This window comes from Mesoplodon mirus (genome assembly GCF_964341445.2).
Source record: "Mesoplodon mirus genome assembly, chromosome: 14".
NCBI lineage: Eukaryota > Metazoa > Chordata > Mammalia > Artiodactyla > Ziphiidae > Mesoplodon > Mesoplodon mirus.
Genome location: NC_138990.1, coordinates 79070759 through 79359116, shown reverse-complemented (window position 1 = coordinate 79359116; position 288358 = coordinate 79070759). Strand labels below are relative to the sequence as shown.

General features: G+C 44.6%; 4 protein-coding genes and 2 long non-coding RNA genes across 7 annotated transcripts; 3 read left to right on the top strand and 3 right to left on the bottom strand.

Annotated features, from left to right (window-relative positions):
* Positions 1-48629: 48629 nt before the first annotated feature.
* Positions 48630-76914, top strand: RAB1A (RAB1A, member RAS oncogene family). Its single transcript, XM_082642002.1, has 6 exons — positions 48630-48874; positions 63916-63988; positions 68627-68722; positions 73278-73373; positions 74734-74865; positions 75122-76914. Exons 1-6 carry the CDS (start codon positions 48852-48854, stop codon positions 75317-75319), a joined length of 618 nt encoding a protein of 205 aa, XP_082498128.1. The 5' UTR covers positions 48630-48851; the 3' UTR covers positions 75320-76914.
* A 3335-nt stretch (positions 76915-80249) lies between these two features.
* CEP68 (centrosomal protein 68) lies at positions 80250-92741 on the bottom strand (the record flags this gene model as incomplete). Its single annotated transcript, XM_082642003.1, is given in 6 exon segments — positions 80250-81373; positions 84905-85001; positions 87647-87769; positions 89207-90736; positions 92395-92594; positions 92597-92741. Coding segments are annotated over 6 exon segments (2367 nt in total). The 3' UTR covers positions 80250-81101.
* Positions 92742-118287: 25546 nt separating this feature from the next.
* SLC1A4 (solute carrier family 1 member 4) lies at positions 118288-143172 on the bottom strand. The gene is made up of 8 exons (XM_082642957.1): positions 142363-143172; positions 131724-131766; positions 129725-129787; positions 127877-128043; positions 125404-125637; positions 123667-123861; positions 123232-123366; positions 118288-121175 (listed from the first exon to the last, which is right to left on the bottom strand). The coding sequence occupies exons 1-8, from the start codon at positions 142887-142889 to the stop codon at positions 120947-120949; spliced, it is 1593 nt and encodes a 530-aa protein (XP_082499083.1). The 5' UTR covers positions 142890-143172; the 3' UTR covers positions 118288-120946.
* Positions 143173-146759: 3587 nt separating this feature from the next.
* Positions 146760-212212, bottom strand: LOC309815369 (uncharacterized protein). Of its 2 annotated transcripts, XM_082642137.1 has the most exons (4): positions 212088-212212; positions 210115-210206; positions 207746-208117; positions 146760-146819 (listed from the first exon to the last, which is right to left on the bottom strand). In XM_082642137.1, the coding sequence occupies exons 1-3, from the start codon at positions 212155-212157 to the stop codon at positions 207758-207760; spliced, it is 522 nt and encodes a 173-aa protein (XP_082498263.1). In that variant the 5' UTR covers positions 212158-212212; the 3' UTR covers positions 146760-146819; positions 207746-207757. The 2 variants fall into 2 exon arrangements, with proteins under 2 accessions (XP_082498263.1, XP_082498262.1); XM_082642136.1 differs by lacking the exon at positions 146760-146819 and having other exon boundaries at positions 206125-208117.
* A 36447-nt stretch (positions 212213-248659) lies between these two features.
* On the top strand, positions 248660-249567 carry LOC309815375. Its single transcript, XR_014295853.1, has 2 exons — positions 248660-249028; positions 249342-249567. It is a non-coding gene; the product is annotated as an uncharacterized lncRNA (long non-coding RNA).
* A 9022-nt stretch (positions 249568-258589) lies between these two features.
* On the top strand, positions 258590-267113 carry LOC309815373. Its single transcript, XR_014295851.1, has 3 exons — positions 258590-258720; positions 265623-265760; positions 266829-267113. It is a non-coding gene; the product is annotated as an uncharacterized lncRNA (long non-coding RNA).
* The last annotated feature ends 21245 nt before the right edge of the window (positions 267114-288358 follow it).

Sequence of the window (288358 nt, the reverse complement as noted above, 5' to 3'; positions counted from 1 at the left end):
AAAAAGATGGAAAATACCAAGTATTAGTGAGGAGATGGAATGACTAGAAAGAACTCTCATACACTACTGGTGTTGAGTGACAGAAATCAGACACACAAAGGTACTTTCTTTATGATTTTATTTACACAAAGTACAAAACCAGTCAAAATTAATCTATGAGTTTGAGGTCAGCATAGAAATTATCCCTCTGTGGGAGTTATGGTAGTGCCTGAAAGGGAACATGAGGAAGCTTTTGGAATAGTGGTAATGTGCTGTTTCTGGATCTGGGTACTGATGACATAGTTGTATTCAGTTCATGAAAATTCAATGAACCCTACACTTATTATACACGCATTTTTTGGAGATATTGCAGATCTCATTCCAGACCACAGCAATAAAGCAAAAATCAAAATAAAAAGTGAGTTACATGAATTTTTTTGGTTTCTCAGTGCATATAAATGCTATATTTATACTGTTAAGTGTGCAATAGAATTATGTCTAAAAAGCAATGTACATGGGACTTCTCTGGTGGTCCAGTGGGTAAAACTCTGCGCTCCCAATGCAGGGGGCCCAGGATCGATCCCTGGTCCAGGAACTAGATCCCGCATTCATGCCACAACTAAGAGTCTGCATGCCACAACTAAGAAGTCTGCACACTGCAACTAAAGATCCCACGTGCCACAATGAAGATCCCACGTGCCACAACTAAGACCTGGCACAGCAAAAATAAATAAATAAATAAATAAATTTTAAAAGTGTACATACCTTAATGTAAAAATAATTCATTGCTAAAAAATGCTAATCATCATCTGACCCTTCAGCAAATCATAGTAGTAACATCAAAGATCACTGATGACAGATCACCATAATAAATATAATAATAAAGAAAAAGTTTGAAATATTGCAAGAATTACCAACATGTGACACAGAGACACAAAGTAAGCACATGCTGTTGGACAAATACCCCTAATAGACTTGCCTAGCACAGGGTTGCCACAAATCTTCAATTTGTAAGAAGCACAAAATCTGCAAAGTGCAACAAAGTGAACTGCAATAAAACAAGGTATGCCTGTATGTATAGTATAATTCAATACAAAGTTTTAAAAAACAACCAAACAGAGTACAATACAATACCATGACATACCCACCAGAATGGCTAAAATTAAAAAGACAGAAAATACCAAGTTGGCGAAGATATACAACAACAAGAATGGCTGTACAGGGGACTTCCCTGGTGGTGCAGTGGTTAAGAATCAATCTGCCAATGCAGGGGACATGGTTTCGGACCCTGGTCCAGGAAGATCCCACATGCTGTGGGTCAACTAAGCCCGTGCGCCACAACTATTGAGCCCTCGTGCCACAACTACTGAAACCTGTGTGCCTAGAGCCCATGCTCCTCAACAAGAGAAGCCACCTCAATGAGAAGCCCACGCACTGAAACAAAAGAGTAGCCCCCTCTTGCTGCAACTAGAGAAAGCCCACGTGCAGCAACAAAGACCCAACTCAGCCAAAAATAAAAATTAATTAATTATTTATTTAAAAAAAGAATGGTTGTACAATTCCTTTGGAAAACTGGCAGTATCTACTAATGCTAAAAATATGTATACATATGTGTATATGCAATTATATGTATATTACCTAGCAATTCCATTCCTAGGTATACATGCCAAAAAGTAATGTGTGTATGTACACATATATGTGTGTATATATACATATATACACATATATATGTATGTGTGTACATATATGTGTACACACATACATATATATGGCTTAAGACTGTTCAAAGCAGCAGTATCCATAATAATCCAAAGCTAGAAACCGCCCCAATACCCGTCAATGATAGAAAGGATAAATAAATTGTGGTATGCACACACCACCAAATGCTATGTATCAGTGAGAATGAACAAACTCCAGCTGCATGCAACAACATAGATGAACTTCACAAACTTAAAGTTGAGAACCCAGATATCAAAACATGATTCCATCTATATAAAGTTCAAAAATAGGCAAAACTAATCTATGATGTCAGAAGGAACATATGGTTAACTTAGGGGCCTTTGTGACTGGTTAGCAGAGACATGAGGTCTCTTGTGGTTGTGATAATGTTCTGTTTTATGATCTATGAACATTACACAAGAGTGTGAAGTTTGTGGAAATTCACCAAGCTGAGCATTAATGGCCTGTGCTGTGTACTTTTCTGTATGTATACTACAGTTCAATAAAAATCTACTTTTAAAATGCCCTCAGACCTGAGATCCAATCGGATCTAACCTTACTCACATGCTATCTTGTCTCTTTGGGTCACTTTTTCTTTTTTCCTTTCAGTGTTACCAGAAACATCGTACTATCAAAAAGGGAAGTTCTTTTGCTCCTTGCAACACTGTGAACGTAATATATACTTGTGTTCTAGAACAGTCTAGTGACACAGCATTAAGCTATGTCATCAATGTATAATAGCTGACTAGTTTGGAAAAACAGAAAAAAATGCGGCATTGAAGTGGCATATGGTATCTACCCCCGTTAGATAAATCATTAACCCGGTACTCTGTGGTACAGGGTATGTGACTAAGCTTGCAAACCAAGTCAGGGAGCAAAAGTAAGGACACTGTGGCACCTTCCTCTCTCAGGGAACCAGGGAAGAGAACTCATTTTGTGAGGAGTTCCAAGCACCTACTATCTCAGTCCAGCTGTTGGTTCTCTCACTAAAGATGCTTCCCTCTGATCTTTAAGGGAAAACACCTTCAAGAAAGGTTTTTAGGTCCTACTGTATAGCACAGGGAACTACATTCAATCTCCTGTGAGAAACCATAATACAAAAGAATATTTTTTAAAAAGTCTATATGTGGGGCTTCCCTGGTGGCGCAGTGGTTGAGAGTCCGCCTGCCGATGCAGGGGACACAGGTTCGTGCCCCGATCCGGGAGGATCCCACATGCCGCGGAGCGGCTGGCCCCGTGAGCCATGGCCGCTGAGCCTGTGCGTCCGGAGCCTGTGCTCCGCAACGGGAGGGGCCCCAGCAGTGAGAGGCCCGCATACCGAAAAAAAAAAAAAGTCTATATGTGTATAACTGAGACACTTTGCTGTATAGCAGAGAGTGGCACAACATTGTAAATCAACTACACTTCAATAAAAAATTAAATTAAATTAAAAAAAAGGTTTTTAAAAGGCTGTAAAGTTCAAACAAAACATCCCTTTCCCCCTCTCAATTAATTCACGGGAAACTTTCTGGGGGAGTTGAATGGGTTGTCGATTTATCTACTACAAACTGTTGAAAGGAAAGTTTACACGATTTACCTTTTTCCAAAACGAACTTCCCCCGCCCTTGCGGATAGCAATTTCTCCGTCAACATCTCGATCAGTGGCAGCTGCAATAAATATGGATCATGCAGGGATGTGCGCTTACTCAGCCGGAAGGGGGCGCGCAGGGACGTTACCGAGGATTTCAATTAAATCAGTTTCTGTTTATATCCCAGGGTGGCTGCCTGATCAAACTACCTGAAGCGAGCTAGGGTGAAACTGCCTCAGAAACTCGGAACAGCTCACCACCGCTTAACAAACTAAGCGCAAACTCTGTATTCTTCAAAGTTCGTTCAGGGTGACTGTTTCAGTGAAAGGTGCTGGTGCATTTTGGTCCTTGCTGGGAAGGTATGAAATCAAATACAGCATACTGTAGGAGTCTGGGTAGTGGGATCAGTGACAATTTTATTTAGCCTCCTCACTTCTTCTATCCCCCTCTGGTGTTAAAAAGTCCATTGTTCTTGAGGGACAACAGAGCAGAGAGCCAGCATTGGCAAAGAAATAGCAAACGCCCAAAATGGCTTTCTCTGGTATTTAAATTTAAGCAATTATTTTCAGCTATTCTCAATACTCAAACCTGGGCCTTGTCATTACCTGTAAAGAAACTACAATAGTTTCAGGACTACCACATTTTTCAAGTACCACTGGAAAAAAGTCACAGATTAAAAAACCCTCATCTGATTTCATTTTATCAAATGGTTAATATTTCTCAACTTCCTGCTAACAGAATATCAAATGCTAGGCTAGCAGCTGGACTAATTGTTTTTAGTTGTATGTATTGCTTTCTCAACCATATAGGAAACGTTTGAAGACAAAAGTGGCTCCAATATAGCTTTTCAAGAGAGTTTTTCAAACTCTCTCCCCATCCAGTCCAGAATATCCATATGTGTCCCATGTGGTGTCTGGAATATGGTACTTTGCAAATAAATGTAAATAGAAAAAATAAACTAATAAACAGAAGGAAATATGAGGTAATTTTTTTTTTTTTTTTGCTATACGCGGGCCTCTCACTGCCGTGGCCTCTCCCGCTGCGGAGCACAGGCTCCCGACGCGCAGGCTCAGCGGCCATGGCTCACGGGCCTAACCGCTCCGCAGCATGTGGGATCTTCCCGGACCGGGGCACGAACCTGTGTCCCCTGCATGGGCAGGCGGACTCTCAACCACTGCACCACCAGGGAAGCCCGTGAGGTAATATTTGTATAACCTTGGGGATGGGGAGGTCTTCTTAAGCAGGACAGGAAACCCAGAGAAATTAAAGAAAAAAAATAGACATGTTTGACTACATAAAAATTAATATTTCTTTGCAAGGCAAAAGATACCATAAACAAAATGAAAAGAAAAAGTGAGGGAAAATGTTTGTAATAAAAATGACAGAAAATGGAAAATATCTTAATAAACTGACTTCCTACAAGTTAATAAACAAAAGACAATACAATAGAAAAATGAGGCAGTGGGGCTTCCCTGGTGGCGCAGTGGTTGAGAGTCTGCCTGCCGATGCAGGGGACACAGGTTCGTGCCCCAGTGCGGGAAGATACCACATGCCGCGGGGCGGCTGGGCCCGTGAGCCATGGCCGCTGAGCCTGCTCGTCCGGAGCCTGTGCTCCGCAACGGGAGAGGCCACAACAGTGAGAGGCCCGCGTACCACAAAAAAAAAAAAAAAAAAAAAAAAAATGAGCCAGTGTATGAAGAAGCAATTCATAGAAGAGGAAATAGGAGAAGATGCTCAGTCTCACTGGGAGTCAGGAAAATGCAATGAATTCATGAATATAAATATGCAAGAAAAGCCTAAAAATACCCAATCTGTGAGTGGTTGTCTCAGGGCCCAGGGGCCTAGGGGAGGATAATAGACCTGGGATTTGAAGTCAAAAGGGATTTCATCTTTAACTGCAATGCTTTATTTCTTTTATTAAAATATATTAAGACTTAAGAGCAATGTTACAAATGGTAACAGTTATCAAATTTAAGTTCTGTCTTTTGGTGAACATACATTTGCATTTTTTGGGTATACGCCTAGGAGTAGTAGAATTGCTAGGTCATAGGAAATGCATATGTTCCAGTAATGTCCTGTTTCTTAATCTGAGGTGTTGGTTACAGGGTGTGCTCAGATTATGAAAATTCACTGAGATATATACTGATATGTGCACTTCAATAAAAAGTTAAACAACAAAAATAACAAAAAATAAAGTTTAACAACTTTATTGAGATAACTTTGACATATAAAAATTGTATATATTTAAGGTATACAACTTGATGTTTTGGTATATTGTGATACCATTTTTTCTTATGTGTGATACCATTTTTAAACCATCAGATTGGGGGAAAAATAAATTATGAGAGATCAAAGGTATGAACCTTATACAAATTAAATCAATATATATTGACTTGGTGAGATGTCCCTGAGGAGCTAAGTGAAGAAAGCAAGCTGTATATAGATTGACCTCATTTTTGTAAAAATAAAGAACAAAGATAAAACTCCTTTTATGTGCATTTGTGTATGTATAAGCAAGAAGAAAAGACTGTAATAGATCTAAATTTTATTATGGAAGGGTAAGGTTAAAAGAGGAATAAAAAGAGAGATAATTAGCTTTTCTTTAGTCAGCTCTGTATGGTCTGAATTACTAAAACCAGAATTGTTTCTAAGTATTGTTTTTACACTTTTTTTTCCTTTAAGGTTTTAAGATTTTATTTAAGTCTGTGATCCAGGACATCATCTCTTGCTGAGTTAGATTATATCCTCAAGTGTATTTTCACAAAGGTACATCAATCCTCTTTGCGTATTTAGAATGCCCTTCTACTGACTTTTTTAAATTGAGGTATAGTTGCTGTACAATATTATAAAAGTTTCAGGTGTACAACATAGTTATTCACAATTTTTAAAGGTTATATTCCATTCATAGTTATAAAATATTAGTTATAATCCCTGTATTTTACTATATATCCTTGTAGCTTATTTATTTTCTATATAGTAGTTTGTACCGCTTAATCTCCCACCCTTATCTTGCCCCTCCTCCCTTCCCTCTCCCCACTGGTAACCACTAGTTCTCTATATCTGTGAGTCTGTTTCCTTTTTGTTATATTCACTAGTTAGTTTTATTTTTTAGATTCCACATATAAATGACATAATACAGCATTTGTCTTTCTCTGTGTGACTTATTTCACTTAGCATAATACCCTCCAAGTCCATCCATGTTGTCATAAATGGCAAAATTTTATTCTTTTTTATGACTTAGTATTCCGTATATATATATATAATCTCACATCTTCTTTATCCATTCATCTGTTGATGGATGCTTAGGTTGCTTCCGTATCTTGGCAATTGTAAATAATGCTGCTATGATCATTGGGGTACATGTATCTTTTCAAATTAGTGTTTTCATTTATTTCAGATATACCCAGGATTGGAATTGTTGGGTCATTTAGTAGTTCTATTTTTAGTTTTTTGAAGAACCTCCGTACTGTTTTCCATAGTGACTGCACCAATTTACATTCCCACCAACAGTGTATGAGGGTTCCCTTTTCTCCAAATCTTCGCCAACATTCGTTATCTGGACGATAGCCATTCTGACAGGTGTGAGGTGATACCTCATTGTGGTTTTAATTTGCATTTCTCTGATGGTTAACGATGGTGAGCATCTTTTTATGTGCCTGTTGGCCAGCTCTATGTCTTCTTTGGAAAAATGTCTATTCAGGTCTTCTGCCCATTTTTTAATCTGGTTGTTACCAGATTTTTTTCTAGGTACTTTTGTTTGAGAAATAATTCACAAATGATAAAATTCACCAATTTAAGGTATATAATTCAGCAATTTTTAGTATATTCACAAAGTTGCACAAACATTACTGTTATCTAATTCCGAACATTTTAATCATTCCCTGAACCCCCACCCAAACCCTGTACCCATTAACAGTCACTCTCTATTCTTCCTGCCTTTCAGCCCTCAAAACTGCCAATCTACTTTCTGTCTCTATGAATTGCACAGTTCATATAAATGGAATCATATAATATATATGTGCCTTTTTGTGCCTGGCTTCTTTCACTTAGCATAATGTTTCTGAGGTTCAACCATGTCGTAGTGTGTATCACTAGTTCATTCTTCTTTATGGTTGAATAATATTCCATTGTATGGATATAACACATTTATTTATCCATTCCCCAGATGATCATTTACATTGTTTCCACTTTTTGCCTCTTACGAATAATGCCACCATGAACAATTTGTACAAGTTTTAACGTGGACATAGTTTTCCAACTTTCTTAGGTATACACACAGGAGTGGAATTGCTGGATCATATAGTAACCCTGTGTTTAACCTTTTGAGGAACTGCCAAACCACTTTTTAAAGCAGCTGCATCATTTTACTTTTTTACTATCAATGTGCAAGGGTACTAATTTCTCCATATCCTCTATGACACTTGTTATTACCTGTGTTTTCTAATATAGCCATTATGGTAAGTATGAAGTGTACCATGTTTGTTTTGATTTGATTTCCCCTGATGGCTAATGATGTTGAACATCTTTTTTTTTTTTTTTTTTTTGCCGTACGCGGGCCTCTCACTGTTGTGGCCTCTCCCGTTGCGGAGCACAGGCTCCGGACACGCAAGCTCAGTGGTCATGTCTCACGGGCCCAGCTGCTGCGCGGCATGTGGGATCTTCCCGGACCAGGGCACAAACCCGTGTCCCCTGCATCGGCAGGCAGACTCTCAACCACTGCGCCACCAGGGAAGCCCTATCCAGGTAATTTTTTAAAAGAAACTGATTAAAAAATATATATTTGATTGAATTTAGTCATGTAACATCAAAGGACTTATTAAAGCTCTCTCTGGGGACTTTATTGTTTTAAATTTTATTAATCCCGGTATTAGTTTTCTTTTGCTGCTGAAACAAATTACCACAAACTCAGTGGCTTAACACAAAACCAATTTATTATCTTACATATCTGTAGGTTATAAGTCTGACATGGGTCTCACTAGGCTTAAATCAAAGGGTGAACAGAGCTGAATTCTTTTCTGGAAGTTCTAGAGGAGAATCTGTTTCTTTGGTCAGCTTTTTGTCCATATTCCTTGGCTCACCCCTTCCTTCTGCTTCAAAGCCAGCAGCGTTGCATCTCTTTCACTGCTCTGTAGACACATCTCCTTCTGATTCTCTTCTGCCTCCCTCTTCTACATTTAAGGACCCTTGTAATTACATTGACCCACTTAGATACTCCAGAATAATCTTATTTTAAGGTCATCTAAATTGCAACCTTAATTCTAACTGCAACCTAATTCCCCTTTGCTAATTTATTCACCGGTTCTGGGGATTAGGATGCAGACATCTTTTCTTGGGGAGGAGGGACCATTATTCTGCCTACCACATTCCCCGTCACAAACTTTGAATCATAATACAAATGTTTTTTAATAGTTTACATCAATGTATGAGTAACTTTAAGATCATACAGCAAGTAAGTGACAGGGCTGAGGAAGGACACAGATGTTTTAATTCCCCAGACGGTGATCCACTTGCCTCATTTTTTGTTCAAGAAATATTTAATTGAGCACTTAGATCATGTGGCAGGCAACCTTATGCTGCTTTAATAAAGGCATTTTAGACTTGTTGGGTTTGTTGGGTTTTGAGTTCAAGATCTCCAACATTAAAATTTAAAAAATAATTTTAAAAGAATATTTAAGGAGGACGGTTATTTCTAAAGAGCTAACGGTACAAAACTTATTAATCAAGTGAAGTCAGAAGTCATTCAATTCACAAGGATTGTGATGCCAAGGCAGGAAAGGCTAGTGAGGTTGGTAGGAAAGGAACAAAGGGAGTGGGACTCAATCAAGGATGGATGGCCAGTCCTTGCAGGGATGCTCACAGAATGGACTTGTGTCTTTAAAAAAAAAACCCAAAAAACAGATGCTTTCATATCTACTCTAGATGTTTTGTTACTAGGGAAGAGCTTGAGAAAAAGGTAAATGTACCCATGCAATGGCAATAAGGGAAACTCAATATGTGACCTAAGTGGGGGAAAAAAAAACTTGTAGAAGAATGTGTATTATAGAGTTAGTTCATTCATTTACTCAATCATTCAACAAGTATAAGCTCCAGGCATTGTGCAGGGGCTCAAGAATATAGCTCTGAAGGATGCATGGAGCCCCTAACGCAAGCCACCTCCCTGGCCAGGTCCTCCCTTGGTAGGGTGCTGCCCCTCAGAGGAAGGGTGGGCTGAGAAGGCTGTGTTCCTCCGTGTCTGCCTCCTGCCGGCCCTGTCCTCTTCAGTTCTCTGAGGGCCTCCACCCCTATCTTCTTCCTGCAGGGCATGGCTCCTCCCCTCTCCCAAGTCCCAGGATAATCCTCAAACCATGATGATCCCAAACAGTCCATTTCCCAGGCTGCATTTTTCAAATAAGCATGTCGGGGTGAAGCAGGAGTGGTACACAGGACTGGAAGAAGCCAAGAGAGGGGTTGTACAGGGCAGGGTGGGAGGGAGGAAAAGAACCCTCTAGTTTCTGTCATCTTAAAAGCGCAGTGTAGTGAAATGGGTAAAATCTGGTGCCTGGAGGTCCGAGTTGCCTGGGGGTTGGAGCCTGGGCTTTTCCGCTTGCCACCTGAGCCACCTGAGCCACCTGAGACACATTCTCGAACACTCTCTGTACCCGTTTTCCCAATCATAACATTGGAGGAATATTGTTATTTCCTAAGGCCGTATTCATAATATGGACAAAGCATTCTAGCAGCACCTCAAACATAATAAACATTCTATGTCGGCTGAAAGCACCATTTGGGGAGCCCTCTGCCACTGCGACATCAAGGTAGGTCTGCTCAGCTCTCTGTCTTCCTCTGCAGCTCTATTCCTGGTGACCCGTGGGTAGCTCTCAGGCAAAACTCAACATACTCAATGACTTAACAACTCCTAGGGACGACAGTCCAAATTCATAATGAGTGGAAAAGAAATTTGCATCAAAGGGACAAATCTGCAAATGTTTGCGTGGTCCCACTGTGGATAACCTCTGAGGTTATTATGCAGAGTGATTTCATTCCTGTTTTCTCAACTTCCTGCTTCTAGTCTTGGCCCAGGAGCCTACCTCTGCCTAACAAAGCCCATTGCAGTGCCTTTCCAACAAGATTCCTCCCTTGGCAGCCCTCCTAGTATGTGCAAGCACCTCATTTTAAAATAGAATCCTTTTTTCCTTTGGTCCTTCTGCCTTTAGAATTCAGGGTTCTAAGTGGAAAAATAGAGTCATCATAGTCCTTTCTCCCATTTTCTTCCCTCCTCTGTCCCAACCCTTTTCTTCTAGGTCTCTTTTCTTCCTCTTTTATTGTCTTTGCTCTTTGTTCCCTTGAACTTCTCAGAATGGAATGACTCAGAATGGAGCTGATATTGCCCTGGACTTGATATTGTTCTGAACCAGATAGATGATAGTCTAGGTAACAGTACTTTCTTTCTTTTTTTTTTTTTTTTTTTGTGGTACGCGGGCCTCTCACTGTTGTGGCCTCTCCCATTGCAGAGTACAGGCTCTGGACGTGCAGGCTCAGTGGCCATGGCTCACGGGCCCAGCCGCTCCACGGCATGTGGGATCTTCCCGGACCGGGGCACGAACCCGTGTCCCCTGCATCGGCAGGCTGACTCTCAACCACCGCGCCACCAGGGAAGCCCAGTAACAGTACTTTCTTTTCTGAACTTGGTGCTTTTCTGAAAAAGGAGAGATGAGAGGTTCTTGGATGAAGAATCAGAGCTGGAGAGAGAAGCAACCTACTCCAGGGAAAAGACTTTCTGGGAGCTGATTGGTTCATTTTTGGAGCAATCACTCTCCAGCTTCCCAGGATGGCCAGACTTAGTTTCTCTTAGACTTGGAGTAAAATGCATCATGCTGGACCCAAGTGTTCCCCTGGTCTTCAATCCAGTGTCTTTTATCTCTGGGTTTCAGGCTGTAGATAACATCAACTGTTTTATTATTTATTGTAAAGTGACTGTCTCATCTTGGATCCACATATGATTTATTTTGTTGGTTATTATTTCCTGAGTCATGAAGGGAGGGGTTCCAGTGTTCAGGAAGCCCAAGAATGGATGAGATTTGCTTGACTGCTTAGGAAACTCTGTCTAAAAATGAATCTTTTCAGAGATATGCCCAAGGACCAAATACAGGGTGGAATTTTGCTCTTAACCTACAGGTAACCTATTTATCTCAGTTATGGTTAGACTATGAACAGTATTTCAAGGGAAAGAAAATATTTTTAGTTTTTAACCACAGTATATTTTGTGTAGGTAGATGTGAACAGCACCTTTTGGGGGGGGGAAGGATAGCTGTGTGATTAAAACAAAAAATCAAGTTGTCATCCAACTTCTTTTTTTTTTCCCTTTAAATTAGTCTTTTAATTTGATTGATTGATTTGAGTTAGTTCTGAAAACTGAACTGATATTTTACCAGTTCAGACACAGCCATGTTGAGACTTGGCCTCCTGATCCTATAAAGGAGGAAAAATAATTTTTCCTCTACTCTTCTGAGTTCTTGGTTGAGACCCCTGTGATGAAAGACAGATTAGTAAGAGAAAAGCAAACAGAAGTTGATTAACATGTATACCTCATCTACACATGGGAGACACCCAGGGAAAAATGAGTGACACTCCGAAGTGGCTTAGAATTCAGGATTAAATTCCATCTTAGTAGGGAAAAGGGAGTAAGTCCCTTAGGGAGAGTAAACGATTTTTAGGAAAGATGAACAGGCCCTTAGAAGAACAGATGGGAGACAGGATAGTTTGATGTCGACTTCTAGTCTCCTTTCCTGTGATAAGAGTCAGTCTTCTCTGGTTGATGAAACTCCTGGGGCAGGAGATTTATGACAACTGAGCTCCTTTTGGAGGGTCTGTCTTCAGGCAGATAAGAAAAGTCTATCCCAGCATTTGCTGTTTTTCAAGTGCCTTCAGCTCAAAATAATCAACATACCAGAGTTTTGAGGTGGCATATTCTGCTACCCTTTGACCCTTCACAGAGTCTATGACCTGGGGCTTATTAGGTCCCTCATTTAAAACAATCCAAGGGAGTTACCAGATTCCTCACATAATTACTCCTGTCTTAAGTAGACCAAGGAAAAACTAAATTATCAGTTCCACAAGTGTGAAGGAGAGAAACTCTGAAGTTAGAAGGACAGGTCCCATGAATGGCCTTTCTGTCTCTTTACTTTTCGGTAAATGTAAGCAGTCAGAAGAGAAGGTCTGCTACTACACTGCAGCTCGACATCTTTGTTTTTTTCCTCCCTCTGTGGCTGTTCCTTCTGGTTCTTCCTCTTCCCCCAGAACTCTTACCCTTGGGGAGCCCCAGGGCTCTTTTCTTGGCCCTAGTCACCATCTGCTTTCATTCCCCTGTTATCTCATTCAGTCTTGTGACTTTACATTCCACTCGGGAATTCAGGAGTGTGCAAACTTGAAGCGACAAGATGCCCGCAACTCTCAAATGGTTCCTTTAAACAAAGAAAACACAGCGGATATAAAAAGAGAAACATAAGACAAACGTGGCAAAATGTTTATATATATATATATATATATATATTTTTTTTTTTTTTTTTTTTTTTTTTTTTGCGGTACGCGGGCCTCTCACTGTTGTGGCCTCTCCCGTTGCGGAGCACAGGCTCCGGACGCGCAGGCTCAGTGGCCATGGCTCACAGGCCCAGCCGCTCTGCAGCATGTGGGATCTTCCCGGACCGGGGCACGAACCCGTGTCCCCTTCATCGGCAGGCGGACCCTCAATCACTGCGCCACCAGGGAAGCCCGTTAATAATTATTGAATGAAAGTAGAAAGTATATGTACTAAATATATGTACAATTCTGTGTTTATAAACGTACATGTTAAAAGAATGGAACTAGGTAAATAAATATCATCTATAATATAGATGATATATACTGACGACTCCCGAATCATGTCTCCTGCCCAGACCTTTCTCCTGAACTCCAGACTCCAACTGCCCCCTGACTTCCCCATTTGGGGGTCAGAGTAACATACCCCAAACTGAACTGATCTGCCCTCCTCTTTGCAAGGCGTCTCCATCAGTAGCTTCCCCGCCTCGGTTGATAAGAGCTCCATTTTTTGTAGCTGTTCAGGCCAAAAACTTTGGAGGCACACTGACTCCTCTTTCCTTCCCAGCCCACATCCCATCCTTCAGGAAGTCCTGTCACTTCTGTCTGCAGAGCGTATTCAGGAGATGGTCACTTTCCCCACCACCTCTCTGCACCTCCATCTAAACCACTCCCAGCCCTTCCTTGGATCACTGCAGTGGTCTCCCAACTGGTTGTCCTGTTTCTGCCTTGTCCCCCTACATCTATTCTCAACTGAGAAGCCAGAGAGACTCTTTAAAAATGAAGTCTGATTGTGTTCCCTCTCTGCTCAAAAGCAGAGTCTCAGCCAGAGTAAACAAGGAAAGAGTGGAAGCTGAAATCCTTCTACAGCCCTGGGCCCTACGTGGTCTACTTCCACTTCCCTCCTGGCCTGCTGTGCTCCAGTCACCCTAGCCCCCTCACTGTTTCTGGGATAAACCAAAATGCTCCTGCCTTCTTGGGACTCTGTACTGGCTGCCACCCTTTCCTGGAAGCCTCCTCCTCTAAACATTTACACCTTTCCAAGTCTTTGCTTACAGTTACTTCTTAACAAGGCCTCCCCCTGTGACTGCAGCCTGCTCTCCACACAGGCTAGATCCATCTAGTCCTGCTCTCATTTCCCTACAGCACTCGCCACATTCTAACACACTTGCTATTTCACTTCTGTATTGATCACCGTCTCTCCCACTTGAATATCAGCTTGGTGAGGCTAAGGATGTTTTGCCTGCTGTTAAGTGCCCTGTCCAAGAATACTGCCTGGCCCAATTATGAAGGCTGGAAGGCAGTAAATATGTGTAGAATAAATGAATTCAATGAAAGGTGACACTTTGGTTGTATTTCTTGAGCCAAAAACCTATACTGTGAACTTTAATAGGCCATAAATTAAACTTAAGTCAAAACTCTTTTAAGTTCAGAATCCTGAGCTACACTCCCCTGCCACTCCAGTTTGTTCTTTATTTTCTTACTACAGTGGTGCAAAGCTGTCTGTGAATGACCTCTTCTATGAATGATTTCATTGTTCTTTTTATTCGTTATGTTGCAATTCTTGGAACTCGTATCAATTCAGCTGTTTCATTGATTTCACTTAGTACTTCCTTAAGGTGAAACGAAATTACTCAATAGGTGAGAATCAGTGTGAGTTAAGTGTGAGTTAAAGTCTAAATAAGAATAATCTCCCTTTGAACTGGCAGAAATTAAACAAGTGTCCCATGGGATATGAAGATGCACCTTTGATATCTATTCTCCCTAAAACTTGCTCCCACCTCTACATGCAATGACAAGCCAGGTTCTTCCTAAATGTTATTAGTCCCTTGAACCAGTATGAAAAATTCTTTTTGATAACATAATAGATTTTCCTCAATCTTTCTTGGCTGATTCCTTACATAGGAGATGCAGAATTATCATTATGCTCCCAGAAAGGGCTATATACGTAATGCAACATTGTTCTTTTCTATAGTAATTCTGCTACTAAAAATAGTCTATTCTAGAAGATGGCCCCACTTTTTTCTAGCTTGACTGTATTCATAGACATTTTAAATGACTTTCTTGGTTTCTCAAACTAAATCTTATAGTTTTAAATGGATGAAAGCCCAGTGGCTACTGAACAGAATAAGTTTATCTTATCCTTTCTACTTCATCTCTTCCCTTTCTATTAGACATCAAAATTGGTGAATTCAGAGAGAAAAGACAGCTAATAAAAGCACTAAATGGAAATGAATTTTACAGCATTAAGTTGAACAGAGGTTTTAAAAAAGATCTGATCCCTGAGAGAGAAAATGGTAACATTCATGTGGCAAAATCCTCACCAAAATCCAATTGGTGAATCTGGGCAAAGGGTATCTGGGAGTCCGTTACACAATTCTTGCAGCTTTTCTCTAAGTTTGGAATTATTTCAAAATAAAGAATTTTTTTAAAAGATTTGATCCTTTTGGGCTAAGTATTAGTAAATAAGGCATCAGCATGTATTAAGCATTTAGCAGTCTTGCTGGGGATACATAAAGATGAATAGCATTCAGATCTTGTCCACATATTTTTCACAGTCCAGAAGGGGAGAGAAACATGTAAATAAATGTCGCAGGATAATAAAGTGGGGTATCTCTGTCTCAGCTTCAACTGAGGTACCAGTGAATAGATATCAGTGTAATAAAGAAAGTTGATGGTAAGACTCACCTCTCCCCATGCAGAATTTACACAGGAAATGAGAAATAATGAAGTCCTAGGCTTCTTAGTCAGTTCAAGGCTTAGTCAGTTCAAATCATCCTGTCTTCTAATAATCACTCCTCACTAGAAAACCCACCTAAATTCTCAAACCACTTTATAACAACAAAGGTAGAACATAGAAAATCCAGAAGCTGAAAGGAAAAGACAGGGAAGAAGACCAGGTAAACTGTGTTGGACACACGTCTCTTGTTTTCTCCCTGGGCACTTTCTAATGTTCTACTAGGGACTAGGCACACAGGAGGCAATTAATAACTACTCTTTTGGGCAACCAGATATTATTATGTCTTCTGATGTAATGCAAGGAAGTACCAATATCACCTATGACACAGTCTAGCCAAAAATGTTTAACTGGAACACATGAAATATTTCGATCTAATTTATAGTTTGCAGGAAATACAGGGGATAGAGGATCAAGCTAATATACACAAGCAAGCAATCAGACAAAAACCAGGAGGTGGGAAACCTGGCCAAGTCTCTTCATTAAGTCAGTGCAATATTGCAGCAGACTAGGCTACATTAAAAGAGACTTAAGGGGCAAAATAACCAGATGGGATGGAAATCCTGGACTGAATCTTCCTGAACAAGATAAGTGATAAAGACAGTTAGGGATGTTGAGCATCCTTTCATGTGTTTGTTGGCAATCTGTATATCTTCTTTGGAGAAATGTCTATTTAGGTCTTCTGCCCATTTTTGGATTGGGTTGTTTGTTTTTTTTGATATTGAGCTGCATGAGCTGTTTGCATATTTTGCAGATTAATCCTTTGTCAGTTGCTTCATTTGCAAATATTTTCTCCCATTCTGAGGGTTGTCTTTTGGTCTTGTTTATGGTTTCCTTTGTTGTGCAAAAGCTTTTAAGTTTCATTAAGTCCCATTTGTTTATTTTTGTTTTTATTTCTATTTCTCTAGGAAGTGGGTCAAAAAGGATCTTGTTGTGATTTATGTCATAGAGTGTTCTGCCTATGTTTTCCTCTAAGAGTTTGATAGTGTCTAGCCTTACATTTAGGTCTTTAATCCATTTTGTGTTTATTTTTGTGTATGGTGTTAGGAAGTGTTCTAATTTCATTCTTTTCCATGTAGCTGTCCAGTTTTCCCAGCACCACTTATTGAAGAGGATGTCTTTTCTCCACTGTATATCCTTGCCTCCTTTATCAAAGATAAGGTAAGCAAAAGTGCGTGGGTTTATCTCTGGGCTTTCTATTCTGTTCCATTGATCTATATTTATGTTTTCGTGCCAGTACCATACTGTCTGGATTGCTGTAGCTTTGTAGTATAGTCTGAAGTCCAGGAGCCTGATTCCTCCAGCTTCATTTTTCTTTCTCAAGATTGCTTTGGCTATTCGGGGTCTTTTGTGTTTCCATAGAAATTGTGAAATTTTTTGTTCTAGTTCTGTGTAAAATGCCATTGGTAGTTTGATAGGGATTGCATTGAATCTGTAGATTGCTTTGGGTAGTAGAGCCATTTTCACAATGTTGATTCTTCCAATCCAAGAACATGGTATATCGCTCCATCTGTTTGTATCATCTTTAATTTCTTTCATCAGCGTCTTATAGTTTTCTGTATACAGGTCTTTTGTCTCCTTAGGTAGTTTTATTCTTTTTGTTGCAATGGTAAATGGGAGTGTTTCCTTAATTTTTCTTTCAGATTTTTCATCGTTAATGTATAGGAATGCAGGAGATTTCTGTGCATTAATTTTGTATGCTGCTACTTTACCAAATTCATTGATTAGGTCTAGTAGTTTTCTGGTAGCATCTTTAGTTTTCTGGTAACTACTTTACCAAATTCATTGAGTAGCTCTAGTAGTTTTCTGGTAGCATCTTTAGGATTCTCTATGTATAGTATCATGTCATCTGCAAAAAATGACAGTTTTACTTCTTCTTTTCCAATATGGATTCCTTTTATTTCTTTTTCTTCTCTGATTGCCACGGTTAAAACTTCCAAAACTATGTTGAATAATAGTGGTGAGAGTGGGCAACCTTGTCTTGTTCCTGATCTTAGAGGAAATGGTTTCAGTTTTTCACCACTGAGAATGATGTTGGCTGTAGGTTTGTCATATATAGCCTTTATTATGTTGAGGTAGGTTCCCTCTATGCCTACTTTCTGGAGAGTTTTTATCATAACTAGTTGTTGAATTTTGTCAACAGCTTTTTCTGCATCTATTGAGATGATCATATGGTTTTTCTCCTTCGGTTTGTTAATATGGTTTATCACATTGATTGATTTGCATATATTGAAGAATCCTTGCATTCCTGGGATAAACCCCACTTGATCATGGTGTATGGGAGAAATGCAAATCAAAACTACAATGAGGTATTACCTCATAGTGGTCAGAATGGCCATCATCAAAAAATCTACAAACAATAAATGCTGGAGAGGTTGTGGAGAAAAGGGAACCTTCTTGCACTGTTGGTGGGAATGTAAATTGATACAGCCACTATGGAGAACAGTATGAAGGTTCCTTAAAAAACTAAAAATAGAACTACCATATGACCCAGCAATCCCACTACTGGGTATATACCCTGAGAAAACCATAATTCAAAAAGAGACATGCACCACAGTGTTCATTGCAGCTCTATTTACAATAGCCAAGACATGGAAGCAACCTAAATGTCCATTGACAGATGAATGGATAAAGAAGATGTGGCACATATATACAATGGAATATTACTCAGCCATAAAAAGAAATGAAATTGAGCTATTTGTAGTAGGGCGGATGGACCTAGAGTCTGTCATACAGAGTGAAGTAAGTCAGAAAGAGAAAAACAAATACTGTATGCTAACACATATATACAGAATCTTTTAAAAAAACAATGGTTCTGATGAACCTAGGGGCAGGACAGGAATAAAGATTCAGACGTAGAGAATGAACTTGAGTACACGGGGAGGGGGAAGGGTAAGCTGGGACGAAGTGAGAGAGTGACATGGACATTTATACACTACCAAATGTAAAATAGATAGCTGGTCAGAAGCAGCTGCATAGCACAAGGAGATCAGCTCGGTGCTTTGTGACCACCTAGAGGGGTGGGATAGGGAAGGTGGGACAGAGATGTAAGAGGGAGGGAACATGGGGTTATATGATTACATATAGCTGATTCAGCTTGTTATACAGCAGAAACTAACACAACATTGTAAAGCAATTATACTCCAATAAAGATGTTTAAAAAAAATAAAATCATTTAAATTTAAAAAAAGACAGTTAGGGATCTGGATATTGAAATAAAATTTACTAAAATGAAAAGATTGAAAGCATTGACTGAAAAAAGAATTAGGTTACAAAGCAGTATGTAAAATATAATCTAATTTATTATGTAGTTAATAATTACAAAGATAAAGATTTCGAACATGAGCTAATGTGATGGTCTCTGGTTTTGATTTTTGCTTATCTGCATTTCAATTTTTTCACTCCATCTATACTACATCTGTAATAATGAGGTCATTTTTTAAATGTTAGAAAATATTTTTTTTACTTCAATAGGTTGGACCCACTCCATTTCCTCTCCCTCTGATTTCTCACAGTTTATTCACTATAAAAAATAACACTGCCAAGCAAAAAGACAATGTTTAATTGGTTTAATTGTGAGGGGAATTCAACTTCACATATAACACTCCTGAGTTAGTTATTTATTGAAATTTATGAATGTTGCAACAAATGATGTTTAATAGTGTACAGACAGCTTATGCACAGCAATTATTTGTGCTTCAATTTATATTCCAGTGGCTTTATTCATTGTTATGTATTTGGTGATAATTCAATAAATACTTGTTTATGATTATGTGAAGGAAAAGTGAAGTTAGAAGGTTTGCTTTTTCTTTTCCATCAGCACTACAGTTGGAGACCAGATTATATGTTTCTGTCCTCATTTTCATTTTATTCCATGGTTGAAGCAGATGACCCAGTTACTGTTTCCTGATTTTGAAGTAATTATATGCAGGCATTTGTGCTATTGCTATTTTAACTTCTAATAGCTCTATAGAGCAGAGACAGCAGTGGACTCAGAGCTACCGTACTTAAATTCTAATCCCAATTTAGTCACTAGCTAGCTTAGTTTTTCACATATTTGAACAAGGCTAGATGACATCTAGGGTTCCTCCTAGCTCCAAAATTCCATAATTCTAAAACATTGCATATTTTTTCCAGAGTGAGATTCTCCAAGCAAAAACAAATGGACAAACAACAAAACCCTATATATATTGTGAGAGCTTAGCTAGTAGCAAGTTGTATGAATGGTGTCCCATAATTTGCACACGATGACTCCATAAAGAGATTGAAACAAGAAATTATTGTTATTTTTTATATTTCCAGGACAAATAAAAGCAGTAGGTTGCCTCTAGGTCTACAGATGATCTAGTAGATTCCAAAATAACTATAGTCTCAAGCAGACTCTAATAAACCTAGCAATACAAAATGCCCTATTATCCATCACAGGGAAATACAAGTTTATAATTCAAGTTAGATCATGTTAACAAATGTAAGATATCTATCTTTTATTTTCATGGGCTTTGGTGTCAGGCTAACTTGGGCTTAAATGACAGTTTTGTTACTGTGGTTCATTTTCCAAACCTTCTATAGAGTTTTTTATTTTTAATTTCCAAGACCATTCTCTGAATGTTTTCTTTTTTCCCTAGTAGCATACTGTTCTTGTTTCATAGTTACTGATTGTCTTCTCCCTGCATCACCACTGTTTCCAACAGTTTCTTTTTCCTGTTTGCTTGTCCTGGTCCACATCTTTGACACTAGAAGCTTTCTTCTGATGTCTATTAATCCTCAGGTGTCTGCTTTTATTTTTTATTGAGTCGTTTGCTTTCTTGTTGTTGAGTTGTGACTTTATTAAATATTATGGATACTGGACCCTTACCAGATACGTGATTTGCAAATATTTTCTCCCATTCCGTAGATTGCCTTTTCACTTTCTTGATAGTGTTTTTTTTAATACAGAGATGTTTTAAAATTTGACAAAGTCTAATTTATCTATTTTTTATTTTGTAGCTTATGCTTTAGGTGTCATATCTAAGAAACCATTGCCTAATCCATGGTCATGCAGATTTTCCTGTTTTCTTCTAAGAATTTTATACTTTTAGCAGTTACATTTAAATCTTTGATTCATTCTGAGTTACTTTTTAAAAAATTAATTAATTAATTATTTTTTGGCTGTGTTGTGTCTTCGTTGCTGTGCATGGGCTTTCATTGCAGCGAGCGGGGGCTACTCTTCGTTTCAGTGTGTGGCCTTCTCATTGCGGTGGCTTCTCTTGTTGCAGAGCATGAGCTCCAAGGCACGCAGGCTCAGTAGTTATGGCTCGCAGGCTATAGAGCACAGGCTCAGTATTTGTGGTGCACAGGCTTAGTTGCTCTGTGGCATGTGGGATCTTCCCAGACCAGGGCTCGAACCTGTGTCCCCTGCATTGGCAGGTGGATTCATAACCACTGCGCCACCAGGGAAGCCCATTCTGAGTTACTTTTTAAAATATGATGTGAGGTAGGGATCTAACTTTTTTCTTTTATGTGTGAATATCCAGTTGGCCCAGCACCATTTGTTGAAGTGATTATTTTTTTCCCACTGTTGGGAATCAGGCACACTTCTTGAGACTCAATTGACCTTAGCTGTATGGGTTTACTTCTAGACTTTGATTTTATTCCGTTGATCTATATGTCTGTTTGTATGCCACTACTACACCACCTTGATTATCGTAGCTTTGTAGAAAGTTTTAGAATCAGAAAATGTGAGTCCTCAAAGTTTTTGTTTTCTTTTTCAAGATTGCTTTGGCTATTCAGGCTCTCTTACAATTCCATATGAATTTTAGGGTCAGCTTATCCATTTTTGCAAAAAACGCTGCTGAGATTGTGCTATTGAATCCGTAGATCACTTTGTGTAGTATTGTCATGTTAACAATATTTTTTTTCAAATCATAATCATAGGGTGTCTTACTACTTATTTAGTTCTTTAGTTTCTTTCAGCAATTTTTTTTTTAGTTTTCAGTGTACAATTCTTATATTTCCCTGGTTTAATATGTTCCTAAGTATTTTATTCTTTCTGATTTTATTGCAAATGGAATTATTTTCTTTTTTTTTTTCTTTTTTTTTTTTTTTTTGCGGTACGCGGGCCCCTCACTGTTGTGGCCTCTCTCGTTGCGGAGCACAGGCTCTGGACGTGCAGGCTCAGCAGCCATGGCTCACGGGCCTAGCCGCTCCGCGGCATGTGGTATCTTCCCGGACCGGGGCACGAACCCGTGTCCCCTGCATCGGCAGGCGGACTCTCAACCACTGCGCCACCAGGGAAGCCCTGGAATTATTTTCTTAATTTCATTTTTGAATTGTTCATTGCTAGTGTATAGAAATATGACTAATTTTTGTGTGTTGATCTTTTATAACTTTGCTGCATTCATTTATTAGCGCTAATGGTCGTGTGTGTGTGTGTGTGTGTGTGTGGTTTCTTTAGAATTTTCTATATATATGGTCATGTCATCTGCAAACACAGATAATTTTATCTCTTCCTTTACAGCTTCTTTTTCTTACCTAACTATTCTGGCTAGAACTTCCACTGTAATATTGAATAGAAGTGGTGAAAGTAGGCATTCTTGTCATGTCCCAATCTTATAGTACTCTTGTTTGAATGTGTGGGTAGATGGAAAGTCTGATTTGAAGCTTTGAGTGCAAACATGGACCTTACTGACTGAAATTCTCTGTAGTTGATCTGGCTGGGCCAGTTGGTTGGGTGACCTTCAACGTTGTTACCTTTCGGTTTCTCTGTTCTGCTAAACCCCTTGCCCCCTGCTTTCCAGCTTCCAAAACTGTGATGTTATTGTCTCTTCTCCCATTCTTCCTGTCCTTGTGAGTTTATACCTTAAAAAAAAATTCCCTTTAACATGTATTACTATTGTTTTACTGGGCAAAAGTATTTACTATCTTTCCCTGGAACTCTGGGAATGAAATTAATAGGTTTTGTGCCAGTTGCTATTTGTCATTCTTGACTCAGGCACTGAGGCTTAATCCAGTTCCATGGATAAAATATGCTTTTCACTTCTTAGTAGACTTTCAAAGTTTAGAATGGCCTGAACTTTCTCCTTAGATCTTTTAATAACCCAGAGACACCACTGACATGACCTACTGGCCCTGAGAGGAGTAGTGGTGGACTGTGCCTTGGGAACACCAGAGTTATCCAGCAATAACTCTGGAAGGAACTAGTCACCAGCTAATGGAAACCTCCAGTGTGGTTTCCATCATACTATTCTTGTGCTCTTTTTGTTTATCTGCACCACAAAATAAACTCTAATTACAAATACTACTCGTGAATTCACCTTATATCCCATCAGGAAAAGCCCGTCTTGTAATCTAGTTTATTGGAAAGCTGTGGCACCAGGAAGCCACTAAAGGGCCTTCAGCAGAGCCATATTTAGACACTTATCTTCTGATCGTTCCTGGGAGTCATTGGTTTCTCTGGTTTTAGGGCATGGGTTCTGAACCCTGACTGCAATGAGAATTATCTAAAACTTAAAAATAAAGAAAAATAAAAGCTTGTCCTCAGCCCTCACTCCATACTAATTAATTCAGAATATCTGGGGATGGAGCACAGACAGTGGTATTTTTTTAAGGTCCTCTGGTGATTCTAAAGCACAGCAGGGGTAAGAGCACTGACTCAAGGGGCTACTGGAGGGAAGTGATTAGCTGAAGTTTTGGGGGCTTCTCCAGAGCTTATTAAGATAGTTCCTCTAGATAGGGCCAAGCCAGAGGAACCCAGGCCACCTCACTTCAACTCTGAGAGTTTGGAAATGAAGCAACAAGATCTTTTGATTGTTTTCCTTCTGAGGAAATTGTTTGACCTATGCAGGGTTTTTTTATATATAAATATAAATTTATTTTTGGCTGTGTTGGGTCTTTGTTGCTGCGTGCGGGCTTTCTCTAGTTGTGGTGAGCAGGGGCTACTCTTTGTTGCAGTGTGCGTGCTTCTCCTTGCGGTGGCTTCTCTTGTTGCGGAGCATAGGCTCTAGGCATGCAGGCTTCAGTAGTTGTGGCACACAGGCTCAGTAGCTGTGGTGCACAGGCTTTGTTGCTCTGCAGCATGTGGGATCTTCCTGGACCAGGGCTCAAACCCGTGTCTCCTGCGTAGGCAGGTGAATTCTTAACCACTGCACCACCAGGGAAGTCCCCCTATGCATGCTTTTTAATTACTTACCCCTTGAGTGTGGCAAGGAGTGCTTAGGAATTGTATGACACTCTTGAGCAGGCAGTATAACATCTCTTAGCCTCAGTTTCCTCAAGTATAAGAAAAGAGAATTAAAGTCTCATAGAGCTCAATAAATAGCAACTCTTCCATTGTTTAAAAATAAAAATAAAACAAGAGGCAAAATGAGAGCTTGAAAATGGTACTACCGAGGTCAAATATGCTACTGAAGAGCTGCTCTGAACGTAATATGTCTGGTCAGCACTGTGTCTGGCAGGGATGTTGCAAGGATGGTGTTGCAATAACAGTGCTTTGCACATTTTAATGTTCCTACAAATCACCTGGGGATTGTGTTGGGATGCAGATTCTGATTCAGTAAATCTGAGGTAGACCTGAGAATCTGCATTTCTAACAAGCTCTAGGTGATGCCGATGCTGCTGGTCCAGGGGCCACACTTCAAAGAGTAAAGCAGAGGACACATCTGCCAGCCTTGGTATCTGCCAAAACTGACCCCCCTCCTCCATTGTCTTCCATTCAGGACTTTTGTGAGGGCTGGGAGAGGAGGATACTGATTGAACCCACGATGGGCCTCTGACCCAAGAAAGTCTTATCCACAGGGGGGGCTTCAAAATATAAGTTGGCAGAGTGTAAGGGGGCTTGGTCACTAGCTGAGCCACTCAGACTAGGAATTTGCACCAAAGCAAAGGCCAGGCCCCAAAGGCAGTACCTGTAGGTCCCAGAGAGCCAGATAGGCACTAGAGTTCCATTCCATGTGTATCTAAAACAACCCTCCCTTTCCTTCAATGAGCCTGGATGCATTCACTCACTCATTGTTTGTTCAACAAGTATGTTCCGAGTACCTACTCAACTCCAGGCACAGTTCCGGATTCCAGAGCTACAGCAGAGAACAAACTGAGGCCTCTGTTCTCAGGGAGTTTGATTCTAGGGGAAGACTTGTTGCAACCAAACAGGAGAGCTAAATGCAAGAGGAATCCCACCAGAGGGCATCCAGGGTCGCTCTGTCATGTTCTGTTAAACACTTGGAATGTGTTTAACTACGTCAAGGGAGCTTGTTATGGAGGAGACTGTGTAAGCCAAAAGTGTGAACACATTTTAGAAGGATCAGACACAATAAAGTAGGATGGAATCTTAACTGTCAATGTATGAAGTATATATGCACTCAGACTACAAAGATAGTGGGAGGTACATGCAGGCACCCTTTAATTTTTCAGAACTGTACTTTAGAGAGCATTCGTTTTTAAACAACTGGATCTGAAAATGGTTTAGGATAGGCACTTGGCCTCGCTTTTATGCTAAACATTTTTAAAGTACTATATAAGCTACAAAAGAAAGACAGTCACTTATATTGAATGTGTAAACTCGTGAGAAAGACGATGAGTCTTTTTCTACAGCATTTAGTAGCAAAATGACAAAACCATGCATATATGCAACCTGCAGCATTCTTAAAAGTGTTTTATAAAACAATAGTTAAAGCATAAAATGGAGCAATTAGCAACATTTAGAATTCTGATGCTCCCAACCTGTCCTTGTTTTCTGCTTTAGGAAGCAGTGAAGCATAGCAGTTATGGACATAAGTTTTAGAGTCAAACATACTTGGGTTCCAATCCCAGCTCTTCCTCTTGGGAGCATGTGGCCTTGAGAAAGTTACCCAACCTCCCTGAGCCTCAATCTCCTCATCAGTAAAATGGGAATAATAAAAATACCACCCTCACAGAATTATTATAGGGGTTAACTTTAAAAACCTATACGTAATTCAATACTCTCTGACTTTTATGAATCACTGTACTCACTGTACTCACAAATCACAATACTCTCATCTCCTCCCCGCCCAGTGACCCAGCATTACTAATAAGAGTGTTTCAGTAGAATCTGTCATGACATCCTTCCCCATCTTCTTCTCCATATTTGAATTGCCTTATCCACTGCTGCTGTCTGTAGCCTCATGGTGGCACCCTCTGATTCCCATACCTAAGCTCTGGTCTCTGGGTTTTCTCAACATTTCCAAGTTCTCAGAGCCCAAAAACAGTGCTGAAGCAAACAGAAGGGGGAGGAAGGAGCCTCCTCCTCTTTCTTCCCTGTTATTGACAGGTCTCCCAAAGCCCCTCTTGAATAGTTCCATCAACTTCTGCTTCTAACTCTCTGTCACTAGTGAGCTCAAAACCAGTCCAAGGAACTAGGTGGATACCGGAAGCCCTTCTATTTCCCTCCATTCCCCAATTCCTTAGCCTCAGCCTCTCCCTGTCCCCAGACTTCCTCTCCACATCCTGTTACAAAATAAGAACTCCTTACTTATGAACGTGTATACGCTAACTGATATGAACCTGGGTGTAGGATTGGTGATGGAAGTAGGGTGTCTATGTTGACAGTAGCCAGACAATAAATGCCCTGTTTTACACAGAAGTGTTTGGATAGTGATTGCACTTCATCCCACATATGACAACTTTCTTTTCCAACTTTTAATTTCATTGACAAGTGTAGAGTATCATTTTGTACACAATGCACTCTACTAGAGACAGACACTAATTTTTCTTCTATTACTGATGGAACAAATCAATTCCACAGTGTCAGATATTTATTAATAGGGTTTGGAGCAATGAAAAGAAATGGGGTGCTGCTTCCCTTGTTTTCCCAGTGGGTGAGAGAAACAAGATTCATTCTCAATTCTTAATGATCTGAATGGTTTTTGAGGCTAGTGAACTGAATCCAAGGTTGGCACTCAGAAAAAAGCATAGAGAGGGCAGTTCCTGTTTTTGAATTGTCCACATGAGCTTAGTGAGTTTATATGGGCTTGACTTGCCTCAGCAATTGGATTTCAGGGATGACTGAAATGGCTGAATTGGCCACAGTGCCATTCAGCAGAACAGCTGGAGACACATTCAACCAAATTCCAAGGAACACTGCGTGTGTCCCTGTATATCACAGTAATGTCATGCCCTTTGCTCCAGAGAAAAGGGCTTTTTGTGAATGAGGTATTATGTTTGCACATTCTTTATGTACATAGTCTTTTTATATTGCTGAATGCTACAATTTAATTTTTTATCGTGACAAAACACACATCACATAAAATTTATCATTTTTATCACTTGAAGTATACAGTTTATTGGCATTAAGTGCATTTTTGTGCAAATCATCACCACTATCTATCTCCAGACCTTTTTTTATTGTCCCAAAGAGAAACCCTGTACCCATTAAATAAAAACTGTCAATTCCTCCTTCCTCTAGCTACTGGTAATCGCCATTCTACTTTATGTCTCTAAGAATTTGACTATTCCAGGTACCTCTTATAAGTGGAATTGTACAATATTTGTCCTTTTGTGATTGGCTTATCTCACTTAGCATAATGGCCTCAAGTTCATGCATGTTGTTGCATGTGTTTCTTTCCTATTTAAGGCTGATTAATTTTCCATTGTACTTATATTTCACATTTTGTTTATCCATTTTGTCCATCCGTTGATGAGCTTTTTTTTTTTTTTGGCTGCATTGGGTCTTTGTTGTTGCATGCGGGCTTTCTCTAGTTGCAGCGAGCCGGGGCTACTCTTCTTTGCAGTGCATGGGATTCTTATTGTGGTGGATTCTCTTGTTGCAGAGCACAGGCTCTAGGTACCTGGGCTTCAGTAATTGCAGCACGCGGGCTCAGTAGTTGCAGCATGAGGGCCCTAGAGCGTATGGGCTTCAGTAGTTGTGGCTCGCGGGCTCTAGAGCACAGGCTCAGTAGTTGTGGCCCATAGGCTTAGTTGCTCTGCTGCATGTGAGATCTTCAGGACCAGGGATCGAACCCATATCCCCTGCTTTGGCAGGCGGATTCTTAACCACTGCACCACGAGGGAAGTCCCTGAAAGGTATATTTCTTACTGAGCACTTTTTAATTCTATCAAAGTATCAATACTTTGAAAGTTACTTTTGCATGAAAAAATTAAAAAAAATTTGTGTAAATTCCTCAGATAATATAGTTATTATACTTAAGAAAAAATGAAAGAAAATATGTTATAAATCTAAAACAAACATAAGAAATTATTGAAAATGTTAGAAAAATATTAAGAAATGGCATTCTATGTATCATAATAGGTAGATGAATGCAAACCTGTTGTTAGGTGTATGAACCATACAGTTCAAAGATAGTTACCTACTCTTGGCTGCCTGTCTGTTTTAATAATTCAATTTGCATTCAAAATCCAGTCAGAGAAGATCATGGGGGAAAATTTTGACCAAATTATAGAGTTCTTTTAATGCAAGAATCTTGTATTTTCTTTTCTATACACATTCCAGTTCTCGGCTGCAACTTTTTGATCCTTGGGTATAAATTGAGTTTGAAAACATGTTTAGAGCAAACCGACTAAACTAGTGGTTCTCAATTGGAGAATGGTCTGAGATGTTTGCCGGTGTCTGAAGACAGTTTTGGTTGCCACAGCTCCAGGGGTGCTGCTGACATCTGCCTTCTAGGTAGAAGCCAGGATGGTGCTAAACATCCTACAGTGCACAAGACAGCTCCCACAAGAAAGAATTATGTGGCCCAAAATGTCAAATATCAATAACACCACTGTTGAAAAACCTGGCACTAAGCAGACAAACTATATCGTACAATTCCAATCAACTCAAACAGAATTGAGGTTTGAAAATAGTTGATCACAATGAGGCTATATTTCCACTGATAAAAAATGCCGATTATGGGGCTCTGATATTTCCTTTTCCCTCTCCCTCTCACTTCCCCTTCAACTTTCCTTTCTCCCTTTCTTTGTTTAGTGACATGAAAGAAACTTATCTACCATATTCTCCACTCATTTTGGACTTTCAGTATTATTTTAAAGTGGTAAGAAATGTGGTGGGATGGATGGGGTTTGGATTGGAAGTCAGGCAGCCTAGAACCAGTCCTACCACCTTGAAGTGGAAAATATTGACCGTGTGACCATAAGGCACAGTTCTCCTGACTATTTCCTCCTCTCACGAATGGGTGGAGCCAGTTTTCCTCGTAGGCTCTGCTCCGGCTGCAATGACAGTTCACTGCCGGTGTCACTTCTTATGGGTTCGTGCCTCATTTAGACCCGTGGCACCCAAGCCAAATATTTTTACTATTGCCACAGAAAATGGATATAATAACTATACCACCCACCCCAAAGAGTTTGGAAGGATCTTGTACAGTAACTAAAAATACTTTCAAAGAATAACAATCATATAAATGTAAGGCCTTAGGGAATGAAAGGATATTAAATTACCAAGGATGAAAACCCAAAGATCAAAATGTGCATGGCCGCATCTGGGGGTTCAGGATGAGGTTATTTTAAATTTGTTTTGCTTTTTAAGCTAAGTCTTAGTTTCTGTTACCATTTAATTTTGGGAAAACAAAGGCTGCTATGGCCTTGAACTTTATCTCAGAGTAGTTCAAATCCTTTTTTTGGTCACAGGAGAGCAAATTATGACAGAATAGAAAAAAATCTTCTAAATAATCGGGTCTTCATGGCATGGATCCATGTGAGACCTTCTGGGACAAGATTTAATCACTTTGTAAATTGTGTATGGTGATTGTGTTATAAATAATAGTCCTATGTGCCTCATTAAGCCCCAAATGAAACTCATTGCTCTCCTTGCCCCCCGACTAGATGCATTATCTTTGAGGTTGTCTTGGGAAACAGGTGCACCTGGTTCAGAGTTAGGCAGGTATGAGATATGTCAAGAGCAGTGAAATTGGACTTCCCTGGTGGCGCAGTGGTTGAGAGTCCGCCTGCCAATGCAGGGAACGCGGGTTCCTGCCCCGGTGCGGGAGGATCCCACGTGCCGCGGAGCGGCTGGGCCCGTGAGCCATGGCCGCTGAGCCTGTGCGTCCGGAGCCTGTGCTCCGCAACGGGAGAGGCCACAACAGTGAGAGGCCCGCGTACCGCAAAAAAAAAAAAAGAGCAGTGAAATTTTATGCTCATCAATTTTGACAATCCATGCTGTAGATCAACTATCAAGGTGTGCTCTCTCTCTCTCTTAATTAACTGGTGGATCAACTAATAAAAATTGCCAGATAAGACAAGTAGCTTACCTCCTGAGACTCTGGATATCTGTCATATTCTATATTTAAGGCTTGAGATGGAGTTTTACAAAATGCCAGCCTGTCCTAATTTCTTCCACCAAAACCATTTAAAATATATTTGCTTAGAATGAGCCAACTTCCTTTGATGCAGCAATGAAAAAGAAACACAGATGTTGAATTCCCATCTTTCTATAAGTAGTTCATTTACAAGAGACCTATTTATTGTGAAACTGGAAAGTAGGAGATTTGCTTCTTAAGACAGCTTTGTAGGGCGTTGCTATTCAAAGTGGGATCCATTGACTGCGACCCGTTGGCAAACTATCTGTTACTTGTCTGTGACAACGTAAGCACAGAAATTGAGAGTAAGTATCTAGGAAGTTTTACAGCAATCTAAGCACGTGATTATTGTTCTAGTACTTTATTTTCATTTCATTTGGCAAAAGTGTCAGTAGATGTTGGACTAGAAATTTTAAAAATCTGGTCCTTCACTGAAGATAGTTTGAGAAGTGCTGTGGTAGGGAATCTTTCAGCACCATGCTCTCTTCTCCAAGGATAACTGTCTACATAAATTTTTCGTAGGCTATAGAATAATACTGTTGGGCTTCCCTGGTGGCGCAGTGGTTGAGAGTCTGCCTGCCGATGCAGGGGACACGGGTTCGTGCCCCGGTCCGGGAAAATCCCACATGCTGCGGAGCGGCTGGGCCCGTGAGCCATGGCCGCTGAGCCTGCACGTCCGGAGCCTGTGCTCCGCAACGAGAGAGGCCACAACAGTGAGAGACCTGCGTACCGCAAAAAAAAAAAAAAAAAATAGAATAATACTGTTCTGTCCTTCTGAGCTGCTCTACTTCGAAGTGTGAAGACATACAACATCCGGTGTTTTCACTGGAGCAAATACCAGCTCTTTGATGGAGAACCAGTTTCCGTTCCTTCTGCCCTGCTAGCCTCCTTAATCCTTACCCGGTAGTCTCCTTAATCATTTCCTTCCAGAATTTATGCAGTACAAAAGTGTGCCCTTTGTAATGTGTGTGTGATACACCGGCCGGGCCCCTGTGCTTAGAGGGTGCTGAGGAATATCTCCTCTCTCTGGTGCCTCCGCATTCCTCCGTCCCATTCCAGGAGGAGTTGTGTATTATTATCATTCTTGTATCAGAGACGAGTTAGGTTAGCTGAGATGCGACGTAACCCGTAATGGGAGATGAGATGACCTTCCCACATTCCGTCATAGATTGTGAAGGAAGCGGCGCTGACTTGGCGCCCTCCTAGCCTCTTTGTTATCCTTTCAGCCCGCAAGCCCTTCCCCACCCTGAGAAGCACAGACAAGAGCCTCTCATAGCTTCAGGGCTCATCTGGCAGGTGATATAGCATCTGATTAAAACTGATAGGTTTAGGGTCCCTTTTGTAGACCTATATCTGCTTTTTGGAGGAGTATGTGTATATTGCAGGGTAGGGGGAAAATGGACAATTTTTTCATTAAAAACTTTCAAACCTAGAATTAACAAATGCCAATTTTATCTTTCTTCCAGATATTTTTTTGTTTGTATTAAAAAAACGAACACATTAAGTTCTCCCCAGTCTAAATCTATGTATTTACTATCATGAAGTTGGCAGGAACACTTCCTGTCTCTGTTTTTATACTTTTACTGTTTTATTTATTTTAATAAACACATCTATACACCATACAGTTATCTGTTGCTGCATTACATATCACCCCCAAACTCTCTGGCACAAAGTAACAATAATTGTATGATTATCTCTCACGGTTCTGTGAATTGACTGGACTCAGCTGGGCGGTTCTCTAATAAGCTGCAGTCAGATGGTGGCTGGGGCTGGAGTTACGTTGAAGGCTTCCTCACTCACAGATCTGGTGGCTGATGCTGGCTCTTGGTTAAGACCTCAACTAGGGCCATCAGCTGGAACACCTACATGTGGTCTCTTCGAGTGGCCTGGGCTTCTTCACAGCACGGTGGCTGGATTTCAAGAGGAGCAGGTAGAAGTTGTAACACCTCTTATGATCTGTGTTTGGAAGCACATGACATTATTTCCACCATAGTCGTAGGCCCATCCAGATTCAAGAAGAGGGAACATAGACCCTCCCGCTTCTTGATAGGAAGAATGTAAATGTCACAATGTAGGATGAGAAGTCTTGTTGTGGCTATCTTGGAAAATGCAACCTACTGCGAGCACTTACTATGTGCCAGGTACTACTTCAAGTGTTTTACAAATTGTACATATCCACAATCAAGATGTGATACTATTTTGTCTGTTTTTAATCTTTTAATAAATGGCAGCATATGTTATGTATCATTTTGTATCCTTTTTTGCTCACCTTTATAGTTTTGAGCTCTATGTAGCTGATACATGAGTGTTAATTCATTTTTTAATCCCTATTTTGTATTGCATTGCAGGAATATTTCACAATTCATTCATTCCCCATGTCCATATACCTTCATTTTCTAATTGAAATTATATAGTATGTATTTCTTTGTGACATCCTTTTAAAAAAACTACAGCAAATGGTCAGTACTTTCCCATGCCACCAAATACTCTCCTCACACAAAAATTTTAGTGGCTACGTTGTATCCACCTATCATACAAATGGAACATAATCTTTGACTAAACCCTTAGAGTTGAAATTTTAGGGGGTTTGTAATTTTTCCCCTGCTATAAATAAAGCCACCACAGCCATCCATATTTATAAGTATTTGTGTACATTTTTATTATTTCCTTAGGAAAGTTCCTTGTAAGAGGAATGAGCAGATAAAGGGTATAAACAATTTTAAGGCTTTTAATACAAATCACCGATCTTGGATCCACTTTTGTTTATTTTTACATTATGATCAGTACCAGAAACACACATGTATCCCTCACCCAACTTAAGTAAAACAATGCCAACAGTCGAAGCCTTCTGTACATACTTCCCATTTCATCCCCTCCCTCTTTCCAGAGGACCCCACTATGCCAAATTTGGTATTTGTTATTCCCATATATTTTTATATTCATATAAAAAATTAATCTGCACATATAGAGATGCTTTCCATGTATTCATATTTTATATAAATGAAATCATACTATATGTATTCTTCTGCCACTTTTAAAGATTTTTTTGATGTGGACCTTTTTTTAAAGTCTTTATTGAATTTGTTACAATATTGCTTCTATTTTATGTTTTTTGGCCGCAAGGCATCTTAGCTCTCCAACCAGGGATCGAACCCACACCCCCCTGTAATGGAAGGTGAAGTCTCAACCACTGGACCGCCAGAGGAGTCCCTCCTTCTGACACTGATCAACATTACATTTGTGAGATTTATCTGTATTGATACATGTAACTCAGGTTCATTGACTTTTAATCGTGTGTAGTATTCCATTGTTAGATATATCCTTCAATTTATTTACCCAGTAGCAGTTTGCCACACTTAGTACTGTCAGATTTGCCAATCTGATGGGTGTGAAGTAGAATCTCATTAGGGGTATCACGTTTTAAAAAGCCTCTGAAAACTGGTCTTATATCCAGTGAGGAGTGTTGAGGTTGATGAAAATTATGCAAACATATCACATTAAGAAATAACTGAAGAAAATGAGGCTACTTAGAAAAATCAGAAAACCAAAAGGGTTACGTTGACAGTCCTCAAATATAGGAAAAGCAGTGATATGGAAGGGAACTTGAGTTATTATTTGTCACTCCAGAGAACAGATTTACTTAAGGACTCCATCTCCCAGACATGGTCAAGCAGAGGTGAGTGGCCAGCTTTCAGGGATGAAGTGGAGCACTGGGAATCTGGAGAGTGGGGTTAAGGATGGACTTTGGGAGTCCAGTGATGCCCCTAGAGATGTTGGCAAGCTGCTGCTTCTTTGGGAACAGAGTTCTTAGCTTTTTGTCTCAAAGGGGTATGACCCAGCTGAGACAAGCAGGCTTAAGATCCACCCCAGGGACCATTTCACCAGCTTTGGGGTTTTGTTTTACTAGTGGAAGATGCTGAGAGTTTGTTGATGGGGATAATAGGGGGCATGGAGAGTAAGGTAAGGGACAGACTGTGGAAGGAGATTAGGAATAGTGAGTTGAGGTAGGAGTGGTTTGAGAAAGAGAACAGAGATGTCTAATGGGAACGTTCTGTTGTTTGGCCCTGTCTCCCCATGAAAATGTCAGTGAAATCAATATGATTCAACAATGCTTTGGGAACAGTTTTGGTGGGTATATGTATAAGGAAATAAATGTCTGGTCTCAAGGCAGGGCAAAGGACAAAAAAAGGTCTAACCACATAGGCAATTTCAGGTTACATATGCATACACACAATAGGAATGTTTGCATTTTGTATGGAAGGTTGTACTATTTGGTCTCCAAGCATCCTTCTAAATCCAAAACTCCAACCCATTCACAATACTGATTCTCCCAGAAAGGACTGCATTTTGAAAGATATAAGCAACACAAAACGCCAAGGAATGCCTCATTAATTTCAGAATTTCAATCATAGGCTAAGATAGGTAGATGATTCATTTTAGGAAACTTTGTTCCCCTCAAATTGTATAACTATAGAAAACAGCCTAGAAGCTTAGAATTTGGGGGCTAAACTTCATTGCAAAGATTAAAAACAGAAACACAGGGACTTCCCTGGTGGCGCAGTGGTTAGGACTCCACGCTCCCAATGCAGGGGCCCCGGGTTCAATCCCTGGTCCGGGAACTAGATCCCACATGCATGCCACAACTAAGAGTTCACATGCCACAACTAAGGAGCTGGCAAGCCGCAACTAAGGAGCCCATGAGCCACAACTAAGAAGCCCACCTGCCGCAACTAAGACCTGGCACAACCAAATAAATAAATATACATTTTTTAAAGTTAAAAAAAAAAAAGGAAACACAGAATTCCCCTCCTCATGAATATGGGCTGGGATTAGTGACTGACTTCTAATAAATGGAGTATGGGGGGGTAATAATTTTATAATGGAGAAATCTGGCAGACACCGTCTTAACCAAGAGATCAAACAAACATCACCAGTAATGTCATGCTGATATCATGTACCCCCTGATACGATGAGAAGGGTACATCACCTCTGTAGTCTTTCCCCCCAAATCCATAACCCCAGTCTAATCATGATAAAACATCAGACAAATCCCAAATGGAGGGAAACTGTACAAAATACTTCACCAGTACTCTTCAAAAGTGCCAAGTTCATGAAAAACAGGAAGAGACTAAGAAGCTGTCATAGATGGGAGGAAACATGATGAGTAAATGGAATGTGGTATCCTGAATTAGATTCTGGAGCAGAACCTGGATGTTAGTGGAAGAACTGGTAGACTCCAAATAAAATTTGTAATTTAGTATTGTACCAATGTTAATTTCTTAGCTTTGATAAATGTGCAGTAATTATGTGCAATATTAACATTAAGGAAAGCTCAGTGAAAGGTGTATGAGAACTCTATCATCTTTGGATTTTCTATAAATTTTAAATTATTTCAAGATAAAAGATTAAAAATATAATTTCAATGAAAAAAACTACTGAAGCACTGAGAGGTTAATTGATTGCTTAGGATCACACAACACATAAGCAGTTTATCTGAAATTAGAACTCAGGTCTCTAGACCCAAACCCAGAATCATTTATCCCAAAAGGAATCTCCAACAGGCCACCCTAACCCTGGGTCCATCATTCTCCTGCTCATCTTGGTGGATATATCTATGAATTAAACTTCTTCTGAACTTGCTGGGTAGGAACCAAATAAGATTCTTCCAACTACAGTTCTTCCTGCAACACTGCAAACCCACCCTCCCATTCTTGGAAGCAACCATTTCAAACTTACTCCACTCCTCTGTCTTCCGATCCTATCACCGTCTTTCTGTCTCCCTCAGATGGTCCAGTCTACTTCACAGCAAGAACAGAAGCCATCATAGAACTTCTTCACTTTCCTATGACCCAACCTACACACCCACCTGCCTCTCTCCATCCCTACCATTCCACCAAAAGAAGTGTTCCCCATGATTGTGCCTGTCGCCTGTACCCTGGATTTTCCTACTGCTGCCATTTCAGGGACCTCTATCTATCAATAAACCTCTCTCCAACTTCTCCCCTCTACTGACATCTTTAAACATAGTTTCTCATCTTCAATCTTAAAAAAATATTTCCTCAATACTACATCCACCTTAGACCTTGCCCTTCACAGCCAAACTTCCTGAAACAGTCATCTCTTTCTTCACCTCCCACTTCACTGTTCTTTTTCTGTTTGATTCCTCTGAGCATTTAATACGATGAACCAGACCATTCTTCTTTTTCTTTAAAAAAATTGAGATATAATTCACCCATTTAAAGTGTACAATTCACTGGTTTTAAGTACATTCACAGATATGTACAACCATCACCACAGTCAGCTTTTCATCACCTCACAAAGAAACCTAGTACCCTTTAGCTGTCAGTCCCCTTTCTTGCTATCCTCCACTCCCTTCCCTAGGCAGTCATTAATCTACTTTCTATCTCTTTACATTTGCCTATTCTGGACTTTCATATGAATGGATCACATAATATGTGAACTTTTGTGATTGGCTTCCTTCACTTAGCATGATGGTTTCAAGATTCATCTAAGTTACAGCACATATGGGTACTTAATTCCATTTTATCAATTAATAATATTCCATTGTATGGATATATCACATTTGTTTAACTACTCATTAGTTGATGGGCATTTGGGTTGTGTACACCTTTTACCTATTATAAGTAATGCTTCTATAAACATCTGTGTACAAGTTTTTGTGTGGGCATATGTTTTCATTTCTCTTGGGTATATACCCAGAAGTGGAATATCTGGGTCATATGGTAACACTGTTGAATCATTTGAAGAACTGCCATGCTGTTTTCTGAAGCAGCCACTTTATATACCCATCAACGCTGTATGAGAGTTCTGATTTCCTTGACAACTCTTGTTAATATCTGACTTTTTGATCTAGTCATCCTAGTGGGTGTGAAGTGGTTTCCATTGTGACACATCATTATTCCTTTTTTTTTTTTTTGGTCAAACAGCACGGCTTGCAGGATCCCACTTCCCGGACCAAGGATTGAACCCGGGCCCTCGGCAATGAAAATGTGGAGTCCTAACCACTGGACTGCCAGGGAATTCCCCCATTATTCTTGACTATAAATGATTACCTTGGTTTCCATGAAACTACACTCTTAGGATCAAAATATAATTTTCAAAAAAGTTTAAAAACATGACCCTTATACCAATCTAAAATGAAAATGTGTCAAAATGTAATCAATTCATTAATTAATGAGGAAACAAGTAAGATGGTACAGCTGGCTCAAAAAGTATTTCGAGAAACCAGAGTTTATATAATCCTTTTTAAAAAAGTATTTTAGAATAATATTGCTAGGTTAGAGACAAAATTGGTTAATGTCCTACAGGATAATAAACCATAACTTTTGAGGTTGCCACGTGTTGTGCTGGAGCTGGGTCATACCAGCTGATTGTTAAATATTCAGGAACTTTGTAAGCCAGTCCCTCTTCCCTCAGCCAGTTTATCAGCATGCCATTTCTAGTGGAAATAAATTATTCAAATCTCTACCAGACACAAATTGACATGTCAGTTAGTAATTTTACAGAGTCTCAGTCCTTAATCAGTAATAAAGAACAAAGCCAAACATGGCACATTCTTCTCAAAAATTGAATCATCCTTGGGTGGGCCTGTTAAATAGTACTTCACCATAACATTGAAAGAACATGCAAGGACTTCCCTGGGGGTCCAGTAGTTAAGACTCTGTGCTTCCACTGCAGGGGGCGAGGGTTCGATCGCTGATGGGGGAACTAAGATCCCCTGTGCTGCACAGTGAGGGCCCCCACAAAAATTTTTTTTTTAAAAAGAAAGAAGATACAGTTGCCCTCTTCACCTCATTTCCAAAGCTTTGGACAATTTTTCTAAATACTAATTTTCCTCCAACCTCTCTAGCTCCTACTTTTTAATCTTCTTTGTGAGCTTCTTTTCCTCTACCTCCCCTTAAATAAGGGTGTTTTTCAAGGTTTTATCTCCAGGGATTGTCCTAGGCTGTCTCTCTTTTCACTGCTCTCAGTCTTCCCCCATTGCTGCCTAATTAACTACCACTCATCCTTTAACCTGCCTCTCTCTACAATAAGCCTTCCCCGATTCCCCAGGTAGGATCAGCTTTCCCTCTTTGAGAGCACTTACCACAATTCTAACAACAATTCATTGTGTAATTAGTTGTTTAATGTCTGTCTCTTCCACTAGACCATAAGCTCCATGGCAGCAGGAAACATGACGATCTTTTCTACTTCCAAAACCCTCAGAGCCTAAATAATTACTTGTTGAATAAATGAATGAGTGAGTGCATGAATGGAGAAATAAACAAGTGGTTTGATGGTGATCTCATCATCCCCTTTCATGGCCTCAATTTTCAGTATATTGGTGACTGAAAAAAAAAATGTATCTTGCCCATTCTCTTTCTCTTTTGAAACTGAAAAATAAAATGATATTCAGGGAAAGTCTCTTATTATATTCTAAAACAAGTGCTAGGACATCAGAATTCCATGCAGATATTTTGAAAATGCCAAATGTCAACAAAGGGGGCACACGATTGAGCGATTGTTTGATCTAAGAAATAGGATTTGATTTTTTTTTAACTTATTATTATTTTTTTGGCTGTGTTGTGTCTTCACCGCTGCACGCAGGCTTTCTCTAGTTGCAGCAAGCGGGGGCTACTCTTCGTTGCGGTGCGTGGGCTTCTCAGTGCGGTGGCTTCTCTTGTTGAGGAGCACGCGCTCTAGGCACGCGGGCTTCAGTAGTTGCAGCACGCGGGAAATAGCATTTGATTGCCCACAAAACGTTGGGAGACAATTCTCCATGGGTCTCTAATGTTTCTTCATGTCTTGTGAGCAAAGGCACCAACAGGCTTTCGTTCTACGCTATTTTTTCAAGGATAGTGTAGCATGGGAAGGTGGAGATAGGGTCTCCCTCCAGAGCAGAAAGTTTGTTTGCTATGCAGTATAATAAAGATAGTGTCTTCCTTTGGGACACCTGTAGGAACTGGAGTCAGAGAACCGATGCAAGAAAATGATAGTTCTCTGGCTACTGCTAATTGCTCTGAGTGCTAAAGTGTCCTTTGTCACTAACCCAGGAGAGTTGTCTTTGGTCAGCCTCCACAAAACTGTGGCAGACTAACTTGTTAGCTTGTAAGTGGGATAAAAATCTCGAATTCTTCACAGTTCTTGACACAAAGCAGCTATTTATAAACATTCATATTAATTGTCTGATGATCAGGAAGAAATGTTTTAAGCATTTTACACCCTAAAATAATTGACTGTCATTCATATATGGGTGCATTACAGTGTTTTAATTTTGACTGAGAATATTGCTCAGGAGTTTGGAGTTGATGCATAACTGATTATAATTTTTCCCCTTTAAATAATACAAACTGGGCTCCCAGTTGGGGTTTTTACACAGAGTTTCCACTTTTCAAAAGAGCTTTTCTGCTCCTGAGTGGAAGCTGCCTGTGCATTTCTCTATACTGACAGGTATGTAGTTTTGGAAGTACCTTAACTCATTCTCTCAAGTGTTTAGCGTTGCCAACAACCACCTCAGAGGCAAAAGCCATGCACGTTATTCTTTTGCACGCCTCTCCTCCTTCTTATAAGGCTTGGCACAAGCTTCTGCCCAAATATTATCACTATTCTAATACGGTAGATCGTACTTTTCAAAGGTTGCTGCCGTGATATCTCCCACCCCACCCTGTTGCTCTTGTGCAATGTGACCTTTTCCCTCCCTCATCAAGAGATGGAGTCTATTTCTCCATCTCCATGAATCTGGGAAGGCGCTGTGACTTCTCTGACCAATAGAACATAGCAGAAGTAACACTGGGGAAGTTCCACCCATTGTCCTTTACTGGCCCAACAGCTTCTGCTCCTGTCTCTTGGAAGGTTACATTTGGGCTGCTTCCTCTCATAATTCAGCCTTCATGCGGTGAGAAGTCCAGGCCATGAGGAGAAGCCATATGTAGGTGCTCTGGGTGACAACCTCAGGTGTACTCCTGACCAACATTCAACATCAACCGCCAGCCAGGTAAGTGAGCCACCTGGGTTGTCTAACTTAGTTGAGCAGTTAGATGACTTCAGTCCCAGTTGACCTACAGCTGCAATTGCATCAGAGACACCAAGCAAGAACTGCTGATCTGAACCCAGTCAACCCACAAAACCACAAAAGATAATAATAACTTGTTGTTTGAGGGTAGCTTGTTACACAGCCATAAAGAACTGGAACAAAGAGGCCCTGAATAAAGAACTTCACTTGACCATGTAGTTCTAAACCCATCCTCAATTGCTTAGACTCTTTAAAAACAGGGAGCAGGTTTTATTCAAGGACTAGCATAGCAGCTGGTACCTAGCAGACATTAGTGAAGTATTTTTATGAATTAATGAATGATTAATCCCAGATTTTTAAAACGAATGTTGACTAGCTCATTTACAAATCAAACACATGAGAATTACTATTCTTCCTTAATTTATCTGCCTTCCTAGGCATGGCCGGATCTCCAGGCCAGTATCAAGACAACCTGTTTGATCACAAGTTTGAGTTCATGTAGGAGGATATCCTAGAACTGGTTTTGCTATTGTTGGGCAACAGTTTGAATCCGATGTTACGAGCCTAGCATGGAGGCTCATTCGTCAACCCTTTTAAAGCTTTGAGAATGTTAGATTGAGATTCTGGGGATACAATCTTCAGATCTAAGAGCACAAAGTGTTTTTTGTCTCAGAAAAAGAAAAAAATCATTCTGAAGCAGTGGACAGCAATCTCTTCCCCACGCCCCAGCCAATTAGCTTATCTATGTGCCTCTATCCTCTCAATCCTTGTGCCCCAGCCTTGCTGACCTTTCAACAAGTCCTCGAATACACCATGTTCCTTCCTGCCATGGGACTTTTGCACATGCTATATTATCCTCCCATCCCCACTTGTCCATTTCTTCCTCAAGCCAAACTCATCATTTTGCATCAGTTTAAACACAAGTTCCTTAAAGATGCTTTTCCTGACCTTTGCAGAGTAAGTGAGGTGCCTGAGTTACATGCTCCCATAACACTGTATATTTGTCCATCACAACATATTTTGCGATTATAATTAATAATTAATTGTGTAATCACTTTATTTCTCCTAAGATGCATGTTTTTCACGTGTTTATAAGCCCACCTACATAACTTACTCCATACATTAACATGACTTTACTATTCCTCTGCTGTCATCAACATAATTTTACTATTCTAGGAAACTGTTGACCAGGAAGATAAAAGTTACAAATTACTTTATTGTTGATTCCAGGGCCTTCTTGAAAGACCCATAAACTCTTCAGAATAAAGCATCAAATGACAATTTATACTCCAAGACTCTTTGAGCCCATTGCCTCAATTTCTGTGTCTACCAATCCTAAACTATTTTATCATGATCCTTATCCAGTGCTAACCAAGACTTCCCTCTTTCCTCAGTGAAAGACCCACCTTAAACCAGACTTTTAAAGTTCAATAAAAAGTCCAATTTGCCCTTACTCCTGTTTGAGATGCTATGAAGGCTGTCTAGTGTTCTCCCTTACTTTGGTAAGCAATAAACTGAGTTTTGTCATAACAACTCGTTGCCCTGGTGATATTGGCAGGGAGGCATTTTTGATGCTAACATCCAATCAGTGTACACGTTTAGCACTTTTTTTTTTCTTGAAAAACTGCTATTAAATCCATGATGGAAATCAATGATGCCTTAGCTTTGAGGAAATACAGCAGTTCACTGATAGACCTCTCAGGAGAATTTACATTCTTTGTAAGGACATAGACCTGGTCAGTTTTGTTCATTGGTTTATCTCTGTGTCAGAGCAGAATAGGTGCTTAATATACAACTGTTGTATAAATGAGTGGATCAAAGAGTAGATGAGAGACCAAGACAGATTTCATGGCGTGCAAAGGCAACTCTTAGTGATGAGACTTCCTGACTGAGACTCTTGTGGCAAAGTGACTCAGAAAAGATAACTCCACTTTCTTACCTTTCCACTCTAGCCCAATTCCAGAGAACATCATGCAGTCATACAGGATTTTACATGGAGTGCTTATGGTGATCTCATATTGTCCTACAGCTGCTTATCTGCTAGATCATAATTTTTATTTGCTCAGCCTACTTACATGGTATTGCTATTATATGAAATAGAAGTTGTCCACACAGGTTGCCATTGTTTGAAAAGTGAGTAAAAATGAGTTCCTTGCATATGATATGTCATTGTAGCTTGGCTGATTGAAGAATGAAGGGGAACAGAATATGCCATCCCAAAATATGCCACATTGGCATAAGGATTATTTTCAGCTGAAGGCAATAGAGAAGAAGCACATGTAAGAAAACTTCTCTACCCTCCCATAGTTGCCTAAAAGCAGGACATAAATTTGTAAAGATGTACCAGTCTCTCCTCTCTACCTGGAAGGACAGAAGTAAATCATCAGAGACAACTCTAGACCCTTATCAGCCCAGAGATGGCACCAGAGGAATCTACGTAACAAATCTCACTAATTAGCCCTCTTCTTCCATTGGTTCCCCCATATGTATACCTTTCCACAATTTGCTGCTGCTAGAAACTCAAAGTCCTTTCCCTTCTTCTTGACACTTCTCTAAAAGTTTATTATTCTTTTGTTAAAGTCCTAACACCTATGTGAGTAACTCAGCTCTGAGTTACTTTCTCTGAGTACGCCCATGTGTATGTACAATGCACATGTTAATAAACTTCTGTTTGTTTTTCTCTTGTTAATGTCTTTTATTGGTCTAATTTATGGGGCACTAGCCAATGAACCTAAAATGAGTAGAGGAAAAAGATGTTTTCCCTCTACAAGAGCATCAGCTGAAATTTGAGTGATCCTGTGCAGAAGTTTATGGTGCTATGCCCATAGGTGGTGCCATGGCAGCAGCGCTGGGACATGCCGCCTAAGAAGAGCCATCACTGAGATTTGTCAATCAATGGTGTGGTTGATAAAAGCCAGTCACTGTTATGTGTTATACATTCAGCCTGTGTCCTGGAGATAGTCTCTCGTGGAGAAAGACACCAACACCTGTGTGTTCAATATAACTGAACATTTGTTAAAATATATTTGTTGATTTTACAAACAAGTCAAACACTAGATATTTACAGAAGATCTGTTATGGGCTAAGCCCTGGAGACATAAAGAAGTTTACAATCCTCAAGAAACATACATGGGTGGAAATGTAAATTGATAGAGCCACTATGGAGAACAGTATGGAGGTTCCTAGAACTACCATATGACCCAGCAGTCCCACTACTGGGCATATACCCTGAGAAAACCATAATTCAAAAAGAGACATGTACCAAAATGTTCATTGCAGCTCTATTTACAATTGACAGGACATGGAAACAACCTAAGTGTCCATCGACAGCTGAATGGATAAAGATGTGGCACATATATACAATGGAATATTAGCCATAAAGAGAAATGAAATTGAGTTATTTGTAGTGAGGTGGATGGACCTAGAGTCTGTCATACAGAGTGAAGTAAGTCAGAAAGAGAAAAACAAATAGTGTATGTTAATACATATATATGGAATCTAAAAAAAAAATGGTCATGAAGAACCTAGGGGCAGGACAGGAATAAAGATGCAGACATAGAGAATGGACTTGAGGACACGGGGAGGGGGAAGGGTAAGCCGGGACAAAGTGAGAGAGTGGCATGGACATATATACACTACCAAATGTAAAGTAGATAGCTAGTGGGAAGCAGCCGCATAGCACAGGGAGATCAGCTCGGTGCTTTGTGACCACCTAGAGGGGTAGGATAAGGAGGGTGGGAGGGAGATGCAAGAGGGAGGAGATATAGGGATATATGTATACGTATAGCTGATTCACTTTGTTATAAAGCAGAAACTAACACACCATTGTAAAGAAATTATACTCCAATAAAGATGTTTTAAAAAAAAATGATACCACAGGGAAAAAAAAAAATGAAGCATACACAGAAGGGTAACTAACAAAATACCCAGGCCAGCAGAGTCGTGAAGGTCTCAGTGGTGTTGGTAGTGGAAGTTCAGTGGAGAGAGAGATCATTTCCCACTGGGTGGTCAAGAGGGACTTCCTGGAGAGAAAGGGGACTTTAAATTGCATCTTTAGAATGGGCGAGACTTTGAGGAACGAGGAAAGGAGGCGTAGCTCTGGGCTAGATGCCAGAGAGGGAGACAACAGCAGAGGGAGTTGACATTTTTGAGGTCTCGTCCGTGGCAGGCACCTTCACAAACATTGCCTTTATTTAATCACCTCAAGAAATGTGGAGGACAGTGATGGCAATGAGGTCTCTGCTCTCAAGGGCACAAGTATTACACTTAAAACAATTAGAAAATAAAGAAGCTCTTAGAGGAGAAAATACTGGACTGAATATAATCAAGCATGGATCAACTTTTACTTGCTAGTGGATTTCTGGGAGAGATTAGGTTTTAATAACTGAGTCCAGAAGCCCGACTGATTGAGATCAGGTCGGTACCTGAGAGCTGGGGAAAGTCAGGCTGTTGGAGGTATGCTCTGTTGGAGGTCCAAGTTCACTAGCTGAGCCCTTTGTCACTCTGGGCCTGGGGTGTCTGGAATGGTTCTGAGAGCTATTTAGGGAATTTTCAATCTGATTTTATTCGACACACCTGTGGCCTGCCCTACTGATTGCTGAGCACTGTGATGGTCTTAGCAACACAGAAATATTGCAGATTGGAGACAACTCCACAGGAGGTGGAAGTCAAGGAACTAGGCGTTCAGAGAGAGTTCTTTTCAGAGGGTCAAAGGCCTGGAGTTTGATATCCATGCCAGCCTTAGTACACTGTAGCCAATCTCTTCCTGGTGGACAGGAGTTTCTTATCTGTTAGGCTTTGATGCATTGTTCCTGTTTCTGGGAAGATAGACTGAGATTTATTTTTGGCTGAGGAAAAAGCAAAAAGATTTAAGTAATCCTAGAGCTTACTAATAAGGCAATGCTTTCCTGAGGACCCAATCAATGAATATGTTGGATATTTATTAGGTATAAATCACTATGTTAAGTGCTGGTGGGAAGGGATATAGAGTTTGGTAAGGTGTGGTCCATGCCCTCATGGAGCTCATAGTCTAGCTGGAAAAAATAAAATATATACATAAAATATTATAACTAATGGTATGTAGTCTAATAGAACTTTCCATGATGATGGAAATGCTCTATAATGTGCATTGTCTAATAAAGTAGGCATTAGCCACATGTGACTGTTGAGCAGCTAAATTGTGGATAGTGCAATTTTTAACTTACTTTTAATTATTTTAAATAACCATATGTGGATCATAGCTTCTGAATTGGACAGCTTTGTATGAGGAATTACGTGAGCACTAAAACAAGAGCTGAGGTAAACAAGAGGGCAAAGGTAACCCACTTCAGGCTGATGTGGACAAGAAAGGCTTCCAGGAAGGGGTGTGATTATAGTTGGGTCCTAGGAATATGTGGAATTCTGACAGGAGAATAAGTAGAAGATAGTGCCAACTTCTGGGAGTTTTCAGAGCCCTGTTGGGGGTACTAGAGAGTAAATATTGAACAGAGTAGAGTCCTCTTCTGGTTTTCATTTCATCTATTGTGTTAAAAAGATGGCTGGGTTTGATGAGACAGTTCTCTTTTTTTTAAATGCCCTCTGACACTTCCTTTCCAGGGGCCTCAGCAAATAATCCTAAGGGCAATGGGAAGAGCTCTAGAATGCGAGTTAGGAGGGATGGGTTCTACTCCTCCTGTGTCGTTAACTCACCCACAGGCTTTAGTTTTCTTGCCTAAAATTAATCAAGTGTTCTTTAGTAAATATTCTCCAAGGTTCTCTCCTGTACCAGTGTTCCCTGATTCCCACCACATTTTAGTGAAACAGGATGGTTCAGCCAATGCCATCCAGCTTCAAGTCTTGCACAAGGTTGAGAAGACTTGATGGGGGGGATGTAGGGAAGCAAGAGTCTACATCCTCTCCACCTTCCTGTTTTGGAGGGAGAAAGCAGAGGTGGAGTGGTAACCTCGCCTTGAAACTCTCTCTCAGCCCTAAGGCAATAGGAGATCTTCTGTAGGTTGGGAGAGGTGAGGAAAAGTAGAGGAGGAGTGGAAAACCCCTTAAACTGAATTGGGGATGAGCTGAATGTGTGTTGTGGGTATACTTTTAGGGTAAAGTTGGGTATGGGGAGGGGGTATCTGGAGGAAGGGGCAGGTGGTGACAGAAGTTCAAGTCCTGGAAACCTTTTCCAACTTTACTAAGATTTTTCACCATTGCTGCCTACTATCTGTATCAAATGTGGTACTTTAGAGTCATTGAAATAAAGGGATGGTTCTCACACAGTTGTTGGACATCTTAAAGCCAGAGTTCTGTCTTGACAAAAACTCTCTCCTTGGCCAAAATCTGGTCAACTTCCTTTGAGCCCTCTTCTCAACTAGGTCTCAACCTTGGCCTGTAAATACTATGGACTTTCAGCACAAATGATTTTGTCTACACCATCCACCCCACCCACTCACCCCTACACACCAAGAGATTTGAACAAACACCAGGATCGTTTCTAACAGCTCGAGGCCACGTTCTTAGGATGACCCCAGCCCCCCTTAAAATGCCTGCCTGAGAAAGCACAATATTGCCTGGAGAATTTACTGTTTATTCCAGCCAAAACTTGGTGACAGCCAGACAGGCCACAGGACCCCCTCTTAGAGCAGTTACTTTAGAAAGCTTGCAATTATAAATCATTTTCTGCTTCTTATATCTTTGAAATGCAAACATTCAAAGAGATAACTCTTACTCCCAGCTCAGTGGACAACTTGCTCTAACTTGCTCCAAGGCCTCTTGTGATAAAGATGCAAAAAGTTTGTCTTCTGCAAAATTCAACATCCATTCATCATTAAAAACTCTCATCAAAGTGGGTAAAGGGAACATATCTTAACATAATAAAGGGGAGGAACAGGTTAGAATTTTTATCTTTGGCTCAAGATGAATTTTTTTTTTTTAAATAAATTTTATTTATTTATTTATTTATTGGCTGCGTTGGGTCTTCATTGCTGCACGCGGGCTTTCTCTAGTTGTGGCTAGCAGGGGTTACTCTTCGTTGACGTGCGCAGGCTTCTCATTGCAGTGGCTTCTCTTGCTGCTGAGCACGGGCTGTAGGTGCACGGGCTTCAGTAGTTGTGGTATGCGGGCTCTAGAGTGCAGGCTCAGTAGTTGTGGTGCACAGGCTTAGGTGCTGCGTGGCAGGATCAAACCCGTGTCCCCTGCATTGGCTGGCGGATTCTTAACCACTGCACCACCAAGGAAGTCCCTCAAGATGAATTCTTTAGAGATTTTCTGAGTTTTTCTTCTGTGAAATCACAATAAGCAGGAAGGGACGAGAGTCTAGGGTAATAAACACTTTTTGACGTCTATCATTGATCCATTCAGGGTACTTCTGACGTGTTGACCACATTCATTTCAGAAACCAACATGATGAGAAGGAATTCTAGTGTACTGTTTGATGAGGTGGTCAACTAAAGCGCATGCGTTAAATTTGTGCGTTAAAGGGGTGTAGTTAGTAAATGGGTAGAAGTAAGAATTGCCTTCTTTCCATATTTTGGTGTCATGGGAATTTAAAGTGATCATGCAACCACTCTTTTGAGATAATTTTCTCGGTTCTTAGAACAAGTTGGAAGATAAACTTTGGCCAATGTATTATACTATGCCCTGTGTAATTAAGTAACCCAAGATAATGTGTTAAAGTTTAGTGGAGATTTAAATTCCTGAGCTGATTAAAGAGAGCTGTTAAGACAATAAGCTTTTTTTTAAATGTAGTGTTAATACTACTCCTGAAGTTTCCAGATATTGTATAGTGATGACCTGTGCTATTGCTTATTACTTGTCAATCTTGTAGAATGGCTCAGAATTAAATAACAACTAAAAATAAGTATAATTCAACCCGAAGGCTGGAACCAGGGCAGGAAGATCACGATTTTTGTCTGGCTCCGGGTTGTGCTCCATCCACGCAACGTGGGGGCACTGAAAGATGTGGGGTTAGGGATGGAAATGTTGTTTCAGGAAGATACGTCTGGATATGGGTGCAAATGGCATGGGGCAGAGAAGAGACAGAGGCAGATAGTCCACTCGGAGGCTGCTGCAATATCCAGGCTGACAGTGATCAGAGAGGGGCTGGAAAGGGAATGGTAAGAGATCAGAAAAGAAAATGGTAGTGCTTGCGGCCAACACTGGTCGATGACCAGACCCAGTGGGGTTGGGTGAGTGAGGAAGAGAACTGAAAGAACTGCTTCGTGTTTTCCAAAGACCCAAAGTTTTCCGCAGAGGCCCCTGGACTCTTCTTCCATCTTTAGAGCGGAGGTCCTGGGACCAGCCGGGAAGCTCAAGCCTCAAGCTGGTCAGGCCAGCAAAAGGCGCACAGGAGGAAAGACCTTCCCTCCGCCTAGACACTCAGGCAGTCCCTCGGGTTCCAACCCCTCTCTCCCCGCCGCTCAGGGTCCCCTGATCCCCACCCCCTTCTTCCGCCAGCGGCCGGCACAGCCCTCAGTCCCTCCCCTCCCCCGTGGGGTGCTGACTCGCCTGGCTGCCACGTCTCACTGATGACATCACCAGGGCCGCTCGGCCTTAGCCAATCCGCTAGGGGGAGTCCTAGCGAAGTCCTAGCCAGCGAGTCCGAGGGGAGGGGAGCAGGGAGGGGCGGAGCGGGGGGTGTTGGGAGAGGGGGGAATAGGGCGGGCGACAACCCCTCAAGTACGCGTGCGCCAGAAACGCGGGGCTTGGCGGGAAGCTGAGTCCGGGTCGCGGCGCCGTACCGTCGTTCCCCAGCGCCCACAGCGACGCTCGCAACTCTCTTTCCCGGCATGCCACGCGGTGCGGCCGCCCTTTGGGCTGTGTAAAGGCCCCTTGGTCTAAGGCTTCCCTATTTCCTGGTTCGCCGGCGGCCATTTTGGGTGGAAGCGATAGCTGAGTGGTGGCGGCTGCTGATTGTGTTCTAAGGGGACGGAGTGGGGGAAGACGTTTGCTCTCTTGGAATAGCGTATCTCATTCCTTTCCCTTCGACTACCCGTGGCGCGGAGAGTCAGGGCGGCGGCTGCAGCAGCAAGGGCGGCGGTGGCGGCGGCGGCAGCTGCAGTGACATGTCCAGCATGAATCCCGAATAGTGAGTGCAGGAGAGCGCCGGTCGGCTGGGTCCGTGGGCCAGCTTGGGAAAGCTTAGAGGGGGCGAGGAGGGCGGAGGCGGGGGCCTCGGCCGGGGTGAGGTGGGGGTGATGGGGCAGGAGAGGTTGGCGGCGGGGAGTCGGGCCCCATTGTCTGACGGAGGAGGGGTGGTCGGGGGGAGGGATCGGGTCGGAGGGGTGAGCCGCCCCGGGCCTGGACCCGATCTGGTTGGAGTCCTGGCCTGAGTGCCAGGCCGGTGCGGAGGAACAGTCTGGTGAGGGGGTTGGGGCGTCGGGGAGTCGGTGGTGGGGTCGTGGGAAGGGGTAGCTTCTCTTGGAGGCAGTGACTTTTGAAGTAGGGCCTGTTTTTAAGGGGAGGGAGGGGATGGGGTAGGAGAACTCTCCTAGAGGACACTGTTAGACCCTGCGCCCGCGGTCTGCGGAGCTGTCAGAGCCGTCGGGGTGGAAACCAGCGTTACTTGCAAATCTTGAGCTTGTTGGCTCTCTCTTCCACCCTCCGCGCCAGGTTGTAGGTAATATGGATGCTTTTCAGGATTGCGTGGGATTTAGGGGAATGGGTAGATGGTGAGAAGCGATTTAAAATTTTTAGTTCGCTTTTTTAGTTTTTTCCTGGAGTTCTTTACGAACTCAGCGGTCCCATTGCCTTCCCAAAAACCTGGGCATTTGAGAATTTTTTATTTTTTTTGAGGACACTACAGTCATTTTGCCATGTGTAGGTCAAGGGAAAAACAAAACACCAGCACTAAAACCTAGGGACATCTTTGTGATATTACCAACTAAAAGGAAGACTGCTTTCAAGTTGAAAGAGAAACGAATGGGCCCTATGATAGATCTGTAGGGTTTGGATTACCTACTTGAATGCTTGCAGATAGGGAATGAGGTTCCATGACGTGTCATGAAAAGTTAATGTATTTCTTTTTCTTGCTTACTCAGTAAGTCACCACAGCAGATGTGACACACCTGGCACCTTTCCTGGGAACTGGTGTTCACTTTCCTTGGGAAGACTTTCTTGGGTTCTCCTTAATGGCCCTTAAAAACATCCTTCTACAGTTTGCATATTGAAATTAAGGAATAATTGAAGGAGATTTAATTGGTATTCCTCTTCAGTGTCAGAGGCTTTGAGGGAAACGGGGGAATTTTTTAAAGCAAAGATCAGTATTTGACCTAAATGTTGAGTTTATTTGCTGCTTTGGTCAGTTACTGCTGAACATTTCCCCTAAAAGGTCCGCCCATGGGTTTAGCTGACTGTCATGTGTGTGTCACATGGCTCTTGCAAAATGCATTCTGACTTCAAGTTTTGTAATACTGTGGTTTGACACTGAAATGTCCCCTTTTTTTGTTCTAAATAGAAGCCATAGTATTTTATTAAAATTGTATATACCTTAAGAAGTTGAAGACAGTGTTCTAATAGGGTCAAATTTGCTGTGTTGCAGTTTTTTATCAAGGGCTCCAAGGACAAAGTTGGTTTTGCATAGTTGGGCAGAGTTGAACTTGAGGTCCCTAATTTAGTAGTTTTCCTGGCAACAGTAAAGTACATGGATTTTCCATTTTATGGAGGTTTGTCTTCTGTTCCGGGAGTTTCTTAAATTTGCTGCATATATTTAGTACTGTAAATAGATCTTGAAGATTAGTTGGACAGAACCATGGCAAATGATTTAGACTCTGAATTTGTTTCTCCTTTTGTAAAATAGGACAGTCATCTTTATTCCTGTCTGGGTAGTTGTGAGGCTCAAGTATATATAGAACAATTTGGTAAACTGTAAGAGCACTGTAGATGGTGTACATCATTATGTGAGGCATTCCAGTAGTGCTGGGATTTAGAAATATAATCCTTACCTGCAAGGAACTTATAATGGAATATAAAAAATATATTTTATATATGTTAAATACCAGTACGTATGGTAAGTTCCAGATGTGTGGCATGGATTGGAGCCACAAGATTTTAAAAGAAGGCATGGGATTGTGGTTGGCTAGTAGGGTTTAGAAAGACCTTATAGAAAACAAACCAGTAAGGGAGTTACTAACATTAGATTTGGAGAAACAGTGGGAGTGAGAAGGATTGTTCAAGAGGGAAGAAGAAAGGAGAATGGTTAATAAATGGCAAGGGTAGTAATTCTTAAGTAAATAGAGTGCCAAACCATTCTTTCTTTTGAGGACTCTAGATTAATGACCTCAACAGAATCAGTCCCAGAAATCATTTGTATATTTTTATGTCCTTGAGTGTGCCTGTACCTGGGTTACTGTATTTATATTCTAGACTGTCTCTTAAGTAAAATAACCTAGGAGTTTGGAAAAACGTTTGGAAAAGCACTAGTGAAAAGAACTAAGGTGAGAGGAGATGGTATTTTATTACAGAAGGTCACAAAGGCAACCAGCAAGCAGATTTTTAGAAATCTGAGTTCAGCGGTTTCTTCTTTTTATCTTTAATAAAGTTTGTTACCATCATAAAAGTAGAGAAAAATTGGAAAATAGAGAAAAGAAGGAAATTCTTAGAGTTTAATCACCCAAACACAAGTCCATTTGCTTTAAAACCTTGTTCTAAACTTTAAAGTTGCATGTTTTTTTCTTAAGTTAAAACTTTTAATGGATGAATGCCTTTCATGATTCCACAGTGTTATCCTAATAGCTAACATTTATGGCCACTTATTATATGCCAGGTACAATATTGTACATTATAATACATGTATATTATAGCATACACTTTATATACTAATTTGGAATAATAGTATACTAGGTAATGTTTACAGGTGCACCCCCAAATGTTCCTTGTTTTGGTTTATCATCTACTATTTATCTTAATCCTTTTAGAAACTTTCAAAATCTGCTTTATGGGTGCTGCTGAATTTGGTACTGAAGACGTGTTCTTGACAAAAGAAAAAGTTTGGTTCTCTCAGAATGAACAGGATTTTAGATTTATATAGGTTGACATACGATTACCTGTTGGTAGCTTTATCATGGAATGCTTTTACTTTATGATCTTTAGTTGTAAGCTTTTGGTTTGGGAGTGAGGAGAATAAGAAATATGTCAATCAATGATTACATTTTAAGCTTTTTCTTTTACTACTTTCTTTGTTATTTGGCTGATTTGGGAGAAATGATGGCCCTGGGTTATCTTTATGGTAGAAATTAAGGGTAATGACTGACTCACTTGAATTACAAATGCTACAAACAAAAACAAAATGCAACTGAAGTGGAATCTGAGCGGTGGAAAAAGTAGATGGAAAGGATCAGAGCTTTCTTTTTTTTCTGGAGATTTGAGGAAAGATTTTGATTTTCCTGAGCTACGTGGTAAAGCAGGCAGTGATTATTTCAGCACACTGCTTAAGAAATACTTAACATTATTCTCATATCAGAAGCATTTTTCCTAATCCATTAGCTTCTAGCAGATTTTTTTTTTTTAGTGTCAAGAAAATAATTTTGGCCGCTTCATCAAGGAGTGTGTTAAGAATAAAGTAGGTGTACCTATCGTGAATATACCAGTTAACTACGGTAGGAAGAACTATATGTAGTAGTCTCTTTGGATCGACTAGTTTAATGTAGAAAAAATTTGTTTAAAAAATTTTTTTACCTTGTTTTTAACTTTTTAAAATATCATGGTTTAAGTTTTAGTCAGTCTCTTAAACTTTGTTTTTTGTCATGGTAGACTCAAGGAACATCTGACTTTTTTTTTTTTTTTTGGTCAGCACTCTGCTTTGAATAAATCTGTCTTTTAACTTAAGGGTTTAAAGGTAAAAACAAGTTAATCAGTTCTGTTATCTGTCTGACAGTGTAATTTCATTAATAAGTATATCATTACTGCCTTTTACATAATTTTTAGTTAGATTTTTTTTATTAGAAAAGAAGCAGAAATCAACTAAAAATTGATTTTCTTTTTGTAGGTTGCCTTGATGACTTTTTCGTAGTGTTGGTAATGATTTGAGAAATTCAAAGAAGTTTAAAGAAGAGGTATTCTCACTACTCAGAATACGATTATTTAATGTCCGTAGAGAATCAATGTATGTAATTCTTTGGGTAATGTAAGTTACCAGTAGCTATATAGACTTTCCATCTTAAGAGTTTTGTGTGAATGGATGATCTTGAAGGATCATTGAAAGAAACAGAAATTTTGCATTTAAAATTTTCTTCTTCCTTTTCATCATAATTAGGTTAAAGTATAAGATGTTGACGGTTTCTTACATATTCAAGGTTTGTTTTTGTTTTTTGTCCTAAAGATGGAGGAGCTTCAGAATCAAGTGTTCTCTTGCCGACTGTTTAGTTGACTTTTAAAGAGAATTTTGCTTTCTGAGCAATTTCTTTAATATTTCAGTTTTTATTCTAGAAGCAATCTTAGTGATTTATTTAAGTGATTATGATTAACAAGTGCTAAGCATCTTGCTGTATTCATATTCTATCAGCAGTCCTTTGGCCATGTGTGTTTTCTCTCCTTGGCAACTTTTGATTGTACATGTATGATGGTTTTACTATTTGTAGTTGTAATAGTTAAGTTTCATTTTTGATAGTTAAGAATAGCTTCCTTTTGCTAATGTTACCTACTCTTGTCTCTTTCCTAATATATAAAAACAGCGTTAAATAAAATGCTTTTTAAGATTTTGAGATTTTTAAAGGTTTGCTAAAAAATACTTCGAGTGTTTTAAGATGAAGAGAAACCGAAAATGGGTGTAGGATGCCAGTGCAGGAGATATTTTAGATGTGTAACTTACCTGCTTTTTACCACTGTTTGTCTGAACTACATTTTGGATTTTTAGTAAGAGATTTAGGCAAAATGTCCCCCCCCTTTTGTTTTTTAATCTTACAGGGAGAGGGGAACAGTCAGACTATTCCACTGTATTCTTGTAGAAGGTGGGGCTGAGAAGAGATTGCTTCTTTGATATCTGGAATCGAATTTAGGGAAAAAAAACCAAAGTCTTGGCTTTTCTTTGGAACCACCCTGTGATGTTTCAGATTATAAAAGGGTAATGGTGTAATGATATTTTGGGGAAAAAAATAATCCTGAGGCCTTAGGGAACCAGAGAACAAGTGTTTGTTGGTTTGTTTACTGACTTAAACATGTGAAGAAATAGGGTACAAAGGAGAGGTAGGAAGTGAAATATTCCTTGGTACTTTTGTGACTGATGGCTCAGTTGGTCAGAACACCCCACTTTATTAAATCCAAGATTGTTGATAGGTTCCAGTTGTTTACTCTGTTCCATGTTTATAGATTCCCAATTCTGACAGGTAGTGTTACCTTTGCTCACAAAGGTGAACACTCTTTGGAAACATTATTTTCAATAATAATAGCTACTATTTAACAAGTGCTTACTCTTTGTGCCAGCTACTTGGCTAGGGTCTTTACCCAGGATATTTTCTGCAGTCTGCATCTCAAACTAGTGATCTTTACAAAGGAAATTGAGTGAATTATATAATAGAAGTTTTCTAGGAACAATGATGGATTTAACTTGTCTGAATGTATTTTCTTTGAATAACAATAGTACTTAAGTGGAATTGTTCTTTGTCCTTGCTACTCTGCCCATAGATATTTTCCAGTAACTTGGTTTAGGGCAGTTATTCTTAACCCGTTTATGGTCATGTACCCTTAGGAGTATTTGATGAATCCTGTGGATCTGCTCCCTATGTGTATACGTACTCGTAACATTTTGCATGAAGTTGCAAGTTGTTCACATTCCCTCAGCCTATTCATGAACCTCAAGTTAAGAATGCCTGATTTAGAAGATTGAAAACAGAAAAGAGAATGTTCACTACCAATTCTTAACCCAAGAGGGACAGAGTTTAATATTAAATCTGGTATCCTGAACTGATTAATTTCGAAATGTGAGATTTATTTGGGCGTGGCTTTGTTTTGATGACCTAGTCTGTGCTTTTCTTCTCCTTTTATTAAAATGCTTACCTGTTTGTTTCTCATTAAGTTACTAGTATATGAAGTGTTACCAAGATTCTTGAAACAAAGGCAGAGTAAGTTCACAGAACATTAGTGTTCACATTAAGAACAATGTCATCTCTGCAGTATCTTTACTACCTTAAAGTTCATATGGATGTAATTAGGATAAATGCATAGCCAAGTGTAATATGTAATATAGTCTTAATTGAATTAGATGGGATTTATAAAAATAGTTAGGTAGCCAGATTTATAAAAGGACGTTTGAAGCAACTTTGTCAAATATACACTGGCTAATTATTTAGTGCTTAATTTTTGGGTTGGTGGCTGGCATCTGTCCTCATAAAGAGCAACTGGGTTCATCACTTACTAAAGCTAATGTAGTCTGAACTCCAAAATTTACCATGCGCTTTTGAGCTGAGCTAACTTATTCTCTACTAAGACAAATGTTCTAAGTTAATTTAAGCAGTGAATTACACTTTTCTTTATATTTGGTCAGGTCTGTGTGCTAGTTCATAGGTGGTTTGATTCATTCTGATAGGTTTTATATACAAAGTAGGACTTAACACGTTTACTGACATTTTTATCATATCTGAGTATATATCACTGAGGGAATGTGGTGAGATATGAAAAAAACAGAAGAACCCCAGCATTTAGAGTTGTAAACCCTAGGTTTAAGTTCACACCACCACTTACCTCATAAAAGTCATATATGCCTTTTGAGCCTGTTTCTTTATAACGTGATTAGTACCGCCTCAGTTCTGAGTCTCAAGAGTAAACTGTACAGTGCTATGCAGGAGTTGACACGTGTATTCCAGTAAGGGATGTTAGAATATATGTAAGAATATATGTAATATATATATGCAGGTGGTTTCAGTTTTAATGTTTTTCTAACACATTTAATGATTACACATTGATCTCTGACCTTGTCTATTTGAAAAATGTTTTCAATACAGATATTTTAAATCTTCCAGTGAATGTACACACATACACACACACACGCACATACGCACACACAATTTGATTTCCCTGGGGAAAAAAAGCTTGGTAAAGAAAATAGCCAGCCCTTTCTTTCTCTTTTATCAGTTAGACTATGCTAGGAGTTGAGGGGTTTTTATTTTTTAATTATAAAACACGGACTTTGCTCCCAGGTGCTTACCAGTTAAGATGACTCAAGCTCAAACAAGCATAATCAATTTAACAGTATTAGCACAAATTAAATCTTGTGATATTTTTAAAGAATAAGATGGCATAATAGTGCAAAAGACTTGGGGAAGGGGCCTAGGATTTCTATTATTGACACAAAGTTTTAGTTATATTGCTTTAGCTGGAGAGGAACACAGCACCGAGGAGGACTCTCCAGAAGCCTTGACACTCGTCTTGGGATAAGGTCAACAAATAACAATTTGAGTTCCCACCACTAGTCAGAAATTTTATGTATGTCCATTATTTCCCCTAATAGTATGAAGAAATAGTGTCCTAATTTTACAGCAATCAGAGCCAGAGAGGAGTTAAATGGCTTGCCCAGGGGCATTCAGAGGAAGCAGTAGAATTGGAATTTTAACTCAAGGGCCTGTGATTTTACAGTCCAAGTATGCTGTTTCCAGCTTAGTGTGTGTGTTTAACTTCTAGGAATTTAAAATTAATCCAGTTAATTAGGCGACTAGCATTTTTGTGGTCAATTATGTCTAAAATTCGTGATTGGAGAGGCCTTTTTAAAAATGTTAAGAAGGGTTTGTGAGGTATGTATTGTGAATGGCCCTTTGACTTTCTTCACATCTTGTTTTGGGTTGATATTTAAAGCTTCTCTAGGCTTGAAGTTAATTATCTTATCCATTCTCAGTTTTTCTACCCTCATGACTATTCTTGAATACTTATACTTGGGGCCTTAAAGTCATGGATGTCTTTCTGTGAGAAAAGCAAGTAAAGCAGAGAATGCCTGTCTCTTGCTGGAGAGGCAGGCACATTTGCTGCAGACCGTGTTACTGTTCCATGTGTTGCTAGACTTTGGGAGTTGTGATCATAGTACTTATAACTGTTAGCTGGTAATTTTTACACTTTTACTTTAGATTATACTGGTAAACTCCTGTGATACTTTGTCACCCATCATCTGTACTGAAACTTTGGATAAATAGCTTCAAAGTTTTTGTCTGTAGCTCTTGAGATTTTTTCATCAGGTTGCATCCTGATTTGGAGGGAGGAAGGAAAAATAATAATAATTGCCACTTATTGTGCTCCTGTACCAGACACTGTGCTAAATGCTTTAGAGGCAATATTTATAATCTTGACCAGAGCCTAATTGGGTGGTAGAGAGTGCTAATTGAACCTTTTTACAGATGAGGAAATAGAGCTTCATGGTGATAGATTAAGTACCTTATCTCAAGATCTTGTAGCTAGTATATGATGAAACCTGAATTCAAATACAGTTCTTTCCAGGTCTAAGACCCATGCAGGCTTTGAAAGGTAAGGAGGTATGGACACTCCTTGGTGCGTTTTTCACTAAATATTTGCTGTTATCTACGTGGTAAGACCGTTTACTCTTTTGTCCTGTTGTATGGCTTACTACTTCTTCAGAACAACCAAAGTTTCCCTCATTTTCAGAATTCCAGCTTTGGATTTTTGGAACACTGTTTTAAACAGAGATAAAGTGGAACCTGGAAAATTAAGCTATTGTCTCTAAATATTTGTTTTAATGTAGTTTTAGGGGTCAGTTATGGGGAGAGTTTTTAAAAAATTGCTTGGCTATTTTCTTAAATATGGAGGAAAGACTGTTGTCCTCTCAGATTCTTGGTAATTATTTATTTTGACTAACAGGCTGCTTTTGTCCATAGCTGAAGGTTTATTTGGTTTTTTTATCAATTTAATCACAAAAGTAATATGTACTCTGTAAAATTCAAATGATATAGAAGCATATGAAGTAACTAAAAGTTCTTACTTCTTTTATCCAGCCTGATGGGCAATTTTGTTGTTGTTGCCGCCACACCACATGGCATGTGGGATCTTAGTTCCCTGCCCAGAACCCACACCCCCTGCAGTGAAAGTGCAGAATCTTAACCACTGGACCACCAGGGAAGTCCCCTGATGGTCAGTTTTGAATTGTGTTCTGTGGAGCACACTTAAAGTGAGTGAAGAAGAAAAGTAGATGTCAAGCACAATTATTGCAGCTCAAGTTTTATTAATCATTCCATACCCCAAAGACTAATAGACTAGTGTATAGTTTAAAAGTGAATTCAAGTTTATTTGGCCACTATATCATAATATCATAACCATGATTTTGTTTTAAATTTGTTATGTTAGCTTAGTTTTAGGCTGTTTTCAAGTATGATTTTATAAAAAGATAAAAACTAAATGATTCCTATCATGCAAGTGAACTTGTTCTAAGTGAAAGAGAACGAATTTAGGTTCCATTGAACTTTTTAAAATAGCAGGCCTTTTCTAAGGTATACTTATAGCTGACACTGTGAAATTTGTATTTTGGGGGTACTGTTTGGATAAAAACAATTATATAGTTCTCCACTGTTTACTTTTGTCTTCCTTGGTGTGTTTCCAAAGGGTAGTTGAAACTTGTATTAATGCCAGTCAGCTATCTCTTATATTCATTGACAGGTGAACTATGTCTGGTAATCCAAATTTTGTTTCATAAAAGAAGAAAAAAATGTTTATTCTTATTTAATCCAAAAAGTTGACTTCATATCTTTGTGGCTATATTGGGAATGTGCCAGTGCTGTCTGCTTACAACCTTGACCTACTTTACCTACTTAGATGTCATTTGTGTTAGGACAGGTATGCTGAAAGAACTTGTAAGGTTGTTCAGTCATTGAATAAATCATTGATTAACAATTTTTCCTCCCTTCAAATGACTTTTTTTTTCTGGCTAGAAAAGTAATACAGTCTGACTGCAGACTATTTTTAAAAAATATAAAGAAAAGATCAAGTGTAATCGTACAATTTAGAAGTGTCCATTCTTTCCCCAAATCTTTTATGTGTGTACAAATTTTTTTTTAACAAAAATGGGTTATACTAGACAAACATAGTCTATAATCTTTTTACATAACAGTATCACGTAGTAGTCTCTTTTAAGATTATAGAATTCCGAGTAGTATTTTAGATTCAGCAACAAGCAGATTCATCTCCTACTTCATATTTTATAGATGTAGTTTGGTAACTTCATAAAAAGGAAAACATTTTACCTAAATCGAATTTTGAGTCAAAATGGGTTTTGGTAACTTTTTAAAAATATTGTTTCATGCTCTCACAATAGTGGTGTTTTTTAAGGTATAGAAAATGTTAATGCTTACATGCAAAAATGGCATGGGTATCACGATTATGTTCAGATCATAAATAATGGAAATAGAGGATCTAGAGTGTTGCTGAAGTAGACCAGGAGTAGACTTAAGGAGAAACTGATAGCAAAAATAATTTTTCACTTGCTACCGTATTTGACATCCCACCATCCAATTGTTAAAAGGTTGAATCTGCCCCTTTCCATCGAGCCTTAATCTATGTCAGTCTTAACTGTCTTACTTTCTCACTGAATTATTTCCACTTTAAATTAATATTCTCAAAAAATACTTGTGCCTCAAAAGCGAAGTTTTTATTTTACAGAATCCAGCATGGTTTATGATTGTTGATTTAACTCGAGAAAACACAAAATATGTCTCTCATGTTTAAAAAATATCAGGGGCTAGCTTTTCAACGAGATTGTACCTATTTCACTAATGTCCTCATAGTTTGTTTTTCTAAAACATTTTTATTTTGAAATAAATTTAGATTTACAGAAGAGTTGCAAAAGTAGTACAGAGAATTCCTGTATACCCTTCACCCAGCTTCCCCTAATATTAACATCTTATATCCCATGGTACATTTATCAAAATTAAGATATTAACATTGGTAAACTGTGAACTAAACTATAGACTTTTATTCCAATTTCTCTGGTTTTTCCACTAATATCATTCTTCTGTTCCAGAACCTAATCCAAGATACCATATTGTATTTAATTGTCATGTCATGTTAGCCTCCTTCAGTCTGTGAGTTTCTCAGTCTTATTTTTCATGACCTTGACAGTTTTGAACAGTTTAGGTACTTTGTAAATTTCCCTCCATATGCATTTGTCTGATGTTTTCTTATGATTAGACTGGGGTTATGGATTTGGAGAGAGATACCATAGAGGTGAAGCACTCTACTCATTACATCATATCAGAAGGTACATAATATCAGTATGATTTATTGTTGGTGATGTTCACGTTGATCACTTAGTAGAAGTGGCATCTGTCAGGTTTCTCCAGTGTAAAATTACTATTTTTCCCTTTCTACACTCTCTTAGAAACCAGTCGTTAAGAACCCACACTCAGGGGAAGGAAACTAAGCTCCACTTCCTGGAGGGAGGAGTGTTCAAAGAATTTGTGGGCATATGTTAAAACCACTGCAGTAATAAATATTTGGGGGGGACAAATTTTGAGGCCGTGAAAATATCCTAAGTCTCCTTGAAGTTTCACCCACTAATTTTAGCGTTCATCAGTGGATCTTGCCTGCAGCAGTTAATCTACCAGTGATTTTCTATTTCTCTCATTCCTTCTACATGCATTAGTTTGAATCCTCATGTAAGGAATTGTTGTCTCTCCTCTCCTATTTATTTAGTTAATGATTTATACACTTACGGACTCATGGATATTTATTTTATTCTTTGGGTTATAATCCAGTACATGATTGTTTACTTTGTGGCTCAAATTGTTGCCTTGGCCATTGAGGTTGGCGTCTGTCCTTTTAACATGCCATGTCCCTGTAAATTTTTTTCTCTAGCATTTTGCCCAAAATGTTACTCAAGGATGGCTATAGATATTCTTTTTTTTTTTTTTTTTTTTTTTTTTTTTTGCGGTATGCGGGCCTCTCACTGTTGTGGCCTCTCCCGTTGCGGAGCACAGGCTCCGGATGCGCAGGCCCAGCGGCCATGGCTCACGGGCCCAGCCGCTCCGCGGCATATGGGATCCTCCCAGACCGGGGCATGAACCCGTATCCCCTGCATCGGCAGGCGGACTCTCAACCACTGCGCCACCAGGGAGGCCCTATAGATATTCTTTAGGTGTTTCTCACAATGAAAGAGACCTGATTAAAAACGCAAAATTAAAATGTTCTCTGATCTCTTAGCACAGTGCTTTGTAAAAGGCACAGTGTTATATTTTGGATGAATAAGTCAGTTTACCTTCACACAGATAGGTATGTTAAACATAAGAGTGGGGAAAAACAGACTCCAGACTACTTATGGGGAGAAAATATGAAGTGTCGTTGTCATAGTAAATTAGACATGAAAAAAAACCTGAGGAAATTCTGATTGGGAACAGTGGATAGGATTTACTAGAACTATCTGATTTAGGTGAGTGGTGATTACAGTTGTACATGAAGATTTCTCAACTGATATAATTCAGTTTTTTCACTTAAGTCAAAACGGTATTGCAGACTGAAAACTTAATCCAAATTCTTGAGAATAAAAGAAAAATACATTTGAAGTCTTACTATTTGCTAAATTATTCTTGACTCTTTGTGCCAAAATTCTGATATTGAGCTTTCTAACTTTAGATTTGTATATTTCCTATCAACATTTTTACTGTGTTCTGTTTTGTAAATTATAGTTACAGAAATGTCTTTAAGTGATCTCAAATCTGAATTCTCTTGTACATCCTATGTATTAATAGTTTAGAAATAAGGTACTATAGGAGTAGGTAATTTAAAACGTTCCAGTGCAGGTAACATGCTGTTGATCACAGTCTCCTGGTGTGTGAACTCAGTAAGGAAAGAAGTTTGTTAGTTGATTTTGTTGGCCATTCTCCTCCACGTCTCTTGTCGTGTTAGTGAAGCTGATGGTTTGGGAGAGAACAAAATAGCCTTCTTTAACAGGATTCATTTTGGAACAGAGTGCTCAACTAGTTCTTCATATTATTTACAACGGCTCTGAGCCTTAAATTATCAGGAACTCATAAATTAAATAACGTTTCAAAATAATGCCATTTGTAAAATTTAAAAAGAATGATAATTGAAAAGTAATTTTTTAAAAATTGACTACTAATTTCCTTGAAATCATAATGTAACTTGTAGCACAGTTAGGAAGCATTCATGTTTTTTACAGCCTTATGGTTGTTCTGAAAGAGAGAAATTGATCTTTAAGGTAATGAATGATACTACAGGCAGCATATGTGGCCCAGTGCTGTCTTTTACTGTAAAGGGGTCCAGTACCACTGATTCAGAGGATGTTTATTGAGTGTTTACTGGATGCCTGGCACTGTCCTGAGGGAAACTGGTAAATTCAGGGCATTTGTTGTATCAGAATTTTTGTTAAAAAGTAAGTAATTGTAGTAGTATCGGTGGTATGATTTTTTTTCTTGCTGACTGAAATGTAAATTCATTGCTAATGTTCAGTGTTCAGCATTCTTAAGAATTCATTTGGGCTAATTAAAGAGAAAGCTATCAGTAGTACTGAAGCGAGTCAGCACAGCAACTGTATTGACCAAAATAAAACTTGTTTGGTATTAGGTACCAATAATTTATTAAGGGTAAATTTTTATAATCATTATCCCCACTACCCCCTTTGTTCCTTAGGATCTCAAACTGGAAAGGATGTTAGTTGTTAAGTTCATCCTATGTTTCAATCAACTCTTCCTAATGACTTATTTAAAAGCTTACTTCCTTCTGTGACCTTTATTTTGCTGCTGACTAGGGCACTTTGGATTTTCAAAAAAATTATTTCCTTTAGGTATAATTAGGAACAATAAGTGTACTATGGTAACTCGGTAAAACCAGAAAGCTATGTTTTAAGTAATACATATCACTGTATAAACCTAGGTAACAGTTGATTAATATTCACAGAGATAATCACTTCTAAACATCTTGCTTACATGTAAATCTGATAATTTTAATCTACATTTCATTTGCAAGTGATACTTGGGGTTCACTTTAAGTATGCAGCATTTTTTTAAAAAACTAAATCACAAGGAAGAAAATGAAGAATCTTGTATATCTTCTGAAAAAAATCTGTAAATTCTGGATTTTTTTGTCATTTTGAAATTGCTTTAAAAGAACATACAGAATTGGTCAGAGTTGGGAAGAATCTATGAGAGATTCCTTTGGAGACCATTGGCTGACCGTCTGTTGTCTTCAGGTTCAAGAAAGAATTCCTGGGAATGTTTTGTTTTGTTTTTTAACATCTTTATTGGAGTATAATTGCTTTACAATGGTGTGTTAGTTTCTGCTGTATAACAAAGTGAATCAGATATACATAGACATATATCCCCATATCTCCTCCCTCTTGCATCTCCCTCCCACCCTCCCTATCCCACCCCTCTAGGTGGACACAAAGCACCGAGCTGATCTCCCTGTGCTATGCGGCTGCTTCCCACTAGCTATCTGTTTTACATTTGGTAGTGTATATATGTCTGTGCCTGGGAATGGTTTTTTGAGTTAGGTTTGGCAGTGGTAAAGGTGCATAAACGTAGCCTGGCTTTCAGTGTTTTCCAAAGAATGCTTTAATACAAGCTTAGAATGTTGGTAAAGTTGTGCATTTACACAGGCTTTGCTTTTACTGCATCTCCAGTTTAAGATATTTATAATATAGACTTTCAGAAGTTAAATGATCCATTTTTTTTTAAGGGAGAGAATTCCAGGTGGATGCTAGGGAAGGATCATTAAAGCCCTTCGTTGGAGGATTGCTATGAAATAATGACTTTAGATTGGAATTTGAAGAAGAGATACGTTTCATTGGCAAGAACAATGAAAAGTTAGCTCCCTGTGTTCTAATATTGCAGAAGAGTGGGATTTTTCTAGCGTAAGTCTTGGACCCTCCAAGAATGCATATCACTTATGTTTCCTTTCAGTCTTTGCTTGGAAGTGGAAGTTCAGCTTATATTAGAGATCATGGGTGGCATTGCCTATCTTATTTTTACATAATTCTGTCATGTTCAGTGATTCATCAAAAGGGCTCCTGCTGTTTGTTGCAGTTTGGTCTTCTGTTAGGCCGTTTGGTCTTCTGTTAGGCCCTTCATGGGCTTTTCAGGAGCTGTAGTCTTCCTCAGTGAGCTGTTATTCTTGGCTATATTTTTGTTGTTGTAGAACTTAAAATACAATATGCTTTTTATTAACGTGATTTTCTTTTTCTCTTTGCAGTGATTATTTATTCAAGTTACTTCTGATTGGCGACTCTGGAGTTGGAAAGTCTTGCCTCCTTCTTAGGTTTGCAGTAAGTTGAAATCAAAATGCTTTTAAAGAAATTAATGCTGTTTATGTTTCCTAGGGAGACAAAAGATTAAACAGTTTTATTCAGAATATTAATTCTTCCAGAATTTATATATTATATATAAAGCCTCCAAGTGTACATCCCCAGTGATATCTAGACTCTTAAATAGAAGAAATGCTGTTGCTCTTCAAAGAAATTCAAGCAAAGTGTAGTTATAAAGTCAGAGTGTCTAATACTCTTCTTGGAGATCAGTGTTTCATTCCAACATAAGTAGTGAGGTAAGGGGAAAATAATAGGTCTGTGTTGAAAGTGACTTGATGGAAAACAAATCTTCAAGTAAAACTTTAGTAGAATAAAAAGAAAAAGCGGGGTCTGGTACAAACTATTTTTGACAATGGCATAGTGTTCTATATGCTGAAATCTACAAACTGATAAGTAGCTTTCAACCTAATAAATAAAATATACAGTCTTATTCATAGTCTTATCAACTGCCTTCAAATTTAGCATGTTTTCCTTCTCACTGTCTAGATCATTGGTTCTTAAGAGTATGCACCAGTGGGGATTATCAAGACCGTCTTGGGGTCCATGAGGTCAAAACTACTTTCCTAATAATACTAAACCATTAGTATTTACTAAGTAAGTAATTACTTAGTACTAAGGCAAAAGACATTTGCCTTTTTTCACTCTATTGATCTTTGCTCTGATGATGCAAAAGCAGTGGTGGGTAAAACTGCCAGTGCCTTATTAGCACCATGTTGAAGCAGTGCTAAGCCCCAAATTATACTCATAGTCATGGTGTTTACCTCTGTTCACTCACAGCGGGGAAAAACACCATTTTCATTTAAGAGTGTCTTTGATGAAACAGTAAAAATGATTAATTTCTTTCATACTATTTTAAATTGAGGTATAGTTGATGTACAATATTATATAAGTTTCAGGTGTACAACATAGTGATTCACAATTTTTAAAGGTTATATTCCATTTATAGTTATTATAAAATATTGGCTCTATTCCCTGTGTTGTACAGTATGTCCTTGTAGCTTTTTATTTTATATACAGTAAGTTGTACCTCTAAATCCCCTACCCCTATCTTGCTCCTCCCTCTTTCCCTCTCCCCAGTGGTAACCACCAGTTTGTTCTCTATGAACAAACTGTGAGTCTATTTCTTTTTTGTTATAGTCATTAGTTTATTTTTTTAGATTCCACATATAAGTGATATCATACACTATTTGTCTGACTTATTTCAGTTACAATAATACCCTCCAAGTCCATCCATGTTGTTGCAAATGGCAAAATTTTATTCTTTTTTATGCCTGAGTAGTATTCCATTGTATGTGTATGTATATGTGTATGTATACATCTTTATCATTCAATCTGTTGATGGACACTTAGGTTGCTTCTAAAAATGATTAATTAAAAAAATCTTGATCCTCGAGTATTCTTTTTTAAATATTCTGTGTGAAGAAATGAGGAGTTTGCATAAAGTAGTTTTACTGAAGACTGGAGTATGTTGGCTGTCTCAAGGGAAAGAAAAGCACTTGTATAGTTGCTTCCATTTTGAGCTAAACTAGCTGCTTTTTTCATTGAACATTTTTTTTAACTTGAAAGAACAACTAACAAACTATAATTATGTAGAATTGAGTATTGGGTACACATTTTATCAGATGAACAGACATTATCACTTCAAGGAAAATATCTAACAGCATTTGCTGCCTGTAATAAATTCAAGCTTTTCAAAGGAAAATCAGAATTTTAGAAAACTTAAAATTCACCACTGCAAGCTTGACAGCATCTCAAATAATTAATATGACTTTTCTGATGATATAAGTGATATTAATGAATCCCATATATATATATATATATATATATATATATATATATATATATATAACTTCACTATATATAATAGTTAAAAAATGAGACCATGGAAGTACCAGAATAAAAGTTAGGTGGCTCTTTAATCTTATGTGAAAGTATTTTCTAACACAGAAGAAAATCAGGAAAGAAAAGATTGTTAAATTTGATTGCATTAAAATTAATGCTGAGCACATAAAAATGTTGGAAAACAAATGGTACTAGGAAAAAAATATATATGAGGAAGGGGTGATATTCTCAATATATAAAGCACACTTACACATTAATAATAAAAGGATGTTTGCCCTGATGGAAATATGAGCAAATACATAAGCGGGCAGTTCACAAAAGGAGAAATACAATTGCCAATAAATATGAAAAAAAGTTCAATTTTATTTGTATTTAAAGGACTTAAAAATTAGATATTACTTAATTTTTATTAAATTGGCAAATATTAAAAATTAATTAATTAAAATTAAGAATAATTCCTAGTATTAAATCAGCAATTCTAGGTAGGTGGGAAGAAGCTGGCCTCTCTTGAGGAAAATGGCTATAGCCTGAGGTATTTGTGCTTCAAAGAAAATCCCTTCCAGGATGCCTATTGACCTAAGTCATAGCTTTTCATACTACCTACACAGTAGAATCACCTAGGATGCATTTTGAAAATACTGATTCTCACACCCCTGAAGTAGAGACAGGCTGTGAAAGGTATGATAAATGTATAATAAGCTTTGGGAGCACAGAGGGAAGAATCTCTTAACTATTGGCTGAATAGTTGGGGAATGTTTGGACAGTCAGTATTGCCTGAGCTCAGAATTGAAAAATGAATAAAAATTGCCATGTGACCCAGGGACTGGGGAGTAGGGGGATAAAGCTTGGGAGTGGGGAGAAGGAGATACTGAGAATTTGGACAGTAGGAAGGGCGTGTGCAGTGGTTCAGAGGCATGCAAGTGAGGGTCATTTAGGGGTTTATAAGAATTCTAACAAAGTACGTGGCATGTACGAGTGCTGAATGAATGTTGATTGCATTCATTTTGTTCTCTATCCACTTTCTATAGTACCTGATGCTTATTAGACAAGTAAAAAATTTAAATTTAATGATGAGCATTTTGTCAAATTGCAGTCAATGCTTCAAGACTATCCTTTTATCCAGTGATTCTGTGTATGCATTAATGTGAATATATGTGGAGGATAAGTCAGCATAGCTACCTCTAGCCACTTGGAACTCTCTCTGATCACATTTTGTTCTTTAGTGATCTTTGTTTCAGTCTCATGTACTCATCAGGTTCAGCATTATCAAGACTTCCCCACACTGGCTTCATTTAATCCTTTTCCCCCTTCTCTTTTTTGGAAGTGCCACAAATGCAGATCCCAAATGTGTCATTTTCCCCTTATATACTTCAATATGTATTTCTAAGAACTGGACATTTTCCTATAAAATACATTTGTTGACAACAAAATTAATTTCCCTAGTTGTCTAAGAAGTGTGGTGTTATAGTTGGTTTGATTCACGATTCACAACATGGTTCACACAGACTCATAGACATAGAGAACAGACAGTGGTTGCCAAGGGGAGGGGAGGATGGGGTGGGATGGAGTGGGAGTTTGGGGTTAGCAAATGCAAACTATTATATATAGAATGGAAAAACAACAAGGTCCTACTGTATAGCACAGGGAACTATATTCAGTTTCCTGTGGTAAACCATAATGGAGAAGAATAAAAAAAAAGAATTTGTATATACATATGATTGAATCACTTTGCTGAACAGCAGAAATTAACACAACATTGTAAATCAGCTATACTTCAATTAAAAAAAATCAGGTGTAATTTTAAAAGTTTAACCTTGAGTTAAACATTGTTCTCATAAAAACTTGTACACAAATGTTCACAGCAGCATTGTTCATAATAGCCAAAATGTAGAAACCACCCAAATGTCCACGAACTGATGAATGGATAAACAAAATGCGGTATATCCATACAGGGTACTATTTTTCAGCCATGAAAAGGAATGAAGCCATTAAAAAGGAATGATCCGTGCTATAACATGGCTGAACCTTGAAAAGTTTATGCTGAGTGAAAGAAGCCAAACACAGAAGGCCACATTGTATATAATTCCGTTCATGTGAAATGTCCAGAACAGGCAAATCCATGGAGACGTGAAATAGATTAGTAGTTTCCAGAGTCTAGGGGGAGAGGAAGAAATGGAGAGTGCTGCTGGGTATAGGGTGTTCTTTGGGTGATGAAAATATGTTTTGGAATTAAATAGTGCTGATGGTTGCACGACCTTCTGAATATACTAAAAACCACTGAATTGTACACTTTAAAAGGGTGAATTTCATGTATGTGAGTTATATCTGTTTAAAAAGTTGTAACTGAGAAATAAAATTGACTTCTAAAAAATTTCAGGAGAGGACATGATCATAGCTTTGTGGTGAATAAGTTGGATGGGGAGGAGCAAGAGTTCCACTGATGAGAAAATTAGAAAAATCTTTCATAATCATTAAAAATATAAAACCTTTTTCTATGTGATGTATGTAAAGAATTTGCCAAGAGATGTTTGGAAAAATTAAAGAATAGCTATTGAAAACAAATGTTTTAAGAAGAAACCATTGCTAAATAGCACTTTGTCTTCGGAACATGACCAGAGTGCAGGAGAGGATGGAGTGGCTGTTCTCAACATGTTACGCCTTATAAACTTTATCTGCTTTGTAGGTAAAAGTTAAGTTTGTATTTTCTTATTTACTCTATTGAACATTCATTTTAATTGGTAGCTTTTTTCCCTTCAGGATGATACATACACGGAAAGCTATATCAGCACAATTGGTGTGGATTTCAAAATAAGAACTATAGAGTTAGATGGGAAAACAATCAAACTTCAAATAGTAAGTAATGTTTGGACCAGAAAGTTTTGTGGAAACTATTTTGGTAAATTTAGAGTGTATTTGTTATTAATATGTTAACAAAATTAAAGTATCTTAAGAATCATTCATCTAATGACAGTGGTAGGATAAGAATTGTTTAGATGAAAAATGATAAAAGATTACCCTTCCTCATTGAATTTTCTATTCATAAAGCAGAAATACATGTTTTTAAGTCAAACTTGGTCCTAGTTCTTTTTCTTGTGCTTTTATCAGTGTGGTCTAAGGGGTCTAAGTTGAGGTTTACCTTGTCTTATAGCAGAAGTATATTGAGCAGTTTTCATATGTCTTTTATTGTGCTGAATACTATGGAACATTAGAAGAAACCTAGGAGAGGTTCTTCATATGTGGTTTAGTTGAAGAGTATTTATTAGATAGTATGTAGCAACTCTGTAGAAAAGTAGAATTTTATTGGAAGGGAACTTAGCTTTTCTTACGTATTTTACAGCTCAGAAGATGGATGCTAAGAGATTCAGTGACTTGCCTACAGTTACTAGCAGAACCAAGTGACCCGTAGCTCTCTGTTTTCAATATTTTGTGTCCCTGTGCCGTCCTCACTCCCTTATCCATCCTTATATCCTCAACCCTGAATTAGAAGTAGGCAGTTGTAGTCGAAACTTAATATGGGTCTGGGTATTACCAGTGTGGACATACCTATGGTCATAAAAAAAAAAACCTCTGGGTATCTTTTAGATATCTGGGTATCTGGGTATTAGTATGAGGTAACATAGAAAACAAGTGACTGTTCTTTATATAGAATTGATAACACCCTGAACTGGAAGGAGTTCTGAATTTGGAGTCAGAAAACTTGGATTTGTTGTCTTCATTCTGCTATTTATTAGAGAGTCATGGGTTTAACTTACTTCAGTCTTTTTCCTGAGACTCAGTTTCTTACCTCTAAAATGAGTGTGATAATGCTTGATTTACTAATAAGGTAGTTGTGAGAACCAAATCTATAGCTCTGTGTATGTGTGTATGATAATGTATGTGAAAGCCCTTTGTAAACGTTTAGGCAATACACAATTGTTACTGATGATACGACACACCCAGACAAGTGGATATTTGATAGGTTATTATTTTTTTATTTGTTCTCTTATGTGACTCTGATAAGGAAAAGAAAGGTACATTACAAAAGAATTGTGGATTTTGATACAAGTGAACACCCTTGATATCCCAAATTAGGACTTGCAAGGATGTAGTTATCAGAGATACCTTGAAATACTTTCAACCAATGAACAGAGTATCTTCCATATTGATTTTTCCCATTATATGTAGAGTGCCAACTTGGCACCATAAAGAATATTTCAGAAAGAAGCACCCAAGCCTGTAACTACTGATGTGAAATGATTGTGTTATGTGTGATCATTGGTCTTCATAACATTTGGGTATATATTTGTGAAACATTTATATATTGCTACTTCCTCTGGCTGGAAGGGATCTTATAGGTCACTCACTCAGTCTTCTTTCATCTTCTTTCATCTTTCCTTTCCCTATCTGGTGCCTTTTTTTGAACATTTCTGAGAAGCTCACCATTTTTCAAAGCAGCTAGTTCCATTTATAAATAACCTTTTAGTTATTAATTCTTTATTTTGAGCCAAAGCCAGTTTCCTTTAACTTCTGTCTCTTACTACTCTGCCTTTTGCAGCTGCCTGATAGAGATTAATTTCTTTTCTATTGGCAGCCTGCCATTTAGATTGATCTTACCACACCTTCTACCTCTGAAGTCGGTCATTCCTTTCTGGAAGCATGTTTTCAGAACCTTTTATAATTTGGGTTTGGGCTGCTCTTACATTTTATACATGCTGTTTATTAAAATATGATTCCTAAAATCAAATACAAAGATATAATCCAGCCAGTGTGACTACATGGGGTAAATTCTCTATTGATTCGGACTCTGAATTTCTTTTTTTTCTCTCACACTTCAGGAACTCATGCCATTTTCTCATCATTGGCCCATTCAAGGACATAAAAAGAAAACCTGCGTTTACTACATTTGCTATCTCAATAACCATTTTACCTACTAGTTTGGATCTTAAAGTTTTTGGTTTTTTTTGTTTTTAAGTCTTATATTTTGTGACTAGGGCATTAAAAACCTAAATGCAGGATTTTACTTTTAACCCTGTTACATTTCATCTTGCCTGGTTTGAATTACCCTTCCAAGTTTTCTGGGTCTTTCAAAATGATTGGGTTTATCTATATTTTAATTATCTTTTCTGCTTTTCCTGTTCAAGTGTGCCATCTGGGTCTTTATCAGAGTTGGTGATTACAGAACATTCAGCGGTGCAGGGCATGTACAGAGTGTAGTCCCGTACCATGAAAGGCCTCTTTCTGTGATGGTTTATTCATTTTCGAAGCTTTATGGAAATGCATACATTACACAGACATTCAGATAGATTCAAGGTTGAAGGGATGAATGAAACACAGCCCCATAGGAGGAGATCCCATTTCAGTGGGAGAGACAAACATGGGAAAATCAGTTACCCTGTGATTATGAGGGGTAATGAGGATTATGTACATAGAGGGTGATCAGTTACAGAGGAAGGTGAAGGTACTGTTAGGATATAGAGTCAGCAGAGTTTTCAGAGTGGCAAGGAGACCTCAGAAATTTTGCTCTTTGGATGCCATTGCTTAGTCAGCTACAATTCTTTGTTAACATTTATTCAGAAACATTTTCTTCCTATTGTTGTGCTATCTTTGTGAAACGGGTTGGTGGGCAGAGAAGAGAAGGGAACTAACATTTTATTGAGCAGCATCTATAATCAGGCGTTGTGCTAGGCATTTTACAAGCATTAGTTCATTTAAACTTAGCAATTCTATAAAGTGAGTGGTATCTGGGATTTATAGACGAAGAAACTGTTAGGTGACTCTTCCTAGAGTTAAATAACCAGGAAGCCAAAGAAGATGTTTTGAAGTCACGTTGGCTTGGCTCCAGAGGTCATGCTTCTCCAAGGATATCCTGAAAGACTTGAGGCTCCTTACTGATAACAGTAGATCTAGATAGTCTCCTGACTCTCCTAGGCTAGTACTTTGGATGAAAAAGGTAATGAAGCTATGGTGGCTTTTGTTTGTTTTAAATTAACAATTGTTAATATACTACTTTATTTGCTTCATTATTACTTCTCGCCGCCCTCCCCCCTCAGTATGTTAAATTATAGATATGATACTTTATTCCAGAAATACTAATAATGCATCTCTATTTTACTATGTAAAATAGACATAGTAAAACAAAACTGACACTAATGCCTTAATGTTATCTAATATCCAGTTTGTATTTAAATTTCCCCAAAATTAAAGCTTATTTTTAACAGCTCTATGTTGGCTGGGTCTTAGAAAAGGAAGTGATTTCACTGAGTGCTCCTGAACTTTTTTTTTTTTGCCATCTAGGACTAGTGGGGATCAATGTCAAGTTCACAGATATATTCCAAAACTTTACAATTCCTTCCCACTAAAGGCTGTGGCATCTTAATCTCCACTTGTCTTAGGCGTTAAGTCCATTTTTTGTTTTTGTTTCTTTAATGGTAACCATTAAGTAACCATTCTGTTATTTCCCCATCAATCAAGATGTTATCTTTTACCGGTATTTTTTAGTGGGGTAGGTAGCTTTTCTAAACAATTTTTTTTTAAGAAACGGACATTGTCTAGGAGCAAGTTAAACAAAATTCTCATTGCCCTGGTTAAAGTCGTGGCTTTAAAAATCTGTTTTCTTGATTTTTTTTTTTTTTTTTTGGCTGCATTGGGTCTTCATTGCTGCGCGTGGGCTCTCTCTAGTTGTTGCGAGCAGAGGCTACTCTTCGTTGAGGTGCGGTGGCTTCTCTTACTGCGGAGCATGGGCTCTAGGCACACGGGCTCAGTAGTTGTGGCACACGGGCTTAGTTGCTCCATGGCATACGGGATCTTCCCGGACTAGGACTCGAATCTGTGTCCCCTGCATTGGCAGGTGGATTCTTAACCACTGTGCCACCAGGGAGTCCCTTGATATTTTTAATAGTTTTTTTTAACCCAGAACTTTAATGTAGCAATGTTATTTGTTTCCAGTGTTGGAGCCTAAATGAAATGTGGTAAAGTGCTCTTAAAATGAACTTTATAAAAGTATTTGGAATCATCTTACCTACATTGTTTTCCCTAGGATTAAAATAATTGTTCCTGAGATGGCTAAAGTGCTATCTTGACTGGTGGTTATCTGCATTAGGTCCTTTCAGTGCTTTCCATGATGATAAATTGTGCTAGCAAGTAATTTTGTCTTATGTGTGAGAGTTGTACTGTTACAGGGGTGTTAGTAGACCAGTAGCTTTATAGTATTGGTAGCATTACTGCAAATTGGACACTACCTTCTTTTCTGGACCTTCGGGTATTTGGCAGTTACCCTGCAATTTAGTAGTGTGAGCACAGAGAGCTAATGTTTCTATATCAAATCCTGGTAATCCACAACTATGTAAACTAAACTGTTCTCCCTCCTCCCTCCTTTTCCCCAACTCTGTTTTAATGGCATTGTTTGGATTTCTTGATTGTTTTATAATAGTGGGACACAGCAGGCCAAGAAAGATTTCGAACAATCACCTCCAGTTATTACAGAGGAGCCCATGGCATCATAGTTGTGTATGATGTGACAGATCAGGTAAGCTCCAGGAAAAATTGTGTTATACTGACAAAGTAGTAAGTTACTATTTGATAAATAGCAGACTATTTTACTTTACATATAAGCCATCAGTATCATTTATATGGCAGAAAACTTTGTCCACCCCTAAGGAAGTGAATGACATAAAAAACATTTTTTCTAAACCAATGTATCTTTTAAGGACAGGTACATTGTTATTTTTCTCCCCTACATCATTTGAACACCTAATGAATGGGTCAACCAAAATTTCCTAATATTTTCCTTTGGTAAATAGGAAATTTAGTAATTGGTTTTACATTTGCTTTCAAGGGACCCAAGTTATATTTATTATCAACTAAATAACTGATCGTTTTGTCAAGAGTGTGTAGGGAACTGAGATTGTTTGGCTTACGCTGTTTTTGGTGCCAAGTGTTAACAGGAGTTTGCCTGGTAATTAGACCTGTCGGAATTGCCAAAAGTAAGATTAGAGGCTTCTGCCTGTGGAGTATGTGGTTCAGAAATAGGATGAGCTCTGAGGAAGATTTTAAGAGGAGAGTGAGTAGCTAAAGGTGAGCTGTTGAAAGAAGGTAGGGGGATGTGGAGATAGTGTGAAGAATGTGGTCCGAGGGCCATAATTGATCTTTTGACCAGAAAGTTAGAAAATTTCAGGGTCCTTTTATTTTGCCCGTCAAAGAAAAGAATGAAAGATGAACTCCGAAAATTAGAATATATAATTCTTGTAGGAGATGTTAAATCTCACCTCAACTATGAAATCATGGCTAATTAGGAGATAGCTAGAATTACAGACTTTAGATTCAGCACCATTAGGAGTATTGGGTGAGTGATATCAACATGAGGAAAAAAATGTTGCTAGTTTTAAAAATCTCCAGTAATGACTTGTAATATTTAAAAATGGAAAATTTCCTCCCTTAAATATGACTATGGAAAAGAAAACAAGCATCTTTACTTTGGACCCGTTTATTTAATAATTTTTGACATCTCTAGTAGTTCACATTTAGTAGGTTTATTCATAAACCAAAATTCTGTCACGTTTCAAAAACCAGGTTTTGTAGTGCATATAAATGGCATACTCCGAAACAACTGGATTTGCCTGAGCTGTAGTTTAATGCTGAGCTGTATTTCCCTCTCAGATAAGGCATTTTCATCCTCAAGGCTTCAAATTCTGTTTTCTTATTCATGTACATATGTATCATCATTTTAATGTCAGTTCACTTCTCTCCCAGCATTAGAGTTCTTCTTTTGTAGCTAGATTGTCTCACTAGCTCGTCTTAGGTCAGGAGGGATACATCTGTTTATCACTTGCTTCATTAGAACAGTTGTGTCCAGAACTGTATTATCATTCTTTAAAATGTCTTTTTAGGAGTCCTTCAATAATGTTAAACAGTGGCTGCAGGAAATAGACCGTTACGCCAGTGAAAACGTCAACAAGTTGTTGGTAGGGAACAAATGTGATCTGACCACAAAGAAAGTAGTAGACTACACAACAGCAAAGGTATGTTTAAAGTTTGATTTTCAAACTGAATTGGAAGGTGCTGAATTTGAATTATATATGGGTATGGAGTCACACAATGGCCGCAACTGCCTTAGCTTTTAAAAATACATGCGCCAGAATACTTTGACAGTAATAATTTGTGCAGTGTCTACTTGGATTCAGTAAACTTAGTCCTTCATCACTCCCCATTTCAGATGATGAAATGCACTAAGTGAAAAAGATTTTTCAATTAATTGTGCCTTATATGTTCTCTTAGGAATTTGCTGATTCCCTCGGAATTCCATTTTTGGAAACCAGTGCTAAGAATGCAACGAATGTAGAACAGTCTTTCATGACAATGGCAGCTGAGATTAAAAAGCGAATGGGTCCTGGAGCAACAGCTGGTGGTGCAGAGAAGTCCAATGTTAAAATCCAGAGCACTCCGGTCAAGCAGTCAGGTGGAGGTTGCTGCTAAAATTTGCCTCCGTCCTTTTCTCACAGCAATGAATTTGCAATCTGAACCCGTGAAAAAAACAAAATTGCCTGAATTGTACTGTATGTAGCTGCACTACAACAGATTCTTACCGTCTCCACAAAGGTCAGAGATTGTAAATGGTCAATACTGACTTTTTTTTTATTCCCTTGACTCAAGACAGCTAACTTCATTTTCAGAACTGTTTTAAGCCTTTGTGTGCTGGTTTATACAATCATGTGTGTAATCCTTGTTGCTTTCCTGATACCAGACTGTTTCCCGTGGTTGGTTAGAATATATTTTGTTCTGATGTTCATATTGGCATGTTTGGATGTCAGGTTTAGTCTTCTGAAGATGAGGTTCAGCCATTTTGTATCGAACAGCACAGCCAGTGTCTGTCACTGTCCACGCATAAAGTTTAGTGAGATGTTGTATGTAAGATCTGATTTGCTAGTTCTTCCTCGTAGAGTTATAAACGGAAAGATTACACTATCTGATTAATAGTTTCTTCATACTCTGCATATAATTTGTGGCTGCAGAATATTGTAATTTGTTGCACACTATGTAACAAAACAACTGAAGATATGTTTAATAAATATTGTACTTATTGGAAGTAATATCAAAATGTATGGTGATAAGTATTGTTTTAATTCTTATGGCTAAAGGGAAATAGAGCCTTGCATTATACTCAAAACAGCCATTTGTGTGTGCAACCAGGGCATTGTAGACCTATCTTAGAGCAACATCCAATATGCTTTCCAGATAATATAACTAATAAATGACCTAGGGAGGCTTCCGTGCTGCATAGGGATTTAACCAAGCTTAGTGGTTCAGGGAGATGTATGCTATCTAGCCTGTTATCTCTGATCCTTCTCTAAAACCATTTGAAATGGCTTCACTGATCAGCATTTTAATTCTGTGGTAGAGGTGGAAAGCAGCACACCTCTTCTAAGTGGAAGATGATTAGACTAACGTGTGCTAATATTGTTTCTTCCATGCTTGGAATCAGATGTCAGCTCTCTTATCCTCCACAACTGTGTAGATTGGAGGAGAGTTAAAGCATTGAAGTAGAAGGCAGGAAATTTACTCTTTGCCCTAATTTTAGAAATTATATCCCTTAAAATTAGCTGAAAACAGGAATGCTGGGTGGGAATGATAAATGAGAGAAATATATTTATTTCAGTCGAATTTTGCACACGTGAAAATTTTGTTAACTAGGACCTTAAAGATCCTAGGGTTGGTTTTTATTGTGGGGACAAAAATCTTTTGCTAATAACACTGGCATTTTAAGGTGATAGAAGTCAAAGAAAGATTGTTTCCTTGGGGTTGAACTAGCAGCCAAAACATTCTTTACTTAGGGGCTTGGGATGTGGCTGTTGGCAACGCATTTCATGGTGGGGTCTTTAATTCAATGGTAAAATTTAAGCTAAAACAAGCCAAAAATTATAGGTTTCTTTATTTTCACTAAACAGGCAATTGAAATACACGGTACAAAAATAAGTGGTAAGATTATTGTAAAATGAAATGGACAGAATAAATATTCAATCTAATTTTCCATCTATGAGAATTTCACAATAAAATCACAGTTTACTTTGTATTATAGATGTGCTTGTTGGATCTATTCATCCTCACATAAGGCAACTGAAAAATTCCTCAAGTTACCAGTAGTTATTTGGGTGAAGATTTTTTTTTAATGCTTCAGAAGGTTTGTGTTTTTTTGCCTTATCAATACAGTATACAGGGGGAAAGAATTCAAACTGTGTTTTAAAGTAGATGATACAAATGTTAGAAGTGTGATGCAGTTCAGTTTTATACAGCAAGTTCAAACTGTCAGCTTATTCTTGGTGAGTTAGTTAGCAAAAAACATTACATGAATTTGAGATGTAAGCATATTTACATATTTAGTTTGGAAAATTCTAGTGTTCTTTTTCCCCCATGGCAGTCCAGACTGGGGCTTACTGTAAGATGTTTCAGCATGCTTCACTACTTGCTATTTTAAATTTGCCAATAAATGCAGTTTGGGGGGGGGAAATTCCCATTCCTACCCCCATTTTCAAGTACAAATATTTCAAGCTACTATGGGCTTTTAATAATCCGTTCAACTCAGTAAAGGGAATTAATTATTGCTTGCCATATTTTAAATAATATAAGTGGCTGCCATGAATTAGCTTACAGAAGTGAAGAGTGTTCTAAACCTAAGCAGTCACAGTCTCCGGGAATCCTTACAGAATGATGATAGCCATTCTGGTATGAGCAGTAACTTCCTGTTCTTTGACATTGGACCAGAATTTCCTTTGGCATGTATGTCGCCATTGCAGCATATTTTACATCGGCCCTTCTTTATGTTCCCATTTAAACTTCAAAACAGCCCTGTATTGACACTGTCTCCTATTTGCAGATGAGCTTAGCCATGGAGCTTCAACAAGAACCCAGGTTTTGAAACTGCCAATCCAGCTCCTAGTACTGCCACTTCCCTGTGGACTTAAGTTCTACTAATTTAAGGGGACTACTAGGAAATTATAATACAGGTAAACTTGGGATTTTGGAACTACATGATATGTCACTGGAAGGCACTGCTGTCCTTCAGGTAGTATGTACCACAGTGCACTGGCCAGCCAGGCCTCTTGAATCTAACCTGGCTGTATTTGCTCATGGAATGCTGCTGGCAGCATCTTCCTAGTCAGAAACAATTTCAGCTTGAGTTGTAAGGGAGGTCTTCAACTTCTTATAGCACTGCCGAAGACATCATCAACGGTTGTGTTCATACTCTTCAGTGGCATTCACAACTAGGTCCAGAGTAGGCACCCTTCAGTCACACCTTATTTCAAACATTATTCACACCTTATTTGAACAAAAATATCTTAGATCATCTCTAGGTAAAAGCAGTATTTTGTTGGGAAACAGGGTACTCCGAAATAAAATATTCTGTGAAAATTCCTGTCAGCTGAAGCTGATTATAATTATTAGGTTGAATGGTAGAATGGCATGTTCAGCATTCAACTGCTATAAAATACCATCAACCAGTTAGTTTCTATAGGATTGTCATCTTCAATTTTTTTGCTGACTAGTAAGACTTATTTTCATGCCGGTCAAATGTTAGTAAATAAATGGTTTAACTCCCAAGGGCTATCCTGTAACACACTCATTGGAAAGGCATGTACCAATTTATAGCCACAGAGAGAAGGTGAAATATATCAATTTAAGAACAGAGGCCATTAGATGGGCCTTTTTCACCAATTCTAGGCTTTTAAGAATGTTTTACATATATAATGATCTGCTAGGAAGGTGTTTTGTCTTTTTAAATCTCACTATGTGTGGAACCAAGATTAAAATAGAGATGGCAGAATCATAATACACAGAACATGCCCTTAAGCATTATGATAAACCATACCAGAGTAACAGAGGCACTTGAAATACTGCATTTTATATAGCTACTATTGAATTATATATAGTTTTACTTCATAGTCAATCTTTAAATATTAGAACTTACAGCTCATCTTCCAGCATAGTCTGAGAAATTTTGAAGCAGAAAAGTCACGTTCATAGGATTTTAGTTCACACCTAGGTGGACGAGATGGTGTTAAGCTTATGTGGCTCAGCCCCCAAAACTAAAGTCCACAACTTCTCTTCAAGAGGCTACTTTTGTATTAAATGTTTTATTCTGAGGGGATATCAGAAGTCTGCTTTATGAGAATAACTTCTAATGTTACCTTCTCTGGGTTCAGGTGACTTGTTCATTTATGAACTTAAAAGATCTTCCTTTCTTAAGCACCCTCCTCAAATGAGAATCTGGAGTTTGAAAAAAAGATCTTTAAGTATTTATCTCACATATTTAAGTGTGAAGAACCTTTCCTCAAGTCTTAGCCCACGGTAATACTAAAAGTAAACGGGGAAAGTGCTTTCCTCCTTCCATGTTCATTCACAGCCCAATAAAATTTTAAGTGCTTTTTTATTTTTGCAGAATCTGTGGTTACCAGCAGTAGCTGATCATTTTGCTTTAAAAAGCCACAGAATTGGCTTTAAATGGTTGATCCACAGATTTTTTTTTTCTCTCTACAAGATACTTACACGTCAACTCCCAAAGCAACAAAGAATTACCTTTTTTCCCTCACTATCGACAGCCTTAGCTTCTGCAGTTAACCAGGCTGTGTGATCCTATCCATGCCCTTCTCTGACCATGGACTACTCTTCCAAGGGAGAGCAGGAATGGAGGAAGGCTCCTCCCGGAGGCACCCTTAAAGCGGATAATTAGTCCACAGTCCGGCTGAAGCTCAATGGCAGTTCCCCAAGTCCCTAACACATTCTCCTTTAAGATGTTAGTTAGGCAGACAGATGGAGCCCTGAGCACTTAGGATGATAAAAGATAACCCTAACAGCCCAAAATAACTGACAGAGGTTCTATTTGTTGAGAACCTTCTATTGGGAGAGTTAAAAGTCTCTTCTGCAATCTTCAAAGAGGGACTTATAAGCCTATGCTTCATTTTATGAAAAGACCCAAGTTCCTGGCTCACCAGTCTCTTGGATCCTCTTGTATGTCTGAGAAAACCAAGTACTGGGTACCTGCTTTCTCATACCTTCTTTAAATGATCTCAGCAGGTGGACTAGTTTAGGAGCACTCTCTCCTCTTTTTAAATGGACAGAGGAAAGACCTGTAAGCCTTATTTGCATTATTTTATCAACAACTGCAAAGCTACATGCTCTCTGTAGAGAAGCACCAAAGGAAAACCTTAATTTGGAAGGATTCATTTTAAATAAAAATAGTAACTCAACAGCCCTTACTTCAGGGAAGAGAAAGGCATTTTAAAGCTAGTACATGAAAGTTTCCCCCTTGATTTCAGTACTGAATGGCTCTTAACAAGGACTTCTGAAAGTTTCCCAATAGCCAGATTTTGGCTAACAGATTACATGTCTTCCTGAGAAGATGCCTGAAAGAGAAAGAGAAGCATCTGTTACAGGCAGAATGCTGCACAGGAAGAAATGACACGGCAGTCACCTGCATTCATTTTAGAATTAAAATGACTACTGCTCAGATTTATTTGAGGCAAATAAAGGGACTCCCCTGCTCTTGATATACCTGGATTTATCCTTTACCTTCTTTTTGTCTACAGTGAATTCTCACCCAGAAAATCTATGAGTTAAACGCCAGGTTTTGGCTGTAGGACAGGAAGTTTCAGCGAAAGTATGCTCCAGTTGTGGAATCATCATGTTGGGCTGTGGCAACTCCACAGCCGGCAGCGATCCCTCTGTTCTCTTGGCCTCCCTTCCCTATGACTCCTGCTTGACTTTTCCAGAGATAAGAAGTTGTACTGTTAAGTCTCCAAGGCATGGAACTCCCATCTTTTCCCCCTAGCCTTTTTTGGAAGGGAGGCTTTTCAGGAAAAGGAGGTATGGAGAGTGGTCAGCATTTCTGGATCCCTGTGGGTACTTGGTGCTGTTAAGAGTTGCTTAGAGATGGGGCACCAAATGAGTTGGGTGAGAAGAGTCTGCAGAACAGAGGCAGCTTGTACTGGAGAAGCGTACATGTGCAGACATTAAAAAGTAGGTACAGGTAAATTTTGCAGTTGTTCTTGTGGGGGGTGGGGGCAGTGTCGGGTCTGCATAGACAACGGAAGCTAGAGCACCCTAGTCCTCAGCAGGTGCAGGGCTGAAACTGAGTAATGGGAAGCACCACGGTGAGCTTTCATCATCACTGGAAGCCACCCCCCCTTCCTGGCAATGGCAGCATCTCCCTTTTTCAGTTTCAGGGGCTTCTCCCAGCCTCTTATTTGTTTCAGCAGCTCTTAGCTCAACAAGCTTCTAAGAAACAGCCAACTGTTAGAGCAGGAGCTCTGTACCCTAATTGGGCACAAGGACAGATGTTCTTCTCTTGGGTTGCTCTACTTACCAGGCTAATCCCCTTCACACTGGCGTTCCTGTGTGCCATTGGTGTGTTCTCGGGGATGAGGGTGCAGCCAGCCAGTGTGTCCAGAGAGGCTAAGATAGTGTCATACAGGTGATCTGCATGGCTCTCCAGCTCGCTGGGCTGCCTGGAGATCCTCCCGAGGATGTCCTTTAACACTAACAAATGAGGTTTAAAGCAGTCAGGCCAAAGAGACAATGCAAGTGTGTTTTCAAAAGAACATATAAGGGTGTAGCACTTTATACAAGACAGGAACACGGCAATAGTTTCACAATGTCCACTTTTTTTTTTTGACAGTGACTCTCCAGGGACTATTGCACTGGAGGATCTATGCTGTTAACTTCTGATGAAAGCTGAGAGAATTATTTCACTGGCTCCACTTTGGAGTTACATAATCCACAAAAAGGCACAGAGACATAGGTGTCTGGTGACTGGAATTATCTGAGCTTTAGAGATAAGACCCAGGGCACACACCCAGATCCTGTGGGGCAGAAGTCTGAAATGAAACAAAACAACATGCCAAGATTAGGACTCTGGGTCCTGCTACCAGGTCCTATCAACTTGTTGGCTGTGGGACTGTCATTTAGCACATATATGGGTGATCTGGTAATGTAATATGGGAATGCTTGTGAACCCTTTTTTGTGGGTCCTAAATGAACAGACTTCAAAAGAAAATTACCTGAAAGCAGGCTAAGACAAGATGGTTAGTGAGGCCAAGATTCCACCCCCTACAGGTCAAGTGTTCATTTGAGGAAGGGATGGGCTAGGTTCAGAGTGCATCACCCACAGCAGGCTTGTTTTTTTCTCTTAAAAACTTTACTTCCTTTGTTAAACACAAAGGCTGCTTTTGCTTCCTGCGCCTTTATCAGCTGTGTTCACACTCTCCCTAGTTTCCTGCCACAGCTGCAACATCTGCTAACAGGAAGGGAAAGGGGAAGCTGCATATCTGCAAAGGATACTGACAGATGGGTGGAAGAAGGAACGGGCTGGCTGTGTTGAGATCAGCCCCTAGGGAAGCCACGTCAGTGCAGCATCGTCAGGGCAAAGTGCCGACCTGACAACTTTTATGAGAGCCAGCAAGGCAGGCCGAGGAATGCAGCCAGGGCACAAGGCACAGCTCACCTGGAAAGGCGAATGGGCTGGGTTCTCCCCTCCCACATTCACCAGACCTTTGCCCGGTCCTCCTGTGAGTGGTCAGTGGAATTAAGGGGACCTTTATTTTTTGAACTTTTCTTTTAGAATGTTAGAACATTTGGTTGGTTCCAAATAAAAGGAAAGCTGGGAACAGTGATGAAATTATCTTTCTCAGTTGAGACTTTGATGTTTTAATTGAATACATGCATACAGGGGCCTGGTTGAGCTTGATGCCAATGGGTTCTAGTTATTTGATCCCGTATAATGAGAAATTAGGGTGTGAGACAGGACCGTCAACTCATGCACCAAAGTAACTGGGTCAAAATGTGAAAACCTGCCAGATAGCCACTGGGGAGGCCTTTGGCTGGAAGCCGAGATGGGCAGATTTTGAAGGAATTAATTTGACGACCTGTCCCTAAAGTTATACTTGTGGCTGAGGAAGAAAGCAGGCTCTGAAGAAGCTTGAGCAGGGCGGGGGCGTGGGACGGGATGGGAGGTGTCCGTGCTCAGGCTCCACTGTCTCTGACAGCATGCTCTGGAAAGAAGAGTTGTGCACCTAGCTGGAGAGACCCTGTGAATGTCTAGGGAAACTTGTGATTTTCACAAAACAGCCAAGTTCCTGATTATTCTAAGCAGAGGGTCGGGAGGGGCAGGGTGTCACTCTGAAACCACAGAATACCCAAAGCCTCTTTTTTTTTTTTTGGCTGTGCTGTGCAGCTTGTGGGATCTTAGTTCCCCAATCAGGGATCAAACCCAGGCCCACAGCAATGAAAGGGGCTGAGTCTTAACCACTGGACCACCAGGGAATTCCCTAAAATCCTCTTATTTGGGCAGTAAAATACCTCTAGACTCCTTTGGGAGAGGAGGGCAAAGTGGGTTGTTATTACAGATTAAGCACTGAGAAGTATTATTGAATCACTTTTTAAATGAAGGTCCAAGAACCTGAAGCTTGTAAGAAGCCCACTGTTACACGTGGCCTCCAGGAAGTGTCCTGGTATTGAGCTCTTCTGTGCTGCTGAGTCTGGAGGCGCAGGAGCCTGAGCCGGGGGTCAGCGCACAGGGGTTGGAGCCAGGCTGCCACTCCTTGTGCGGCCCAAGGCAGATGCACAGCTCTGTGAAATAAGAGTAATAATAGTATCCATCTCACAGGGCTGTGATGGAACGAAAAAACTGTATGTCAACTGCTTCAGCACACAGTATGCAAGAAAATACTGGTGTAATTACAAGTGGCAAAGGAGCCTGGCATACTGAATTTCTGCCCCAATAAAAACCAAAAAACCCTAAAAACCCTAGTGCAAGAGAACATCAGAAGAGCCAAGACAAAGGCCTCCTGCAGGCAGGGGATCACCAAGGGCTCACATAATTCACACTGGATAAGCCATGCCCTGCTGAAAACCCTTCAGTGGCTGCTCGTCCCATCAAAACCCCTCTGGCCCAGTCACAGTTTTCAGTCTCGGTTTTTTCTAACCAGGGGACTTTTGGCAATGTCTGGAGACGTTCAGGGTTGTCACAACTGGGGAGGTGCCGCTGGCGTCTAATGGGTAGAGGCCAGGGACGCTGCTGAACACCCTGCAACGACAGGATGGCCCCCTCACAGCAAAGCATCCCATGGCCCAGAGCGTCAGGTGCTCAGGCTGAGAAACTCTGGTCTCCATCACCTCCCTACCGCCCACCGCCCACCCCTTCTGGTCAGGAAAGTGCCACCTCTTCCCATCTCAAGCCAGTGGGTCCCCACTTCTGCTTATGCTGTTTGCTTCCAGCGTAAACCCCATTTCACTCCAAAACTGAGGCAAGACATAGACAGGCTCAACACTTGGTTGTTCAGTCTTACAGGAAGGTAGCGGCTGCTCTTGGCGGGGGCGGGGGGGTGGTCCATCAGTTCACTGCTTTAACCTAGCGTTCTCCTAGCTCATCCTATCGTATCTGCCCCAGCAAGGTCAAAGCCAATCGTAAACCCCTGCACCCTGCACGCTGAGATGTACTCTCGAAATCTGTGATTTTCACACCTTTCTAACCTGGGACCCCATCCTGCAAAAGGGGCTCAAGCTTAGTTTGTGCACTGCTGTCCACTTGTCCCCTCTCATCAGTTCACTTCTTCCTTCAGTCTCTTCCTGTAGAATAGACTGAGTGCTCTCAGATCCTGGAACAAATCCCTCCCCAAACATAACCAGAGAGGGGTCCAGCCTGCACTGCGAAAGGGAGGGAACCCTAGGGGCTGCCTGCTGTGAGCACCCTAGCCGAAAGCCGAGGACGGGACTAACGCCAGCATTCCCATCCAGGACACCACCAAGGAAAGATAAAAGCAGAAACTAGACAGCACGGTTCTTGCAGGCTCGATGCCTAACTTCTTAGCACCTGCAGGGCTGTGACTGCCTCCTCGTGTTTGCGGGGCCGTGATGATTCGAGGGGCTGGCAGGCGGCCGTGGGAGTTGAAGGCAACGGGTATGGGTGGGAGGGACTCTGGCACTAGGCTCCTTCCCAGTGACAGTGTGGGTCCCGGACTTGCACTGAGAGGGATTAAGCCCCAGCTTAATTCAAAACCTCAAGCGTCTCACCTGGGGTATTATCCAACAGGCACTGAAGTAGAATCTCCCCTTTCTGTAAGACGCTCTCCGTCAGGGACTGGTGTTCATCTATATCTTTCTTAAATTGCTTAAAGCATATCAAAAAAAGAAAAAGAAAAAAAGTTTCATGACTACCATTTCATCTAAGTTATTAAAAATGATCCCTTGTTCAGTAGCTTGATTCCCCTTTAACCCACCCAGTCTTCAGAATCCAAGTAAACAGTACGATAGTTTAACTTCACCTTCTCTGAGCCCAAGGCAAACACAGAGTCAATCCTTTTTTCTGTTTACAGTTTGACAAAAGAAAAGCTTTCTTTTCCCTGGCAGAGCCTGGCTCACGAACAGCCTGGAGGCAGGGTTTCCTGCTTGTGCCACACCTCACACGGTTCTCTTTAAACTCAAAACACGGACCTGGTAAGCAAGAGCCACAAGAGCAACGCCTTTCACATGACCACAGGGAGCTGCTGCCTTGCCCCACGTCCTCCCCTCAATGTCTTGCTTTCTGTGGACCTCAGGACATGGGAAGGCATCAGGGAAGCTGACGGTCTCCTAAGCAGCTGATTTCTTTTCCCCTCGCAGTATCAAGCCTTGTAGCCCTTTTTGGTTTTTCCTTTAGCTGCTAAGATGTAAAGTCAAATCCGTGACCACCTTTAGTACAGGGTGCAGAAACTGGCAGTTTAATTTTTTTTTTTTTTTGCGGTACGCGGGCCTCTCACTGCTGTGGCCTCTCCCGTTCACTGTTGTGGCCTCTCCCGTTGCGGAGCACAGGCTCCGGACGCGCAGGCTCAGCGGCCATGGCCCACGGGCCCAGCCACCCCACGGCATGTGGGATCTTCCCGGACCAGGGCACGAACCCGTGTCCCCTGCATCAGCAGGCGGACTCTCAACCACTGCGCCACCAGGGAAGCCCGGCAGTTTAATTTTGAAGTTACAATTTTACTTTTGGATTTACTGTATTCCTGTCTTCAGTTTTCCTTTGCCCTATTACCTATAATTATTATTTTATTCTTTAGCACTCTCTGCAGTTTATATGCTGCCAGGAACCCACTGTGTTATTAAGACAAAGTATGTAAGACAGAGTCACAACTGAACATACATGAACACAAGCGTGCGTGCTTATATTAGGTCAAGGTAGCTCATACATATGCCTGTGTAGGGAGGGACTGACAGTGTGGTCCCACTCTGTGACACAGTTGTGTGGATGACACAAGTGGGCTAGGCTTCGCTGACCTGCAGGGGTAACTCCCAGCTCAGATCTCAGCTCTACCCACAGAGCAAGATAGTTGCTTACGACCACCCTGGAAGTGGAGGTGCAGGAGGACAGGATGCGGGATAAAACGGAGGGCATGGAGCTGTTCTACGTGACACCTGCTCTGACGGGAGCGGGGCTGGGGCACTCCAGAAAGGCCACCCAGGTAGATCCAACTAGGGCAATTTCCAGGCAATGTCCTCTCCCCACATTGGTGATGCCCCTGGGCCTCCCGGGGGTGGGCCCTGCCCAGCTCTGCACATACTCTCCGGGGGTCCCACACAGAGGACCCTTGCACTCGGCCTTCCTCTCCTTCCTCAAGTGTACTCCAGGAAAGGAACTCTGGCAGCCTCTCTCCATACAGCAGGAAACAGCATTCCCACTAGGGTAGGGCGGCTGGCCCACCCAGGCAAGCCCCCTCCCCTAAACTTTAGTAGGCTCCCAAGTTGTGAAACAAAGGCCCTGCCTCCTGCCTGGGTGTGGTGGGAGCTCTGAGTGGGGTGGTACGGCCGTGGCTCAGGCACAAGTCAATCACACGCTCTCCTACTCAAAGGACTGTCCCAGAAAACCCCTTCTAGACCAGCGTCAGGCTCAGACCACAAACACCACCTCTGCTCCTTCAGAAGAGGTGAGAAAGGCTTGGCCAACCAGACATGCCGGAAGTCAGTGGGCACTTCAGTCACAGTTAACCTTTATACTTAGGGTAACCGATTATCATCCAATTCAGAACACTTTTGAGAATGAAGGGACACCTACTGATAATTATGCCACAACAGCACAAACTGTCACCCAAAATACACCTGTTCTAAAGTCAAGTTCACCGGAACCCACAAAGAGATTTTTTAAAATCACAAAATCTAAAAAGAGGCCACCTCCACCCCCCAAAAAATACCTTGAGAAGCAAACTGGATCCTATTTTTGTTTATATACCATCAAAATGCCTTGTGTATATTCTGGAGTCAGTCCAATTACAGCTCAGATCCTTAAATCCAGTCAGTGTTGTCCAAAAGAGCTTTCTGTGATGCTGGAAAGGTTCTGAATGCTCTGTTCAATCAATATCATAGCCACCAGACAGATGTGATGACTGAACACTTGGAATGTGGCCAGATAACTGAAAAATCTTATCTTTAATTTTACTTAATTTCAATAGCCATGTGTGACTCATGACTTCCGACGAGTGCAGATCTATGCCTATCAATCCCTGAGATATTTGGAAAATCACATCACAAATAACCCTGAAGTATTTCTGATTGAGGATAAATAAAATGCACTTTCTTCAAATTCTATTTGGCCTGGGAAATAACTCATACATGTTACAGTTTTTCAGCTCTAAGAATTTGAAAAGAACCTCTGATTAGACTTCAGGTAAAAATCAATGGACCACAACATACATAGCGTCAGTTATTTGAACTTCTATTTTCCCATCAAGTAATTTAGCCACCACTCTCGTGAGTGAACAGTCAGATGCCAGGACCACATATTACCCGGTAAAGCTGCAGAGAAGACTTGAGGCCTGTCAGGCTGGACCTGGATGCAGTCAGGTGGTCAGCAGCGTCTGCTACATTATACAGCCAGCGGATCAGCTCTTCCAGCTGACAGCAAAATGTCTGTGTAGACAAATTGACACGTGGTGTTACCCATGGAACCGCTGTTGACATTTTCAAAGGCTAAAAATACCTGGGGGAATCCCAGGATACAGACTGCGCACCTTTCGAGAACATTCCCCCACTGAGGCGCTGTCTCCTCTCTCCTCCATGCCTGTCCCCACCCCGTGACTCCAGACCTCCGCCAGGGCAGTAAGAAGAGCGCACCTGACTCTGAGAAAGTCCAGCCCCGCAGGTAGGACAGAGGAGCTCAGGTGAGGGCAGGGACGGGGACAGCCCAGAAGGGGCCTGCCTGGCACAGAGACCAGCTCCTGGGCCAGCACTACCGTCAACTCTAGAACTGCTCCTGGGGAAGACATGGACGTAAAATACGTGACCGTGATCGTGACTGACCTGATCCTATGCCTGAAAACGACTGAATTAAAACTGCTTGTCCCTGTTCTGCTCCCACCCGCCCATGGAGCTGGGGCCCTAGACTCCTGCCACCCACTCATCAGGGGTGGCTGTGACCCAAGCCCTTCACCCCATGGTCTCTCTCGGTCTTGCCTCACAAAGGAGGGCACACGCTAACACCTGTCCCATCTGCTTCACCATACAAATAGTCACCCACGGGACATCAGGGGGCAGGTCAAAGCCCTCGAGACCTAGCAAATTTCTGTGATGTCGCTCCTGAGGACACAGCCCTCGGGCTGGCTGCCCTGCTGCCGTGTGGACACAGCACCTGGGCGCTCAGCCGGAAGGCAGGCCGTGGGCTCTCCGAGCGTGTGTACAGCCACGCTCCAAACATCCTTGTGTCAGGGACCACGCAAAGCCCTCGGCATGAATTACTTCATTTAATCCACACGACAGTCCCACGGAGGCAAAGCTCCCCATTCTACAAACGAGCAAACTAAAGAGACTGAGCCAAAGTTCACATCTGCCTGATGCTGACAACCCGATTCCACGGAGTATCAGCTCCATCTCCTGGTGGTCTTTGGTGGTCCACGAGAAGGTTCGGTGACCGAGAAGCCTAGGAAGCGGCGCATCTGATCCCTCCAACCCTGCAGTTACACCGCTTTATCACACTGAAGCTCTGAGAAGTCCTTCAGCCAAGAAGCACTTTCACTGAGCCCCTATTTCCTAAAGGCATCTGAGCACCGGTCCTTCCTGTGCAGAGTACCTGTTAATCCTCAAGGTCAAGTGCCTCGGGGAGCAGCCTGGGTAGTGGTTAGCAGCTCAGGCTCCAGCCCTTGCTAACTGTGAACGGGTAGGTTACCTCATCCCTCACTGCCTTTTTCTCCAACTGTGACATGAGAACGCCAGTAGAAAGTCATGAGGGTTAGACAGGAGAAGGTGCAATACAGTGCCTGGCGTGTCAGTACTCAGTGTCACTAGGTTTTAGTATGAGGTTAGTGGACTTGGGGAAGAAGAAGGAAGACTCCTCTGAAAGGCTGAGTTTACCTTCACACACTGCACGAGCGACTCTCTTCCCTGCTCTCCTCCTTTCCCGGGAGGCTGCCCCTCGGCATCTGGATCCGAGAATGCCCGCTGGTCCAACATCGCCGGCAAGGAGGCGCGTGTTCTCAGTGGTCCAGAGGAGACCCCCAGGGCCTGGCTGCTCACCAGACTGCCCTCTCCCGCTGAGCCCCTTGCACGGACGAAGGAGCGTAGCAAACAGTGGTTGTGGTCCTCAGGGCTTCGGGACCCTCTGAGGGCAGCCCCAGAGGGAAGCTGGCTTTGGCTGGAGTCCGACGGGAGGGAAGCTGGCCCATCACTGTCTGACACGTCCAGGGATCTCTGCCCTTCGGCGGCATCAGTGGGCAGGGGCACCAAGGTGGGAATGCAACCCAGATACGAAACCAAGCTAGAAACCTGCGTCAGCCGAGAGGGCAGGGCCAGATACTCGTCGTCACTTTCCACCTCCTCTTGTGGTTTCCATCCAGACTCCGTGCAGGCGAAGCGCCCGATACCCTGGCTGGCCCCCTTCTCCCTTTCCAGCATGGGTGAGGGCCACCCCCTGTCCCGTGTTCTCAGGTTGGGAGAGCCCAGCTCAAGGTGCTTGCCCACAGGTGGCCAGTGCTTCATGCCCCTCAGGGCTGGCTCTCTGCTCTCCCAAGGAGTGTCCCTACTGCCTGGAGCTCTGGGGGTGGAGGCAATGGGGCTACAAGATGCCAACCCCACACTGCCCTGCTTCTGGGGTACTCCTGAGGGCCACCGCTTAAGGATCGGCTCTCTGGGCCCTGAGGACGGCAGGGCAGCGACCTCTGCTGGTGGGCAACTGTGCGAGACATTAGTGGGTGACTTCAGGGTGCTTGCTGGGGAGACAGAGAAGCTATCCAGGTCTATGCCCGAGTCCTGCAGGACGGGCTCAGCCAGCACGCGGCTGTCAAGGTGTTTTGGGAGCTGAGGCCCGGGCCTGAGGGGGTAAGTATAGTCCAGCAGGTCTTCATACTCTTTATTCGGGCTCCAGAGCGGGGAGTGGCGGTCAGGGGAGGGAGGCAGGGAATCTGGCAGCACGCAGGCCCAGTACTCGGCCTGGAAGGACAGGCGCCTCCTGCCCAGCCCGGGAGCATCGCCCCCTGAGGACACTGGCTGGGGCGACCACTGGAGCCGAGGCCCCAGCCCCACCACCGAGGGGGCCGACAGCGGGACAGCCACCTCCAGGGAGGAGGAGACCTTGGCAAGGGAGCAACTCTGAGGCTCCACCTTTTCCTGGTGACCCTGGAGGCTGCTGCCCGGGGATGAGGCAGAGACACTGCAGCTGGAAGACGGAGGCACAGTGGCACCTGGGCTCACCGCGGACCTCCACCTTGACGGGAACGGGAACCCTGAGACGTGAGACTGTGGGCTGTGGTCTAGCGCCTGCGGCGACTCCACTGGGAACGGGTCATCTTCAGTGTCAGCGTCATGTCCTGAGCAAAGAGTGGTGGTTCTGGGAACGGTGCGAGTCTGAGGCAGCTCCTCTGAGGCAGAAAGCCTAGTCTCCTCCATCTGCAGTGACAGGAGGGAAGGAAAAGGTGAAAATAAGCACGCCAAATTTCTTTCCTCAGTGACAAGTTGGCACTTTTCTCTGGGGACCCAGATGATACTGAGGAAAGGTCTTGAAAGGAAGAGCCTGCTACCTGGTGCAAGAATCAGACAGAGTGTGCCGCTGGTGACTGGAGACGCAGCCTGCTCCGGGGAGCAGACCGCCTGCCCCGAACTGATCCTACCACCCCGTCCTTTCCAAAGTTCTTCCTCCGCAGATGCCTAGTTCGTGAGTGAGCGGAACTCAAATAGCTCTGTCGTGCTGAAGCTGGAACACACTGCCTAACCTTTGAGAAGCGTGTCCTGGGCAGGCAGAGCCTCAACCATTCTGTTGCTGACAAGACTCGCATCCAAACCTGGCAGTCAGGCAGCCCACCTGGCTCAGCTCACACCCAGCGGTGACGCGTGGCAAAATGAGTCATTCACCTCAGCCTCTTCACTTCAGGTTTTTAACATGCTTGATGAAGAGGCTGCCCCCAAGGCGGGCAGGACAGCACAGAGGTTAAGGGCATGGGCTTTGGAACCAGACAGACCTGAGGCCAGCCCCTGGCTGCCAGCTTCCAGATTACGACTTTGAGCCTCACTTCTCTCACCTGTAAAATGGGGGTAGTGATAGGACCGCTCCCTCAGGACATGAGGATTAAATGAGCTCAAGGGTGAGAAGCACAGGGTGAGAGCTCAACCAACAGCAGCGCTATAATGGCACCAGACTCACACTCAGGAAACAGCCCATTTCTGTGTTTGCTCACGTGCTGCCGGCCTCACTGAATCTGACTCAGGTACCCGAGCCTTGCACCGCCCCTAGCCCCCAGGCAGGTGGGCCTAGCCTGTTTTCTCCCAGTCAGCTCAGCGCCTCCTCACAAGATGGGGCTCTGGGGGCAGCATGTGGCAGTCAATGCCACAGTGCCACGGAAGAGATCAAAGCTGTTCCCATGAAAGGCCTTGGCAAGCAGAACACAACAGGACGTAGAGATGGGAGGGACAGGTCCATCAGATAACCTTCTCAACTATACTGAGGGCCTGAAAGATCCGGTGATTCGCCTGAGGTCACAGACACAGGCAGGACTCCCTGCTCCACGTGACTCCCATTAGGTGAGGCTGCCCTGTAATCAGGGAGGCCCCCAAAATTCTCCTTGCCCAGAGATGGTGCTGCCCACCATAGGGGCTCTAAGGTACCGCCAGGTTCCCTGGGTCCCAAGGGGATACAGTCTCAGAGCCCTCAGGAGCCCACAGCCCCTGACCCTCCTTTCGCACATCTCCTCAGGGGCCCCGTAAAGCCTACACATCACCGAGTCAAAAACAGGACATGGCTCCCCCCTGTCAGGGCTCCCCTGGCCTAGCCCTCTGGACAGCAGGTCTTGGCCATAGCTTCCCTGATCCTCAAAAGGTCACTAGTCACAAGCCTGAGGAATAGGAGATGCTGTGGACAGAGCCCCCTGCTGGCCCCAAGGCCCAAGTCTCCATGTGAACCTGTAAAACAGAAATCATCACACCCAAGCTCCCCGACTTCCCCACCTCGTACGGGGGCTGGGAAAGCGTGTCTTCAGCTGAGACAGTGCTGGAAGGTACTCCCACAGGACAGCTTTAGGTGACGCTACAGCCCCACTTGCCTCAGCCCCTACCTGGCTTCTCACGGAGTGCCAATCTCCAGTCCCCAGGCTAGCAGGGGGAAGCAGGGAACTGAGAGCTGGCTGAGACCCACCTGCTGCAGGCTCCCTGCTGACCCCGCTGGCCTGTGGCTGGCAGGCTCCCGAGGGGCCAGGGCCAGCCCCACCGTGGCAGGCAGGGGCAGGGAGCCCCTGGGCACCCCCGACAGGAGAGGCAGGCCCCCCTCGGCTTGCAGGTGGGGCGGCTGCTCCCCACGTGCAGGCCCTGTGGGGTCCAGCTCCTGATCCGGGCAGCTCCACCCCCCAGGGCACGGGGGCTTCGCGGCCGCGGCTGCCTCTGCCTTTTCTTCTCCCAGGGCCATCGAGATGTTCCTAGATCAGGGCTCTGCTGAAGCTTCAGCTCCCTACAAAATGGGAAGGGGAGAGAAAAAGAGAAGCTTTCTGCATCTATGGCTAAGAAACCTTGTTTTTTACCTTTCAATGATGAAGACAAACACTTTTTTGGCCAAAAGAGCAAATGATGGCTCCCTCCTCGAAGGAAAACAGAGGTCTGGCTCTTCCTCAGCTCCAGACCCTTCCACAGGGGACACGGGAGCACATCACTGTGTCCTCTGCTGTTGTGTGGCTGGCAGCAGTCCCAGCAGCGGGTGCCAGGAGGCTCAGTGCAGGCCCCAGTCAGAGTCAAGGTCTGTCCGGCCTCAAGTCGCCTTTCCGCCCCTGTCGTTTTGGCCTAGCCCCGCTGGGTAAGGGGCCTGGCCTGGGCCCTCCCTGCACCAGCCTGCAGCAGTTGTCGTCGCAACACAGCCGGCAGCAGGCGGCTCCAGGCCCCGGCGGCCGAGAGGCAGCCTCGCACCCACACCCGGCCTGGGGGGCTCCAAGATGGCCCGTGACCGGAGGGAGCGGCAGCTCTCCTCCTGCTGACTGGGTTGCAGGCGGCGGGCAGGTGGGCAGGCGGGGCGGGGGACCAGGGTGAGCACTCGGGGTGAGAGAAGGAACAATCTGGGAGCTGGATCTGAAAACAGAACCGTTCCAACAGGAGCTTCAGGGACCACAGAGGGAGAGCCCCCAGCCTGAGTGTGCAGGCAGGGGCTCTGCCAGGAGCCCTGGCTGGATGGGGTGGGACAAAAAGCGGGCAGGAAGAGAACTCCAGGAGGATCTGGACAGGGAGGCGAGGGAAGCGCAAGCGCCCAGGATTTGGGCGGCCGCCTGGAAGGCACTGGGTCAACCTCAAAGCTAAAACCTGGCCAGAAACAGCCCCGTGTCCTCAGAGACGAGAAGGCGGGTGACGGCAAGAGGAGGCGCTGGTGGCAGCAGGGAAGCCTGAGGGGGCGGAGCGCTGGGGCCGCGGGCTCATCCTGCTGGGCCCTCACACTGGGAACCACCACTGGTGAGGACCGTGTGCCCGGGAAACAAGAGTGTCCTCCCTGCCTGCTTGGCGAGGCTCCAGACAATCAGAGGCGAGCCTAGAGCACAACACACGTCACACGCACCCTCATCTTCTCACAGCCAGCAGCACGTGCGCAGGGACTAATCAGAAGAATAACTGTCTTGAACCGGTCACATGTGGTTCAAATATAAAATGCACTGCACATGCAAGTCTCCCTCCAGCCCTGTCCCCATTCCTAAAACGAGCCAGGGCACGCGGGGCATGATGACAGCGCCTGTGCACAGTGCATGCTGAGTGTCAGCTAGTGTTTGGGGGGGCAGGGGCGGAATCAGTGCAGAAAGTCACCTTGCAAGGAACGAAGGAGTGCAACAGAGGAAGAAAAAGCAGGTATTTTTTCATATAAATCAAGCAAAATGCTTCCTACATACTCCCACAAAAACAGGTAAATATGCTAATTAAAGTCGTGTGTGTTTCTCACCTCGATTGTATATGCAGACAAACACCAAAATCGACTTCATCCTTCCCCCTCTTTTTACATGAAAGTAGCAAACTGTACAGGACTCGCTGTTCAGAACCTTGCTTTTCTTTCTTCTTTTTTTAAAAATGAAATATCTTGGAGATCTTTCCTAGCGCTCTTTTTTTAACCACTGCGCAGCACTGCACTCCACTGTAAGGATGCACGCCAGCGTATTCCACCAGTCCCCTACGGTGGATATCTACGTTGGATCCAACCGTTTGCTACTACAAACAACGGTGACCAACAACCACGTACACACACCACTGCACGTGTGCTGGCGCACCCACAGCGCCAAGAGTCGGAAGGAGAACTGCTGAGGCGAGGGGGACCCGCGTGTGCACTTCTGGCGTATGTTCTACCTCTACGGGGTGGCATCAATTTATACTCCCACCGGTGGCCTGAGAGAGCGCCAGTGTCCCGCAGAAGGCAGGTCCTCCCATCCTCATTTCACAGAGAGGGAAACCTCTCAGAGAGAGTCAAATCCGGGCCTGTGTGACTCCAGAACCCAACCTCTTTATGAACTGGGGAACAAGTTACAAAACAGACACACAAAGTAGAAGAGGGGAGAGACCGGTACAGGGACAAAGAGATGAGTGACCAAGTCCTGCTGAGAACGATTTTCATGGAGCCACATCCTCACCTAGTGGCTATTTAAGAAACTGCACATGAAGACGATTCAGGCAAACTGTTTTCACAATTATAGGAATAAGCTGAGCCCACAAGCTGGAAATATTAGGGTGACGGCTGAACCTAGCCAGCAGCCTCCAACTTCTACTTCTTGCTCCACCTCTAGAGATTCTCTCAATGGCCAGAGTTGGGCCATGATGGGTGGCTAATACCCCTTTTACTCTCCTAGTCCCCTCCCCCTCCACTAAAGCGTGTGGTCATAAGACAGGACTGGAATAAGATGATGCTGGGGCAAAAGAGGGGTGCAAACAAATGATCTCTTTGTTTTAATGATATATTTTTGATTTGTCTTGTCTGGATCTCATTATTCAAAAAAGAAGGTATCCATTCATTCTGGGGGTGAGTGGTGAGCTAGAATTATAAGCTATGCAGGAGATACACCTCTAGATAACTTTCACGTATACATACAAACTTGAACTAAGTTAACAGTGTCGCCAGAGGCACTTCAGCAACCAGGAAAGAAGGTCTGTAATTCAGTGATTTTCATGGAAATGGTACTTCTGAAGAGACAGATTATAGGTGGTTATTTTCTCAGTCTGGATACGCAGTCCCTTCATAATCTTACTTATTAATCTGCCTAACAAATCATGCTGTATTTTCCCTGCGCCACAGGAGTTTTATGTGAGAACTAAGACAGATTCATGTGAAAGAAAAAAAGTCCATGAGCGTTCATTCCAAATTCTATGTAAAGTAGTAAAGAATACAAAGAAAAGAGAAATCAACTCGGAGCGAGATAATCAGGGGAAACTCCTTGAAGTAATGACTGCTGAACACGTCAATCATGTCGAAGAAAACATCAGCCTAGCAAATGTACAAGCTTTGGATTTCTAGGGCTCAACTCTGTCTGCATCTGTCAGGTGGGCATCTGTAATACTGCATGAAAGTCCAGTCCTCATTTCCATAGATTCTAGATTTTACACATCATCATTCCTTCTAACCCTCTGAGGGTGAGGATGGAGATGGGGATTCTGCCTGAACCCTTCCAGTGAGACACAGCTTACTCCTTTCCTAAACACCCAATGGACTGCTCAGATGAAAACAACTTGCTATGCTGTCGGTAGCTTCAAACAACCTACTCCTCTACGTGGGTCCTCGCTGCTCTCTGATCACACATTTTACAGTGTTTCTGGAGGCCAGCAGCTCCTTGGTGGGCAGAGGTCTCAGTCAGCCTCCTTCCTAACTGGGAAGCAACAGGAGATTGGACAGAGTGACTGGAGAGCTCTGAGCACAGACAAGGAACAAGGAATTCAAGCCTCCCACCTGAGAAAGGTCTGCACACACCAGTTCAGCCCTGTGCTTGGCCAAACCAAGCGACAAGACACATAAGCTTCAGGACATTCTAGGGACAACGTGGAGTTTGGTATTAAAATGCTCCATTAGTTTCTACGGCCTGCAGAGACCGTATGACCTACCAGCTATAATGAGGAGTTATGTAGGCTTGGCTTACTCTTGCCCTACAGCAGAAGTATGGGGTCACACTACGTGGGTAAGCCTGGCCTCCTGGCGCTTCCCGCTACCTGCTGCACCACCCTCGTGCAGGCCTGTCACGGCTACCAGGACTTCCTCCCACTTGCTCCTGTCCAGGATGGAGAACAGAGGACTGGGAGGTGTGCGTGTGTGGGGTTGGGGGGTGATGCCCCTCCCTTAACTAAACCATTCAAAGGTACAAATGATCGACTTAGGGAGCAATCCTCCTCTGATCAAAAAGACTTTCCCCACGATTCTGTAAATCACAAGCTCCCCTTCCAAACAATCTGATCACCACCAACTCTGCCCAGGAAGCTGGGTTCTGGTCAGGGCCTGTCTCTGTAGCCAAGTGCACAGACGGCACCTGTACGGGCCACGGAGGCCAGGCGCTGCCTGACAGAGCCAGCCCTACCGGTTCAGGGGCCAAAGCCTTGAAGCTCCGTGCTGTTTTTGCAGGAGGCCACAGGTGTAAGTGGTCACAGCGTGCACACACAGCGGCAGAATCTGGCCAGAGAAGCAGACAAAGAGGCTCTCAATGCCGCTCTTTCTCTAGGAACATAAAGCTACCCACAAGGAAAGGGGGCCAGTGGGGAGGACCCAGCACTGTCAGGTTGCTGGAAGGCTTCTGGGGGAACCAGATGGACAGCAGAAAGGAGCTCAAAGGCAGAAGCCAGTCCAGGCATGGGAGTCAGCATGAAAGCGCGTAAAGACTTATGCGGGGGAGGCCAACAAAAGGGGCAGTCACAAGAGGGCCAGGCCCGCCTCAAAGGGGTGTGGGGGGTGCCGGGAACGCTGTGGCGGGAGGTTTGAGACTGGGAGGCCGACGGCGGAGAGCTACCGCCGTTCCACCTGCTCCTTCCTTGGATGTACGAGCCCCGCGGCCCCTCAGGCCTCCACACTGGCCCTGTCTTTCCCTGTGGGGCAGGTCACCCCGAGTGTTGTGTCCCCCTCCTTCGCAGGTGAAAGCAAGCAAACTGAAAAGGGAGAACAGGCTCAAAGCTATGACGGGGTAGACGTGTCTCCCACAGCTTGGCAACAGGTCGACGCCGTCTTCAGGATCCTTGGCCCCAGCAGCCCTTTTCCTGCCCGCCCCCACTGGGGCAGCTTCCTTACCTTTTGCTTGGAGTCAAAGAGTCCTCCAGGGCCCTAGGAGGCACACTGGGTCCCTCTAACAACGTGGTGGGAAGGCCGCCACCAGGCTGCTCTCCCCTCCTTTCACACTCTCAATAGCTGGCTGACTGCCTGGGGCCGCAGAGAACCTCACAGCAAGGCCAGGCTGCTAACTTGTCATGAGAGGTCTTTAGATGACCTATAAAGAGGTGCAAATGCCACACCTACGAGGATCTTAACTGAGCTTCCAGCCACCCCTCCCCTCAACCCCAAGCTCTGTGACCTCCTCAGCAGTCAGTAGGTTGTTGCCATCCAACAAAGCTCGAAGTATGAGGATGATGGGGACTGAACATGTCAATCAACTGGACACTCTGTTCCCACCGAAGAGCAAGGCTGAAAAACAGCTGCCCTGTAACAAAAATCATTCCTACTGTCTGAAGAAGCTGGCCCTGGACCACATGGCTGCAGTTCCACAGGCCACTGCTTTTACTGTACTGACAGTTTTCTGTGAGTCTGTTGGGCTACATCGTATGAAGATGGATAAGAATCTTACTGATTTTCTGGAGATACTATTCAGAACACTTCTCTTTGGAGAAGAATTCTCAGATCTCAGTAATAGAAACAGCTGTTTCACTGAGTAGCCAGTTTGTTTTCACTTTATATACGTACTGGCAAAACTGGTTCCAAAAAAATATTCTCCTCTTCGCTCTTGCTGCTTGGAAGCTCAGAACCAAATCAGTAGTCCCACCCAAGTAAAATGTATAGCACAGAGAGGCACTCACCTTTTGTACTTATCTTTGACTTCTCTTAATTTTCTTTTACCCTATCTGCCTCAATCACTTTTATTAAAAATCTCGTTACACTGAAACTATTTTGGAAAGATTCCTCAAATCATTTTTGGAACAAAATAGAGGAACTGTTAAAAACAGAAGGAAAAAAAAAACAGCTCCTAAATCCAAGACTTCATCTCAATACCAGAAGGAAACAAAGCCTGTTTACCAGTACACCTAAAAAGCAAATGTAGATACTTATGTTAGTACCTTTCTACTCAAAGTCCACGGAAAAGCAGCATATGCAGCACCTCAGAGCCTGTTGGGAATGCAGATTCTCAGGCACTACCCCAGAGCTTTGGGATCAGAATCTGCATTTTAGCAAGCTCCCGAGGTGGCTGGTAAGCACAGTAATGTTTCAGAACCACCAGGTTAGTAAGCCTGTTTCAGCGCCCTGAAAGGGAACTATGATGGGTTTACAACCATTCATCAAGCGCCTACTTATGCGAGGCACACAAAAGAAGGAAATTTATGGTCCTTGTCCTTAAGGTCTTTCCAACAGGACACTAGAAAAAGCTCACACCTTGTGGCAGGTTTTTAATGGTTAATTATAGAATGTCACAACTGGAAGGGCATCTTCAGAAAGAACAGTATTCCCTAGAAAGGATTCAAGATTCATGTGACTACACTAAAAGCAGAATCAGAGACCAGAATTCTCCTGAGATAGTTGTAAGTGAGAAGAGGTATGGTCTTTGTTTTGGGGACTCCAAATAATTTTAGAGAAACTGACATGCCAAGGGGACCTACAGCTGGAAGGAAATGGACAACTTAGCTTGTTTCCTGTGACCAGAAAGTGGTACAGGAAAACCTGGAAGTGAGGCAACATCCTCCTAGGGGATGTATGTGCCACCTCAAGGTCTGGCAAATAGATTTAGAGCTACTAGAAGACTTCTTCCACTTTTCACAATGTTTGTGAACAACTTTAAAGACAGGAGACAGTTTTTAAGAGAGAACAGGTTTAAGTTAAAAGGAGAGAAGCCACTTCAAGTCCGCCTCCAACTGAACCAACATTTTTGTCAGTCATATCAGCCCCCATCTCCTCTGCTTTCACATGACCATTTTGAGTAACAGACCACATGAAGAGTGCATCAAATACTACTGTACTACTTGGCCAAACTGTTATTCGTCACTCCATCAATCATGCATAAACAAGTAATCTTCCAAGGAATACTTTTACAGTGGGGGGAAAAGTCTGGAATGGCTTAAGGGATTTTTTCAAATCAAGGAACAGATAAGGACCAAGAGGCAGACAGAACCTGAAGGGTCAAATACTATACAGATACTTAGCACTAGTGAATCTGTTCAAGTACGTTTATTTTTATCCTAACAACTGCTAACAGCTACTGAACATTTTCTTTGTGCCAGGAACTCTGCTAAGCACTTTATGTCACTATTTTACTAAACCTCAGAAATAATGGAGTAGGACCTATTGTCACTCCCACTTTAGAGAGACTGAGGCATACAGAAGTTACATAACTTGTCCAGAGTTAGTAACATGGCGGAGCTAAAGTCTGATTTGACTTGAGAGCCAGAGCTCAACTGTCTCCCTCGCCTGTAAGAATAATCGGGCCGAGTTAAAGGAATTAAAGTTTTTATTTGTCAACTTTTGGCTACACTGCTGATTTTTTGTTTTCTTTTGGCTTCCTTCCATCACTGAGTGCCTTCTATGCTCCAAGCACTATGCTACGGGCTGGGGAAACCACAATACAGTGTGATGTATAAAATCAGAGGCTATGGAAGGCTGTGTAAAGGAGGGAGCGATTATTAGTTGTGGGGTAGGGCAAGGCCTTTAAAAAGCTTTCCAGAAGACATGAAACCTGAATTATGTGCTCTTTTCTGTACCGGGTGGCCCAGACCTGATGGACCCAGGTAGTGGAGGGAACAAGGATGAGAAGGGGCGATCTCTACCTCTTTTAACCAAGCCCTGTATCGTTGACTCCTTGACCCAACACATTCTGTCATGCATTTTAACAATACCCTTTACACCCGAGGTCCAGGAACGTGAGGGTATTTATGAATGCCATCTATCTCTGTGCTCGCCTTCCCCCACCCACTCCAATGAGTTCCCAGTGAGGTCCAAATTTGCTCTGGCACTAGCAGGTTTCCGCTCATTTTTATTACAAACAATACACCGAACGCAACCTAATAATCATAAAGAGCCTGAAACAGGTTTTGGACTTGTGCTCCTGGGCTGAGAACCGTTCTAGCGATGACAGTTGGAAAGGGTGGCCCCTCCAGGCAAAAAAAAGTGAGACAAATTGCTTTTTCCCCTCGGCAGCGGGGCTGCTGCATTCAAGGTGACCAGAAGGCATCGTTCGTCTCCATCTTAACAGTGGCAATGATCCTGACCGGGTGAGAGAGGGTCTCTGCGGTAGACCAGGTACGGAAGCAGCGCGGGCCCCTAACTCCTGGGGAACCTGGGCCCGGCGAGCGCGCAGTGTAAACAAGACACGCCCAGGGCGAGGCCGCTAGGGAACGTGAGCCCCCAGCAGCCGAGGCAGCCCCGCGGCGCAGCTGCTCCGACCGGAGGATGCGCGGACACGCGCGCTCCCGCGGCCCGGCCTCGCGGCGCTCAGGCTTTTCCAATGCCGGCCTCCCACCTCCGCGCCGAGACTCCCGGCCGCTAACCTCACCCACCGTTTCGCCTGCAAAATGGAGTCTCAGGCAAGAGGCGCCCCCGCCTCCGCGAAGCCTCTGCGCCCTTCCAGGCGGGGGAAGCGAGGCCCAGCTGCCAGCCCGGCCCGCCTCCGCAGACCCCGAGACCGCAGGGCAGAGGGGGCCGGGCCAAAGCCCCCTGCGCCGCGGACCCCCGAACCCCGCGCCCATTCGCCGACAGCTACATACCGCGCCTCAAACCCTTCGGACTCCCGGACCGAGCCGGGGGCGAAAGCAGCCGCACGCAGCGGCCCCGAAACGGGATTCCTAGGTGGACACCGCCGCCCTCCCGCCGGAGTCCTGAACGCTTGGGGCGGGACCGAGTGATGACCACGCCCTTCGGGCCCGCCCTGCCTCCGCGCGGAGGGCGCCTTTGGAGCCGCGCGACCAATCCCAGCCGTCAGTCCGGAGGATCGACCAATGTACGACCCACTCCTGCAAGAAGAGCCCACCCCTGGCACTGTCTTGGCCTATGGGAGTCCTGATTTCCTTCTATCTGCAGTCCTCCCTCGCCTTCCGCGCTCGCCGCTCGCTTTGCGTGTTTGGGGCCAATGGGGTCGCGAAAGGGCGCGTAGTCCCGAGCAGCGAGGATCGGGGAGGGGGACTTGGGGCGCTCTCCTTGCGAATAGGCCGCAGCCGGAGGCATGCGTTCGTTGATTCATTTTGCGCAGTGCGCCGGGCAGTGTTCCTGGCGCGCCGCTGCCAGGGAGGCGGATCCACAGTCTTTGTGCGTCTGTTTACATTCGCATGTAAACAACCAGGCGTGAACCGAGGCCTGAACAGGTGCCACGGGGCACAGGCACCGGAGGAGGGCGAGGTCATCAGGCCGAGTGGTTGGAGACAGCCTTAGGGGGCAGGTGGGACTTAGGCAGGCTCGGAAAGGGTGGGAGGGGTGTGGATAAATGAGCCAGGAGCCGCTTAGCGGCTCTCGGAGCAGCCTGGTCCGATGGGAAATCGGTAATGGTATTTGAGGGGAAGTGGGATCCAGCTCGTGGGAGGCTATGATGCACATCTCCTTCCTCCACCTCCTCCTCCCCTCCCGCCAGCATGAGGCCTGGGAGCCTACTGGCACAGCTCTTTAGCTTGTACCACTCAGCGGGGTCCCACCGGGCTGGGATGGGGAAAGGATCACATGGTAACCCCTCTCAGACCGGTCCTGCCTTCTGATGCTTTTGCCCAGCAGCACTTTCAGCAATCTGGGTTACGTTGAATTCCTCGCCAGTTCGTAAAACATGTCTGTAAATGTCTGAACCCCAGCTGTGGGCAACTTGAATTCCAGAGTACAAATTATTTACCGTGGAGCTCTTGGGCGTCAGAGAGTTTAGGACAGCAGTCCCCAATCCTTTTGGCACCAGGGACTGGTTTTGTGGAAGACAGTATTTCCGGGGCCGGGGGGGAGGGGGTGGTTTCGGGATGATTCAAGAGCATTACATTTATTGTGCACTTTATTTCTATTATTATTACGTTGTAATATATAATGAAATAATTAGACAACTCACCACAATGCAGAATCAGTGGGAGCCCTGAGCTTGTTTTCACTTGCGACTCATTGATAGGGTTTTGATATGAGTCTGCAAGCAATTGATTTATTATGGTCTCCGTGCAGTCAAACCTCTCTGTTAATGATCATCTGTATTTGCAGCCGCTCCCCAGCGCTAGCATCACCGCCTCAGCTCCACCTCAGATCATCAGGCGTTAGATTCTCATAAGGAGCGCGCAACCTAGATCCCTCACTCGTGCAGTTCACAGTAGGGTTCACGCTCCTATGAGAATCTAATGCCGCTGCTGATATGACAGGAGGCACAGCTCAGGCAGTTAATTCGAGCGATGGGGAGCGGATGTAAATACAGATGAAGCTTCGCTCGCTCGCCCGCTGCTCACCTCCTGCTCTGCGGTACCCGTCCGTGGCCTGGGGGTTGGGGACCCCTGGTTTAGGAAATAAAGACTCGTTGGGTTTTCCAGAACCTGTCATGACAGCTGGAGGTTTTGTCTAATCCAAGAGTCACAAACTTAGACAGCAAGAGCAGAAACTAGCCCACAGATGTTTTTATTTGGGCAGCATGTTGATTTTATTTGCTTTTGTTTTTTTTTATATAAGAATTTAAATCCCACAAGCACTACTTCTGTATTAAGTAACAGCCACCTACTTCACACATTTATTACCTGCCTGACACTGAAAGATGTTTACGTTTGTGACCCCTGATCTTCTCTGAGTACACAGAAGACCTCTGGCAGTGTCACCTAATCCCACTGGTTGAGACTTGGGTCTTTCCCAGACAAGACAACCACCTAGACAGAGAATGGGGCTAAGTCCAAATGGGTAACCAGGTCAAGCATAGAACCAGGGCACCAAATCCAAGTGAAGGGAACTTGAAAACAAAATCAAGCCCAAATGAATAAGCTCTCAAAAAGCCAAGGAAGTTATGGGTAGTGGAATTTTATATAAGCAGACTATGAGCATAAAAGTAATTCTGGGGGCTTCCCTGGTGGCGCAGTGGTTGAGAATCTGCCTGCCAATGCAGGGGACACGGTTTCGAGCCCTGGTCTGGGAAGATCCCACATGCCGCGGAGCAACTAGGCCCATGAGCCACAACTACTGAGCCTGCGCATCTGGAGCCTGTGCTCTGCAACAAGGGAGGCCGCGATAGTGAGAGGCCCGCGCACCGCGATGAAGAGTGGCCCCCGCTTGCCGCAACTAGAGAAAGGCCTCGCACAGAAACGAAGACCCAACACAGCCATAAATAAATAAATAGATAGATAGATAGATAGATAAATAAATAAAAATAAATAAATAAATAAAGCTGATTTTTTTTAAAAAGTAATTCTGAAGTTAGAAAAAAGCAGCCCAGTATACCTGCTGTATGTCAGATCCCAGGTCAGATCCCATCCTGATCTCCTCAACCAGATGCGCACTCTCCCTCCTTTGCACTCTGCAGCATCTGTGTTCACCTTTCCAATAGCCTTTATAATTTTCTACCCTGTATGATTTCCTTATCTGTAAGATGGCATAGGATGGATGACTCCTGAGGTTCCTTTCCGCTATGACATTCTGTACTTTTGTGTTGTGAGCATCTTTTGCTTTTGCCTGACAAGTGATCTTTCCTTTGAGGACTTGTCTGAAATCCCCTGGACCAGATTATTCTTTAGGGGCATCTCATTTCTCCTTCCAAGGCAGGAAAGGTGGAGAGTGAGCAGGCATGGAGCCCAGGCCTGGCCAACTATAGTTTCCTTCCTCTTCTCCACAGAGACCCAACCTGAGATGGTCTGAACCCTTGCCTTGGATTTTAAAGAATGAGGCTGGCAGAGAGTTTATTTCCTCAGGTGCCTCTAAGCTTAAGCAAAGTAAACCTAGAGCTGTGTATGGTTATATTCCTTATTATCAGAAAACCTGGGGGACCAGGTCTGGAAATGGTAGAAATCCAGGAAGGTCAGGCAGCAAGATACTCAGCCAAAGTCACGCTGCTTGAGCTGCTCTGGTTAGGGTGTATGCCTGTACTTTTAATGCCACCATGAATTACTTTTCAACTCTTCTGTGATGTTAGGTATTCACTCAAGATTCTCTCTCCCTCACTGGCTCGGATTGAAGCTGGCTGCCGTGCTGTGAACCACCCCATGGAGAAGTCCACGTGACAAGGAACTTAGGGAGGCCTCCAGCCAACAGCCAGTGAGGACCTGTGACCCTCAGTCCAACAGCCCATGAGGAACAGAATCCGACCAACAACCACATGAGTGAGCTTGAATACAGATCTTTCCCCAGACCAGCCTTCACATGAGTCTGAAGACCTTGACTACAGCCTCGTGAGAGACCCTGAGCCAGAGACACCCAGCTAAGCAGTGCCTGGGGCCCTGACCCACAGAAACTGTGACATGATAAATATTTGTTCCTTTAAGTAGCTGTTTTGGAGTAATTTGTTTCACAGTGATAGAGAACTAATTCACTAAGTAAAGGATATATCTATTGAACTCTTTTAATATTTCTGTGCATTTGCAGTTTTTCTCACCACAGGGACACTTTGGCCCACACACTGCTATTGGCACCATGGCCCTGCATACGGAATCCAGCCACTGCTGACATTTGATGTTCCTGCAGTAAATTATTTCTCAACGGATTCACTAGCAGGATCGTCCTGTGCCCAAGCTCAAGCTTCCAGGTGTAGGGCCAGAAACGACCGGGCTTTCTCAGCTTCCACAGTGGGAACTGTGTTCCTGCCTTCTGCCAGGACTCATACAATGGGGGATTCCTCTCAGATGGGAAAGTTATTCAGATGCTGGGTAGACCAAAAAATAATAATGATGGGGAGGTGGAGGAAAAAAGGGGGAAAAGAAAGGAGAAAGGAGGGAAAAAAGGAGATGGGTGGGGGGGGAGGAGAGAGAGGAGAAGAGAAAACATCTGTACTTTCTTCTGCTCCCCAACTGTCTGGAAAGCTTACCTGCAGTCGGGGAGAATGAGATCCACAGAGAGTTGGGATGACTTAATTTAAATTCTTGGGTACTTACTGTAGACAAAGAACGTTGCCTGCCGTTTCAGGAAACAAAGGATGTTGAGGCTATCAAGCCATCAGCTACCACAGCTGCCCCTGTAGGTGTACCCTTAGGGGAATTCAGGATGGAGAAAAACAGGATACTGGCCCTAGGTAGTTAAGGTGCATATCAAAGGAATAATTTCAATAAGCCCAGACTCTTGCATCTTCACATAGTTAGAAAAGGGCTAAATCCATTAACTTGAGATGTCTGGTTTTCTTTAATTAGCAGTAATCTTTTTTTTTTTTTTTTTTTTTTGCAGTACACCGTTGTGGCCTCTCACTGTTGTGGCCTCTCCCGTTGCAGAGCACAGGCTCCAGACGCACAGGCTCAGCGGCCACGGCTCATGGGCCCAGCTGCTCCGCAGCATGTAGGATCTTCCCGGACCGGGGCACGAACCCGTGTCCCCTGCATCGGCAGGCGGACTCTCAACCACTGCGCCACCAGGGAAGCCCAGAAGTAATCTTTTGATGTTCCGACTACCTGGGGTTTTGTTTGTTTCTTTGTTTTGCAGAAACTCCTGTATATCCTGGGTACTCCCTTACCTCTTTGGAGCAGTTCCTCAGAGCTGAGGCTGTATCCCAGGCTTAAGTCCTCAATAAGTTCACTGAATAAAACATAATTCTCAACTTTTAGATTGTGCTTTTTTTTTTCAGTCAACATCATTATGGTAGCTCAACTACTATCTATCTTTATCTCTACTTTTACTCTCCGGCCAGTATTAACCCCATCTATCTGTGTCTCTTTCAAGCCCCCCGAGAGACGATCTGATTGTTTGGCTGGCCACTACTTAATAGAGGGTGTTCTCACTGGTCAGTGCCTTCACTTTAAGCTACTTCAGCAGTGCTGGATTGGCCACTAGCATACAGGGCCCTTGGGACAGACCTCCCTTGCGGACTGAAAAAACATGCACAATGTGAGAGTTGTGAGTTAAGTATTATTGGGGGCAAAATGAGAACTCCAGCTTGGGAAACAGCCTCTCAGAGAGCCCTGAGGAATTGCTCTGAAGACGCAGGGGAGGAGGTCAGTATGTATGCGATTTGGGTGAAGGGGTTACCTGCACTCAAGCACACATTTTGGCAGAAGGTTGCTGTTAGTCATGAAGAGTAGACGTCTCCGTTAATGATTTTAGTGCTTTTCTAGGTATGAGGAGATATAAGAAACTGGGCTCATAAAATCGCCTCCTGAAAATATCTAACTATCTGAAGACCTGTTCTGCCAGTTTTTCCCAGAGCACAGAGGGCCTCATTCCTGATCTCTACCCTGAACTCCTTTCAGGGTGTGTTGAGGGTCAGCGACTGCAGTGGCTGATGACTTCATTCTTACAGAACCAGATGGCGAGTGACAATTTTTATTTTATACAATTTTTATTTGGTACCTTCCAGTCCATTTATTTGCCTCTGAGGTGGTACCAGACAGAACTTCTGCAAAAGAGCCCCTAAACTGGGGGCTTCGGCAGGCATGGATGCTTCTGGAAGGGCATAGTGTCGAGGAAGGAACTTTGCTTGGCCTATACACTCCATCTCACTGACAAAAATAAGATATGCAGAGAAAGCTGACTTTGGGTAAAGGTTAACTTTGGACATAAAGTGAAAGTGAGACGTCTAGGTGGTGCTGATTTGTGGTCAGTTAGAGAGACATGGAGCTGAAGTTCAGAAGTCAGGGCTGGAGGTGAAGATGGGATCATTGGTCATATACACATGTAAAAATTAATAAGCAGAAGCCTCAATTAAATAATTTGGAGACTAGAATGGGGAGCTCTCACACCCTGCAACCATAGCGGAGCCCAACAGGAAGAAGAAAGACTCCTCTTTTTTCCTGGGAAGGAAAAGCCATGGACTCTGTTTACTATAGCTCTCCCCACTTCCTTTTCCCTTCTATAAAAGTGTTCTCCTTCCCCTGCAGTGGGAAACTTGCACAGCAGGCTTGCAGACCCTGACTTGCAAATTTTGGCTGATCCTGAATAAACCCATCTTTGCTGGAGAAAAATCTGGCAGTCTATTGGTTTTAGATCAACAGACGTGATATAGCAAAAGCTACAGACAGGAAAGAGATTTCCACAGGCGTGGAAGAGATTAGAAAGCTGGAAATGCAGAGGGCCACTGCTGAAATAATACCTATTGCTTCAACCATTTGTACCTCTTCCCTTTCCTCAAGCAGGTATAGCAGGCTCTGTGTTTACTTTCCTCAGGGGAGGTTTGTGGCGAGATGAAAGAAGTTGCCTAGGAAACATTCCATTCCTGGCTTTGTTTTCAAAAGTCTAGCCCCCTGAGGTGATTTAGTGCACAGTGGGGAGAGGAGACAGGAAATGGCTTTGAGGGAACAGAGGCACTGGTGGGTTTTCTCCAAAATAAAAGATGTCCCCGGGCTTCCCTGGTGGCGCGGCGTGGCAGTGGTTGAAAGTCCGCCTGCCGATTCAGGGGACACGGGTTCGTGCCCCGGTCTGGGAAGATCCCACATGCCGCGGAGCGGCTGGGCCCGTGAGCCATGGCCGCTGAGCCTGCGCGTCCGGAGCCTGTGCTCCGCAACGGGAGAGGCCACAACAGTGAGAGGCCCGCGTACCGCAAAAAAAAAAAAAAAAAAAAAAAAAAAAAAGTTATAATTTTATAAAGTGATTGGAAATTTGATCTCTGACTAGAAGTTTGTTTTTTTTTTTTTTTTTTCTTTTTGCGGTATGCGGGCCTCTCACTGTTGTGGACTCTCCCGTTGCGGAGCACAGGCTCCGGACGCGCAGGCTCAGCGGCCATGGCTCACGGGCCCAGCCGCTCCGCGGCATATGGGATCCTCCCAGACCGGGGCACGAACCCGTATCCGCTGGCATCGGCAGGCGGACTCTCAACCACTGCGCCACCAGGGAGGCCCTCTGACTAGAAGTTTGATTACATTAAAGAATTATTGTTAATTTTTTAGATACAATAATGGAATTTGGGGGACTTTTTTCAGAGTCCTTACTTGTTAGAAATACATACTGAAACATTTATGGCTAATTATATGATGTCTGGTATTTGCTTCAGAATAATACAGGAGGGGGATGTGGATGGGTATAGGTAAAATGGAATTGGTCAGTGGGTAATGAGCACATGAAGGTTCTTTATGCTATTCTGTTACTTTTGTGTGTATTTAGAATTTTCCATAATAAAAAGGCTTTAAAGGAAAGAACACAAGGTGACAACAGCAACAAGTTAGCAATTAACGTCTCTATTCCCAGACCTACACCTCTGGCTAGCCTGTAGCCCATTAATGTGAAATGATCCAAAGACTAGCCAACTATTGATATTTGGCCAGTCAAGATTTCAGTTTTCAAATTTTTCCTTAATAGAACTTTCCAGGCACATTTGTAATAACATCTTATTAATTTTTTTAAATAAATAAATTTATTTACTTATTTATTTTTGGCTGTGTTGGGTCTTTGCTGCTGCGCTCGGGCTTTTCTCTAGTTGCGGTGAGGGGGGGCTACTCTTCGTTGTGTTGCATGGGCTTCTCATGGGGGTAGTTTCTCTCATTGCAGAGCACGGGCTCTAGGTGTGTGGGCTTCAGTAGTTGCAGCACGCGGGCTCAGCAGTTGCGGTGCACGGGCTTAGTTGCTCTGCGGCATGTGGGATCTTCCCGGACCAGGGCTCGAACCCTTGTCCCCTGCATTGGCAGGTGGATTCTTAACCACTGTGCCACCAGGGAAGTCCCCCTATTGATTCTTATGAAAGCTAGACAGATTTAATTAATCATTCAGGCGACTAAAAAATAACCCCTTTATGGTAAATGCTAATTATTTTGATTAAACTTTTTTAGATGTCTTGTATCACTCCCTGTCATAGGAAATTGAGTCACTAACAGCTTTTTAAAAAAACTTTATGACTCAGAATCATTGTTAGGAAACCTCAGGCACTGAGCTGGCTGTAATCTAGCCTAAGGGGCTATTTAATTACCGGCTGTTATTAGTGTAAGTCATAAGCTCTGAGACTTTGATTCTCTTCTAGATGGTGATCTTCCCGTTTCCTCCTCCTTGCTGCAGTCAGCATATCTGCTCCCCACGTCCCCACCTTGTAACTGTAGTCTGTTCTCTGTCCCTCTTACACTTTTCACCCTATTAGCAGCCTAATAGGGTGCCCTGCTCACAGTAAGCACCCAATAACCATTTACTGAATTGGATTTAGCCTGGGAAGAATGGAAGTTTGCCAAAGGAAATCAAATGATTAAGCTTATTAAATCATTAACTTTAATTTTAGACACATCCCTTAAGCCGCTGAGTGTAGTTTGGGAATTCATACCTGAGTTCCAAATGGCTGAGGTAGCCAGGAGTCTGGCTACAGAATTAAATCGGGGATAAGGCTCTAGTATGCATCAAAATGTATGTTTGCAGGCACACATAACTGCTGCTGATTTGTACCGCAGGAAGAACAACAGTAGCAAATTGATAAAGAAGTTCTAGTTCCACGTCTAATATGAAGAACAGCCCTTGATTACCTTAAGTACAACCTCTACCTTCATTGTAGATACCAGTGTACGAAAGTATTGTCTGAAATTCCAGGCTACTTGTTGAAATTAAAACACATTTTTATAAAAGATGATGAAATATTTTGACTAAAACAAAGAATTAGGTAAATTGTGTGGAAGGAAAAACTCATAATCTTCAGTTTGTCTTTCCTACTAAAACGTTTGATCTTTAACTATGAGATATATCTTAAGTGTATCTTTAGTAGGCACCTTATTTCTCACTAAATATAGTTTTGTTCAGGCACAAAACCTTGGAGTCATCCTAGATTTCCCTTGGTCTCATCTCACATCCAATCCATCTGTAAATCCTGCTGACCCTACCTTCAACATCCATCCAGGATTGAGCCGACACCTCTGCCACTACACCCCAGTCCAGGTCACCTCTCTCCCTCTCCTGAGTTTTGTTTTAGCTCCTTATCTGTCCCCTACTTCCACCACTGTCTGTTCTCTATCTGTACCTGGAGTGATTGTTTATGAGAAGACAGTCTTATCCTGTCTCTTCCCGGCTCTGTACTCTCCAGTGGCTCCCATGACACACCACGTCTCATCGTGGTCGACTGTCTACACAGCCAGCCCCTGCCTACCTCTGCAAACTCATTTCTTCCATTTCCCTGTTGGTGGCTTTGCTCCCATCACATGAGCTTTCTTGCTGCTCTTTAAACATGCAATAAATCTGTGTTGAATGAATGAAATCCAATAGTTGCTGAATGCATGAATTAGTGAATTAAATTCTATAATAATTGTAATCAATATAACAATTAGTACAAGCTGTTATGCTAGCCCAGCCCAGGGAGATGCTTCTGTTTTTATCCAACTGGTCTAAACCGGTGGTTCTCAGACTTTACCTGGCATCAGAATCACCTGAAGGGCTTGTTAAAACTCAGGTGGTTGGCTCCACCACTAGAGGAGTTTCAGATTCAGTAGATCTGGGGTGGGTCTAAAAATCTGCATTTCTAATAACTTCCCAGGTGATGCTGATGATTCCGACCCAGGCACATACTTTGGCTTAAATATTCCAGCCTGGAGGGTCAATTGAACATTCTGAGCAGACTTTTGGCAAATTTTGTCCTGGTGTTCGGGCGTGGGGAAAAAAAAACCCGGACCTCATTTTTTTTTTAATACTTAGCCACAAGGTGGCCCCCTAGCTCCGGTAATGACTCCACTGGCCCCCAATTAAACAGCTTTTGTTATCTGGAGAAGTTCCCAACCATTTCTTTTCTTTCTTTTCCTTCCTTCCTTCCTCCCTCCCTCCCTTACCTTCCTTTTTTTTGGGTGAATTTAGCTGTAGGGCCAGTAGTTTGCCGTTCACAAAAGGCTGTCTCATGGGGCATGCTGGTGGCCTCCTCAGCAATGTAAGCTTCTGTGCTCTGTTAGAAATCACCACTGTCCTTCACATGGAAATGACACAGGGGAAAATAGGTGTGTAAGTGTGAGAAGACACTGTATCAGAAAATGAAAGGAGATTTTGTTGGAGCCTACAAGGAAGGAAACACACACAGGACAGACGTCCAGCTCTGTGTAGCCCAAGGTGCCCTGTACACAGTAGACGCCGCATAGGCTGATCAGCCTCTCAACCCCTCACACCCCTCCACGCCCCTCCTTACTGTGGGTGAGGAGGGCGCCTTTCCTTCAGCGGCCACCCGCCCTTCCCCGGCGTCTTCACTTCACTCCCAGCCAGCCAAGGGGGCCCTGGACCAGCAGGAGTCGGAGAAAAGGACGGAGGATTGAGAACAGGGCTTATCGCTTTCCTGGGCGAGGCGTTGGTACCTGCGGAGGGGCTGCGCTGGCAGCTGATGGGCTAAAGTGGAGAGTGCTGGGTGGGGCAGCGTGCAAGGACTCAGTGTATGGCTCTCCTTCTTCTCCCCTGCACACCTGTTCTCTTGCTTCTCTTTCTTTGTAGGCTGAAACATACATATATTTCATACATTCATGGAGCCCGGAAAATCCAGCCAAGTGATAATGTGCAAAAGTTAAAAACAGCCTTCCTGACATATATACACTAATATGTATAAAATGGATAACTAATAAGAGCCTGCTGTATAAAAAAATAAATAAAATTAAATTCAAAAAATTAAATTACAAAAACTTATAATTAAATAACTTATATTTTTATAAATTAATGTTTATGTATAATATATAATTTAGTATTATACAGTATTATCTAAATAAATACTCAGAACTCCAAAAAAAAAAACAAACAAAAACCCAAAAAACAAAAAACAGCCTTCCACATTACAAGGGGGTTTCCATTCCCAGAAAGGATGTGTTCTTTATATGTTGATCTTTCTGTCACATAAAAGGGTCTCACTGAGGCTATAGGTGGACCTCTTTGGGGACTGCTGGTCATCTTTAGTCTTTCAGTTTTATTAAATTTATGAGAACTTTGTTTCTTACCACAAATATCATTACTCTCATATCTCTGTTTTCTACTCATTTGAGAGAAAAAAGAACAAGGGGAAGTAAAGCTTCAAATAGCTGTAAAACAGATATTGCTGAACGAAGATGGCGACACCACAGCGACAGACCCACTGGCTAGTGGGCAGCAGCATCGCGAGAGGGTTTGCGGTATTTGTTCACTTGTGGAGATCTGCATGCGTCATAATGCAGGCATTTAGGGGAATCCAGACCTTGTCTGGAGTAGGGAGATATGTCCTGTAAATGGGAGCTGTAGCAGACCCTGCCCACTGGCCCCTCAAGTCTCATTGTAACTCCCTCAGGAGTAAAGCCTGAAAACCTAGAAACCCCTTTCCCAGACTCCTTTGAAGCTCTGCCGAGCAGAGGCTCCTGTGTGAAACTTAAAAGGTGCACCTGGGAAGGTGCAAGTGAGGAATACAGGGTAGAGCTATATTGGGATGTCGAGATGCAGTAGCTGGGGACGGGGTTCTACTGCCTGGTTCCTTGTATCCAAGGTGTGGGGCAGTGGGCAGCGCCAGCAATGGATCTTCTGTTAGAACAGTTCTAGAACTCAGAACTCTTAACTGCATTGTTCCTGGCTACTGGCTAATAGTAACCTGTTTCCCTATTATTCTCAGAAATTCTGCTTCTTACTAATACCTGGTATTCGATACTTCTCGTAACTAGAGTGGATTCTGTTGTCTGTAACTCGGAACTCTTACCAATAGGTTACTCTGTCTAAATCAAAGCTATTCAGACTGGCTCAAGGAAATGTGACACCATTCTCTTTAAATCCCCTGAAGTTGTAACAAATCTCCTGTTACCCTTTCTTCTCATTCCTGTTCACAGTTTGGATCTCTGCCTCCCACGTGCTCTGATGCGTGTCAGTCAGGGAGGTTCTAGCGCTCCTTACCTGACTGCAGATTCTGCTGTTTCCTCATCCAGTTCCCTGAAGGTGTTCATTTTGAAAGCCAGCTGACACTCTTCCTTGGCGCTTTTGTGGCACCTCCAGCACTGTCACTTGGATGTTTTTTGACAGCTATTACCATGAGAACATAAACACCATGGAGAAGTGAACACATTGACTTTCATGACTCAAAATGAAGAAACACAGCACAAGTGCTCATTGATCAGGGCTTACAGTACAGGGTGCCATGACAGCTCTCAGCCAAGGGTGCATAATACTCCATCTACTTGCTAATGGGTATTGTTAAAAAAAAAATCTGTTAACCCTATTCTTCAATACTGTAATTCCTCACGTGAATGACACTATCAGCTTTGCATAGGACAATGCTAAATGTAGTATACTTTTATTGTACAAAAAGACACACGGCAGGAAAGTCGAATATAGGGGCTGAAGGCTGCCTAGAGATGTTTCATGTCAACAGCACTGACTAGACACTGAGAGAAGGCACCTGTGCTAAGAAAGGACTCAAGTGGCTAGCTCCAACTCTAACACCTAATCCCAGTGTGCAGGTGGGAGGGGGGTTGGTTTTCTCACGCCACCAATCAATTCTCCAGCACCATCTGGGTGTCCTAAAATTCAGCTCAATTCTGACACTAGCCACCAGGAGAGAACATCAGATTCCACAGGTTAAGGGCTAGGCTCAGTCCCACAAGACTGCCCCCCACTTCAGATGCCAACCGCAAGTCCAAGTTGTCACCTGTGCTTCTGACTGATTGGCTATAAATCAGGGGTCCCCTTGGTCCCCTCCTTGGGTTTGATTAATTTGCTAAGGCTCACAGAAAATACTTACCAGATTACAGGTTTATTATAAAAGGATATAATTCAGGAACAGCCAGATGAAAGAGATGCATAGAGCAAGATATGTGGGAAGGGGCGTGGAGCTTCTGTGCTCTCTGAATGTGCCATTCTCCCCCAAAATCTCCACGTGTTCACCAATCCAGAGGCTCTCTGAACCCTGTCCTTTTGGGGTTTTATAGAGACTTCATTACATACTACCTTGCCAGATATGATTTTTGTAGAGGAAGAGATTTAGATTTTATTAACACCTTTATTGTGATACTGACATACAATAAATGGCATTTATTTAAAGAAAAATGATTAAATCATTGGCCACTGGTGATGAATTCAACCTCCAGCCCGTCTCCCCTCCCTGAAGTTAGGGGGTGGGATTGAAATTTCCAACCTCTAGTGCCGGTTGATTCCCCTGGCAACCAGCTCCCATCCTTAGGTGCTTTCCAAAAGTCACCTCATTAACATAAACCAAGTTGTAGAAAGGGGCTGGTTATGAACAACAGGACATTCATTTCACCCTTATGGCTCTGAAGCAACTTCAGGAACTGAGCACAAGAGATCAAATACTGTGACAAAAGATGCTGCCGTGCTCCTAGCACTCAGGGAATTCCAAGCGTTTGGGGAGCTGTGAGCCAGGAACTGCGGATGAAGACCAACTCTATATGAGAAGTAGATTTCGGTCACCTGAATGACCAAATCTATATTTATTATAAATCGCTAGCTCAGCAGTTCACAGCCTTGGCTGCACATTAGAATCACCTGGGACTTAAAAATGAAAATTATTCAGGTCCAAACCTAGACCAATCGAATCAGACTCTTTGAGGGTGGGGCTTAAGCATTTATTAAGCTCAGGTGATTCTAATGAGAACGACTGGGTAGGACTTTCTACTTTGCCTCATTTATTCTCATGAATGTGGCTTTTTCTCCTCTCACTATAGGCGTCTGAGGATTTAAGTTTTTCTAGTAAGTAGCATTTGTGGCTGGAGGCCAACTTCCAGTTAAAAGACTCGTTCGCAGATGAGGCCTACTTAGTGTGGATGGGAGCTCCACCAGGGTATGAATACTTGCAGGCAGGGATTGCTGGGGGCCATCTTGGAGTCTCCCGGAGATACGTGCCTTTGCTTGTCTTCCGGCTAGTAAAACTTCCAACCAGCCAACCAACAAACCTCAGGCCATTGTCCTAGGGTTGGGATGGTTGGGCCCTCTTTCCTGGGCTGAACACTACAGCACAGTTTACATGATTTTCCAATTTCCACCAAACCATACCAGTGGCAAATCGGTCAGGAGAGAGGGAACATATTTTCTTCAGAGCAGGGGTTGACAAACTTTTTCCATAAAGAACCAGATGATAAGTTATTTAGGCTTTCTGGGAGAAGGGCCAAATAGAGGATATAGTGTAGGTTCTTATATAACAGAAGAGAAAAGTCCTGCCCTGCCCCATCTTACCCCATTTGCCTGGGGTGGGCCATTCCCAGCAGTGGATACCTTGACGCCCAGGTGCCATCATCTTGGAGACATTTTCAGGACAGAGAGCCACTGGCCTGATGGGGAGAGGCTTGATAGACGGGGCAGGAGGCTGGGCTGCCACAGTCTGTTTCATTCCGCCAATGTTACCTGAGCCTGGGGCATAAGTCCAGTCATCTCAACTTGGGCCACTGGCCAGAGCGGAGGCAATTTGCCAACACCTGGACTGGGCTTCTACTGCCTGGTCCCCAGCATTTCCTCTAGTCCCCCTCTAGTCACCACCCCCTCTCTCCACCTGAACAAGCTACTCAGCTGACTTCTAACTCTGTAGGTCAGTTTTGTTGGTGTAAATGGAATAACACCACACACAGAGCATTGCACTCTTTGGTGTCTGGCCTCTTTCAGTCCTGGCCATCGTTGCTCTTGTGTCTCTGGAAGGATGGAGTGGAGTGGGCCACCACTCACAAGATCCTTTTGTCGTGAGATTGCTTCTCTTACATGGGCTTGGCTGGAGGTCAGGAGGGCCTGTGAGCAGCCCAGCCAACCAGCCCAGGGTGCTCTGTGGCCTAGAGATAAAATGTACATTCATGCTACAAAGTGGCTGGCAACAAACCCTTGTGACAGGCACGCTAACAGGAAAACCAACCTGACCGGGGAAGTTGATTAAGGATGTTCCTCTTAACTTCAGCCTCATTGCCTCTGAGACTCATTAACCACTACTTATTAAAAGGAAAAAAAAATTTTTTACAGGGCAGACATATTCCACATGCTTTATGTTTGAGCGAGAGTCAAATCTTTTAACTGCAACTCACCTCCCGAGTTCAGGGCTGCCATGTATAACCATGAAGTCTGCACACTGCATAACTCCAGGGGGCATCGTTTACAAAGAATATGATGTGCCTGGTGCTGGGCATGGAACCACACAGTGCAGGGAGCAGAATGTTAGCAGACTCAGTTGCCTGGATCCAGACCACATTGTAACTTAACATGTGGTCTGGGTACCTAGACCTTCATCAGTTATACGTGTTTGGGGAAAAGTTCTTCAAATTAGTTGTGTTCTGGTTAATCCATTATTATTAATTTATTTATTTATTTTTGGCTGCGTTGGGTCTTCATTGCTGTGTGCAGGCTTTCTCTAGTTGTGGCGAGTGGGGGCTACTCTTTGTTGTGGTGCGCGGGCTTCTCATTGCGGTGGCTTCTCTTGTTGCAGAGCACGGGCTCTAGGCGCGCGGGCTCAGTAGTTGCGGCGCATGGGCTTAGTGGCTCTGTGGCACGTGGGATCTTCCCGGCCCAGGGCTTGAACCCAAGTCGAGCATTGGCAGGCTGATTCTTAACCACTGTGCCACCAGGGAAGTCTGTTATTATTAATTATTAATCCAGGAATCCACCACCCCCCCTTTTTTTGCCCCAATAGGCTAAAATGATTGAATCTGTATTTGATGATTAACAAGATCTTACAGGCTCTCCTGTGGGTGTGTGGGGGGAGAATGGAAGTAGTGGGAAGGTGGGCAGTGTTTACATTTTGAACACCAATTCTCTTTATCTGGGATGTTTCTATAAAAGAAACATTTTGTATCTACATATACAAAATGTCCAGAATAGGCAAATCCATAGAGACAGAAAGTAGGTAAGTGGCTGTCAGAGATCCTGGGTTTATTTTCTGGGCTGATGAAAATCTGGAATTAGATTGTGGTGATGGTTATACAACTCTGTGAATATACTAAAAACCACTGAATTGTATACTTTGAAGGGGTGAATTTTATGGTGTGTGGATTATATCTCAATAAAGGTATTATTTTTTACAAAACTGAAGAGCCACTGAATCTCTACTGACCTCAGGACACTTGCTGAAAAAATTTTTTCAAAGAAGGAACACTTCTGAGATTGATGCATGGTTTTCTTTTCCCTCTAAAGGTGGAGCTAGGGGACAGTCTTGCCCTAGGACCTGGGGAAGTTCAGCTGTACAAACCACCCTAAGAATCCCAGGACCATCATCTCAGTCTCGTGTCTAGCTCCAAATAATCCTAAATCTGCTAAAAAATCTAGAGTGGTAGGAAAGTTCCCAACCAGTCTGTGGCTCTTTGCATCAGGCCCAACAAATGGCATGTCCTTGTTTGACCCTTTTCCCCTCGGAGAGACAGAAAGGAAGATCTATGTCAACTAGTAGGCCCCTCTGCCGATGCACTTGAATGTCCGATGCACTTGAATGTCCGATGCACTTGAATGCCCCAAGAGCCAAGTCTGTAGAACTGTAGCCAAGTCTGTAGAATGCTCTTGGGGCATTCTTTCAGCTTGGCTCTAGGCTTACAGTAGATGGTCAATTAAGGCCTGTTGACCTACTTGTCCTAATGAGACTTGACTTTATGGAAGTATGTGGCAAAACCACTCACTGTTTCAAGATCCCTGCTAGTGCCCAGGAGCCTGGACGCTCACCACCGCAAGTGACATCAGTGACTGTCCTGCAGCAGCTCTGCCACCTGAGTGGCCTGCCATGCCTCAGGGGGTCCTGCTGGCTAAACGCTACTAGAAAAACAATCAATTCAGTCACCCCCAGGCCCTCCCCTAGAAGAGCTCCACCAGTAAATACCACTTCAAAACACAAGGAAGGAATAAAGGGACGTGCAGATCCTAGTAGAAAGGCTGTATTCTTTTCTGAGGACTGCTATGTTTTAAGGCAAGTGTCACACATACAAAACAGTCAGAGATGAACAGTATTTACGACAACATGTTAGAAGAGCAGGGGAGACATCTTCAGGCAATGAGAAAGTGGCATTTTCCCCAGCCGGGTCACTCCTGGTCTGATTCCTGTTGCAGACAGAAAAGCAGGGAGAAAGCCAAGGGAGGGGGAGCAATCACCATCTGGATTTTACAAGGAAGCACCCTTCCCCAGGCACGGCGCTCCCCTCACCGCAATCCCAGGTCCAGGATAGAGGATGCGCAGTCCCTGAGTCTGATTGTCCAGCTCTACTGTCCATGTTTTGTAAAATTCACCTTTAGAAACAGGAAAATCAGGATGCCAAAGACATGCAACTTGCAGTTAGTCCACCTCTGTCCAAATTCAAACTCGCCCGGACTGGAGCTAAAATATACACACACACATACATATAGATGTTACCCGCATGTATACCTCCCACATACATGCTGCATATATGTATGTGTACCTACATAGCCATGTATATATGTGGAAGAAGGAAAGATGAGATCTAGTGACACCTGAAAAATAGTGAATGTTCATTTGCAGTTTGGGATCCATCAATGTGATTGTTTCCCCTTTGAAAACAGAAGGCATCAGCAACAAGCCAGAGGGTCAAGCCTTCCAGGCTCCTCTCAGCCCAGCTCCTGGTCACTCCTGCTTCATAGGAGACGGGAGTGACTTAGCTGGTTTAAAGAGGGCTGAAGGGAAAAGGGCCAGGTCTGCTCCGTGCCCCTTGGTTCTTCCCCACCCACTCTGCTCAGGTCCATGCCCCCCAGTCTTAATACAGGGGAGCTTCACTCTCTGTCCCCCCTTCCCCCATTCCAGTTGTGACAAGGGAATGAGTGAGGCTGAAAGTTTGGGAGTTTTAATGGCCAGTGTACGGTGGCAGAAATGGTGCCTGGGTGTGGGAGTCACGGGGAGGTCAGGTACCCAGTAGTGTGCTGGGAGGTGGGGTAGTTAATTCACAAAAAGATGAAGGACATCAGGAAAAGGCTGCATTTGATGCTAACAAGAAACTACTAAGAGAACAAGTGACGTGGTAACAGTTGCTCCTGCACACAGAACAAAGCCCTGCTCGTAAAAGCTGTCCTCCCCAGAAGAAGGAGCCTCCTGGAGAACTTAGGTTATCACTTAGGTAACAGTAAGGAGGGTACGGGGGTGTTAGCACTTGATATCCAAGAAGCAAAATGCGAAATGGTCGTTTTTCACGGATTCACTCAGTTTGCCTCACCAAATCCCTCTGAGGTAGGTAAGAGGCAGGTGACATCAGCCCCATTGTACTAATGGGGTAAAGTGAGGCTCCAGGACTTGCTGCAGGTAACCCCACAGATACACACCAACAGCCACAGAGAAATAGCAGTCTAATGCCTTGTAGGTTTTCCTTTCCTATCCTGGGCAATGCTTGTTCTCTCCGTAAAGCCCCCTCCCCTAGGTTCAGCTCAAGTCAGTAAGTATCAGGTGGACCATTTAGCTTATATAATTTTAAACTTTGATGTCCTGGAGGGAAAGGAAACCAAGTCTATGGAAATCAGCCAAAGCTAGGGCATCTGGGAACAGGGGTACCTCACTCTAATGAAGGGGTGGGTTTGTGGGGTTTTGAAAATATTTGTTTTTGCTGCAATGCAGCATTTTAGGGAGGGTCTAGTTGGATTAAAATCTATTGCTAGACCAGCCAGGGTCCTGAATGTGATGAACACATCACACCTCCCCAGAGGAGGGGGCCCTTCTCTGGCCTGATGCCAAATCAGAGTGGATGGGTGTAGAACAACAGTGTTGACATAAGCCCAGGCCAGGGCTGGGGCCGGAATGGGGTGTGTGTGTGTGTGTGTGTGTGTGTGTGTGTGTGTGTGTGTGCGTGCGTGCGTGCGTGTGTGTGTGTGTGTGTGTGTGTGTGTGTGTGTGTCCTGGCCTGATCAGGCTGCTTCCCTTTCCCCTGCAGCCTGTACTCCCCCTCCTTTCTTTGACTTCAGAATGTAATTGTTTACTTAGTGCCACTGACCAGAGACCCTAGCAGTGCTAACGCCATGGAGTATTTCTAACTCGACGACCTGCAGCGCCTCCAGCCTAGTGACCCAGAAGCCAGTCACGCCGATTTGTAGACTCTCAACACCTGAGGCCCAGCTCAGCGAATTCCAGCCACGGCTATGAATTTGAGAATTTTTCCAATTACTGTGGCTCACGAGGCAATGCGACAGATGACTGCCACCCGTCCAGGTCTGCCCGGAAAGCACCCAATGCTGAGCTTTCCTGGGTGCAATGAAGTAACACGTGCATTTTCCAAGCTTTAACCACCAGCTCCTATGAGCCTGTTACTCCCCGCGCCTGGCAGCTCGAGGGTGTGTTTCCAAACAGAGCTGGGGTGTACACAGTTGCACCTAGACATGGTAAGCCAAATGGTAGAGTGTCCTGGTCCTTGGGAACCAGTTCCCACTGGGAAGCCCAATGCCTGTGCTGAGAAGTAATCCTCAAACCGGTGACTGGGCCAAAGCATTGCACGGGAGGCTAAAAGTCAGTGAAGGCGGTGCCCGGGTCTGCCGACTGGACCGATGGGGCGGGCATCCCCGGCAGGCAAGCTGGAAGCCCAGCCCCATCACAGAACTGACTCCTTGGACTCGGGGGTGCTGGCCGCAAGGCCGGTGGGGTTTGGGTGTGTCACCAAGGGTGACGTCTCCTCCTCCGACTTGCAGTTGGGGATGGCCTCCACTTTGACCTCTCTCAGCTCCTGCTCGCCTCTCTTCATTGCCTTCTGATTCAGGTGGTGGAGGATGCCTGCACCCAGGGCATCACCCTCCACGTTCACCACGGTGGTGGTGCGGTCCCTGGGGGGAAGAGAACAGGCAGGCATTACAGCCAATGCTACCTGGAGCCACCAGGGGGCGGATGTCGCCTTGGGCTGAGCCACCAGGAAGCTGTGACACTGAGGGAGAGCAAGCTAGTAAGGGCACAGGGCCTCACTTGATGCTAAAGTGATTTTCTCCAAATACTTTTTTTTTTTTTTTTTTGCGGTATACGGGCCTCTCACTGTTGTGGCCTCTCCCGTTGCAGAGCACAGGCTCCGGACGCACAGGCTCAGCAGCCATGGCTCACGGGCCCAGCCGCTCCGCAGCATGTGGGATCCTCCCAGACCAGGGCATGAACCCACGTCCCCTGCCTCGGCAGGCGGACTCTCAACCACTGCGCCACCAGGGAAGCCCCTCCAAATACTTTTTATGAAAGTAACAGATCCTCAAGAAAACTTGGGAAAAAGAAAAGTACAAAGGAGAAAACAAAATTCACTCTGTGCCCCCCCTCATACTCCACAACCCTGAGTGAACCAGTATTGACCTCTGGATCTGTTTCCTTCCAGAAATCTTTCAATGTATGCATTTCACGTGTGAGACACCATCGTATAAAAGTTACAGACAGCTGGGATGATCGCATAGATTCCGTCCTGGGTCCAGCTTCTCTCCCACTCACGGTTGCGCTGTGGGAACCTGCCTTCTTGGTCTCACTTTGACACTGCATCTCTACTGAATTGTAACCTCCACATGCTTTCCCTGGCTGGTGGCAAACACCATCTCACAGAGAACAGCGCTGTCCTTTCCAGAAGCTTGTCTTCCCAGACCCCCATAACCATCCCCCATCCCTGGGGCTCAGAGGAAGTATTGTGCCCATTCTGAAGAACGGGGGAAAATGTGACCTTGCCCGCAGCACTGGAGAAGCTGAGGGCTGTGGAATCAGAGGTCGCGGTGGTACAGGGCTCCTGTGACTGCAGGTCTCGCCTGGGCAGCCCGCTTGGCGCCCTGCGTCCCTCGGCCTGGCTAAGCGCCCCTTCGTGACTGTACTTCCCACGTAGAGGAGACAGCGGGGTGAGGAAGGAGGCAGGGCCTCAGACACGCAGCTCTGGTCCCCTCCAGCTCCCCGCAACACACCATCGCAGGGACTGAGTTCCCTCCCAAGTGCTCTCTGGACAAGGTGGGTCTCCAAGGCACATGTCACAATTTCACCCCCGAGGAGCTGTAGGGATTCTGAGAAGCCCCTTCAAGTCTCCAGGGCTTAAACACAAGATTGGAAACCACCATTCCCAACCACCATGGGTAGAGCCATGAGCCCAGGGCCAGGCTCCAGTGTTTAGGGTATCCCATGCCCAGCCCTGACTAGCCTGGCCAGGAGTGTCTTTCTTCCCCAGTGTTGATTGAACGCTCCCCCATGTGCCTAGAACTCTTCTATGTGCTGTGCATGTGTTAACGCATTTAGTCTCCACCATAACTCTGGTGTAGGTTCTGTTCTTATCCCCATTTGACGGATGGGCAGACCAAAGCACAGATGGTTCATATCATACAACTAGTAAATGGCAAAGCTGGGATTTGAACCCAGGTACCCGGGCTCCAGTGTTCATTTTCTTATTCACAGGCTCTACTGTCCAACATCAGTACCTCAGCGGACCTTCCCTATAAAACAGGTATTGTTTGTATCTGAGAAAGGTATCATGGGACTCAAGGAAGCAACACTCAGAAACTGTTCTGTGTCTTTATGGGAGCCCTGGTAATGGTCATCTGGATCACAGTTCCTTCCTAACTCCGCTCCTGAGCCCAAGCCATGGCATTCGCATTAGCTGGGCTCATCTTTTCTCCCCTTGCAGAAATCACTCCTTGGATGTTCCAGGCCAAGGATGATCATTCCCGAAGGCTCGCTGCTCCAATGGCTATGACCCCTATGCAGCCAACAATCTCCATAGTCCCTTGGGCCCCTGGCTTTCCTGAATGTTCTGAGCAAGTTCTCAGTAATGACATGTTTTAAGTTTCTCTGCATGCCCCAGGCCAGCGGAGCGCCAAGCTTCTAGGGAGCTCATTACAGACTTTCTTTTATTCGGTGCCCTTAGGACTTGCTACTTACACAATCCAGTCCACAGCCAGGATTAGAGAGAGGTCCTGAGTGGGCAGCCCAATGGCCTCCAGGATAATGGCGATGGTGAGGACCCCTCCAGCTGGCACGCCTGCTGCTCCAACACTGGATGCTGTGGCTGTCACTCTAGGGGATGGGACAGCAGGATCAGCCATTAGCCCAGAGTATGAGGGGGCACAGAGACATGCAGAACATGGCAGCCATGGCTTGGAAACTGAAGACCACACAACCCTAGAGTCTGTCAGCTGTGCCCTTGAGAGGTTTCACTCTCTTCAAGTAATGAATTCACGCTGTTCTCAGTTTACAAATGAGACACCCGAATCATGGTGAGATTGGTATTCACAAAGTTTTTCTAAGGAAATCACAAGAAAAAGACCTCAAGTTTTGAACCAGGCCTAATGATGAAGGAAAGACCACAGAACTTACAGAATGGTGAAAATCTGCCCTGCTTTCAGCTCCACGTTGTTGAGCTGGGCAATGAACACTGCGGCCACACACTGGAAGATGGCTGCGCCGTCCATGTTCACAGTGGCCCCGATGGGGAGGATGAACCTGCCGATCCTCTTGTCTACACCATTGTTTTCTTCAATGCACTTCATCATAGAGGGAAGGGTTGCAGAGCTGGAAATGCAAACAACCAACCATGAGAATAGTCCTTCCTCGCCAGGTTAACATAGTACTCAGCTCGGACCTGGGAACAGAGCAATTGGCACCATCCTAGTTTATGGTACTCTCCCCTTGAAATAAGAGAAATATCAGAATTGTTGCAAAGTTTCTGTCACATGTGGGGTTTTGTTAACTCCCAAAGTATTCAAAATTGGACTCCTTAGATTTACCTGTTTTGTTTTTTTTTTTAACCTGGATACCCCTGTTCCAAATTTCTCAAGAACCACACATTGTCTCATGGTACAAAATGTGCGTCTCCTCTCTTGAATGTTTTTCCTCCCAAAAAGTAAAAGGCAAACTATGATTTTTTTTTCTTTTAGACCAAGAAGCCGAGATGGCTCTGAGAGTTTAGAAAGAGTAACTGTTTTTCTAGATTACAAAGAATAAGACCCGCTCTCTCCAGTGGGCTCGGCAGATTCTGCAGGGTGTGGCTGGCACAGTTGAGAGTAGGCTTGTTTCTGCCTAAGCTGGAGACACTTACCTGCTTCATTCTTTCCCCCCACTACCTTGTCATATACATAGCCAGTCAGGATGGGAGGAAACACGCAGTAGGAAGGCAAAAACTAAATGTGTGAGTGAAACGATGTGCTGCCATCCTTTGAAAGTTTCCTTTAATGTATTTGGAAAGCCCAATTTTTGTGTGAAGGATTTCAAATAATGACAAGGTCCATCTTTTGTACTAAATGAGATAATCCCACAATACTGTGGACTCCTAGAGAGCTGAGCATGCATCCCTCACCAGAATGCCTTGGTCTTATTTAGGAAATAATTCACCCATCCAAAGGGAGAAAGAATTGGGCAGGTATCATTCTAGAAACTTCCCTGCAGTGAGTTTTTGTTTTTAACATCTTTATTGGAGTATAATTGCTTTACAATGGTGTGTTAGTTTCTGCTTTATAACAAAGTGAATCAGCTATACATATACATATATCCCCATATCTCTTCCCTCTTGCTTCTCCCTCCCTCCCACCCTCCATCTCCCACCCCTCTAGGTGGTCACAAAGCACTGAGCTGATCTCCCTGTGCTATGCGGCTGCTTCCCACTAGCTATCTATTTTACGTTTGGTAGTGTATATATGTCCATGCCACTCTCTCACTTTGTCACAGCTTACCCTTCCCCCTCTCCGTGTCCTCAAGTCCATTCTCTAGTAGGTCTGCATCTTTAATCCCATGCAATGTGTTTTAAGTAGCTGCCTTCTTACACTTAGGCAGAGGTCTAATTAGGGTGAAGACCCACAGTTGGACTAAGTAATGGTCCAGTTGACCTCTAAGCAGCAAGAAGGAGAAGGGAATGAGGCAATCCCTCATTCTGGCAATCCTAAAAATCCACTTCCAAAGACCTGTGGGGCTGGTAGTACAAAAAAATCAGATGACACCAATTTAGAGTCTTCAAGAAATTAAAATATGTCAAGATGATGGCTGTGCATCCACCACAGGCTCATCTGGTTCCATATTAATACTGCTCAGAGCAGCCAAGGGCACCTGAAATCCACTCACCTGGAGCACGTGGCAAATGCTGTTGCAAATGGCGTGAGGAGGCCCAGGAGGAACCTGAATGGGTTTTTTCTCGTGAAGACAAAATAAATAAGTGGCAGAACAATTCCTCCGTGAATAAAATGGCCCAATATAGATGTGAAGATATATTTCCCCAGGCTGGTCACCAGCACGATGATGTCCTTCATTTCCACAATCTTGCTTCCAACCAGGAACATGATGCCCACAGGTACGTACCTAGGACATGAGCAAAGGGCACTGGTCAGTAAGGGTGGTGATGCTGGGGCTGAGAGATGTAGGCCTTTCCTGTCACAAAACGCAGGGACTCTCAACTAGGTGGTCTTCACCTCTCCCTAGGATGACCCTAAGGAACAGAAAAGGATGGGGGTATACCATGCCCATTTTACAGGCCACGAAACTGAGTAAAACTAACATGATTGCTCATTGTGGGTGATGGAGTCAGGACTAGGACACAGACTTCTTTCCCCTTGGATATTGTATGTTCTTAACAGCTGGATGCAACCAACCATATGGGCTCCCAAGTGGAAAGCAAGGAACTCTTCAAGAGCAAAGCCTCTGGGGCTGTGAGCTTGACTTTCAGCTTTGCTCAGGATTGTTCTGAGAACTTAGAAACACAAAAGACACCTATTTTGCAGAATTGCTGTGATACAGAATTGAGCCAAAGCTGGGTCTTTTGTGAAGTTTTAAATTCTTTGTGGTTTGGAAAACATGATTCTGTGGGAAAAAGTCATTAACAATGACCCTCTGGGAACACTCCTGGAGCGTGAAGATTTTTTTAATGGCAGGATGGGAAGAAGGAAGGGAAGAAATGAACTATGGGCGCTACAAAGAACAAAAGTCTGCTGTTTTGAATTTAATATAAATTGAGGCAGAATTTTATAACTATCGACTTTATTTGTAAATTTTAATTATATACATAATAGTGTCCCACGGTTCAAATTTTAAAGGGTACAAAAGGGTGAAGTCTGCCTCCCACCTCTGTACCCAAGTACTCATCTTCCTTCCAAGGAGAGAGCCAATGTCACTGGTTTCTTGAGTTTTCTTCCCAGAGATATTCTAAGCAGTATTATTTTAAAATCCCATAGTAACACATGAAAACATTCTCCTTTCAAAAAATTAAAACATTATAGATTAGGCCAACATCTTTAGGGACCATCCTCAAGCCAGCCCCATCCTCTGATAACCACTCCTACTTCCTATGCATGCATAGGCAATTTTTGGGCAACAGATCTCTCACTGCGGTTAAGACACTCAGCTGGGTCTGCCCTTCCAAATATCTGCTTCTGTAACTAATACATCACATTGAAGGAATGACTGTAAATTGGTTTCCAGATTGAAAACAAATGTCTTAACATACGAACATCACTTTCTTGCGCAGTTTCCTTTAATCCAACCTTTGGGAGGATTTTAGACTAAAAAAATAAGCCAGGAAAAGAACTCGACGTGATGAAAACATTTTTTCCTTTCTGAAAATACTTTTTTCCCCTGAACAACAGCAGTCATATGAAGTGTCATGTTTACAATATAGAGTCAGACTCTGGAATTTTGGGGTGAGCAAGAAAATTTGGTTAAGCAAGATAAACACCACCAGGGGAGGCTCCGAACTTGGCTTCCCACCGAATCTCAAACTTTCTTACCAAATTCCAGGCTTCTCTCCTAAAATCAGTGCAGCTGCCATCCCAATGCCATCTAAGAGAGAGACGTTCTGGGATATTTAAGGGTTGACAATAAGGAAGATGCTTTGTGCACAAAAGGATAAACTAGTTTCTCAGCAACGAATGGGTAGAAGCTAAAACCCACAAAGTCTGGCTTGAGTGAAACAGCAGGATAAAGCTTCTGAGGCATTGGCACTGAAATCGGTATGATTTCTGAGAAGTGACTTTAAGAGATCTTGTCAACTTTTTCCTTGTTAGCCAGAAATCAATCTGATGGTTTTTATTAAACAATTACCCTTTCATTGATATTACATAAAGAAACATTCACATAAAGGAAAGACCATTCCAAGTTTACATATATGTATGGAGTGAAGATGGATTTACCCTCCATGTTGTAAAATACTATAGGAAGGGGCCCTTCTGAAGCTTGAAGTCTATCCTTTAAAGTGAAATGAGCCTTATTTTATACAGCAGATAGCAAATTTATGGAATTCATTGCCCCACAAGATGATATGGGCATCCCATGTGATATGGGATGGTGGTGGGGCTCATAGATAAATCCCCAATGATAAAACCCAGGGGTCATTGTGGGTGATGAGGAAGTGATTGGTAACCATGACACATGCCTGCTTCTCTGAGGTCCTTCACCCCTTGTACCAAGACTGGCCTGTGGTACGTCAACCACATACAGAGCACTGGTCCAGGTGGTCCCATAGGGGTGACCTAGAACAGCTAAGTCAGGTTCTTTTCTGGATGGCAGGAGAAATGAGAGAGACAGCAGGTGGCAGGGTGACACTCACCACATAATCCATGACACCAGCACCATCGTCGCCTCATTGAGGGCATTGAAAAAACGAATGAGCTCTTCTCCTTCAGAGCCGAGTTTCTTCAGAGCCACTCCTAACACCAGGGCAAAAAGGACCAATCCTAAAATGTTCATACCTTCAATTTCGGTGCCAATGGGGATCTGTAGGATCAGAGGGGACAAAGGGTCTAAGTTTACAACAGATGAGTGAGAATTAAAGAATGCATTTGCTCGTTGTCTCTGCCAGACTGAAACACTGTGCCCGGAAGGAGGAAAGGCTCCTATTTTCTTTAACCCTCAGTGATTTCACAAATCAAGGGGCAGGAAACTCAAGGAGAGATGGAGTCTGAGGATATGGAAGTCAAAACACAAAATCTTCACCTAGTTGTTAACTCTGAAAGCTGTTCAAAATGGGCCTAGGTTGAAGCAGAAAGTAGCGAGCTCATCATCACTGGATATATTCAACTAGAGGTTGGACAATCACTTCAAAGGGTTGCTTTTAAAAGAAGAGCTGACTGGTGAAAGGTCCTTCAGATCAAGAGTCAGTGATTGTAACTTTGCCTCCTACATGTCAACAAATTCTTTGTTGCTAGGCTCTTACCATAGTCTCCTCACTGACGAATTTCAAAAAAGATGTTCAGAATCAACATGGATATTTTCAAGATATTCTTTCCTAAATCACTGACTTAAAATGTACAGGTATAATGTATTCTGTTTTTCCAGCAGTGCTGAATCTCACTACTCTAAGCATATGTTTGAGGAACATTTTATTCCATCACAACACATTATGAAATTCTGAACAGGAAACATGTCAGCGTGGTAAAAACCGAAAGAGCATTTTTACCACCGTTCTAGTCTGAACCCTAGTCCCAGCTCTGATACTAAATAACTTCTCTGAGCTTCAGGTGCTTCATCTGCAAGATGAAGTGAAATGGACTAAACTAATAGCTTTCGACTTTTTTAAAAAAGTAGAACTTTTCCTTCAATCAAAGAAAGGCTGGTAGGACTCAGAGCCACTCAAGCCCTAAGGAGGTGTACTAGGGGGTGGGGAAGGGCAAAGTCCCTCCTTCTCCCCATGGCAGCTCCATGGCTGGACTGAATAATTCTTGAGGTCCCTTGTCCCTTCCAGCTATATAGCGTGAAGGCTGGGACTTAGCTCAGTGTCTGGTAAACAACAGGTACTCAAAAATACTTGTGAATGGGGGCTTCCCTGGTGGCGCAGTGGTTGAGAATCTGCCTGCCAATGCAGGGGACATGGGTTCGAGCCCTGGTCTGGGAAGATCCCACATGCCGCGGAGCAACTAGGCCTGTGAGCCACAACTACTGAGCCTGCGCGTCTGGAGCCTGTGCTCCTTAACAAGAGAGGCCGCGACAGTGAGAGGCCCACACACCACAATGAAGAGTGGCCCCCGCTTGCCACAACTAGAGAAAGCCCTCGCACAGAAACGAAGACCCAACACAGCCAAAAATAAATAAATAAATTTATATAAAAAAAAAACTTGTGAATGAATGGTGGTTATAGTGAGTTAAAGCCCCAAGACAAATTCTATGTGCAGGCATAGGTTAAATCACCTATTAATTATATTTCAGAATAGCAGAAGGGGTGTTATAAAATTATTTTTTCTAAGAAAGGGGGAAGTAGCTCCAATTCAATGAAATGGATCCACTAAACAAGGTAAATGGCCAAAGGAGCAAACCTAACCCGTGTGTTTCAAACAGCCCATTCAAACCCCAAAGTCTTCAGTCCGGCTGAGAAAAACAGGCATCGCATATGCTCCTTCAGTTATGAAGCATTATTTGTTCTATAAGTATTTGCCACAAGTGATCTCACAAAAAGTTTTACCTTTTCACGGGTTATGTTTCCAGTGCTTGTGTTGTGGGTCACCTCTCTATAGTCGGTTGCATACTGTGAACGAGAGAAAGAAAAACTCCTGTCAGTTCACAGCTGAAGACCACCTGGAGGAACCGAGAGGACTGCTTGCTACTCTGTCCTTCTTCATTCCAGGTCTTCTGGGCATTCCTCACTTGGCTGGCCTGACAAGGGCCTCTGAGGACTGTGCAAAAGTTACTTAAGACCAAGGCAGCATGCACTCCAGACTTCTGGTTATTTAGGAAGCCAGGGAAATGGGGAGAATTTCCTATGCCCCCTGGTCGCTGGTTTGGAGAAGGTCTGCACACTTTCAAGCTGATGGTTTGATACCTCAAACAGCTTAGAGTTCATATTATTTGGGGAAACTTGGAATTCATTCCACAATGCCGAAGTACACTTTTCGATGTGTTATTTTATTTTCATTCATTTATTTATGTTCCACTATGTTCCAGAACTTATTTGAGCCTGACTGCTTTTCAGCATCTGTTTCTAATCTGCCTTCAGCCTCCACTCCCCAAAGCAAAGGCTGGAAGGCAAGACAGCATTTTCGCGCTAAGTCTTGGGAGACCACTCATCAGAGGTGAAACGTCCCTCCAACTCTGGTCATGCAGTTGACTTCACACACTTCTGCCCGACACACACCGTTGTCTCCCTGGGGCAGTATGCATTATCGTTGAGGAGACTCTGTTATAAGACACCCTTCCTGACCCTTCTAAGGACACCTGGCTTCTGAACTGTTGAGAGGAGCCCCTTAGAGGATTCAGACCCAGAGGCTTGCTTTGAACTGGCCTTTAAAGAGCTCTGGTCTCTCTCAGCTTTGACTTATCAAGCTTTCAGATGGGCAGAGATGTTCAGCTGTCCCATGATTAAGGATGGCAGGGCAAACAAAACCCACCCCACACCTTCTGTGCCAGGCACTGAAAGCCCCGCAAACCTTGTATTTTTCTCCTAGCTCATATTATACATACAAGCCACAGCTATGTTTATATGCAGGGTTTTTTTTGTTTGTTTGTTTGTTTGTTTGTTTTAAAGAAAGGCTGTAAGTAGAAACAGAAAAGTCTTGGCTTGAATAAGGCAATCAGTTTAGTCCATCTAATCTAGACCTTTATATTCTTTCTCTATATAAAGCATGGCTGCAGGGGAGTTACTTGAAGAATTGCTAAAATTAGGGAAAAACTGGAAACAACCATCAACAAGGGACTGGTTGAGTAAAATTATGATACTCTCATACAGTGGAATACAGCCAATAACTTATGCAGAAGGATATTTACCAACATGAGAAAATGTTAACAATAAGAGCAGGTTACAGAACAATATGTGTAGCACGTGTACATACTAACAATGTTATGTAGTATAATTATTTTAAAATCATGTGAATGTGCACATGTATAGAAAAAACATACTGGAAGAATGTATACCAAAATGTTAATGGGTAGCTCTAGGTAGTGATTATGGGCGATTTTTATTTTCTTCTACTTTTTTGCACTTTATTTTTATTTTTTGCAAGGAGCATACGTTATCCCTATAATCAGAAAAAAAGATTAAAATGTATTTTTAAAAAATTCTAGGGAATTCCTTGGTAGTCCAGTGGTTAGGATTTGGTGCTTCCACTGCAGGGGGCACAAGTTCAATCCCTGGTCAAGGAACTAATGTCCCACAAGCCACGCAGTACAGCCAAAAAAAAAAAGAAAAAATCTAAAATATTTAAGAGCTCCCAAAAATGTGATTTGAGGGTATTAGGTGATATGAAAAGATACTGGAACTAGTGGGATATTTTGGAAAAATTTTTGGTTTCTTGTTGTTTTGTTTGTTTTCACTCCAGGGGTATATCTATAAATTTTAGGCCAATGATACTAAGTGTTGTTAACAACACAACCCTCCCTGTTCCACCTTACCTAACTCTATAGCAGTAATTTATACATAACCCACCCCTCCCCAAAGTTTCATATTTTTAGCAAAGCATCAAGCTTACCGTACGGAAAGCTGCAACCACAAGATTTGACGGAAACAGGTTTCTGTTGGAAAAGAAAGCATTTTGTCAGTATTCTTAAAATTTGGTATTCAAAGTGTCCACTTTAAGATGCCCATTCCTGACAGCCTGACACACAGGGTTCCCTCTTTCCCCACGTCCAGTATTTACTGCCATCTTCTGCTTGATCCAAGCACCCACTGTGCTTTGGCTGCAGGGCCCCAATAGATACTTTGAGGGCACTGATCTTTATCCTCATCTCCCTCATGGTACCCCTGGATATTTAGGTAAGCTGTGTCCAAGGAAACTGGAATAATTGCATCACTTTCCTTTCCCCTAGAGGCTAAGCCCTAGTGCAGTGATTTTCAACGGGGAGTGGCATTGCCCACTAGTGAAATCCAAAGGAGTGTTTTGTTGTTGTAATAACTGGGGGGCATTCCTGGAACTGGGGGGCTGTGTTCAGGGGGAAGTGCCAGGTCCCAGACATTTGTTCTGCTAAATATCAGTCTGAATGTAAAGCTGTCCCATTAATGGTGACTCTAAACTCAGAAGCAAGCACCTAACCATTTTGGTTTAGAGCATTCACATCCTGACATTATTTTTATTATAAATTACTCTCCTTTAGTATTTTTTCTTTTTTAAAACTTTATAGCATACTTACATTTTTATTTCTATTTTTAAAAATATATAATATCCCCGTCTACCTATTTCTCCCACTCTCCACCCCCACCTCTGGTAACCACCAAGCTGGTAGGTTTTTTATATTACAGTCAAGTCATATTGATGTTTGAAATTATGTGTGTGTAGGTAAATTCTATTTATGGATTTCATTTCAGGATGAAGGATAGTATAAATATTTGTTATAAAAGGAGAGCAGTAGAACTGATCCAGTTAAACTAGATTTTGAAACCAAAATCTATTCATGCACACAGTTTTTATTGAGGGCCTCCTTTGGATCATATATTGTACAGATGCTGGTCATGATATACAAGAAAATCCCACTGATAATCCGTTTGTTCTACCCACTTCCTGTAAGAGTAAGTCTAGAAGAGTAAAAGACCATCCTTTACAATTTGTGCCAACCTTATCCACTCATTCTTACTTCTGTGGTTGAGTTGTTCATGGCACTAGAATCTCTAGGCAACTATTTACATGCATTCAGTTTCAGGGGTAGGCAGGTCTGACTGTAGCCCAGTTTGGCAAGCAGAGTCTAAGAGGCCTCCTGGTAGTCACACCTTTGTGTAATACCCTCCCCTTCAGTGTGTGTGTCATGGCGGGTGGGGAATGGGTATGACTTGCTTCTAGCCAACAGAATACAGCAAAGGTGATGGGATGTCACTTTTGTGATTTGGTTACATAAACTTGTGGCTTCCATCTTGCTAGAAGACACTCTTTATTGCTTTCTGGGCTTGCATATTTGATGAAACAAGCTGCCATATTGGAAAGACCCGTATGACAAGACATGGAGGGTGGCCTCTGGCCAACAGCCAGCTAGGAACTGAGGTTCCCAGTCCGAACCTCAAGGAACTGAATTCTGCCAACAACCACGAGTCCTCAGAAGTGACTCCTTCCCCAGTCAAGCCTTCAGATGAGACCCTAGCTGCGGCCAACACTTTGATTGCAGCCTTATAATAGACTCTGAAGCAGAAGACCCAGCTAAGCTGTGCCAGGATTCCTGATACTACAGATACTATGAGATAATAAATATGTGTGATTTTAAGCTGCTAAATTGGTGGTAATTTGTTATACAATAGATAATGAATACACTCACCAAAAGGGTTAACGAGACACAAAAATGACTTCATTAGAACACTCAGGAGGCTTCCATAGACAGCCAGCATCTAGAGACTGCAACACAGCCTTTCCCATCTTGCTTGTCTATGAAATCTGAATTGCTTTTAACATACTTAGAGAACACCCGCAAGTACATGCCTGTATTTAAACAGACAAAATGTGATCTTCTGTTGAATTAACCATTGCAAAATGGTGATCTTAAGTTTGATTCCTATTACAAGCATATTTACTTTAAAAGAAAGGCAGAAACAGACTAGGCATTTGTATTGACTATTCTTTAGTGTGTAGATGACTAGCAACTTACATTTGCCTCTTATTTCCATTACAAAGCACCCTTCTCAGTCTTGTAGGAGTACGTTTGGTATCTCATTTACATTTGCTACACTAGTTAGAAGCAGAAACAGGCTCTGAGCCAAGGTTTCGCCCATTCTGCATCCACCACAGTAGTTCTCAGACTGAGCTGGCCACCTGCTTCTCCCCCTAAGAAGACAGGGAAGTTAAGGAAAGAGCTGGGTTAGAAGCCCTCTGTCTTCTCCATGGGGGATGATTTCCCCTGCAAATACTTCACATCCTTCAGGAATGAGCTGTTGACCTGCCTGGTGTCTTTAGCATAAGCAATAACCCAACACTGTCTCACCCAGAATGGACCCTAACCCAGAACTTCTAGACCAAACAGCCACTGTTTGGTCAACCTGTTTTCAGACAGTCTACAATATCTAGTCTATAAAATCCAATGGGAACAGAGGGGTATATTCAATACTAGAGTCAAAACAGTGACTCCTGACAAAAAATCAAGTTCCTAAGAACATGATGTGTTCTGGCAGTTTGTTATAAAGTTAAACATTACACTTACCATATGAACCAGAAATTCTACTCCTAGACATTTACCCAAGAGAAATGAAAATATATGTCTGCAAAAAGGACCTGTATGAATAACAGCATTATTCATAATAGCTCAAAACTGAAGTGTCCATCAACTGATGAATGGACAAATAACATTATGATAAATCCATACAATGGAATCCTACCTGGCAATAAAAAGGAATCAACCTCTAATATACACAACGTGGATAATCTCAACAACATCGTGCTGAGCAAAAGCAGCCAGACAAAGGAAAGTACATGCTGAGCGATTCCATCACCATGAAACTCTAGAAAAAGCAAAACTAATCCATAGTGATAGAAAGCAAAACTTTCTATCCAAAACCGCCTGGGGCCAGGGATGAAGAGTGGGAATTGCTGAGAAGGGTCATGGGAGACAAAAATGTTCAGTGTCTGGATTGTGGTAGTGATTAAATGGTTTATCTATTTGTCAGAACTCATTGAACTGCACCCCTGAAATGGATGCATCTTTTGTAGGTAAATCATATCTCAAAATTGCTTAAAAAGTTAGGACAAAAGATACAGCGCTAACTGCAAAGGAGATTTGACAACCAAAAAATTACGTACATTCAATGGGATGACTGAACTCTTTTTAGATTACATAACTCAGCTCTCAAATATTGATCCTTTGGAAGGAATCGCCTGCAGGCAGTGAGTTGAACCCACAGAATCACACTCCTTTCCTTCAGTTCCCCTGGTTGCCACAGGCCAGGAGCAGGGGCAGGAGCATGTGAGGCTGCAGGAGTAAGGCAAAACATTTTTCTCTACTCTTCATGGTTTGTGCCTTTGGTGTTGTATTTAAAAAGTCATTGCCATACCAGAGGTCATTTTATGTTATCTTTCAGGAGTTTTACAGTTTTGTGTTTTACATTTAGATCTGTGATCCACTTTTTTTTCTTTTTTAAGAAGTTTTTTTAAAAAAATTTATTATTTTTGGCTGCATTGGGTCTTCGTTGCTGTGCGGGGGTTTTCTCAAGTTGCGCCGAGTGGGCTTTCTGAGTTGCGGTGCGCAGGCTTCTCATTGCGGTGGCTTCTCTTGTTGCTGAGCATGGACTCTAGGCGCGCAGGCTCAGTAGTTGTGGTGCACGGGCTTAGTTGCTCCGCGGCATGTGGAATCTTCCCAGACCAGGGATCGAACCCATGTCCCCTGCATTGGCAGGCAGATTCTCAACCACTGAGCCCCCAGGGAAGCCCTGATCTGTGATCCATTTTGAGTTAATTTCTGTGAATGGTGCAAGGGCTGTGTCTAGATTCGTTTTTTTTACGTGTGGATGTCCAGCTGTTCCAACGCCATTTGTTGAAAAGATTATTCTTGTGCCACTGTATCACCTTTGTTCTTTTGTCAAAGATCAGTTGACCATATTTACGTGGGTCTATTTCTGGGCTCTCTTCTGTTTCATTGACGTATTTGTCTATTCTTTTGCCAACACCACACTGTCTTGATTACTGTAGCTTTGTAGCAAGTCTTACAGTCAGGTGTGTCAGTCCTCTGACTTTGTTCTTCTCTCTGCACTCTTCTTATCTCTCTATCCTTTGACTTTTAAACAAGATGCTACTGTGAACTCGGGCTTTTTCTTACTCCTGAGCTCTCCTGTATTCAGGGATGAGCTGCTCGTCATGCAAGCAGTTTTGCTCCCCCAGAGCTCTGTCTCCAGGCACTTTTCCCAGCTCCTCACATTGACAGAGTAACCATCTCGGCTTTCAAAATGAGGGACATTTGAGCTGGAAGGGATCTTGGAAATGATCAAATTCAACCCCTCATTTAGTGCCCAGAGACATCAATTTGCTATATCTACCATTCATGTTCCATACAGACCAGCACTCTCCAACAGAACTTTCTATATTTATGCTGTCCAATATGGTAGTTGTGTGGCTATTGAGCACTTGAAATATGGCTAGTGCTACTGAGGGTCTGAATTTTTTGTGGGGGGTGTGCTGTGTTGGGTCTTTGTTGTGGTGTGCGGGCTTCTCATTGCAGTGGCTTCTCTTGTTGTGGAGCACGGGTTCTAGGCGTGTGGGCTTCAGTAGTTGTGGCACACGGGCTCAGCAGTTGTGGCTCTCGGGCTCTAGAGCGCAGGCTCAGTAGTTGTGGCACATGGGCTTAGTTGCTCCGCGGCATGTGGGATTTTCCCAGACCAGGGATCCAACCCATGTCCCCTGCACTGGCAGGCGGATTCTCATCCACTGCACCACCGGGGAAGTCCTTGAATTTTTTATTTTATTTACATTTAAACTAGTTAAATTTAAATAGCCACTTGTGGCTAGTGTTTATCATATTAGATAGTAGAGATCTGGAATTGTGAGATCCACGGTCTGGAAATCAGAAGGATCAAATGGTTTTCTCAAGCTTACCTCTGCACAGCACTCAATTTCACTGGGTATTAGGGTGCTTCTAACCATTGAGGTTCTTTATTTTATTTAAATCCTCAAATATGTGATTTTTCTGTTATTTGACCCTGAGAAATTTCCTTGAATTACATAATACCAGATATACATTAGACCAAAGTTTTTCAAACATTAGTTGGCCATGGAATCAATTTCCTGGCTCTAACCAGCATTTTATAAAAGATGTAATACATTAGACAGAGTAGAAAAGATCAGCATGTATCACACTTAAAATGTTGTTTTGTAGGACTTGTGTTTCAGATTGTATATGTGGGAGTGAAGGTGCCTGTATGTGGATATGCCATTATTTAAAATGTATTTCTCATAGTGGGTCTAAGTCAAAAACATTTGCAAAAAATGCCAAGACTGTACTACTAAATCCAGAGACCCAAGTCAGACCAAATTGGGAGAGAATGAATGGACGAGCCTTTCCGGTGCTTTAGGAACCTTTGGACACAGTACTTAAAGAAGCAGAAAAACTGGTATGAGCTCAGGCTGAAGTTTTGAAAGCAGAACTTCTGTTAGTGGTACTGTGCAGACTGGTGCAGCTCACACCATGAAAAACTTCAGAAATGTTCCTTCTTCATACATCTGGTGTGTTTGTTCTTCTGATCCTATTGTCAAGGGTGGTATGCATTTCCCTGTTCCATATGAGAAGACTGTAAAACAATTTACTTTGGCTTGGTATATTTTTTCTGTTCCAAAAGTATTTCCTTTCATTTAAGTTCAAAAATTCTTTACCGAATTTATGAAAATTTCAAAGACTCTTCGGAACAGGATACAACACTCTATGTACACCTGATAAATATTTATTATCCCTAGTGCTTATTGTTACAGGTTCAGTTAACAGGAATGTGCCCCTTCAGATCTTGCTACCCCCTACAAGGCTGGGAGCAGAGGAAGGGCTGGGGGTGACGGTCTCACACTATGGAGACAGTAGGGGGTAGGGGAGTAACCTATCCTCTTTCTGAGGCCCACATCCAGTTTTAGATTCCAGCCTGAAAGGCTAAGGCTGGGACCCTGGGGTGGGGGACGTTTAAGGAAATAAAGCTAAGAGCAGTACTCATTCTCTATCAAGTAGCCCTCAGCTGTCCCTGAGAGGCTGGGACACACTAGAATATTAGCAACACACTCAAATATTAACTCATTTAATCCTCGTAACAAGTCTAGGTAGTAGCTACACTATTATTAACCTCACTTTACAGATAAGGCAACTGAGGTACAGAGAGGCTAAATGACTTGTCCATACAAGTAGGAAGTGGTAGAGCTGGATTCAAAACCGGGTAGCTGACTTCAGTGTCTGTTCTTCATCACTATCCACACTACCTCTCTGGGTTTATGTTCTTTTCTAAACTATTCAGGCATGGTGTCGAGCTAAAGAATTTTTTTTAAATATTCTAAGCTGCCAATTTTAGTGACTAGTTAGGCTGAGAAACCTCCATTAATTTGGATCCATGTTAGATTCGCTAAGAGTCTTCATCTTGCCTACAGGTTTCTTCGCACCTACTGAAGAAATGTGTTCTTTGCAGCCTGAGAGGCATCATATTCACCCAGTTCTCGGGAAGGAAGGTAAGTCCCTAGCACCACCCTGTGTGAAGGGAAAGGCTCCAAGCACTGTCCACTGTTGAGAAAATGAGCACAAGAAAAGCAATAAAGTCTAGAAAACTGGGCGACAGGCAAAATCTCAGTTGTCTTTACCAGGCACATGGTAGCCCCTTCTGCAAGACAGTGGCCCAGGACCATTCTTCTGGCTGCCAGTGCAGACAGTGTCCCGGGCCCAGGAGATACCTGCCTCATTGGCAGATAAGCCTCTGGTTTTCCATTTGAAAACCACAAATATTATCACTCAGAGGAATGTCTGAGGTCAGTTGCCTGAATCCTTTCCATTGACAGGTGAAGAAAACTAGGTCAACTTTGGAGACCAGACATGTGTCATGCAGGGGAAAAAGAAACTGAGATGTCAGGAAGAATATGTGGGGATTTCTGCCCCATTTCAGCATGGAAGGCTCTTCTGTGTTTAGTTTTGATTTTCTCCATTTTCCAAATTTCCTACAGTGTTGATTATATTAGTTCAAAACATAGTCACTGTTCCCCTTTTTCTCCAGGCTCCATGTGATTCCCAATATACCTAAAGGCTACATTAGCTTCAAGTCATCTTGAGGTCTCAAACATCCTTTTCTTCCCACTCACTCTCATTTATTTCAGACTATGAAGAGAGAGCCATCCCCATTAACTCATGTGAACCAAAAAACCACAACTGTTCTGTAATCTTGCCCCATTTATAACATGAGCAAGCATCTACTGGGTCAGCCCTATTTTTAGAGCTATACAGACATAACTCATTTAACCCTCACCACAATCCTGGGAGGCAGGCACTCTCATCATCCCCATTATAAAGATGAGGAAGCCAAGGCACAGAAAGGTATGGACATGTCCTAGGACCCACAGTCAGTAAGCGTTGTTAGGGACCAAGAAGTTCCACAATGACTGGGTTCCTGAATACCTGCTTAGAAGTCACTTTGGGTCACACCCAGTACTGAGTCCCGTACTCTTCCAGGTTCCAAAGCATGGCGCTTGGGCTGCTCAAGAGGAGACCATGACTTTCCCACCTGCCAGTTGCTGTCCACTGTCCTTTCTCAGCTCGCAAAGGGCCTGCTCTAGCCTCACCCCCATGCCCCAGTCTGCTATGCTATTTCTAATACATTGTGTTGGGAAATCAAACCACTTGGCAACGGCATTCTGAATTTCCTAAAAGGCATAATCAGTGTCTGTTAGCTTCATTTCTCTCTGACTTGTAGTTCCATCTTGAAAAACTAAATTAGAAATCATGGCAGAGAGAGGCAGTGGGAGTTTGGGGGCACTCCACGATCTGGAAAGGTCATGGACTTGAGCAAAGCCTTGGCGGCAGCTGCAATCAGTCACCTGAGACTTTCCCCACTCCTTCCAGGCGTTTAAGTTCTAGGCAGTTACCAGGGGCAGGCCTGCGGGATCATCGAGGTGTTTGCCCACAGAATCTCATATTCACTCACTTGCCCACAGGCAGAAAGGACTGCGCCCTGCCTTTGCCAGGGAACATGCCTGGAGTCACATAAAATTGGCATCCATAAAATTGAAAATTGGCATCCATAAAATTTTATGAAACCATAAAATTGGTTTCTTTGATGGAAGCAATTTTAAAATGTTTACCCAGAGAGTCCCCAGACCCAGGAAGCATTTCCACGTGGCTCAGGACTCCATTTCTCCTCAAAAGCTGCTCAATGAGAGTCAAATCCAACCTACACAGTCACTTTCCTTCACTGAAGAGGCTCAACTCCTTTGCTTACAAGAAGTGAGCGTCTGCCCCGAGCTGACTATACCCTTACCTGGTACACTTACATGCGCATCAGAGCAAACATTTCGGAGATGGGACTAGGCCACCAGCATGGCCTCATTTCTATGGCATGTTGACTTGGGGAAGGGAAGAGTGGGAGAAATAGAGCCCTGAACCAGGGGGCATGAGACCCATAGTTCTTCTAATCTCTCTTTCGACAAACCACTCTGTGTCCTTGAGCAAATCACTTAATCTCTGTCTCAGTTTCCCCATACCACCTTCCCTACCTCTATCCATGACCTGCTGGATTAAAGAAGTTTGGCCCTTGGAAGCATTATGAAACACTACCTACCCCCAACAAGCTACGACAAATGTTCTCTTGGTCCTTCCCTGTATTTGTGGCCCGAGTCACTGAAAGTCTGTACTTACACTGACCACTAAGCCATAAGGATGGGTCATTCACTTCAGAAGCAGGAGCTGAAGGGGTTTGTATCTAAAACTAGAAAACCATGATCAGGAAATAAGTCCCTTCTGGGGCTGGTAGAATAAGGTAACCCCTCCTTCACTCCCACCCCCGTCCCCTGTTTCTTGGCCATTGCCTCTCTCGGAGATAAAAGAATGCTACTAGCGTCTCTATGGGGTGCCATCAGCAGGTCAGAGCATCCACACTCCGAGCCACTAATCCCTGCAAAAAAGACTCCCTTAACCCCATAACCTTCCTCCCTGACTGATATGCTGAAGGTAGTAAGCCAAAGGTACTCTCACCCTCAGTAGACTTTTTCAGTACCCACTTAAAAGTTAGTCCTCAAACCTTAAGGATCTTTAAAGACTCCAAATATCAAGCTGCTAGACACTAGACAAACGCTGTAGCTCATCAAAGTTCTAATAGGCCACCTCCACCTGTCTTTTTGGTAAGAAGTTTTGGTAATAACTTTTTGGTCCCCCTCATCAGAGAGGTTTGCTTTTTGATTTTTTCTATGTAAATTCCTTTGGGTTTTTTTTGTTGTTGTTGTTGTAATTTTACTTATTTGGTTGCACCACACAGCATATGGGATCTTAGTTCCCTGGCCAGGAACTGAACCCGTGTCCCCTGCAGTGGAAGTGCAGAGCCCTAACCACTGGACTGCCAGGGAATTCCTGTTGTAATTAAATGAACACTCTCAATCTTAAGTGGCAGACAGTCATCACATTTTCCAGAAGGAGAAATAGAAACAGCAGGGAGTCAAGTCACTTTGCCCAGAGTTTGCTGTTTTTCACAGCCTCAGCAATAAGGAGCTTTGCTTCGGTGACTCAAGACAAAACATATGTCCAAGGCTCTGAATCCAGAATTATTGGAAATCTGGAGGGGGAGCCAGCTGAGGTCCTCACTCAGCTGAACCTGGCCATGTCAGTAAATGCCTCTAGGCTGCAGTTTTCCCATCTGTGAACTCTGGGCTAATGGAGAAACCAAAAGAGGCTGAGGCTTTGGCCAATCCACAAAAACTACACTACATCTCAAGGGATGAAATGCAACTTCTAAGAGTCACAAAAAGCAGGCAAAGCTAAGTGAAGATGCTTCTTTCTCTCTCCTCTCTAGAATTCACATCTTCCCACAAATAAAGCCCCTTGAAACTCATAATACTCTACAATGTTCCTGACTATGGGGATTGACAGCAACCTGTCCCAAGTTCCCAGGAGAGGCATGTTTCTGGGCAATGAGCCCTGCACAACTAACTCCAGCCTTGTTATCCTTGGGTCCACTGACAACTCTTCAAAAAATTGCCAGCTTCCTACCAGCCAAAGGGCTGAAACAGAGGCCATAGATTACAGGTGAGAATGGTCCAACAGGCAAAATTTAACCAATGCTCCCAGAAGCTTTTGGGCACCGTTGGGGGAGAAAATTGGGTGAGGACACTGGGGCGTGGTTGGAACGTTTTCCCTAGTTAAGGCAGCCAGAGAGCATAAGGAGTAAAGTACAGGTGAGACCGCTGCCTCTTCCCTAACACACTCCCACCTAACGGTAGGACTGGTTCTTGCTAAAAGATGCAGTACCGATCCTTGAGAATGTCAGGTGCGCCCCGGCTGACGTCTGCAAAGGTGTGGTCAATATGCAAAGCCTCCAGACGTTATTTTGATATTTAAAAAATGTTAAGAGCCACCAGCAGCCAGTTAAGAATGAACTCTTAGGAGTATATGAGGGTGTATGAGTATGAACTAGAGTGCATTAGAGAGCTGGCGTCTCCCACTGAGCACTCGGCGAGGTGTTGGCTGGCGGGGAAGGGAGGACGTTACCTGGCCAGGTCGAGGAATGAGTCCACTGTCTCTTTGGGGACCGGTGGGGGCCCCGTCTCCTCCAGACCCAGGTCGCTGGACTGAAGGGTCTGCGCGCCAGATCCAGGCTTGATGATGAACGCCAAAGCGACTGCGAGAGCGGAGGCGCCTAGTGTGGTGAGGCCGAAGTAGGCTATGGCGATGCCGCCCAGGCGCCCGAGAGAGCTGGCGTCAAGGGAGGCGGCGCCCGATACCAGGCTGCAGACCACCAGCGGCAGGATGATCATGCGGAGCATGCGGAGCAGCATCTCTCCAGGAAAGGCCAGGTAGGCGACCTGTGTGCGGTTCAGCTTGAGCCCACGCAGCGCCGCGCCCAGGCCGGCACCCGCCACCACTCCGGACACTGTGAGCAGCACCAGCGCGTGGCGCCGTAGGAAGCCAGCGCAGCGCCGCGCGCGTCCGGCCGTGCTCCCCTGAGCGCCAGGCCCCGCTGCAGGCCCCGCCTGGGCGCTGTCTAGGTAGCCGTTGGTCTCGCTGCTCTTCTCCATGGCGCTACCCGCGGCTCCGAGCTGGAGGAGGCGGGGGACTGGGGCTCCGGAAAAATACGCGGCTCTCAATGAATGGATCAGGCGGAGCTGCCGAGGTCCGCTAGCTGTGCCTAGCGGGTTCTGGGAGCTAGCCCGCGGGGCTCTCCCGGTCTTGGCCCTGGAGCAGGTGCGGGGAGGGCCAGGAGAGACGCGGGAGAGCGGGCTGGAGCCCTGGGGTGAGTGGATCGCGCCGCGCCCAGTCCTGCACGGCGGCCACGGGCCGAAGATGATGTAATGAGGGAGCTCGCAGTTGCGGAGGAGAGAGGGAGCTCTGAGAGACCTGGGCCGGCCCCCTTCACACCCACCGCCCCGCCCCCTCGGCTCCGGCCAATCAGCGCCCGAGAGTCTCCTCCGCGAGCCCCTCGCCCGGCTCCTGGCCACCGGCGCGGGGGGAGGGGCGGCCCGGACGGGGAAGCCTACTGAGGCGGCTGGGGTGCGAGTGTAGCCGGCTAGTCCCGGCGGCCGCAGGCTAGGAGGCCCCGCTAACCGAGGCCCGCTCCCGGCGACCGCGGGGGGGGCGGGGCCTGAGGGACAGCCAGGGCTCGTTGGCACCTGCCGGGGCCGCTCGGGCCGGCCGGGGTCTGGGCCCTCGGGGTCAGAGGGTCGGGGAGAATGTGGAACGCAGTGACGTTCCTTGTCCTGGGGGTTGGGGGAGGGGAGGGGTTGCCAACAAGGTTGGTGCTGTCGCCCCCGCGCGGCCCGTTTTCCGCCGCAGAGCCCGCCCGCCCGCCTTCCTCTCCTAGGAAGGGTCCTCGCGTGAGGGGATCCTGGGCGCGCTCCTAGCGCGTGGCTTGGGGCCGCCGGGATAGGCCCTGGGTCGCCAGGCAGCTGTCTGCGGTATGTGAGCTGAAGACCAAAACTCTTAGAGAAGAAACAGAGCTCTTACCACCACTTCCAGTCGCGTTTCTACCTTGTAACGTCAGCTGAAACACACAAGCCACTGGGTTTTAAGCTTTTCCATCCCCTGGGCCCCAGCCATCGTATGAAAATAGTGCAGACAGCGGTTTAGCCAGCCTGAATAGATGGTTCCTTAGAAAATTCCCTGACGGTCCAGTGGTTAGGCCTCCGAGCTTTCACTGCTGAGGGCTTGGGTTTGGTCGGGGAACTAAGATCCCACAAGCCGCGTGTCTTGGCCGAAAAAAAAAAAAAAAGTTCCTTAATGTTCACATTAGATTCATTTACTTTTTATTTCAAATTTTATTTATTTTAACATCTGCTCTGGTCACAGCAGATATGAGAGAAACCTCTGCAGAGTCGTTTTACTGTCACATTTATTAGATTTTCATATTTTTTTCATTCTGCTTTTGAAAGGAATTGTTCTTTTAAGACTTTTGTGAAAGAGAAGCTTTCTTATGTGTGGCCAACCTGAATTAAGGAGGAAGACAATTTACTATAGATCTCTTGCAGAAAAGGAGTCATCTTAAAACATGTCAGCACAGATATTTATGCAAATCAATATGCCTTAGTAAAGAACTTTAAGGAGATGTCCACATTTTGAGACAGTGAGGATTTCATTGCTTGAAGCCAGCCAGCCAGCTGTTGACTGGAGTTTGTAGGGTTTTTTTGAGGGAGGGGGGTACAAATCAGGTGAAGAGCTTACATATTTTTATCTGGTTTTGCAGAGCAAAGTTTATTTCTGTGTGCACTGAAGAAAGAGGAATTTCTACAGACACACTCTCTGTTTTGCCAACCAGCCCCTCCCTTCATTCTGACTACCACTTTTATGCAAAGGATTTGCCATTTCCAACTGCCTGCTTTACATCTCCACCTGGGTATCCTGCAGGCATCCCAACTCAACATGTCCAAGACTGAACTCCTGGTGGCCTTCCTCATGCCTGCTCATCCTGCTGATTCCCCTATTTCTGTTACCAGCATCATTGACTTCCCAGTCAACTCTGCTTGAAACCTCAGAATGACCTTTGATCCTTCCTGGTGTCTCCTCTCACCTGACCAATTGTCAAGTCCCACAGACACTCCTTGCACAATATTTATCCCATACTCCCCTCCCATCCGTTCCCAAAGCTGCCATACTGGCTCAGTTCTTATTTCCACACTTCTTACCTCAACTATCAAGATCTTCCCACCTCCAGTGCTCATCCTATATTTTGCCTTGCCCCAGGCCAATCTTCCTAACGAATAATATGCTTGTTAGGATTAGGTTGGGCTTCCATCCAGCAGGAAAAAAAAAAAAAAAAAAGGCGCAATGCCTTCTCCCTTTGAGAACACTTCTTAAAAGTTGCACACACTATTTCCTTTATATTTCATTCACCAGAATTCAGTCACATGACCACACCTAGCTCCAAGAGAAGTTAGGAAAGCTAATCTTAATTTGCACAGGCATAAACCCGGTTAGAAACTGGGGCTTCTGTTACCACAGAAGTAGGAAAGAATGATATTGGAGGACAACTCCTTCAGATCACTTTTTAAAATTTATTTATTTATTTATTTATTTATTTTTGGCTGCTTTGGGTCTTTGTTGATTGGCTCGGGCTCCTCTTTGTTGTGGTGCGCGGGCGTCTCATTGTGGTGACTTCTCTTGTTGTGGAGCACGGGCTGTAGGTGCATGGGCTTCAGTAGTTGTGGCTCGCAGCCTTTAGTAGTTGTGCCTCATGGGCTCTAGAGCGCAGGCTCAGTAGTTGTGGCGCACGGGCTTAGTTGCTCTGCGGCGTGTGGGATCTTCCAGGACCAGGGCTCGAACCTGTGTCCCCTGCATTGGCAAGCGGATTCTCAACCACTGTGCCACCAGGGAAGCCCCAGATTACTTCTTGTTCAAAAGTTCTCAGGGTTCCCACTGAACTAAGAATATGCTCTTCAACCTGGCATTCAAGATTTACCATGATCAGCTCACTCTCCAGCCTTGTGCCATCTATACATGCAACAAAAATGAGACTGTGCTGCTTCCACATTTTCTGGCCTCTGCATCCAGTTCCAGTTCAGATACCACTTCTCTCCCAAAGCCTTTCTTAAACGCCTCTTTGCTCTAACTCTGCCTGCTGCCCATAGCTTGTTGGGCTGGTCCCACGCACTTCACAGCTGCGTTAATAGTTAACCCTCAACTGGGAGGAGGGAACTCCCTGCACTGTTGGCACTTTCATTGGCTATAAGTATGGTGCTGAATGGGAGAGCAGTGTTTGGAGGTGCCTTATGCCATGCCAGATGCAGCTGTCATTGAATTAGCAAAACCTCTCCTAAAGGAGGAGCTGGTCTCTTGGGACTTCTTTCAGGGACTGGCTGCCCTGTAGCAGTTCCGCCTACATAAGAGGCAAACCAAGAAACAGGTGTCTGCTCCTGGCCTCCCCAACAGCTGGTAAAGAGTTTCATTTTCTGCCTTCTTTTTCTCTCCTTTCTTTTTTTTAATCCCTCTCCTTTTGTTCTTCTATTACCTTTTCTTTGTCTTTTCATAATTTTACATGCCTCCTGCTTGTAGGGATTTAGTATCAATAAATCATATACATTGATAAATAAATAATATTTATATTATTAATAGAAACATTATTTATAACATAATAAATAAAATAAATAATTATTGATTCCTGTATTTAGACACCTTCCCCCATTACACTCACAAGTGTTCTCTCTGGGTTCTAGATGTATAAGTACCAAATTACAGAAATACCTTAAAACTGGGCCAGTCTGACACCACTCACTATCACCACCACCATCATCTGATGCTTGAACCTCTCAATAGGTTGCAGTACTGTTCAGCAAGTATCTCCTTTCTTCTTCCTCTCATTTGGATGGGAGTGTACTTACCCCTTTGACTTTGAGCTTGATCATGTGACCTACCTGGCCAATAATTAAGCAGAGGAGTAAAATGTTTTTGCAGAGTTGCACTTGGACTCCTGAATACCCATCACCCAGCGTGCCCCAGGTAGATGCTCCACCTTCATCCTGGCACCAGAACAAAGACAGAGGAGTGTGTCTCAAACCAGCCCACAGGGGTTTGCCTTGCCCAGCCCCCTCACAGCCAAAAGGAGAGCACCCCAGACAATGCACAGCCCCATGAGTCAGAAAAATAAATACTGTTGTTGAAACCCACCGAGTTTTGGAGTCATGCATTATTGTGGCAATAGCCACGTAATACAAATCATCTCTTCAACATCTATCCCAGTTATCTATTACCATAACAAACCACTCCAAATGTTGTGGCATAAAATAACAACCAGTTTCTTATGATCATGTATATACATATATATATATATATATATATATATATATTTTTTTTTTTTTTTTTTTTTTTTTTTTGCTGTATGCAGGCCTCTCACTGTTGTGGCCTCTCCCATTGCAGAGCACAGGCTCCAGACGCGCAGGCTCAGCGACCATGGCTCATGGGCCCAGCCGCTCCGCGGCACGTGGGATCTTCCCGGGCCGGGGCATGAACCCGTGTCCCCTGCATTGGCAGGCGGACTCTCAACCACTGCGCCACCAGGGAAGCCCGATCATATATATTTTTAAAATTTATTTATTTATTATTTTCTGGGTGCGTTGGGTCTTCGTTGCTGTGTGCGGGCTTTCTCTAGTTGCGGTGAGCGGGGGCTACTCATCATTGCAGTGCGCGGGCTTCTCGTTGCAGTGGCTTCTCTTGTTGCAGAGCACGGGCTCTAGGCGCGCGCGCTTCAGTAGTTGTGGCTCGCGGCCTCTAGAGCGCAGGCTCAGTAGTTGGGGCGCATGGGCTTAGTTGCTCTGCAGCATGTGGGATGTTCCTGGACCAGGGCTTGAACCCATGTCCCCTGCATTGGCAGGTGGATTCCTAACCTCTGTGCCACGAGGGAGGCCCTACGATCATAATTTTGTAGGCCAGAAATTCAGAGAGAACACAGCAGAGGTCCTCATCTCTGCTGCACGCTGACTGCAGCCCCAGCTGGGGTGGCTTGATGCCTGGAGATGCCTGGGATGGCTCAACTGGGGCCATATGCCTGTGGCCTCAGCTCTGGCTATTCACTGGGATCCTTGGTTCTTTTACACATTGCATTTACTGAGGCTGGACTGTCCAAAATGACTCTTTCATTCACACTCCTGGCACCTAGGCTAGTGTGGTTAGAACAGCTGGGACTGTCTGGGTATCTCATTCATCGTGAAGAAGGATCAGTTTCCCTCATTAAAGCAATGATATGGATTTTTTACTTACACGGTGATAAGAATGGTGTTTTTCCTACCTTGTCAAAGTGACTGTTTATCACTCCCAATATACTCGTGTATCGATGAATATTATACATGAAACCGAGCAGGACCCTGTGAGGCTCCTGGGCACAAAAGCCTTTCTTTGTCCCCCATTTCTTGCCAAGGGGCAGGTTTAAACAGTTGTTAATTAGGGAAGGGAGGGGATGTGGAGACAAGGGAAGAATAGTCAAGAAACTGAAGAGTAGCCTTGGGGCAGGGTCCTGGTTCCGCCTCAAGGGATACACATAACAATATCTTTGAGCTGCTTTACAGATACTGAAACCTCCACCAGGTGGGAAAAGTTAACAGTATGTTTCCCACAAGCAGGTAGACCCCAGAACGGTTGGAAACAGAAGGTTGATGTTGCTGACTCCCACTTACCTCACCACCAACCAATCAGAAAAATGCCCACGAGGTGATCATGCCCTCTTTGAGCCATTACTATAAAACTCCTCACTACCCCCTCCAGGTCAGGACTGACTCACAGTTTTGAGGGCATTAGCCTGCTGCGGCCCCCTTTGCCTGGCGAAGTAACAAACCTATTCTTTTCTACTTCACCCAAAACTCTGTCTCCAAGATTTAACTCAGTGTCGGGGTAAACAGGCTGGAATCAGCATCATATACACATGCTGGCTTCTTCTGGTAAAGAGATTATCTCTGTTCTAACTTTATATCTGATGACAGTTTCATATTTTCCACATTATTTCACTAGAATTGCTAGTGGCATCAAGCATCTGGCAGGAATTATTTTCTGCCAATGAATGGGCTCAAAAAGGAAAACTGTATCCTTCATCACAGGCAAATTTGGATTCTAGAGTGCTTCTTTACCTTTACTAAGAGACACCAGATATTTTAACTAACGACTATATTAAAAAGGTTAAACTTCAGCTTAACTCTTTCCATGTCAGCAAAACACAGCTCTGCAGAAAATGCAATGTGATTTTCAAAAAAAGAATATTTGCTTTTCACATAGATCAGATTACCTAGCAAACAGAGCAAGCAAGGTGAAAATCCAAAATAATAAACAGGTTCTTTTTCTCCCATGATGGACAACTTAGTTCAAAGTGGCATACTGGAATCAAAGTGTGGGTGACTTTACAATCTGTAATCCTCTGGACTCCCCTCCATATCATCTCTACCCACCAAAAATAAAAAATAAAAAAGAGGCCATAAAGATGTCACCAGAACCGAAAGGTCAGGCACAGACTCAGATAAACAATTTGAGTCAACACTAAAAGGGAATTTGGCCAGAGTGGGAGTAAAAGGCAGGGTGAGGCAGAAATAAGATGCCTGTTTCTATGGTTTTAGAGAAAAGCTAAGGCTCTGTGAAGGACATTTTCTACTGAGACAATTGGTCAAATAGGAGCATTGAAAGAGATGAGTTAAAAGACGGGAAGAAAAGTTCTTTTGCTGTCTGTTTTGTGGGCAAGGGTTCTAAGCATAGAGGTTTATTTCAATGACACAACCAGAGGTTTACTGAGTTGCTTATTAAGAGTAAACCACCCTGAAAGGCCCTTAGAATGAAATACAAAAAAAAGGGAGTATGGACTACTTAGGGAGCTGACTAAAATGCATATTCCTGAGCCCAGAGGAGGGCCTAGAAATCTGCATTTCAACAAGCCAATCCTTCCCTCCCACATTCCCCTACCCCCACCCCAGATTATTCAGTTCAAAAGTATTTATAAGGTCATTGAATTAACAGAATTTGGAATTAAAGAGAAGTCCAAGATATAGTCTAGGGCTGGGCCTTCAAAACCTGCCACTCAAGTTCTTCTGAGTATAAGGTTAAGGGGTAAGAAGCAGGTGGGATTAGAGGGGAGGGGCAATGGTTAGGGTACAATTAGAATGAGTTATAGTTCTCCCAGCAATTTCTTACTCCTGGCACAAGAATTCACTGAAATCTGTTTGGGAAAACAGCCATAGACGGGTGAAAAGATAATTAACCTTCCAGGTAGAATTCAGTGATCCCCAAACGTGACTCTCATCAGAATCATCAGAAAGAGTTTTAGGGCTTCCCCGGTGGCGCAGTGGTTGAGAGTCCACCTGCCGATGCAGGGGACACGGGTTCGTGCCCCGGTCCGGGAAGATCCCACATGCCGCAGAGCAGCTGGGCCCATGAGCCATGGCCGCTGAGCCTGCACGTCCGGAGCCTGTGCTCCGCAACAGGAGAGGCCACAACAGTGAGAGGCCTGCGTACCGCCAAAAAAAAAAAAAAAAAAAAAAAAAAAAAAATTTTTAAAGGAGAGATTCTGGGCTCCAACCCTGGAAATTCTGTTTTTGTAGCTCTAGGGTAAGACCCAGGCATCTATTTTTTATTCTTCCTGTTAATAGATTAATGAGATATAACAACTAAATGCAGTGGGATCTGGATTAAAAGATAATTTTCAGACAGTTAGGCAAATTTCATGTCAACTGTATGTTAAACTTAACGTTGAGTTTGTCAGGTGTGACGACAGTGTTCTTAGTACTAGGACAATGGCCTCATTCTTGGGAAAGGATAGAGAATTATTTAGGGGTGAAGCGCCATGGTGCCTGCACACCACTCTTGGATGGCTTGGTAGAGGGGAAACGTGTATATAAAGAGAGAATGTATCGATAGTATGGGAGGCAAGAGGTTAATAGCTGGTAAAACTAGGTGAGGAGCGTATGGATGCTCACTGTTTTGTTCCTGAAACTTTTCTGTAGGCTCAAATTTTTTTCAAATTTACGAAACGTTAATTTTTTTTTTTTTTTGCAAGAGAGAATAAACAACGGAAAGGAAAGCCTCCATCCTTCACTTTGTTGCACAACAGATTGAGCAACCTTAGCAGGAAGGCATGGGTTACAGGGGCTTGGAGCAGAGAGGTCACTGTGGGCTAGCACTGTGGTTCTCCACTCATTCTCTGCTGCCACATACATAACAAATGATCCTTATACGCAATGCCCACAGCCACAGGTGCACCTCGGCTTAGATGTAGTTCCTGGCTACCAACCTGTAACACAACAGATTTTCCTACTTAAGAAAGAATGCAAGTAAGTGATATTATCCTAGGGATAATTTTGAATTACTCAAATTTATTTTAAAAATAATGTCTGAACTTCTCTACTTTTGTGTGGAAGGTGTTTGAAAATTCAATAAATCGCTCTGAAGTACAAATAAAATGTAGGTTATTTGCTATCTATAACTGATCTAATCTTTGTCCTGGGCAGTCACAGCATTGGGTCATTGCGGGGAGGAGAAGATGGCTTTAACTTGACAATGAATGTAATGGAAATCTTATCCAGTTTAAATAGCCTTGTGTGGATAACTCAGAGTCCTTTGGTAAATACTCAGAAATTTCAGGCTTCCTTTCTACCAGTAAGTGACTCTACAATGATGTGATTATTTTAATAGGGGTTACAATTTTTTAAAAAAACTGAAGAGTGGTACTTCATTAATAAGAAAAATGGGGCTTCCCTGGTGGCGCAGTGGTTGAGAATCTGCCTGCCAATGCAGGGGACACGGTTTCGAGCCCTGGTCTGGGAAGATCCCACATGCCGCAGAGCAACTAGGCCCATGAGCCACAACTACTGAGCCTGCGCATCTGGAGCCTGTGCTCCGCAACAAGAGAGGCCGCGACAGTGAGAGGCCCGCGCACCGTGAGGAAGAGTGGCCCCCGCTTGCCACAACTAGAGAAAGCCCTCGCACAGAAACAAAGACCCAACACAGCAAAAATAAATAAATAAATTTTTAAAAAAATAAGAAAAATGCATGGACAGTGTGGTAGATTACAAAAATAGTCCCATTCTTCACCTCTCCTTGTATCCTGACCCTTTGTCATGTTACTTTTCAGGGTCATACAACTCTATCTGGGCTCAACTATATGATTTTCTTTAACCAATGGGTATAGCTGACCCTAGGCAAGCACAAATTTGAAATAGGTTTATACATTGGGCTTTTCTCTTGTGCCTGCGCCCTTGCCATCAGAACACACCTGGGCTAGCCTGCTGGAGGATGAGAGATGTGTGGAGTCCAGCTGAGTCCCCAGTCATCATAGGGGAGGTTATCCTAGATCAACTACCAGCCCATCAACCCCGGATATGGAGCAAGCCCAGCCAAGATCAGCAGAGCTGTCTAGTCAGCAGCCCCCAACCCTGCCCCCAGAAACACAAACAATAAACTCCTACTGTTGTGTGCCATGGGGGTTTTGTGGTTCTTTGTTACTATGTTACTCCAAGTCCTCTAAGAAGCATATGCCAAGCTAGGAGAAAATGTACAAGGATTTTACTGTGGAGACACTTCTGAGAGAAAATAGAGAGGGAGCAGAACTAGCAGAGCTGTCAGAGGGCAATGCAAGTCCGACCCCAAGTGAAGCAAAGAGGGAAGGAAGGTTGGGTGGAAACATCCTAGCCTGTCGTGCAGCCAAGAAAGGTCAGCAAGGCTACCAGGGAACCTCAAGGCAAAGTCAGCTGTCAGAGGAGTCTCAAGCCTTCCAGAACAGGTTGGCCTTAGTATTCCAATGTGCCCAGCCATTGGCTGGAGAAACCTGTGGGACGCATGGCCTTGGCATAAACTTGGCAGTGGATTTCAGAGCACACTAATTGGCCAAATAGCCCAATAAGTCTGCAAGGTTTTTTTCCTCATGCTTGCCACGGTTACACAGCTTTATTGGTTAAGACTTTAATAGAGACACAGAGACTCTAGTTACTTATAGAGCAGCAGTTTTTTTTTTTTAACATCTTTATTGGAGTATAATTGCTTTACAATGGTGTGTTAGTTTCTGCTGTATAACAAAGTGAATCAGCTATACGTATACATATATCCCCATATCCTCTCCCTCTTGCGTCTCCCTCCCACCCTCCCTATCCCACCCCTCTAGGTGATCACAAAGCACGGAACTGATCTCCCTGTGCTATGTGGCTGCTTCCCACTAGGTATTTTACATTTGGTAGTGTATATATGTCCATGCCACTCTCTCACTTTGTCCCAGCTCACCCTTCCCCCTCCCCGTGTCCTCAAGTCCATTCTCTATGTCTGTGTCTTTATTCCTGTCCTGCCCCTCGGTTCTTCAGAACATTTTTTTTTTTTAAGATTCCATATATATGTGTCAGCATACGGTATTTGTTTTACTCTTTCTGACTTCACTCTGTATGACAGTCTCTAGGTCCATCCACCTCACTAAAAATAACTCAATTTCGTTTCTTTTTATGGCTGAGTAATATTCCATTGTATACGTGAGCCACATCTTCATTATCCATTCATCTGTCAATGGACACCTAAGTTAGAGCAGCAGTTCTTAATATGTGTGGTGCTGCCTCCTAGAGGACATTTAGGAAATGTCTAGGGGCCTTCCTTGACTGTCCTCTTGACTGAGCAGGTACTACTGGCATTTAGTGGCATGGGCTGAAGATGCTAGATGTCTTGCAAATCACTGGACCATCCTGCATGACAAATCATCCCGTGTGTTCTTCACTGATTTCAATGCCCTATATGGGGAATAATCTGTTTAAAATGATCTGAGCCGGGGCTTCCCTGGTGGCGCAGTGGTTGAGAATCCGCCTGCCAATGCAGGGGACACAGGTTCGAGCCCTGGTCCGGGAAGATCCCACGTGCCACGGAGCAACTGGGCCCGTGCACCACAACTGCTGAGCCTGCGCTCGAGAGCCCACGAGCCACAACTGCTGGGGCCCGCGCGCCTGGAGCCCGTACTCTGCAACGGGAGAGGCCACCGCAGTGAGAAGCCCGCACGCTGCAACAAAGAGAAGCCCCCGCTCGCTGCAACTAGAGAAAGCCCATGTGCAGCAACAAAGACCCAATGCGGCCAAAAATAAATAAAATAAATTAACCCCCCCAAAAAAATGAATAAAAGGAAAAATATTTTTTAAAAAAACGATCTGAGCCAAGAACCTAATTCTGTTTTACACAGAAACATAAAGTATTCTTTGTCCAACATAAATATGCACTGCCTTTCTAAGATTACAATTGCCATGACATTGAAAAAAGTTGCTTTGTTTCAAACTTTACTGTGTTGGTTACCCATATTACGAAATCATGCCACCAAGCAACGCTACTTGTGGTATTCAAATCTCCAATGCCATGCTCCTGAGACATTGAATGTTCGTGGCTGTGTCCACCGCAAGCAGCGTGCAAACATATGACTATTTTGTTATGTGCTCTGTGTGATTGTTCTCTGGTATTTACTCACAATGAAATAGATACTTTATTATATTGATTTTCCTGAAATTACATGGTAGACAGGCTATATTACTTATGAACGTCACTTTAGAATGAGAGAAAGTGCTAGGTCTGACATGTTAAGAGCCACTCCTATAGAATGAGGGTCTATAAAAAGATTACAAAAGAGGAGGGAAACGTACACCCATGTTCATAGCAGCATTACTCACTATAGCCAAAAAGGAGGAAGCGACCAATGTCCATTGGCAAATGAATGGATAAACAAAATGGTGTGGGTGTGTATACATACATATATATAACAGAATATTAAAAAGCCTTAAAAAGGAAGGAAATTCTGACCTGTGCTATGACACGGATGAAGGCTGAAGACATTATGCTAAGTGAAATAAGCCAGTCACAAAAGGACAAATATTGTATGAGGCACCTAGAGTAGGCAAACTTGGAGAGACAGAAAGTAGAAGGGTGGTTGCCAGGGGCTGGGAGGAGGGGGGATTGTGAATTATTGTTTAGAGAGTACAGAGTTTCAGTTTTGTTTTTTTTTGTTTGTTTGTTTTTTGCGGTACGCGGGCCTCTCTGTTGTGGCCTCTCCCATTGCGGAGCACAGGCTCCGGACGCGCAGGCTCAGCAGCCATGGCTCACGGGCCTAGCCGCTCGGCGGCATGTGGGATCTTCCCAGACCGGGGCACGAACCCGTGTCCCCTGCATCGGCAGGCAGACTCTCAACCACTGCGCCACCAGGGAAGCCCCAGAGTTTCAGTTTTGCAAGATGAAAAGAGTTCTGGAGATTGGTTGCACAACAGTGCGAATATACCTAACATTATTGAAGTGTACACTTAAAAATGGTTAAGATGGTAAATTTTATTTTATTTATTTATTTTTAAAATTAATTAATTAATTTAATTTATTTATTTTGGCTGCGCCGGGTCTTAGTTGCGGCATGTGGGCTCTTAGTTGCGTCATGCGTGCGGGATCTAGTTCTCCCACCAGGGTTAGAACCTGGGGCCCCTGCATTGGGAGCATGGAGTCTTACCCACTGGACCACCAGGGAAGTCCCAAGATGGTAAATTTTATATTATGTACATTTTATCACAATAAAAGAGAGAGAGAGAGAGAGAGAGAGAGAGAGAGAGAGAGAGAGGAAGGGAATGTAATTCTAGCCTAGGTCAGACTGAGTAAAATATAAATGGATACTAGTAAGTAATAGTGTCCATTAATGTTATATTGATATTTAAGTACATAGGTTTATATGACAGTGTGTACGTATATATTTGATATATTAAAATTGATAAGAAATGATATGAAATTTGGAGAAACTAGTAACTCAGGAAATATTTTATACCAAAACAAGACCATTTTTTTAGAAAAGAGGACTTAAAGAAGTTGGAGTTTACACAGATATAGAAAACAAACTTATGGTTACCAAAGGGGAAAGGGGTGAGTGGGAGGGATAAATTAGGAGCTTGGGATTAACAGATACACATTACTATATATAAAATAGATAATAGCACAAAGAACTATATTCAATATCTTGTAATAAAGCATAACGTAAAAGAATATGAAAAAGAATATATCTGAATCACTTTGCTATACGCCAGAAACTAACACAACACTGTAAATCAACTATAATTCAATTTAAAAAAAAAGAAGTTGGAGTTTAATTGGAAGGTCCGTGTGACCTCATGACCTTTGTGCTGGTTATCCACTATTGTGCCCCAGTCCAGGCCACCATCCTCTCTGTGATGTTCAGGCTGAGCCACACTTCCCAGTTTCCCTGGCCAACCAGCTTCCTGTGGTTCTGGTGGGGACAGGGAAGGTGGAAGAAAGGAAAAGAACACACAACACCAAATACCAAAACAACCCCAAAACAACGCCAAAACAACGCCACAACTAGAGAAGAGAAAACCCGCACGCCACAACTAGAGAGAAGGCCGTGCACTGCAATGAAAAGCCTGCGTGCCACAACAAATAATCCCACATGCCGCAACGAAGATCCTGCGTGCTGCAACAAAAGACCCAATGCAGCCAAATAAATAAATAAATATTTTAAAAAAAGAAAAGACTGTTAAGAATGCGCTAGAATAGAAGAGGCGAGACCTGTTGGGAGGCTGTTGTAATTATCCAAGTTGAGAGGTGATGGTGACTTAGGTCAGGGTGGTGGCACAGGAGGTGATGAGAAATGGTTCAGTTCTGAATATACTTTGAAGGTAGGGCCGAAGGTGTTTGCTAATGAATTGGGACATAGGATGTGAGAGAAAGAGAAGAGACAAGGATAGCTCTGAGGTTTCTGGCCTAAGCAACTAGAAGGACGGAACTGACCTCCCACTGAGGTGGGGAACGCTGAGTGCAGCACGGTTTTTAGGGGGGAAGTTAAGAAATTCAGTTGTGGGCTTATTAGGCTTGAAATATCTGTCTCGACATCCCAGTGGAGCTGTTGAGTCAGTATCTGGAATCTGTGTCTGGCATTCAGGAGAGAGGTGTGGGCTGATAAATATTAGGATGGGCAAGGCTAGGCTGCAGTAACAAAACTCCAAAATCTCACTGGATCAACTCAGCAAAAGTTGATGTCTTATGTGTAGGGCTCTGCCCCATGTCATTTTCACTCTGAAAGTCAGACTGACAGAGGGTCTACTTCCTCTTGCTGTGGCAAGAGGAAGAAAAGAGCTGCAGAGTCTCACACCAGCAATGAAATGCTTCTGCCTTGAAGTGGCCCTTAACTCCACTCACATTTCCTTGGCCAAGGCAAGTCCCATGGCCACAGTTAACCTCAAGGTGAGGGTAAGGAAGTACAATTCTCCTGTGTTTCTAGAAAGAGAAGAACCAGAAATAATGGGTGAGCAACATTAATGCCCACCAGAGCTGGAGAAGTACAATACAGAGTCATCAGCATGTAGATAGCAGTCAAAGCCACAGGACTGGATGAGATGACAAGTAAGTGAATGCAGAGAGAGAAAATGAGAAGTCCCAGCGCTGAGCCCTGGGGACTTCCAACATCCAGAGTCCATGACCTCAGTTGCTATAACACGCCTAAGATGGCAATTGTTTTCCCCTTCATTATGTGAGTAATCTGTAACTCCAGGGTGAAGTAATGAATCGACAGCATTGATACTTTAGTGTCCAATTGTGCTTAAGTATAGTAGCAAGTTTTAAAAATTTTGTGCTGCTTGTTCTTTATGATGCTCTAAGTGATTAAGTTAATCTGATTTATTTATTAAATTTGTAAATCTATTTTGATTTATAAGAGTAATTTGAGTCATGAAGATTTTACTTTTTAAATTTATAAGTCTGCCGTTTGATGTTTGAAGTTGTTGAGAGAATCAGATATGTCATATTGGTGACTGTGGTTTGAAATTTGTAAGTGAATTTAATTAGTCAAGTTTGTAAATGTTTAGGGAGAAAGTAATGTCAAATGTATAAGCTTACTGAGATTAAATCAAACAGAAAGAGAAAGTAAGTGTTCCTGGGCCTATCCAGAGAAAACTCTAATTTGAAAAGATACATGCACCCCAATATTCATAGCAGCACTATTTACAATAGCCAAAACATGGAAGCAACCTAAATGTCCATCATCAGACGAATGGATAAAGAAGATGTGGGGTATATATATGTGATGATTAGCCATAAAAAAAGGATGAAATAATGCCATATTCGACAACATAGGTGGACCTAGAGATTATCATATTAAGTGAAGTATTAATGAGTCAGGGAAAGGCAAATAGCACATGATATTACTTATATATGGAATCTAAAATATGATACAAATGAATTTATTTACAAAACAGAAGCAGACTCACAGACAGAAAGCCAATTTACGGTTACCAAAGGGGAAAGGAGGAGAGGGATAAATTAGGAGTTTGGGATTAGCAGATACAAAGTACTATGTATAAAATAGATAAATAACAAAGATTGTATAGCACAGGGAACTATATTCAATATCTTGTAATAAACTATAATGGAAAAGAATATATATATATATACATGTGTATGTATATACACATACATATATATAACTGAATCGCTTTGCTGTACACTAATGCAACACTGTAAATAACAAAAAATTTTAAAGAGAGTATTTTTATTTCAACACAAAAATTGCTAGATTTGTGAATAAATAAAATCTGTATGTTGAGCTTAGAGGCTTTAGGAAAAATACAGGCTCACAGGTTTATAAGCTAATACAATATTAATGAAAACATGAGTAACAGCTGGTGTTCTTTTCCACACACAATAATACTCTGGGGATGCTGAAAACCTAATCAACCCTCCTCCTCCTTCTAGCCTTCCTCATGATGGCATTGAGGGGCTCCTAGGTGACTGAGAGCGCCCAAAGGGCCCCTGCTTCTCCGTCTCTGGGGGTTGTCTCAAGGCTAATGTCCAGCCCATCCCAGCCCCTCCAACTGACAGTGTTCTGTCTGGCCTGTCCTCCATCATGATGGGTGTATGTATTTTCTGATTGGCTGGCACTGAACTAATTTTCAACATTTTGAATATTGTTAGTTATTTGGGATCATGGTCATGTTCCATGCCATTTCCTTTGGTGCCCAAATCATCACATGCTGAAATTCTGTATCCTGATTTGAGGTCTCCTCTAGATAGCCACCTCTCCTAGTTGTACAGAGTTGGCTCATGGGCATGTGGGAACTTCTGGATCCCCTGCACTTCTTGGGATAAGTGAACCAACAGTGAGATCCTTTTGGCCAGGACCCTGTTTTATTCATCTTCCTACTCTTGGCACTTCGCAAGTTGCTGGGAGCATTGTAGACACTACTGTATAGTATAGGGGCTTGCCGAGCAGGGTAGCAGTAGGGTGGGTGGTTAGTTGAACAGTGTAGCAGTGGTGTAGCTGTTTTTGAATAGTATAGTAATATCGTGTAGTGATTTGTTCAACCGTGTAGCAGTATGGAGTGAGAAGTCAGGCTGTATTTATAACCTTCCTGGTCACTTATTAGCTGTGTGATCTTGGGCAAGTTACTTAACCTTTCTGTGTCTCCTTTTATCCTCTAGAAAATAGGGCCAACAAACTCATCAGGTTGCTGAGAATTAATTGAGGTATGTACATAAAATAATTAGCACAATTCCTGATACATTGTAAAATGCTTAATAAACATTAACTAAAATAATATAACATACTTTTATTATGATTTTGTGCGATCTAGTTCAGTTACTTGAACTAGTTAATGTGTCAGAATAAAGAGAGGGAAGACAAACAATGCTCCAAATCCTAACTGTACCAATGAAAAACAATTTGATGATACTAGGTATCAAAAACCCTAAAGACTCCACACAAAAACTACTAGAACTGATAAAGGTATTCAGCAAGGTAGCAGGATACAAGATTAACATACAGAAATCGGTTGCATTTCTTTACACTAACAATGGAATATCAGAAAGGGAATGTAAACAAACAATCCCTTTTAAAATAAAAAGTTAGAATAAACCTCACCAAGGAGGTGAAAGAATTATATCCTGAGAACTACAAAACATTAATAAAGGAAATTGAAGAAATGGAAAAATATCCCATGCTCTTGGATTGGAAGAATTAATATTGTTAAAATGGCCATGCTACCCAAAGCAAAAGACAGATTTATGGTGATCCCCATCAAATTACCCATGACATTTTTCACAGAACTAGAACAAATAATCCTAAAATATATATGGAACTGTAAAAGACCCAGAATTGCCAAAGCAATCCTGAGGAAAAAGAACAAAGCAAGAGGCATAACCATCCCAGACTTCAGAAAATACTACAAAGCTACAGTATTCAAAACAGCATGGTATTGGCACAAACACAGACATATGGATCAATGGAACAGAATAGAGAGCCCAGAAGTAAACCCACACAATTATGGTCAATTAATCTTCAACAAAGGAGGCAAGAATATATGACGGGGAAAAGACAGTCTCTTCAGCAAGTAGTGTTTGGAAAGTTGGACAGCCATATGCAAATCAATGAAGTTAGAACACACCCTCTCACCACACACAAAAGTAAACTCAAAATAGCTTAAAGACTTAAATATAAGACATGACACCATAAAACTCCCAGAAGAGAACATAGGCAAAACGTTCTCTGACATAAATTGTACCAATGTTTTCTTATGTCAGTTTTCCAAGGCAATAGAAATAAAGCAAAAATAAATGAATGGGACCTAATCAAACTTACAAGCTTTTGCACAGCAAAGGAAACCATAAACAAAACAAAAAGACAACCTATGGACTGGGAGAAAATATTTGCAAAAGATGCGACAGACAAGGGCTTAATTTCCAAAATGTACAAACAGCTCATATAACTCAGTAACAAAAAAAACCCAAACAACCCAATCAAAAAATGGGCAGAAGACCTAAATAGACATTTCTCCAAAGAAGACATACAGATGGCCAATAGGCACATAAAAAGTTGCTCAACATCACTAATTATTAGAGACATGCAAATCAAAACTACAATAAGGTACCACCTCACACCAGTCAGAATAGCCATCATTAAAAAGTCTACAAATAACAAATGCTGGAGAGGGTGTAGAGAAGAGGCACCCCTCCTACACTGTTGGTGAGAATGTAAATTGGTGCAGCCACTATGGAAAACAGTATGACAGTTCCTCAAAAAACTAAAAATAGAGTTGCCATATGATCCAGCAATCCCACTCCTGGGCACATATCCAGACTCTAATTCAAAAAGATACATACACCCCTATGTTCATAGCAGCACTATTTACAATAGCCAAGACATGGAAACAACCTAAATGTTCATTGACAAATGAATGGATAAAGAAGATGTGGTATCTATATACAATGGAATATTACTCAGCCATAAAAAAGAATGAAACAATGCCACTTGCAGCAACGTGGATGGTCCTAGAGATTATCATACTAAGTGAAGTAAGACAGAGAAAGACAAAATACCATACGATATCACTTACATGTGGAATCTAAAAGACAACACAAATGAACATATCTTCGAGGCAGAAACCAACTCACAGACATAGAGAACAGACTTGTAGTTGCCAAGGGGGGTAGGGAGGGAAGAAATGGGAGTTTGGTATTAGCAGATGCACACTATTATATATAGGATAGATAAACAACAAGGTCCTACTGTATAGCACAGGGAACTATAACAATATTCCATGATAAACCATAATGGAAAAAAATATGAAAAAGAATTTACGTATAACTGAATCACTTTGCTGTAGAGAAGAAATTAACACATTGTAAATCAACTATACTTCAATAAAATTTTTATACAAGAATTTATCAAGTGGGAAAAAAGAATTTGAATTCTTGTTCATGTTATGCTTGAATAATATAAGGAAGAGTCCAGCAAAACTACCCAGTGTAACAGTGGGGCAGGTTAGACATTTTCTGGTGAACTTGTCAGATCTAATTCCTTTTGTTCTTTCCTCTTCCCTTCGTATTCTGGCCCAGCTTTTCTGGACCCTTACTGCCTCTGAGAGTGCTGGGGGGTGAGTCACCACACACAGAAGACGCTTGCAAATGCTGCACCATGAAAGGTCAACATTGGTGGATAGGAAAAGGACTGGGCGCTTGGCCATACTTGGCAGCTGACCTTGGCCCTTGGCAAGCCTCCCTGGTGGGTTTGGCATGTTGTCGAAGTGGGCAGGTCAACCTGAATCCTCTCCACCCTGCATCCTCCTCCCATGCTCAGGGCCAGTGTGAAGGTCACATGTTTCTCTTTTGAATCATTTCAGTGTTTAGGCTGCCCAAGTCCAAGCTAACTGGGGACACTGACTGTTACAAACTGGAATCAGATCCCCATCTTGATGTGAAAGGCAGAGGGATTCCATTTAGCAGCATGTGAGGGATGGTTAAATCTGCAAAGGAGCCAAGGTTAATATCAACAGCAATAAGTCATACTGATGATGCATACCCTCAGTGTGATGTGATGAGGATGACACTTTACTTCTATGGTTTTCCTCTCAAAAGCTCACAAACCTGTCTAGTCATGAAAAGAACGTCAGACAAATTCCAATAGAGGGGTATTCTACAAAATACCTGATCAGCACTCCTCAACACCGCCAAGATCACCAAAAACAAGCAAAGTCTGAGAAATTGTCACTGCCGAGAGGGACCTAAAGAGACAGGATGACTAACTGTTGTGTGGTGTCCTGGACGGGATCCTGACCAGAAGAGGACGTTAGGTAAAAACTAAGGAAATCTGAATAAAGTGTCAATATTGGTTTATTAATTGTGACAAATGCACCATACTAGGGCTTCCCTGGTGGCGCAGTGGTTGAGAGTCCGCCTGCCGATGCAGGGGACATGGGTTCGCGTCCTGGTTCTGGGAAGATCCCATATGCTGCGGAGCGGCTGGACCCGTGAGCCATGGCCGCTAAGCCTGCACGTCCGGAGCCTGTGCTCCGCAACGGGAGAGGCCACAGCAGTGAGAGGCCCGCGTACCACCAAAAAAAAAAAGACTGGATTTTCTTTTTAAGCTTTAGGGCTTTGTGAGGAGTAAACTTGATCATCCAAATTGCATCTCACATCACATCCCCCTCCAGATGAGGGGCAAATGAGGTGGTGGTGCTGGGGAGGGGGTTTGGTTCAGCACATCAGTGAATTCAGACTCGTTTGGGGTTCAAGGCTTATCAAGTTCTTGCTTCAGCCCCAGTGCTCTGTGCTCTGTGGGCCTTCCCTATGCTTGTGTGGCTTCCTGGTTCAGGCAAATGAAGCCTGCCCAGTAATGGGGGGGCTTTGTGCAGGAATGGAGAGAAACCTTCCTGTTTTGTGCCTTTTACATAGAGCGTTATCATAATATCAGACTCTCAGATGAGGGGATGTGATTCCAAGTGGAGTGTTATGCTGACCAGGACTTATTTATATTTCCTTACTCAGCAGCAGCAAAATGCTGATGGCATTTTTAGCCAATACATCTCTGAATTTCACCGTTGACATTTTGGTTCTTAGCCCCTCTGAGGAATCTCTACTGAACCATTTTATAAATATTTTTCAACTACTATCCAATTATTATCCATCATAGCTTAAGAAGATTTGAATAAAGATCCATCTTAACCTATTTTTCTTTGTTACTTAGTTATCTTACCACATTTGTTATTTCATATTGACATGGTATCCCATAAAACAGCAAACCTTTAAACCCTTAACCATTTTTCCAACATGGCCCACATATCGAAGCTATGAATAATGATGACCAGCTTTCACCAGGTCCTTACAATGTACAAGGGATCAAGTTTTATACGACTTAATTTTCTCAACAATCCTATGTGATAGACACCTTTATGACCATCCTGTTACAGGTGAGAAAACTGAGCCTTGAAGAGATGAATTAACTTGCTCAAATCACAGCAAACAAAGCCCATGGGCCAAATCTAGTCCTCACCAGTGGAGACTGCTAGAGCCAGCTAGCACTGCATCCCCATCTGTTCCTCTTCCCCCCGTCTACTCCCAGAGCCTGCCTCCCTGGCTGGTGGTCACACCTTGCTGCTCTGGGGTCTGCTGATTACCACCTATATACTGGGGACTCTGCTGGTAACTGCTGGGCAACAAGCAGTAGAATTTCAGTTCAGAAGGCAGTGGCTCAGCAAGTTGTCTCATCTCCAGTGTGGTGCCCCCAGGGGACAGAGCCGGGCTCTCCCGGGAAGCAGGGATGGGGGCAGAGTGAAACTGACAGGGCAGCAGCCCTACACTCCTTGCCCGAGGCCAGCAGCTCTCCTTCCCTAGAATGTCTCTGTTGAATGGGCAAACGGGCATAAAGCTGCTCACCACTGAGATGGCTCACCCCAGGCAAACCAGGAGGGGTGGGACAGGAATTTGCTCTCTTTTATATAAGTACCTACATAATATACTCAAGTTTGCTTCTTCGTCCCCAAAGCTTAAATATTTACTATCTGGCCCTTTACAAAAAAGTGTGCCTATCCCTGCTTTAAACCATATCAAGGAAGTTGTGCCATTTCACCTTATTAATTGTGGGCAACATTTTGGTCCAGGTTTCAGTCAACTAACAAAGCAAATTGTTAAAGCTATTTCTAGCCCCTTGAGCTAACATTGAATCTAGAATCTCTATATACTGAGCCCCTATCAATAAATTCAACCAGATCCAATTGGCAAAATTATGCAATTCTGTTGGTGTTTATCACACCTCCCCATGGATCATAATTTCACCTTCTGGGGCTTTGGAGACTTGAGTTTAGTTATAGATCTAAGATGGAATGGTGATGGGGGTAGGTCTTTTGGAGGCTCACTACAAGATCTTCAGGCAAGAGGAGAGTAAACTCTCAGATGGTGGAAAGTCTTCTTCTATGGCAAAGAAGGCTCTGCAGAATGTGGGGTTCAAGGTCCCCAGCTTCACTGGAATCTGCTCATATACCCCCCATCCCAATTCGCAGGGCCCCATTCCATCCCAATCAATGCCTAACTTTAACAAAAGAGGTACTACCCTATCGGGAATTCAATTTGTGTTGTAATTCAGCCACCCAACAGGATTAGACCTTGGCTTTAGTTTCCTGGCTATAGGAGATTAGGACTTCTTTAAGGGCAGTCATTGGAGCTTCCAGGTTCTTTAATGTGGACCTTAGAGCTGGGAATTTGAAGTCCAAGCTCATCATTTTCTTTTCCTGTGTTCTCCAACCCAATTAGAAGAATTACACTCCTTATTTCATTAAAAATACTCTATGGCATCAAACACTACATCACCCAGAGCCTTGCCTTCTATAGACACCTTTTTTTAAAAATTTTTTTTCTTGAAGTACAGCTGATTTACACCTTCTATGGATACTTGACTGCAGGTATCTAAAGGTAATAATTTTACATAACTGTCTTGCCCTGCAGGCCATGGAATATCAGTGCCCAGGGTGACTGAGTGTTACCAGGCCTTCTCCCTGTTTACTCTCCTTCCCCAGAACACCCTGAGTTCCTGCTCTAGACTTTGACGAAGTCGTTGAGTCTAAATTCTACCAAATATTGGGTTCTGGGAACATCATTCTTCGTGGGAACAGTTTTGAAGCCCAAAGCGATATAGGTGGTGCTGGAATAGTGCCCTGTGTCTTATTAACGTGTAAGGTCCGTCCTTGGGAGAGACATCCGAGTCTGGAGTGACTAAGGCCCCAACTTTATCCAGGCATCAAAGACCTCTTTGAATGACCCTGAGCAGAATCTAAAAGTGAGGAGGGATTTATCTGAACTTTGGTTTCATTTCAGGATTTTGGACTTTAATTCACAAGGGCATAATGCTTTGGTTTTAGACTCCAATTCCTTTAGAATTTAACTTAATTTTGGACTTAGGTTCATTGGACTGAATTAAGTGAATTAATTTTTAAGAGAATTATTTTTACCCAAGAAATGGATAATGCCAGGAATGTTTAGTTCAAATTTGGGCCCTCTCTATTTTTTGGCATGTAATTATTGCAGCATCTTTTTGTGATTATTTAATCTCATTGCAGAAACAATGATAGACAGTATTAGACAGCATGGCTGGACATAATTTTAGATGGGAAATAGAATAAAGAGTGAATTTTCAAGCCGTGGGTACAATTTGACTTTGGAGCATGTGGCAGATTATATTTTATAAAAATAACCCCACAGTGAAGTAAGCCAAATACAAAAGGACAAATATTGTATGATTCCACTTATACGAGGTACTGAGAATAGTTAACTTTATACGGGAAATAAGTAGAATAGAGGTTACCAGGGGCTGAAGGAGGAGGGCATGGCGAGTTATTGTTCAATGTGTGCAGAGTTTCAATTTGGAAAAGATGAAAAAGTTCTGAATATGGATGGTAGTTATGGTTCCACAACAATGTGAATGTACTTAATGCTGCTAATTGAAAACTTGAAAGTGGTCAAAAAGATAAATTTTATGTTATGTATATTTAACCACAATAAAAAAAAAGGGGGGGAAAGAAAATGGTCCCGTAACACTATTTCCAGTCCCACGTGCTCTTTCAGAAGCTTGCTACTCTCCCATTAAGAGGTGGGGTTTATACGTGCCATCCCCTTGAACTTTTTGTGTTCTGCCTTGTGACTGCTCTTTTGACTGCCTTGGCCAGAGGACAGCAGAAGTGATGCTGTGCAACTTCCAAGACTCAGTCATAAAAGAGGTTACAGCCTCTGCCCAGTTCTCTGTGTATTTCAACCTGCACCTTTGGAGCCCTAAGTGTTGCCAAAGCCACCCTGCAGGAGAGGCCACGTAGTGAGTCACACAGAGATAGAGAGAGATGCCCAAGAAGCCCCAGCTGTGTGAGTCTTCCCAGCGCAGATGCCAGACACGTGAGTGAGGAAGGCTTTGAGATGACTCTGGCCCCAGCTGTTGCCTGAGAGGGACCCCAAATGAGCACTGCCTGCCAAGCCTCATCAACTCAGAACTGTGGGAGAGAATAGCACTAGGTTGTTGGGTTTCGACAGTAAACTTGGAATGGTTTATCAGGCAGCAACAGATGACTGGAATATGGTTGACTTAACGTATTCATCTGACCCATCCCAGAGCATTTGGGGGTAAAATGTACACTGCCTGTCAGCAGTCCTGGGAGGATGCTCAGAGGACCGTGAAGTATCAGAGGTGGGGCATCTAGCTAGTTTGCTGTTTCTTCTTTCCTGCATAAGAAGGGGGTTGTCGGGCTTCCCTGGTGGCGCAGTGGTTGAGAGTCCACCTGCCGATGCAGGGGACACGGATTCGTGACCCGGTCCGGGAAGATCCCACATGCCACGGAGCGGCTGGGCCCGTGAGCCATGGCCGCTGAGCCTGCGCGTCCAGAGCCTGTGCTCCGCAACGGGAGAGGCCACAACAGTGAGAGGCCCGCGTACCGCAAAAAAAAAAAAAAAAAAAGAAGGGGGTTGTCACATCCTAGTTGATGGCAGACTTGATAGAGAAACCCAAAGCATTGGGAGAACAGAGAGCCAGATCTTATAATGGGGTCTTGCAAGTTTCCTGTGCAAGCATCCACCTAGAGCCACACTCCCGGCCTTTCTTCCTCCCACAGTCTTCCTCTCACAAGTGACATCTGGTAGGTGGCTCTGAGAGAAAGCTCTGGGAGTGCTGGCCCCTTCCCTTCCTCTTTTTGGAGACGACTGTGTTCTGGCCGACATCTCTGCTGTGCAGTGTAAAGCATTCACCCAGCTGGGCTCCAGACTGGGGAATACGCCTAATTCAGAGGTTAAGCCTTCGTAAACCCACTTGGCCACAGACCTTAGCCATGTTATCTTAGTGGCTTCATGGATAATAAGAGTGATATTTTCATTTTCATCTGCCAGACTCCTGTGTGTGCATCTCAAATAGTTTAAAACTCAAGTCTAATAGGGAGAAAAGAGGGATATTATTTCTTTGACTTCCTAGAACCCTAATGATCCCTATCTACATGTCAAAGTTTTCTCCATCCTGAAAGGGCCAGACCAAATGCCATCCCTACAACCCCTCCTCCTGAAAGTAGACATGAGCTGACCTTGCTCCAGCCTCTTGCTGTCCTTCCTTGTCTCCCTTTCAGTTACTTGTCAAATTTGGCTTTAGAGTTAGCTGTATACTTATTATACTTCACTACATAGCATAGGTTGTTCTCCACATTAATGGTTGGGCTTTAAAATACCTAAACTCTTTTTACATGCTAACTGACACTCCCAAACTGAGGGTTATATGCCACATTCAGACCCTCCTGCATCAGCTGATAAAAACGAACATTTCCAGCTGTCACACGGCAGAGTTGCTTCCCAGCCAATTGTTCTGTTCTGCAGTTTCATCATTTTTGTCAGCATGGCAGTTTGGGGACAATTACTTAAATATTTTATTATATTTGCAGTGTTCATTTTATAAAACTAATATAAAGAGTGGGAAAATGAAAATGTTCATCCTGCTGATAAAAAAATAAAGAGCTCAAACTTGATTCAGTTAAGGCAAAGATGGAGATTGTTAGGTATACCGAATGCTAGGAAGAGTTAACCTTGCTGTAGGATATTTGTTTTATTTCTGGTAGTTGACTTTTGTGTTAAACTATGAAGGAAAAGAGAAAAAATGGAAAAAAATGTTTAACATGGTATATTAGCGTTCTCCAGAGGAATAGAACCAATGGGATGTATGCATATACATAAAGAGAGATTTATTTTAAGGAATGGCTCATGAGATTACGGAGACTGGCAAGTCCAAATTCTGCCATTCAGATGTGAAGGCCATCTGCTGACAGGATTTCTTCTTGCTCAAGGAAGTTCAATCATTTGTTCTATTCAGGTCTTCAACTGATTGGATGAGGACCACCTACATTAGGAAGAGCAATCTGCTTTACTTAACATCCACAGATTTCAATATTAATCTCATCCAACAATAACCTCACAGAAACATCCAGAATAATGTTGACCACACATCTGGGCACATGGCCCAGTCAAGTTGACACATAACATTAACCATCACACATAGTGGGTATATATCCTCAAAATTATGTTCGAAAGACAAGGGATATTATACTTCTTAAATCTCTGAGAATATTTAAATATTATTTTTGTACATTATTTTGAAATTCCTGGAAATATACACATTTTGTATATTTTAGCATAGTTTTAAAGAGCAGAAAATTAAGGGACTGCCTATAAACTCTTTGTTATATAAAATGGGGATCATTTGGGTGTAGATCTAGGTGTAAAACTGTGACGTTTAGCAAAAGGCTATTAAATCAAAGTGATTGTTAATGAATTTTATCAACAACAAAATTTTTATAATGAGCACTGGGTTAACTGGAACCTTCAAGTAACCACAATATTTTTTCTAAACTCTAAAATTATGGGAAAAAGCAAGTCACCTGACAATAAACTCAATTAGGAATATAACTAAAACAAATGAACCCCAAAGCCAACTCACAGTGCTGGCGTATGTCACCACCTCAGCCCATGCTCCTCAACTGAGATGATCAACACTTACATCATAAGGACCCTGATTACAAAAAGGCAAGAAGTTCTGGAGATGTATGGTGGAGATGATTGTAGAACAGTGTGAATGCACTTAATGCTATAGAACTGTACACTTAAAAATGGCTAAAATGATAAATTTTATGTTATGTATATTTGACCACAATTTAAAAAAAAAAAAGAATATGGTGTCACTGACTTTCTTGGCTTGGTATGTATTATTCCTGTTGGTTAGTTAAGACTCCTTGGTTGTAAGCTATAGAACCAGTAACAGCTAGCCTGAGGAAAAAAAGGACAATTGCAAGGATGCAGGGGGTATATCTCAGAACCCAAGGGCAGGAATACTAAGAGATCTCGGAGGACTAGAGTCAGGAACTGGAAGGCCATTGGGACTCTTCCTTGTCTCTGCTTTTCTCCATGATTCTACTTCATCCTCATTCTCTCAGTAACCTGGTTTCTCTGTCTCTCTGGCTCACAGGATGGAATATGCTCACTGCCTTCCTCTCTCCATGACTCCCAAGTTTACTTGACCTGTTATACTCCTGTGTTGAGAATAACTTGCAGTCTCTCACTCCTAATTCCCTATTGCCAAGAAAGAGAAGCTGATTGGCACATCCTGGGTCAGGTGACCTCCCCTGGCCCAATCAGCCCTGGTCAAGGGGTGATGTAAAACATGGCCGGTTCTGAGAGAGTAGCTGCTGAGCATATACCTCAAACAGTGTCTTCACATTTGGGAATATCCATCCCACTAAACCAGATAATGCTCTTCCCTCAAGCTCTTGGCACATAGTTACATTCAGTTTAGTGAACATAGAAGAATCTACAGTGGTATGAATTACATGGTTGGGAGATGTGTCAGGGTCACTTCCTCCTCTACAGCCAAATCCTCCATCTTGGGAGAGCCTGTTACCTCACTCACCATGGCTAAAGACATGGATGGTCTTGGAATGTTTTGTTTCCAGCCCAGTCTTCTGTCGAGCTCCAGCCCTGAGGGAGCACAGCAGATGCTCCATGTTTGACCCTCAAGTTCTAAGTCATTGGTCCACAGCCCTGACCGCTTGCCCTACTTTCTCTGAATCTCACAGACCACACACGGCACTGACAGACTTTCCTGTGGTAAAGGGCATCCTTTCCATTTTGCCTGTTCCCAGTGTGTGTCCCTCTTTGTTCCTGGCCAAGGAGAGAGTCTCTTCACCTCCTCTGAAGGGTTTATTCTCTGAGTCTCTGCAGGCTCCTTCCCTGTGGCCCTTCCCACAATGCCTCTGAGTTGCCAGGAAGTTACAGGGTCACATTTATCTATGGTCAAGTCTAATAGGTGTATGTATGGATACCAAGGGGGAAAAGGCAGGGTGGGGTGGGAGGAATTGGGAGATTGGGATTGACACATATACACTCTTGATACTATGTATAAAATAGATAACTAATGAGAACATACTGTATAGCGCAGGGAACTCTACTTACTGCACTGTGGTGACCTGAATGGGAAGGAAATCCAAAAGAAAGGGGATATATGTGTATGTATAGCTGATTCATTTTGCTGTACAGTAGAAACTAATACAACATTGTAAAGCAACTATACTCCAATAAAAATTAATTAAAAAAAACAAACAATACTGTATTGCATATTTGAAAGCTGCTAAGAGAGTAGACCTTAAAAGTTCTCACCACAAACATATACAAATGTAACTATGTGAGGTGATAAATGTGTTAACTAACCTTACTGTGGTAATAATTTTGCCATACAAAATGTTATATCTCAATAAAGCTGGGAGAAAAAAAGTCTCATAGGTATAAATTTTCTTCACAACACTCCAGTGTGAAAGCATCGTATTTCTTCTTTTTTAAAAAAATCCAATTAATCCATCCAGCTGTGAGACCTGCCTGCCAACTGATGAGAAGTCCAATGTAGCCATTACTAGAGCTGGCTCCCATCTCCATGGGACCAGATGGAGATCTGGAGCTTATGTGATGCCAAGAAGCTGTGAGGACCCTGATCCTTGGTCCAGGGGAATGGTCGGCAGTACAGTTACCCACTTTGCTGCAGGACGCAGCTGCCAAGCTGGTCCCACCCTTGCTAACCTGAGTGGGCTCAGAGAAACTCTTTAGGACTTACGGGGCTCACAAGGAACCTCCTGCAGGTCTCAAGGCCCTCAGGGCTTTGGAGAGGGTGTATGCAGGCCTCAGCGCTGTGGCACCCCTTCTTGCCCCCGGTCCTCCATTTCCAGAGCACTTGTCTCTCCTCTGTTCAGGTCAAATCCACCCTGTAAGCTTTGTAGCCTCACCTCACCCCCCTGTGACCCAAACCTGAGCTTTAGAAAACAAAGGCCTGTTAATTGTTTCACAAGGCAAGAGAAGCTTCTAGTTTCAGGATGTAGGCATAGGGGTGTGGGCAGGCAGAAACGTGGGTACCATATATTCTTCAATGAGTCTTGGAAACTGGACACTACTGATTTTTTCATCAAGAGAAGCTGCTAAGAAACGTGCCACTCATTTGCACAGCCCCTCACAGTTTTCCCACCCTAGAAAGGAGAGAAAGGCATCCACCCAGATCACAGACCAGAGACTGGGAATGAGGAGACCCCCTCACAGAGTACCTCACCCGCAGCGATCACCTGATAGCAGCAGTGTCAGGGTGAGGACCCCCTCCCCATGCAGCTTCCTACACGAAGTGGTGAGCATGGGAGTTATTTTATTTATTTATTTATTTATTATTTGCGGTACGCGGGCCTCTCACTGTTGTGGCCTCTCCCGTTGTGGAGCACAGGCTCCGGACGTGCAGGCTCAGCAGCCATGGCTCACGGGCCCAGCCGCTCCGCGGCATGTGGGATCTTCCCGGACTGGGGCACAAACTCATGTCCCCTGCATCGGCAGGTGGACTCTCAAGCACTGCGCCACCAGGGAAGCCCCATGGGAGTCATTTTTGGACAGAGTGTCCTAAGTATACAGTGCATTCTTTATAATCATTGTCTATGATGGTTAAGTATTAAATCATAGTTAGTACTTGTTTCAACTCATAATAAATGAGAGGTATTACATGGTGCATACAGCCTTCCCCAGGACACAAAAGACTTGAGTTTTCAAAATTTCTATTCCAACTCCTAAACTGTAAGCCCACCAAAGTCAGCGTCCCCAGTCTTAATCACCTCTGTCCTCCCACACTCAGACACCACTACAGGACTCTGTAATGACTCAGTGAATTGACTTCTTTCATTTAAGCATCCAAGTGAAGATAAAAGATAAAACCCTTGCCCACCATTTCCCTGTGGACCTGTGGGGAGGATGCACTTGTGATGATTGTGTCTGAAATGAGGACAGGGGACACAACTGCCAGGGGAATCCCATGAACAAATGGTTGGGGAGTGTCTGTAATCCTTCCAGGGAGTATAGGGTTAGCTCCTGAAATGAGCCCACTGGACACGGGCAGGTCCAGAATTGAGGCCAGTATCCATCTATCCAATGGAGATGATTTCCTCAAAGAGGGAGACCCATCGTTTCTCTCCATCCTGAGATATCCATCACCATCTGAACTCTCACTCTCCTGGTGTTTGCTATAAAGACTTGGCAACATTTTTACTCAAAATTCACTATCTGAATCAAAAATCATCCCATTATAGAAAAGAATTTGAAAAAGAATATACATAACTGAATGATGAAATATAGACACTCGCTACCCTAAAATCTCCAGCATATTTTTAGGAACAGAATACATTCAGATAATCCACGATACCTGTGCTGCCAACTTGCAGCCTCCTGAGGAATTTGTTGGGAGCTACCTTCTTGCCCAGCAGGCCCACATTTGGGACTGGACACTTTCTGCTGGGTGATCTGGGCTGGGAGAGAACAGCAGCCTGAAAGGGACTCTACAGCCCTGCAAGGAAAAGATTGAAAAGCCACTGCATTCTGCTGCAAGGCTAAGAAGGCCTTTCATTGCTAATGAAAACAATTTGGAGAACTTGGCCAGGAGCCTGGAGCTGGAGGAACCAGAGCCATGGGTAAGTTATTAAGTGCCCTATAAAAGCCCCACTGGGCAATTTAGAGTCCCTGGCTCAGCTATTGGATGAATCCATGGGGCCTGAGGAGGCATCAGTGCCCCAGCCTGGATGCAGGTTGGTGTCAATGGGGTCAACACCAAGCCAGGGAAAAGGAGAGAAAGAAAAGAAAGATGAGAGAGAGCCATTTTCAGCTTTAGGCTGTCAAATGGGGTTTCAAACATTTTGGAGAAATGGAGCAGGGTAGAGAGCATTTATTTGCTCAAGGAGTCAGGAATCCTCACCTCTCTTAAACCAAGTGTCATTTTCCAGAATTCATCACCTACTTCTTGAGTCACGTCTGGAAACTAAGGTTTCTTCTTGGTATTAATTAGAAGATGTGCACTTTCAAGCTTTCCCAACCCGTGAGAGGAGCTAGATAGAGGTTCTGGGAAATGAGATGGGGGCCTTTCCACCTCTGTGTTTCCTTAAAGGCTGTAGTATTCATGCTGACGTTCCTTTCTCCTATTTATTAGTGCTTAGTCTTTCCACTTGAAAAATGGGACTAGGAAGACCTGTCCTATCCACTGGCAGGAGGGTGTTGTGGGAATCAATTCAGTCTGAAGGATGAATGAATGATTTGAATATTGATACAGAGTGGGAGTCTTTGTGTTGTGAGATTGTTTGAATTATTAGCTCCCTGAAGGCAGGGGTTTGTCTGATCTTTCACTGATATCCCCAGCTCTTAGAACAATGGCTGACACAGCAGGCACTCAAAAGAATGTATTGAACAAATGAATGGGAAAAAAGAAAAAACATGGAACTATAGAGTTTAACAACTGGAGGGACCCCTAGGGTCAACCTCAAATCTTGGTTTATAAGCCCCAGCAAGGTTTATGCTTCTCTTCAAACTACTGTAGACTCAAGGGTGGAAAAGTCGAGCAGGCCTCCATGATGGAGATTGATCAAGTCTCACATTCAGGTTCTCTTTCTGCTTTGCTGTGACATGAAACTCATTTTGAAAAACAAAACAAAACAAAACAAAATTAAGCCCTAATTATTAGCTCTTTTTTTGGCACAGGAAAAAAAAAAATCCAATCCAGCTCTGAGCATAACGTGTCTGGTCATATTCACTCTTAAGTTAAAAAAAAAACAAAAAACAATAAACCCCCCCAACTTTCTTGGCATTCCATGTCCTTATCCCAAGTTCATGGAGCAGTCAGAAGACACATAACATTTGTGAACATCTTCTTGGTCACAGCGAAAGCCAGCTTGGCCTCCCAAATGTTTCTCCAACATCTGGGACTCACAGGCAGGTCAGCTCTTGGCTATAGAACAATCTGGGTGACAATTGTCAATCAGAAAAAGCTGCAGAGGTCTTAAGGTCCCTTTATCACACAGCTCGCCACAGTCCTCCCCCCTGATAATGAGAGACCCTCCCCATGTCCCAGCCCAAGGACACCTACTAGAAAGACCCTGCTCATTAACTGACCCTGGACACCCTGCAGACCTCCCTCTGCAGCCTCTGACTGCCCTTCCCCACGGCCAACAGCACGAGGGTCTGTTCGTGTGGCACCCCTGGCCGCTCCATCCTGTCCCGAACTTCCCCTGGCTCTTCCCTCAGCACTGGAGCCCTTGTGTATATTGTGTGAGCAGAAGCAAAGGTGCAGAAAGATGGTTGTCAACAGTGGTTACCTTGGGCAGTGCTATTGTGGGGGTGGAGCAGATGGAGATAATTAAACTTTTCCTTTAGCCATGTCTGTGTGGCTCGACTTGTTACAACCAGCATCTATTACACATACAATTTTTTAAATCCAATAAAATTAGAAAGCAAGTTGCAAAAGGATGCCTGTTGTATGATATCATCTATATAAAATCCCAAACTACAAAAACTAGGTACTGTTTATGGAGCTATACCTAGGTAGTAAAAGCCCAAAACCTGCCCAAACACTTCAACTGGATCTGTGATATCTTGTTTCCTTTGGGAAAAAAAAAAAAAAAAAAAACCTCAAAGCAAATATACAAGGTTAATGTTCATTGGAGTGGGGGATGGGTACTTGGGTGACAGTTACAGTATTCTTCATAATTTTCCATATGTTTGAAATACTGCAAAGGCTAAAATTTTAACTACAAGAAAGGGGAGGGCCTCCCTGGTGGCGCAGTGGTTGAGAGTCCGCCTGCCGATGCAGGGGATACGGGTTCGTGCCCCGGTCTGGGAGGATCCCATATGCCGCGGAGCAGCTGGGCCCGTGAGCCATGGCCGCTGGGCCTGCGCATCCGGAGCCTGTGCTCCGCAACGGGAGAGGCCACAACAGTGAGAGGCCCGCATACCGCAAAAAGAGAAAAAAAAAAAAAAAAAAAAAAAGAAAGGGGAAAAAAGGACTGAGTTTACTTTATTTGTAACTTATCATCTTAGCAAGTTGCTATGCATCCTCCAAATATAAGAAAGAGGGGAAGGAAAGAGGAAGAAAGGATCACAACAAGTCTGGGAGAGCTAGATTGCTCTTCTGATTTTCCTTATTCTTTGTCTTGGTCAGTTTGAGCTGCTGTAACAAAATACTATAGGCTGGGGGGCATAAACAACAAGTATTTATTTCTCACAATTCTGGAGGTTGGGAAGTCCAAAATCAAGGTGCCAGAATAATCTATGTCTGGTAAGGGTCCTCCTCCGGGTTTGCAGATGGCCACCAACCTACTCTAAGCTCTTCTTATAAGGGCACTAATCCCACCATGGGGGCTCCACCCTCACGTCCCCATCTAAACCTAATTACTTCCCTAAAGGCCCACCTCTGATACCATCATATTGAGGATTAGGGCTTCAACATATGACTTTTGGGGGGACACAAACATTCAGTTTATATTATTCTTCTACAGTGTTTTATTTGGCAACAAACAAAGGAGAGAGCCAAAATTAATGTCCTGTGGCTAAATGGCTGGCTGGCTGGCTGGATGGATGGATGGATGGATGGATGGATGGACAACCTAATAAACCAACAGCTGCCAGGTTCTGGTACAAGTTGGAATCTTGCCTTCATCATGAAGGCTCACAGAGGCCATCCCCCAAGGCTGTGGAACTGCTTACTGCTCACCTCTGGTTCTAATACAATGCATTCATGAAACTGAGCCCCTTGTCCTTTTGCCTGTCAGACCACAAGAACCTACATGTGCTAATAAGTAGTTAGAAGACAAACAGCACTTGCTACCGATTACCCTCCTTGTGCAGTGGGGAGGGGGAGGGGTGAATAGTCCTTGTCCTTCCCCTGTCCTGAGTAGAGACCTGCAGCTGTGGCTGTAGGGACCCAAGGGGATGGTGGCTCCCCTGCTCTCAGGGGATAGGAAATAATAATGAACTGTGTGGCCATTCCAAATGCACTACCTCGATTTTTTTCCTCCATAACAAACAAAAAAAGTCCCTGAGAAATAGTTGGCAGGGCAGGTGTTCTACAGCCCCTTTTCTTGGGGGGCGTGTAACTTGGATACAGGGAGTTGAGGGTCTGGCTGGGGTCACAGTTAAGAGTGTGTCCCCTGGCTCAGAGAGCAGAGTACCACTGGGCTCTAGAAGCCAGCCTGGAGGGGAAGTGCCCAGCCTACCAGGGCAGCCAGTGTTTACTGAGCAGTGCCTATGTTCCAGGTGCCGTGCACATCAGCTGGTGTTTAATTCTTGCAGCAGCTTTGAGTTAGGCGGGCTGTGTGGCTGGGAGGTCATTGTGCACATTACGAACGACCCTCCTGAGGGAGGTGGGGACTGGGCTGCAGAGGACCAGACTCCACACTAAGGATCCATCCACTGGGTGAGCCGGAGCTATCTGGGGCTTTTAATAGAGCAGTGGCTTAACCCAACTTGATTTTTGGAGAAGTCTCTTTGGCTTCGGGGTGGAGAGTGGATTGGAAGGGGCAGGAGTGGAGGCTGAAAGGCATCTGTGAGGTCGCTGTTGTGGCTGGGAATGAGCAAAGGTGGGGAGGACTAGAGCTGGGACCTTGGCAAAAGGGGATGGCTCCCAGGTCTGGAGTGGGAAGCAGCGTGGAGGATCACTGGGGAAGGGAGCCGGGTAGGAGGCACCAGCCAGACAAGGAGGAAGAAACCACTGACAGGGAGGGGGTCTTGCGTAGGCTCAGCCACCAACTAGTCTTGGGACTTTGGGCAAGTCACAGCACCCCTTTGGGACTCAGTTTCCACTTCTGTAAAATGATGGGGCTGGATGCAGTCTCTCCCACTGCAATGCCTCGGGGTCCTGGTGCCCGGCGCCGCTGGGAGTGCCAGAGAAACTGCGAGGGTGGCAGGGAGTGGTGGGCACCCAGGAGCCAGTTGGCATCCCGGCAAGCAGAACAGCAATGCTAAGGCAAAGGGCAAGTCAGCGCTGCCAGCCTTGCCTGTGTGGCCAGGACACTGAAGTCACCGCGGCAGGGTTCCAGCCGGGCATGGGCTGGGCCATGAACTGCATCCTCTCTTTACATAACCGTCTTCACAACAGCTTGTTCTCTCAGTCGGGTGGTGCCAGGCCTCTGATCGAATGGCTTTTGCAGTTCCTCACTGTCAAGTTTGAGGCTGAGCTAGGGAGCAGGAAAGAGCAAACAGCAAGGTGGCCTTGAAATCAACCCAGCCCTCTGGCTCAGTCTCCTTGTGTGCCAGGGGTGGGGTGGATTTTCTAAAGGTCCCTCCTGACCCTGCAGCTCTAGGAGCCTCTGGTTAGGACCCTGCCTTGGAAATCACTCCGAGCTGGGGGTGCTCCCTGCCTCTGAGCTGAGTGCCTTGGTGTGCTTTTCCAGGCGCTGCCAGAAATGGGAGAGGCTGTCAGGACCGATGGCTAAACACTCCACTTGACAATACACATTTTACATATTTCCAGCTGTAGAGCCATGGTAAGTGTCTTAAATTCTCTGTGCCTCCGTTTCCTTGTGCCTGCAGAGAAAAACGTGATGGGGCCCATTATGGCCCTCTACACGGGGGATGGTAATGCTACCTACTTTGCTCTTAGGAATATATTAAGTGAGAAAATACTGGTAAACCTTTAGCACAGACCTAGGCACACTGAAGTTTGCAGTTACTGATAGCTATGACCGTAATTACAGCTTCGCCGTCAATACTTATATGGAGCCCCTGACACCACGCCAGGCTCAGGGGACACAGTGCTAACCTATCAGCCTGGTACGCAGGGCCCCTGCCCTCGGAGTTACTGTCTGGGGGGGAGGCGGACAGGTTAACCCGTACGCATTAACTAGTACAGGTGCACTCTGCTAGGGATGCAGCGGGTGCTGCAGGAGCACATATGAGAGGCTGAACCCCCAGCACTTACTTTGGTCTTTTCACTGTTTAGCTCCACCCAGTGGAGAAACAGATACATATCACCCAAGGGTCGGGGTGAGAGTCTTAGAAGCGTGAGGCTGGGAAATTAGTGTTCCCCATGATCAAAGGTGGCGGTCTGGGCCAGGGCAGTGGTGTTGGAGTTGGAGAGAGGAGGACAGAGAGAAGTGACAGGACCTAGTAACTGAGTGGACAGTGGGGACAGGGTGTGTGTGTGCTGGTTCTGTGTGTTCACAGGAAGGTCAAGGATGAGGCCCAGGTTTTTGACTGGCAGGAGAATGGTGAGGCCATTCAGTTCCACTTCCAATCCTCTTCCAGCCCATAAAGTACTGTGGTGATTAATTTCATGTGTCAACTTGACGGTGCTCAGATGGGCCATGGTGTGCCTAGATGTTTGATCAAACATTATTCTGGGTGTGTCTGTGAGGGTGTTTTTGGCTGAGATTGACATTTGAACCAGGTGACTAAGTAAAGCAGATTGCCCTCCTAATATGGGTGGGCCTTGCCCAATCAGATGAAGACCTGAATAGAACAAAAAGGCTGACCTTCCCACGAGTAAGAGGGAACTTCTCCCGCCTGACTGATTGAGCTGAGACGTGGATCTTTTCCTGCCTTTGGACTCCAGCTGAAACATCAGCTCTTCTTGGGTCTCCAGCCTGCTGACTTTCAGACTAGAACTTACACCATCAGCTCTCCTGGGTCTCCAGCTTGCTGACTGCAACCCTTGGGACTTCTCACTCTCCAAAACTGTGTGAGCAAATTCCTTGTAATAAATTTCTTTCTATGTATACATACGCATCCTACTGGTTCTGTTTCTCTGGAGAACACTGACTAATACAGGTACACTTGTGAAATCTAGAAAAAGGGCCCTCTAGGCAGCTGCAGCCATTGACAAGGTGAAGACCTGTGAGCAGAACAGATGGACCCCAACTCCCTCACTCCCTCCTGGCTGGGAGCATGGCACCATCTGCACAGACACACATAATGGTCTGGACACCATTGACTGAAGCAGGGGACAGAGAGGCCAGATGATGTGATGAGTTTTAAACATGTTGGTTTCGAAGTGTCTGAAGGTAATGTGAGACTGAGAGGCTTTTTTGGTTTCTTTTTTTCCTTTTTTTAAATTGGGGTGCAATTCACATAACATGAAATTAACCATTTTAAAGTGTACAATTCAGTGGCATTGAGTACATTCAGCATGTTGTGCAATCAGTGATGTGACAGACAGGGCTTACTTTCCAAAACATACAAGCAGCTCATACAGCTCAATAACAAAACAAACAAACAAACAACCCAATCAAAAAACGTGCAGAGGACCTAAATAAACATTTCTCCAAAGAAGACATATGGATGGCCAATAGGCAAATGAAAAGGTGCTCAACAACATTAATGCAAATCAAATGCAAATCAAAAGTACAATGAGGTATCACCTCACACCTGTCATCAGAATGGCCATCATTAAAAAGTCTACAGGGCTCCCCTGGTGGCGCAATGGTTAAGAATCCGCCTGCCAATGCAGGGGACATGGGTTCAAGCCCTGGTTCGGGAAGATCCCACATGCTACAGAGCAACTAAGCCCGTGCACCACAACTACTGAAGCCCATGCACCTAGAGCCCATGCTCCACAATAAGAGAAGCCGCTGCAATAAGCCCATGCACCACAACGAAGAGTAGCCCCCGCTCTCTGCACCTAGAGAAAAGCCCCCATGCAGCAATGAAGACCCAATGCAGCCAAAAATTAAAAAATGATAAATAATAAAAACACTTACTAGAAAGTATGTTTAAAAATAAATAAAATAAAATAAAATGCTGTTATGAAGACAAGATGAAAACAAATTCCAATCCATTCAATAAGATTGCTGTATACTTAAAAAAAAAAAGTCCACAAATAGGGACTTCCCTGGTGGCGCAGTGGTTAAGAATCCTCCTGCCAGTGTAGGGGACACAGGTTCAAGCCCTGGTCCAGGAAGATCCCACATACCGCGGAGCAACTAAGCCTGTGCGCCACAACTACTGAGTCTGCGATCTAGAGCCCACGAGCCACAACTACTGAGCCCACAAACCACAACTACTGAAGCCACACGCCTAGAGCCCGTACTCCACAACAAAAGAAGCCACCACAATGAGAAGCACATGCACCGCAACGAAGAGTAGCCCCTGGTCGCCGCAACTAGAGAAAGCCCACATGCAGCAACAAAGACCCAACACAGCCAAAAAATAGATAAATAAATAAATTTATTTTTTTTAATGTCTACAAATAATAAATGCTGGAGAGGGTGTGGAGAAAAGGGAACCCTCCTACACTACTGGTGGGAATGTAAATTGATGCAGCCACTGTGGAAAACAGTTTGGAAGTTCCTTACAAAACTAAAAATAGAGTTACCATATGATCCAGCAATCCCACTCCTGGGTGTATATCCAGAGAAAACCCTAATTTGAAAAGATACATGCACTCCAATGTTCACAGTAGCACTATTTACAATAGCCAAGACATGGAAGCAAGCTAAATGTCCATCAATAGATGAATGGATAAGGAGATGTGGGATAGATATACAATGGAATACTACTCAGCCATCAAAAATAATAAAATAATGCCATTTGTAGCAACATGGGTGGACCTAGAGATTATCATACTCAATGAAGTAAGTCAGACAAAGACAAATACCATATGATATCACTTATATGTGGAACCTAAAATATGATACAAATGGGCTTATTTACAAAACAAACAGACTCACAGACATAGAAAATGAATTTTTGGTTACCAAAGGGGAAAGGGGGGTGTGGGATAAATTAGGAGCTTGGGATTAACAGATACTACTATATATAAAATAAACAACAAGGACCTACTGTATAGCACAGGAAACTATATTCAATATCTTGTAATAACCTATAATGAAAAAGAATATATATATGTGTAAAACTGAATCACTTTGCTGTACACCAGAAACTAACATAACATTGTAAATCAACTATATTTAAAAAAAAAATGTTGTGCAACCATCACCTCTACCTAGTTCCAAACATTTTCATCACCCACAGAAGTAGTCACTTCCTATTCCCCCCTCTCCTCAGCCCCTGGCATCCATTCACCCACTTTCTGTTTCTATAGATACACCTGTTTTGAATATTTCATATAAATGGAATCATACTTTGTGACCTTTTGTGTCTGGTTTCTTTTGTTTAACATCCATTTGTTTGTTTCTTTTGAAGGCTGAGGAGAGGATGGAAAGGGGCCAGCAGAGGTGGGAGATGTTGATAACACAGGAGAGAAAGAGGATATAGCCAATAGAAAGCGACGCTGAGAATGCGCTGGAGGGGGTGGGATGAGAGGAGCCCAGCAGGAACTGCCTTCTGCACCAGTGGGGGGACACCTCTGTCACGGAAGGAAAGAGAAGGGCGTCGGGAAGATGCACACATGATTATAACTATAGGCTTGGCAGCAGTGGAGGGGATTTCCATCTGATGGTTTCTATCTCCTCTGTGAGAGAAGAGGTTGGCCACCTACTGAGAGGCAGAGAAGTTGGAAGGTTTGAAGAGAATGAAGATGATTTGAAAATAATTGCTATGGGGAAAGGGGAAGATCTTTCTAGGGAAAAAGAAGGACTTTTCCAGGCAATGTTGAGGGACCGGGTGAGGTTGGGGTCAGTGAATTCATAGGGACACTAATCCGTAGTGTTATCTAATTTTATCTACAGATCTCAGCAACCTGGACATGACTGGTGTTTACATGTAACCCTTGGAGCTATGGCAGCTATCCTGTAACCATGAGGACACAAGTTTAAGAGCTAAGCCAATACACTGAGGATGGCAGAGTAAAGGTTGGTTGTATCCTCCAGTGTACTCTGCATACAGTAATTGGGATGATTCTGTTCCTAAGTCAGGTCTTACTGTTTCTCTCCTTAAAGTCCTTTAATGACTTTCTGCTTCTCCAAGAAAAATTCCGAGTTTTTACCTTAGTCTGTAAAGCCCCACATGATCTGGCCCCCGGCTGCCTCTCTGACTTCATCCTTCCACTCGCTCCCACTCCCCCTCCATGCCAGCCTCTGGCATCCTTGCTGATCCTTGACTCTTTCCAGCACAGTCCAGCCTCAGAGCCTTTGCCCTGGCTGTTCTGCTTTGCCTAGGATGCTCTCAGCCCAGATGCCTGGCTTGTTCCTTCATTTCCTTCAGTTCTGTTTAGATGCCACCTCATCAGAGAGGCATTCTCTGGCCACCCTCTTTCTAAATGCACCTTCATTGCTCTATTCTCTTTTCCTGCTTTATTGTTCTTTGGAGCCCATGTTGGCACCTCACACTTCACAGACTTATTTGTTCACTTGTTTATTCACACACACACACACACACGAATGTGAGCTTCCTGGGAGCCGGCCCCTGTTCAATCCCCCAGCACCTAGAATAATGCTTGGCACCGAGTAGTTGTTCAACAAATCTTTACTGAATGAATTAATTAATTAAAAGAAAAGGCCAAGGTCCTTGATGATTATTACTGAGCCACTGCACTGACCCTGGAGCCACCCAGGCCCACACTTCTCATCACACGAGAGAGTTGCCAACTGCCAGGAGGTAGGGGAAAGTGGCCAAGGCTGAGGCAGAACGGACAGGGCACTGGGCACCAGGGCAAAACTTGCCCACTTCACCATGACCTGGCCTGGCTGGCCAGTCCCAGCCCCCATAGAGAAACTGAAACCAGAAATCTAGCTCTTAACTTTGGCACCTCACCTATACAATGATCCGCATACTTGGTTTCAGTAAGAGAGAAGTCTCACACTTCTTCAACCAGGACAAACCCCTGTCCCCAGGTCACCAGTTAGGTTCAGTTGCAAATAACAGGAACATGGAAAATAGTGGCCTACACAAATTAAGGGTTTGAATTTCCTACCATCACAAGTCTAGGCTAGAGAGAGGTATGCAGGTCAGGGCGGGTACAGCAACCCTCATGTTCTCAGTGACCCTGGCTCCTTCCGTCTTTCTGTCCCACCATCCTGAGCATGTGGCCCTTAGTCTCATGCTCCCATGATGGCTGCACACCCTCCAGCATTTGTCCACAGTCCAGGGAGGAAGGCGGAGAAGGGCAATGGAGCAAAGCCACAGGCCAGGAGAGCTTTCCTAGAAACCCCACTCAGTGACTTCAGATTTGCATCTCACTAGACAGAACTATGTCACATGGTCACCCCAGCTGCAAGACAGTCCACGCACCTGTCACTCCAAACAAAACCAGGATTCTGTCATGAGGAAGAAGATGAGAACAGATGGTGTGTAAGCTGGTGATTTTCAAACTTGAGTGTGCCTCAGGGTCACCTGGAAGGCTTGTTAAAATCCAGATTTTTGGGCTTCCCTGGTGGTGCAGTGGTTGAGAATCTGCCTGCCAATGCAGGGGACACGGGTTTGAGCCCTGGTCTGGGAGGATCCCACATGCCATGGAGCAACTAGGCCCGTGAGCCACAACTACTGAGCCTGCGCATCTGGAGCCTGTGCTCCACAACAAGAGAGGCCGTGACAGTGAGAGGCCCACGCACCGCGATAAAGAGCGGCCCCCGCTTGCCACAACTAGAGAAAGCCCTCGCACAGAAACGAAGACCCAACACAGCAAAAAAAATAATAAATTAATTAATTTTTTAAAATCCAGATTTTTGTCCTTCCGCTCCTCCCCAACCAGTTTTCCAGTTGATGCTGGTGACAGGGAACACACTTTGAGAACTGCTGGCACCCCAGTGCATAGCACTGTGAAATACACAGAGAGCAGTAAGTTCACACTGGACGCTGACTGGCTTAGTCACAGAGTGGTCGCCATTGATTTTCCAGGACAACCTCACTGTGGCTAATGTGTCAGCTGGTTTGGCTTTGTGCTACCTGCCATCCTCCCATTTCCAACAGCCCACCTGCCTTCCTCTGCAGCCCACACAAGAAACTGCCTTCAGAGCCTCCTGGCCAAGCCTGAGTGTGTTTGCAAAGACTTTTAGGTAAGGAGACACTGAATCCAACTCCCAGGTGCCTGGAGAGGTCAGGATGGGCTGCTCCCTGCAGACCTTCCTGAGAGGCTCCAAGCTGCCCTCTTGACAGGCGGGTTCTTCTGGAGAAGTGCCATTTTCCCTGTCATTCACGTCTGCAGAATTCATCGCTACATTTCACTGTCAGCTTCTAGTGACACGTGCCACGTGAATACCTAAACGTCCTGCAGCTAGAAAAGCCTCCCACACAGACATGCCCACCTCTGCTTTTGATGATGAGGTTTTTTTTTAATTGAGAAAAAAAATCACATAACACGCAATTCACCCTTTTAAAATACAGTCTAGTAGCTTTCAGTATATTCACAGAGTTCTGTAGCCATCACCACTAATTCACAGAACATTTTCATCATCCCATAAAGAAATCCTATTTACTGTCCCCACCCCCAACTCCTCCCCCCTCCTCGCCCCCGTAGAGACCTTCTGTCTCTAGGGACCTGCCTATTCTGGACATTTCTTTTAAATGAAATCATACAATATGTACTCTTTTGTGCCTGGCTTCTTTCACTTAGCATGATGTTTTCAAGTTTATACTTGTTGTAACATGTATTGGCACTTCATTCTTTTTTTATGGCCAAATAATAATCCATTGTATGGATATATGGCATTTAGTTTATCCATTCATCAGGTGATGGACATTTCAATTTTTTTCTACTTCTTGACTATTACGACTAATTCTGCCATGATTATACCTAGGAGTGGAATTGCCGGTTCTCATAGTAACTCTGTGTTTAACTTATTGAGAAACTGCCTGTTTGCCAAAATTACTGCACTATTTTACGTTCGCATAGCAATGTGTGAAGGTTCCAATTTCTCCACATTCTTGCCACTGTTTGTTAGTAACTGTCTTTTTGATTACGGACATTCTAGTAGGTGTGAAACGAAGGCCAGACTAAAGTCTCCATTTTTACACAGAAAAACCTAAGCCTGCAAATAAACAGGTCTGTGAACCAGCCATTGACCAGTGAATTGGAATACAAGAACATTATTCATGATTTTATCACCACCAAGTGATGGTACCCCACGTAGGGGATGTGGACTAGCTTAGTTCTTCTTTTCCATGGAAACAGTCATCCATTGAGTTGCATGGTGTTCCTTCCTTAACATGATGTTTTCAGATGAAAAAGCTCTTGTCTCCTGCAGTGACCCAGAGGTAGGTCTCTTTGATCGTTTTTGCATTGTGTGCTTCCTGTCACACCAGGGTTGAACAAAGGCCCAGAAAGCCAGGCTGGGAGAAGAGGCTGCCTGAGTCACAGCCCACGTACAGCCCCTCCAGAGGCCAGGCTCCCTTGCAATCTCCAGCCAGCTCTCCTGGTTGACCAGGCTTCTCTGTGAAAAGTTAGTAGAGCACACACAGCCCTGGACAGCATTTGGAGACTAAAGGAAAACACACACAGCGATAGAAATAAAACCTGGCAATAATTGTACGGATCTATGTTTCTTAAACTTAAAAAAAACTATGTCTTCTTTAGAGCAACATAAACACCTCAAGGCCACTCCCCACCCATGATTCTGATGCATTGAGAAGCACCTCTCGTCTGTGTTTCCCCTTTTCCAAGAATATTTTATTGAATTTTATTTTCTGTACTTCTGCTATAAAGACACATTTTCCAAATATAAAATTATAAATTTCCAAATATAAAATATAAAATAAACTTGAATGTTCCTTTAAAAACACCCATGTTTTTGCACGCATTGCAAGTATTCCCCCCAGGGGTAGGAACCCTGAGAACCTTGGAGCTCCAGCATAGACTCTGACAAATGGGTGATTTGGCATATTGATTCAGAGTGAAAACTTGGAGCCCGACAAACATAGATTCAAATCCAAGTGCTGCCATTCAATAAATGTGTGGTATTGGGCAACTTCCATAACCTTTCCAGATCTTTCTGTTTTTTCTTCATCTATAAAATGGGAACACCAAGTACAGTACTACCGATTCCACATGGGTCACCAGGAGAAGCTAGCTCAGATAATGCATACAGAACACTTAGCACCTGGCACATAAGGAACACTCAAGCAAATGGTAGCCACATCAAAACTTGTTGCCCAACATAGAATATAACCAGTGACCACATGGAACTGAGAATTTTCACAAGATACTATTTTCACATCTTTCTCTGCTTCCTCTTTTTAAAAAAGGCCTCACACCCACTTGTGTTTCTAGAAGAGGATGACTGTAGACCAAAGAGAGGTTAAAAAGTTTTGCAGGAGCTCTTCATGGAAACAAAGCCAAGCCAATAAAATACTATTTCAGGGCTTCCTTGGTGGCACAGTGGTTGAGAGTCCGCCTGCCGATGCAGGGGACGTGGGTTTGTGCCCCGGTCTGGGAGGATCCCACAAGCCGCGGAGCGGCTGGGCCCGTGAGCCATGGCCGCTGAGCCTGCGCGTCCAGAGCCTGTGCTCCTCAACGGGAGAGGCCACAACAGTGAGAGGCCCGCGTGCCGCAAAAAAAACAAAACAAAACAAAAAAACAAAAAAAAGGAAATAAAATACTATTTCAGCTGAGTCAAAGAACATTGGAATGATAGATCTACAGGACTGGAAGGGACCTCAGAGATCTGTCACTCTCACCTGACTGATGAAGACACTGAGACCCAGAGAGGTGAAGATCCCACCTCCTCAGTCCCAGGGCTAGTCTGGGTGAACAGCTCCTCCTAGAGTTGTGCAGTGTGCGACCACCACCTTTGCAGCCACGTGGCCCTGCACATCCTCCTGGGCACAGTGATGGAATGAGGTGGTCCAATCAGAGGGCGTCTCAGGACTTCTGAGAATGTTAGCACAATGACTCCCACTCTTTTCCCACCCCCTGGAATAATGAAGCCCAAGAAGCTGCTGGTACTGTCTTACAGCCATAAGGGGAGAGCCTGCCCGAGGTCATCTGGAGGTCAGAGATGAAAGAAGAGAAGATGGCTTGGTTCAGTCCCTACAATCCAACCCTGCCTGACTGTAGATCTACCTCATAGACTGCTTTCTGCTCAATTGTTTGAGCCAGTTAGTGTCAGCTGTTCTGCCACTTGCTAACTTGCTCTAATTAATAGAGGGGTTCAAAGTGCTGTAAAGATCTAAGGAGGAAGATTTCAGATCACAAAAGCCTTCCTGAGCCACGTTACATCAAAGAAGGATCTGAAGGGAAGAATGGGATGTAGACATGCTGGGAAGGGAGAGTCAATTCAGGGAAGGAAAAGACCTTGAACAGATGCCTGAGATAGGCAAGCCTGTGGTGGGGAGCGTTCGGGGAATTAGATTAAGTCAATTTGGCTAGAACGTTGGGTACCTGAAGGGAGTAATGGGAATTAGGTTGAAGATGTACGTTCCTACCAGTCCGAAGTTTATTCTTTTGTGTGCAGATAATAACGAGTAGAGCAATCAGGGTTGGGTTTCAGAATGAATTCAGTAAAGGAAAGAGATGAGAACGAAACGAGAGAACTGTTTGGGAGGCTATTTGTAATTGTCGATGCAAGAGAGTCCATGGTTTCTAGGGTGCCCATAGTCCCAATTTGCCTGGAACTAAGGGATTTCCCAGGATGTGGGACTTTCGGTGCTGCAACTGGGACAGAGTCGGGCAAATTGGGATGTGCAATCACCCTAAACCATAAAGGGAAATGTTGATAGATTCCATTGAGTGAAAATAACACAGGACTAAAAAGATAGGAAATAGTCTACATACATCAAAATTTCAGTATTTTTCTCCAGAAGAAAATTAAAATAAATGAAAATCTCTTTTGAGACTTCCTGATTCCTATCATCCAACCTCCCCATACCCTGGATACCACCAGCACCAGGATCCTCATCACCTCTGAATTCCCAAATTTCAACATCCTACTTTAACCAAAGCCATTCATATTTTCAGCACTCTCCTGTCCTTTCAGAGCCCTCCAGTACCTTCACTGCTCCCCTTTCTCCTTTCTGTCTTCACCCTCTTCTTTATCTAGCCAACACTACTTCATCAACCAAGTCAGTCAATATCATACCTTTTGGTCCTCTGCCCTTGGCAAAACTTTGGACTCTGGGTCAGTTCCACCATCTATCCCCCTTCTACATAAAGACTGTAGATAAACCTTGGATGAAAGCTCAATGCTGCCCACCAATGCTTCTTTCCCTTCCTCTCTCCTACTTCCCCACTCAACTCTTCAAGCCCTGTTCTACCACTGATGTGGCTGTGTGACCTTGGGCCAGTTGTGAGGATTAAACACATTTACATGTGGAAAATCACTTAGCACAGTGCTTGGCATGTGATAAGTACCCTGTAAGTGTTAGCTTTTACTCACACAAGGATTTCGACTGCACACTTAGAAGGATTGAATCAGTGTCTCAAGCAGCGTAGGTCACACCACTGGGGTGTTTGATAAATCAATCACGCGGGGCATGAAATGACTGTGCAAAATTTTACTTTTGCAAAGATTTAACCAGACATTTCACCAAGGAAGATAGAAATAAGCTCATGAGAGGCTGCTCAACATCATTAGTCATTAGGGAAATGAAAATTAAAACTACAGTGATCTCCACTACACACGTATTAGAATGTCTAACATTTTAGAAACCAATCTTACCAAGGATTGGCAAAGATGTGGAGGAATTAGAACTCTTACATGCAGCTGGTGGGAATGTAAAATGTTTGAGAAAACAGCTTTACAGTTTTTTTCATTTTGTGGCAATGTCTTAAAATGTTAAGTATACACCTACCATAAGACCTAGCCATTCCCCTCCTAGGTATTTAGCCAAGAGACAAGAAAGCATATGTCCACACAAGATATGTACACAGATGATCATAGCAACCTTAACTGTAATAGCCCAAAGCTGGAAACAACCCAAATATGTCTGGACAGGGACATGGATGGAGAAACAAATTGGGTATATCCATGCTATGGATATAATCCTCAACAATAAAAAAGAATAAACTATTGTAGGGTTTCCCTGGTGGTGCAGTGGTTGAGAGTTCGCCTGCTGATGCAGGGGACACGGGTTCGTGCCCCGGTCTGGGAGGATCCCACATGCCGCGGAGCAGCTGGGCCCGTGAGCCATGGACGCTGAGCCTGCGCTCTGCAATGGGAGAGGCTACAACAGTGAGAGGCCCGCGTACCGCAAAAAAAAAAAAAAAAAAAGAAGAATAAACTATTGATACGACAACATGAATAATTTGCAAAATTATTATGCTGAGCGAAAGAAGCCAGGAAAAAAAAAAGAGGACATACTGCATGATTCCGTTTGTATAAAATTCTAGAAAATGCGAGCTAATCTATAATGACAGAAGGCAAGTCAGTGGTTGCTTGGTAAATAAGGAGGGAGGTGAAGAGGGACAGGAGTGAGTATTACAAATGGGCTTGAGAAAACTTCTGAGGGTGATGGATGCGTTATCCTGATTGTGTTGGTGGTTTCATGGCTGTATACATATGTCAAAACTTATCAAACTGCACACTTTAAATATATGTAGTTTATTGTGTGTGAATTATACCTTAACAAAGCTATTTAAAAATTACTTTTGCAGGTGAAGAGTCTCAGCTTTTAGGATCACCAGTTGCAAAAAAGGGAACCTGGCTGACTTAGATGTGAAATGAGTGCCACCTTATTGCTTAAACACCCCAAACTAGTGAAATAAAGAGATTGGACAAAAATCAATAAGAATAAGAATGTACAATTACTGTTTGGAAAATATTTCTTATAGTTATTTTATAATTGCATCCAGAATAAACCCTTAAGATACATATTTTCCAGTGCTAAAATATTTGCCCTTTGAACAGTCCTGAATGGATTATTAATATTTCCAAACAATAATTATACATTAGTTTAACAATAGGATTAAGAGAAATATATCTCAAAAAGAAAAAAATGAAACAAGCAAATGTTCACAATAGCAATTAGCATTAATTTAGTAAAATGAAGGTTAGGATAGTCTATGACTCCTTGAATGGAAGCCATTTCCTGGGGTTTCTCCCCACACTTCAATCTTCGTGTCTGAGGCAAACTCCTCCTTTGATTTAATTCATTCAGCCTTTCACAAAGAGCAGCAGCTGCTAACGTGCTCCTGGCCACGTGAGACAAATTGTAAGTAGATGGCTGCTAAGAGGTTGTTTTTCCCCAAAGGGGAAAGTGTGCCAAACCTGAGTAGGAGAGGGCGGCCAGGAGGAGGAGAGGATGCTCACCACAAAGCAAAACAACGATAAGGGGAAAGTGCCAGGCCTGAGTGTCCTACAGAGCCCCTGGAAACTGGCACAAATGTTTCCTACAGAAGGAGAGTGAGGGGCAGAGAGCACAGTCACCAGCCAGCCCTGTGGCGTTGGGTGAGCCACCTGGCCTTTCCATGCCTCGGTTTACTTGCCTGTCAAATGGGGATGCTGGCACCCATCTCACAGGGTTGCTGAGATGCTCAAAATTGCCAAGAACTCTGAAAGTTTTTAAAAAGCATTTTACAAATTAGCACCCTCTGGGTACCTATCAAAACCAGAGAGAACTTGGAGAAATTAAGTCTATATCAAGCTTCTCCATGCTTTTTCAACAATATCCCAGCAACCAAGAAGGCCGAACTTTCATTCTGGCTGTAGCATTATGAAAAGAAATAGGTATTTGTCTTGTTTCCCAATCATACAAACTCCTGCCCCTCTAGAGACCTCAGTCCACTCCTCTGGTCCCACCCCCATGATGTGTTTAAGTAGATTCTGAGACTGTACTCAAGGACTGAATTGTGGTTGGTGTTAAGGTCTGTCTGGAAACTGGCAGTCCGTAAGTTACCCCTCCTCTCTTTCCTCCCCAGAGCCAAAGTCACAGCGCCCACCTCTGGCCCCCCGCTAACGGCAGCCCTCAGGCCGTCCTGCCCCATCTCTAGCATCTGCCTGTACCAGCATCTAGTATTTTGTTAAGTTAGCAAGCAACTCCCTACCCAGTCTCATTTCTGAGTCTCAGTCATCAGAACTTGCCCGGGAGCTCCAGACTCTCAGGATGGGGACTTGGCAACACTTTGATTTCCAGACACTGTTCATTTCTCCTGTTCCAGCCAAGGGAGTGGAGTCTGGCCCTGAATCCTGGCCAAGCGCCCAGGCTGTTGTCCTCTGTGAGCAGGCGTGCCTGGTGAGCTGACATGATGGTTGAGGACCTCGGGATAAAGCAGGTTTCTCAATCTCAGCACTGTTGACATTTTGCTTCAGATAATTCTTTGCTGGGGGTGGAGGGAGCCTTGCGCACTGCAGGATGTTTAGCAGCATCTCTGGCCTCTACCCACTAGATGCCACTAGATGCTCCCTTCTCCGGAATTGTGACAACCCCAAATGTCCTCAGACATTGCCCAAATTGTCCCTGATTAGGAACCACAGGGATAAAGCTTCTCTGACCTGCTTCCTGGAGCCCCTGTTACTCTGGGTTGGAGCACCCTGTTGCCCCTTGAACACCTTCCACCTCCGGCCAGGGAGCACAGCCCCAGAGTGTGATTGGCTGGCCTTCCGGTCTAAAGGATATTTGTTGAATTTTTGGCCGCCCAGCCTCTGAACTCCCTTCCTGGGTTTGGGTGATCCTATCTAACATGAGGCGGAGGCAAAGATCACAGTGTGGAATGCAAAGACCACTGCTGAGGTCATGGCCTCTCCCAGCTTCTCTTGTGAGGACAGTGGCTGAGGCTTGCACCTATCCAGGTCTTCAGGGGATGAAAATGCCTTTTTGTTTCAACAATCCTTGTGAAAACCCTTCTAGAACATAGGCAGCTTCCAACTCACAAACAAGGCTTGTAAGGGAGCCTCCAGAGCATAGGCTGCCGTGGAAACTTCTGGAGGAGGCATGTGTGTTAGTTTCGTGTGGAGTTTGGAGGACCTGTGGATCCAGAGAAGGAAGAAGGATGGACCTGCTTTACAAGCCCTGACTCCAAAGAAAAACGATTCCTCTTTAGCCCAGGGCTTTCTAAGGAGTAATGGAATAAAGGAAGCACAATGGTGGTGGTGGACAGGGGGATCAGTAGATTTTACTAAACTAGAATGAAGAATGGCTGAACATGAAACAGTGCTTTGAATAAAATGAAACTGTTCACAACCTGAGAAATAGTTGCAATAAATATAACATGCAAAGGTTTGAAGTCTTAAAGTATAAAGAATTATTCTAAGAAAAACAGCAAAATCTCAATGAAAATAAAGACAAATAACACATCAGCTTATTTGCTGAAACAAACAAAACAAAAATACAAATGACTGGTAAACCTAAGAAAAATGGCTAGGTACATGTTGGGCTGCACCCCGCGGGCTTCCAATCCTTGTAGCTCTCTAGCCTCGAAACTGAAGAAAGAGCCCAGTAACAGAGACATCAGTGACCTGTTGGACGGGGGATCTTACACAAAGGGTCCTGGATCGCCACCCCACCATGTGCAGCAGACGGCGGGCAGGACATGGCAGCAATCTTTGCTACTTGGAGAAAAAACTACCATTTATAGGGGGGAATTGATGTCGCAGGGGCTCACCAGTTACCAGGAGCTAATTAAGCCCTATAATCTGAGGATTGAATAGTCATGTGAGTGGAGCAGGGGATGTACAGAGAGCAAGAGAACGCCCATTTTGAATGGCGTACCCAGAGGGGGACGAAAACAGCATCTCGGTGTAAAACCAGCAATCAGACTCATTTTACATTGAGGCCACCATTGTCACCCAGTCCACAATCAGATGCCCTTTGCTCAGACTACAGACAAAATGTAAGATGTGTAACAGGCACAACACAATGAAGATCATGACCATTAAGCAAAATACAAGAAGTAACAGCATTTTGAGATCGTACCACCCCTGCCTGTGGTTTTCATCCTGGCCAGCAGTACCATACCACCCGTCCACCCTCAGTCCCCACAGCCCATGCCGGAGAGGCAGTATAATATAATGGTGCTTTTCACCAGTAGGGACCCGGGATTAATTACCTTAGTAGTCTTAGGTGGTGCCTGAGTAGAAGACAGGTGAAATCTGTAAGTCCCTGTCTAATCTTATTCCCCATGGGACAGCACCCATGGGGAACAGGATTAGAAACCCAAACCACCGGGGACTTACCTGCCAGTTCCAAGGCCATTTATAATACGTTCCCCTGGGAGTAGATCCTATGGCAAAGGCAAAAGTGAGTTACTGTCCTGACAGATAGTTGGCAATGGTCCTTCGGTGGTCAACAGTTGAACTCGGATGGTATTGACTAGTTGCCTTTGGGTTAACATGGTGTAGGCACCAGGACAATTGCTCCTGGGATATTCAGTTATAGTTCGTAGGGTTTGAGTTAGCCTCCTGGTCCACATGTTGACAGGGAGTTTCTGTTTCCATTGTTAAGTAGTCCATTCGTCCTTTCCATTAGCCTGGCACCAGTGGGGTTGTAGGGTATGTGGAAATGCCAGTGTATATCATTTTTATCAGCCCATTCCTGAGCTTCATGGCCAGTTGGTTGCTGTTGATGTCCATGGGGGTCCTGTATGTCTTGCACAGCTCTAGACCCTGAATAGTGTTTGTTTGTTTGTTTTAGCATTGCTGGACAACTTGGGTAGGCCTTTTGTAACGTCTTCCACCTGTGGTAACACACTGTAGACTGGACATAGCTGTTGTTCCACTATGTAGTTACTCTGCCCCCTTCCACAGCTGGGACCAGAAGCCCAAAGTTACTTTTTTATTATTTGGCCATTGCCACAGGCCCCAACCAAACCCTTCCAGATAACTGGCCATGTCCAATGCACAAGCCTGTCCCTGAGTTAATATACCTAAACCTTGTGTCTGTGATTGTTTAGGGATGGTGAGTCAGGGGCATGCTTGTCTTTTGTAGATAACCTGGGTCCTTGCATTTGTCTGTATTCACCAGCAATCTGTGTGCAGTCAGAGGAGCCACGAGCCTAGGGCTGCTACTTTGGAACTGGAGAACCTCTGAGGTTAATAGAATATCATTGATATAATGGAAGAGGAAGACATCTCTCACAGCAGACAGCTGCCACAGGGCCCCTCAGGCTAGTGGACAGCCACCTGGGGATCACCCCTACAACGTTCCATTCCCTGTCCTTATTTCCCGGCATCTCAGCACTCATGGGAGTTTCCTCAGCCTCCTGGCTCGTTCACCAATTTTTGGGCTGCACCCTGCTGGCCTGCAAACCTTGTAGTTGCCCATCCTCAAGACTGAAGAAAGAGCCCAGGGACAGTGACAGAGACATTAATGATTTGTTGGACAGGGGGATCTTACACAAAGGGTCCTGGAGCGACACCCCATCGTGCACAGCAGACGGCAGACAGGACATGGCAGCAATCTTTACCACTCAGGGGAGAGGAGGCTTCCATCTACAGGGGGAATTGACGTCAGGTGGGTTCATCACTTACCAGGGACTAATTAAGCCCTATCTCACTTACCAGGGACTAATTAAGCCCTATCTCACTTTCCCCCTATCATATAGAAAATAAGAACAAATACAGCGCTAAGTGTGGGCCATGCTGGGATGAGTCTGGCCCGGCAACTGTACAGGAGGAGGGTGAATTGTGCCACTGCCTGGAGAGCGGCTTGAACGCGTGCATTATGTGTGGCCAGAAGAATGTTCGTGTTCTTTTCATCTGGAAATTCCTCTTCTAGAAAAGGAGGAATAACCAGCAATGCATTTCAATTTAGCACACTGGATTTGAGCACAGGGGCTGGAGCCAGACTAACTAGTTCAAATCCTGGCTCTGCTCTCTCTAGGCCTCAATTTCCCCATCTGTTTACACAGGGATTGTAAAATGTTTTAGGGCTGTTATCTAGATTAAATATTTGTTAATACTTGCAGAGTACTTACAACAGTGCCTGGCACATAGTGAGCACTGGGTAAGTATTAGCTATACATGCAGCGTTATCTATGATAGCAACATACACACACAAAGGAAATAAATTAAATATTCCATATTAGGAAAACAAATAAACCATGGTACACTTATACACTAGCATTTTATGAAGGCACTGAAATATCAGTAGTATTTTAAAAGAGTATTTCAAGACATGGTGATGATGAAAATAAGTAAGCCTTCCCACCATAATGAAAAGAACTTTATGTCGGATATTAGAAAAGTTAAAAATTTTGAATGAACATTATGATCTCCACCCCAGCCTTTTTTTTTTTTTTTGCGGTACGCGGGCCTCTCACTGTTGTGGCCTCTCCCGTTGCGGAGCACAGGCTCCGGATGCGCAGGCTCAGCAGCTATGGCTCACGGGTCCAGCCGCTCCGCGGCATGTGGGATCTTCCCGGACCGGGGCACGAACTCGTGTCCCCTGCATCGGCAGGCGGACTCTCAACCACGGCGCCACCAGGGACGCCCCCATCCTTTTTTTAATAGACTTTACTTTTAGAGCACCTTTAGGTTTACAGCAAAATTGAACAGAAAGTACCGAGATTTCCCATATACTCCCCGCCCCCATTCATGCATGGCCACTATCCTCCACTATCAACATCCCCCACCAGAGCAGTACATTTGTTACAAACGATGAACCTACACTGATACATCATTATTGCCCAAAGTCCACAGTTGACATTAGGGTTCACTCTTGGTGTTGTACAACCTATGATTGTTTACAAATGTATGATGACATGTATCCACCATGACAGTATCACACAGAGTAGCTTTGCCACCCTAAAAACCCTCTGTGCTCCACCTGTTCATCCCTCTCTTCCCCCTAGGATCAGGCAACCATTGATCCTATTACTGTCTCCTTACTTTTCCAAGAATGTCATATCTTACACTAAGTAGCGTTTTGCAACTGGCTTCTTTTACTTAATAATATTCATTTAAGATTCCTCCATGTCTCCTCGTGGCTTGATAGCTCAATTTTTTTTAAGTCAAATAATATTCCACTGACTGGATGCACCACAATTTTTTTTTATCCATTCACCTACTGAAGGACATCTTGGTTGCTTCCAAGTCTGGGCAATTATGAATAAAGCTGCCATAAATATCTGTGTGCACTTTTTGTGTAAACCTAAGTTGTCAACTTATTTGGGTAAATACCAAGGAACACAATCACTGGATCAAGTGGTAAGAGTATGTTTCGTTTTGTAAGAAACCTCCGCACTGTCTTCCACCGTGGCTGTACCACTTTGCATTCCCACCAGCAGTGATGAGAGCTCCTGCTGCTCCACATCCTCACCAATATTTGGTGATGTCAGTGCTTTGGACTCTAATAGGTGTGTCGTAGTATCTTGTTTTAATTTGCAATTCTCCCATGATCATGACCCCTTTTAAAAATTAAATTTATAGGGCTTCCCTGGTGGCGCAGTGGTTGAGAGTCCGCCTGCCGATGCAGGGGACACGGGTTCGTGCCCCGGTCTGGGAAGATCCCACATGCCGCAGAGCGGCTGGGCCCGTGAGCCATGGCCGCTGAGCCTGCGCGTCCGGAGCCTGTGCTCCGCCCGGAGCCTGTGCTCCGCAACGGGAGAGGCCACAAGAGTGACAGGCCTGCGTACCGCAAAACAAAACTAAACCAAAAAAAAAAAATTAAATTTATAATGTATCTCTTAACTCTTTCAGATGTTTGCTTTACCTTGTTTACTGAGATTCTCCTTGTTTTATATAGAATCTCTCTTCAAGAGTATATTTTACCTTGTTTACTACTATTCCACCTGCTTTCAAAATATCTACTTGTCTTTCAAATGTCAAATAAAAGTTTGTTTGCTTCTAAGTACAAGACTTCCCTCCTCTGCGAATCCCAACACCATTTCTGGAGGGGTGTCTGTTGAGGGTCTTGGGGGGGACCCTTTATGTAAACGAGGACTCATAAAATGCTGGGTTAAAAACTGAGAAAAAGTAGTTAGCCCTTTTAGGTTGCTGGCTCTTCCTTTCACTTCTGCCTGCAGAATTTAGTAAACTGCAAAAGTCACATTTCAAAATATTCTGAGATTATGGTCTTATTTCCATATAACTTAGAAAATGACAAGTGAAAACAGCACAGAGAGGTAAGTGACTTGTTGGAAGGCCACACACCTGGTAGACGATGAGCTCCCAGCTGGGCCACCTGCCTTGCCTCAATATATTTTGTGCTGAGCCCTGATACCTGGGGTTCAGAGATAAACACAAGACAGATCCCAGGGATCTGGGTTTCTTTCCAGAAACTCCTGCCCTACCAGGCCCTCAATGAGCTGTCAGAACTATCAAACAGTTCAGCTACGACAAGAGTTAAATGGTGTGCTGGGCTGGAAGAATTGACCTGGTTTAAATATTGTCAGGAAGAGAGACAGGGGCTCAGCTAAGGTTGTCTTCCCTTTGTTGACCGCTGACCTAGCAAACGAACAGTGCTGGGCTGTAAAAGTCCTGAGAGCAGTGGGTAGGGTTTTGCTCCCCACTTGCCCAGAGCAGGGATGATCAATATTTGTTAGCTGTTTGAAGGAAGGTAAAATTAGGCACAGGTGTCTTGGCCATGCCTCTTAGCCATTATCTGTGTAGCTGTTAAAGAACCCAGTGAAAGGGGCTGAGCCCTGAGACCTGGGTGCTTTGAGACAAAGGCAAGGCTGACCCTACTGGCCCAGGGGTCTTGGTTTCTTTCCAGAAGGTCATGAGTCTCCGGCAGTAGTTCAGGGAAGCTGCTGGCTTCTGTAACTAGGCATGACAGGGAGATCACAGCGGCTGTGACCACTTGAAAGGCTTGGACAACAAAATCAAAACGGGCCCTGTTAGCCAAGATTTCCCAGCAAGGTTCAGCTGTTTACTGGTGCTGAACTGGAAAGAGTTGAGAGGGGCCCAGCTGCCCTGCCGGAAGGTGGAGGCTGTTGGCAAAACCCATTTAGTAACCACTCAGGGAAGCCCCCCAAGAGAGGGATTTAATATTCCTTAGGTCTGAGGTCAATGGCTGCCACAGGAAATAAGGGACAGGATTTAAATGGTAAAATTACAGACTGTACTAAATGGCTGCAGATTACCAGGCATTTGCATCTACAGCAATAACCTCCACAACAAGCCTGTGAATCCAATAGGGGAAGGTCGTGACTTGCCCAAGGTCACCCAGATGGTCAAGTTGAGAGCTGTGATTCCAGGCCATCTGCTCCACTACAGAGCCCAGCTCTTTTCATGATGCCAACTTCCAATGATGAGAACATGATTTAGACTCTTTATCAAGACAAAGGGAGCTTTAAAAGATAAATGCATAAGAAGACAAAAGGAACACATCTTAGCTTCTCAAAGAACAGATTTGAAGTATTCTGCTGTGTTCCTAACAATTTTCTTCCTCACCTTGGAAGACTGACATTGGTTCTATACCCCCTGACAAGAGTCAGCCCCTGCCATGGCTCATCAGGCTCCCCCAAAGATACTCCCACACCCCCCAGTTCTGGGGGGAGGTTTGTGCCTCCCTCCCTACAGCAGATCAACCAGGGAGAATCTAATGAAGTGGAGAGATGGGTTGTTAATTCTACCTTTTCCTAAGTGTTTCCTGATTTGGCTTAGACACAGACTAATTTCTTCCAAGACCAGTGCCACTGGTATAGCATAATCGTTTATGTAACCTTGAAAATGGTGCAGTGGTTTTAAAGTTATGTCCAGTTGTGCTTTGGAGTTAAGCTTTATTTCTTTAAGACCCTCACAACATTGCACAAAAAAGCAGTTGCTGAACCATATATATGGTATAATACCATTTCTATAAAAAAAATCTCTATATAATTTCATGTATTTTCATAGGAAACAATCTGAGAGGATGCTTAGTAAACTGCAACCACAGTTAGCTTAAGGGAGCAGGTTCACAGCTCTGTTGTGTTTGTGTAAAGGGCCTTTACACGTCTTCCTCCCCATACTTCTATATCGTTTGACATTTTTATAACAATATGAATTACTATTTTAAAATTTATATACAGTAAAATTCACTCTTTTTGGTGTACAGTTCTATGAGTTTTGACAAATGTGTAGATTTGTGTAACCACCATCACAATCAGAACCATATGATCCAGCATTTTCACTTCTGGGTATTTACCTGAAGAAAACAAAAACACTAATTTAAAAAGTTATATGCAGGGGCTTCCCTGGTGGTGCAGTGGTTGAGAGTCCACCTGCCTATGCAGGGAACACGGGTTCGTGCCCCGGTCAGGGAAGATCCCACATGCCGTGGAGCGGCTGGGCCCGTGAGCCATGGCTGCTGATCCTGTGTGTCTGGAGCCTGTGCTCCGCAACAGGAGAGGCCACAACTGTGAGAGGCCCACGTACCGCAAAAAAAAAAAAAAAGTTATATGCATCCCTATGTTCACTGCAGCATTATTTACAATAGCCAAGATATAGAAGCAACCTAAGTGTGAATGGATAAAGATGTGGGATATATGTGTGTGTGTATGTGTGTGTGTGTGTGTGCATGTATGCAATGGAATATTACTCAACCATTAAAAAAAAGAAATCTTACTACTTGCAACCACATAGATGGATCCAGAGAGTTTTATGCTAAGTGAAATAAATCAGAGAAAGACATATACTGTATGATCTCACTTATATGTGCAATCTAAAAAACAAAACAAAATGAAAACAGACTCATAGACTCAGAGGACAAATAGGTGATTTCCAGAGGGGACAGGGGCAGGGAGAAGTAGGTGAAGGGGATTAAGAGATACAAACCTCCAGTACCTCCAGTTATAAAATAAGTAAGCCACAGGGATGTAATATATAGCATAAGGAATATGGTAAAAAATATTAAAATAACTTTGTATAGGGACAGATGGTTACTAGACCTATCATAGTGACCATTTCATAATGTATGCAAATTTCAGATCACTATGTAGTACATATGAAACTAACATAATATTGTATATCAACTATATATTTTTTTAAATAAATGAAATTTTAGGGCTTCCCTGGTGGCGCAGTGATTAAGAATCCGCCTGCCAATGCAGGGGACACGGGTTCGAGCCCTGGTCCGGGAATATCCCACATGCTGTGGGGCACCTAAGCCCACGCACCACAACTACTGAACCTGCACTCTAGAGCCCATGAGCCACAACTACTGAGCCCACGTGCCACAACTACTGGAGCCCGCACGCCTAGTGCCTGTGCTCCGCAACAAGAGAAGCCACCGCAATGAGAAGGCCGTGCACCGCAACGAAGAGTAGCCCCCGCTCGTCACAACTAGAGAAAACCCGCATGCAGCAACGAAGATCCAACACAGCCAAAAATAAATAAAATGTATTTTAAAAATAAATAAATAAAATAAAATAAAAATTTAAAACTAAACAATAAAGAATATAGTCCTATCACCTAAAAAAAAAAAAATCCCTTTATAGTCAACCCTCTCTCTATCCCAACCATTGGAACCAGTGAGCTGTTCTCCATCACTCTAGTTTTGCCTTTTCCGCAACGTCATATCAATGGGATCTTACAGTATGTAGCCTTTTGAGTTTGGCTTCTTTCATTCAACATAATTACTCTGAGGTTCATTCATGCCATTGTGTGTATCACTAGTTCATTCCTTTGATTGCTGAGTAGGATCCCACTGGATGATGTATGCAGTTTGTTTCCCATTCACCTCTTGAAATATATTAGGGTGGTTCATTGTTTTTGACAATTATGAATAAAGCAGCTATAAACACTCATGTGCAGGTTTTTACATCAACATAATTTATTTTGGGTAAATACCTAGGAGTAGGATTGCTGGGTCATATATTAAGTATATGTTTAATTTGATAAGAAATTGTCAAACCACTTTCCAAAATGGCTGTACCATTTTACTTTATGAAATAAAGAAATGTATGAGAGTTCTAGTAGCTCTGCATCCTCTCCAGAACTTGTACTTGATATGATAAGTGTTTTGGATTGTAACCATTCTGGTAGGTGATAACCTCATTGTGGTTTTAATTTGCATTTCCCTACTGAGTAATGGTATTGAGGATTGTTTCATGTGCTTAATTTTTTTGCTATCTTTCTTGGTAAACTGTCTATTCAATTTTTGCATATTTTTTTGGATTGTTTGTTTTGTTATAGTTGAGTTGCATTACTATTTTTAAGAGCTTTATTGATACTAATTGACATACAATATACTGCATGTATTTAAAATATATAGTTTGACAAATTTGTCATAAGCATATACCCATGAAACCACTGCCACAACCAAGATAATGGACATATCCATCGCCCCCAAAAGTTTCCCCATGCCACTTGATAATCCTTTTTCCATTCCTCTTCCTGCCAACACCCACTCCCCAGGCAACCAGCGATCTGTTTTACGAGTTAGTTTGCATTTTACAGAATTTTATATAAATGGAACCATACAGCGTGCACTTTTAAAAATCTGGCTTCTTTCACTTAGCATAATTGTTCTGTGATTCATCCATGTATGTATCAATAGTTCATTCCTGTTTTATTGCTGAGAGTATTTCATTGAATTGGATACACCTCAATTTGCTTATACATTCACCTGCTGATGGACATTTTCAACGGTTACCAAAAAAGCTGCTATGAACATTCATGTACAAGTCTTTGGGCATATGTTTTCATTTATCTTGGGTAAATATAATACAATAAATACCCAGGAGTAGAATGACTAGGTCATACAGTAAGTGTATGTTTAACATTTTAAGAAACTACTAAACTGTTTTCAAAATACATGCATCATTTCACATTACTCTCTTAATAAAAGTTTTTTAAAAATGGTTTTACTGGGCTTCCCTGGTGGTGCAGGGGTTGAGAGTCTGCCTGCCAATGCAGGGGACGCAGGTTTGTGCCCCGGTCCAGGAAGATCCCACATGCCGCGGAGCGGCTGGGCCCGTGAGTCATGGCCACTGAGCCTGCGCGTCCGGAGCCTGTGCTCCACAACGGGAGAGGCCACAACAGTGAGAGGCGCGCACCGCAAAAAAAAAAAAAAAAAAATGGTTTTACTGGTATTCACTGATCACTGTTTATAAACTTTCCTCAGTCACAGAATTTAGGGTGAGAGTTGAGAGAGAGCTAAGTTCTTTCTCATAATAAAAGAAAGAATTGGATGGGTGGTGTAGGGTAGGGCCTCCAGATGGAGCCAGGAATTTGGGCCCTTATGGCAGAAACACAGAAGATTAAAATACCCAGTGACTGTGTAGCCATTAATGGACTTGGGAAGAACGCAAATGTCTCCTGTGGGATTTTATGGCTGTGTGAGTTGTGAGCTGTGCTATATAAAGACTTCTTCAATCATCTGCCATGAAATCTCCAGTGAACTCTGTACTGCTCACCACTGCTTCTGAATAAGTGAATTCTGTGGGCCAGTGTTTTCCGAACTGCAGATAAACACCTATTCCATGACTATTATTTTTCTCTAAAAGATTCACTTTCACCAATTCATTTCATCTTTGTCTTAATCTTAAGCTGATAAAGTTTTTTAAACTACTTAAATTAAAAACATTAGTCCCGACTCACCTCATGGGCCACCAGGGGGACTCACTGCACACTCTGTGAAAGGCTGTCTTGGGGTACAGGGGAGGTTAAAAAACCCTTCCCTCTACCCTCTTCGGTTCAATACATTGGTCATTTGAATCAAACTGATAAAAGAGAGATTAATAGGGGAAAAGATTATTTTGCATACATATGAGGGCCTTACAGAAAAAAAGTGAAAACCCCAAAGAAGTGGTTAGACCTGAGGACTTATATACCATTTTAACAAAGAGTAATAAATTGTGGAGAAGTAAGTAGACAAAGGAAGGAATAGGGGTTGGACTTCTAGGGGCATAAGTTGTGGGAAGGTAAATATATGGGGGAAACTAATGGATTATAATGGATAATAGGGTTATTTAGTAAGGTTTGTTATGTTCAAGTTGGTGCTTTCTCCGCTGAAAAATCTTCTCCTATCTGGTGATTGAGTCCTTCTCCTTTTTCTGGTAATTCTGGAAGATTTATGTTACCTTAACAAAGGGAAAGTTATGCCCTGCTTTTAGACAGACAGCTAATTGTCTTCAGTTAAAAACAATCCTTGCCAAAGTGGCATACTTGGGGGCGGCATATTCTGATCCCCTTCAAGGGAAACTTGAATAAGGCTCAGAGCCCAGTGGCTGCATGAGGGGTGTCAGCAGCAAGAGATAAGAGGACAACTACTTACATACATTTCTACTTATGTGTGTTCTATTATGAGTATGTTACCGAATGCAAGTTCGTGTGCCCAATGCACAGTGAGGTCAAACAAACCAAAACGTCTGTGTTTGGAGCAGAGAAAGGTTTATCTGAAATTCATCAGAAACCTGCACTTGTCAGAAAGTCCCTCCTATGACGCTTCTTGACGGTGAAGCACTTTTGCAAAAGCATCAGAGTACGACAATAACTGCCTATAAACAACCGAAAGACTTTAAAAGACATGGTTAAACACCTGCTTACAATGTAATCGATAAAGAAACGAACTATGACTGTGAGCATTTTATCAGGACATACCAGGATTTTAGAAAGTCCATATCATTTTTAGAACAATCTGTATTAATATCATTTATCCATAGAGTATAACCTAAGAAGGCTTATCATTCATTTGGAAATGCTTTCCATGTAATTTAACATACCAAATAATACTGGTTAACTTAATCTCTCTCTCTCTCAGATGCCTCAAGGTTCCTCTGAAGCATCTCAAAGTTAGCTTCAGGTCAAAAGAAATTCAGTTAGAATTTGATATTTGGGAAGTTTGTCAAAAATATCAAAGAGGTTTCAAAACACTTGGTCAAATAAGATCACAGGTCACTGTGAAACAATACTTAAATTCACTTAACCAAAGTGGCAAAAGATTTCAAAAGCAAACACAGATCACTTAAAGGCAAAGAACCTCACACAATCTGTTATTGAAAGCAGCATTCCAAGAAAACTTTGCTCTCTTAACAAAGTTCTCTAGTCTTGCACCAGCCTACTTTTAATAACAAAATTCATTTACCTAATTAAATTTAACCCAATCTTGGCTAATCCTGACCATGTACAAAACTCTTTTCTTAAGGTTCCTTTTCCACAAACTTCCTATCACTTTCTGTATCCACATTATATGTCCCCCTGCCCCGCTTTTTTTTTTTTTACCATCTAGAAACAACCAGGTCTAGGACAAAATTACTTTCTTTTCCCTTAACAAAATGCAGTTCCATTCCTCACACTCTGTTTTACTGAAAACACACATCTTACTTTCCTAACATATTGAAATGTTTCTCTTGTTTTAGTAGCTTTAATCACATATAATTTTAACCCTTAAAAACCTTAATCTCCAGCAAAAAAACAAGGAGCAAGTAATTGTGAGCTATCTGTCAAACCAGCATTTCCTGAATAGAAAACTTATGCTTTAGTCTTCCTCTCCTAAGAAGGCAAAGGTAGGTAAACTTACTGCCCAGCAATTAATTTTCCAATATTTTATCCTATCTGAAATGACCCAGATAGTCGATGAATTCTCACCATTCAACTTAATTTAGTTTCAAGTTATCAAGTTATTTTCCTTGCTGACAAATTCACAACAGCTATAATAAGGTCTTATTTGACCTCTAGTAAACCTACGTACAACAGAAGTACTATACTTAACATTATGACGCTAAAGACATGTCAATATTAGTCAAACCAACAAGCTTAAGCTAGCTTCAATACAAGATGTTGATTCAGCAATGAATATCTCCCAGATCACTTGAACCTAAAATTCATTCTGACAAGTTTCTTTTTTTATTTCTGAGAATTTATATAAGCACTTAATTTCTTTTAAGCCAATTAAACAGGACTCATCCACAAACCAATCTTGGCAATGCCATTTTGCAGCCAGAGACACCTCATATTTATAAGGTACATACATATATCTATTTAGATACAGAGATCTTACAATTTTTCTCTCATCACTCATACTTAATTATTCATGGACAAACATCAAACCAATGCAACACAGAATTGCAGGTCTCTCAGGGTCACAATTCCCTGGCTCCAGAAAGGGAAATTCCCAACCAGTCCTCTGCCATAGAAAAAGCCAATGCAATAGGGAAGGATACCCTGGTGTTGTTAGAGACCAGAGATGTCTCAACCAGCCAACACAAGTACTGATATACACACATAGACAAACAACAAATATGGTCCCACAAACAAAAGATAACACAAGGTGTAGCCCCAAAATTCCACTTCGACTCCGAGACAGAGGCTTCCAGAGTGTCCTGGCTCCTGAAAGAGAATGGGCCCAGAGTGGCTTGCAATGAGCCCTGGATGGCTCACTCCCTGAAAGTGAAGTGAGCCCTAGATGGAGCAAGTAGAATTTTCCCATCCCACGCAAGCCAGAGTGGCTCACCCCAAAATGATACACACAAAAACACAAACAACAAATAAGGTATGGTCACACAGAAAATCAGAGGAGGTGGAGTCTAAAAATTCCACTTCCACTCCCAGACAGAGGCCTCCAGATTGGCCCAGCTCTTGAAAGAAAATGAACCCAGAGTGGCTAGCCCAGAGTGGCTCACTTCCCACAAGAGTGAACCCAGAAGGAGTGGAGAGAATTCCCAGCCTGCATGCAAACTGGAGCTACTCACCCTCCAGCGACACCGAAAGTGAACTGTAGCTTAAGACGTTCCTTGGCTCCAAACAGACTTGGGCTGAGGCGGCCAGCGCCTGCCACGGAGAGTCTCTCTGAGCTCCCCAGAGCAAAATGAGCTCCGGCAGCTGCTGGGGATTCGGGGAAAGGGCTGCTCCTGGCCAGGGTCGACTTGCCACAGGCATGAACTCCTGGGCTGGCTCACCAAAACTGTTCCGAATGCAGGTTTGTGTACCCACCACACAGTGAGGCCAAACAAACTGAAACGTTGGAATTTGGAGCAGAGAATGGTTTATTGCAGGGCCAAGCAAGGAGAACGGGTGGCTCATGCTAAAAACCTGGAACTCCCTGATGGTTTTCAGGGAGAAGTTGTTTTTTTTTTTTTTTTTTTTTTTTGCGGTATGCGGGCCTCTCACTGTTGTGGCCTCCCCCATTGCGGAGCACAGGCTCCGGATGCTCAGGCCCAGCGGCCATGGCTCACGGGCCCAGCCGCTCCGTGGCATATGGGATCCTCCCAGACCGGGGCACGAACCCGTATCCCCTGCATCGGCAGGCGGACTCTCAACCACTGCGCCACCAGGGAGGCCCAGGGAGAAGTTTTTATAGACAAAATTTGGGATGAGGGTTGGCAGGGTGTGTGACTTTCTTCTGATTGGTTGGTGGTGAGGTAACAGGGTAATGCTCTGCCTGAAGTTGCCATCCTCCACCTCAGTGGAGGCCTCAGTTCCCACAGAAGAGCTCAAAGGTATTGTTATGTGTATCCCTTCAGGAGGAACCAGGATCCTGCCCTAGGGTTGCACTATTGTTTCTCGACTGCTCCTTCTTTGTTTCTGCATCCCTCCCCTTCCCTGATTAGAAACTGTTTGAATCTGCCCTTTGGAACTCAGGGAAGGTCCAGGAGGCTGAATGAAGCCTATTTCCTACAAACAAGAAATGGGGGACATGGAAAGGCTTTCGTGTCCAGGAGGGCCCCACAGGGACCTGCTCAGTTTCCAGGATGTGGCCTCCTAATGGGCACAAGCCCATGACGTTGGACCTTCGGCTTTCCAGCCCATCAAACCTTGGTGCTGAGCTTGGTACATCACGAGTGCGCTAAACACCCTTTTCCAATAAATAGCAGAGCTCACAACTTGTAACCAGGCAGTAAGCGGTCAGTGCCACCTCTGCAGAAGCCCTGGTGCTGGAGGAACTCAGAGGAGGGACCCAGGCTTTCTTCCTATGACCCCTTCTCGTGACATGCACTCCAGTCAGCCCATATCAACCACTGGAGGGGCCCACACGATTTGTCTGCACTTCCTCTGTGATAGCCAACAATCCCACCAAATCCAGGCCCCTGCCATTTCCACCTATTTCTGGGGGGGGGGGGGGAGTGACTCTGCCTTGAACTGGTGGCACCAGGCAAGGAGCGTGGTCTCTGCACGTTTTGTGCTCAAAGTGGGGCTAAGTTTGCTTTGAGCGTCTTAATCACCCTTCTTGGGCCAGCAAGGATTATGAGTTATGGCAAAGGAGGGAGGGGGCCAATCACCTGCGAAGAAACTGTGGCTCCCAGCTAGCCTTCCAGACCACGTTCCGACTAGCAGGTACCTGCCACGGCCTGAGGGTACTTTGAAAGGTTACTGAGACAGCTGAGGCCTCATCGTGGGAAGGGGTGAGGGCAATGAAGAAGGCAATGGGGGGTGGGGAGTGGCGATTTGGACTAATTTCCTTTGGAGTCACGTCTTTCTCTAGAACTGGGCTTATATAATTTGTTGCTTGAGAGCTTTTCAAGAGTTTAGAGTCGTGGTTCTCAAAGGGCCGTCTCTGGGTCAGCAGTCTCCGCGCCACCTGGGAACTTGTTTGAAATGCAAATTATCAGGCCACCCCAGACCTCTGGAGGTGGAAGCCAGCCCTCTGCGTTTTAAAAAGCCCTCTGGGTGATTGTGATGTAGGCTGAAGTTTGAGAAACTGTAGAAAGTGACTCCTTAAAAATATTCCCCACCAGCCCACTCCTGATTACCTCGTCTCTCTCTCACACACACGCACGCACGGACGCACTTGACTGGGAAAGAGCCAGAGCGTGCATCTGTGAGATGAGGAGCCCGCGTCGCTCCGAAGCTGACTTAAAGAATCGTAAGGCGTCCCTCCCCCTGCTTGCCAACAGGAGCCCTTTGCTTCCGCCACGACTTTCACACAGTCCGTATTCAACTCGCCGTGCCGACCTTGCTTTTGCATTCCAGCTGGGCACAAAGCTGAGGCCTGTTTTCCCATTGTCTGTCAGATGAATGCTTGGATTGGTGTCCGGCTGCCCGCTCGTGCTTGGTAATCCGAAACAGAGACCTGGAAGTCTCGGGGCCAATTCAAGCTTCCTGCCGGGGAGCCAGCTGGAAGCCTGTAGGAGAAGAAAGGACGTTGGTGGCACAGCGCCACCCTGTGGCGGGGAGGGAAAGAGCCACTCTGCCCGGCGGTCTGCATTGGGCTTGGAGTCTGCAGAGACCTTAAACCTCATCAAATCCAAACATAACAAAACGCCCATTTAAAGAGCATTTACTGTGTGTTAAGCACCGTAATCATTGCCTCAGAGTTTCCTACGCGGTAGATAAGGTCACACAGCTGCTAAAAGTGAGCCAGGCTATGAGTCCCCGAAAGTCTATAGAGAGGTGACACAGCTAAGTACCAATCTGTCCTTCCATGCTCTTCCAAGTTCCAGTGGGGAATGCTCTTTATAGCCCTGCTTCTCAAACCCACGAGTGCAGGCAGCACCTGGGGATCTTGTTACAATGCAGATCCTGATTCAGCAGATCTGGGTAGGCACCCAAGATCCTGCATTTCTAAGGGCTCCCAAGTGATGCTGATGCTGGATCATGGACCAGACTAAGGGGCAAGACCCAGAGCAGTGCTGTCCGGTAGAATACGGAAGGGTCTAACCCCGTGCTGTCCAACACATTGGCCACTAGCCACCTGTGGCCATCGAGCACTTGAAATATGGCTACTGCAGCTGAGAAACTAAAATTTTCATTAATTTCAACTACTTTAAAAGTAAATAGCCCCTCTGTGGCTAGTGTATCCCATACTGGACAGAGCAGGGTCCCTCATGAGGGGGGGCTTAGGCTAGCTTGTTGTTGAAGAGCCAAAATTCCATGGCAGGTTAAAGCGGGATTGTTGATTAACAGATTTTTAGAGCCATGGGAGATTAATAGACTCCAACCTTGAAGATGTGGTATATATACACAATGGAATATTATTCAATCAAAAAAAGTGAAATAATGCCATGTGCAGCAACATGGATGGACCTAGAGGTTATCATACTAAGTAAAGTAAGCCAGACAAAGACAAATATCATATGCTATCGCTTATATGTGGAACCTAAAAAAATGGCACAAATGAACTTATTTACAAAACAGAAATAGATTCACAGACAGAGAAAACAAACTTATGGTTACCAAAGCAGAAAGGGGGGGAGGGATAAATTAGGACTTTGGTATTAAAATATACATACCACTATACATAAAATAGATAACCAACAAGGACTTACTGTATAGTACAGGGAACTATACTCAATATCTTGTAATAACCTATAAGGGGAAAGATTCTGACAAAGAAAATATATACTCTTCTTCAACATGGCTGTTGCCAGGAGGCCACAGGTGGGTCTCTCGATAGGGCTGCTCATGACAACATTGCCCCCAAGAGCAAATGATGAGAGAGCAAGAGAGAGGGCCTAGGATGGAAGCTGCAGCCTTTCATAACCTCAACATGATGTGCTGTACCATCAATCCTGCTGCATTCTGTTGACCACAGAGTAACCCTGTTGCATTGTGGGCAAGGACTGCACAGGTGTGAGTACCCAGAGGTGGGGGCCACTGGGGGTCATTTTGGAGGCTGCTCATCACAAATATGAAAAAGAAGATAAAACTCACCTGAACCCTCACTCTCCATAAATGATCACTGTAACACTGAGAGGTAATTCCTGTATGTCACACGTATATTTGTATGTGTGTATATGGCAGATTTTTTTTCTGACTCTTAACTCATATATTAGTCTCTGTATTTTTCCTCCATTTCCCTTTCAGCTGGAAATCCAGCCTTTGTTTAACCTCCTTCCTGCATGGAAGATATGCACTCAATTTTTATTATTCTACTGGATACCCTAAATTTCAAACATGCTTATTTGATGCAACAAAATATAAAGTGAATCAATGTCTTTATCCTCCTCCTAAACAATTCAATGATATTAAAACATTAAATCAGATCATTACGCTCCCATTTTATAATTACTGTTGTCTAGTGTTTTAGTCCTATCTCATTTTTACATATCCTAAATTAGTTTTATAAATTATTATTATTGTTTTTAGATTTACCCCCTGGTTTACCTGTTTCTTTACTCACCAATGCTTCTCTCATCCCAAAGCAAGAAGTCTTGGCACCTGAAGGTTTCTTTCTTTCTTCCTTTCTTTTTTTTTCTTGAAAGCTCAGCATTTCTAGGAGTTTGTAATAGGAGAATTTTCAAATCATCTAATTCCCATGTTGCTGGTAATCCCTTTATTCAAGTACTGTAGTAGGGCTAGTATACTTCTTCCTTTTGAAAAACTTAAACCCATTGAAGAGATTATGCGTCTGAAGGGGGCAGGCTGGAAAGAGGCAGCAGTGAGTTAGGGATGAAGGGAGAAAGGAAAGGCAGGTATTTGAGGAGGGAGGTGGCAAGACCTCAGAGGTGATACTTCAGAGGGTGGGTCTGAGGAAGCCAGTCTCCAGGCTTTCCAAGATTCCTGCACCCAGGCCAGGCACTAAAGCCCACAGGGACCGAGTGGACAGGGGAGCGGGAAGGCTGCAGTGGGATCTGTGCTTATATATGGTCAAAAATCACAGAAGCATACTGGTGTTTTGCTGCTGTGGACCACGGACCCCAGCATAACTGTGGTGATGGGGAGACCTGAGAATCACTGAAGGCAAATTCCCACCAGGACAAGTGAGGGTTAGGAGGCAGAATTAAATTGAGTAAAAGGAAATAAAGGACTTAAATATTTCTTGCTCATATAGCTTACAGGCTGAGATTCATACATGCTACACACACACACACACACACACACATTTAAACTATAGTCTAGTTGTACTTTTGTATCCTGTTTTTCACCTAGCTTATATTATGGACGTGATGCAATGTGATTATCTACACTCCCCAACCATGTCCACAAAGTTTCCATGGAGAGAGCCATACATCAGGGCATGTCCTGCTTCACTGGCTGTGAGGGCAAAGTGCAAGGTCACATTCCTTTCACTCTTCAAAGACCCCACACCCCAGAGAATCTATCAGGAGAAGCCCTCTCTTTGCTCCCCAGGAGCTCTTGGCCCTATTATAACCTACTATAACCCCAGTCCCTCAACCGCGTGCCTCTCAGCCCAGCAGGCGAGGCCTGTTCTGGTGAGTCTCACCTGGCGGCTGGGACACCTTCTCCTCCCCTGCTAGTAGGTGGCTGCCACAAGATGTCACCAGCAACTTGGCAGGTGGATGCATTTCCTGTCCTTAAGGATGGCAGCGACCCAGGCTATTTCCTCAACCCTGAAATGAAGCTATTAGTTACCATTACAGGTTTTATGTGAATTCAATGAAAAAAAAAAAAAAGGTTAAAAGTATTGTGGTGATCACTAAGGCTGACACCCATGTTCTCACTCTCCCCCTTCTGGAAATGTGGTGGAATTGCACTTCCTTACCCTCTCAACGAGGCCTCTCTGAGTTTTGGGAGCCAAAGAATAGTGGGTGAAAGTGACCCATGTCACTTTGACCCTATGAGCCAATCTATAACTTGTCACATTTTCCTTCTTCCTGACACCGCTGCTGTCACCGTTCCACATGGTGGCTACTCCCATCAGCTGTGGTCCCTGAATGGAGCCCATGGAAGAGAGGCCCCAGCCACCTCAAGATAGGCAGGTGGAATGAATATAAAATAAACCTTTGTTGTTCTGAGCACTGAGATCTGGACATCATTTGTTACCACAGCATAACCTAACCTACCCTAACTGGTTAAATTTTTTTAAAAGGATGAACCTACCCAAGGTTACAGAGGCTTAATATTAAAGCAGAAGAGAGGAGAGGATGCAGACAATCCAGACTATTTTAGGGTTCTTCCCCATTCCTCGCTCATTGACAGGGGGTTACAGCTGCCTTGAGACGGAACAGCTTCAATGCCTGGACATTGCATAGAACACTCTCCTTTTTACCCCTGGGTGGGTCCAGCTAATTATTTTGAGGACATCTCTGCCGGGCCTCCATCTTGCCTGTGAAATATATGGCCCTGGTGGAGATCTGGATTCCCATTCTGCCCTTGGGCTTTACGAGGGTCTTGACAGCCTGAGCACCACACCCGTGGCCTTGGTGTTGTTGACCTGCATCTTCTTTTGACCCTTCTTGCTGTGCTTCTTGGCAAAGTGCATGTTTCTGAGGAACTTGGGTCCATCCCCTTAAGAGATTCAGATCCTTTTGATCAGGGTTTCTTGATGCCATTTCTGTGCCATATGGGGAAGGGTTGTACATGGTGTGGTTCTTGGCCTCAGCCATGTCTGCAAGGAAGCCAAAGGCTCCTGAAGCACCTTGAACTAGAGGAGAAATATAATTTCTTTTTTAAATTAGGAGGAAAAAAGTGAATTTTTAAGTTGGACAAAATGTTTTCATGTATAATATTAAAATGATCACTTTTGGGGACTTCCCTGGTGGTCCAGCGGGTAAGACTCTGTACTCCCAATGCAGGGAGTCTGGGTTTGATCCCTGGTCGGAGAACTAGATCCTGCATGCAACTAAGAGCCCACATGCTGCAACTAAAAAAAAAAAAAAACAGATCCCGCATGCCACAACTAAGACAGGGTGCAGCCAAAATAAATAAATAAATATTTTAAAATAAATGAATAAATAAAATGATCACCTTTATACCAACCCAGTAACCTCCTTCTTCTATAGTAACAGAACCTCTGTGTTTAGCTGGGTACCAGAATAATGGCTCCATTCCCCAGCCTTCCTTGCAGCTAGGTGTGGCCGTGTTGCTAGTTCTAGGCCATTGGGATGTGAATGGACGTTATACCCTTCTAAGGAAGGGCTTCCTGTCCTCCCTGACCCTCTTTGCCCATTCTGCCAGCAGGACTGTGCAGACAAGGGCCACACCCTGGGGACGGTGGAGGAAGGAGACTGGAGGGGTTGAGGTCCCGACACTGAGGTGCTGCCCCGCCGGCCCTGGGCTGCTCAGGCCTGGACGCTGACATGACAGATGAGTAAACTCTCATCTTCGAAGCTTCCATAATTTGGGGTCTTCATAGCAGTCAAGCCTACTTTCTTTTTTCTTTGCTTTTTAAAAAAAATAAATTTAGGGCTTCCCTGGTGGCGCAGTGGTTGAGAGTCCGCCTGCCGATGCAGGGGACACGGGTTTGTGCCCCGGTCCAGGAAGATCCCACATGCCGCGGAGCCGCTGGGCCCGTGAGCCATGGCCGCTGAGCCTGCGCGTCCGGAGCCTGTGCTCCGCAACGGGAGAGGCCACAACAGTGAGAGGCCCGCACACCGCAAAAAAAAAAAAAAAAAAAAAAAAAAAAAAAAAAAAAAAAAATTATTTTATTTATTTTTATTTTTGGCTGTGTTGTGTCTTCATTGCTGCACACGGGCTTTCTCTAGTTGTGGCGAGTGGGGGCTACTCTTCGTTGTGGTGCGCAGGCTTCTCATTGCAGTGTCTTCTCTTGTTGCGGAGCACGGTCTCTAGGTTCGCGGGCTCAGTAGTTGTGGCACGTGGGCTCAGTAGTTGTGGCCCGTGGGCTCTAGAGCGCAGGCTCAGTAGTTGTGGTGCACGGGCTTAGTTGTTCCCCGGCATGTGGGATCTTCCCAGACCAGGGTTTGAACCCATGTCCCCTGCATTGGCAGGCGGATTCTTAGCCACCGCACCACCAGGGAAGCCCCAAGCCTACTTTCTAATAATAAAGGGGGAAGAAGGTTCTTCACTTTTTTGTGTGTAATGAGTTATGAACGCGTTCCAAGGTCAATCGGAAGAAACCAGGAGAAGGAGAGGTTGAAAGCAAAGAGTGATCCAGGATGATGGCTAAGTGCAAGGGTCCTGAGAAGGCAGGACGAAAGGGAGTGAAGAGCCCAGCTGGAGGGGCCCAGCCCTGATGGTGGGAGGGACACCACTCCACTCGGATTAAGGGGAATGGCAGATGAGGGGATCTGCGAGCAGGAGACTTGAGATTTGGGAGCAGGAAGTTGAGGCAGTTCCTTCCTTTTCTCAGGGAAGCAGGAGGGGAGAGAGAAGTAAGAAAGTCAAGCCGGGAGAGTTTATGTAAGTGTTCAGGGGTGGGAGAGTGGGCCGTGCATCCTCCCCGTCGCTGTCGTGTTGTGTCGTCTAAAAGTACAAGAACTAAAAACCAGACACAATTTAACTCAGTCTGTCAAGTACCACACAAGGCCATCCCTGAATAGGACTGGAGAAGAAGAAGTTTTTTCTATGATTCGATCATTAAAAACAAGAATATAGAACAGGTTGGTGGCCTATCCAAAATATTCAATTTATCCAAAAGTTTCAAGCCAAACTGTATTCATTGTCTGTAGTTATCAAGTTAAAATAGATCCTTGTGATAAAAATATCAGGATAACTGAGACCCAAATAAAACACACAAGTGTGGCCATTTCAGCTGTGAATCAGGCATGGCCAGACACCATGCTAAGCTTCTCACATGGCTTAGCTCTCAATCCTGTGAAACAGGTATTTTCATCCTTGTTTTATAGATGAGAAAACTGAAGCCAGGAAAGATTAAATAACTGCCCTAAACCATACAGCTACCAAAAGAGGAGGCCAGAATTTGAACCAAGATGGATCTGACTCCAAAACTCCGCTCTTAACCACTGCCCACTGCCTTCTCTTATCCCAGGAGGAGTGTGCCAGGACCTGTCAGTCCCAAAGGCTTGCTGCCCTTCTAGAAAGCTATGGAGACTTTATGGAAACAGAACTTCTGGAGGTCGGCCTGATATCTCAGAGCGGCCAGTTGAGAAATCAGGTTAGACACACCCCCTACTCCCCCACCAGCCCAGCAATTGTGCTACAGTAAAAGTCATCTAGCTGGTCGGCAGCCTTGCTCTTTCTTCTAGTGGATGTCATACCTGGTGGCCAAGTGAATATTAATAAGTCACGGCTTTTGTCATGCCACTCTGCTACTCCCTACTGACCCACAGAATAAAGTCCAGACTCCTTGGCCTGGCACTCAGGGATCCCCCCCCCTTTCCCCAGTAATCTAGGCAGGCTACTGCAGTTAGGAACAAATTCGGCTGTATGTGATAGAAAACCCAAAATAACCATGATGTAAACAAGATAGAAGTTTCTCCCTAGTACCTAAATGAAAGTTGACAGATTGGCAGTCCAGGAATAGTACAGCAGCTCCACAGTGATAGGGGCTACAGTTTCATCACTACATCATTTCTAAAGTGTGGCCCTTGTAGTCGTTGTCTCAGATAATGCTAGAGGACCAGTCATCACATATATCTCCCAGACATCAAGATGGAGGACGGGAGGAAGAAGGGTTAAAGAGGAACTTGTTCTATTGTAAGAGGTTTTCCCAGAAGTTTCTACAAAACATTTCTGCTTACATTTCATTGGCCCACACCAAGTCACATGAAAACACATAGCTGAAAGGGAGACTGGGGCAAGTAAGCATTATTGCAGGAAGGCTTTAACTAAGGAACAGGGTAGAACAGATATAGGGGTTGACCATAGCAGCCTCTGGCATTTCTAGAGCCGCCCCATCACTAGGTGCTTCCTTGGGAACCCTCTCCAGCTGTCTGGTCCATTCCTGTCTCCTAAATATGAGCCATGTAGGGACTCCCTACTCCGGTCCCCTGGGAGCATCCCAATCCTTATTTCTGTGCTCAGGTCAAGACTTGATCTCTTTCTTAAGCCTTTCCTGGCCACCTTGACTTCCGGTGACCTTCCTTCTTCCTTCTACAGGACCTCTTGGGAAAGGAAGCTGAGCAGTGGAAAGGGCCTAGACTTTAGAGTCTTGTCGTGGCTCCTCTCCCACCCCCTGTGTGATCCTGGGCAGTTTATTTATCTTCCATGAGTCTCAACTATCTCTTCTTAACTTCAACAACCTGGAATAGGGTGCATAGTGAGGTAAGGTCTGAATTAATTTTTAAGTCACTGACTCCTTCTCCGTACAGTTAGGAGAGAGTCATGTTGGAGCAAGGCTTTTTTTTTTTATGAGAGGAGGTGCTATTTGCCCCCTTTCAGTTAAAAAAAAATTTTTTTGGCAAACAGAGCCTCCCCTGCCCTGGGTGTAAGATCTTTGTCTTTGAGAATTAAAAGGAATAACAGGACTTTTTGCTTGATTTAGCAAGGCAGCCCTTCACTAAGACCCCTTGTTAGGCAGAGTTCTGAAAAGGGAGGGACGCATTTGCAAAACCATCTCAGAGTCTTAAAGGAGGGAAGGAACGAAGACCCCTTTACCCCAAGCTCTCTGAGATTTAAACTTACAAAAGCTCGTTGGGATGTCGTTGACCAAAGTCTGATAGCAGGAAAGGACACCCAGGGCCACAAAGGGGAAGTTTGAGGGAGGTTATGGGGATTCTGGGATGGTGACCTTCATACAAATACATAATGGCAATCCAGAGGCAGCCACCCTGGCACAGGGTCAGGCTTTGGGAATGCATATGTGTACTTTTCTTTTTTTCCTTTGGCTGCACTGTGCAGCATGGGGGATCTTAATTCCCCGACCAGGGATTGAACCCACCCCCTGAGCATTGGAAGCACAGAGTCTTAACCACTGGACCACCAGGGAAGTCCCACATATGTGTACTAATAAAAAGTATTGCCACCTTAAAAGCTGGAATGTGGTACTACTGTGGCTGGCAAGGGACCTGTACGGGCAAGGGCATCGCCAAAATCTAGAGCAAGTGCTGTGCTGACCTACGCAAAACCAGTCTTCAACAGCGACACCTTGTGGCGGAAATAGAAACAACAGCGCTGGTGAGCTGGTTTGGCTCACAGCACTGACCTCTGCCGACTAAAAATACAGGATTCTTGGAAAGTTTAAAGGGATGGCTCAATAGGTAGATGATTAGATTTTCCACTAATAAAAGTAGATGGGAGTTATTAATGGTAAAAATAAGAAATGTGACTATATTTGTACCCCAAAGGAGACATACATCATACTTGTGTAGAGTGTCACCTCTGGGTCTGTCCACAGAACAGGAAACAGAACTTGGAGAGAAGGGTTTCAGCTGGCTGTCTCTCCTGGGCTGCCTGCCTTGCTGTGTGCTGTCTCCCAGAACTTCTTCAGCTCCACTTACAGCCTGGCTTCTGGACCTTGTGATCTCAGCAGTGACAGGGCAGGGAGCATAGGATGGCCCCAGAAGGAGGAATCAGCCCCAGAAGCAGTCACTAAGTCTCCAACTAATGCAATCCTTTTCAGGGTAATGAAATTGCAGTTAATGCAACTTGCTGGCTAGTTCCTCTCAAACTGTGGCTTGGTCCGTTTGTGGCTTCTTGTCATACCCCTGGCAGGAAAGGCCACTTCTCTGTAATCAGATTGTAGAGCCATGGGGCCTCTTCTAAAACAGGAAGCAAGCTCTTTTGAGAGTGTTCATTTTATTTGTTGTACATTTTAGCAGATTAAGCACTTAGGGTTGGGATTTTTTAAATATTTATTCTTTGGGCCAAAGGAGCATTTTAATAAAGCTAAGTTCTTTGTATAAAGCTTCTCCAAACGCTGACTTATTAATTCCTAAAGAAGCAGCACATGGTCCTCGATTACTGGCAGCCCCTCCTTCTACAGGAGAATACCAGGGAGAGTGCCAACAACAGCAAAGGGGCCCCAAACGGTGACCCTTGCACTGAACTGGCCCACCAGATGTGTCTTGTTCGGGACATTTCACATGAAAATCCAGATTTATGACTCCTTTTGGACAAATGGGCTTGAATTCTCAGAAGGCAATAAAGAGCAGCTGCAGCCTTCCGAGGGGCGCGGTGGGTGTCCTGTTCTGCCAAAGCTGCCGACACCCTGATTGTCTTACACTTGCCCACGTACTCGAACCTGCCTGGCTGCCGTGGGGATTTGCATTTCCTCCCCCTTGACTGGCGTGAGCTCTACACGAGCTTCTCTTGTACTGCTCAGCAGACAGCAAGAGCCTGGAAGACAGGAGGCGTATCTCTTTCTTTTCCTGCTCGATCACTAGCGCTGAGCATGGATTCTCAGTAAATGTTGAATAAAAGAATAAAGGAGTAAATGGGCAGATATCCCTTGTGTGCCTGCTGTGTGCCAGGTATGGAGCTAGGCGCCAAAGGGCCACAAAGGTGTTATAAGCCATGATATCAAGGAGTTTATAGCATAAAGCGATAACAAGATTGTGTAGGGTGTGTGTGTGTGTCTGGTATTTTAAACAAACACAATGCATAAGCAATCAAAAGGACAACTTTGCCAGCCCCTGATGAAAACTCCAGCAGGGCTGTGGATTGTCCTCCCACTCTAGGGAATTTGCAGTGTTACAGCCCCTAGCCCCTTTAAGGCCCAACCACAGTCACCTGTGGATAGAATGTTCATCCTATATAATCAAAACTCTGAACTTGATGTGGCCTTACATTTTCTTCTATCTCCCTGGCGACCTGAGAAGGGAGGTGGGGTAGCTTTTCTCCTCCCTGCCCCCTTTCCCACCAGCAGGCCAACAGGGTCCCTGCCCACAGGGAGAAAGGGCAGAATCCAAGATGGTACCCTTGTCTCCAGACCCCAGGGTCCTCTGAATGGCAGGTGGGTTAAGGTAACTCTTGAGTTCATGGGCGCTCTGGGGGTTCCTCAGAGATCCCCCAAACCGGGGGCTTACCCGAAGTTCCCAGGACTCTGTCACTGCAGAACATGGAATCTGGAGGTTCCCACTTCCTTTTGGCTGCCCGCCTACCATCCTGACCATATTGGATGGGATTTAAGATATTCCCACAGTGGCTTCCTTGGACACTTTTCTTGGTCTACAAGGAAAGCAACACTCCCCTTGCTGTGCCCTGGGTGGAGGGCAGTTCCTTCCCTCTCTCTCCCTGGCCCCAGGCTGCTTCAGCTCTCTCAGGCAGGCATGAATCTGGCCCTGGTCCATAGAGGCCCCCAGCTGCAAAGACCCCACATAAAGCTCTCAAGCAACCACTGAAGCCCAGTCTCTCTGGGCTTGAGGGGAAAGAAGTGACACTCCCATTTGGTCTCACCTTTCTCTCTCCAGGTTTACAGCACAGCCCGCTCCTAAGAAATTCTAAAAAAAAATCCTATCAACCATTTTATGACCAGGGAAAGTCCAAAGGACTTGAAACCTAAATTCTGCATTTAGTGATCTCTTAAACTCACTTTAGGGTCTGATATCTCTTTAACAAAATTGTAAAAACCAAAGAAGAAAGAGTTCCATTTAACATCCCATTCTCATAAATAACAGGTGCGCTTAGAAGGCTCAGACAAACACTCCTATGAGAGTTTAAAGGAGAAGTTTCCTTCCATATAGGGAAAGAACCAAAAAAGACTGCCTGGAGGAAGCAGACATTGAAGTGGGCCTTGGATAAACAGAGGTCAGGGAGGAGAGTAGCCCAGGGGAAGAAACCAGCATAGGGAAGGCCATCAATGGTGTCCTAAGGGATATGTCCATTGCCAGGAACAGATACTCAAATTACTTCAGAAAAAAAGGGGTAAGTGTTAAATGTTCCCATGAATACCTTCAGAAAAGTGGTTCTCAGAGTGTTGTCCCTGGACCAGCAGCATCAGCATCGGAGAGAACTTATAAGAAATGCAGATTCTCAGACAGCACTCAGAGCCTCTGAATCAGAAACGAAACTCAGGGGTCAGTTACCATTCTTTGTTTAAACACACCCAGGTGATTCTCATCCACAGGGAAGTTTGAAAACCTCTGCCATGGAGAATTTCTGGAAGGATATGCAAAGAACTAATAAGAGGGGTTATTTCTAGGGAAAATAACGGGGTGCTGGAGCCCAAAGCTAGAGGGTGGGGGAGATTTCGTAATTGGGTCCCTTGTGCATGTATGACCTATTCAAATAATCCAAGAATCATGAGACTCCCGGCCCTCCCATCTACTTCCCTCGCCCCACAGCTGTCCTAGCACCGCCCTCCGCACACTGCCTCTCCCCCAGGCAACCTGGCTTGCTTTTCTCCTCTCCCCATTCTTCTCTTGTTCGGTCTTTATTACTATGTCTTCTAACCTCATAAGGAGAGTTGAGGGAAGGAGTAGAGAAACCGGGCTAGCACTTATAGATTCTCCTTGAGGAGCTGGAGGGGCAGGAAGTCTATGCACCCGAGCATGCTAATAATTTCTGTTGGGTCCCCCTCTACTAAGGAATTAAGAGAAAGCCTGTCTCCATCCTCTTTCCAGTAGTCAAATAGGCATTGTTTTCTTCTTCTGTTGTGCTTTTGTTTCTGTTCCACTCTCATCCTGACTCAGCCCTCAGAAGCCTGAACTCTCAGCCTAATTCCAGCCACACAGAAACCATGGAGAGGGGTTTGCTCAGTGTCTGGAAGATGTTTCGCAGCTGAAACATGTCGACCAAGAAACACAGAAGGCTGCGAATTAGAAGAGAGTTTCTGTGGACTTAGGAATTGCAATTCAGGAGATACCGGTTCAAGTAAAACCGAAAGAGTGTTCCAGGGAAGAGAAAGAGTCAGGGGCTTATAAAGGTAAAAGCCACGAGGTTGTTGAGTTGTCTTGTAAGAACTAGGATTGACCCTGACGCAAGAAAGGAAATATTTGTCCTTAAGGGATAGGTTGTCATGGGTTATTTTAGGGTAAGGGTCTGATAAGTATCTTGAGTTTCTGGAACATGGGGCAGATGTTCTGGATGCCTGCGTTAAGACAATAAGTGGTCAGGGCTCAGATTCCAACCAGGCCGAGGAGTGTGTAGATCATACTTCTTCCACGGTCTCTCAGCTCCATTTTAGAGAACGCTCTTAGCAACGCTGACTCTACATTGACTTTCATCTCACAAACAGGAGCAAGAAGAACCTTCTAACAGGTCACCCACACCCCAAAGACAGCCACATGGAAATGGACGATGTTGCAAGGATATGTATCCAGGGAAGTAGGGCAAATGCCCATGGTGCCCAAACATCCCTGCTGATCCAGTGAGTGGCCCTTGGCTTGTGGTCTGGGACTGAGTTTACAGATACCACCTCAACCCCAGGAACTCAGTACCTTCGATGCAGTGATAAGCTAGTAAGTTAACTTTTTAAAAAGTCCTGATTAATGGTGTTTGCCGATTCCTGTCATGTAAATACTCATGCCTCAGCCAATTTAAAGTTACCAGTGTGAAGCGCTGGGAAGAGATCCACACAACAGAGGGCAGAGTTAGCGGGCTTTCCAGAGGGAGTGGCTGAACCATATGCACCCCTGGGGGCACAGAACTCCACTGCTGGGCAGGGCTGATGTGTATGGTGCCCAATGCGTGTCCCCTAGGAAGAGGCCAACATCTCTGTGTCACCTTCCAGTGTTGCAAACAGCACACAGCAAGCCTTAAGAGTCTTTGACTAACATTGTTGAAATGTTGTATTTATTAGGACAGCTGACTTTATTGATTTTTTTCTGAGATCTATAAAAAAAAAAGCATTAGTTATGGTTTTTCCCTTCTCCAGGATTAGTCATGCAGTGAAGGATCAGAAGAGGTGTCACTCATCACACATGGCCTAATATGAGTCGAGTGGGTACATTGTTATTAAGAACACTCTTAACCATCAGTGTTGATAACAGTACTGCTCCCTGCCAGGCCCTGTGGTAAGTGTTTCACTCACGGTGTCCCAGCCGGTTCTCTCAACAGCTTCTCCCCGTGGGAAGTAGGTAGCTGTATTTCACCAGCAATTGTAACCTGTGTCATAATTTTATGCTTGCCTAAAAAAGAAAAAAAAAGCCAATTAATCGACACAAGAGTTTCTTAGTACTTACAAGTTTTATTTTGTACTTACTGAAAGAGCTCTTTGAGATTTATTTAAAGATATTTGCCATACATCACTCCTGTGCATAGATAAAAAGCAAAATACAAGTGAAATAAATTGGTTATGGTATTTCCAAACTTCCTCACACTTGGGGTCCACTCTTCTCATCACGCTTTGACTCAGAGTCATGGTGGCCTATGTTTTTCCCCACATTGTTGTCCTGGGTGCCAAGAGCACCCAGGTGACACAGCATCATTAAAAGGAGGCTCCACTACTGTCTCTGGGGTTTTCTCCCTGGCAGCTGACAGCTGGTCAGCAAGTTTTGATGTCCAGGCAGTGACAACAAGGTCCCGACTTCAGCCTGCCTGACATACACGTTAAGACACATCCTGGGCTTCCCTGGTGGGGCAGTGGTTAAGAATCCGCCTGCCAACGCAGGGGACACGGGTTCGAGCCCCGGTCCGGGAAGATCCCACATGCTGTGGAGCAACTAAGCCCGTGCACCGCAACTACTGAGCCTGCGCTCTAGAGCCCGCGAGCCACAACTACTGAAGCCCATGTGTCACAACTACTGAAGCCTGTGTGCCTAGAGCCCATGCTCCGCAACAAGAGAAGCCACCACAATGAGAAGCCCGCTCACCGCAACGAAGAGTAGCCCCCGCTCTCAGCAACTAGAGAAAGCCCACGTGCAGCAGCGAAGACCCAATGCAGTCAAAATTAAATAAATGAATAAATTCTTTTTAAAAAAGGCACATCCTGATTTCGGAGATGGTAAGATGTGAAAGCGGTGTTTCTTAGAGTCCTTGAAAGACAGCGACTCTACTTAAATGACTCCCATGTAAGAAATGAGGTGTAGGAAGCTTTAGTAACTTGCCCGGGTCACCCTAGCTAAGACGTGGCAGAACCAGGATTGGGACTCCCATCCACTTGACTCCTGCTCAGCACCTGCTGCAGTGTCCTGGGTCACGAGCATCTCCAGGCCAGTTCCCGATGGAGGGAACAGGAGAAGCAGGACCACAGACCATCTCCTGCTGGCCTAATGCAGAGAGAATCTGGCCTAACGCAGAGAGAATCTATGTGGTTCACCACAAAGAGCAAAGACAAAGGGTGGCTATTTTCATGGTTAAAGGATGGATGAATCACAACGAAATACTTCTTCTCACTTAAGGAGGGCTGTAATAAAAACTAACGGACAGGGGCTTCCCTGCTGGCGCAGTGGTTAAGAATCCACCTGCCAACGCAGGGGACGTGGGTTTGAGCCCTGGTCCAGGAAGATCCCACATGCTGCGGAGCAACTAAGCCCGTGCACCCCAACTACTGAGCCTGTGCTCTAGAGCCCGCGAGCCACAACTACTGAAGCCCGCGCACCTAGAGCCTGTGCTCCACAACAAGAGGAGACACCACAATGAGAAGCCCCGTGCACCGCAACGAAGAGTAGCCCCCGCTCAACGCAACTACAGAAAGCCCGGGGAAAGCAACGAAGACCCAACGCAGCCAAACATAAATAAATAAATAATTTATTAAAAAAAAAAAAAACTAACGGACAATAACAAGTGTTGGTGATGTGGGAAAATTGAAAACCTCATACATTGCTTTTGGGAATATAAAATAGTTGCTGCTGCTGTGAAGAATAGCCTGGCAGCTCCTTAAAAGGTTAAACAAAGATCTACCATATGACCCAGCGATTCCACTCCCTGAAAGAACTGAAAACATAGATTCACACAAAAACTTGTACATGAATGTTCATAGCAGCATTATTAATTATGGTTAAAAAATGGAAACAACCCAAATGTTCATCAGCAGAGGAATGGATAAACCAAAGTGGTATATCCAGACAACAGAGTATGATTTAGCCACAAAAAGGAATGAAGTCCTGATACATACTATAACACAGATGAACCTTGAAGATATTCTAAGTAAAAGAAGCCTGTCTCAAAAGGCCACATACTGTATGATTCCCTTTATATGAAATGTCCAGAATAGGCAAATCTATAGAGGCAGAAAGCAGATCAGTGGTTTCCAGGGGCTGGGTGGGGGGCTGCGTGGGTAGGAATGGGAACTGATCGCTCACAGGCACGGGGTTTCTTTTGGGGATGATAAAAATGTCCTGGAATTAGATAGTGGTGATGGTTGTACAACGTTATGAATATACTAAAAACCACTCATTTATACACTTTAAAGTGGTAATTTTATGTTATGAGAATTATATCACCATAAAAAAATCATTTTAATAAAAGAACTGATTTACTTCTCCACCTACACTCCTGTGGGATAATAAAAATGTAACTGGTTGCCCATCAAATGGAAAATACTGATGTGGACAAGACCCCTTGGGCAGGGGCAGTACAGAGGCTGAGTTTTTAAAATTCACACTCTGTGTGATCTCCAAGGACCTTATGAAAGTGGTGTTTGTTTCTATTTCCTTACCTCCAGTCACTTGCCATATTTTGATAATGCTCTAAATTACAGGACCCAGAACTGGTCTTTAATTACAGAGTGCTTTAATAGGGCTTTGCTGGCAAATACCATAGAATTAAAGGAGCCACTAATGAAATACAGCATCGTTTTATCTGGGCTCTGGTGGCAGCTTTTAAAACGCAATTAGTACCATGCAAGGTATTTATTTAGGATTTTATCTCATTTATTCATTCCATCTCCAAAGGAGTGTTGTGCTTGCAGCTGTTTTTTACTCCTTCACTCGACTATTTTCTCACTTTCAATCCACTCCTTTCTTCCCTTAGACTCCAGGGAGCCAGAATGTCAGCGGCCTAAGGGGCTGATTTAGGGAAGCCAACATCTTAAAGATTTTCACCCATTCCGCCCCCTGCTCTTCCCTGGCATGGAGGGAGGGGAATCAAGCTAAAACATTTGCTGGGTGCCCAAACGTCACCTCCAGGAAAGCAGCACATCTCCTGGGCGAGGCATGACGAGGCCTGTCCAGCCTGTTCCCTCCCCTCCATCCCAGCTCCAGGCACACTTGTCATGCCAACTACTCCCCACTCTCAGAGGGGACCAGGCACTTCCTCGCATCTTAGTTATGCCTCAAGTGCCCACGATAGTGTCATATCCTCTGTAAAGCCCACTTGACTCACCCTCCCACCCTAATCACTCAACCTACCTTCCCACCCCAGACAGAATCCATTCCTCTGGGTCCCATAGTCCATATCCAGTAATTCCTGTTTTGGTCCCCTGATAGGCTGTCAGCAGTGTGTGTGTTTTCCCCTCCATGGTGGGACACTCGAGGGCAGAGGAACGATTTCATCTTTGTATGCCCCAGTGCCACAGGCCACTTCATGCTGCACACAGGAAATGCCCAACAAATATTTGTTCTATGAAATCATTTCAGGTCTTTCCTGTGCACAGGAGCCCTCAATCAATCAGTGTGTCTTAAACCTCTCATCCTCCTGAAGACACTGGGTTGATTTGGCTATGGCCTGCGGCTAGGCTGCTTTGGAACAAGCAGGGTTTGACCAGTTGCACAAGTGCCCACAGTGCTAGGTGCAGTAGACATCACAGAGACCAGGACAACATGGTCCGGCTTGCAAGAAGTTCGTAATCCAGCCGTGGGAGACAAGTATCCATACTGAGAACGACAACGGGGGAAAGCTGGCTATTTAGAACTCACCTGCCTTGTGAGGCGAGCAGACTGTGCCCGATGGGGGCCCTTGGTTCTTCCGAGCTCCCTGAAGAAGCCAGATGTGCGAGTTTGAGGGAAGGAGCTGGGAACGCTGAATTTTTCCCACCATGAAGAGAGAAAAATTGGAGCTCCCCAAGGAAACCACGAGGGAGGGGATCAAGTACAGAGTTGGGAGGAGGAAAAAGAAAGGAATGAGACAAAGTGGCAGAAGACTGCAGCGTGAGCCCGCCTCACCAGGACCATCTACGTGAGGGGCTGTAGAAACCAGCGAAGGACTGAGCTTCACACCAGCCATGACTTGGCAGAACAGCTAAACCGCTCCTAGAGGTGGGAGCCCGTGAGGCAGAAATGTCCATGAGAAATGAAAACCTCTTTCCTGCTTCCCCAAATCTGTAGAAATGGGGCGGGGCTTTGGATAGCCATTGACGTTGGCATCCATGTGTCTCTGTGTGTTTGGGGTTTCGGGGGGATCAGTGCGATCTCATATAGAAAACTTCTTTTAAAATCTCCCAGATCTGCTCCCCTCTCTCTTCCTCCACCACCTCTCACCAGAACTAGTCCAGTAGCACCTCCAACTGCAACCACCCCACCTCCCCACTAACCCGTTTCCACCTTGCAGCTAGAGCTCAGGGCAACCATGTGATGCAGATCCGATCATGTCACCCTCTTCCTGGACTCTCCCTGCTTATACCTTGCAATGACTTTCCACTCTTCTTGGGGTAAATTTGGTCCTGAGGGTCAGAAAGCCCTACCAAATCAGGCTTAAAATACAAGGCAATTTATTGGTTCCCTAACAGGTAACTGGAATAGAGTAAGCTTCAGGCCCTGCACAATCAGGACACTAGCACCTATTCTGCTATTCTCTTAGCTCTGCCTTCCTCCCTAGGTGTCAGCTTGATCCACAGCCCAGCTTCCTTTCAATCAGCATCAAGTGGAACACCCCCAGGGGGGAAAAAAAAAAAAGAACATCTTGCCCAGCCACGAAATAAAATTCCTTCCCTTCAGCCTGAGTGAGCCAACTGAGACCACGTGCTCACTCCCGACCAAAAAAATTCCTTGTGATATGCCTATCCACTGAATCCTTTCCTTCCCTGCTCCTGGTGGGAATGGGTCCTTTTGTATAAAAACACATTGAAATGATGCTAAAAGATACAATTGGCATTAAACCTAGAAAGTTTTACTGTAATGATGCTCAACTATGAAAAAAATGAAAGAACTAACTATCAACCTTAAAGTTCTCCACTGTCCTTGATGAAGGATCTGAGACCAGATGTCCCCAGGGCCTTGAGCTCAAGGTAGTGAGCAGTAAGGGCAGAGGGCTAGAGCCTGGAGGAGGGAAGACAACAGGGGACCAGGGGCGGCTGGCCTCATAAGAGATGGATTTTGAATGGATGGGATAGAAGAGATAAGCAAATGTTGCTGTAGCATCTTCTGCACCCTGGGTGGGATCTCATTTGGCTTAGTTTTTTCTTTCTGAAAATGAACTTAGCCAACAAAAGAGTTGAAATTAGGGACTCAAACAGCTGCCGAAGTTCAGAACAACATTATCCACGGTAGCCAAAAGGTAGAAGCAAACCAAGTTTCCACTGATGGATGAATGGATACACAGAATGTGTATATACATACAATGGAATATTATTCAGCCTTTAAAAGGAATGGAATTCTGACACATGGATGAACCTTAAAGATATGCTAAGTGAAATAAGCCAGATACAAAAGAAAATACTGATTCCACTTCTATAAGATTCCTAGAATAGCCAAATTCATAGAGACAGAAAGTAGAATAGTGGTTGCTAGGGGCTGGGGGGACAGGTACAGAATGGGGAGTTATGTGTAGAGTTTCAGAAGATGAACAAATTCTGAAGGTGGATGGTGGTGACAGTTGCACACCAGTGTGAGTGTATTTAACACTACTGAGTTGTGCAGTTAAACATTGGTTAAAATGGCAAATTTTATGTTATGTATATTTTACCACAATTTAAAAAAAGGACTTAGTTCACCTTTCCAGGCATTGGGGGCACAACAAAGGGGTGACAGGAGATTCTCAAAGAATGACTGTTGGTTGATTGGGTTATCTGGATAAAAGACACATTGATAGGGATACACTTTCCTTTTGGTTCCATGACGCTGATTAGGATGACCGAGATGAGAGGAGACGCGGGCCTCCCACAGAGGAAGCCTTGAGGCTGCCCAGAGTGAGAATGGACGCCTCCCACCCCTGCACAGACGAATCCCCAGCACACCCAGTCCCTCCGAATCAGGGCAGGCTCTTTTTGAGATGGGCGTGTTTCCCCCCTTCTGTTCTCTGCAGGGAAGAGCCTGCAGGGTGGCGGGAGGGAGGAGAGGTGGTTGGGGAACTTCCTTCTGTCGGGCAGGAAAATAGCGCAAGGAAACAGAGCTATCCCTACTCTTTGAATGGAAAATGTCTCTTTCAGACCTCCTTTTAGAGAGTCCCCTCCTGCCGTCTTACCAGAGGGATGATGGAACAGCTGTCACCAGTTGGGTCTGACTCATTCGTTTATCATCTCTCCCCACCCCTCTCCCTAACCCCCTCCCTCCAAACCCACCCACCCCGAAAATGCCTGAGCACAGTTGACTATTTTAAGAACTGAATTCCCTGTCGGCATGGCAACTTCGGCTGTACCTCTTGTCACTGCTGCCTGGATGGAAGAAAAGGCACCTTTCACCAGGATTCCTGCAGCCAACAGAAGAGATGGTTCACAGATCACACATGGCCACAGGGTGGACATCTAGTTTCTGTCGCATATTCTTCTTTGTGTGTTTGCTTGTTTTATAGCCCTTTAAGAATGTAAAAAAACATTCTTAGCTGACTGGCCATACAAAAACAGGCCCTGGGCCAGAAAAGGCCCAAGGACCGTAGTTTACCCAACCTTTGTTTAGGACAAGAGCAGCAGGTGTTCGCACTGCCTGGGTTTCTCATTGTGGATGTTTTAAAGGTTGTGAAGGGTGAGGGGGCTGCTGGGGAAAAGATGGGAAGGCGTTGTGGAAGGACAGCGTGATTAATTGATTTTTTAAAATTTCCCCCTACTATCTACACTTTACTATACTTTAAAGGTTTATTTATATTCTTCTTGTGCTTCAGAGCTAAAATGTTAGGCTCTGCCATTTTCACCATAGCCCTAATAAGGATTAAGGCTTACAATCTATGAGTTCCTTTTGTAGATAATGGTGTTTATTTCATAACCTCTTATCATTCTTCACAAAGACCAGATTTTCTTCAAAAATGTTGAAAGAACATTTTGAATGTTTCTTTTCTGTTTGAAAATTTTTTAGAAGAAAAATTTTTTTAATTTTAATTTAAAATGAATTATTACACAAATAAGCATACTAAAATAAACTCCCATGTACCTGAAGGGCGTTTCTGTGTAAATTAAAGAAACAGTTTCTACTTTCTTAAAACATGGATTGAAAGGGGGAAATGATACCTTTGCAAATAGTATTTGTATGGAATCCAGTTCTAGGTCATAGCTGAAAGTGACTATTGGGGGAGGGGTGGGAGAAACATCTGTGGGAATGAAAAGGGGATCATTCTTTGATGGTTACCATGGAAACCACTAGGTTAAGATGGTTGAGTTTGCTTACGGGGCAGTGAGGTTCCTGCTGACGGACTCTGGGTCAGAACTGTAGGAGAGCCCTTAGGCTGGTCCCCAAGGACACCCTGCTGTCTCTGAAGCTCCCTCCCAACCCCCAATACTGTTTGAGGGTACTCTCATTCTGAACTTCTAGGGTTTGATGAAAAGAAAGACACTGTAGTGTTTCGTTCCTCAATTTTAGAGCTTTGTTCTGTATTGAGTAAGCTAGGGTCAAAGTGCTCATCTGCATACCCACTTTGAGGTGTTCTGGGATTTTATGGTAGACCACTCCTGTCCTGTTTATAATAGGAGGGCCCCTATGTCCCTGGAAAAAAGCCCTAGAAGGACTGGTGGGGGTCTTGTGGTATTGATGCCCACCTCAGAATGCAGAAAGTACGACCATGAGCCCCGGAGGAGCAAGGAATCCGACTTAAGCCAATGAGATTCAGAGGGTCCAGATGCATTTCCCCCCTCCTGAAAGAACTTGACCCCAACGTAGGATATCCCTCAGTCGCCAATATCCAGAGCTGCTTTAGACATCAGATAATTTGCTCTTAGGCATATCAGTAAGAAGTGGAACTTTGTCATCGGACTCCTTGAACTCGGATCCATCATCTCTAGCATGGCGTACTCTGTCACCTAATGGCATTGGTGGTGGGGAAGGAATCCACAAGATGCCTAGCATCCATAAAGGGCAGGCACAGAGGCAGAAGCGGGCTGGAATTAGTCACCAAGGGATAAACGTGCGCAGAGTGACAAACAAGAGGCCGCGGAGGACCGACGTAGATCCTAAGCGATGGAGCCACAGCGCGGCGATCCCCAAACTGAGGATCCCTAGGGCGCTCCTGCAGCTCCAGAAGGAAAAGGCTGCATAGACGAGGCATGACCACCAGGGGGCGCGCGGGCCCCGGGATCTCGGGAATCTGGGGCAGCGTGAGGGAAAGAAACTGGAAGGCCGGCGCAATACCTGCTTTCTCCCCAGGATGTAACTGGCAAACAGCAATGACAGGTATCTCCTGGGCAGGTGCTTGCCCGTCCGTATCTCCCACAAAATCAGAAGTCCCTCGAGGGCAGTGACTGTGTTTTCGTTCCCTTGCTCCCCCGACTGCACATGAGTTCCCTCGTCCCCATCCTAGGTTTGCTGAGTGTTAAAGGAACACGTTCTCACCCTGGAAGGTGGGAAGGGGGCACCTGGAGGAAGGATGCTTTGAGGCAGCTGTTTGAGACATGTCAGATGGTCACCACGGTGAACTCCAACAGTTGGCGCGGAAGGCGAGCTTGTACACTTGAAAATTGGGGGCGGAGCCTAGGGGACGGACAAGAAATAAGACAGTGGTTCTCAAACTTCTTAATCTCAGGACCCCTATATACTCTTAACATTACTGAGGGCCTCAAAGAGTGTTCTATTTACCATATTAGAAATTAAACTGAAATTTTAAAAATATTTACTTAAACTTACAATAATAAATCCACTACATTAACATATATATTTTTAAACCTATATTTTCCAAAACAAAAAAAGTTAGTGAGAAGTGTGGCTCCATTTTACATTCCTGTAATTTTTAAAAATGTTTAGCTTAATAAAAGACAGATGGAGTCTCTTATCTGCTTCTGGACTCACTCACTATCGGACTGAGTTTTTGCAAAGCACATAGCTTCATATATTCACGAGAAAATGAGAGTGAAAAAGGCAAATAACATCTTATTATGAAAACAGTTTTCATCTTGCAGACTTCCTCCCCATTTTGATGTTAAATAGAATATAAATTGCATACAGTGTAACTTTTGGATAAGAATTGAGAGGCTTTTTGTAAAAGGAAGTTTGCCTGAGGTGAAGGCTGAGGGCTGAAGGCCAGATTGCCTTCAAGTTCACCCACTGGAAAGATGTGGCCTCCATGGCCAGTGGTAACAGAAAACAGAGCCTCAGCCGGCGTAGACACACGTGTGTTGTGTGAGCGTCAGAACCCTGTTATAGCTGACTTTTCACTGTCTGCTGTTCTGAATTACAGACAGCAGAATGGTGGCTGGACTCCCTCTCTTGAGGCCAAAAGCGTATGAGAAAGTTGATTCTCCTTGGGGACGGGCTTGTTTTCCTAATTCAGATACTCTGCTAACTTTGAACCCATTGGGGGGTTCTTATCAATTCAAAAATATTTCAAAACAATGGCCCCCCTCACCTCACCTGTTAGAACTGCTATCATCAAAAAGACAAGAGATAACAAGTGTTGGAAAGGATGTGGGAAAAAAGGAACCCTTGTGCACTGTGGGTAGGAATGTATTGAATAAATTGATAGAGCCACTCTAGAAAACAGTATGGAGGTTCCTAAAAAAATTAACAATACAACTACCATTTGATCCAGCAATCCCACTTCTGGGTATATATCTAAAGAAAGTGAGAACAGGATCCTGAAGAAATGCCTGCACTGCCATGTTCATTGTAGCATTGTTCACAACAGCCAAGATATGGAAACAACCTATGTGTTTGTCAACAGACAAATGAATAAAGGAGATGTGGCATATATATACACAATGGAATATTATGCAGCCATGAGAAAGAAGAAAATCCTACCATTTGCAGCAAGATGGATGGACCTTGAGGGCATTATGCTAAGTGAAATAAGTCAGACAGAGAAAGACAAATACTGGATATTATCACTTCTACATGTGGAATCTAAAAAAGCCAAATGCATAGAAACAACAAGTAGAACGGTGGTTACCAGAGGCTGGGGTGGGAGGGTTGGGGGAAGATAGGGAGATATTGATCAAAGGGGGCAAACTTCCAGTTATAAGATGAATTCGTTCTGGGGAATCTAATATACAGCATGTTGATTATAGTTAATGATACCATATTGTATACTTGAAAGTTGCTAAGAGAGTAGATCTTAAATGTTCTCACCACAAAAAAGAAATACTAATTATGAGATGTGATGGAAGTATTAGCTAATGCTTTGATGGTTAATCATTTTGCAATATGTAAGGATCAAATCAACATGTCAAACACCTTAAACTTCCACAATGTTATACGTCAATTATATCTCAGTAAAGCTGGAGGGGGCAGTGTGGAATGCCACCACAATGGCCCCAACATCTCCATGCCCTAGGCCTGCCCTGGGGTCTATGCAGAATGCCCCAGTCTCAATGAAGAGGCAATGTGGGGAGACTTCCAGAGTCAAGAAACAGATCAGGAAAGCTTCTTCCTAGTTAATTCCCTCCCAGGACACCTAACCTGAGTGATGATCACAGTCATCCTAGGAATGGCACAGGGCCCACCTCACATCCAGCAGGGCCAGAGGCTGGCTCTTAAAGTGCCAGGTGCATTCTTGAACCCCCAGGTTTGGGAGCCACTGGCCTCCTCTATCCTCATCTACCTATTCTACAAAGGCCCTCGGTCCTTAGGCACTTTAGGGTCGCTAGGGGCATATATTTAAAATTTGTAGTTCCCTGGTCCAATCCCTAGACAGTCCAGTAGCTGGAGATTAGATAGACCTGGGATGGGCCCTAGAACAAGTTCTAAACAAGCAGCCCACTTCATGCTGCTATAAGTGGCCCAGGACCACCCTGTGCCTCAAGGGTTTTTGCAGCCTGTGTGTTACAGTCTGAGTGTCACAAAGAGACTTGAGGGCCCAACTCAGAATCAGTGCAACCTTCGCCTTACGTCCCTTATCCTTTGAACAATCAGACCCCTTCCTGGGAACTGAAATTTAAAATCCAGGGTTTAAAAGTCTCATTTGATGAAGGTGACAGTCTTCCCCCACAATCCCAGAATGATGTGTTCCAATAAGATCCTCGTCTTCTCAGACTCCAACCGGGCTGCAAGCACTGCCCACTCACCTTCTCCACACTTTACTACCACCCTTCTACTACGGCATGAGTCGATGTGTTTGTGGATGCATACACATCCATCTTTCAAAAGAGCCAGGTTAAAGGTGCAGCAGGCAGGAAAAAAAGGGGGGCAGATTTATGGACTCAGCTTTCTCCATACCAGGAGCCCCACTCCCACCTTCTCCTCCAATTCGGTAAAGGGTATTTCAGTTCCGGCATCACAGAAGGGGCTGCTGCTCCCTCTCTCCCCACCCCCCTGCCCGGGCCACTGGTTAGAATGGCCACCTGCCTGACTGGCTCATGGATTTCCTAACAGGACTCCTGGACTCTGGCTCCCTCAAGATAGTCCATGGCCCCGGATCTACTCTGCAGCCAGCCTCAGCCGCATTCTCATCCTCATTCTCTGCCTTTGTTCCTGGCTTTCACATTTACTCTGCCTGGCACATATTAGTGAATATTAACTCATTTCATGAATCGCTTAAAGCATCAAGTTGCAGTGAGTAGCTTTTTTTCCCCCCAATTGTGTCTAGGCACACACAAACACACACTTAGGAATGGAACTGGATTTATGGTGTCCTCTTTTTTTTTTTTTTTTCCGGTACGCGGGCCTCTCACTGCTGTGGCCTCTCCCGTTGCGGAGCACAGGCTCCGGACGCGCAGGCTCAGCAGCCATGGCTCACGGGCCCAGCCGCTCCACGGCATGTGGGATCTTCCCGGACCGGGGCACGAACCCATGTCCCCTGCATCGGCAGGCGGACTCTCAACCACTGCGCCACCAGGGAAGCCCTATTGTGTCCTCTTTAACCTCTGGGCAGCCTAATTCATTTTCTGCTGTGGTCTGAACTCTGTGGGAACCATCAGTGGAATCTGGGGCTCTTCACCATCAGCTTGGGAAGACTCGATCCTGGGGTAGACTTGATGGAAATGATGAACGTGCACACTTCAGGGCTAACTCCCAATTCTGGACACCAAGGCAGGTCCCATGCCAATTATACCTGCATCCCTGGGTGGGCCTGGGCTTCCCCAGTGATCGCAACTGGCAGCCAGGTTGAGGAATGCCACCCAACCCAGTTCTTGGGAACATCTTCCCTTCTGCCCTAGTGGCCTGGAAGTCATCCCCCAAAAAGATGGCTTCACCAAGGAAAAGAAAAACTATCAGAAGTCCTTGAAGTGAAATTCCCACAGGAGTTCAGGACACCCCAAAATATGCCACTTTGTTGTTCTGATTATTTTGAGCTGAGGGCAGTTAAAAACCAGCAAAGGTGGGGAGAGGCTTTCTCCAAACTCCCCTCATCTGCCTAAGACAGATCCTCCGAAAGGAATTCAATTGTCATAAAATCTCCTTGCTGGGAGTTTCACTAATCAGGGAAGATTGTCACAGGAGAGGACACTAGGAGTCCACACAACACCCTGACAAACTTTGTCACAAACTATCATATCTCCCATCTGTTCTTCAAAGGGCCCATTCAGGGCTTCCCTGGTGGCGCAGTGGTTGAGAGTCCACCTGACGATGCAGGGGACACGGGTTCGTGCCCCTGTCCGGGAAGATCCCACATGCCGCAGAGCGGCTGAGCCCGTGAGCCATGGCCGCTGAGCCTGCACGTCCGGAGCCTGTGCTTCCGCAATGGGAGAGGCCACAGTTGCAAAAAAAAAAAAAAAGGCCCATTCATCTTGCCCCTAAATCGCCCCTTCCCTATAAAGACGGTATATAAGCTCTCAAATCTCATCACCTTTCTGGGTACTCACATTTTTTCCTGTGATGTCCCTGTCCATGTAACGTTAGAAATCCAGAAATGTGTATACCTTTTCTCCTGTTAATCTGCCTGTTGTAAGTTTAGTTCACAGACCCAGCTACTGAACCTAGGAGGGTAGAGGAAAAGTCTTTCCTCTCCTACCTCCTCATCCATTCCTTCTTTTTTCATCAGATATTTATTGAGCAACTACCATGCTAAGTTGTCTGCTAGGTATTAGAGGTACTAAGTTGAAAACAGAACATAGGTCAGGCCTCAGGAGGTAGAGTGGAGGGACCAGACACTATACCAGCAGGGGGAGTTCAGCCTGCTCCCCAGGATCCTGGCCCATCGCAGAGGGAGGGAGGACGCTAGGAGTGACTAAGGATATTTCTGGGAAACAGGGCTCATCCATGGCAACTTCTCAGCACCTACGGGAGGGGCAGTTTCAGGCACAACATGGTTCTGTGTCCTGGGAGTGCCAGTATCTTTTAAACACAGGCTCTTAACATTATTCATGTTATGCCGTCTATGCTCTGTAGGAGGCGGTGCCGTTGCCGCCATTGTACAGATGAAGAAACTGAGACTCAGCGAGATGAATCAGCTTGTCTAAATCTCTCAGGAAGAAGAGCTGCAAGCAAACCTCCAGTCTGACTTCAGATCCCTTTTTGTAACAGCTCTAGAGAGACGGGCTTCACTGAAGGAGCTGGTAAAAACGGACAGGGCCATTTCCCTGGCATCTCAGTGCAGCCCTGGAAACACCAGGTGTCGTCAGCAGAGCTGGCAGCTGGGGGAGTCGGTGTCAGCAGTGTTGGGAGAGGGCTTTGGGGCAGCTGTGGAAGGTGGCGCTGGTGGCCTCAGCAATCCTGGTGGGCCGGGCAGCCAGCCATCCCCCCGCGGCACGATAGCTGATATTTATTGAACATTCACGGTGTGCCAGACACTGCGTAAGTACTTACCGTGGATTAACTTTTTTAATATTTACAACAACTCCCACTTTTACGGATTAGGAAACCGAGGCCCCAAGAGGCAAGGTAACTTTCCCTGGTCAGCATCTGATAAGTGAGAAGCCAAGGTCCAAACCCAGGCACGCTGACTGCTGGGCTGGTGCGCTTAGGCGCTGCGCTCTGAACATCCTAGGGGCGGCTTAGGGATCTAATATCTTGACGTGTTTACTTATCAGTAGCGTGCCCGAGGGAGAAGAGGGTCAGTGGTGGACCGCAAAAATGGCTACAGTACTTTGCAGCTCCTTCCACCAGGAGTTGAACTCCGTTTCCCACCTCTTGAGTTTGGCTCGGCCTGGCGACTGGCTTTGACCAAGAGAGTGCGGTGGGAGCGAGGGCGGCCGGTTTCCAGCCCAGGCCTCAAGAAGCCTTGTGGCTCTGCTTTCCCCATCCTTGGAAGCCTGCTGCTACAGCAAGCAGTCTGGGGTCGGCTGTCCTGCCTTATGAGAGGGACGTGGCCCGGTCGCCCTTTCACCCTAGCTGACAGCCTGCTAACCACCAGATATGTGGGTGAAGCGGTCCTAACCCATCCAACGACCTGCCGGCTCACCACGGACACACACACAGGCCTCGCAAAGCCAGGCTAGCTAGACGCTGCCCCGCTGACACCCACAGAGTCGGGAGCCCAATAAATACACGTTTCTTGTTTTAAGCCACCGGGTGGCTTGTTGTGTAGCAATAAACACAGCTGAAAACACCTCAGAGAGAAGGAAGGTATGAAGTTGGAGGAATTCCCACCAGACAGTATGAGTAAGTGGAAACCCTTCAGGCAGGGAAAAGAGATTCAAAGGAAAACAGTGAGAGGGGGAGCACCTGCCTGTTTCCTCAGAAACCCAGCACGCTCACCCCTTCCAGCTTCCACCAGGTGGAGGAGAAGCCATACTCTTCCGAAGAGAGACTCCAGACAGAGAGAAAGCTGAAGCAGGAGTACTCAGCTCCTGCAGGGAGGGTGTCCGCAGTCAGCCCAAGGTGGCTGCCTCTTGGCAGACACGCTGGCGCTGCGTGACGAGCAGACAGAGAGAACCCAAGACAGTCCTGTGGACCTGGGATCCCGGGTGTCATGGAAGGGTTCCAGCTGCTCCACTGGAGGAGCCCCGATCCAGACAATGAGCTGTGTGAGCCTAAACTCAAGCAGCAGCCGTAAGAATGAGGAGAAGCGGGAAAAGGGGAGAAACGTTTAGGATGTACAAGGAACAAGAAAACTTGGGGCAAATTGAAATAGGGGGAATGGTCAGTGGGAGTGGGGCAGCGTAAAATAACACTGCTGTTCAGAGTACAAAAGGATGCCCTGGGAGATAACAATAGGGGGAAAAAAGATTCGATGATACTTACTAAATGTCATCATCATATAAAATTTACAGATTATGGTATAATCATGCCTTTTGGTGATGACATTGGTGATTTTTGGACATAGCCTGCCACCGGGCACTTGTTTTAAGGTTACCCCTCCTTGAGGCATTTGAATTTTAAAGAGAATCAAAGCCTTCGGGTAAGGGATGACGCTGTGTTCACAGAATTTCAGGCAGCCATTGAGAGTGGAACAAGGGTTTTTCTTTTATGTTGGCCCCTTCCCGGGCTCTTGGCCCGGAACCACAAAAAGCATTTCCCAGGACCTTGGCGTCGCAACACCTTAAACTCCCTTCCTCCCAAGTTTTCCCAGTGTTTCTCAGACTTAGGGAAGCGACTCTCCCCGCTCCGGAGCCTAGGGGTGGGGGCGGCCGATCCCCCGCGAGGCCGCCAGAGGGCGATGCTCCGTCGCCGGGAGCGCCGCGGCCGCCTGGGCGTGTGGCCTGGGGTGGGCATTTTTGTGTTGTTTAAATGCCAGCATTGATTGCTCACTCCTTTCCCAAACATGTTTCTAATTTACCCAGTATCTCGTCTACGTGAAAAACTCAAGAACAACAACAACCAAAGAATGCATACTTAACTTTAGTTACCGGGTGAGCAAAAGGGGTTTGACACCAAATGCAGTTTTGTTCCAGAAACCTCTGGGACTGGGGCAGAGCAGCCAGCAAGGGCTCTCCAGAGGCTACTCACCGGTTAGGACAGAGGCACGTGGAAACAAACACACCGAACCTCGACCCTGGATAGACTCTTGCTAGCACCCAACAAGCCGGCAGCTTTCCGCTCTAGAGGACGGGTTCGTTTCCGGCCAAGTTCAGGAGCTGGTGCCCGAAGAGGGTGCCGCGCGGGACCGCGGAGAAGCTACCCGCGGCCCTGGGCAGGCGGCGGGCTCCGGCCTCCCGCCTGGCCCCTGGCTGCGTGCGGCGCCCTGGGGAGCAGAGGCGCTCGGATGCGGATGGGGGGCAGGGACGGTGGGCGATCCGGGCGCTCGGGGCAGCAGTACCCGCACAGGGTGAAGGCGGGGAGGCAGGGGGACGAGGAGGGGAGCAGAGGGGGAGTCCTGTCTGATGGGGGTGGCGGGGACGGCCCCTCGGGCTTGGGTGAAAGCCTGACCGCCACAAATAGAAGTCATCAGCGAAGAGACCTAAGGATGCGTTTGGCTGCGGGGAGGTCTCTAGGAGACAAAGCTCCTAATCCCGGGGTGGGGGCTGGGATGGGAACCCAGGGCGGGGGGTGGGCGGGTGGGGGGAGGAGTGTCTGATTGACAGCTGGGTTCTGTTTTTCGGACCAGAAAAAAAAAAAAAATCCCCTGGCCCCTGGGGAGATTGCTCAGTCACTTTTCTCCTGCAGGAAGCTGCTTCTTGTTGGAGCCTCCTGGGATTGGCAGAGTTAAAATCCTTTAACCCAAGATGCCTTGGGCCTTTTGTTCCGCTCTGACAATGGAACTGGGTGGAGGGGCTGGGAAGGCAAGGAGCTAGGTCTGGGGTGTATCCGTGGGGTGGGCGTCTGGTGAAGCTGTGTTCAGTCTCAGGGTGAAAAAAAGCGATTTGGTCGTGTGTGTGTGTGTGTGTGTGTGTGTGTGTGTGTGTGTGCGCGCGCGCGCGCGCGTTGGGGGAAGGTGTAAGGAAGCCCAAGGCACGGGCACCAGCTCGTTAACACGTGTGTATGAGTACCTGCTGTGCAGCTCAGCAAACCTTTAATTACCTGGGGAGAACTTCCAAAACTGAGAACTCAATATTGGTCCCTAAAAGGTTGGATAATGGGTTTTTCTTGCATCTCAATCCAAAGGGACAGATCTCCGACTCCCCTGGGCTCCCAGATTCTTCTAGATGTTTCGTCTTCTAAAACTCTGTGCTCCCACGGGACAGCACTTAGTTAAGGACACTCAGAAATGTAAACCCTTCTGTCATATTAATCATCTTAAAATCTTTGCTTTGAACCTATCATGTTCTTGAGTCATAATCGTCAGCAGCAGCCACTCCAATTCAAAGGACTTGGAGTGACAGCTTGCAAGCCCTCTAACCATGCAGAATTTTCTCCTCCCATTCCCCATGTGCATCCTCCCTTGTAGCCAGGCTGACCCCTCAGGGTCCCTTGGTATATCTTGAATTCTCCAGCTTCCCTATCTCTGGCCCTGCAGTTGCCTTCCTGGCCATCTAACTGGTCACTTCCTTCTCCATTCAGTTCTGGCCTCAGTCAGTCAACATGCATTCACTGAGAGTCCCCTATGTGCAAGGCATGTATCCCCTGGGAATATATCAGAGACTAAGACAAATGCCTGCCCTTAAAAGATTTTTTTGCCTTAATGGGAGGGAATAAAGCCAGACAATTTCACATGTTGATAAGTAGCTAATCAATGTGATAGAGTTGTGCTGGGGTGGGGTTAGTGGGTGCTGCTTTATTTGGTTAGGAAAGGCCTCTTTGAGACCTTCTGGGCAGGAAGAATGCTCCAAGCAGAAGGGATAGCAAGTGCGAAAGCCCTGAGGCAGGAATGCACTCCATTAAATTCAGGAGACACCATGAAGGCCATTGTCCCTGGAGCAATGTGAACAAGGAGATTTCAAGGGCTCTTGAGACATAGGCAAGGACTAGACCATCATGTCCTCTTGGGTCAAAATAAGGAGTGTGGGTTTTATTTTGGTTGCAGTGGGAAACCTTTGGAGGATTTTATGCCAGGAGAGAAGAGATTCCACTTACTCTTTAGAAAGATCATTCTGGCTGCTTGGCAGAGCAAGGAGTAGGAAAGAGTGAAGATGCGGTTGCAGACGTCCTGGCAAGAGGAGGTAAAGGCAGGGTTGTGGCTATGCAGATGATCCTATGACAGAAGCAAAGAGGCGAGGATGACACCTCCATTTTTAGGATAACTGGGTGGACAGGATGCCCATGTTAGTGGGGAAGGGTAGATCAGCCGTTCCGTTTTGGTCATACCAAGGCCTATCAGACGTCAGGTGGATATGTGTAGACAGGTTTGAGTCTGGAGTTCAGGGGCATCTGTCCTTCAGATTTAAATTTGAGATCTAGCATATATATGGTATTCAAAGCCATGGGCCGTGGGACAATTCCACTTAGGGAAAAAGTAAAACTAGAAGAGAGGGATGAGACTGAAGCCACTCTAATATTTAGAGGTCTGGTAGAGGAAAAGTGAGCAGGCGAGGCTGAGACAAACAACCTGTGAAGTTGGAAGAAAACCAAAAGATGGTGATTCTAAGGAAACTAAGCAAAGGAAGTATTTCAGGAAGGAGGATGCATCAATTAGCTATTGCTAGGTAAAAAACAACCATAAAAATCTCAATGGCATGTAACAGTAAATATTTATTTCACTCACGCATCTGGGAGTCGGCTGGAGGTCAGCTGGGTGAGGCTGACCTTGGCTGGGTCTGAGTCTGCTCTAGATACATGTCCCTCATCATCCTTGCACGAGTAGGCCAGTTAGGGCAGGTTATCCCCTGGTGATAACATTGGCACAAATAGGCAGGTGGAAATGCCTCCTAAGGCCTAGGCTTAGAACTGTACCATGTCACTCCTCCTACATTCCATTGGCCAAAATGGGTCATGTAGCCACGTCCAAAGTCAAGGAGCAAGAACATATACTCCACCTCTAGTGCAAAGAAGGACTGCAAACTCACATAGGATAAGAACACAGGGAGGAGTGACAAGAATTAGGACCAATAATTCAATCTACCATGGAGTGGTCAAACATGTTCAATGCCATTGGGAGACCAGAGGAAATTGGGACTGTAAACTGGCCACTAATCTAGTCAAGATTTCAGTCACTGTCATCCTCATAAGAGCGATTACAAGGGAATGGTAAGGATAAAAGCCCAGCTGGAGTGGGTGGAGGTGAGAAGATGGTGAGGTAGGGAAGTGTGAGTATATAGACAACTCTCCCAGGACCATCTGCCCTGCAGAGGGGCAGAAAAATGGTGCAGTAGGAAACGGGCTAAGGCTAACATGTTTTTAGATTGAGGGATATTAAGTCCTGTTTGACTTCAGTGGGAAGGATAGAGTAAAGAGCCAGAAATTGATGGTGCCTGAAAGGAAGGGAATACTTGCGCTGGTGAAAGGGGAAGGGGCCCAGGGCACAGATGGAGGGTTTGGCCACAGATGGGTGGAGGGAATGCAGAGCTGCAGGCATTCTGGTGGCTTTGGTGGGAGGAAGAGCAGGCAGTTGGTCTGTTTATACCTATTTTCTCTATGAAGGATAGTCCCAGGCCAGGCTGAGAGTGAAAGAGGAAGGGGCGTTGAAAATATGAGGAAGAGGAAAAAGTGTGAAATTGTTGCATGGTGGAGAGAGAAAAGGACTTTTCTAAGAAACAGTAGTGGGATTGTCCAGCAGTTCAAATGCCCATTGGAAATTTATGGCCATAAATGTGAAGTGAGTCCATCCACAGTAGCTGGATAACTTTCTCTTTTTTTAAATAAATTTATTTATTTATTTATGGCTGCGTTGGGTCTTCGTTGCTGCACACAGGCGCTCTCCAGCTGCAGCGAGTAGGGGTCACTCCTCACTGCGGCGTGCAGGCTTCTCATTGTGGTGGCCTCTCCTGTTACGGAGCACGGGCTCCAGACACGTGGACTTCAGTAGTTGTGGCACGGAGGCTCCAGTAGTTGTGGTTCGCGGATTCCAGAGCGCAGGCTCAGCAGTCGTGGCCCACGGGCCCAGCTGCTCCGCAGCATGTGGGATCCTCCCATCCCAGGGCTCGAAGCTGTATCCCCTGCATTGGCGGGCGGATTCTCAACCACTGCGCCACCAGGGAAGCCCTAGCTGGGTAATTTTCTTCAGCAGTGTTCAACTAGTCGGTTGCAGGTGTGAAGTAACCAGTTTGATTTAATCACAGCTGGGTTTTCACCAGGTGAATACGATGGAGAGAAACTAGTGTGAGGAGTTTAGAGTGTTTGCAAGGGAGATTTCCCATGCCAGATCATGGAATCTCAGCTGGCTGATAAGTGAAGACCTGAGGGGAGACAAATAGTGCAAAAACAGTAGAGCGATGGACTGGAGGTCTCAGGTGGGAGAGCCAGTAGACTGGAAGGACCAGAGTGAGTGAGCTGGTGGGCTGGCAGGTAGTGGGATCTTTGAATCTGAGATTTTAGAGATGGTGTAGATACTCACGGTTCCCAGGTCTAGGGTATGACCAGGAGACGAGGAGGGGGCAGGAGATGTATCGCTAGGGCTAAGGTAGTCAAGCGACTTAGGGGCTAGGGTGTCGGGCGAGTCATCAGAATTGATGCTGAGGTCACCAAGAATGGTGACAGCGGAGGAGAAAGAGCCCAGTGCTGAAATCATCAAGGGACAGAGGAAGTAACCAGAAGGATAATAAGGTGACACTAATGAGAAGTGGTGGGTAGCAAGCTCTGTTGCCATGTATTCCATAGGAGCTGGGTTTTTGAAGGAAGAATAAGAACCAGATTGGAAGCTTCAGTGGTGAGTGAGGAGACATCTCCAGGCCTTGAAGCATGGCCTGAGGAGCAAAGAGCCTCTGTTGGAGAGGGCTGTGGAGCAGCAGCGTCGTCAGGGGTCAGACAGGCTTCAGGAGGAAGGAAGTGAGGGCTCCAGCCTAGGAGGAGATGGAAAGTAGAGGCCGGGGCAGGGCGTGGGAAGGCAGGGAGGGCTGGGGATGGGGCCGAGGCCAGTGGCCCTGAGGCAGGATAGGATGGCTCTCCCTGGCCATTGGTGGGCCCCGGAGAAGGTGTCGGGGCAGCCACAACTGGCCCCTTTGGGGAAGCCTCCCAGATTACCCTGGCCTGGAGGGGGACTTCCTTTTCCAGGAACCCCCATAACTTTGGGTGCTCATGTTTCTCGGTTAGGCCATATCATCTACTTCCTGGTGTCTTCATCGTTCTTCTTCCGTGTGGATTTCTTATTTCCTCAATTAGAGGCAAGTTTGGGCAGAACCCCAGCTATGCCATTTTTGCACGCGCTCCAGGCCATCACAGCACCTGATACATAATGGGCCTTCAGAAATGTTTGCTGCTGGAGTTGGATACAAATGCGGTAATGGTTTCCCTTTAAGGCCAAGAAAGGGGCCTGTCCCGGGGGTGGGGGGGAGGGTCCTTCTGCCCGAGGCCCCGCCCCCACCCCACCCACCCCACCCCCACCCGGGCCAGCTGCAGCGGCCGCCCCTCCCCCCTCCCGCAGCCCGCAGCCGCTGATCCGAGTAACCGGACGCCTGGGCCCGCTCCCCCTCCCGACCCAGGGCTCGGCGGCCAATGGCTGTGGCCCCAGCCTCCTCTGGGAGCCGCGGGGGCCCTCCCGGCGCCACCCGGCCAGGCTGGGGCACCCGGAGCGAAGGCCTGCCCGGCTGCGAGCCCGGCCTCCAACTCCCGCTCGCGGCCTGTGTTCTCCGTGCCCTGCGTGCTCTGCCGTCCGCCTGGCCCAGCCCAGACACACCCGATCTCTGCCCCGACCCGAGCCGGGGAGGTCAAGGCTGTGAAAGGGGACTGGGCGATCGGCGCAGAGCCGGCACCCGGAGGGCCAAGCCGGGACCCATCCCCAGCCCGGGGAGTCAGGACACTCGGGTTCTTGGGCGTTTGACAGGCTGAGAGACCTTGGGCAGTGGTGGAATCTCTGAGCCTCAATTTCCTCATCTGTGGGTGAGGCTAGTCCCTGTCCACCTCTTAGCGGGGCGGTGTGAGGACCTATCCAGGCGAAGGGTGTGCAAGTTCTTCTGTATTAGCCAGAGGACAGGCCGAACCCAAATCATTGGGACCTGTCGCCACCGGCCCAGCAGCGGATGAAGACTGCAGCCCCTCCTCCCCACCATCCGGGTCCCACCCACCATCCAGGGAATTCCTGGGATCAAGGGAAGAGCCTGACACAACTTTCCTTAACACCCCAGTCTGGGCGTTTCCTGCGGCTCTTCACTCCCAAGGCAGAAGTTGGCTGGTGGAGTTTAGCAACCCCCAGGGAAGGGAGTGGGAAATAAATGCTGGGCTGGAAGGATGGAGCACAGGCACCTTTCCAACTACCTATTTTATCTCCTGTGCTTACTAGAGTGGAAGACGTATAAAGAGGAAGCTCTCACCAACAATGCCTTTTTCCTCTTCCAATGATTACAACTACACACTCCTGCCTGTTACCTGCCACAGGCTACAAATACTCAAGTATTTATCTGTATACCTTTGCTCCTGGTACCTTAAAAAAAGCTAAGGAGAGCTCAGAAAATGCATTATAGTCTGAAAGAAAAGGAAGAGAGGAAGTCTTTGTCAAGGATGCATTATTTTAACATTCGCAGCTTTCCCACATCATGGCAGGGCGTGGGTCACCTATGGTGATGAGAAAACAACAGGGGTGCCCTGAATCTTTGCTTCCATGTCCAGTTCCTGAACAGGCTCCCAAGTAGGTTCTGGAACCTGCAGCCTTAGCTCACACCATTTCCCGCACTGGGCTGGCAACCCTCGGGCACCTTGCCAGGGCACAGTGTCACATGGTAAACTGCTCTCTCTTCCCTGGCACTTGGACTCCAGGGCCCTGCACCCCATCAGGCTCTCTGCCCCGGGCGAATCCAAAGGCAGGATGTGGTCAGGGAGTCTGAGGGGGGGGGGTCCTTAAGCGGGGAGGGGTAGAGGCGCCCACCAGCCCAGGCCTGATGGTCTGCGGGCTTCTTGAATTCATTCCCTTCCAGACCTTTTCAGCCTTGCCAAGCCCTATGTGAAAGATCAGAACAGCTGGAAATTTCTAGCAGGAGAGTGCCAGGTGCTGAACATGTCCCGGTCTGACTTAGAAACAGTTAGGGGCCGGGGCTGTTTGGGGTTGGCATTCTTGCCTTTGCCAGACAGGCAGGAACTGCTCTCTCTTGGAAGGCACTGCCACCCCCGAGCCTGGGCTGGAGCTGCAATAAACCCAGGACACTGGGCTGGGGACGGAAACCAGGAGCCTCCAACCTCCCAAGCCCCAGGAGGACACAAAGGGCCTCCTCTCCTGGCGAAGCAGAAGGGAACGGGCTGACCAGGGAGGGCCGGACCGTCACCCAGTCAAAGCCAGGCGGCTGCAAATGAAACACAGGCCTAGAAGGCTCCAACAGGCACTCTGTCTTTCCCAGAGCCAAGAAATCCTGGCTAGAAACTTGACTATGGAGTAAGGCAAGGCACCGGGAAATACTTGAAACCAGGCGAGACCCCTGGTAATGTTGGACTCCGGACAAACAAGGGCCTGAGCCAAATGCTTTTCCCCCACCTGGCCCAGACACAAAAGTTGAGCTGGCCAGAGAGGACCCAGGGGAGGTGGCAGAGGAGGCGGGGAGGGACCCAGCAGGAAGAGGAAACCTGGCAGCAGGGTCATTTTTACCCGGCTCAGACAGCAGAGCTCTCGCACAGCAAGTCTGCAGAGGGGAGAGTTCCCACTTGGCTTCACACAAGGCCAAGGTCACTCAGGCCCTTTGGAGGCTCTCACGAGGTGCTCTGGAAACTGCAACGCAGCACGCAGCGACCAGGACCAGGCTGCAGGAGCCAGCTCCCGTTCGAAGGAAGGGAGTTGGTAGGGGCAGCTGCTGAGGGAGCCCAGCACCCAGCCCCCAGCCCCAGGCTGTGGCAGGACTGAGCTTCGCCCTCAGGACTAGCTCAATCCTTACATCACAGGCTCAGCCTGCTTCATTTTATTTTATTTTATTTTGAAAATTATATTTATTTATTTGGCCGCACTGGGTCTTAGTTGCTGCACGCAGGATCTCACTGCCCCATGTGGGATCTTTAGTTGTGGCATGCGGGCTCTTAGTTGCGGCATGCAGGATCTAGTTCCCCGACCAGAGATCGAACCCGGGCCCCCTGCATTGGGAGCACGGAGCCTTAATCACTGGAGCACCAAGGAGGTCCCAGCCTGCTTTATTTTAAATGCATCCACATAGTAGCTCATGTTATGGGTAAACTTTATAAACCTACTAAGGAATGTTCTTTTATTCATATTTCTCGTAATATGTGAAGGGAGGGTTACTTTTTAAAAGTTCCAAAATTAAAGAGAAAAAGAGAAATCATCCTGTGTTGAGGATGGACTCGGGGTCTCAATTTTCTTTATCCTTTGCTGGATCTTGAAAAAAAAAAAAAGAACAAAAAGAAGTGTTCCACAGCAGGAAATCTTCTTTAAAAAAAAAAAAAAGCTAGAACATGTTCTATAAAAAGAAATTCAGACAAAAAGTATAAAGAAAAGAGCAAAAAGTCACCTATTAATCCCACTCCCCAGTGATAGCCCTGATATCATTTTTGCGTATTTTTCCCAGACTATTTTCTATGCATGCAGATACATGAGGTACAATTATTAACATCAGAGTGTCTTCTTCTTCCTCCCCATGCCCACTGCAGAAAATCCTGAATATGCCTATTTGGTTTCCCCTCACTTCTCTCTTCCAGAGAGAGGAAGAATTATCACTTGCTGAGAAGAGCTAAATTGATCTATATAATAAAGGAATGCAGTGGGACGGACCGAGTTCCAGAGTAGGGAAAAGCCCTCTGGACTAGAGTTCAGTAGAGTGTTCAGATTGTAGCACATTCGAGGCTCTGGAGCAGCTACAGGGTGTAGAGAATTGGGCTTGGAGGATGGGGCTTCTGAGATGGGCTGATATGGTTATGACCTGGAGCCCTTTTAATGTTCTTCCAGAAATGTAATTAAATAATGGAATTTATTTTGTATTAATTTTGGCTATTAAGCTATGCATTAAGTCCATATAGAGACTGAAACTTATGGTCTCCCCTCTCATTTACAAGGGTTATGTTTTTTAAATTTGGGGACACACTATATTTCCTTTTTATATGCTTTTTTAAAAAATTAAGTTTCATGGTCAAGTCAATAAATGGAGATATTTGTTATCCTCTTAAACAGCTGTATGGCTGTCCTTCATTCATCTTCACCATAATTTATTTAACCCGTCCCTTGTTGATGATCATTTATGTTATTCCATGTTCACTGTTATCAACAATTACCCAGAGGCTATCCCTATGTATATACATCTTGGCACTCTTGATGAATTCTTCCTTAGGATGTATTCCTGAAAGTATAACTGTAGGGTCAAAAGAAAAGAACATTCAAATTTTAGTGCACAGTGCCAAGTTGCTCTCTGTAAAGATTGAACAAATTAAAACAACCACTTACAGGGGCGGATTCTGCTCTTGAGCGTAGTGCTGTTGGCAAGGGAAGTCCCAGTGGGCCAAGCAGCCAGAGATGCTCTGGGAAAGAGCTGAGCTGTGGCACAGGGTAGGACAAAAAAGAAGGGTCTTCCAGGGAACATGGTAAGAAAGCCAGTGAAGGCTCTATGGAAATTACTTTTGCTACCCAGCATCCCTTCCCTGGGGGAATCACCTTCCCCTCCACAGTACCCCATTCAGCCTATGAGCTTTGGGTGGCACTGACCTCCCACCTTCTCCGAGACCTCCATCGTGGGCTGGCCGCAGAGGTGACCCCATGACTGGAGCCAGATCAGTCAGAAGTCTCCATACACTGATGGAGGTGATGGGTCCAAGCCAGGAAGAAGTCTTTCTGCTCACTGAGCATGATGTGACACAGAACTGGCAGTGACCCTCTTCTCCCATCCCATGCAGATCTGAGAGATGGAGACAAAACCTTGACAGCCTTGCAGAGCCCCGAGACCTAGCCATGTTTGAAGGCATGAGGCCCATCCCGGGCTTTTTGTGTACCACCAAAAGTCCTTTCTCCCCCTCAAATTATCATGAGATTTTATTTTTTAAGCATTGGCTTTTTTTTTTAATGAGGTAAATTTCACATAATATCAACCATTAACTGTTTTTGTTTGTTTGTTTTTTGTGGTACGCGGGCTTCTCACTGCTGTGGCCTCTCCCGTCGCGGAGCACAGGCTCCGGATGCGCAGGCTCAGCGGTCATGGCGCACGGACCCAGCCGCTCCGTGGCATGTGGGACCCTCCCAAACCGGGGCACGAACCCGTGTCCCCTGCATCAGCAGGCGGACTCTCAACCACTGCGCCACCAGGGAAGCCCTCAACCATTAACTGTTTTAAAATGTGCAGTTCAGTGGCGTTGAGTACACTCACGATGTTGTGTAACAGTTGCCTCTATCCAGTTCCAAAGGCATTTTCATCACCACAAAAGGAAACTCCATACCCATCGAGCAATCACTTCCTATTCCCTCTTCCTCTCAGGAAGTTTCATATAAGTGGAATCATACAACATGTGATGTTTTGCATCTGGTTTCTTTCACTTAGCATGCTGTTTTCAAGGTTTACCCATATTGTTGAGTGTTTAAGTATTTCATTCCTTTTTAAGCCTGAATACTATTCCACTGTAAGGAATACACCACATTTTGTCTGTCCATTCTGATGGACATTTGAGTTGTTTCTACATTTTGGCTATTGTGATTAAGGGTGCTATGAACATTCATGTGTTCGTATTTGTTTGAATGCCTGTTTTCCATTCTTTGGGGTATATACTTCGGGGTGGAATTGCTGGGCCACATTGTAATTCTATGCCCATACATTCTACATTCTTTTTCTAGTGTAAGCCCACGTGAAGTGGGTTTCTTTCCTGGGCAGCCAAAGGAGTCCTGACTTACTCAGGCCTTGAAAGACGAACCAGCCTGGCCGAAGTGGAGAGCAGGGAGGAAAGTGTTCACCCTGGAAAGGGTGGGCAAGCAGCAGCAGAGACACGGAAGCAGAGCGGGGAGGAAGTACATTCTCGAGTGGGAATGCCACATGAGAAAGTCTTTTCTGGACACGTAGCCAGGCCACACTGTCTGGAAGACCCACAGAGAAGAGGAATCTTAGAGCAGTTGCTTTGGCAACGCAGTCTGTGAGAGGAAATGCCCTCCTTCCTCTTTTTCTTCCTCCCCCCACCCCTTCCTGCCAACGCCTGTGCAGGATGCACCGACGGGGAGCAGTCTGGGTGGGAAAGAACACATTTTGCTTTTTCAATGAGAAAGGTTTGTTTCTCTCTGGGCCTCCTGCAGCTCAGCCAGGGATCGATTTCTCCATGGCGGTGGGCCACAGGTCGGCCCTCAGGACCACGTCTGAGAGGGCCAGCCACCTTCAAACCTGCCCACTCTGCCCGGGACTCCAGGCAGAGGGAAGCCCCTGATCCAGCTCAGAAAAGAAATCAGTGAGGTCTCTGCTCCTGTTCCTTCATTCCTAGCACCCACCCCTCTCGGCACCCCGATGTCATGAGTCCCTTTGGGGGCACCGAACCAGGACAATGGAGATCTGTGTTTCTGCTCACTCTCATTGAAGGCCAATTGCTCACTCTAATTGAGATTCTCCTCAGAATCTGCATCTCCCCCCCCTATGGAATGGAATGCAGGTAGGAAGCAATTCTATTGACTTTCTTTGGTGTTGAACCCCTTCCGTGTGTGTCATGGTGGGCAAACTCCTGGGCAATGGAGGAAGAGGGGAGCTTTGGAAATATGAATAACCCAAGGCTCCTGACCCTGAGGCACATGCAGCTCAGTGGGGGAGATAGATGTGTACCCAGAGGAGACAGGGGGCAGCATAAAGCAGAGCAGACGACATTACAACGGTAGGGAAATTTGGTTTTAGATCTCTCCTAGTGAATATTTACTTACTTAGTTGACTGTGTATTTTAAAAATTTAATCAGAGTAATGCCTTCACATAGTTTAGGAGCTGAAACAGCAGCCCCAAGTTACCAGCCAGGTGAGGGAGCCATCTTGGAAGTGGATCCTCCAGCCCCAGTCAGACCTTCAGGTGACTGCATCCCCTGCTGATACTGTGACTAAGACCTTTCTGTAAGAGACCCTGAACTGCATCTGCCAAGCTAAGGAGAATTTCTGACCCACAGAAACTGTGTGAGGTAATAAATGGTTATTGTTTGAAGCAGTTAAGTTTGGAGATAATTCATTACATGACAATGGAAAACGAATACATAATGGTTGCTATTATTATCTTCTTGGGCTAGAACAAGGACGCCTTGCTCATAGGTTGTGTATTATGAAATGGGCTAAGCACTATCCAGACAAGTTACAAAGCTTCATTTGAAATGATAAGTCTCACACCAATCCGAAGTATACTTCAGAAGCCAGTGGTCTCAGGGAGGCGATGCCTGGGCTGACAGACCTCGTCCACAGATGACCTCAAGTGCTCAGGTGACAAACATCCAAATGAGAGTTATGGGGCTATGGATCTAATGCAGTTCCCACGGTTAGGAACTGATCGAGCGCTTTCAGTAGAAAAAAAACAGTCCCAGCTGCAGGTTCATTTGAGTCTGGCGCTTGTTTCCAGCGTGTGGAAGCTTGGCCCTTCCCATGAAAACATGGCGAAAACCTCTTCAGTATTTCCCAGCGAAATTGGCTTCCTTCCCTGTCACCAGGAGCTGAACAGAGCTGTGGGCACATGAGCAGCATTTCATCAGCTAATGTGCGCTCATGTCCAAGAAGTCCCCACCCCTCTCCGCTCTCGGTACCTGAGATTCTGGGAAATCGGCTTTATTGTCAGCCTCTAGGTTTCCTTATCATTATGAGAACCGAGCTCCTCGGAAACAGGTGGCCACGGGGGAGCTGAAAAAAGAGGAAGATGAAGCAAGACCCACACAGCCTGGCAAGGAGATAGTTCTCAGCCTGAAAACTCCAGAAACCTTTGTCAAAAACCCACTGTTTGGGGGAATACGTTTGGTAGGGCTTCTCTCAGTGACCAAATGGTCAGCCCATTTGAACCCCCTTCCTTGAAAGAAATTTGCTATAAAACATTTCAAAGAGTGTTTTAAACACTTCTTTTTTTTTTTTTTTGCTGCTTATTCCTTTCTTTTCCCATTTTGCTGCTTGGAGACAGACCTTAGATCCAGCAATCTCTCCCTCCCCATGGCTATAAGGAAAAGCAGTTGAGAAATGACCACTTTTCAATTTTTCCACGTCCCTTGGGAAAAAAGAACACAAAACTCAAGTTTGAACCTTCTAAGGACCAAGTGCTTATAAGTCTTTCCTCCTGCAGCAGAGACCCTGAGAAGGTAAAGGAAACAAATCCAGTGACTGGTTATTTAAAAGCCTTCGCTTAGCATTTAATGAAGGATGCATTTCGGATTAACTATTAAAATTGACTTCCAGTTCCCAATGGAAATTGAACATGTCCAGGCACTTCCCAGAGGGTAAATGAAGAAACCAATGTTGAAAAATTTGAGTCTGGGTTTCTTAGAAATAACCCCAGTTTGTGTGGATAAAGGGGCTCTCCCACAGACCCCTTGGCCTCCACTCATGTCCCCCCCGCCAGCGAACAATATCATGCCATAGCTGAAGGGTAAATGGTGTGTGAATAAGGTATCTCTAGCAGCAACTTTAGACAAGGCTTGCAATGAAAGAAAAGCAAAAATGAAATCAAAGTAAAACACTGCCGGTGCTTCTCTTGTAATTTGCATCATATTACCCATAATGATTTGTAATTTTACATTTAAAGCTATTATCTTTTGGCAGACACCTTGACTTTAAATAAGTGTCTGTTACCCCAAGGGGCTGCGACAAACTGTGCCTCGAATCCCACAGTAAGATCCAGAGTGAGGTTAAGGTTATCCACACCTGAGTACGGCCACCCGGGAAGGAACACCACCAGCCTGAGGCCATGCCTTGCTCCTTGGCCTGAGGCTGTCCCCTACATTGGCACTTACCATGGTCACTGCTTTGGTGACTGTCATCCTACCAAAGGGCTTTAAGTTACCACCATCCATCTGCTCCCACTTCTTTCTGCATAGAAAGAATTAGGTAGCTTGCCTTTTTCCCTCGGTTTCCCTAGGACTGTCTGATAAGTGCACTAAAGGATCATCTCTTGGTCCCTGACATCTAGGAAGCTACATATGCTTAAAAACAGCAAGAAGTTCCCCAAGGAGCTGCTGGCAGAATGAGACGTTGGATGGATTCCAACTGGAGTGCCATTCCACAACTGCACACGCCTTTAAGTGACAGGGGACTGAGGAATGAGAGGGGGTTATCGCAGAATATTCTGATCTTCTTGTCAGAGCCTGAAAGCTCCTTGGAGCAAATGACTACACAGAAATTCAATCAGAATTTCAGACAGAAGCAAACTGAGGGGCTGACTGGGGGCTATTGCTTCCCAGAACACATATTCTACACATTGATAGGTACTGATATAGTTTAAAGAAATAGGACCATGACATAAAGTACACGGCCAGTGTCTGGCACACTGGCCTATCAGCTCGCTCTTTCTGTTTAACTAACCAGCCAAAACTTAGTGGCTTAAAACAGCAACTGTTACTTAGCTCACTGCTCTGAAGTTGGGCATATTAGGCTGGCTCACTCATGCTCTGCTGTCTGCTGCCCGATCAGCTGGGGGCTGGCTGGTCTGCAGTGGCCTCAGCTGGGGCAGCTCCCATGCTCCACGTGGCCTGTCACTCTCCGGCAGGCTAGCCCGGCCCGTTCACCTGAGTTCCCGAGAGAGAAGAAGCAGGCACGTTCTTTCGAGGCCTAGGCTCAGAACTGCACAAATAACACCCACTGCTTTGTTCTGGGCCAAGCGAGTCACTGGGCAGCCCGAATTCAAGGAGTGGAGAACTAGCCTGTGGCTCTTGCTGGGAAGGGCTGCAAAGCCATGATGCAGAGCAGTAAGCACGAGGAGTGGTGGAGGGTTGTCGCCATTTTTGCGATCTACCGCTGTAGGTAGCAACAAAGTCTGTGAGTATGTGTATAATTTTCAAGCGTTTCCAAAAGGAACTACATTACTGTGTTAGTTGACAAGCTAGGGTGAAAAGATATATGGGAAAGCAAGACCATCAGACTGCTAAGGAGGTAAAGAGTGACACCTTTGTTAATGCTCCCTTGACAGCCAACTCCTTCCCAGGGCCCTCCTCTGATCCAGCCCCTCTCCCCTCCCCTTCATATGAGAACCCAGCTTGACCTTGCTCAAGACCAGAATCCTGTCCTCAGGACGCTGGCATGTGGTTAAGGAGACTTTCTCCATCCTTTAGCTCCTCATCTAGCAATGCTCTTCGCTTGTGAGTTACTCAACTTCTCAATGGGGTTTCAGTCTGTCCAGGAAGAACGGAAGCTCTGCTCCGAGACTTGAGGGTTCATTACCCTGATGTAGAATGTTTATTTCCCTCTCATTTGGACGCTAGTAAGAGGTTAGTGACATATGCAGTGTCCATGAGACCATACTGGTCCTCGTGCTGGCTGGATATTTGGAGGCAAGTGTGAAGAAACCCAGCTTTGTCTCAATGTGTGTTGACTGGTTTCTGTCACATTTTCAGGTGGGACAAATCAGTTTAGTGATTTCCCTTCAGGGTAGTCAATGTATTCTCTCTTCCTTCTGATTCCCACCACCAGTGCCATTACACATATATACACAATGCACTCATGAGAGCTGCATTGTTCTATTTCCTCAGCAGAGCAGACGCTGTCGTAGGCAAAGTCAGCCAAATGATACTTCTAGGAAAGCTCGTTTCCCTGACTTAAAAAAAAAAAAAAAAAGGATGATGAACCCTTTGCCCTTCCTCCTTCTTCCTGTCTGGAACATGGGTGTGAGACCAGGAAGTGCAGCAGCCATCTTGTGACCACGAGGACTAAAGTCATTAAAGTCATGAGCTGAGGATGGTAGAGCAAATGATAGAAGAAGCCTGGGTACGTGATGACTTATTTAAGAAGCTGCACCAGCCCTAGGATTATGTATGTTAGTGTAAGTCACTACTGGTTGGATTTTCTCTTATTTGCAGCCAAATTCTTTACTGATAACAGGCAGGATCCTCATTGGCTTCAAAGGAAGGTGGATTCACAGAAACATAACTGAGAGAGCTGAATATTTCTAAACCAGTCCCAGGAATAGATTAGTTAGAGAAATCCTTGTCCACTTCAGGCTTCAGGTTTTCACTGTAACTTGCTTGGAAGGAAAATAAATCAGTAACAAGGAGAGTTAGAATGCCATCACCTGAATCATATTATATTTTATGAAATCTCAGATGCCATCCACTGTAAGGTGCATCATTATTTTATGTATCACTATGAAAGAAAAAATGTTCTCAAGACATGCCACTGATTATAAGATGTATTTGCTCCAATTTCAGAGATTTTAAAATGCAGGGGTTGGGGGGAGGATCTTAGAATCAGTGAAATATGGCAGATATTGGGACTTCCCTGATGGTCCAGTGGTTAAGACTTCACCTTCCAATGCAGGGGGTGCAGGTTCGGTCCCTGGTCAGGGAGCTAAGATCCCACATGCCTCATGGCCAAAAAACCAAAACATAGAACAGAAGAAATATTGTAACAAATTCAATAAAGACTTTAAAAATAGTCCACATCAAAAAAGGAAAAAAAAGAAACATGGCATATATTTGCTTCCTTGATTATTGCCTGCAGCCCTGTTAGGTCAGAGACTCTGCCTTGCTTTCTGCTGAGTCCTCCATACCTGGAATTGGGCCTGGCACAGAGCAGGCTCCATAGATACTTGTTATTGAATGAATCAGGGGTCTAGTCCCTGCCTTTCCAGTAACTTGCCATACCACCCTGGCTGAGCAAAGCATTTACCTTTCTCTGTGCCTCTTTTCTCCATAATGTAGTTCAACTGAACCTCACCAGAACTGAAGAAATACAAAGCCCCACATAAATGTACATAAGTGGACCCACACTCTGCATCACCATGGCAATGCCTCCCAGCACCCCGGATGGATGCAGGAAAGCCTTATTCTCTACCTTCCCTAGAAACCCATCTTTCCCCAGGGCCTAATTCCTTCCAAGGCTCCAGGATTAACCCTTTCCAGCCAATTCTCTTCTGACACTTTGTCTGGGTTATTAAATGTGCTCCTTGCAAATGGACAAGAGGTAAGGAAATATGCAAGACCCTTCCAGGAAAGAGATGGTATTTTGTAACTTTGCTGAATCTCTCCACGAAGACGACAGGCCAGTGTGCCATTGCCACAAAATATTTTGAAGTAATATCAGCCTGCATGTCTCCGGGCAATAGTCTTTCCTAAACAAAATCTTGAGTTGCGGGCTTCCCTGGTGGCGCAGTGGTTGAGAGTCCACCTGCCGATGCGGGGGACGTGGGTTCGTGCCCCGGTCCGGGAAGATCCCACATGCCACGGAGCGGCTGGGCCCGTGAGCCACGGCCACTGAGCCTGCGCCTCCGGAGCCTGTGCTCCACAACGGGAGAGGCCACAACAGTGAGGGGCCCGCGTACTGCAAAAAAAAAAAAAAAAAAAAAAAAAAATCTTGAGTTGTTACAAGGCTCTGTGTGCCACCCTCCTGCTGAACACCTTATTCAGAAATAATGAAGAAAATAATAATTCATACATGAGTAACAAACACTTTGCATATGTTCCCTCATTTAAACTTCAGCAAAAATGTGTGGGATAGGAAGTATCATTAGCCCCTTTTTACAGGTAGGGAAACTGAGGCATGAAGATGTTAAGTCACAGTAGGTTGCAGAGCCTGGCTTTGAACCCAGATGGGTAGCACCAGTGCTTCACTGCCTTGCAACTACCTTACACTGAAAACCTAGTTGATGCCGGGCTCTGGGCTTAGTACAGACACAAATAAAGCCTAATCCCTGCCCTGAAAGAGTTCCTGCTCTGGTAGAGAAGACAGACCTGCTGGCAGAGATGGGTAAACAAAGGATCACAGGAAAAGAAAGAAAAAAGGTCTGTGCCTTTTTTAATAATCAAGGAAGGCTTCACAGAGGAGGTGGCTTTGAGCAGGGCATTGAAGGGAAAGTAGGAGTTTGCTCGGTGGGCAAAGAGGGGGCAGGGCATCTCAGGGAGCAGAAGCTTCTTGGAGGCTGGATCTGGGGAAAGGGAGGAGGCAGAAGGCAGGGCTGAAAATAAAGGAGTGGCCCCAGGGGGAGGGAGTCTCCCTGCCTTGGTCAGGGAGCCTGAAAAGGATTTACACAGCTAAGGGGTGGGCTTGCTTTGCATTTTAGAAAGAGCTCTCAGGTAGTTGCATGAGGGGTGATTGTGGTGGGAAAAGGGAGAACACAGTTCAGCACCGTAGGGGACATTGTGAAGTGGAGGAGAGAAGGGTGGACGGATATGTAGATCAACTTTGGCTTCGAGTGTGAGTGTAGGAGGGAATGGACATCCACGCCTACAAAACGCACACAGTGACTGGATAGGCCTTCTGCGTGTTCATGTGGGATGACAAGGGTCTCTGGCAGGGTCTCTACTCCCACTTCTAAAACACCATCTCTCTGGGAATTCCCTGGTGGTCCAGTGGTTAGGACTCTGTACTTTCACTGCCAAGGGCCCGGGTTCAATCCCTGGTTGGGGAACTAAGATCCCACAAGCTGCACGGAGTCACCAAAAAAAAAAAAACAAAAAAACCCACCATCTCTCTGAGGCCACCACCATTTCAGGACAGCCATGGCGGGGCCACGCGCAAGCTGATGACTGAAAGCTGTCTGCTGAGAGAAAAGACTGAGGTAGACATAGGCTGTAGAGATGAGAGACCAGGACACCCCAGAGAGTGAAAAAGAGTTGGGGGGGGGGTAATTACAAAAAAAAAATGTTGAAGAGAATAATTGCCTGAGAACTTTTCAGTTCCTTGCGGCCACACCACACTACCTGCAATCAAGTTTCATGCAGATTCCAGCTTTCTAGTAAGTTTTCTTTCTTTCTTTCTTGTTCTCCTTTCCTTTTTTTTTTTTTTAAACTTAAGCCAACTTGAGTGAGTTTCTATTTCTTGGAATTTACAGACCCCTAACACACCTTACATACTGTCCTGTAATTTTCTTTTTCACTTTCTAGTTTCGCTTTTAAAATACAAATCCTCCTGAGGAAGTAATGCTTACGTCACTAATACTTTAGGATAAATGCCTTTCATCATCTTCCTGAGTGAAGGCGGTAGCAGGCCGGTAACATGAGCTGCAGGGGAGAGGATGCGGATGGGGCGGACAGTGGCTATGAAACTTCAAAGACAGAGCTGGCGGCCCTTACCATTGTCCTTCGGCCCAGCCCAGCATGCAGAACGCTCAGTGCCTTTGGGTCTGCAGGGGCTGGCTATAAAATTCCTAGAAAGAGTTATTCCAAAGCACAGGGGTATATTATAAAATATAAAGAATTAGCTGGAAGTCTGGTGTCTTCAGACTGGATCTGTGAGCCATTCCTAATTCTGCAAAAATTTAAGTTTCTTGGGCTTCCCTGGTGGCGCAGTGGTTGAGAGTCCGCCTGCTGATGCAGGGGACACGGGTTCGTGCCCCGGTCCGGGAGGATCCCACATGCCGCGGAGTGGCTGGGCCCGTGAGCCATGGCCGCTGAGCCTGCGCGTCCGGAGCCTGTGCTCCGCAATGGGATAGGCCACAGCAGTGAGAGGCCCGCGTACCACAAAAAAAAAAAAAAAAAAAAAAAAATTGAGTTTCTTATATTTGCTCCATCTTAAAGAGTATGGCGTTTCTTCATTCTGCTGCACCAAAAACTTGTACGCTTGAGTAGTTTCTTCCACTTTCTCACATCCCAGACAATAAACTGTTAATTCACGAGAAGAAAGGCAGCATTCTTAGTTACCTACCCAAACACCTACACCCTCAGAGAGCCTACAACAGCAAGTGCCCAAGCCACATTCTTGTTTACTTGAACTTATTTATACCCTTTCTCATTCCACAAGGGATCTGAAGGGGCTGCCAACTTTCTGTGTCATCAGATCACTAAACCAAACTCCTAGCAAATATATTTCTAGAGCGCTGGAAATATAACAATGACTAACATGAATAGAACACTCACTGTAGTCAAGACATTGTGCTAAGTGGTTCAAATGGATTCACTCATTCAGCCTGTGAGAGGTCCTACTGGGTCCCATTGAATCCACACCAGCCTCAATCGTGGGTTGCACCATTATGGACCACTAAGAAATAAAGAAAAATATCTGTCAACTAACTGGAAGATGCAGTACCAGTCAAGATATGCTAGACTGTGCTATCAAAACAGAATCCGAAAGTTCCATGGCTAAAGAAGGAAGGTTTATGCTTCTCTCTCCTTAAATGCCCACTGGCTACGGCTTAGCTCCATATCACCTTCACTGTGAGATCCAGGCACACAGAACAGCCTCCACCTGGAACTTTGCTGGCTGTTGAGGTGAACCTTCTAAAGCTTCAGCCTGGAAGTGACACATCACTCCCCTTCACACTCCATTGGCCAGAGCAAGTCACATGGCCACCCCTGGGCTCCTCCTGTAGGAAGGGGCACGGCAGCAACAGAAATACAATTTCCTACTCTTGTATTAATTGAAAGACATATCCTGGTTTTCGAGTCTAAAAGGTGAGAAACAGCACATCCTGGAATTGATGAAATACGGAACTGGAGGCTTAGGTGGGTCTTACAATGTGCCTGAGACCTCAGAGTGGCAAAGCTGGGGCATCAGCCCAGGTATCACCAACTCCACCTTTAATCTGGCCGGAATAAGCCCTTATGGAGGTGGTAGAATCTGTCAGGTCCTGGGGAAGCCGGGGGGGGGGCCCTAAATTACTCTCCATTTATTAATCTCTCTTTTTTAAAGACTCTTTTCTTTCAACATGTGTCGAGCCAGCACTGTGCTAGGTAGCACACTGAAGATAAGTCTCTAGTTCCCTTCAACAACATATCCCAGGTCAGTCAGGGGTCAAAAGGAAGATTCACAGAGGCTAGCTATTAGTTGTGCAGAGGCAGGCGTGCCATTGGAGGCTAAGATGCACGTGGCCCCTTCCCAAACAGGGCTGGCCCTGGTCATAAATCGTCCCACAGAGAGGACTATTTACTCTAGGCAGAGGCCTGTACGTGGTGGTCGGGTGTCAGGAAGTGAGCTGGCCATCGGAATGGAGTGTGGGTGGGGTGAAGGGACGTGGTCACCGGCTTCCACTGAGTCACAGAGGGCTGAGGTGGGGAGGCTGGCGGGGCCCCGCCCTGGTGCAGCAGGAAGGACAAGGTCGGGAAGAGTCAGAGGCTGGGAGCAGGGAGGAGGTGGAGGGCTGTCTCAGGCCCCAGCAGGTCCCCGAGGGGGCTGGCAAACAGGCCTTTGATGCAAACGTTGCCCCGAGAAAACCACCCAGGATCCAGCTGGCAATCCAGAAGGCTCCTTCTGGTATGTAAATCAGGGTTGCCATGAGAACATCCAGAACCTTGCCTTTGTCTGGTTTGAAATTCAGAAGCTGCTGGCTGGGGTGTCCAATACTTATTCTGAAAAGTCAGATTTAGGGTCCTTTAGCTGTCACTCCTGCTGCCCAGGGTGAAGGTCTCAATGGTGAGGGAAATTTTCAGACATTTTAAAAATGGGAAATAAGAAAAGCTGAGGGTTAGAAGGAAGTAGAAAGGATAGAATGGGTCGGAGGGGATGAGAACAAAATATGAATGTGAAATGAGGCCAGCTATAGGGTGACATTGCTGGTTAGTCATGGTATATAATCTGAGTGTGTAGCCCCAGCTCTGCATTATAAAGGGAAAGGGATTACTGTGTGGAAGAAGTGTGCAGGGGGGCCAGTCCAACAGCTGCTGGCCTCCTGCCGAGCTCTGAGGCCAGGCTGGCTGGTCAGGGTCCCGCCTCCCTCAGCAGAAGCTCAGGCTGCCCTCGCAGGGATCCCTGAAGCAAGGGTTCACCCACACACTCTGCCCAGCTGGGCCCTAGCCTCCACGGTCACCCCCTCAGACCCCCCCGCTCTGGCCTTTCTGGCCACTGTCCCTGCTCATGCCTCCTCTCCCTCCTTCGGGGCTGACCCCGGGAATTACTCCAGCCCTCGCTGTACAGGTGCTGGGTGTTCATTCCTGGGGCTCCTTTGACCGCACAGCATGGGGACCTGGCCTGCACTGGCTTAAAGGAGAAAGTGGAGAATGTGTTGGCTCATGTAACTGCAGGGGCTGCAGAGGAGGAAACCATTTTTCTTGACCCTCTCAGGGTCCCTGGCTGGGTCTGCAAATTAAACTGAGACAGATTAACAGGAGAAAAGCGTACAGATTTATTTAATCTAAGTTTTGCATGACACGGGAGCCTTCATAAGGAAATGAAGACCCAAAGAAGCAGTTGGAGCTGAGTATTTTACACTGGGTTTGATGACGAGTGGGCAGTCATGGAGGAAGAGGACAGCTTAAGGAGTAGGAAGTAATGTAGGAAACTAGGGAACACTTAGCAAGGCCTGTTTATTAGGATGCTTCTTGGTGTCCTTTTGTCTTTGGAGATAAGGATGCTCCTTTCCTCCAGATGTAGGGAGGGCACCTCTCCCGTGAGGATTTTACGACTTTTTTCAGGGAAGAAGGGGCGGGGGTGGGGTCAGAGTAAACTTCCTGCTCTGCCATTTTCTCAAACTCCTTCAGCTTAAAATATTCAATATGCCAAGATGCCGTAGTTTGAGGTAGGGTGTCCTGAACCCCATCACAACCAATCTGAGGAAAGTTCCAAGCTAGTGCCAGCAGCCCTGGGGCGCCCTGGCCGACGAGGGACTTAAACTCCATCTGTCCATCTATCCCTGCTTGGCGCTCCCTGGTATGTTTTTCTCTTTAGGTTTGTTTCTTCCTCAAGTGGCTGCCCCGTAAGAGTAGAACATGGGCTTGCCGCTCCCTGTTGTAAGGTTCCCCTTACAATCCTGTAACCAGGAGAAGCACCTCTTCCTCTCCTGGCTGGTGGCATCCACCTGGTGGCGGGGGCAATGAAGTCTTCGAAGAGAATATGGAGGCAGATGGTGCTGGGAAGACCAGAGCAGTCTGAGCCACACAGATCATTATGGTCACATCATCTTCTCATTGTTGCAGGTGTCCATTAACCTCAAGGCCTCGACCACACCGTGAACTTCTCATAGGGGATCCTCTCCTATGCTTGTTCTGGGGTCCCCCAATAAGCAGGCTCTCAATAAATGTTTACTCACTGGTTCATTAACCCTCAAAACCAAGGAGCCTTGCCAGGACCACTAATCACTAAAACGAGACCTAGCCACAAAGTTTAGAGTGGATCCACTGCCCTCGGGAACTTTCAGGCTCTTTGGCAGTCCAAACTCATCAGGGGAAACCCAGATCTCATCTTGCTGCTGCGGCTGCCTCAAGAATAAAAGGGTCCTCTCCAGCCCGTGCTCTGCTACCCGCCCCCCAATCCCCCCCACCCCCAGCAGGGAAAGGCAGCTTTCAGGGAGGTCTCTGTGGGCCATTCCAAGGATGCGTGTTCATTTCTCTCCCACCAAAGATGCCGACCTTAAGGGCTGGGATAAAAATGGCCAGTTTTGGGCTGGTAGCAGGTGCACTGATTTTAGCAGAGAAGGTACCATAGTGTATCTCAGAAGACAGTTAAGGGTTATAATTTGTCGTTTAATGTGTCCGTTTGAGAAGTGATCATTGCCAGGCCTTTCAGCTTTGTAATCGCTCTTGTTTCCCACCCTGACATCCCAGGGTTGCCCAGCGGTGCCTCCTTGGCTCACAGCCAGCCTGTCCTCCCCACCTCCTCCGCGCTCTCTCCTGAGAGCCGGTCTGCAGATGCAAAGGAGGGCAGGTTACACACACTCCTCGGTCTGTGAGCAGTTATTGACTAATCTGTCAGTCGATAAGTACTTAGTGAGCACCTGTTGTGTGTACCAGTCATTGTGCTGGGGGCTAAGAGGGCCCCTGAGAAGTATAAAACTGGACCCACTCTCCAGGAGCTATGTCTACACAGGGAGATCCGTGAAGACAGATGATGCCAGACTGGATGGTTTTGAAGGGTCTTCAGAGCACTAATATTATGTGGTTATAGACTAGGCAATTGGGTTTGGGCTAGGCCCTGATTGGTGGATACGGTCTGGCTATCTGCTAACAGGTGAGCGGGATGGGGGGATTATATTCCAAGGACTGGGAAAGGTGAGGAAGTAGGAAAATACTAGGGGGTTGTCAGGCTTTGGCCAGAGCAGAGGTTTACTGCAATATTTGTTAGAATCAATGTGTATGTAACGTATCTCATAGGCAGAAGAGAACCAGTAAGAATTTGAGCAGATAAAAAACAAAGTTGGACTGAAGTTGAATATTCATCATAGCATTCATATCCCACTTGCCCACTGCTGCCTCTGTGATGGACACTGCTGGTTTTGCACTCAGCAACCAACCCCACTTCTTTCTTCTTTTTTTTTTTTCTTTATTTTTGGCTGCGTTGGGTCTTAGTTGCGGCATGCGTGATCTTTCATTGCGGCGCACGGGCTCTTCGTTCCAGTGAATGGGCTTTCCTCTAGTTGTGGTGTGCGGGCTCCAGAGCACGTGGGCTCAGTAGTTGCGGCACACGGCCTTAGTTGCCCCATGGCAATGTGGGATCTTAGTTCCCCAACCAGAGATTGAACCCGCGTCCCCTACATTGGAGGGCGGTTTCTTAACCACTGGCCCACTAGGGAAATCCACCCCCCAACTTCTTTCTTTCTAACAGAATGCTAATTATGTTCAAGATCTACTCATTCCCTCATGCAGCCACGTGCCTCAAGGGAAGGTGGCATGCTCCAGAGTAGGTCTGATTCGCCTATCTTGCCAACAATTGGTTCTAGAATGAGCATGTGGCTGAGTCCTGGCCAATGAGAGGTGGAGGAAAGTCCACTAGGGGACCTCTGAGAAAAATATCCTTGTTTCTAAGAGAAACTCCTAAGAAGAGATGGTCTTTCTTTTTACTCTGGACATTGTCATGTGTGGAGGTGGCCATTTTGCCTCTAGTCTGAGGATGAAGCCAACAATGAAGGTAGCAGGGCAGAGAGATGGAAAGAACCTGATCCTTTGATTACATCGTTGAACCACTGAATCAACCACCCTGAATCCTGCCCTTCCTGTTATGTTACTTAGTACATTTCCACATTAAGTTAGTTTGAGTCAGGTTTTTGTTACCTGCAGCCTGAAGCATTCTCACTTCCTCCTCTCGGCTCTTGAAATCCTTTTTCCCCATTTAGCCCACTCTCCACTCTAATCAGGAACTCTAGTCTCATGACCCTTCCAGCTTTTCCAGTTCTATCTACTCTTCCCCTTCATTACTGTCTTTCGTGTCATCCCAGAATCCTTGCATAATAGTTCACCTTCACTCTTCTCTTGCCAGCTCCCTCCAGACCTCCCTCTTCACCAGCTCCTGCATACTTACCCACTAAGTCCCCAGGCACAGGTCAATCCATCTCCATCACTGCTGCTGCCCCACCCCTGAGCTAGGGTAACAAAGTGTCGTCCAGCTTTGCCTGAGACTGAGGGGCTTCCTGGGGTTCTAGACTTTAAGTGCTGAAACTAGAATTATCCTGGATAAATGGATGGTGGGTGGCCCTAACAGTGACTGGTGAGGCCATTGGGGAAACTACCCAACAATGATCAGTGGCCATTCCCAATGCATGGTCTCCAAGCTCCACCTTGGCTTAGCCCTGCTTGGGAGTCCTATTACACAGTCTGGCTAGGCTGACACCATCCACCCCTTTCATTGCAGTGCTTGTTTCAAATCTTCACTGTGGCTCTCAACCTGCCTACCCAGCTCCCACCGTACTCCCTTGGCAGCTGACTTCCAATTTCACAGAGAAAAGAGAGACTATTGCCCATAAAGCCCCTCATCTTCCTGCATTCTTGCTCAGAATGCATCTTCTTTCCTGCTTCTAGAGGAAGACTTTCTCCATCCCAGTGCATTCATCAGAGATCCAGAGGCCGCCCCTACTTTCCTCTGCACCCACCTCTAGCTATCACACTCTCTCCCTCCCTCGATGACAATACAAGTCTCACTTGCTATCTGTTCCTAATTCTCCCTTCAACCTGGATTCTGCTCCACCACTGCTTTTGCCAGACTCTCCAAGGACCCACTACTGGACCTCGTCTCAAGCCACAGCTGGCTGCCCAGTGTGCCCCTATCGACCACCCCCTCCTTGAAGACTGGCCTCCTCTTTGGCCTCATCTCCTCCTACTTCTCTGGCTGTTCCTGCTCAGTCTCTGTCTAGGGCTTCTCTTTCTCTGTCTGCACTGTAAATGCTGGTGTTTCCTGCTCTCCTTCTCAACTGTATACACTTCTTTTGGATCATTCCATCTATAACCATGGTTTCAACTATTATCAAATTCCCACAACTCCTCAATCTGTAGCTCAGGCCAAGATCTTTCTTCTATGTTTTGATCTGCATGTGTTGTGAAACCATCAGTGTGATCATTAAGGGCCATGGTTTTAGAGTCAGACAGATCCAGGTTTGAGTCCTGGCTCTACCACTTATTAGCTGTGTGACTTGGGTCAGGTATCTTAAGCTCTCTGTGCTTCATTTTCCTCAAATGTAAGCCAGAGATCATAATGTACTTACCTTATGGAGCTGCTGAGAAGATTAAATGAGATTATGTAGAATGCTTAGTATAATGTCTGGCTCATAGAAACAAGCAACACAGTTATTTTTATAGCATTTAGTTGCCTAGCACTCATCTTTCCCCCCAACCAAGCTTTTATTTCCTGAACGGTGAGGCACTAAGCAATTAAAATCATTTAATCATTAAAAACAAAAAATAAAACCCCCATAAAGTAGGTGTTGTATCCTCTCTCTTTGTCTCTGAGGCTCAGAGACAAAACATCTTATGCAAGGTCACAGCCTGGGAGTGGCCAAGAGGGGCTTTGAATGGACTCGTGCCAAAGTCCTCCTCAGCCACTACAGTTAACCCATCTCTCAACATATTCACATCAAAATTCATTCCCTTTTCCGTGCCCCACACTTGCTTGCCCTTCTGCTTAGAATCCCATTTTGCAAGAAGGCTGGCAACATTTACCTTGTCAGCAAAAATCAACCCCCCAGGGGCAAGAAGCCCCTACTCCATCCACCCGCCAGGAGGCCGCATCCTCTTGTCTCCACCCACCCACTGCCCTTGCCCTCCTGCAGCCAATGGGGTTATTGCTGCAGCCGCTGCTGGGGTCAGCACCTATCTGGATACTCAAAAATAACGGTTAAGGACCCCTGGCTGACACTAGCCTTGGCCCCAAATCCACCCCTTGCTCCACTGGTAGGGTGACGCTGCTAACACCTAACTATGTTCACTTCATTCTCCTAAAGGTCCCCGATGCCCCCTCCCTGTTTGGTTTCCCCGGGACAAAGTGTTAGGAAGATTCATGCAAAAGAGCCGTCCTGTGTGAAAGGTTTGGGGGGCCGCTTGGAGGAAAGGGAATTGCCAAGGTCTGAGCCTCTGAATCTGTGGGGCTTCCTTGGTGGCGCAGTGGTTGAGAGTCCGTCTGCCGATACAGGGGACACGGGTTCGGGCCCCGGTCCGGGAGGGTCCCACATGCCACGGAGCGGCTGGGCCCGTGAGCCATGGCCGCTGAGCCTGCGCGTCCGGAGCCTGTTCTCTGCAACGGGAGAGGCCCGCGTACCGCAAAAAAAAAAAAAAAAAAAAGAACCCAATAGTTGCATCCGGGTCTAATTTAACTGCCTCCCGGCCCTCCACTAGCTGTCCCCATGCCCCCAGGAGGGGTCAGTAGCGAGCAAAAGGTGTTGCCATGTTGCCATAGGATGGGGCTGGTGACCTTGCTTCTTGGCTTCTTATCCAGTTCCCTGGGCAGAAGTCCGAAGAAAACACTCCGGCCACACAATTGGTCTTTCATTAGCATCTTTTCTGGCGGGGAGAATTTAGGACTGAAGCAACTGGAAACTAGATTCTTCGCCGCCCCCCCAAGCCCCACCCCTGTTTGGCTTCTCCGACTCCCGCTCCTGGGGCCCGGAGGCTCCGTGCTAGGGGGAACCGGGTGCGAATTTGGTTTCCCGGGTGCCTTCTACCGCCGGCCAAGCCGCCAGTCTGCCCAGCCCATGGTCCCAGGCCCACGGGAGAGTAGTCATGTTAATTGCTCCCGGGGCCTCCAGCACCCCCCTCGCCCCGCCCCCAGGGTGACTCCCGCTTTTTCCTGTGCAGCGGAGGGGCCTGCTGGGCGCGCCCCTTAAGTGGCACTTGTCCTGGTCGTTCCTGGGGTGGTGCGTGGCTCCCCAGGGTGTGAAGCCAGAGCCAGGCCCAACAGCCTGTCTGAGGATTCTTTAGATGTCTCCCAGTGCCTGCACCACGTTTGGAGTTGTTTCGCAGGCCCGCTGCTGGAGGAAGACACCCAATCTGTACTGGAAAGAGAGATGGTCCAAAGAGCTGGCTTGCTCTCCAGCTACTCACTTCCTGGAAAACCACGTAAAAAGAGGAAAGAGATCTTCTCAGTCAATCAAAAAGACAGTACTGATCAGGGACCCAAACTGTTAGAGTGGTGGTGGGAGAGTGTGGGTAAGAATACCAAACAAAGGAAGAAGCCTACGGATAGTATCTTACTTACCGGGTAACCCCAGGGCAGTGACTGCCATGGTGGGCGGCACAAATCAATCAACCTGGGCTAGTTTAAGGTTTATGAACATCAGTTTCTTATTCCCTGGAATTCTAGAACTTTACAGCTATAGAAACCTTAGGGAACACCCATAATCACTGGCCCTCGTTTTAAGGCAGAGAACTAGAGATTTAGGTGACTTGAGTAAGGCCATGCTGTTCCTGCTGTTAGTTAATGATGAGTCACACCTGGAACCTAAGTCCTTAACTCTCCTTACACCTATTGTCAAATGAGCTTCTGCTCCCAGCCTCACCTGCCAGGTGGGGAAGCCATGAGTATGGTGTAAGCTCAAAGGAGCTGGTGTTAGGAAAGCATTCACTAAGCGAAGGGGGTCTCCCTTAGGTTATGTAGAAACTTTATGTAGAAACAATTTTGTGTTTCAGCGGAAAACTAAATCATCTATATGTATCATGCACACCCTCGAAAGTTATGAGATTCAAGCTCCGTCCATTGTCTTTAAGCTATTTTTCAACTCTGTAAATTGTGTGTAATTGATAGATATGTATATTGTATCTTATCTGGTAGAGATTTGACTTCTTCGACTTGTTCCCACCCCCACTGCATTTGCAGGAAAAAAAAACACTTCTGTCTTCATTTGCAATTCATCTCAACATTAGAACTCCCTGTAAATTTGTGCTGTTTCTACTTTTCCTTTGAACCAGTTATGAAACTGAGCAGGCCCTTGTGGGGCTCCCGGGCACAGAGCCTTTCTGTGTCCCGCTTCTCTTGATTGTAGGGAATAGGCCTCAGTCTCCAAGATCTTCCCTGAGTTCCAAAGGGTAGGTTCAAACAGTTGCTAAACAGAGAAGGGAGGGGATGCTGAGACAAGGGAGGAGTAGTCAAGAAACAATAGTGCAGCCTTGGGGCAGGGTCCAGGTTCTGCCTTAAGGGATACACATAACAGTATCTTTGCACTCTTCCAGAACTAAAACCCCCAACAAATGGAAGATGTTAACTACTTGATGAAGCATTCTTCATTCCAGAGAGAAGGTAACCTTGAGAACCACAGAAGCTCATCAGGAGACCACCTGAGGCCAGATTAAAGGAATGCAGGCCCTGAACACACCCTGATCCTTATCAGCAACCTGCCCTTGAACCATTGCTATAAGACTCCTCACCAAGTCCCCCTGGGACACACAGTTTTGAAGACATTAGCCTGCTGTGTCCCCTTTTGCCCGGCAAAGCAATAAAGCTATTCTTTTCTACTTCACCCAAAACTGTATCCAAGATTCAATTTGGCACTGGTGCACAGAGGCTGAGTTTAGGCATCAGTCATAACATCTATCTGCCTGTTTCCATCATATCATTTGAGCAAAGTAAACTCTTTAACGTGTGTTCATTTTTTATATTTTTATGGAAATCATGATTTTACCTTATAACAAAGTCGTACCTTGTCCCATTGTGTGGGGTGATGAGTAGCAGCTGATGAGTCTGTTTCTGTGTCCAAATGAATCCAAGCAGAACTACTCTTCTCTGGGTTTACAAGGGGGGCAGTGTGTCCAGGGATGGCAGCTAGGGTGGTTGACCTGGGCCCTGCATCCCCACTCACTGATTGGAAAGTTATTCAGGAAAACTGGACATGGTTTAGGGTGGCTCTGACCTTCAAGGAAGGGAAGGGGGGTCTCTGTCAAGGGCTGCCCTGCAGATGAACTCTGCACTCTCTTTTTCTGCCATTAAACAGCTACTTGAGTAGACATCACTTCATTTTTTCTTTCTTTACTGGTATTCATTAGATATTTTTAAATGTCTAATTGTGAGAACTTGTTCTAAGAAGCCTGAATTTTCATGCTGAGGCATGAAATTAGTGTCCAGTAACTCAAAGCCTGTCTGCTTCACTACTTAATTTAGAGATATGCTGGTTGGTGCAAGGCTTCTAGTGCCAAAAGACATCATTTCTGAAGCCTCTTAGCCAAGCACAATGAAAAATATAACCATAAATACTCATTCCAATGACTCCCCAGGCCATAGTCACAAAGCTTTTACACCACATTTACTCAGGGCTCCCCAGCCAAAATCATCTCACTCATTCTTCTCTAGGGTCCTTGGAAATGTCTGCGTCCTCCCACCATCTGCCTTACTGTGTACCCACTTCCTTGCAGGCCATGTATCTAGGTGCCAGGTTTAAGCTGTGGGCCTTGATTTCCTGCAGTCGTAAGCCTCTGGCTCCCTGGCTTTCCACAAAGTGATGTTCTAGCCAGAGGCCCTGGGGGCTGAAGCCTTGGAATTTTGGCTTTTACTATAGGTGTTCCTTGCCACTGGGGTTCAGATGTCTAGGCAGAGCTGATGAGTCTCTGGCAGTGGCCTGAAGAATGGATTTGCAAAGCTGATTTGCATGGTCTTAGAAGAATAGAGGGAGGCAGGTGGGAGTTCACAAATTATAATTCTCCTCTCCCCCTTCACTCAGTCCACAGAGGCTAGTCCTGCTGCCAAAGGTCAGGCATGGACCACTCACCAGCCAGTCCCTACCAGGATATGCTGTGAGGCCCCTACTTGTGTTTCTTGAAGCTGGCTACAATATTAGAGCTAACTGGGAAACTTCAGAAATACTGATGCCCAATCCCTGCCCCAGACAACTTAAATCTAGAGTTTTTGTTGGCCGTTGGTATTTTTTAATTGAGATATAATTTAGATATAACAAAGCACATGAATTGTAAATATACAGCTTGACGAATTTTTGCACCTGGGTAACTCCCACTGAGATCAGTATTCAAGATGTGGAAAGCTTCCAGTCCCTCTGAATTCTCCTTTCCAGCTTCTATCTATCTATCTATCTATCTATCTATCTATCCATCTATCTTTCCATCTATCTATCTATCTGTCTATCTCAAGGCCCATCAGATCAGAAGCAGGGGCAACCAGCTCTTTTGAACTTTTCTAGTCCTCCCAACTGCTGGACTAGGAGAGGAAAAAAAATCGTCCTTCCCTCTATCCATCTTAGGTTCATTGGCTGGGGCTCTGTAAATTAGACTGAAAATGACAGAAAAACAAGAGAAAAACCAAAAAGTTTATTAACATGTGCATTGCACATACACTTGGAGCACACAGTGATGACAAAAGAACAAAAGATAAAACTTTAGAGAAGTCACAAGGCAAAGGAAAAGGACTTTGAGGCAAAGGGCAAATAGTGGGAAGGCAAATATATGGGGAAACTACTGGAAGATAAGGACTAGTATTAGCAAGGTTTGTTTTGGAGATTCCTCTGGTGCTCAAGGTTGATAAGGGTTTAGAGTTGTCTCCAGTGATTAACTTCTGACCTTCCCGGAAGGGAGGGGAGGGGACATCTTTACCAATTTATATCCTATTTTTTTAGGCAAATAGGGGGAGGGCAGAGAGCTTTTCTTGTATCTGCTTCATCTCAATTGCCTTTAGCTCAAAATAATTCTTATGCCAAAATGGCATATTTTGGGGTGGCATAGTGTGCAACCCTTCACAGGAAACTCATGTCAAGCACTCTGGGTGCACCTCTTGGGTCCCCTCACTTGGCTTGAAGGAGAGAGAAATGCCCAAAACTCCAAGACAACTTTCTCCCTAGTATTTTCACTACTAACATTTAGAACAAGTTGCTTGAAGATGAGTGCCTGATGGGATCAGAAGGACAGAACTTAGCAGGTTTTCTGTTTGTTTGTTTGTTTGTTTGTTTGTTTGTTTGTTTTTAGGGTTTCGGGCCTTGGTTGTTTTTGTTTTTCAATTTAAAAGCCCTGCCTAGAAGGTCCAGTACCTTTCTTTGAAAAGAGTCAGCCACTTTTTAACTATGGGGGCTTCAGCTGTGCTTAACAGAAGTAAAGTCCCAGGCTTCCCTGGTGATGCAGTGGTTGGGAGTCTGCCTACCGATGCAGGGGACACGGGTTCGTGCCCCGGTCCGGAAGGATCCCACATGCCGTGCAGCGGCTGGGCCCGTGAGCCATGGCCACTGAGCCTGTGCGTCCGGAGCCTGTGCTCCGCAGCGGGAGAGGCCACAGCAGTGAGAGGCCCGTGTACCGCAAAAAAAAAAAAAAAAAAAAGAAGTAAAGTCCCATATGGCCTCCCTCATACTATTATGTGTGTGTGTGGTAAAATATACATAAGATAAAATTTATCATTTTAACCATTTTTAAACATACAGTTCAGTGGCATTAAGTATATTCACAATGTTGTGAAAACCATCACCACTATCAAACTTCTAGAACTTTTTCAGCATACCAAACTGAAATGGTACCCATCAAATTATAACTCCCTTTTTCCCCCTCCCCCAAGCCCCTGGTAACCACTATTCTACTTTCTGTCTCTATGAATTTGCCTATTCTAAGTACCTATTATAAGTGGAATCATACAATATTTGTTCTTTTGTGTCTGGCTTATTTCACTTAGCATAATGCCCTCAAGGTTCATCCATGTTGTAGGCATGTGTCAGAATTTCATTTCCTTTTTTTTTTTGGCCGCACCATGTGGCTTGTGGGATTTTAGTTCCCCAGCCAGGGATCGAACCCACACCTTCTGCAATGAAAGCATGGAGTCTTAACCACTGGACCACCAGGGAATTCCCAGAATATCATTCCTTTTTAAGGCTGAATAATATTCCATTGTATGGATATACTACATCTTGTTCACCCATTCATGTGGGACATCGACTATTTCTACCTTTTGGTTATTGTGACTAATGCTGCTCTGAATGTTGGTGTACGAGCAGCAGTTCAAATGCTGTAGCATCCATATTTTTTTCAATGCCCCTTTGCTGATTCTAACATGCAGCAGGAGTGTTGAGACTCTTGCATGGTTTGGGGGCTCCTGAGCTGGCCTTGTTCTCAAAGTCAGGCTTCCTCATAAGGCAGCTGGGGAAGCCACGAGGTGACAGAATCAGACAAACCTTTGTTCCGTCAGGGTTTCTTACTGATCCCAGGTCACGTTCAGTGCTGCTTCCCTGGCGGTGGTGTCCTGTTGGTGTTCCTGTCTTCCTTTCTAATCAGCTGCCTCAGTGACCCTGAGCTCCTGGGCCTTCTTGCAAATTGGTCCCCTCTTTTCCTTGAGATCAACTCCACATATGAAGGGGGGGTGGAGGCCTTTGTTTTCTACAAAAGATCTTGCTGCACCCTTTCCTCCAGGGCAGGGAGCAACTCTTAGTTTTTCCATTTGCATGACCAAGAGGAGACACTCCAAGTTATCTCTTTAGAACAAAGAAAATCTGCCCCAAGATGACTTCCTGCTTCTACCAAGCCTCAGAAGCAGCTGTCATCCCTTAAATTGCTGCTTCAAGGACTAAAATAAATCAGTCCCGCTTAGCCAAACGCCCCGTTATATTCACAGGCCTGCCAGGTGACAGGATCTGGCTTTGCGTCTGAAGTGCATGGAGCAGCATGGGCAGAGGTTACTCGGGTGTGCAGGGGCCACTTTGCCATGTGGGCTGGGGACAGGTCCATTTCACTCTACCCCGAGGGGTGCACAGCGTGGCTCACAGGTTAATAAGGACTTCAGGGGTTATCCTAGGGCTGAGACCTCAGGCTCTGGCAGGAGTGGCAGTGTCAATGCTCACCTTGGCTTTGAGGGCCAAGAGTGAGCTCATGTGCTCCTCTGGGGCCTCCAAAAATTGGCACTGGAGGAGGCCAACGTTCTGGGTTATTCAAGTGGCACCTACGCCAAGCATTTTTGAGTTTTGACTGCTCAGGGTGTCTTCTTAGGGCCTCTGGTCTGAAGAGACCTTGGCAAACTCTGATTCACCCAGATAATTCTCAAAATCAATAAATAGTGAGACTGATTCTTACAAAAGTAGTTTCAAATCTTCACATTTTCCAGAGTTACAGTTAGTTTGAGTTTCATGCTCCCCAACTCTTCCTGCTCTGAGGGTGCTGATAGAAAGTGACATGGTCAGGATTCTGAAAGCAAGGCCAGCCTCTAGAGAGTGTTTATGCAAATGAAAACTGTAAGCCCCAGAGCAAGGAGCTAGACTTCTCAAGACTTTCCAGCCTTCTGGTTTGCATAAAGCGGTTCTTGTCCTGAGGATGAAGCTGTTAGGCAGCAAGAGCCATGGAAACTAGCTGTGCCTGCTGGTGGCCAGGCCTAGTCGGTCATTTCTGGGGCTAACGTCTTCTCTAGAAGGTTTTCAAGGTCAAAGTCTTTCTTTCTTTTTTTTTTTTTTGCGGTATGCGGGCCTCTCACTGTTGTGGCCTCTCCTGTTGTGGAGCACAGGCTCCAGACGTGCAGGCTCAGCGGCCATGGCTCACGGGCCCAGCCGCTCCGCGGCATGTGGGATCTTCCCGGACCGGGGCACGAACCCACGTCCCCTGCATCGGCAGGTGGACTCTCAACCACTGCGCCACCAGGGAAGCCCGGTCAAGGTCTTTCTAATGAGAGCCATCCAGCTATTCAGGAATAGCTGCCTTCTCTTCATCAAAACAGGAGCTGGAGCCCTGAAGAGGGAGGCAGGCACAGGGCCTGGTCTACCCTGGCTGAGAATGGGGGGCTGGAGACTCACAAGCTCTTTACATTCACCTTCTCCATGCCAGGCTCTGTTCCCCAACAAACTTCAAGGGAGGACCTATTTTGTGCAAGTCACACTCCTGGGCCCTGAGAGACACAGAATGAGATAAAGCCATATGAAATTTACTATCTGGTAAAGGAGAGAGTCAGGCATACAAAGTAAGGAATCAACGCCCCAAAATAAGTATAGGGGAGGAAAGACTTTCCCTGTACCCTCCTAGGTTCATTAGCTGGGTCTATGAAATAAACAGTAAATGGACAACAGGCAAGTTAACAGGAGAAAAGATATACAAATTCATTATTTTTTCGTGTTACGTGGACGGGGCATGATAGGGGAAAAAGTAAATACCCAAAAAAGTGGTAGGATTTGAGACTTTATGTGTCCTCTTAATAGGGGAAGGGAAGGGGTGTACAGGTCCCTTAGGGGAGAGTAAATTATTTTAAGGAAAGATAAATGGGCCCTTAGAAGAACAGATGAGAGATAAGATTGCAACAAAGTTTGTCAGGGTGTGATGTGGACTTCCACTCGCCTTTCCTGTGGTGAGAGTTGATCTTCCTAGGTTAATGAAAATGCCTTCCTGGGGGAGGGGATTTATGACAATTGAGTTCTTTTTGGAGGATCTGTCTTTAGGCAGATAAGAAGAGTTCAGAGAAAGCCTCTCTCTGCATTTCAACTGGCTTCAACTCAAAATAATCAATATAAGCAGTGTATCTTGGGGTGGCATGTCCTGAACTCCTTCAAAAGCACGAGTAGAGAATGCAGAAGTAACCCTCCAGCTGTGTGGGATGTTCTTCGGTTAAGGCTGCTGCACTGTTTGATACAACTTTGGTATTCCTTTAAATAACGGCAGAAACTAACAACATAAAATTTTATTAGGGTCAACTGTGTGCTAAGCACTCTAAATGCATTAATCTGTTTAGTTGATATAACAACACTAAGAGGAAAGTATTATTATTATTATCTTTGTTTTACAGATGAGGTTAAATGCTGTTTAGAGATGTCAGATGCTATTCCTGAGAAGGTCCACCTGGTAAGAGGGAAGCCAGAATTTTAGTCCAGCTTGGTCCAGTTCTAAAGCTTGACTTGTTAGTGTGATGCTGCGAGACATCCAGATGCATCGACAGGCACATTGAACAGAGCTCTGGAGAAGTGGGTGCTGATTCTGGTTTCAGTACTATCCAGTTTGTAGACTTATGTCAGTACTTTGTCCCAGGTCTTCGGTTTCCTCCTCACTTGTTTTAATGGTTAAACCAGATGACTACAAATGTGCCTCCCATTTCTAAAATTCTCTCAATCTAGGATTTTCAAGTTCCTGAAATGAAACCATCTTATGCTCACTCTTTTAAGTACCTAAATCCCAAAGGACATTTAGGAGGCAAGTAAGCTGCTGTTGTGCTCATGCCTCTTGGACTTCTGGGAAGGATGCTAAAAATGTCTGAGTGCTGTGACAGGGGACAAAGGCACGGGTACAGAAGTAGGGAGCCACGATCACGTTTGAAACGAACTTAACAAACTTACTCTTTCATACAGCGTGTATTAGGGTTGACCACCGTGTCAAACAGCCCCACGTTTCAATGACTTAACCCAAGGAGAGTTTATTTCTCGCTTTGGAACAGTCCAACCCAAGTGTCCTAGTTCTATGGCTCTCCTCTAAAGGGCTTCTCAGGAAACCAGCCTCTTCCTGTTTGTGGCTCTGCCTGACCCCTAGGTCCTGAAAGTCCTTTGCTTCTAGTTGTAGAGAATCACATGAGAGGCTCTTAGGGTGCAAGAAGTAGCATGTCTCACCTCTGCCCCATTCCACAGGCCAGAATTGGTCACATGATCCCACCTAACTTCCTAGGAGAAGTTAGGAAATATAGTCTCACTGTGTGCCCCAAAGGAAACTGATCTTGATGAATACATTGTAGTCTCTACAGAAGTCCGTAAGTAGTCAAGTCAATCTTAAAAAAGAAAACAGGGAACTTACCCTACTGGTCATGGAGATGCTCCACTGCTTTCCTCTTTGGGTTGTCCATGTCTATTTTCCCACCATGACTGCTCATAGTATTAACCCAGTGTTCCCTGGGTGGGAATAAAGAGAACCCCTTTCCTTCTTTCATTCTCTAAGAGAACGTAATAGGACTTTCTTAGTATCTTGTCCTGGGATCAAAGGTAATAATAATAATGCTAACTAGCATTTATTGAGCACACCTCATATATCAGGAACTTACACACGCTTTCTTAGAGTCGGAGCAAATCTCAAGGTCTGGATGACATATGCAGAATTGAATAATTCCATTTATTTTTTAAGTTAATTAATTGATTTATTTATTTGGCTGTGTCAGCTCTTAGCTGCGGCACATGAGATCTTCATTGCGGCATGTGCGACCTTTCGTTGCGGTGCCCGGTCTTAGTTGCCCCACGGCATGTGGGATCTTAGTTCCTTGACCAGGGATCGAACCTGTGTCCCCTGCGTTGGAAGGTGGATTCTTAACCACTGGACCACAAGGGAAGTCCCATTGAATAATGCCATTTAATTTACCTTTTCTATAAATGGCTTTAATTTCTATTTTTAATGCTTATTCTGCTGGGTGGCAGAAACTTAATTTCACTTGATTTGGCCCTTGCTCTATCCCAGGTTTTGTCTACGTTCCCAGATGATGGGGAGTAGCTGGGATTCAACGTCCTGGCATCTACCATTACATCCTGTCAAGTGACAAAAGTAAAATAATTCGAGTCTGATGTCCCTTGCTCAAGGGAAACCAATCCACAGACTGGGAGAGTGCAGTGACTCACAAGCAGGGGAGCACTCCTGCGGAGGATGTTTGGACGAAAGCGAGTTTATAGAGTGTTAGAAGAGGCAGTGCGGAAACAGGGCATGATTGGCTAAGGGGTCAGAGCTCTCCTTATAAGGTGAGCAGGTCTTGTTTTCTAGGGTGAGATCAGCTGGCTAAAGCCAAGCTGGAGGACTGTGGTTGGTAGGTACTAGGATTCCGTGCGGGGAACTTAGGTTTAGATTTGTGTCATGGGCAGGGCCCCTGGGGTGGCCTCCTTTCTGTGGGTCGTGATATGTAAATTAACGTTATCAATCCGAATTGCCAGACTTGACATTCCATCAGGTCTGGGCCTGCTTTGCCCCTTTGCTCCACACCTTAAAGCCATGGTTCTCTCTGGTGCCTCAAAACCACCTCCCGCATCACCAAGAGAACCACACACCTCACCTTCCTGCCGGGCACTTCTGTCTGACAAATTCCTCGGCCCCTGAGTGGAGAGGACACCACCACCTCTCCTCCAGGAGGGTGGAGGGGAGAGGGGGGAAGCCCCTTTCTCAGGGACCTACTACCTATGTTTTGCCTCCCCTCTGCTTCTCTCCTCCCTCCCAGGGTTTTGATAATCCTTGCATGCCTAGTTCTCAGTTTTTCCATTTCTAATATTTATGGCGAAAACTTCATGTTTCAATTATTCAAGGGTTAAATTTTTGCAGTTCAAAAGGCTTCATTCTTACCAGTCCTAAGTAGTTTTCTGGTTTTTCTGCCTTATCACTCTTCCCCTGAGGCGATAAATGCTACTGACTTCAAGGCGATAAGGAAAGACTACAGACAGAATCAGGAGTAGGGCAAGGGACACTAGGAAATAAACATAGGGGGGAAAATTGTCAATTTCTCAAAATATTTTTCTGTCCCAATCTCACTTAAGACTCAGTGACCACCGTATGATACAGTGGTGATACACCCATTTCTATCTCTATTTGACACATGAAGACACTAAGCTTTATCCTTAAGATCTATTTTGCCAGGAGACTTTTTGGTGTATGGTGGGTGAAAAGTTTAAAGGTCATTTTGAATTGGTAAAAAATTAGAAGGTCTATTTGAATGCTATGCAGCGTTATTGCTTTTAAGCACCAACATAAACTAACCAATATGAAATCTTGCCTAATGGAGACAAGTCTTCGACTTTCTTTAACAAATACCTAAGGCACACTTGAAATTTGTAAGATGCCTATTATTTGGAATGGATAAAACAAAAGATTTGAGAACTATCCTCTTAATTGAGTTTAACTCCCTCTTGCAATCTCGTCTAATGATTAGCTTATTTTAAAAATCCTCTTATTTACGAACAGTATGAATGTAAATTTCGCTTAATCATTCAATAAACATTGATTGAGACCATTTCCAGGCCCATGTGTAAAGAGTAATTAGGGTTTTTTTTTTAATAAATTTATTTGTCTGTGTTGGGTCTTCGTTTCTGTGCTAGGGCTTTCTCTAGTTGCGGTGAGCGGGGGCCACTCTTCATCGCGGTGCACGGGCTTCTCACTGTCGCAGCCTCTCTTGTTGCAGAGCACAAGCCCCAGACGCGCAGGCTCAGTGGTTGTGGCTCACGGGCCTAGTTGCTCTGCGGCATGTGGGATCTTCCCAGACCAGGGCTCGAAACCGTGTCCCCTGCATTGGCAGGCAGATTCTCAACCACTGCACCACCAGGGAAGCCCCTGGGTTTTTTATAAATTTATTTATTTATATTTGGCTGTGTTGGGTCTTCGTTTCTGTGCGAGGGCTTTCTCTAGTTATGGCGAGCAGGGGCCACTCTTCATCGCAGTGCACGGGCCTCTCACTGTCGCGGCCTCTCTTGTTGCGGAGCACAGGCTCCAGACGCACAGGCTCAGTAGCTGTGGCGCACGGGCTTAGTTGCTCCGTGGCATGTGGGATCCTCCCAGACCAGGGCTCGAACCCATGTCCCCTGCATTGGCAGGCAGATTCTCAACCACTGCACCACCAGGGAAGCCCCGCCCCTGGGTTTTTTAAAAATAAATTTATTTATTTATTTTTGGCCGCGTTGGGTCTTCGTTGCTGCGCGTGGGCTTTCTCTTGTTGCGGCAAGCGGGGGCTACTACTTTTTGTTGCGGTGCGCGGGCTTCTCATTGTGGTGGCTTCTCTTGCTGCGGAGCACGGGCTCTAGGCGCGCGGGCTTCAGTAGTTCCGGCACGCGGGCTCAGTAGTTGTGGCACATGGGCTTAGTTGCTCCGCCACATGTGGGATTGTCCCGGACCAGGGCTCGAACCCGTGTCCCCCGCATCCGCAGGCGGATTCTTAACCACTGTGCCACCAGTGAAGTCCACGCACTGGCATCTTTAACAAGATGTTATCTAAGTGGTGTTGATATTGCCACCTAACTTCCTTTTCAAACACCAGAATGGATAACGGCCATTTCCAGTAGTTGGGCAAGTTCATAATTAAGCCGAAGTGACCGTAAAGGAAGAAATCAGGCTGACCTGGCTTCAAATCCTGGCTTCACCACTTTCAGGTATGATAGATTAAAGATGGCTGCAAATTCTTTTCTACTCCTCCTCCCATTGAGAGGCAGACTTGATTCCGCTTCTCCTTTGACCAAGAGGGTGCAGTAGAAGTGATGCTGGAGCAGAGAAGACTTGCAGCCCCTGCCTGGCTCTCAGAATGTTCCTGAGACATTCCTTCTCAGAGAGGCTACTGTAGGTACTCTGGGGTGACAGCCCCAGCTAGCATTTGTGCAACAAAGCTGTGTTTGGACATCTAGCTCAGTGGAGCCTTCAGATAACTAACTGCAGCCATAGCCAATGTCTAAGCTCACCTGCATTAGAGACCCTAAGTGAGACACCCTCACCTCCAGCTGAGCCTCAGAGAACCATAAGCAATATAATAATGTGTTGTTTTAAGCCAGTACATATTGGGTGAGATAAACGCTCAGAGGTTTCGTTTCCTTCTGTAAAATGGGCAAAATAGCAATATCCACTTCATAGAGTTATTGTGATATGAATGTAATAATGGTGGAAGCGCCAAACGCAGTGCTCAGCACACAGTAGGTCTTCAGTAAATGCCAAGCTCCTGCCTGCCCCTTCTCCAGGAGGCTATATATCCCAGGTATGAGTGAATCTTGGCCACTGCTCCAAACTTCCTGGGCAGACACCCAACTTTCCTCAAAGGGAATGCCTAGGATCAAATTTGAAAGTGGGGTTGGAGAGCACATGATTTTTTTCTTTCTGGGACAATCTGTGACCCCTTTAAGAAAAATATCACCACCTTGTATGAAGAAAACGGTATGTTTTTTCTTTCTCCTCAATTTAAGAGATCAAGGAATTAAGTCTTCACCTTTTTTTTTTTTAAACAAGAAATATGCTTGCTCACGCTGAAAAGTACCGGCTTGAAATAAAACAACTCCCCTTCTGTTTCACAGCCAGCAGGTTTTCTGTAGCACCCAGCCCTGCAGAGCCACAGACTGCATGCACAGTGGGCAGACTTTGTTGAACAGATGAACAACTGTGGCTTAATCTGTTTTGGGAAAAGAAAAAAAGTCCTGAAGCAATTGATAAACAGGAGGCTGAGGTCAGCGTGAAGGAAGAGTAAATGAGGCCAGACTGGGGACCGCTGAAACGTAAGCCTCTTTCATCCCCAGTCTTGAATCAGGGGGGCGTGTGAGTGATAGTCAGGACTAATCTTCTGGGAAAGGGGCTGAGAACCTCCTGCATTGCCTGAGTTCGGAGTTATGTTTTCATTATCATTCAAAATTATTTTAAAATTTATTTTATATTCTTTTACTTATTTATTAATCAAAAAAATTTTCCAAAATTCTTTGAAGTATAACATAGAAAAGTGTACAAATCCTAAATACAGACCAGTGAGTGTTCACAAACTAAACACATCGTGTAACCAGCATCCAGGTCAAGAACAGAAAATCAGCGGCATCCCAGAAGTGCCCTGCATGCCCCCCCATAAGGAGAATCGCTATCCTGACTTATAACGCCGTCATTATTTTTACTAGCTCATACACATTCATAGGTATTCTAGAGACATTTTACGCATATACAAGAACATGGATATGTTATGATTCTGTGCAAATGTAGTAAAATGTACTTTGCACTCTACGTAGCATATTATCCAGACTGTTCTGCTTCTGGCTTTTTTCACATTTATCTTGGTAATTATTCCATACCACTACCTAGAAAACAGCTCGGTTTCTGGAGAGGCCACATTGTATTCCATTGTCTGAATGTACCACAATTTATTTAATTTTATTAAAAGACAAAGAGGTTGTGTCCAATCTTTTCAAAGCTGGATTTTTAAAGAAGTATTCTTGAGGTATCTTTGTGGTCCTTTAGATTTAAGGTGGCAGCTAGACATTGCTCTTTGGAAGCCTTATAAATACGACTACTAGTTCTTACTCTATTCTGAATTGCGTGGGGTGTGGTACCGCCTGGGGTCCTCGATTATTTTATTGCCTCGTCCTGTTAGGACTCAGTTGTTGCATGTTTGAATGTGTATCCAGGAAGTGGAAATAATGTCCCTGACACCCTCACTTCCTTTTCTGGCAAACCTGTGTCCGGTGAGTGAATCCAGCTACTTTCACCCACCCCCGTGTACCTCAGTCAGCTGCTTAGCCTGCCTAGTCTTCGCTGAAATCTGGAGATTTTAGGAAATGGACCTAAAGAGGACTTTCAGGCAGGACTAGTTTGAGGAACTATTGTTTATTTTGGTTAAACCAAGCCTTCCTCTTCTGCCTGCCTTTTCTTCCTCTGTGGATTCTTTTTGTCCCTCACTTCCAACCGCAGCCCCGGTTGCTCTGAACTCAGCTCTCAGAATTCTTTAGACTTAATGTGAGTTCAAGTCAATGCCTACTTCTTGCTCCTAGTGGTACTTGCTTTTTAAATTTCTTACCCACCGTAATTATAGAACAAAAAGCTTTGCCTCCTTAAGCTTTTTCAATTCCCTGACAGCAGGAATTGTTGTATACTCAGGAGCTGGGGCAAAGTCCTCACCACCCCCCTTCACCACCAGAATCATGCCTGTCTTCTCCCAGCCCTCAGAGGAGGGGCAGGCCTGGCTTGTTCAGGACCTCAGGGTGTGAGGCAGGACTGTCTCAGTGTCTGTTTCCTGTGGCAGAGGGACAAATGCCACCAGCTCTTGCACAGGGTGCCAAGGCTGAGCTGCAGAAACATGTCCTCCAAAAGCGAGGTCACGGGCAAGGATCAGGGGCAGGGCAGCCCTCGTTCCCAACTTGAAGGTTCAGTGTAGTAGGGAAATCCTCAGGGCTGTCACACCAGGAGGTGAGGATCACTGGATCACCTTTTGGCAACCACACCTTCTCCGGGCCTCAGTAACGGCCTGGTAGAGCTGTAATTCAGGTTAAATGAGTTGATGTACAGCTGTGGTAAGTACTCTGTAAATGTTAGCTCTCATTATTACGTGAAGTGGCCCAGACACGGTGACCCCACTTGCTGTTACCAGGAACTAGATTAGCTTGTCTCTGCTCCATTTGTCCTCCTCCGACTTGCCCTGCTGTCCCGACTTGGCTCAGGGGAACAGCCAGGCTCTTCTGGCCTGACCCATCTTCCTAGTCTCCGCAGACCCCTGTGCACCTCTTCCTCCTGCCTGTAGCCTTAGTGAGCCTTCACTCTTCCACTCTTCCTCTGCAGGACCATCAATGCCTCGACCTCCTTCCATAAGGGGCAAAAAGCCCACTGCGTACCAAAGAAAAAACAAACGCTTCCTTCCCTGGTGCTTTTGTGTCTCTTTCATCCCTCGTCTTTGCACTGTCCAGTCTCCTTCCAAATTCCCATTTCTGGTGTCTCCCTGCCCCAGCCCTTTGTATGTGCCAAGGACAAAGACGGGTGGTGGAAGAGAAGGATGCACGATCCTTACACTTGGGGACTCTCCCGAGATCAATGACGGTAATACGTCTCCATCCTTCGGCACCTGTCTCTATGCAGGAAGATAATGGCAACAGAACTGAACTTTAATATTGTGAGGACCTACTACAGACCTGGCTCTGTTCTCGGCCCTTTACACTTACTCTGTCATTTAATCCTCATGGCAGGTCTCCGCACACGTGTATTAGGACCATTCTGTAGATTTTCAAACTGAAGCTCAGAGCAGGTACACATCAAGGTCTCATCACGACAGGGGAGCAGGAATGGGATTTGAATCGGGTCTGCCTGACCCCAGAGCCCAAGCATGTTAAAGAAAATTTGAGACAGTGAGACTTAATATAGTAATAACAGTTTACATTCTGTTTTGTAGTTGGATCCACTAACCCGAGAAGCGGTGTCTTCTGCTTTTGAACTTGGCACACATGATGTCTTAGCCAAGGACTTCAAGCTTTGTCTTGTCCGCACACAGGCTTGATTTTGAAATAGCCAGTTTGTAGACATTCAAAAGTATTCTTGTCAACACTCACACAGCACGTTTGTTTTCCCAAACTTCTGAAATACACTCCTTCAGAAATTAATCACCCGAGGACAGCAGGTACTAGGAAGGTGATATCCAGGGCTCCCCACCTCCTGTGAGGGGCTCATCAGGACAGAAGCACATCACAAAACGCTCTGACAGAGAAACCAGTGGAAGGAAAATGGCACCTCATGGTGTGAGCGTCTAAAATGGCTTGAGAGTTTTATTCAAAGTAATCAAGGCTCACCTTCACATGACCTAGAGCAACAGCACTCAACCGTGTTCTTTTGCAGCCCCCAAACTGTCACAGATGTATGAAATACCTAAGCAGAGGTTCAGTCTTACCTTCTACCCCAAGTCTTCCCAACCTGTTCCCCTCAAGGTTTAAACTATGCCCTCTCTGAATTTTTACCTGAAGCTCTTTTTTGAGCATAGTCTGCTTAATGATACCTCTAGTTTTCTAGTATTAAACAGAGGAACTGCACTGGGTTTAGTAGTGTCCTCCCAAAGTTCATGTCCACCCGGAACCTCAGAATGTGACCTTATTTGGAAATAGGGTCTTTGCAGATGTAATTAGTTAAGATGAGGTCATTCTAGATTGGGGGGCAGCCCTAATTCCAATGACTGGTGTCCTCCTAAGAGAAAGGAGAAGGAGAATCAGACGCAGAGACGCGGGTAAGGAAGAAGGCCATGTGACAATGGAGGAAGAGAGTGGAGTGATGCATCTACCGGTTTCCCTCCTATCTGAAAGCAGAGCATTCCCAGGAAAACTTTTTGTGTGTGTGTGTGTGGTACGCGGGCATCTCACTGTTGTGGCCTCTCCCGTTGTGGAGCACAGGCTCCGGATGCGCAGGCTCAGCGGCCATGGCTCACGAGACCAGCCGCTCCGCGGCATGTGGGATCTTCCCAGACCGGGGCACGAACCCGTGTCCCCTGCATCGGCAGGCGGACTCTCAACCACTGCGCCACCAGGGAAGCCCCCCAGGAAAACTTTGTAAGCCAAGATCGTGTAAAGCAAAGAAGCAATGACCTTAGGACACATCTTGCTAACAGATGCACAAAATAAATCGAGATACCGCACAGGTGCTCACAGACACAGTTCAAAACTATGGTGGCTGGATGTTGAGATGCTGAGTGTAGCTCCCAGGGGAGGAGCCTGGTGGTGCCACGCTGGCTGCTTGGGGTGTGCTGCCTCTGTAACAGCTCCTGCAAAACCAATGGTGAACACTATTTTCACTTTTCGTCTTTTTTTGGGTAAAAGCCAAATTCCTCTTCAGATTTCTTTTGGTTAGTGAAAACAGTTTCTAATGTAGATCTTTCATAAAAGCGAAGTGACGTAAAGTGAACTTTTGAAAAGTGGGGGATACTGGTACAGGCCAAGGAACACCAGGGATTGCCAGGAACCACCAAAAATTAGAAAGAGGCCAGGAAGGACTCTCTCCTAGAGCCTTCCCAAGGAACACGGTCAGGCTGCCCCCTTGGTTGCAGACAACTAGCCTCCAGAACTGGGAGAGAATACTTTTCCAGTGCTGTAAGCTGCACGGTGTGTAGTAACTTGTCAGCTCATTCCTAGAAAACTAATATAAGGACTTTCATTCGATTCTCTAAATAAAAAGCTTCCTTTACTATGAACATTTCCATGAGCTATTCTTGTTTTTAAACAAGGCTCTCCGAACCTCAATTTTCTCACCTAAAGATTGTATATCAATCACCCCACAGCTCAGTGGCGTAAAGCAATGATCACGTGTTACCTCACTCGAAGGTCTTCGGTGTGGCTGGGACCCTCTGCTCCGTACACCGCTGGTTCTTCTGAGACCTACAGGCCTCCTGGGCATCTTGTGGTGATGGCAGAAGCCCAAGCTGACATTTAAAGCCTCTGCTTTTGTCACTGTAACCAAACAGGACCCTATGGGGCCTTCCCAGGACAGACCCCTCTCCATATCCTCTGCTTTAGCTTCTCTTTGAAGTACCTACATAATAGTACCTGATGTACATTTCCTGAATTGTTTTGCAGATGCTAAAACCCCGCCAAACTGAATAAATTAACTACTAGATGACCACAAGCATGTACCCCGCAGACCTACCGGAGCCTGAGGATTAATTATGTGACACCACCCTGTTACCTCACCATCAACCAATCAGAGGATTGTGCCTGAGCTGATCACATACCCTGTGACTCCCCTCCCTCACCTGGTCTTTAAAAATTCTTTGCTGAAACCCATCGGTGAGTTCAGGTGTTTTGAGCACTAGCTGCCCTGGACTCCTTGCTTGGTGTCCCGCAATAAACGCTGCACTTTCCTTCGGCACAACCCAGTGTCAGTAGATTGGTTTCACTGTGCATGGGTGAGCAGACCCAAGTTTGGGTTTGGTAACATCACTGCTAACATCCCATTGGCCAAATCGAGTCACAAGGCCAAGTCCACTCTGCTCACAGTGAGAAGCAGAAAGGAGGAATATTTGTTCAACAATAATTCCAACTATCACAGATGTGATAATACCTGCTGCTATAGACTAAATGTTGTGTACCCCCAAATTTATAATTGAAACCTAATTCCCAATGTGATGGTATTTGGAGGTGAGGCCTTTGGGAGGCGATTAGGTCATAAGGGTGGAGCCCTCATAAATGGGATTAATGCCCTTATTAAGGGGCACAAGAGACCCCAGAGAGCTCCCTCGTCCCTTCTGTCATGTAAGGACATAAGGAAAAGATAGCCATCTATGATCCAGAAGGATGGTTCATAGCCATCTATGAAGCAAATCTGCCAGTGCTCTGATGTTGGGCGGTGGAGTGATACCCATTTAAGTAAATATAAGTTCAATTTTGATTTTCTGACCATGTCCTGTCTGGTTATGAAGGTTCTGTCCCATCCATGAAACTTCTACACTCTTTTGGGGAGGCCATTATTCTGCTGATCACGTGGTCAAACCAGTGACAGGGACAGCCCAGGCTCAAGGGGAGGGGAAATAGACTCCACTATTTGATGGGAGAAATAACAAAGCTATCGTGGCTCTTTAACCCACCACAGTATGCATCTACTCATGCAGTCCTCACCACAAACCCATGAGGTGGGGACTGATATTATTCATATTTGAAAGTAGGAAACTTGAGAGCAAAGATGTTACTAACTTGGCTAAGGTTAGCCAGCTAGTGAGCAGGAGGGCTAGGGTTCCAGTCTAGGCTGTTTGGCAGCGGGGCCAGAGCACCAGACACAACGTTGTGCCTGGTGCTCAGCTGATGTTTGCTTTCTCCTTCCCTATTGATTCCATTTCTTCAGCCCTTTAAGGGCAGGAAGCTGTCACCCCTTGTACCCCATTATGTACAGGCTTCTCTCGTACATGCACTCACACACACCTAAGGTAAAGTCTCCTTAAAAAAACAGGGTGGCGGGACTTCCCTGGTGGTCCAGTGGTTAAGAGAGTCCGCCTTCCAATGCAAGGGGACGCGGGTTCGATCACTGGTCGGGGAACTAAGATCTCACGTGCCGCGCGCCGCAACTACTGAACCTGTGAGCTCTGGAGGCCCCACGCCACAACTAGAGAAGCCCACAAGCTGCAAGGAAGAGCCCAAGTGCCACAACAAAAGATCCCACGTGTTGCAACTGAGACCCCACGCAGCCAAATAAATTAAAAAAAAAAAAAGTTGAGTGACTAAAGTGAATTAAAAACCATGTGAGGAAATGAAAAAAAAAAAAGCAAACAGAAAAACCAGGGTAGTGGAGTGATACTCATTTAACTAAATATAATTCAGTTTGGGTTTTCTGACCATGTCCTGTCTGGTTATTAAAGTTTCCTCATGATTTCTTTCTACGGGGGTTCTGACCTGTGCATGGAAACGCCACCCCGCTTCCACACTCTTTTGGCCTTTTGAATCAAATTCGCTTCTGGCTGCTGGTCCTTTATTTTCAGATGTTGTCTTAGTAACGGGTCCAGTGTTCCCCAGCTCCACCGCAGGCCCAGACCGATCTCCCAGAGTCAATCAACCTCTGCTCCGCCTCCCCTTGGGCTTCACAAAGTGCGGGAAGTTACAGAGCTGTGCCAGAGCGAGTCGAGGTGGCAGCATTCAAAATCAGCGTCTTGTCTGAATCCATTCTAACTTAGGTGGGTTTTGAAATCCATATGCGTGGAGCACTGTTCCAAGCACTGGACTATAGTCATGGGTTTGACACATTAGCCTACCTAATCACTTGGTTTGGGCCAGTTCCCACACCCGAACCTTTGAGAGGAGCCTGGGGTTCAGAGAGTCTTGCAGACTGAAATGGATGCTTGCCTTGTAAACTAAGTAATGCTTTTGGATTCATTCACTTGTCCAAGAAATATATAATTGAGCACTTGTTATGAGCCAGTCGCTGTGCTGGGCACAGAGGACAAGGATGAATAAATTAGATGCAGGAATAAATTCCTGCCCTCCAGGAGCCCACAGTTAATTCTAACAGTTATTACCTACATTTTATACCTCAGCACGTAAAGTGTAAAAATGTTAACCACTATATATGTCTACCAATGAGGCAAGGTTTTTTCTCCCTAAAGTTATGGCCCAGAAGAGAGGGGAGTACTTTATGTTGGGGTCTGTAAAGGAAAAATACACTCTTGTGTGCTTCCTTTCCTACTAACACTTAATGCTTCTGGCATTTCTGGTTACCAGATGTGTGGGTCTTCCATACATCAAGCATTCTATGACACCATCTGGTGCCTACAATTCAACTCAATTCTGACACTATCTACCCGTAGTTAGATCTCAGAGGTTAAGTCCATAAGACTGCCTCCACTTCAGACGCCAATGACAAATCTATGTTGTCACCTGTGCTTCTGACCTACTGGCTATATTCAGAGTTTCCCATGACCACCTCCTTGGGTTCCATTAATTTGCTAGAGTGGCTCACGGAACTCAGGAAAGCACTCTACTTACTAGATTACCCATTTGTGGGCTTCCCTGGTGGCACAGTGGTAAGAATCCGCCTGCCATTGCAGGGGACACAAGGTTCGAGCCCTGGCCCGGGAAAATCCCACATGCCACGGAGCAACTAAGCCCATGCACCACAACTAGTGAGCCTGCGCACCTAGAGCCGGTGCTCCACAACAAGAGAAGCCACCGCAATGAGAAGTGCGTACACTGCAACGAGGAGTAGCCCCTGCTCACTGCAACTAGAGAAAGCCCACACGCAGCAACAAAGACCCAACGGTAGCCAAAATTAAATGAATAAAATAAATAAATTAGATTACCCATTTATTACAAAAGGATATAACTCAGGAACAGCCAGATGGGAAAGATGCATAGGGCCAGTTACATGGGAAGGGCACCAGAGCCTCCATGCCCTCTCTAGGAGTGTCACTCATGGCTTCATTACATATGCATATATGATCAAATCATTGGCTGTCGGTGATTGATTTAACCTTCAGCTTCTTGCCCCTCTCCAGAGCTCAAGCTGGTGAGAGTGAAAATTTCATCTCTCTAAACCCAAGGTTGGTTCCCCTGGCAACCAGCCCCTATTCTTAGGTTATCTTGGGAATTTCCAAAAATCAGCTCATTAATAAATTCAGGTGTGGTTGAAAGGGGCTTATTATAGGAATAATGAAAGACACCCATTTCACCTTTATGGCTCTTATCACTTAGGGAATTCCAAGGATTTTAGGAGCTCTGAACCAGAAATGGGAAAAAGACCAAATATATATTTCGTAACATAAATCACAATATCACAGGGTCCTTGCAATGCCTCTCATGTTACACCAATGCTTTCCAAATTTCTAGTTTTGGAAGCTTACAGAGATCACCAACTCAGTACAAAAGGAGGTGAGAAAATGTAACACAGTTTTGTTAGTTATTCCTGGGAATGTGACTTTACATTTGCAATGCTGGAAGTTGCTATAAACAAGCTTTTTATGATCACTTTAAAAAGCAGAACATTGAGCAGTTATGTTGGAGAGACTGGTGAAAGCATGAACTAACTAATGCTATTCGAATGGACACTTTGTGGATTGGGATAAAACTTCCAGGGAAAGCATCCCATAAAGGGTCCAAGAGAATCTCCGACAATCCAGATGGCAGTGAGAATGCCAAATAAATGGGTCTAGTCACAGTTAGGACGTTGATGACCAAGAGGTACATGAAGAATTTAAATAGATTTTTTTAAGTGAAATATGAAAGTGGAAAATAGCAGTATTTATAAATTAATTTATTATATTGCATAAATGGTATTAAACAGGGATGTATAACTAAATTCATTTATTGAAAAAGTACATCACAATTTCATCTGTCTCACTAAAAGCTTTATGTGCTCAAGTTGACCAAAATATTATGGGAGGATTTCCCGGTTGGAAAGTTAAGTGCTATCTTATATTTGGTACCTACGTCCATTTGGGCACATGTGGAACCTTTGCCCAAAGTCAAACAGTTAGGAGGGACAGAGCCAGATCTCTCTGACCCACCCGTGTATTTACCTTAATTCCTCCATCAGACCAGATTTCATAAGATCTCAGGCAATGGTCCCTGCCCCCAGTGTCCATCTATTTCTTTCCATTTCAACTGAGAGCATTTATTGAGCCCCTAATATAATGGAGGAATTGTTTTTCTAGTCTGTAAATCACTTTTAGTACTGAACTAAGGGAGAAGAGACTGACTTTTAACTGAAGATCGAGGAAAAAAAAGTAGTTTTGACTAAGAATAGCTGGGTCCAGGTTTATGTAGGCCATTCTCCCTGTTACACAGTATGAGTTCTGGTCTTCTCTGTCTACTTAGGACTAAAAAATGCCTGTAACCTCAGCCCCAGTAGGACAGTCATAAGGAGCAAATAAAAGTGCAATTTCCCTTTGTCAGTTTTAAAATAATAAACAAACC

Bases quoted from the DNA above. Each gene is read 5' to 3' on its own strand.
- RAB1A (XM_082642002.1), top strand. From the start codon at position 48,852: ATGTCCAGCATGAATCCCGAATA. The intron at 48,875-63,915 runs GTGAGTGCAGGA...TTCTCTTTGCAG, and splicing joins TCCAGCATGAATCCCGAATA to TGATTATTTATTCAAGTTAC. The intron at 68,723-73,277 runs GTAAGTAATGTT...GTTTTATAATAG, and splicing joins AAACAATCAAACTTCAAATA to TGGGACACAGCAGGCCAAGA.
- SLC1A4 (XM_082642957.1), bottom strand. From the start codon at position 142,889: ATGGAGAAGAGCAGCGAGACCAACGGCTACCTAGACAGCGCCCAGGCG. The intron at 128,044-129,724 runs GTAAAACTTTTT...CTGATCCTACAG, and splicing joins GAAACATAACCCGTGAAAAG to ATCCCCATTGGCACCGAAAT. The intron at 123,862-125,403 runs GTGAGTGGATTT...TTGCATTTCCAG, and splicing joins GCATTTGCCACGTGCTCCAG to CTCTGCAACCCTTCCCTCTA.
- LOC309815369 (XM_082642137.1), bottom strand. From the start codon at position 212,157: ATGCACTTTGCCAAGAAGCACAGCAAGAAGGGTCAAAAGAAGATGCAG. The intron at 210,207-212,087 runs GTGTGGTGCTCA...ACAAACTCCTAG, and splicing joins CAACAACACCAAGGCCACGG to AAATGCTGAGCTTTCAAGAA. The intron at 208,118-210,114 runs GTGAGTAAAGAA...CTTCTCCTACAG, and splicing joins TTGGGATGAGAGAAGCATTG to GCTTCCAGCTGGCTCCCCGG.